Here is a 223397-nt window from a genome sequence, read left to right on the forward strand (position 1 = left end):
CTTTATGTGAAATGTTCAAAACTATAAACTGAGTATAATGAATGTAAAAATATAATGTTTTGTAAGTTTGCACACACATCATTTTTGCACACAGTTTTTACAGTTACAATTCTTTTAAACTAAGTGCAGAAATAGGCATCAACATTACATTCTTTTTATACTATCATTGTATCCAAGCACATAGTTCAGTCACTTACTTCATGAATCATGTGACTTATCTGCTGCTTTTTAAATGGTACCTGAGTCATCACAGTTTAGAGGCTAATGTGGAGTAAGGAAACAGATCCAAACCCTTATTTAGTGAAAACCTTTGACACTCCTAGGTTCAGTGGACATGTGGGACTGATTACTGCAACAGAAAGCCAAAGCTCCATTCACTTCTACACCCTCAGATACCGTGTCTCCGTAAGCTCAGATTCTCAGGAATTACCACCCACATCTTCAGGGACTCATCCTCCAGTTTTCTGGCCAATTCTTTGCAAACTCCCTAAAGTCAGAGAGGAAGCTAATTAAACACGCCTCCTCACTCTGCAACTCCAGGCCCAACTATTTTAATGTTCTCGTGAAAGAAATCTCCTCACATAGCCTTTTGGACACAGTCTTTTTCTCAGCAAACAGGCTTCTGGAGACTGTACTTTGATAGCTGGGATTTCAGCAATTATTTTGCATGACCAACTGCTGAAAATCTTCTGGCACTGGTACTCCATAATTGAAGATTACTGAATTCTGAACTTTAAAAACTTGAAAAACTTGAGAGTACCCTAATTTTTTTTTTTTTTGTAGAGTTCTCCTGAGGGGTTCTTAGTAATTGACCAATGGAAATGGACTCGTGAGGTTGCATAATCCATTGGGTTTGGAAATAGGCTGTATCTACAATACCATGGGGGGAAACCTGTTCTTGTTTCCTGAATAGGAAAAAATGGGCATGAGGTGTGACAGTAAAATATGATGAATGTGGGTGGGATTATGCTGTATAGACTGCCTAGTGTTACCATATGAGGAATCTGCGAGATACTTGGTCAGTGTACTAATGTGTTGAACATTAGCAATACATTCTCACAGTTAAGCTTAATATGTTTGGGGGGTTTTTTGTTTTGTCTTTTTTGCCAGTGATGAGAAACAATATGGTAACAACAGCTGCATGGCCAAAAAAAAAAAAGAAAAAAAAATCAAAGTTCATGTTCAAATCCCAACAGAAAGCTCAGAAACGCTGGTAATTCATCCTCAAACTTGGTACAAATGTACCTATTATAAGATGGTTCAGGTTTTTTGTTTTGTTTTATTTGTTTTGGTGAAGGTCTTGGTGATTCCTCACACCTTCATCAGGGAATTTATGATAAGAGGCATGATACAACATCCCTTAATCTTTGAACATACATAGTGGAGTATGTCCCATTACTCTAAACCTTTGCTGAATAAAAGGCATATTTTTGGTTTGGCAAGGTGTATTGCTTTTGTTATGAATGTCAATTAATTTGATTCCTTCTGTGCTGTGCTGGAGAGATTTGTGTGATACGGAACTGAGGCAAGTGATTAGCTTGACAGAAAAATGGAACAATATAATAAGAATTTCCATGGAAGAACCTGAGGTGGAGGGAACACCAAGAGTTTTGAAGAGTAGAATGGGATTTCTCTGTAGGAACACACAGAAGAGGGCCAGGGAACACTCATGTTGCTAAACAGAGACTGTCCCGCCAAAAAAGTGGCAAACAGGTTGGCATTAAACAATGGAGACAGTGGACAGCCAGGTCATGGGTCACTTGGGAGATTCTTGTTTTTCAGTTCTGTATATTAGTGACTTATGGATATACTTAATGGAATGAAATTAAGTTGAACACATTCATTGCCCAAGGTATTCATTCCCACCTTAAACAATAAGGATTTTTACTGTGATACCACCAAAATTTTTAACACATTGAAATAATCTTTTCATGCTTTTTCACATACCACACTCAACATGTTAAATGTATAATTGGTTTTATTGTGTAGTTAATACTCTTTAGAAGTGCCTTCAGCATCACATCAGATCTGCACATCTGGGTGTGTGGATTTTTTTTGTTTGTTTGTTTGTTTATTGTTCTTTAAAGTTTTCTCAGGCTCTGTGAATTAAATGGTTTGCATTTGTGAACATCAAAGCTGATATCTTCCCATAGATTCTCAGTGTACCTCAATTCAGTGCTCTGGCCTGGCCACTTTCAGAGTTTAATTCAGTGACTCTTCTTTTTGGTCATGACACTGTTGCATTGTCTATCTATTTGTGATGTCGCAATTTCAATCTTTATCACGCAGATACTCCTCCAGGATTTGCCTTTATTTGGCTTCATTCATTGGCTTCATTGTCCCTCTGACATTCTCAAGCCTCCAGGTTCTTGCTGCTGGAAAACACCTTCATAATATGATGCTTCCACAATGACAGGGATGGTGGTGATGATGAGAATTGTTTGATTCATGGCAGGCTTAAAGCTTTAAATTCAAGGCAAGAAGTAAAGTGAAGTAAAATCTCACCAGAACACACTTTTTGCCACGTTTGCAAAACCTATCACAATCTTTTATGTTGTTATCTTTTTTTTTCTTGAAAGGTTACTTCACTGAAAAGATTGGGTGTGTGGTCTGATGTTGGAAGGGTATGGATACTTTTATAGTCTTTCACTTTGCTCATAGAAATGTTTAATACTGTCAATTTTTTTATACCATCCCCAGATCTCTTCAAAGAACAATCACAGAGTTCTTTGGTTTTCATGGTAGATTTTCTGCTCTGATGTACACTGTCCTTCCAAACTGGCAACTCATTACCTTGCCTCTGTTAGCACATCCATAGATATGAATACGAGTGTGTGCTTAGCAACTGATTTCGTTTATGAAAGAAGTGTTTTCCCTGGCTTGATAAATATGTATTGAAATCTGTACAGCAGTTTTAAGCTAGCTAACTAACAATGCATACTCCAGAGTCACAACAAGTGATTAAATGCTTTTTCCACAACATGGAACAACATGTTTAAAGAAAAAAAACTGCATTGAAAGTAAATGAAAGGCCTGTCAGATTTTTTTTTTTTTTTTTTTTTTTTTGAGTCACTCTGTTGTACTTACCCAACTCTAATGAGGGAGTGTAATTGTACATGAAAACATTTTAGTGTTGTTAATCAAACTTTCAGCATTCAAAAGCAATCAGCCAAACCACAACTAATGCACTTGCATAGTGATTATTATTTGACACTTTGTGGTGTACTTGACCATGTTTTTCTTAGCAGACTGGAAAAAAGAATGGCAAACGTAGAGCAGGCTTTTCAAAGAAAACACTGAACTAATTTATTTACAGAGAGAACAGTTTTTTAACATTCTTAGATCTGAATATCTCCTAAATTTAATCTTTTTTTTGTTTCTATTTGCTAACTGGCCCTTGTCTCCTTGGGTCCACACTGTACAGTTTTGTCTCTCTCCAGGAACTTGTATGACAGAGTTAAAAACAGATGCAGAGAGAGAGAACAATCCTCAAAGTGATGTTGTTACTGGCAGCAACACAAAATTACCATATTCAATAAAGGACTGTAGTCTCTAACAAAAGCAATCCCTCATTCAATACATTTCAAGAAACTGGAAACATATGATCACCCCCCATCTTTCAAGTAAATATTGTCACATCATATAATTGCCTCTGGTTTGGTTTATTTTGATTTACCTGAATTGACCTCTAATGTACTGTTTTAACAAACTGCAAGCTGCATCTCCATAGACACAGCATAGCAGTTAGGTTCAAATTTAGAAGCTGTTTCGATTGCTGCGTTTTCTTTAAAAGACATAAAGCATTAACAGATAAACAAAAAGAAGATTAAAAGGTTAAATATTAAACAAAGGAAGATATTATAGACAAACTGTGATTGAACATTGAACTGCATCATGTTCGGGTGTAATCACCAGAGGACAAAAGACCATTGGTTGTACATATTTCAAAGACCCGATAAGTTACACACATTGCAACATATATCGGTCAGATATTGGTGAATTAAATAAAGGACACAATGGAAAACCGGATTGGGCAAAACAAGTTGGTCATCCTTTTCCCCCAGTTTTATTATAAAGACCAGTAATAAAATCAGTGAAAACACATAATGTTGATAATGGTGTTCAGATTTCTTTCATAAAAGCACATATTAACAACTGCAATTCTTTCATAAATCCAAATACTAATTGGTGTGATTGGCAGCATATTGTACGATTGGCATGATAGTGGGACAGTCTTTTAAATGGATTTTTCTTCATCTATTTACATGATAATTTTCATTCACTCAAGAGTTTTAAATTTTCACTTCTCCACAAAAAACGTTATAAAATTTGGTTAAAAGTTTCCTCTCTGCCTCTGTGGGCGTCTCCTCAACGTCTGTGGTGCCTGTTGAGGTGCCTCATTAGCTGTTGCGTTGAGCAAAGCACATCCAGAGGTCAAGCACACTCCAGGTACTCCACGAAGCCCAGGATGACCCCTCAGACCTGGTCGACCAACATGGCCCCTCTCACCCATCTTACCCGGACGTCCATCAAAAGCCCTTCCAGGTCTCCCACGCTGACCTGTTCATGAAGGTGGTGGTAGAGCAAATAATAAAAACATTTAGACACATTTGAAAATGCTCATATAGCAAAGTTATGGAAAGAGATCTAGGTTTAGGTGATCTAAGAAATTTCAGATAAAAAATTATGGTGTAAAACAATAATTTAAAATAGATCATTTGTGTACCTGTTGAAGCCACTGTTTTGTATTGTTATGACCATGCAGTACAGGAGAGAACATGTTTAGTGTTACTGACAAATGTGCATTGAGAAATAAATGTACCCTTTGGTCCCTGGTCTCCCATGTAGCCAGGGATTCCGTAGCCTTTAGCTCCCTTATCCCCACGTTCTCCTTGATCACCTGTGAACAACAAATAAGGACGTTTATTGGAACAGACAACAATCCTGGTGAATGACTGGTATGCCCTTAGGAATGGGTTACCATATAAGAAAGTGGGAACATGTTGCTCATAGTGATTAATGACCATGTGTGTCGCTGAGATCATCTCTTAATAAATATACAAACGGGCTTGTAAATACTCTTCAATTTCATTAGCTTGGCTGGTGACTCTACCATACCTGTGATGTCACACCACATCAAATGCACGGTCTAAATAGTGACAACCACAGCAATTTTTGCCTGTGGGGCAGGCAAATTTTCAGCCTGTGGGGCCTGACTATTTAAACCTCAAGTCTTCACAGTTGTCACTCATGTTATGACAATATGACTCTTTTTCAGGACAATCAGCGTACCTTGGGGAAATTCCCTGCTAACCATGATTAAAACAATTAGTCAAGCCTGATACAGGGGCAGTTGAGTAGTGTAAACCTGCAAAAAGACTAGCTACTTTTGAAAAAAAATATCTTATTTGATAAACACCCTGTAACCCAATATGCAGATAGAAAAGCTTGATCTCTGGGCTCAATTGTCCTCACAGATCATTTAATTGGACCTGTATTGGTGTAAAACACTAAATGAACCAATCACATTTGTCAAACTATATTCTTCATTAGTCATACATCATACATTAGTAATTCATGAACTATATGGTACTATAGTTAATATGTCACGAGGTGCAGCACATTAATGCCATAGTTTCTCATTTACTGCATAATGGTTTCATTGATTTACCAGGAGCTCCTTGTCTGCCTGGGTCACCGGGCTCTCCATAGAATCCCTGTTGCCCAATCTCTCCATTCTCCCCATCAGTGCCTGGTTCACCCTGCAATCATATTAGCCAACAAAAGGCATGAGCTCCATACTTGAATAGCATCCAAGCATAAGCTTAACATAAAACTGTTTTTGTATTTCTGAGAATAAGCTGGCACTGCCGTGATGTGTTTCCATATACACGGATGCATATGTGCTTACATACAGACTTCTAACATCAGTTATGAGGGAAAACTGTCTTGGGGCTCTTTATCCATTCTTCATTTTTGACCGAGTGAAAGACATAATCTGTAGAACAGCCACAGCGTGTGTGTGTGTCTGATGAATCTGGACAAGTTCAGAGTTTTGCAAGGCTTTTTCTTTCTTTCTTTCTTTCTTTCTTTCTTTCTTTCTTTCTTTCTTTCTTTCTTTCTTTCTTACTTTCTTTTAACTTGTGCATTCAAGGCTCAGTGACCTTCAATTGGCCTTTGGGCCTCCCAAGTGAAAATGTTTGAGAGGACCAAAAAAAGGTCTGCAGGAGAAATATGGAAAAGGGTTTCCACTCCGTTGAAGGGGGATTCTCTCCAAAAACAATTCAAAGCAGAGAAAGTGCCTCATCTGTAACTTCCTATTTGTCTTCACAGAGACTTGGAAATTCTGAATGTTTTAATTCCAACCTGTACTGCCAAACACTCCAGCTTTCTTTCTCTAGGCCCCAGCAATATGTACATGTACATACTAACTTGGCCTATGTATTGCTGAGACAGATGATGTAAGCTTGTCCCCCTCCTCTGTGTTTCATGGCATATATCAAAACAAGTCATGAGGCATAAAATAGTAAATGAACTTCTAAGTGATGTCTTCATCAAGCATCATGTTACCAAACTGAAATCTGTGAAGCTGCTCTGAGAAGTTTAGAATTTTCTTGAAGATGTTGCTTTTTTTCCCCTGCTCAAATGCATTGAACTCACAGGTGGTCCAGGTGGTCCCTTCTGGCCAGGGGGACCTGGGGCACCCATGGGCACATCTCCATAGAGTGGACACACAGCAGCACACGTCCTCTTCACCGAGTTAGCAAAGGTGGACATCTGTTCCAACACCACTTTTTTACAGACTTCGATAACATGTTGAGCAGCAAGAGTGGGGCCCTGGGAAAAAAAAAAAAACATTACCACATACAGCACTGGCAGACACCCAACACTCAGACATGGAGCTTCAAAAAACAGCAGTAAGCATAGCAAGGAAATGGGTGGCGGTGTAATGAATGAGAAACAAACACGGCCAACAATATTTCTCTGAGCTCATTATAGATTTACAGCCATACAAAATGAAAACCTTGCCGTGAGTTGAAGAAAAACCAACACTAATGAGAAACCATTTACTAGCATTCTTGACACCAAAATGGTTACCACACATTTTATATGCCAAGTGCCACAATGAGTGTATCTGTATTTAAATATATGTTAAAGGAAAATGATACATGAGGATATGTACATCTAAGTGCAGTTTAAATTTATTGTTTATACTGGGTATGGCTGGTATGGCCAGGGTATGGCCAGACTTGGGTGTTATGTTGCAAGTTCATGCTTAATCAGTATGTGCTTGTTGCAGAACTGGCAAAAGTATTTGTCTCTGGACTTTTCCTGTAACCTATACAGTACACGTTTATGAAACCCTCTTTTCATTTTACTTTGCTAAAAAACTGAAAGATTATGATTTGAGGTAAAGGTTGTACAGTTCTGTTAATATCTTCCCTTTCTTCAAGTCAATAAAACTTCACTAAAGCTAAGTCACTGTTTTTTACAAAAAGGTGTTGACTGTGTATTTACTGGTGGTCCTGGAGGTCCCTGAAATCCCTCTGGTCCTCCATCTCCTCTGACACCCTTGCTCCCCACGGACCCTTTGTGACCAAGTTCTCCTGCAGGACCTCGCTTTCCTCTACCTCCCTGGGGGCCCCTCTCACCCCTGTCTCCAACCTTAAACACATATTTACACATGTTAAGCATCCTTCTTTTCATTTAACATCCTCAAATCAGTTCAAATACCAAAAAGGTGACCCTGAAAGGTCATGACAATAAATACCCATAACCAATTTGCTTAAAAAACAAATATACTGCTCAAGCAATTCCCATTTAAGTGATTCAGTAGAACAAAATTGCAGCCAGACATCTGGGTTATAGTAGCAATTTTGATCAGGAAGGTTATTATGGAACTTCCTGGGCGCCACAATGCCTTACGTGAGACATTTATTTGGTCCTATGTTACATACTTTGCATACGGTCATGACAAAGACATTGAAGACAACACATAAATAACATATAGCCATTTGATAAGAACAATGTTTGAGTGAAGTTTCAGAGTTCAGCTAGCTCTTAAAGGAGGGCATCTTATTATGCATCTTACCTGTCCTTTTGGGCCTTTTATACCTTTTGCTCCCTTAAAAAAAATCAGATACACTGTCAGCTACTGCATACAAAAAAACACAACACATAACATGCATTAAAGTTATATCTACAGAAAATGTCACAAATAAGAGAGAACAATTACCTTATCACCTTTAACTCCTTGGATTCCCTGAATACCAGTATCTCCCTATAATACAATGTTAAACGATTATATAATTGTCATATGGAGCTGGTGAGAAAGAGTAATAATGTAGTAAATAGTAATAACAAATATGAACACAAAACTTTGATATTGTATATTGATATTGGTATTGATATTTCATTGTTCTTTTTTGTAAACCTATGGTATTTTGAATCTATCAAGACCAGATCAGATCGCAATATATGCTCTAGCTGCTATATGTGTATATCTAGACCACAAATTATCAGTGCTCTTTCATAGGCATCACAAGTTTGCTAACCTCCCATATCTGATTTAGTAGCAGGATGTCTGCGTGCATTCAGTGTGTCCAAGAAATCTGTTTCAGTCTTCAAGATATACGATCAGTGTAAAACAAGCAAATTCCACTTTCTAAGTCTATGTTTGTATAAAAGTCATACAATGGACAGCCATGATTTGTTCTTCATGAAAAAAAAATTGTAAAGCATTTCTAAAAATGTCTTTCCATGGTGCTCTACAATACATACAAGTCATTGAAAGAGGTGAATTTTTATCATGTCTTGTTTAAATTTTGAAATGACAGATGGCTATTTGAGAGAATGTACAGCAGTATGATTACCCTTTTAAACGTATATATTTTTGTTAATACACAAGCAAGTCATTAAATCCACACAGACTTCCATTTAATGTTGTAACTTTGGTACAGAAACACTTCCATTTGAAGGGAGAGAGTCAAGGATTCTCCCTGCAGTGTCATTTCTCTTTGTGCTGACTCATATCACTGCCAAAAATCTGGTGCACTGAGCAGTCAAGACCAACAGACGTGACCACACTTGTTGAGCTTCAAATGCACGCTGAGTTTCAAAGCAGTTAGATAATCTAGTATATCTTCATACTGACCTATACCCTTTTCCTATAGAAACCATGCACATTGGCCTATGGGTCCATGAGTCAAAATCTGTCCATCAAAAACATCCTTTAACAGTTTTACAATAGTAACATTTCATGGTAAATTCCAGAGGCTGTCCTGATGTCGACAGAGACTGATGTTTCTTTTAATGTTGTGTCTTTGAGTTTGTGATTTATCTTTAATATAATATTTATGATTATTACTATTACTATTACTTTTTTTTTTTTCATACAGATTAGAATGAAGGTACATGCCAGGACATGCAGGTCTTGACAAGACAAGCAGTGAGTTTTCCAGAAAAACTAAATGAATTATCTACTTGTTCCACCCTGTGATTTACAAGCACTTCAGATCTACGGATACAAAATGTCTATCCTCATACATGGATCACTAGAGCAGGAATGACATGTCCATGGTCTGCCGTATGACAGACAAAAAAATCTATGGAGAGAGAAATGAGGCTTTCCATTCTGACAGTGATTTACTTTGAGCACTCACCATAACCCTGTCTAGGTATACTGTTACTATGTCAGAAAGCATTACTGGTTCAAAATTAGTCATTTCTGAGCATTCTGAGGTTTTTTCCCCCCCATTTTAGCATAGTCCAAGAGACACATAATGACTGTGCTTCCAAACAGATGTGCAGTGGCACACACTTCTCATTGTTGTTCATCTAAAAAGCGAATTAATTCACTAATTGTATCGGAGTCCTCAAACCATATCAAATGAACCATGTTTTAATGATTTAGAGAAGTTGGTTACCTTAGGACCTGGTCTCCCAGGTAATCCCACGTGGCCCTGTGGAGACATGGCATGTTTTAGAGTTCAGGAGAGAATGAACTTGTATTTCAAAGAGCTTTGGAATACTTGTCCGGAACACTCACCGTCCGTCCTGGGGGCCCAATAATTCCTGGTCTTCCTGGCTTTGCGGCAGAGCCCTTATAACCTCTTGGGCCCTAGAGATTGTAACATTTTATAAATCTACCAGAAGGCAAGAGTTTATTTTCCGTATGTTGTAGTACCTCAGAGGATGGTCAAATATTCAAATGATGTTTAAGGATGACATTACTACTAATAACACCAAAACTGAGTGGAAAATACTGAAAAAATAGTGGTCACTGGTTTTAAAAAGTGAAAAAGCTACATACAATAGGTCCTTGAGGGCCCATATTCCCTGGAGACCCCTGAACACCTTTCTCCCCCTGTTTGAAATACATAGTTTACACAGTTAGCAAACTCAGTAGGTCATATAAAGCTTGTCTGAGTGACCTTTAGTGTGTGACATGTGCATTACCCTGTCTCCAGTTCTTCCACCCCTGCCCTCTGGTCCCTGTGGTCCTTGATAGGCCTGTTTGGGACAAGTGGGGGACAATTAGCACTAAGAAATGTTTTGAAAAGGACATCTTGATAGTTTAAAAAATACAATTAAAAAAAATCTGACCTCCACACCAGGGTCTCCATCCCTCCCAGGCATACCAGGGTCTCCAATGATTCCCTAAAAACAAATCATATGAAATGATATTGTTTCTGATATAAGTTAATGACAAAGTATCTGCAAGTGAAAGTATGCATATGAGATTAAAGTTCGTTTTAGTCGTGATTTACCTTCTCCCCAGGTCCACCAAGTCCTCCCCTACGACCTTGAACACCCTAGAAAAAAACAGAGAGCAGAAAACATTTGTCACTACCTTAACCTATTTGCAGAAGCAGAATACGAGATAAAGTGAAGCTATATACATACAGGTGCTCCTTTCTCTCCTGGAGTTCCACTTTCACCTGGATCACCCACAATTCCCTGAGAGAGAACACATATTAATAATATATTTTTGCATGAAAAAAGAGCACATCATTCACAATCAACAGCAAAACAGTTGTAGTTAAATATGTACTACCCACTTCATTTACTCATTTAGCTGATGCCTCATCCAGAGCAACTTAAAATTTTTATTGTCTCAAAGGTCACATGCCTGTGGAGCAACCTGGAAGATAAGTGCATTGTCCAAGCACACATCGATGAGAATCACCAACCCCAAGGCTTGAATCCATAACACTATTGTCACTAGGCCATCTCCTTTATCACTAGGCCCCCAACGAATCCTTGTGAACAGTTTCTGCCCTTTTTTTCCCTACTGAATCCTTACCATCAGAGGAACCTTTAGTCTGGGTTCCTGCATAAATTTCCTTTATCAGATAAGACGTCCTTCTCTAGGGAATGAGTTAGTCCAAAGGTGAGATGCTAATTCACTGAGACCCAGACTTTGCCAGAGCTCAGCCTTTAGGTACGGCTGCTGTTTGTGGAGTGAACGTGAGTGCCAGAAGTTTAGGGGAATTCCACCGTGGCCTCCATTGAATCAAAATGAATCATTTGTTGAACATGTACATGTGGGTGATCCCTGAGGTGGCAGAGTTTGGATTTAAGAGTGGTCCATGGGTCTTAAATGTCATTGTGATAACTAATGGAGCACAATGAGCTGACTTTTCCATACCTGACGGCCTTGTGGCCCTGGAGGTCCTTCTGCACCAGAAGCACCCTCATCTCCCTGGAAAACCAAAGCAATAGGAATACTCAGCAGTAGGAATTATATACCAAAAAGAATAATTATAAGGTTTGAACACAATTCAATGAACATGAGATATAAAGACAAAACCACAGCTTATTTTACCTTCACTCCTTGATACCCTGGAATTCCCTCATATCCTGGTTCTCCTGCAGCACCCTGAGAGACAGAAAGAGACACAGAAATTCAGCTTTGTGAAATGACTCATTTTAAATATAGTAATATAAGTGATAATGGACGTGACTGATTTCACGTGTTTAAGAAAAACTTACCACTTCCCCTGGCTCTCCAGTCTCCCCCCTGTCCCCTGGTGATCCTTGCACTCCCTGACATGATAAAGATAGTGTCAGTACTTCCCTTTGTGTTGAGATTTCAGTTATAAGTACTGAAATAATGAGTGGTCTTTTAAACTCACAAAAATTCATATCCCATAATACCATCTGTCACAGCCACTATTCACAGGTGACAAATTCTCTTGATGTCTTACAGAAGGACTCACTGTAGTGGTAAACCATTGACCCAGTTCTCACCTTATGGCCTCCAGCACCCGTTAGTCCTTTCAGCCCTTTAGAACCTCTGTCACCCTGTCAGAGAAAGGCTGATTAATGCTAACTGCTGGGGGGATAATCAAAGTGGACGACAAAGCCTTTAGTAGGTAAGGAATATGCTTGTGTGTGAGGGTGTGTATTTTATTACCTCTTGACCATGGAGTCCTCTCATTCCCTTCTCTCCTTTAATGCCGCCGATTCCCTGAAGAGCACGATAAATCACATAGGATTACTAACTTTGTCAGCATTTACTCAAATAATGAGAGCTTGAGTCCTTACCTTTGGGCCTGTCTCCCCTACATGTCCATAGTCGCCAGTGTCTCCTCGCCGTCCCTTAGGAAAGAAAACATTAAGGCATTATTTGTTTAGGAACATCTCAGAAAGCATTATGGAGGCGCTAGCCAAAGCTAGTGTCAAAACATAAATATTATTACATTAGTGAAAGGTGTAACATAACAGACTGATGGTAGACACAAAAATAGACCACAAAATTCAATCATCATGAACTTCTAATATAGTCTCAAGCATGTTTTCCGAGCTAACCATTTAGCAAATAATAACGAAAGGGAAAATAGTACATGGCCAACAACAACTCACACCTCTCATCAAGGATGCCAAAGTGCAATTTTTCATTTTTAAAATCCACTTCAAAGACTCACTGGCACACACTAAGTTTACTGTGGAGAAGCACTGACTATGTATCAGCAATTTAGTGAACTTCTGCTGGCTAAATGTACAACTGGTTCTGTTTGTTCGGTCGGCCATGTTAGAGTTTGGCTTCATACAACTGTTTATTCGCTTAGGGCCCATTTAGATAGTAGTTACCTCAGAGTGCAGTTGATTTAAGCATATCAAACTACCTCAAGGGAGACAAACTATGAAAGGGCAGGCATCAGCTTTTTTTTTTTTTTTTTCAAGAGACCTACCACAGTAGTGGATGGACGGTGTGTTTTACTGGGCCAGGAAATGCAGTCCTTGGTGCCCAGCAGGATATCAGCAAAGGTAACTTTGCTTCAGTGGTTCACACACGGGCAGGGAATACAGGGCTGATGTTCCTCCCCTACTGAGCTCAGCCCACAATGCCTTCATCATCTTTTTTTTCCATTTTTGTGTTTGTGTGAGTGTTTGTACATATGTGTTTGCGTGTGTGTGTGTGTGTGTGTGCGTGTGTGTGTGTGTGTGTGTGTGAGTGTGTGTGTGTGTGTACATGTCTATCAGTATACCAAGGTAAAGCAGGAAGAACATTTTCTCTTTTTCTCTCATATACAAGGAGGTCAATTCACTGTTTAAACAGAGGTTGTGTTCTCTCTCAGGCACAAGCACTCTGGAACAATATTAAACGAACTTAGGCTGCTCCAAACCACCACTGAGACCTGGATCCACATCAAAGACATAAATTAGTTATAACTCCACAATGGAAAGAATCATGTCGTCTGCCCAGGGTCGCATATAAACACAGCATTGCTCACAGAGGCAAACTGTATACAAATAATTGGAACCTGATGTCTTGTCCTTTCATTAAGCTGATCAGGGAACACTGTCCTATGTACTTGATAACAGTGTTTGGTTTCTAAGGGGCCACTCTGTTTTACCTCATTTGAGTTTGTTAGTATGAGGACACAAGCTGTGTTTTGTTTGTTTATGTCACTATGGTTTAAGAATATGAGCCAATATATCACAAACGAAAAAAAAAAACAAAAAAACAGCCAGACAGGGACAGTCCTGTCACTAATTAATTTGCAGGGCTTTAATTTCCATACTATACTTTTCCTTGCAAAACTTACGTGGTATGCACCGCGACCTGTTGTTATGACAGAACCTCAGCTTATCAAAATAATGAAAGCTAACAATGTCATTTGTATGGTTCTGGTGTCTATATTAAAAATAGCCAGACATGAATTCAGTTCACATTTTTAAGTTTACGGTATAGGTTCACATAAAGGGGAATGCTGCACTTGCAAGTTTAGATCATAAATCCTGTTGAGGACTTCTTTGCATACTAAAAAAATAAAATAAATGAATGTTCAATATTATTCAGATGTCTAACATCAATTTGTATATCTCTGTCTATGTACAAGTGTACATAAGTAACTACTGGGGAAGTGTACATTCTCATATATTATTTTCAGTCTATGTCGAAACTGACTGATCGTGAGCCACACATGTTGTTGATGAATGGGTATGCTTGTGTAGTTACAATATAACTGTGCAGCTATATCAGCTTCCCCTCTTGAACCTGGGACCGGAACTACTGTTTGTGTGTTGTAGCTTTCCACTGCCATTCCATGCCATTTACCTTCCCATGCCTCATGCACATTGTCATTTGAGTGAAAACGTTATTGGAACCACAGAGTTTACCATCTTCAGACCGGCCTTCCTGCGTCCAGCTCTGTTTCCATCCTGCCGTCTCTCAGCTATGTTTCCAGCTGCCATTTTCCACAACTTTTTCTTTGCTGTCCCAAACTGGCCTTTTCCAGGCTCTCCATCTCTCACACTTAACTCTAACCAACGGTTTGATCATTTCTCCCAGACCCTCTCTTGCCTAAGTCCACACTTTGCTGATGCCCATCTATTGCAATGCTGATTACCACTTCTGTCTGTCTTGTGTTTAGTCAGACCCATACTGTGGTAATAGTTTACAGAAAAGTATCTTACCCAATTTCCCACTCTTCCTGGCTCTCCTGGGTTTCCCGGTAAACCTCTGTGACCCTACAAATGGATACATAGATGCAATTAGCATGAACTGTAGATAGGAGAAAAAAGGGAAGGAACTCTACTCTGTGTGTATGTAAGACAGGTTGGACGTTGTGATTACCTTTGGTCCTGGAGGTCCCTGAGGACCAGGCTGTCCATGGACACACTTACATGTAGCCCTGCCAGCAGTGAGACCAATCTCAGCATACCCACCACACTGCGCAGAGACAACAGATATAAAAACTGACTAGCATGAAACAGAAACACATCAACTTAAACACGTACACATATACACACACATCCATACACACACACATACACACCACAGAAGTCTCCAACTCACCACACTGGACAGCTCACAGCAGCCTTCGGAGTAGGCCTGGTCAGCATCACAGGAGAGCTCCAGCTGCTGTAGATCTACCTGTAATAATGACGCATACAAGTATGAGTTTACATGTTTACTGACCACAGAGAAGTCAACACATGGCTGGTTCTCTGACCATAATAGTCAACACTTTGCTGGTTCTCTGATCAGAACTGTCAACACATGGCTGATTCTCTGATCAGAACCGTCAACACACGGCTGGTTCTCTGACCAGAACAGTCAACACATGGCTGGTTCTCTGACCAGAAAAACAGTTTATTTTAATTGCTCAGTGTGCTCCGAGATAAGTACAAGCATTTCACCAAAGTGCATTGTTGACCTCAGCAGGGATGAGACACTTACTGAAACAGAGCGGTCGCCCACTGCTCTCTTGACGATGGAAGTGTAGCCTTGGCGGATGATGGGTCGCGGCTCATCAATCGGCTCTACACTGACCTCCTCACAGTCCACCAGCAGCTTGACCTGTGAGCCCTTCACACTCAGAGCCAGCTTATGCCATTCACTATCGAACAGCTTGTCCACCCTATGGAAGGTCCGCAGCATTTGTGTGCCATGTGGGCTGGTGTAGAAAAAGTCCAAGGTGCGGGTGTCACCTTGGAAACGCAAGCCCACCTGCTCATTACCCTCAGGATCGCTGACCTGCCACAGGTTCCAAGATTTTTTAGCTGTGTCCTTAGTTATTTTGAAGGTGGCAATGATGGAATAGTCTGTGGGCAGGCCATCTGGGTGAATGTCACTGCAATACAAGAGTTTACTAGAGGTCACCAAAAATGATTTATAGTGGGCTTTCATGAAAAATAATTTTATGAAAAAATAAGCTGTAATCTCTTTATTTAGCAGGCAATGATAAAGTGCCGGCAAAGCAACCACATAACTATAAGTGCAGTGTTTCTGAATGTTCATTAAATCAATCTACAAAATAAACTGAGCCAGACCAGCCCCTGACTTGTTTATTTACAGTATATTTTTGCTGCTTGTTTATATTATGTAGCTTCTGTATTATTTCATGTATTTTAAAGACAAGCTAGTTTCATCACACGAACAATTTATATCAATGAGCACAATGAACCAATTTCACAATCGTTTTTTGTGGTGAAGTCTGTTTTTTTGGGCCTTACTAAATTCTTTCCCGATTCCTTTCCCTTCATGTTTTTGATCGCATTTTGTCTCCACATTTGGTTGCTGATTTACTGTAGTGCGCTTCTCTCTGTCAGTGCTCAAACATGGCTTAGATGTCAAGCTGAGGGAGTTCATTGAGGACAGCTATGTTGGCCAGCGTACAAAAAGGAAAGACCCGACACATGGATTAACTACTGCCGAGCCTGGAAGGCATTACACATGCACACTATGACATGCCTTGGTTCCCATGCAAAATAAACATGTTTTCAGAACTTTCACAGAAACATTTGGTGCTGTTAATGATAATGCTTTAAGCTTGGGTCCTCTGACATGCTGGCAATGATTGCTATAAGTGAAATGCATTACATGGATACAGTATATCTATATATGCTTCATTACTGAAAATATACTATGCTTTGATCAGTTCAGACCTTCAGTATTTCAGCCTTACACCACTGAAAAAACAATAGAAATATGACCAAATATGTCTGAGTACAAGAAAAGGAGTTAAACTTTGTTTGAAAGTGAATATGATGTGCGTGGGTGAGTGGAAAACTCACTTAGTGTTCTTCATGCAAGTACCAAAGAGAAAAGATCTTCCTTAGTTTCACATGAGACACTGGGCGATACATCACAGACACATTTTTGGGTATAATGTTACTTTGACATCACATGGCAGGACAGCTTGGATAAACAAACCTTCACAAAACCTGTGTGCAAATGTGTATTAAAATGTCAGTACTACCTCTGCTGCAAATTAAATTACACCCTCATTCATACTGCTTTTTACGTCTGATAAAAAGAGGAAGCTGCAGTTAATGAGCTACCTCGTGGTCTTCCTGAAATGAAGGGCGGGGTTAACACGATAAGCTACTGCATCTGGTTCGGATCCATCCACCCTCCTTATGCCTTTGGACTCAGACAAGCGGAACTCTTCCAAGAGGTCATAACCTAAAAATAAACACAGCCAATGTTGATAATGTAGAGAATGGCACTAAATGGTACACAAAGCATAGGGAGCATTTTAATTTGGGAACGAAACTAAAATGTTCATTCATTCTGAAAGCTAAAGCTAGACATCTTACATTATTAAAATTATATATATATAAAAAAAGGGATATTGCAATAAAACCTGTAATGGGGAAACACAGGTGAAAACTCATAACAATTCCATGTTTAAATAATATGTAACTGTCACACTTTATTTCACTCTACGATCTCCATATTATGCTGTAGAGGCCATAAAGGGCCAAGCGTGCTATCATATACTACTTTTTATTCAATCATTCCATTGCTCTCACTAAGACGATAACAGGCTCCCTGGGTTTATGGAAATATTTCAAGCATAATTTATTATTCCTTGGCAACTTAATCAGCCAGTGCCATCATCCAGAACTGCAAAATGGTTTTTACAAATAGTCCATCAAGAACCTTGTACCTACTCAAGTTGTTTTAACGATGAGTGCAAAACTGCGGCAGATGGAAGAATTTTGTTATTTTCTCCAAACCCTCAAACCTATCCATCTGAGACCTATTCAAAAAGGGTCAGATGACAGTAGTTCATCCATTGTGTCTCCTATCTAGTCAAAACTATCAAACGTTGTCAATGCTGCGCTGTAGACTGTTAAAATGATAAAGAGGAAAAAATAATATTTTACGCTGGCTGGAAAATCATTTGGCCCAATTGCAACATCACAATAGTTATGAGGAGTTTTGACTAGGTAATGAGTTTGCTAAAGGTTTTGTTTTCTCTAGAATATAATTTATGTGTCTTTGTTTCGTACTAAGCAAGGAGAGTGCTCTCTCTGCTGGTCAAACAAAATTCTTGCAAGGTATGTCTCAAATCAGATACCTGAGACTTAAAGTGTAAATAGATTATCGCCCTTTATCTTCTCAGGAGATCGTAACGAGATGTATATTTAGTAGGGGAATTGATTTTTAACAAATCCTCGAGAGTTTGATTAGATGATAAAACTAGGTCTACCATGGTAGGGTACTTACTAGCTGATTCCTGGCATTTGACGGAGGCAAAGACGACAAGAAGCGCTGAAATAACCAGCATTTTATTTAAAGCTGGCATTCTGAAACATGTGATTGTCGGTAATTAAATGAGCCTGTTGAAAAGAAAATTAATGCATAAATGAATGAATAAATGAATTGATTAGAAAATGAGTGCACAAAGTAAAAGTGGGACACAAATCAAACTTTAAAAAAGAGAAAAATAAACTCTGAAGAATGGCACAGCGATTGCCATTTTTTAAAAGGGATTTTAGATTAAACGGTGCTGGAGGTAAAGCTTATCCAGGAAGGTGCTGATGCTGATAAGCTGTTTACAACCATGGTCGTAATCCGACAGTGTCCTTGGATAATTGCAAGAACTATTATGTTACTGCCACGAGAAGCTCACTGTGGAAAAAGTGCGTAAAACCATAAACTGCTGGAATGGCACTAGTAACCCACACTGTAGAACATACTCTATTATAACTGTCAGTGATGAACATGTAAAACACAGATAGATTTCCAAAGTCATAAACAGTTCTCCTTTTTGGTGTAGTATTTTTAAAAAGCCACAAATGCTGTACCAGACGGCTCCCACGGGTTTCACCGCACACACTGACTCCTGACGTTTCGCCAGCAATTATCAAAGCTTAAGTTTGATTTATGACTTTTTTCAGTGTAGCTAGGAAAATCAACATTTCAAAAGGGATAAAAAATAACTAACTAATTGAAAGAAATGGCGTATTACTCCGTGACATGTACTAAGCGGGTACACAGGGTGACATGACCTTATGCGTGAATAGCGGACAGGTTTCGAAGAGCAGGTCACAAAAAACGGCGCATCTAGTCAGCTATTTCAGTCATATCCACACCAACAAATCAGAACTTTGCTCCTTAACAGAAAATCCTAGGATAGTTATTGCTCTTGGAGAATATCACAAAGGACAGAAACAGAACAGAACAACATAAACACATAATCCATCTCTTCCTGACAAAATCCATGGCAAAGTATAACAACCACAATATAGTACATATTAAAAAAAAAAACCTTCGAATCGAATTGAAAATCATGAAACTATAACATTACTACCCACATAAAATATTTGTTATGGACGCAGCTGAAAGAGAAATACTTCCCTTGAAAGCAGAGAAGCAAATATGCTGTCTAACAAATTTTGTTAATGAGACAGTTTCTTTAAGCAACTTCACATTCGCTAAATGTATATCGGTTAAACAAAGAGCAGAATAAGCTGGAAAACCATATTTAAAAATCACTTACATATTCTTGAGAATGGACTACCAGATTCTGACTGCAGGCGGTTCCTTAACCATCCCCACAGTGAAGATATAGCCAATTTTTAAAGTGCCTTCTCCAGGCCGAAATTTGACTTCAGCCAACGTCCATTCATTCCACTACAAGTTACTGTAGAAGTCAGGGGAATCTGACCCTTGCGCTCCACACCACCTTCGGTCCCAAGGGATCTGCCGCCTGCTCATCTAGAAAGTGCGACAACAGCTAGGGAATTTCATGTGAACACACGAAGTTAATAACACAAAAAAGGAAAAAAAATACCGCTATGAGTTACTTTGTCCCTTTGAACTCGTATGTTACGCACTTCACAGACGACGTTACGTTGACAAACAAAACTACATTGTATAATTACAACAATACGCTTCATCCTGTCTAAATATATACTAGACCAATGGCTTGTCCGTTATTTGACAATTTCTGATGGCTATGTGCCACTGAATGGTAAATTCCGTGCTCAGACAAATCAATTCTTTGTCAAGGAGAATAACAAATTTTAGAACAGCATAGAAAAGCATTATTTACATGCAAGCAATTAATCAAAGAAACAGATGAAACTGTATAGCAATTTTCATTGCCTTTGTGTGGAAATAGGGCTATGTGATACTGCTCTGAATACAGTGAGATTTGGAGTTTTCTAGGACAGTCGGACACTGTCCTAATGCACTAGGAGACAGATGTAGTATGTCACGGATAGGCACGAGCTGGATTCTGCAAACATTCCAGTGTCCAGAAAATGGAGGCCAGTCCTTCCAATAATTAAACATGAGACACAATCAGCACTGTACGTGAATGGAAGAGCTAAAGTAACAGTAAAAATGTACATTTTGTGAGCAACCAGCTCTTCTTCTTTTTCTTCTTCTTCTTCTTTCTTCTTCCAATCACATTCCACCCTGTAAACTATGTTATCTCAGTTATTTTTGATACACTAGCTGAGTCTTAAAAGCCTGGTAAGCTATGAGACATGGATTTAAACCACTGATTCCACTTCTGCCTCAACTGACTACATTTCACCTCATTTTCTCACATGCTAACATTAATCTACCAGACATTAAAGGCTATCTGGCCCTATTTCTGGACTATGACCTCTCCAAGGAGCCTTCGAAAGAGCACAAAATACTAATACAGTACGGTTTTCTTTTCCGTTCTTGCATCTGATATTGCTTTCTGAAACTTACTGAATGTCTGCTTAACAAAATAAATTTGCAAATAAACTTTCAATTGACACAATGTGCCCATGTGTTTGAATATTTGAGAGTCACTGAACAATGAACACAAGAAAATGGACGAGAAAGTCTTCTATGTTCCACCATAGCTTTCTGCAAGCAGATTTATTACAAAAAGGTGAGGGAGTTTTTTTCCACTCAGGCAAAATTATCCATACAGAACACAGACATCAACGTACTTCTGCATGTCTACTTAGTCAGAACCTGTGAGATTCCAGTCGAGGTTAAAGGGCACACATTGTTATGAGCTGATCAAAGGAAATACTAACCGTAGGTGCTAAGTGGTAGTGAGTATGACTTACAGTAAAGGCCATGATCAAAGGATATTTGTAGTGTTACTATAAGGACTTTAGTTGCTGTGGTTACAGTCTGAAGTATTGCATTGCTATTTAAATGCATATGGGCAGCCTGTCATTGCACTTTTAAATAGATGAATAAATAATCACAAAGCCCGCGCAGAGTACAGTGACACACTGTCTGTCACAAGCATGTAGCTTGAGAATAATAAAGTACATTCAGCTTGTTTTTTTATCTTTTTTTTTTTTCCAGATCACAAATGCGTGTGTAAAATTGTTAGTTTACAGTCTCTTTCCCCACCATTGCTAACCTTTCCAGGTACAGCATCAATAAAATAAAATAATTATCATTGTAACAACCTGACATTACATTATTCACATAAAATAAAAATACAGGACAAATACACAAAGCCATTGCATTTCATTCACACTCAACATTAATCCATATTTCATCAAGTCCTCCACAAAATAATTTACATCTTGCTACAATTTTAAATAACTAAGAAGTTGGTGTGTTTTTGTGTGTGTGTGTGTGTGTGTGTGTGTGTTTCGATTTATGTGTGTCCAGTCTTGCTGGCCTGGTGCAAGTGCAAAGCTCCTGACTATCTCTTGGAGGTCTTGGCCAGTTTGCTAGCAGTGGTGGTCCTTCTTTGGGGTGTGGGGATTTTGGAGGGTTTGCCCACATGTTGGCGTGGCGCAGAACGGGGTGCTCCTCGTGCAGAGTCCGTCACGGTCTCGGACGCATCAGAGCAGACCGACTGGATGTCGGAGATGTCAAAATCGGAAGCGTCGCTGCCTCTTCTGCTGCTGCCCCGGCTGCCGGCTTTACTTCCAGGTCGGCTAGGGATTTTTGAGGACCCTAACGGGCAAGCGTTCTCATAGTTAGTTACCTCCAATGTACATGTGTCTTTATGTGACAGGACATGTCATACTGACATCATTATTGAACTTTAAACTGACCAGTGTGTCACTTACCCATGGCCTGAGATCTTGCTTTGAGAACAGCAGCAGATATTAAGGTTCCCTCATCTCCGGACTGAAATCCTTTTCCTGACAAATAGCCAGGGAGTCGCAGTTTGCTCCCTTGAATTGGTGTATTCTACAAAAGTCAAGAGGTACATTATGTGTGGATATGATATTATGGGCTGCCTCCTCATGAAGGTATTTTTCTGATGGGCATGTTTTGGTGGTGACAGAGTTGATACAAGCAGAAATTGCGATGAAATGATGAAATATTAGGTATTATATTTCAAGGAAAAAATACTCTGTGTGGTTAGAAACATTTCAACCCTGCAGGCATCCGAGCTTTCATCATACTTGTGAATACAAAAAAAAAAAAAAAAAAAAAAAAAACTTTGGTGTTGTCATGATAGCTGAAAATGAGAGTTCAGTTTGAACATATCAGCTACTACCTATTAATCATAAATACCATTGCTATTACTGATAATAATAATACAAGAATGCCACTATTAGATGCCTTTAGGGTATAGCCCATTGGTCTTTATAAACACAAGCACATGCACAATCATAAAGCGACATTATTAAGATACATACAAACATCAGCTCAGTGGTAGAGGTTCAGAAAAAGGAATGGCAGCTATCCAGGTCTCCAAGTTTGAAATTCATTAGTTAGTGTTCAAAACTTTAAAGCTACAAATCATCCTTACAAAAGGGACAGATAAAATGTACACTAAATGTGTAAGAAGAAGGCACAGAGAGTTTTCTGTGGTGATTTTATGTTTTTTCATCATTCCCATGTTTAAACGTGAAGAGCCCTCATTCCAGTTTCTTTCTTCAGAAAGTAGTATTCTCCGTTGGACAGCAGAGGACAGTGGTTAGTAACAGAAAGTTGTTAGACCAGCTCTGTTATTTAAGGTTTTTCTTTTTTCATCACTCTTGTTCATTCACTATACCTCAGCGGATGACCCTTGGCTCTCAAATGAGTCAGATGATTTAAGAGGAGTAGAGGATTTGCTGTTTACCAGCCATGGTTTATCATAATTGCGGGTTATGTGTTGGGGAGTCTGTGAGGAACAATGGTAAATCAAAAACACACAGGGGTTCATGGAGGGGAAAAAAAACCCCACGATAAAAAAAAAAAAAAAAAAAAAATCAAAGGTACAGAAACACAATACAGCAAAAATGAGGAAAGCAATATAAAAACAGATGACAACAGGATGATGACAGGTATGGGTCATGAAAAGATAACAAAGCCTAAAGAAAACTACAGTATGTCCTAAATGAAGAAGATTAACATCCATATTTTACACACAGAGGAGTTTGACCTCACCTTGGGTGTAGAGGTTACAGGCTGGTTATGCTGAGCCGGACAGCTTTGACTCGAATTTGACCTGTTTGGTGAGGCAGCCCTCGATGATGGTCTTGACCTTCGACCTCTGTAGCGGAAACTTGCCATCACTTGAGTGGTGCCTTCTGGGAGGATGAACTTCTCTCGCAGTTCCACATTTGTCCTGCCTTTAGCTAAGTGAGATTTATGCAACAGTAAGTAACTGGAAACGGTAGCTGAAGATCAGTAAATTCAAAACCTATGGCTGAGGGATTTGTGAATTTAATGGTGAAAGGGTTCAGATCAAATGTAATTTATTTCAAGACTGAGGAGGAAAAAATGATTACTGTAGGAGCAAACCCATTGCGATAAATGCTACTCAGTGGAAGTCTATGATCTGAATATTTTGTTTATGCAAGCGGATAACATGCAGTTACACATTGCTCAATAAGTATACAGCAGCAAATCAGCAAAAATGTAGCTATAATCAGCAAAACTGTACTACAGAAGTAGTTATGTACAACAACAACAAAATCAACTTCAAGCAAATCAAAATCCTTTCCTATTTGAAACTAATACTCAGCATTACAAAAAAAAACAACAATATTTACACATAATATTTGCATGTTACCCTTAGAAACCATTTCACTCTGCCTTAATTATAATCAGACAATTAAATTTACCACTAATCAGAAGCACTAACTCTATTTCACTAATAGTTTTCCCTTCTATGAAACATTCATCAATGCAGATATACTCCACTGAGATTGTCAAGCTTTCTCCGCACTGCAAAAGAAGCAGGAGCAGAAACCTTCATGCTACATGCAGAGAAAGCAGATACGGACTAACATATGAGTTTGAGTTCAGTAACAGGTGGATGCAATAATGAGAAACAACTGCATGCGAGAGAAACGCAGAGTGCAAGATGAGAAAGGAGTGTCAGTTGGCTCAGGAGAATACCATTCTTGATGAACACTCCCAACAACCCCCACACACACGCACATGCACACTGACACACACACACACACACAGGGATGCACACATACCACTGGAATGGAGTAAGGAGAGAAAGTGTGAGAGTTGCCAACCTATAGGAGACTGAGTAATTGAAGAGTTTGATTCCGAGCGCAACATTTTACTCCCGTGGTGATGAACTAGGAGAAATGATATTGTGTTTTGTCATAAAGAAAGCAGTAGGTATGCTGAGCAGGAAAACAGACATAGAAAGAGAGGCTTCATAGGAAGAAGAGACCATGCTTTCAAAACATCATAGTCAGCCAATCAGAAAGCAGAAGGAAAACAATCAGCCAAAACATTATACGTACAAAATTAGCTTTTGGAACTATTTACAATTTTCCTAGTCAAGTAAATCAGAAACGATGTTAATAAAAAGCGTACAAGTTTACCTACACAAATACCGTACACAATGTCATGAAACTAATACATCCTAGACAACATGAAGAGGTCACGACAAAGAAACGTTCAAATACATTTCAACGTCTGGGAATGGGTGTTACCTCGACACGGGTCATTCTTCACCAGAAACTCATCAAGAGCCATCCAGCCGCCTCCCACTCGGACCATGACTGTGCTTCGGAGAATACGCACCAGTCTGAGCTGCTGTGAGTCTCCAAACTGAATACATGGAGGAAGCAAAACAACAACAACAACAACAAAAAAAAAACAGTAAGACCTCAGGAACAGCACCCAGTCACACTTAAAGCACAGAGACAGGCACAAAGCTGGGTAACACAAGAAACCAGAGAGCTGCAGTCAAATTTATGACACTAGATCTTGAATGAGACAATACAGCCATTTCTCTTCAAATCAGATAAATCATTTCATGGACTACTTTGTGTGGCTTGACTTAGTGAGGCATGGCATGGTTTAACTTTGGGGACTGGTTTCTTCTTGTTTCTCAGCTAAGGCATTTGACTGGGACACAACACCTTAATGTTTCATTCCAGAGGACACACAATGAATGGTCCATCCAACTGGATTAACACTCATATAACATGATTATGCACTGATTAATTATTCCTTCATTAATTCATTCATTTTATCTGCTAAGTAATTTAAAAATGGAGTAATTCCATTTCAATAAGAGCAGATTTTTACCGTGTGGTAAATTCTAACACGGAGATCAGACAGGATGGAGGTACACCATCATTCGTATTCAATTTCCTTGTGGGACCAGGCCACTAGGGTGCGCTGTAGTATTGTAATGTCCCTTTAGCCAAACATGATCGCTGCATTCATTCACTGATATGGGCCTAAAAGCTATTTTAGGTATTTAAAGTGAGGCCAGATGTATATATCTGTATATGGCAACTTTCTTGCATCAGGTGCCATATATGGAAGCTTGTAAGACACTGAAACGTCTGGAAATTTTAGGAAAAATGTTTGCCAGTTGGACATGACCATCATGGTTAATTTATTTCACAGCACAACAATTATGATTCCATGCTGTCTGTTCAATATATATATATATATATATACACACAGTAATTGTCAGCAAACCAACAATACGTACGATTTGCAATCTCTATAAACTACGAACCACCATACTCAGAGAGGATGTACCGACACTGATGCAGAGCCAATGTAGCTAAATTCCAATGAGACACCACAAAACAATATGGAGAATGACTCAAGATCGACTCTCTAGCCAACCACAGTGCACACGGCAATCAACATGACCATACACTGATGACCTCCCTGTTGTGCATCTGGTTGAACCTATCAAAACCCCTTTTCTATGTGATTCCCATAATGATTCAATGTCACTGGTGGATTTGGTGATTGGGGGGAGAAGATGATTTTTTTGAAGCATGATCAGGAATAAAATTAAAACAAAACAAAACAAAAATAAATCACAACAAACGTCTTAAGAATGACCATTTACCAGAATACAGCTTTCCAAAACTGCAACGTGTAGTTGGGGGTTTAGATTTTGATTGTCCCTGTTTGTTATTGTCTCATCGACGATTAAGGGGTCATGTAAGCAGTGAACCAGATCAAACTGTTAAAAGAATTGTTTTCAGTTGATGTGTATTAACAAACTCAACAAAGACTGGTGCATATGACAAAGAAGCTTGAAGACAAAGAAACAAAAAAAATGGTTTTTGCATGGATTCCCCTACAACCCTGCCTCCAAAACTCCCCAACCATGTAGTTGTAACCTAGCATCTTCCCATATATGACCTTGACCAAAGCACGCAGATCATGAATTCATGTGATTTATGAAGCCTAAAGAACACAGTTCAAGCTTTATCTTCAGCTAATGCCTGTTTGAAAGAAAAAAAAAGAAAAACCCATATCCCCGATAAGGACAGCCATTAATGTTGGTTGAACAGCAGTCCGTGAGCCATCGAAGAGTGAAATCATTCCAGGGGTATTAGGAGGGGCAGCAGAGGGCAAGCAGGCAGAATGTGTTTTATATTGTCCAAAGCTCCAAAACAGTGAAAAATGATAAAGCAACAGTACTGAGAAGGGGGGAAAAAGTTAATGACACACTGTAACTCAAAAGTAGATAGGCAATAAAAAATCATTTTAAAAACAAGTTGATATATTTAAGACTCTTGAAATAAAAATCAAAATGTAAATATGGTTGAAAAAAAAGTCCTCTGAGTAGAAAACCTGCCTCTTTACTGTTTTGTTGTAATTTAACCCTAATGCCAGTGAACCAAGATGATATCCTCTACTTAAAGAGCTATTATAGAACTTTATAAAAGTTTTTCAGTTTTTCTTTTATTTGAGGGATCTTGTATTCCACACCATTTTTGGTGTGCTTCCCATTACTAAAAGGAGAATGAAGATCATGGCTTTGGGAGGGAGGCATTCATTACCAACACTCCCCCTTCTTTTACATAACTTTCTCTAGCTCAGCCTGCAATGGTCGCTTTCCCACGCCAGTCTGACCAAATGCAATATCACAAATATTTGTGCTTGTGGAGATATCCACTCACAGCTACAAACACTAAAGTAACAAACTGGAGTTTAAGGAAAGCTTTTTTCAGGATCAAACAAGGTATAAAGGATGCTTATCCACTTCTGAGTTCAAGACTGACGCAATTACGAAAGATTAAGGATAGCAGTAGTTAACAATGAAAGAAAATCATAAAATACAAAAAAAGCACACAGGGCCATGTAAGAAGAATAGTTCATATGTACCTGGTTTCCAAGGTAGAACTGATCAGGAGAAGAAAAATGAGAGGAACAAAATTAATTACCTGTTTCGTTTACTGGAAACTAAATTCTCTAAATTAAAAATAAAACATTTCTTCTGATTACTGTAGAAATGATTGTGATAGTATCTTGAGCAGCCCTGCAATACAGAGCATTCCCAAGGAGTAACTTTGTCAAACAGGAGCCTCAATTCAGAAATATTAACATTTGTGTATGAACCTAACCTCTAACCTACTGAGTCCAGTACAGTTTTGTTGGAACACTAAAGTATATTCTAAACAATATTTGGTTTTCATTAGGTCTGTTGATGAGATCTACTAGAGAACAGGGAAGATAATGAGAAAGGGAGAAGACATTTCTGGCTGAGAACATTATCCTTCTAACCCTCTAACAAAAAGAGTGAACAATCTAACACTGCATTGAAATGTTATGAGGTCATTCCCCCTGGCTAAACTAGTTCAGGGGTAAAGAGGTCCTGCTTGGGGAGTTGTATAAAAGAGACCTGTGGAAAACTGCCAGGTTTCCACACTTAAGGTTACCATCCCAATTTCTTAAAGCAATTTTTTTTTTTCATGTAGCCAACACAGACAGCCCCATTTAACCTATTCTTTATATGTGAGATTCAGATATTTTCTGCTTTTGCTCACACAGAAAAGTTAATTCATTCATTTCTTACCCGGTACTTGTTGGCACCGATTTGTTCTACTTGGAATCGTTTAGGGCACTTGCATTTTGCTACTTGACGAGTCACCTATAAAATAAAAGAGCAAAGTTAGAAAATCAACAGTGATCCGTGCAATGCATTGCTTAGTGAACCAGGTCACAAATCTAGTTGTACCTCATCTTCGATTTTGTCAGCATCGGTGAGTGGCTTGTAGGCGTCTTTGTTTGGATGAAGGGCAGCCACAAACTCATAGTAGTCAATATAGCCATCACCATCACGGTCAAAAATATCCGCTACAGCACTCATCTCAAGGCGACTGGTGGGGAACTCTTCAAGGTACAAGCACACAGAAGGATGGTATCAATATAGGAGGCAAATCTGAGGGATACAAAGCTCATAAATAAATCTACAAAATACTCTTCTCTTACTTGAGGACAAGATTCCGTCAATAAACTCCTGTCGTGTGACTTTGCCATCCTGGTCTTTATCGATGCGGCGAAAGAAATCCATTACACGTGACTTCTTATGGTTCATCCAACGCATGTAACGCTTACGCCATACGTCAAAGTCAAAGTTGGCAAATTCTTTCAACTGCAAACAAAACAAAGAAAACAGATATTAAATGTCAGGAAAAGCAAGTCATTTGTTCCTTTACACTACAGGATTGTAAATATGACATGAAATGAAATGTAGAGATACAGTTTTGTTCCTTTGTTTTCTTTCTCCATTTGCATAGGTAATGGTCAGCAGGGTACGGTTTGATAATGACATTAATTCTTATTAAAGATCAGAGTCTTACCTCTTCAAGTCTATCTAAAGCATCATTAAGTTTCCTTCGCCTGTCCAGGGCCAGCAGCCACACCTGCTGCCATTTGCTGACAAGCAGATTGACTCGTGGGTTCTTGGTCTCTATCTGTGCTTGAGCAGCTGAAGGGTACATAGTTTGTATAGGTGATCGCTTTCCTGTTTAATATAGAAAGCAATGTAGTATTAGTCATCAATTCAAAGACGTACCATGCACAACATTCACGTCTGATTTCACCTATGTAGATTTGTTGACAGTAAATATTATTTATTTACGCACTGGATATAGGGTAGGCACAGCAGACACAGTATTGGTATTGAATAATCTTGGACCTGAAAACTTACTGCCTGCTCTTCCTTTATCTAACACAGGAATCTGGGACTGGATAGGAGGATCTGCTGTGGTTTTCCTCTTGTGAGTCTTGGTGACTTTGTCCACATCTGGCTGCTTCCTTGTCATCTCTTCCATGAAAGTCTTAAGAAAAAAAAGAAAAAGAAAACAGATATCATAAAATTTACAGACTGATCATCTGGTGCACATTGTCCCCTGAGTGAAAAAAGGCATAGAATGGTTATTTTTAAATCTTTTTCCAATCTTTCTGACAACTGCCTTTCTTGTAACACACAGAGCAGCAAAACAGAAGTAGATCAGCCATTTTACAAAGTGAATCTCCAAACTCTGAGGAAAACAGTACCTTATCAGTCACTAATCTAGAGGTATGTGTTACCTGATGCTCAGCAATGAGTGCTTTGACCTCCTCTATCTCCTGTGGCATGGGCTCCTTGTCTTTTTCACTGAGGGTGGTCTCTGCCCACTGCAGCCAGCTCAGCAGATTCTCCAGGAGCTCCTGGGTGGCTAGCAGCTCACTCAAAGCCCCAGAGAGCCTCTGCTGGTACTGTCGTGCCCATGCCTGGACCTGATGTTCAACAAACCATAAAGATTAGATGAGCAAATGAGCTACAAAGCCTGGGACATGTACACCAATTCTGACAGCAAAGTAAATCCATTCTCTGAGACATTCCTTCGAGAAAAGGGGTTAGAAAAACACTAGTGCTGGCTGGAAGCACTAGTGTGGTTAATATAGTTTCAGACATTACGGCTGTGAATAAGTCAGTACAAAAAAAAAAAAAAACCCGGACAAACAAATAAAAACAAACAAAAAAGCCTCTAAAAATAAACAAAAAAAACTTAACTTGTGAAGTGATTGAATGCAGCAATGACATTTGACTATGTCTTAGTGAGTCTGTCAAACACAGGAAACAGATGTGCCATAGACTAACCTCTTCAAACCGGGCTTTAATGATGGTGTTCCAGTGTTTGATGGTCGTGATTGAGTCTGGATGGCAGATGGTCAAGATGGCCTCTCCCATATTTGTAGCTTTGTTAAGAGCAACTCTCTTCTCCTCCAGTTTCTTCATGAATTCCTGCAAAACAGAGCTCTGCATTAGCCCACTGGCAGGATAAAACAGGAAAACATGCAAAATTTACACTCACAAGCCAACATGCTTTTTTTCCTCCCATCCAAACAATTTCTTTTTGAAACAAATAAATGGTAATGAAAAATGTGTGTAGCTTGGGCAAACTATTTTTTGATTCAAATATGACATCACACTCAAGAGAGAGAAACAATATTAGGGGTTGAAGCATATTCTGGCAGGCAGTAGTTCACAAGGAAAGTGAAGCCATGTATGGCATTTGTTCTTGGCAGATATAACACATATGCAGAAAGATGGTGCTGAAAAATGTCTACACTTATTCCTACACTCAATGAGGGGAATATCTAATAAGGAAGGTATGGGAGTCTGGAGAAAACTTGGTAATGGACCTCGGGGATTCATTCATCTGACATGTACTCTGGTAACAAAAGCAAAATTTTAAAGAGGACATATAAATACCTATGCGTTAAACTTTCATTAGCACTCACAGGATAACCACACAAGTGAAAAACATCGTGACAGATAGAAAACATATTCTTCCTCAAGCTAGAACATTACAAATGTACAACAGTTACTGATGGGCACTTGCCAGTGATTGGTGCTACAGAACAAGTCAACCTCATGCAACCAGGAAAAGACTTGCCTCGTGCTGCTCGATGAGAGTGCGGAGGGCCTCTTCATCATCGGGCAGGGTACCATGGAAACGAAGGCTCTGTTCAGCCTCAGCCAGCCACTCCAGTAGAATGTGGACAGTGGAGTGGAACTCCTCAGCCTGGCAACCAAACAGACACACCAAGATGTTAAGAGCACAAAGAAAGGAAGCATTAACTTCGCTCTATCCAGGATCTGCTGAACAGAGTAAATATTCACAGCAGGATGTGAATGTGAGTGTGTCTGTTTGTGTGTAGGGGTGTGTGTGCAAGAGAGACAGAGAGAAAGAGAGAGAGAGAGAGAGAGAGAGAGAGAGGGAAGACAGAGAAAGATGAGGAAGTGAGACAGGTGAGAGGGTCACACCTGACACAAGGCCTGCTCCAGTCGTGTCTGTTTGGACACAGACAGAGCGCACACTGTCTCCCAGCGTGTGCTCAGCTCTTGCATCTGAACTTTCACCCAGGAAGAGTCGTCGTGGCTGTTTTCGATCAGCTCTCTGGCAGAACGCTTTAAAGCCTGAATGCTACCTGTCCTCTTTCCCAGCTCTTTTTGGAAGACCTACAACACATTCAGAAAGAGTCAGAGCCAGACTTTCAGCACAGACATCTGGTTCACACACAAGTGACACCAACGTCCTCCGAGTGACTGAGCTGCACACAGTTTATTATACTTTTTTTCGCATTTTAAAACTTGCTGAAGAGTTTGGGTAAATCTGGAATATGACTATGCTGACACAACATATAAAGAATGCTCTAAAATATACATGTGCCTATGACCTGAGATATTGTGCAGCTCTTTGGCAAGTAAAGGGCCATGAAAAAAGGCCCTGTACATTTATGATGTGCAACATTCTTATTGCATTGATCATTAACAATATTCAAACCCCTAGACTAAATCAGTCTTTTGGAAAGATACTGTTCTCTGAAGCATGTTCTAGTACAAGAAAAATAGACCGGTATCGCCGCCAGAGACTGGGTTTTAACAGGATTAAAAAGGTCTAAAAGCATTCCACTATTTTTCTTCGGTGCCCCAAGCCAAAACCCATGCCAAGACACTTTTCAGCAGTTGATCTTGGACGTCCCATAGGACCATCAGAGTAACTGTGAAGGGTCTCGTTTCCAGAGTGACTAATCAGGCACTCTTGTTTTGAATGGTGAGTAAGACGTCCTGTTAGTGCCCTGATGTCTCCAGTCTTCACTAATTGAAACCAGTGTGTTGTCAGATTACCTGGTCTCTGATGAATGTCAGGGAACGCATATTATCATTCTCGCACCATTATTATACCTCTTTGTAATTATAGATATGAGCTTCAAGAACAGAACCAGGAATGCTAAAAGATATACACCAGAAGCCTAGTTAAGCCTAGCCATGTTTCGAAAGGGGGTTGAGAGAGACCTTCAGACAGAAGACAGAGAGGAACAGAGAGAGAGAAAGGGAGAGAGAGTGTGAGAGGGAGAGAGAGAGTGAGAGACAGTGAGAGAGAGGGCAAGAGAGTGAGAGAGAGGGTGAGAGAGAGAGAGAATGGGTGAGAGAGGAAGAAAGAGAGAGAAAGAGTGGGAGACTGTGAAAGAGAGCAATGCTATGGATTCTCTTTATTTGAGATGCCTGAGTAATTCAATGCTTTGCTCTTTTATTAGCATCCATGTGATTGCTTAAATAGAAAAAGAGAAAAAATAGAAAAAAAAGAATAAGGTTTATTTACTTTCATGCCACAGATTGCAAGTAGGAGAGAGCCACGCCAGTACTTGTTTATCCTAATAACTCCAGGAGGCACAACGTAATGTTCTGTTCAAGCAAAGCCACAGGAGCACAGACATGCTCTACCTTATGACTGTCAATGAGGTTCAGCACCAGGTCTATGTCACCGTGGACTGGCTGGTCTTCGGCCAGCTGTGGCTCCACTTTATATAGCCAGTCGATCAGAGCCTGCAAGGCATCTGTGAACTGACCTGAGAACAGCAGAGCTTCTTCCAACTTGTTTTGCCTAAGAGACAATTGATTAAACACAGATGAGTTTTGAGACACAAGCAACATAACAATGCTTTAGATTCACATTTTATTTTACTGATCCAAAAACCCAACTGAGAGATATACTTTAATTAAATTTTGAATACACAACAAATCCAGCAACAGACACAAAAGTTGTCAGATTTGATTTTACCTCTCCACGGACTTGCCACACACTGTATCCCATTTATCTCTGAGCTCACTCAGCATGTCGTCCAGTTTCTGGTTGTCATCTTGCAGGGAGGTCTTATCCTTCAGGGCTCGGCCAGTGCGAATGGTGGTGTCATACACAGAGTGCTTGCTGCCTAATGCTTTCTGAAACTCCTGTGAGATCCCACACACACACACACACACACACACACACACACAACAGAAGGTCAGTGTTTATGGACTATAGTGGATGAAGGACATGGATCTTCTTCCATCCCTGTGCTGTGCTTTAAGACAGGGTGTGATAGAGGTGTTAATGTAATTTGATCTCACCCCCTCCCTCTCTCTGTCTGACTCAACAAAATCTTCATCTTCACTGCTGAGACCTCACCCCTGAGCTGTTAATTAAATATCAGTGCGCATGAAATCAGAACAGTGTATGTGTGTGTGTGTGTGTGTGTGTGTTTGAGACTTTGGTCCAAATTGCATTATCCATTGAAAGAGCTTGTAGTTATGTATGTATTTATATATCGTATGATGTCTAGTGAACATCACTGTATTGATAACTGATTGTTTGGATTTTAAAGACAATTCTGGACATCTTTAGGATATTTCAAGATGATTATGTGACCAAATTAGGGTCTCATTGTCCAGTGAAAAAGGGAAAAAAGGGTTGTATTGAGAATTGGGGGAGGTTCTAAAAATCCCTCATTCACATAGATCCCGCATTAAATGTATCAGGGATCAGGGTCACACACAATAAATTCCACACATGCAGGGATTACAGGATAAGCAGAAGCCCCTAACGCACAACTCTTACAAAGGGACACACCCTGCAAATTCTGTCTCGTTCAGACCTCACTGTTGGGATTAATGGGGAATTACTGATGATTTAGCCATAAGATTCCCTTTGAAAATTACAGACACCAAGAATAAACACAGTAGGTATGATAGGAAGAGCAGCTGACTTTGTGATTCACCCTGTGACTCGACATGGTTAACTGTGTTTTCAGCAGATGTTAAACATGTGTTGACTGTAGGTGGATGACTCTGACAATCAAGAGCTGCCAGATCAGACAGATCTTGGAACTGCTTTCCTTACAGTTTTTCTTGCCCTGAAGGAAACAAAGTTAGGCATTCTGATTCAGTCACCTTGTGTTGCGCCAGCTGCATCTTGATCTTGTCAGGATCATTGGCTATCTCTAATTCTGAGTCTAAAGCCTTCTCAGACTCCTCCAGCCATTCCATTAGCTTGTTCCAAGTTTCGTGGAACTGTGAAAAACAGGGCGATAAGAATCAATAAGTTTTATTTGCTGAGTAGAATATAGTGCTAGTAAGTATTGCATTTCATTTGCTTTCACTTATGTTGAACAGAAGTATGTTTTTGTTTTCCTGAGGTGATTAAAAGTAATTTCCAGCCTTCTGAAGAAACCATACTAGTAGCTGCCATAACAGGTATTAATTACAGCTGTAACAGTTCATAAAAGAGTCCTTGTAAAAGTTTGAACTAATAAAAAGGTCACAATTATTTGGCTAAAATGTGTACAGAAATGCAAGCATACCTGCTTGGCTCGTTTCCTGGCATCATCCAGCACACGCCCCCGTTCTACAGAGCGTTGCACCACCTTCTCCCAGCGGCTCTGTACACTAAGCAGCAGGTTCTTAATCAGGACCACATCCTGCTTCTGGCTGAAATACTTCAGGTGAGTGCCCGTCTTATCCAGCTCAATTATCTGCTCTCTGTGCGAGTTCACCTCAGTCACAAAAATCTGCAAACCAAAACCAAACACAGACTCAGGCCTGGCCAGGACTTTCAGAGTGCCAATGCATCTGAACAGCTAGTCACCTTATTGAAATCCAAATAACAAACAGTCTGTGAACAGTCTTGCACTTGCATTGCACATGCACTCATATTTGCATTCTTACATGGTTAGTTGGGCTTTGAGTTGCTGAAAGACTGCCTCCTAAATTATTCACAGTGTGGTCACAGAACTAGATCGTTGAAAATGCAGAAAGCTGGCTTTCACTGAACCAAGGGTTCACAGCACCAACTGATCAACTAATTGAATATTATACCTTAGCACAGATATTACCAGTCTAATGACATAAACCACATGGAAAGAGGTACCTTATGCTCATCAATCTGAAACATGATGGTCTCCAAGATGAGAGAGGCAGGGGAGACCATGGTGAGGGTCTGCTCTGCTTGGGTCAGCCAGTTAATGAAGTCCTGCAATGAGTTATGGAAGTCTGTGGCCATTGCCAAAGCCTCCTCCAGTTTTACCTACAGCACACAAAAAGCCAAGGCAATTTAAGCCTTAATCATGTTGACACAATGGAAATCAGCAGATCTAATTGTACCTCTTATGAGCAAAGAGGGAAAGGATGTCTCTTCCACCAAATACGTAACTGATAAACAGAAGAGGATATGCAAGAGATGAATATCCCTGGCAGCTGCAAGAATGGGATCATTACTGGTTAATTCAATAAGACCAGATATTGAAGTCATTTTCATTCATCGTGTGGTCTGGTAAACAACACATCTCCATAGTGCCAGAGAGAAGCAAAATGCTGTGCAGAAAGCGGTTTTGTTTTCTTTCACAATCTCATAACAAACTGTTGTTGGTATGTGTACTGTAATGTGGTACAGAGAGAAATCTCTTACTTGTACAGAGTGGAATGGCTTATATCAAATGTTTTGCCTTGTATGTCTTTGCCTGACAAACTCTGTTATCACGTTTACGAGCTGAGGCGCATAGATGTGATGTTGAAGTGATACATTAAGACTCAGGGAGTAAGGTTTGGAGCATGCCCCAGATGTAATGACCATAAATTTCCCCTCTACTTCCAGCACACAATATGTCATGATATGCAATGACAGGTTTGGTACAAATACAAGGCCACTTTGTTCCTTGTAGATTCAGAACCTGCCTCATGTGTATGATGGAGTACAAATGTACAGTGACCACATCCTCACTGACATCACCAAATCCACAACAAAATTAACAGTTTTAGGAACAAACACAAAACAATTATGGAGGGCTGTGTATGAGAACAAAGCAGACTCTCTCCCTCAGGGACCTTAACCAACAGTCAGCCGCCAATGAAATCATTCTGACTTAACCGATGTGTGCAAACCAATGACCCCTTCATCACAAATGGATCTTGCTCACCTTCTTCTCTGCCATCTTTGCTTGTACACTCTCCCGTTTTTCCTGTAGGTTACGGAGATCCTGCTCCGTCGTGCTGTCCTGACCCTCAGGGGTCATCATAAGCAGCTGTTTGCCCCTGTGCATTAACTGCTGATAAAGTTCCTCTTTGGCCTCAAATGCACTGCAGAGTTCCTACACAAACAGAACACAGCACAAACTCATTTTCAGTCTGGACCCTGTTACTTGCTTGAGAGTCATGACAGTAGACATCCTTTTGTCTCAAGACCAAAAGGTAAAAATTACCTCCCCTGATGAGATGAACTGCATATGCATACATCATCAAGTTTACACATATAGCTATATTCATATAGTGCAATTATCATGTGTTGAAAAACAAAAAAAAAAGCAAAGGAGAAAACCAATAAACACATAGTAATTAAAGGCTGGATTAATTAGGCAGGAATAGTATCTGTCCGTAAAGGGACTATGAAAATGAAAAGAATGCAATTGCACCGTTTTGCAATGTAATTTACTTTTCACGCTTCAGCACAAACAAACAGAAACAAACAATGCCTACTTGGACTCCAGCAAGCTTGCCATCTGTAGCAGGTCTTTCATAGTCTTAAACACATACCAGATGGGTGTTAAGCTGCTCCCGGGCTGTGTCTGGTAAGCCTCCAACAGCCTTTGATGCTAACAGCTGACGTTCCGTGTCTTTCAGCCACTGCTGCATGTCTTCTATCTCGCCATGGAAACCTTGGGCCTATAGCACAATGCAACCAGGGTCACAACAATAGATTCCACAGACTCATTTGTGAAGGCTTCAGTAATGAAAGCCTGAAAAAAAGCCTGTTTAAAAATGGATGCTTAAGCTATTAATTCTCAGACACTCAGTGTCTAGAAATGGCAAGTTCAGGCAAGGGGATTTTACCAGGAACAATTGAGTCTGAGCTAATTACAGACCCTGGATACAGTCAGTAGCTAGCTTAGTGCTCGATGTCAGCCTCTCAGCCTTTTCAATGGATTTTTTTAGCAATTAAATATGATATTTGTGTAAAAAGTACAAACAATTCTTGGATCAGAATATTACTGATTTCCCTTTTTTAGAACAGCTGGTCTATAAAACTTGAAAATTTTGAAAACAAGCTTGATAATAACTCTTGAAATCACACACATAAAACAAACATAAAACACTCAGAACCATTGTTTAATTACACTGACATCAAAAATATTCCCTTACATGTCTAGCGTACATGTTGCATAACAGTAAGTGCAGTGCAATAGAAATTTGTGTGTGTGTGTGTGTGTCTATGAGAAGAAAGGGTGGAGTTCAATTGCTCCACTATTTCATTCCCTCACGCTTGTCTTATTATTCTAAGAGCCAAAATTCTTTGACCCCTGCAGAGAGCAATATCCCTCGCAACTTAATTTAGAAAAGGCACTCCGCAAGACTGCCTGAATCATGTGGGATGCCAGAGATGGATGTATGAGGTGCATACCTGCAGTAGAGCACTGTCTAGTAACTGTCTTCTCTGCTCGGTCTTGTCCAGGATCGCTGTCCAGCGCTGGTTCAAGTTCTCCAGCTTGCTTTGCAGGCCACAGGCCTCCTCACCAGCACTGGACTCAATCAGATCATTGCCTGCCTTGTTTACAGCCTCTACTGTACTCTTATGGGCCAAGACATCATTCTGAAGAACCTGTAAAAACAGCAGAAAACAAGGTGAAAATGCTAGAACCAACAAAATTTTCCATGGGATATTTTGGTTTTGTTTAAAGATAAATCATCGACATTTATCATGAAAAAGCTAATTTGAAATTCTAAAATGATGTGTGTTCACTCTCTCTTATATCAGGTAAGAAAAGACAGAAAAGCTTAGAAAAGCTTTTCTCATTTAACTTCATTCTGCATATCAAGCTGACATAAACCGGCACATTGACTGAGCTTACATGGTGTTTGGCTAGCTCTATCTCAATGGCTTTGGGGTCACCACTGGTTTTCCTCTGCTCATTCAGCAGCTCCTCAGTGTGGGTCAGCCAAGCCAGGAGCTCATCCAGTGCATGCTGGAACTGCCCGAGAGCCAACAGGGCACCCTCAAGTTTGTGCTGTAAAACAACCAGATTAGTAAAAGTTACCCATGTTCTGTTGTTCTGTATGTGGCAAATTGGAGGATTTTAGTGGAAGATGTTTGAGTAATGGGATACAAAGGAGTTCTGTCATTCCTATGCATCTAGAACCTGGCGCACAAGGGAAGCAATATCTGGGCACTGCCAGACTTTTATTATGTTCCACTGTGGGGTTTCCAAATCATTCTCATGCTATTCTGGGAAGTATTTCAGTGATCTTCAGTGAAGAAACCACATTTGGGCATACATGCTCCAACTGAGCACAGCACAGTTCTAGTTCCCCACCTGTCTGCTGATGATCTTCTCGTCAAGGTTGTCCCAGAGCATTTTCAGCTCACTCATAGGCTCCTGAATGGCACTACGGTCTGACTCCTGCACAACTTTCTTCAGGAGCAGCCCAGCCTGGTGGTTCAGTCTCTCCAACTCAATCTGCAGCTGGTACGCTTCGCCTTTGAACTCCTGTGTCAGAACGTTGTCATAGCAACAAGGTAAATAAATTGTAAGGCTATGATTTAGCGGGTAGGCACTCGACGCTACCTGTCTCTGAACATTAAGCAATTCTTTTGGGAGACAGTTTTTTTCTATCAACAAACATCAAATGGAAACACAGATTAAATTGTCTTTTTTATCAAGCTCCAAAATATTTTACAAATGACAGAACTTAAACAAAATGAAATATGAGAAAGGGAATGATTCTCTGAATAAACACAGCTCATATTTGGTCCATCAGGTCAAATAAACAGATGTTGATATAACAGGAAGGGTTAGCTTTAATGCTTTGATCAAATTAACAATAAAATTCAAAATTAAATGCTGGGTAAGTAACAAAATGGTGCTTGCTTAGGGACAGACATCCAATACCTTCAGTTCCTCAATCTGCTGCTTCACAGTCTCAAGGTCTGTGCCAACAGGTGACATTGAATCCAGTTTGCTTTCTAAAATGTCCACCCAGTCAAACATGCCCTGTAGAGGAAGAGAGGATAGCTATTGTTGCTGAGAGAACACAACACCAGCATTGCATGGATCTTTCACTCTCCCCTTGATTTCAAATGTCAGCTCATACTCTCAACAATGGAGGGACACAGGGGGTTGAGACACACCTAAACCTGTTTATTTCTATGACTGGTTTGCCTCAGGAGAAACTGGTCTTAACTCCCTCCTCTGTTTCTCACTGAGCTCAAGCTTAAAGATCATGTTCATGACCAATTCATCAGACCTCCCCCATGAAAGGAACAGGAAAAAATGTTAACAGTTCAGTGTCACAGGTGATCATCATCTAATTAAAAGTAATTGAGGCTGAACAGACTGAATGTAACACCATCTAAAAGATTGTTTGGTATTGACTGTGCACTCTCTTTCAATAACACCTAGCAGAACTGACAACCAAGAGACAATTTCCAAAGCTGAAAAATAATTCCGAGTAACAGTGTGAGTGCAACCACAGGGCAATGACTCACTTGAGACATACTGATTAAGGAAGCCACAACCACAATTACAGAATGGAAGGTTCAAATCAAACTCCAAGAGACAGTGATGAGTGTGTCTCTGTGGTGAAAGACAAGCATGAGTGTTGTACCTGAAGACCATCCTGAAACTGCACAGCAGCCTGCATGGCCTCTTCTAGTCTGTCCACTCTCTCTTTCCATGTCTTATTCAGAGTTTCCCAGGCTGAGTTTACCTACAGTGCAGAGAAGAAGCTCTCAGTCAGTCGATTAAGCGTAGGTTTAAAAAGCATGAACTAGATCCAAAAAACAAAAATGCCGAATCACATAATGCTTCAGTTTTGTATCTTATAAAAACAAAGCATCTAAATAGTTTGGCTTTGAATAATAAACTGTACATCCATTTCTCATAAAACAAATCCATGATGCAACTGTAAAACAGAAGGGAATAAAACATACTAGACCGAGCAACTTCACTAGGAAAGTAACTAAAAATTATATGTAAGATGCCTCTGCCATCACTGATGAAGCATAGTACTCTTTATTTCTGCATGCTTTAAGACCGTGCTTTAAGAGGCTCTGCTTTTATGATGAATGGTTGAATCATTACCTCATCAATGCTCTTTTTCATTATTGGCTTGTCAGGTTCCCCACAAGCTGTCATAAGCTCTGCCCCCAGGTTTCTGACGACATCAAGCTCCTCTTGGAGCCCGTCAATCTCCTCTCTGAACCCCTGTGGAGAAGAAAGGTGGGAAAATCCAGTAGATCTGAATTAAAGCACCCAAAGAATTACTTTCTCTCAAACACAAAGATTGTTCTGGAAAAACACTGAAGTCTATATTATGTTTCATCATGACCACCAGTTGCCTGACCTCCACAGATTCCTGTTGCTGTTTGACCACAGATGGGTCAACTCCAGGTTCCTCTAGGCCTTTCAGCAGGTCCTGAGTGTCTTTGATGGTGACAATAAGAGCACAGTGATCGCACCAGAACTTCTCAGCCAAGTCCATCACATCCAGCAGTTTGGCCTCTCTCTCTTCTAGCAATGCCTGGATATCGTTCCAGACAAACACCATCTGGTCCAACTTGTCTTGTACAGCTTCACAAGAAAACACAACAGAGAGACTGAGGACACTTCAGGTAAGGCATAACTGTTCAAATTTTCCTTATCATGTCATATTTTCCTTATTATGAATCATAAAGTGATTAATTAAGGTCATTGGGAAGAATGGTTACCTTTAGCTGAGAGATCCTTGCTAGCTCCTTCGGAACGAGCAATCATTTCCTCGCCACGCTGTTTGAGAGTGTCATATGAAGGCTGGAGCTTCTCCAGATCCACAAACACAGCTTTGTTCTCAGAAATCTGTTCTCGGATCTTCTCCACTTCAACAGAAATTGAGGGAGGTTGACGAAGCCGCTCTGCTATGCGCTCCAGAGACTCCAACATGGGGTCTATCTTATCATGGAACTGATGGGAAGATAGAGGACAGCTTGAAACAACAGTCTGACTCATCTGTACATCACAAAGGTCAATTCATGCAAACATTTTTCTAAAGAACGGATAAAAACACAAATAAGACTAAACTTTTGTCACACTCTCAGGAACAAAGCCAAAAAAAGAGAGAAAGAAAGAAAGAAAGAAAGAGAGAAAGAAAGAAAGAAAGAAAAAAAAGAAAAAAAGAAGTGAAGGAAGTGAGAAAGAACACACAAGCTAAGATCATGGTCAAGCACTGCTTTCTTAAATCTCTGAAATAGTTCCAGAGTTTCAGCTCATCATTTTAAACCTTGATTGTCCTGATTCCATATGCAAGTCATAAAGGAAAAACAGTTTCTGCACTAAATAGATCACTGATAAAGGACATATGGATACTTCTTGCTTTTCTTTAACTGCACAGCAGAACTTAATGGCCTGCTTTCATAGATTTTATGTAGCAGTGGACATGTCTACAATAAGAAAGGTCAATACAAAACCAAAATGTTTGTACATATTCAATATGTTCCAAAAAAGTTAAATAAAAGTCACTTTATAATGGCTATTGTTTGACATATTATTACATATCAAATATAATTAATGATATATAAGTTCGGAATACTTTTGGGTGCTGCTATAAACACAACATGCTGGGATGGGTTTATTCCATTCAGGTCTAATAGTGGTTACCATCGCTACAGCAGCTCACCTCTTTCATCTGGTTAAAACCCACAAAAAAGACATCAAAGACAGAACATCCAACACAAAAGAAAGGGGAAAAAAGTTTGCTCGTAAAACAAACATATGTACAAGCAAGAAGAAAAAGGATGGAATTCAAAGTAAAGTAATGAGAAAATGGCACTGAAAGACAGGGAGGGGCTGGGACACTATAAAATTACCTGTGTAGATTTAGAGATGGCCTCATCTAAAGCAGCAGCTCTCAGTTTGACATCAGCTTTCAGCTGGGCGTACAACTGATCTGTGGCTTGGTACTTTTCCCTGATTGGCACACCTTCCTCTGGACTCAACTCCACAAGCTGAGGGCCTGTTTTGTTCATCTTGTCAATGTGAGGCTTGTGCTCTGCAATCAGCTCCCGCATTTGCTGAGCGTGTGAACAGTATCATAAACAGGACATGTGTTAGTTGTTAAATCAAAAATACATGGTCTGACAGCAGAGTGTAAAGTGTAGTGTGACATCAGTACAGCACCATATCTTTTGCTATACGGATGTGGAATATGTATGGAATGACCACTGTATATGGTTGCATGTGGGGCTCTTACCCGCAGTTCTTCCTGTTGTTGTCTGAGGGCATCATACTCAATGGCAGGCTGAGGTAGATGGGTGAAGTTGGCTCTGGTTTCCTGTAACCAGGGCCAAAGCTCTTCATACGTCTCCCAGAACTGACTGGCCAGAGACTGAGCCCTCTCCAGCTGCAGACAGCGATCTGAATTCATCTGACTGACCAAATTATACTTCTCCAACAAGGTCTGGATCTTGGCCTGTTAACAGAGAAATCCAGAAATTTTGGTCAAATTTCAAACATAAAACATCAAATGTGTGTGTATGGAGGATGCTTTACATCTGGAAAATGTTTGCAGTTACAGAATGTAATGAATACTTAGGAACAGGTTCAGACTGTTCTTGATCAAACTGCAGATTTTTTTTGGTGTGTTTTTTTCTTTTTACCTTCAGAGCTTGCTTCTCAATCTCATCCTTGCTCTTCATGATGGATTCACCTGTTTTCATAATGCTGTCCACGGAATCTTTGTGTCTCATAATGTCCATAGAAAAGCTCTGTTAATATCAGCAGTAAAGTGTATTACTTTCTGTTGTGTGCAAAGACCACTGAAAACTAGAATGTAAGTTTGTTGCTGTTGTTTGGAATGCTTCAAAACCTTGGCCATCCGTGAAAAAATCTATCCAACTGACCTTCTGGGCTTGTAACTGTGCTGTGGTCTGGTCTTGCTCGAGCCTGATGTCCCCAAGAGATGATAGTCTCTTCTCAGCTTCAGTCAACCAGGCTAACTCAGAATCAGCAGCCTGCTCAAACTACATCCACAACATACATTCATGAAACTTAAATGTAATAATCCAACTTTTTCACAAAAAAATTTCAGTAACATTACTGTACATAATAATGCACCTAATAATAATGTCAGTGAAAAATCGTTTTACTACAGTAATATACATCAGTGTAAAATGGTTCACCTCAGATGCTGTAAAAATGCATTAAAAGGGATTGTTCTGAGCCTACAGACATTTTTCTGCACTAAAAGAAAATAATTTTATGCAAATGTAATCAATTTCGCCCTGGTTTGGTACATGATACCATTACAATGTGTGAGACAGCTCCAAAGAGCCCAGATGAAGTGGGACTGTCATCAAAGCTAAGGAGATTAACACCACAATAGAAGCGATCATCCTGGCCAATGATTAGCATACTGTTCAGAGTTCCTCCTTGTTGGGTGTACTGGTGCTGGAAAGGGTGACGATGGTGGAGTTTTGTCTTTGTTTATTTATTTATCCATTTACAGCAAGCGGGGGCCTGTGATGGATTACCTGCTGTGATTTTAATATGGCTGCATCTATTTCATCCACATGCTGGGTGATGTTGTCGTTGGCAGACTTATAGCGCTCGTTGTCATCGGTAACCAGTTTGTCCAGACCCTCTCTAGCACGCCATGGCACCAGTTCCAACAGCGAGCTGCTAATCTCATTCAGAGTGTCCACCTGAGTCCTGTGCTCCTGTACCTCTTTCAGTAGTTGCTGCAGAGGAGGTGCAGAAACATGAGTCTCCATATGCCTCCAAATGGCACTTGGTTCTTGACCTAGAATCTCTAATACTTTTTGAATCTGCTTTTAAAGTATTGTGCTACATTTTAACGAATGCAAAACTTTCAAAAGGTTTTACAAAAACTTTTGAAAGTTTTTGCAAAACTTTCCAAGACGTGGCTTGGAAAGTGATTAGCAGTATGATGTTGTTAATGTTTTAAGTGACATCCCAGGACAATGTAAGTGAAATGAAGAAAATGTTGATCTTACTTTTTGCCTCTCTTGTACTTGGGCCAGCTGTTCTCCAGATAGCTCCTGAGCTCCAAAGGCTGACATCTCAGCCTCCATCTGGTCAAGCCAGGAATTCAGGTCTTCATGGGTGTTCTGAAGCTTAGTGGCCAGCAAGAGAGCCTTGTCAAGGGTTTTAGTCACGTTGTTGCTCATTGTGTTGATGTCTAAATACCTAGTCTTTATTTCATCCAGTTTGCCTTGGATCACAACCACTTCATCACCTAAAAATGAAAACATTGACAAATTCAAAGCGACAGAATGAATAACTACATAATGAAGGTATTCTCTGTCTAAATATGACCTTAGCACTTTTGTTCTACAGTGTCAGAGCTGATTCATTTTTATTAACAAACACCGTTGGCTTCTTTCTCACCTGTGGTTTGCTTCAGCAGTTCTAGCCCATTCAGAATTGCTTGATCAACATTCTCTCTCCTTAGTTCAATATCCTCTTGAAGAGCCTAGATATCCACAAAAAAAATTAAAGCCACTGACAAGATTATGATCATAATGACACCAAGACGTCTACAAAAATAAGTGGAACAAAAGCTGAATGACAAAAAAGAAATAAAAGAGGGAAATGGAGCGCCTGACGAGTGCTATAGTACCAGTTGCTCTGCATGCTGCTTGGCGAGGACAGCTGGTGTGTAGTCCTGGACAGAGATTTCGCTTAGCTTGCCGTGAACATCATCGAGCCAGTTCATGAGGGCCACTTCATCCTCACCAAAGAGCTGGGCATTAGCCAGGGCCTGGTGAAGCAGCTCAGCTTTCCTCCTGCACCTCTCCTGCAGCTCTATATAGCTGGTCTGAGTGCTGTCCAGCTTGCCCTGAACCAGCTCCTTATCATCCATAGAGCTGACTGTTCTGAGCACTTGGCCCAGACTCATGGCCTGGCACAAGTTCTTACTGTGCGCCATAATCTCCTCCTCTAAGGCCTGATTACAAGGCGTTTACAGCACAACATAAAACATAAGAACGGAAACATAAAACATAAGACACAAAAATAAAAAGAACAAATGACCAACAACAAAAGTAACTAAAAGGTGACCAAAAATGCAACATAAAGGACTACAAAAGGATGTAACATAAGTGACACAAACATAGGGTTAAGGCTGAGTTTACTCCTTACCTTATGCTGGGAGATCTGCTCCTCCAGCTTCGATGTCTGGGTGCCGATAGGCTCTGAGTTGGTCAGACGTTTCTCTGTAGCACTGAGCCACTCAGTGAGGGGCTCCAAAGTCTCATGAAATTGCTGAGCTACCACCAGAATACTCTCCAACTGCTTATGTCTACGAGGTACCCAAGGACAAGGCAGAAGCAGAGAGATAACCACTTCAGTGTAGGTAAACTAAACCTTTCTTTAATTTCACTGCCTAGACAATTCTATTAATCCAAATGATAGTTACCGCTGTCTGACCCTTTACTGACGTACACCAATTATCAATAGACTCATCAACAAGCCATATCCCCTTTCTACTGGCAAATGATGCAATTTATTTGAAGGTAAAAGGAGGTCTAACACAGTGTCATTCCTTTAAATCTGTGCAATATTATTCAAATTGGAGTACTACAGTCAACTGTAGTAGTCAGCCAAATATTCCCATCTGTATTCACACATTTTCAGGACAGTTCGTTTCTTCATTTCCTGAAGTTTACGAACAAAACCTTGACAGATTTAAAGTTATAACAGTACCTGTTCTCAGCTTTCTTTAGCAGACTGTCCCACCTCTGCCCAAGGCACTCAATTTCTCTCACAATCTTCTCCTTATCCAAAGACTCAGCCAGCTCCGCCACCTTTCCTCCTTCCTTTTTAATCAACTCAACTGTGGGCCTGCGGTCATCCAACAACCTTTGCAAAAGCTGTCCAACACAAACATAAGGAAATAAAATGGTTTAAAAAAATTATACAGGACACACACGAACTTTGAATTAGTATAGGATATGTAAAGATTACTATTTTAATCTCAGAAAGTGTCAAAATATTCTCAATTATAACAAAAATATTTATGTAATAGGACTGCCAGAAATGGACAAGTTAAGTATCCCTACTTTTTGCTCCTGTATTTGTGCCTTGACCACTTTGAACTCAGCTGAGGGTAGCTTCTGATTGGCCACTAACTCTTCTGTGTCAGTTAGCCAGCTGAGCAGGGACTCCAGTGCATCCTGGAACCTACCACAATGAAGAAGGGCCTCGTGGAGCTGTGCAGAACGTTCTGCAATCTGAGGATTCATACACACCGAAGCCAATTACAGAGTGTTGTGTAAAATCAAGCCAGATTTGTCATGAGAGAGGGAGAGAGGAGGGAAAAAGACTGAAAGGCAAAACTAGGTAAAATGTAATAATTTGTCTATTTCTCAAAGTGACCAAATACTTCATTGTGTTTCCAACCTTTTTGTTGAGGGTGTTCCACCGTGTGTTGACTTCTTCCAGATCACGTTCAAGGCTCTTAGTGTTGGTGCCTTTAGCAGCATTTTGAATCAGTCCTTGGCCTAGGCAGTTGAGCTCTTGTAATGGGGTCTGTAATGACTCTGTGACTTCTTTTTGGAAGAGCTACAGTCAGTGAAAGAAACAGGGATGATAAGTTTTCTATGGAAGCACTGATGCAATCTCTGTGATGTTTGATAACTTGAATGATTCTATAGATCAGTGACTCTCATCTCCAGTCCTGGGGGACCACTGTCCTGCACATCTTTGTTTTAACTCAGGACTGACACATCTGAGTCCACTGATCAGTTAATCATCAAGCCCTTGATTAGCTCAATTAACTGTGATAATGAAGAGTTAAAACAAAGACGTGCAGGACAGTGGGCCCCCAGGGCTGGAGTTGAGAATCACTGTCATAGATCACTAAACCATTGACTAAACTGTGACTAATTTTAGCAGTCTAGAAAGTACAACTGAGACCACAAAGCGAGCTCATCACTGGACTAAACACCAGACTTGGAAGAATGTGGTACTCCTTTTTTAATCACTGAATAATGCAATGTAGATGTACTTTCAGGGCCAAGGCAATTCCATGCAGTCAATGTCTCAAGTGTCAAGTTTCTCCAGCACAAGATTTCACTGAACAAAAATTTTGTCAAGCCATGTTCTTGTCTTGCAATGATATGCCAATAAGTTGTTTTAAGAAATGTGAAAGCTGAATCCAATGATTCTACATCATCCATTTTCCCCTTCACCATTTGAAAAAAAATGTATTTGAAAGATCAGCTATTCTTAGCTCTGTGAAACAGAATACTTTTTTCCCTTTCCAGAATTCCGAGACAATCTTGACAAAGGCCCACAAAATATTGACTAAAACTGACAAAGTAGAGCTTATAATACCATATATAATTATTTATATCCTCTGAGTGCATATATTATGTGTAAGTATACACCCTATCACAGAAGTTTCTAGAAGGATTATTGCAATCAGTTAAAGCACAGCTGTGCAGGATCACAAAAAAGACACACACACACACATACACACCCTAAGCGACAGGCCTATCCACATCAAACTTAATTCAGTCAGTTCGTAATCAAATCTAAAGGGACATTCACAAGCCAGACTCCCTGGAAATGCTAATGATAGATGCCACATTTGTCAAAAAAATGCTAATTTGGGTCATTGCTTAGAGGAAGCTATTTTGAGGTACCTGGTGGGAGGGGTGAGCCATGAGACCTGTTTGTTGACAAGAGGCTATGGTTATTAACAAGCTCTCTATCTCTTCATCTTCCAAGTGTTTAAATGTCTGCTTAATTCCATTGGCCAAACAGGCTTCCTTCTCCACCAACAACAAGAACTCCTCTAAGTCAGCCATTTTGCGTTCTGCCTCTCTTTGCTCGATTTCATACGACTTTTCATCTTTAATGACCTTTCGCTCAGGAGGGTTGTCTTGGTGAAAGTGTGTCTGTGGCTGCGTCACTACCACGCTGACTAACTCGCACTCTTCCTGTGATGATGAATCTTCCAGTAGCTCTGCAGTGGGCAATTCTTCATATCCTGAGAATGTCCTGGAACGTCTGTCATAGGTAGAGTTTCGTACACTGTTAGATGGCCCTGATGGCACCCTGACTCTCACGTCAGCACTCTGGACATTGTTAGCAGTCTGCTCAGTTTCATCAGTGTCCTTTACACGAGTACTGTTCCGCTGTCGGGCATCTTGTACTGGCAAATCCACAGAATACAAAGCAGCGGGCATTGAGTCTCTCACAGGTGAGAAAGGGAATTCTTCTGGGCCAGAGCTGAGGGACCGTCCCGGTCTCAGCTCACCTGACACATGCATGGCCTCTGTGGAGGACAAGCTCCTGGTACCAGGGGCAGGTCTCCTCTGCGCTCGCTGGCTCCGTCGTTCTCTCTCTGCCGTAGGGCTGCACAAGCCTGAGTCTTCCTCTGAGGTAAGAGAGTTAGTGACACTTCGCCCTTTCCCACCCCGAGCCAAACCACGTTGATCTGCACCCTCAGCGCACAGGGTGCCGCTGCAGCTGCCATACTCGCTGAGGTTGGCTGGGGCAAAGGTCCTCCAGGAACGTCTGTGCTGGGGGGGTTCCTTCTTCTCCCCCTGAAGACGTGCTTTACACAGCATGGTGCCAGTTCCTCTGATGATGTCACCGCTGAGTTTCAGCCCATCGAAGACCACTCTCTCATCCAGGCGGGCTGCCTCCCTGCTCCGCAGCTCAAAGGCACTGGAGGAAGCCAGAACCCCATTCCCACAGAGACTGGCCATATCCAGGGTTCTGTGGGCATATGGTAGTGTACCAATGAAGTGCCTGGAGGCCAAGCTTCCTTTTGAACCTGAGTCAATTTGTTCATTGAGTCTGACTGTGTCATAAATGGATCTCTGGGGAACATAACAGTCATCAATGTTCAGGTCCTCTTCTTCTCCTTTCCCTATGCAGGAGGGGTTTTGACGGAGGCAGTCTGGTCTGCTCAGAGGTTTTCCCATAATAATAACAACTTCAGACTTCAACGTGTAGGAATCAGAAATGAGGTAAAAGTTTTCAGTGCAATAATTTTTCGATACACGAGCGAGAAGACACAGGCAAAAAGTCTAAGGTGCATATACTGATGCATTAATGTTCACAATTTTCTCTTATACTAAGATTACAGTGCATGTTATAATACATTCTTTTGTTAAACAATAAAAAAATAAATAAATACAACAGTTACTCTTGCTCTGAAAATTCTGTTTAACAATACAAGTAGAAATAAAATTTATAAAAATACTATTCTCAGTAGAAAAAAAATTAAGACCTCAGAAAAAACGTAACCCAAAACATCAAAAATCATTTGTGGATTTTACACATTAACTTGGCAAACTGGTGATTTTCTCAGCGTCCTGGTGCTTCTAAATAAAGATTATCCTTCCATCCAACTTCTTTCATTGAACACCACTTCCATGTATACATCCCTACTCGTGTCAGTCTTTTCTCATTGTGAGCACTTGCTCATTGTGTCTTGTTTCCAAAGTCATATACTCCATAAGAGACTTCAAACGAAAGTGCTTGAATTCTTAAAATCTCCTGTGTGCTCTGGAACTCTTATCCACTAGGGTATCTTCAGTGCAAGGTAGCACATCCGGATACAAATCCATCGATATTTAAAAACAAAGCCAGGGGCTCCAGGGTAAACAAAAAAGCTACTCCTGCCTCTCTCATGGTCCAGCCAGCAATGACAGACACCCTTCTGGCAGTGGGCTTAAAGCCCCGCCTCCAACTCATTATTCAGGCAACATCTGCCATAGCTCCATTTGTACTCCGGCACATGTTGATTGGTGGATGCTTGACCCTTTTCTAATTCTCCCCTTCTGTCTCCGTGGCCCATCTGACTTAAGTTCTTAGTCATCCTCTGAGTGCTCCGGCACTGTTACTCCTCCTCCTCCTCCAGCCAGGGAGGGGAAGACTACGCACTGCTTTTTTTTCCACAAAAAAGTAAAAGCCAACAGCTCCATCACAGATGAAATCACACTGGGTAGAAATAGATACTTATTCTCTCTATCTCTCTCTCTCCCTCTCTCTCTCTTTCTCTTTCTCCCCCTCCCTTGTGTTCTCTCTCTCTGTCTCTCTTCTACTCACTCTCTCTCCCTCTCTCTCACTGTCTCTGTTGTTCTGTGAGGTGAGTTGAGTGAGGAGACTACAGACACTCTTAATTACTGTGGAATGCTGAAGGAGGAAGTGGTCTCAGGTAATCTAACACCACCGAGTCCATGACAAGACTTTTCAAATGGACAGTAGCCAAGGCAAGAGAGGCACAAAGCAACGGCTAGATAATAAGAGGAATGTAATTTGATTTCTCTTCCTAACTGTACCAGAGTAGAGGGATAACGTCAAGAAGCTTGGTCATTGTTTTTTGTCATCTAATGTTAGTAAGGACAGAAAAGTGAGCTTGACAATGATGAGTAAGTGTTTCAGTAAATCTGGCCGATAGAGAGGAAGGATATTCTGTACCTGAATTCAGCATACTTTTTAACATAATCCAAACACTGGAGTAAGACAGGCTGAAATTTCAGTTACATTTTCCTTCCAAAAGCACAGTCCTTCATGTCCCTTCAAATGAACTCAAATGTTTATCAATCAAATTCTGCTTCATTAACTTGGACATTTTATGAGACTCACAATTTTTAAAAAAAGGGAGTTGACAAAAAAAATCAACTGATCCTAACAGTAATACATTCAGTTATTTGTTACATAATTTTTTTGTGTGTGTTTTTGCTGTCTACTTTTCTCTCCATCTAAAAGCAACAAATGCACCTTCAAAAATTCCACTTGTAACTGATATTACAAAATTCAGTCAGGGCTATTTGGAAACAATGAGTTTTAAAGTGGTGGAACAGGCCTGGTCTATTGTCTAATGTGAAAGAAAACCCTCTGTCAACAGAATCTCTCATCTCTCACACAAACAATGGGCCAAACCAATGTAACATGCAGCTATTACTGAGGAAGGGTTTTCCCGGCAAACAATTTCAAACAAAATCCTCTCTAGGTTGCATGTCACAGTATGGATTAAGGTCATTTGTGTAAAAAAAAAAACATTAAAGGGAAAAAAAAGCTGCAATGTGATCAAGATGTAATAACAACTCCATCATACCACAACAATGTTCCACCAGTCTCAGTACTCTAAGAGTGGGGTCTCATGTTTCCTCTGAGGGAATTCAGAGTCAGGGTGGTGACTAAGCCTAACTATGTGGTCTTCACAAAAGCAACTATTCCACTCACCGGCTTCAGGGTTAGGACCATCTATGATTCAGAGGAGAGAAATTTGTTTCGGGTTCATGTAAGACATTGAGGTCATGTCTGACCATAGGAAGAGAGCGAAAAAAAAAAAAAAGGATATAAGCCAGACATTCTACACCCACACACCTATGCCATGTGTTCACACAGTATACTATAGAGCACATTTATCAACCATACAATCCCAAACCACTTTTCATAAAAAAAGGGGGGGGGGGCATAATCTGACTTCAAAGATGGTCCATGAATGGATTGAGTTCAGTCAAATATTGACCAAATGGGTAAACAATGAAACCATAAAATGTAATTAGAAAGGGCAGAGTTATGGGCCCTGCTCAAAAATTCTACAGAACTAAGGGAATATTCAAGAGATATAGATACAAACTCTCAGTCACTTCTCTATAGATGATCTAGACAGGTGAAAGCAGATTGCCACCCGAGCGCATAATTCCCCATGAACAGACAACTCTCTGCATAACAGTGATTGAGGTAATTTTCTAGAGCTAAATGGTGCCATCATTGAGAACAATGATCATTTTCCACTGGCAGCTGAGGAGGGGACATGGACACTCCCAAAGACCAAAAGAGACAGCACAAAAGAGAGGACTATGACCAGCATGAGGTCCTCTGCTCTGGAGCAGCTGATGCCATTCAATGCCACAGTAGCACTCTAAAAAAGACACACAGTCACAGCATTCTAAAATACTATTTAATCTATAAGTGCCCTATATTTTTGGCTTATATAGAAAATGTTTCAGTTTTCCTCTTTTTCCCCCCTTGTACAAACACATTTTAATATAAACAACCATGTTACTACTCTACATTCAAATATAGGCTAAGCCTCTCTTTTCTCTGAAGGCATTTAAGAGCTTTTAATGCATTTCATATATCCCACTGTAAGTCTTTATAATGGCTATCCATGTTTTATCCAGAATTGATACAGCAAATAGCAAAACTGTTTGGCCAACAATAAGAATGTGAGAGTATATCATAAAATTTCATATCTTTCTACTGATGTTTTACTGAAGTCTTAACTTAATCTGTTGTACATGCATTTCTTTCTCAAATGGTTCATTGCACCACTGAATATGAAAAAAAAAAGAAAAAAGAAAAAAGAAAAAGAGAAAAACATCATGGATCAAGACAAATGATGTCAGACTGTTTTAGCCCTGGTATATACAGAGATGGCTGAGGGTAAAGCAGCTGTATTCATTCTTGTATTGATATGTGCTGGGCTTCTCAAGGGTGGGGGATGGGGTTAAATCCCCTTTACTCTTTTGTTGACTGTCTGTACAGTCCAGAAATTCCTATAACAGCAGCAGCATATTCACCACTTTTGATGTTTAAAGACGCTGTGTGAAATATGGCAACTGAAAGTGCCAAAAATCTACAAGTTCCAGCCAGGCTCCGAGAACCAGGTTTCCTAACAGTTGCATATGTGCTTACATGAGTGATGACTCACATTAGTTAAATTCTTCAAGTCACAGCATTTTGGAACATAGTGAACAACACACTTACACAAAAAGTTAATTTTTCACCTCTATAAATGATATGGTAAACTACATTAGTGAGAAGAGATAGCAGCATTAAAATTCTGATGATTAGTTTGTTGGTTTTAAGCATAGCTTGTTCTTATTGTTTCCACTCAGGGCACTGGTCCAAAAGGGGATATTCAGTGGATAAGAGGGGCTAGATACTGACAGAGCTAGTGAACCGGCAGGTGGGCTAATAAAGAAGTGAAAATGTTTCTTCAGTGTGCTTTTCTGAGGTGAATCGACTGGCATGTCCAAGGTCTCCTCAGCAGAGGAGAGAGCAGGAGTCAAGCCCTTCTGCCTTTCAGTGGGTCAGGGAAACACATGAAACCCTGCTGGCTCCCAGCTGGCTTACTGCTCAACCACAACAATAGTTCATGGACCGGGGCTTTTTTGTTACCACCAGATGCTCACTGACACACTGAACCAGTAATTCCCCAGATGATAGTCACTAACGTGGATAACAGGCCAGGCAAATATCCCTAATCTTCTACTTACACACACAGTGTCAAAGTAGTAAAACCATTCCAATGACAACTCACTACACCGTGCTGGAGAAATGCCACTGTTTTTTTTTTTTTTACTGAATCACTCCCTGACATGAATTCCCTTAATGAATATATTTAGTATGACAGTAGCTTCTATGCTTTTTAACCCACAGCAGGAAAAACACCAAGACAATAATTTGAGCCATAACTCTGACATTTACAGTTAAAACAGATAATAGAGTTAAAAAAAAGATTATCCTCCCTATTGCATTGTATTTGTATTGAAAAACACTTGGGTTTTCCTACTGATTTAGAATTTGTACGTAAAATGTCAAAACCTCAACATAATCACTTCAGGACCATACCATATTTCTTATTCATGTCTTTTAAAGATAATTCCATTGGGAAACAACACAACATAACAAACACTGCTTTGTATACATGAGAACATGTGTTAAAAATTTTGTTTCCACATTTTCTCAGTATCTCAGGTAAAGTTGAGACCACATTTCCAGACAAAATTTACAGTTTAGGATGAGGAGAAGAACACAAACCACATATTTTTCTTACCTTAAAAGCCTCTAGCTGCTGGTTGATAACATCCATTTCCATGCCAACAGGACCTTGGGACTCCTCTTGTCCCTCTGCCCTGTTCAGCTTCTGTGTGAACTCCTGAAGCTTGCTGTAAAGTTCTTCCAAATTACTGAGAGTATTCTTAACCTGTTCCTTCCTACTATTTGCCCTATCCATTAGCTTGCCACACTGTTTACTCAGAGCCTCCAGATCACGCTTTAGGCCTGTCAGGTCTGGTGAAGCCTCTGTTTCCAGCATCTTCTTGCAGCTGTCTCTGGCATTGTCTGTGTTGGTCATCAGCTCCTGGAGTTTCGCCAAAAAGCCTGTGATGTTGCCAAGCTGATCACGCAGAGTATGTAGGTCTCTGCCCACTGGACTCATGTTGTCCAATTCATCGTCCAGGTCAGCAAAGCTGGCGAACATCTCCCGAATACTGTTCTGGAACTGTCCAATGCCCTGCAGTTTGCTCTCCAGGGTGGTGCAGAGCTCTTCTACATCCTTGCTAATGGAGAAGTGATCTTTCTCCAGGCTGTCTGCTTGAAGTAGTAGATCTGTCACCCCTTCTGCCTCAGGTACATCCACCACCAGGTTCTGAGCAAGACTTTTCAAGTGTTCCACCTGTGTCTGGATTCCTGCAAGGCTCTTCTGCTGGGCCTTCATGTTGGTGAGATTCTTGTTGCTGTAACCTTGGACACCCAGACCAGAATGGGCCTCTAGCTGCTTTTTAGTCCCTTCTATCTGTGCTTTGGCCTCCTTATGCATGTCACTGAACTCTTTCAGTCTCTGTGAGATCTTCTCAAGAGATTCCTTTCTGAGCTGCAAACCTTCAAACAATGTATCCATGTTCTTTCCAATAGCTGTCTTTTCCTCTCTAATGGTCGCTGCATCAGCAGTGGCAACTTCCAGGAGGCTCTCGGCAGCTGAATTCAGCAGTACCACCTGCCCCCTGTGCTTTTCAGCATCTTTCTGGATGGCCTTCACTTGAGAAATTGAGCTCTCTAGCTCTACAGGATCAACACTAAGTTTTACACTAGTCTGTCTGGCCTCACACTCTTGGAGCCAAGTGCTTAGGTTCTCAGCATGCTCCCTGTATTTCTGGGCCCTCTGCATGGCTCCCTGTAGCTTCTCACCGCGCTCTGTTGAATCCCTCTTCACATCCTCCCATTTCGATTTAAGAGCTGAAAGCTGACCCTGAAGGGCCATTTTCTCTGCCCCATCTATGGTCTGTAGTAGAGCCTCTCCTTCTCTCATGATGGTGTTGTAGGGCTCCTCTTGTTCACTAAGGGCTTTTTGGGTAACACTGTGGTCCTTGAGGCTCTGTCTAAGGGTTTCCACATTGGCTGAGATGGGCTGAGGCCCAGACTGCTCCTGAAGCTTTTGGTCAAGCAAGCTCTGGAAGTCTTTAGACATCTGATGGAATTGCTGTGAGCTGGCAAAGGCTGAGTTGAGCTGCTGCATTCGCTTTTCTGATGGACCCAAGATTGTAATTTTAGAGACAAAAATTAGTTTACTTTTGTACTCAAACGATGCACAGCTACCTTCTATTTTGAATCAGCTCTTTTACTGCACAATGAAATCATTTGTCAAATAACAGATTTATCACATACGATATGAGCTTAAGAGGAAAATATATTGTTTGCCTTTGATTTGTGACAGAAAAATCATAGTCATAACCACGAGACAGTTAATAATGGAGTGTAAGGTCTCATTTTGGCAGAGAAATTAACTGTCTTTCAAACAAATGACTTTAGCCTGAATTAAATGGCAAGACTCCAATGCTGTAAATCTAAATAATTTCATATACTTGTTTAAATCAGGATTTTTGGCCAGCACAATGTGAAATCACATAAAGCTGAACTCTGAACCTGTTTCTTAAGCAGGTGAATTGAGGTGACCACAAACCTGTCTTGTCTTCCAGCTGTTTGAAGGGTTTTACAACGCCCTCAAGCTGTTTGGTCAGGTCCGCCCTGAGGTACTCTTCTGTCACCAGAGCTGAGAGCTCCGAACACAGGCCTTCTGCCTCCTTCAGCCTCTTTCTCTCCTCTCGCAGCTGAGCCAGGATGGCATTTGTGGCCTCCAACTGCCTCTTGACAGCATCAGGCTGGGTGCTGAGGGCCTGCTGGCTGTTCAGCTGATTCTCTAGGGTGGCTGCAGTCTCACAGAGATTGCGCAGAAGCTCCTGAAACCGTGAGGTTTTACCCACAGCTTGATCTATAATGTTGTCCCGCTGGGAAAGCTGGTCTGTGAGAGACAGCCACTTCTGAGTGATGCTATTAAGCAGCTCAGACACCTTCGCTCCTGCAGAGTCTTCCTTCCCAGTTGTACTGGTGATTGCCATTGTGGCTTCAGTCAGCTGCTCTAGTTGAGGCTTTCGACTGTCAAATTCCTTAAGTAGAATCTGTGGGATGAACAAAGGGGAAAACATAATGCCATAGGCGCAACTGGATGACATGATGTTCTTATATTTGAACAATGTTATTTGATTTTTTTACTAAGTTTCTTGAACAAATTTTCTCAAAACTCAGAGACCGTCTTAAGAGTTTTTCCATTTTAAAACTGCTGAAGTATCCCAAATTGTCACTGACATTATTCCCAGTACCTGGACTTGCTGCTTCTGTGTGTTCAGCATGTTGGGATCCATGGACAGGGGCCCCAATACACTCATCATTAGTTCTTTCTCCTGAAGCCACTGGGAGAGCTGTGGCTCCACTGTCTGGAAGACTTCCAGCATCCGGGACGACTCTTCCAAGTGGTGTTTCCTGTCCTCCACTGAGCCCCTGACCTCCTTCCAGCCAGAGTCTGAACATTCAACATAGTAAAACATGACATACTTTATCTATGAACTTTCAAAATCGACACAGAAATGGATCTATGTGTGGGGAGGAGGCCTGTCTCTCAAACCAAAGAGATACGCATTTGCACCTCAAGATAAGAGAGTAAATGTCTGGATTTGCATCTGGGAATCTTTACTGTATTCACAGAGATAAATGTTTTTGGAGACTGCCAATACATACCAATCTGAGCTAGCATGTGCTTCCACTTTGCTGCTTCGGGTGAATCAGGGTGTTCCTCGATCAGGTGGAGCAACTTCTCTCTCAGCTGCTTTATCTCCTCTTGCTTTTGTTTCATGCTGTCTTCAAAAACCTGAGGTAACATACATATTTCAAGGATGTCATAGGCTTTAATGAGATTATTTCATAACATAGAGTGGACATTAATGAATATGTGAGAGCTAACATGTTTGTGGGTGAGTAGGGGAATATTTCTGATTGCAAGAGGGGTTAGTGTGCACATAAACTAAATGTTTGTATTGAGACTACCTTCTGTTGTTCTATTTGTGTTTTTACTGATTCGTTCCCAGCCTGCCCAGGGCTCCATGAAGACGCTGTTTTCTTCATACCCTCCAGCCACTCCAACATGGCAACAGCCTCCTGTCTGGCCCCTTGCACTTTTGCCAGCAGACTATTTAGTTCTGAGACCCTGGCTCGTAGTAGCTCCCCCAGACTGTCATAGCCCTCGCTGATGTATGACATGTTCTGTTGTACAAGCAGTAGCTCTGTGGGCGGTTTAAGACCAGACAAAATCGTGTCAACGTCTTAATTTCAACAATGCATAGTTTGCTGCAGACAGCTGACAAACAAACCCTATGTTGGCTTATGGTTTACATTTAAGCAAAAGGCCTTAACTAAATCCTTGGCTCTCAAATCACTAAATTTACTACTTTGTACTGATAAGTGGTTGAAAAAATATGTATAGGTCAAACAATCTGAATGTAACATGTTTTCTAACAAAGTGTGAACATTTACCTTTGTTTGTAAGGTAAGAATTAGACCCATTTGTTACAGCAGATCCTAAAAAAAGGGAGGAAAAAAGGAGAAGTGCTATTTAATGTGCTTGATATGATAAATCAATGATTAATTAATAAAAAAAAGGCTAGGTGTGATCATGGTAAATTAGGTCATACACTGGATGAGGTTTCGAGGGAGTGAGCCTATTAGCATTATTAAAAATTCACACCGGTAATACCTGATCTGTGATGTAACTTGGCCTTGGCTGGAGATGTCAAAACACTGATTAGGCTACAAAGAGCAGATCCTTTGCTATTTATATCTTGGACCGCAGAGGCCTTGGATACCCATTCTTCCAGCAAGCTCTGGAGGAAGAGTAATCAGACTCATAAAAGAGTTTACACAAAAAATGCCAAAAATGTGTCTGCAATTTAAATACCAACAGATAAAGTGTATTACTTGCCAGCATGAGTTACTATGAGTGAATAAACAAACCAAATTGAGAAAAACTGTTTGTAACCACGCACATGATGAAAAGTGAACTCAGTAATATGAGTCACCTTTGAATGAAATGAATAATACTTTTCTACATTATATTTCAGCACATTCACAAATGTACTTTTAATGTTTTCTTTATGATATAGGACCCATTTCTTTATGGTTCAGTGCAATTTTTCCCCCTAATGTAATCTGTAGCATCTGTCACCGCACTACACTGTCCACAAGAGTTGTCTCGGTTGGCAGTAATAGTTAGCAGGCCTCTCCCTTTTACTGCAAATTTCAAAATAATTAAGAATGCATAAAGAATGGAATCTTTAATGTCAGAGATATGACTGGTTTCAAACACACAAAAACCAGAATTGTTTTTCCTGAACAACAGTCCTTATCTCTCTAGTACATATTTGTACTTGTTTGTCTGTAAAAAGTTAACTGCTTAGCCAATGAAAGGACAGAGTGCACACTCACATTGACCTTCTGGAGGTCTTTTCCCAGGACCTGTTCACTGGAATCGGCCTGAATCGCTGGCACTTGTGTTTTTGTCTCCTCCAGCCATTTCATTAGCACCCCTGCGGCTGCTTTGAACTCACCCAGCTGGTCTTGGCAAGAGGTAACCTCCTCCTCTCTGAAATCCATGCCACCAAAGTTCACATCACATAAGATTCTCACAATATCAGAGCACTGCACTACCTTCAAAAATCTTCCACACTGAATAAGTGATGGTCAGTGGATTAGAACTGGGATTGTAATATAAATAAATGCATGATTTATCTAACAAAAGGTTTTTATTTTAATCTGTGTTGCTGTTGCTGTCCTTATTTGGTGTGATTCAGAATGTGACTCACTTTTCTTTGACAGTGTCCTTGAAGCTGTTGAAGGTGTTAGACAGGGTTTCCATCCTGCTCTGTATCATAGCTTTGCTTCCCTCTGGGCCCAACTCAGCAAGCTCATTTGACAGCTTCTGTAGCATTTCTACATCCTTGGTATGTTCAGCTAACTCTGCATTTGTATCCTACAGACAGAGCTTTTTATCAGGGTCTTTTTAGGCATCAATACAGAGCATAAGCCTTAACAGGAAATTAAATGGATCTAAATGGATAAGATTCTCTTATTATTCATAATAATATATATGAGGTCAGTTATTCAGTCAGCTTTAAACAAACCTCTATCAGCTGGGACAGCTCATTAACATTTTTCCCAGGTCCGTCAGTTTCCGCCAGAGTCTGCATGCGCTTGAGCACAAACTGCTGCACCTTCTCAGAGGTCTGGTCAAACAGCTCCACTTTATCCTTCAGCTGTTCCAGCTGAGAGATCTTCTGTTTGTGCTTGACACTGGCATCACTGAAGCGCTGTGACAGAGATTCCATCTTAGCCTGCAGCAAAGCAGCCGCCGCAGGCTCCGCCGTCTCCACAAACTTCTTCACTTTGGCCTTCATGGCTGACACACTGCTCTGCCGACTTAATATGTCCTGTTCCAATGCCTGAGGAAAAGAAGCTCTCTCATCTACTTTGTTTTGCAATATAAATTTTACACATTACAAGTTACTTTTAGATTTTATTCATGCTGTCGAAGTATGATGTAATTTACAACTGCGTTTCACAGCATCAGAAAATGGATCAACTGAAATATTGTTAAACAGAGTTTTTTAAGGCGAGAGGTCACATACTGTCTCTACGCTGAGAGCATCACCAATTGCTGTTGAGTCTAATGGAACTTGTGTCTTCTTTCCTAAACTGTCCTCCACAGAGTTCATCCAGCTCATCATTTCATCCAGGCCATCCTGTACGCTCATTGACCGTGTCAGTGTTACCTGCAGTTTTTCGTTACGATCACTGACTGATTTGGACAAGTTGTCATATCTCTCCACTATGTCATCTGGAACCAAATCAGAAAGATTGTGAATGAGCAGGATAAAAGCGAAGTGAATATGAGTATTTATGGATCATAATGAGGATTATGTCATTTGTACATATTAAATAGATCTTAGAGCATTGCCTTGAGAACACTCTCAGCTCACAGTTTTCTATATGACAAAATTTTGTTTCTTTGTTTTGTTCAAGTCCTGTTCTTGCAGTCTACTGCGTCTACAAACAAATATACAATAATGTACAAATGACAGAATCTATCTAAACTAATTTTTCATTAGAAAACGCATTATCATAAATAGAGTAAGGCACTGATATGGTATAATACGATATATATTATCTAGGCACAAATGGGGGAAAAACAAGGGTTCATTTCAACTGACCCACTGTCTCCTGAATCTCATCCTGATTAGTCAACAGGTCCCCATCAGATGTAATTAAAGCATCAGCTGCTTTACGTAAGGCATCCACTGCTGCCTGGTGTCCAGTTGTCTGTCCCTGAAGAGCCTACGGATGAGAGATAGCCACATCAAAAGAAGTGAATACACGGTGATCAGAATCATACATTGCAAAGACAATGTTTCAGATGTCCAGATGTCCTTTTCCTTTTAGAAACAGTCTTTGTTGGATTTAAATGTAGAAATAATGTTTTGAATTGGCATCAAAAAGCAGTGTTCAGTTATGCAAAGAATACAGCAATATTTCATAATGTGGATAATTAGACAAACTTAGAGAACAGACTTCACTCCGGCATTGCGCTGAGTTACAATAATAATAAACTTATGAAACACTGGAATGTTTTTTTTTAATTCAAGCGACTCTTTTCTTTTTAACATCTTCAGTCGTTGCAGAGATCATAACAGGATGGGTGAATTATCTCTTTGTATGTACATAAGTGAGCGACTGGCCAGCTGATCTGAATCAGGATGTATCGGAGAGTCATAATCTATTTAAGGATAATCACCATTCTCTGCACTCGCAGCCAGATCTGAAACTCACAACAGCAGGCACAGTCCAGGAGAAAATGCCATTAAATCTGTGTTACGCTATTCACGTCTTGGACTGAGGCATGTTTTGAAAGAACTTCTATTAATAGCTCTGTTGTTTTAAACCAAGTGGAAACACTGTATATGGAAATGTTACTCAGCAGCACTATGACCTTCAAACCTATTCAGTGCTTTGCAAATTCTGAAGAAAGCATTATTTTACACTGTTTTTCCACAACAAATTAATGTATTCTTTACACGGCACAGTCTTTATGGATGGCAAAGATGAAATTGTAGGGCTTTTTTGTTTTTTTGTTTTTTTTTTTAAGGGGCACACACCTTGGTTTCCTCAAGCTGTTTTTGAAGCATTTGAGGATCTGCACCAATAGGCTCAGCCTGTTGTCTTCTTGCCTCTTCTTCAGACTTGCTGAGCCATTTCAAAAGACCACCAGTAGCATCCTCATATTTCTTGTACTTGTCGACAACATCTTTGAGGTTGTTCCCAAGCTGGTTGCACTGAAAGACATTGATATGATATGATAAAAATGCATATTTGTACAAGCCCACATATGGCAAAATACCTTTTATTTTCTCATAACCTTAACCCATGACAAAAACTGGGAGACTTTATAATGGTCACGTTTTTCGTAACATAAGCATTATGCAAAAAGAGATTATCTACTCAATGTTTTATACACGAAACATTGATACTTATTATTTGATACTTATGTCAGAAGCAATAATTCGTTTTGAACATAAGTGCTGCCACCACATGGTGAAGATCATGAAGTGCTTCCTCCTTCTTTTAAATAATTAAATAAATAAAAATAAAGAGAACTGTTCAGACTCAGCAACAGTTATGTGCTTGTTAATATGACACATAATGCTCAACACAGTTAGTAGTAACTATTTAATGTTTATGATCACTGACCTAAATCTGGATATAAGCTAAACCGTACAGTTTACTATCTCATTCTTGTGACATCCATAATATCGTGTTGTGATTTTTGTGATGCTATAGTGAATTTTACCTGTGAATGAAGAGCTTTGTATTGGGCTGCAGCGGCATCTAATTTTTCCTTCACGGCAGCACATGTGCCTGAAGTGTCCACCTGTGGCAGCATCTCCTTGCCTGCTGGGTCACTACACCCACAGGCATTGGCCACATCCAGCACTTTCTGACCAGAGATGGTAATAAATCGCAGGTCACCCTTGTGGGAGATGACATCCTCAGAGAAACTCTTTTGTCTCTGAAGCTTATCGTTGAGAATGCTCAGCTGTCCAGCAGGAGCACCCAGTTCCTCCATTTGCTCTTGTGCCTGATTCAGCCAGGCCTCAAACTCCTCACAGTCTCCCTGAAACTTCTGCAGCTCCTCTTGCACACTCTGCACTTGCTTCATCTGCTGCTCAGCCTGGGTAAGAGTGGCTTCGTAGCGGTCTCTGAGCTCCTGGATGTCCTTCTGTAGCTTCTCTTTCTCTGCCAGTGAGAGGACCTGAGCCTGTTTATCAAGCACAGCTTGGGCCGACTGAGTGGCAATAATCAGATTCTGCTGCTGAGAGAGGATCTCCTGGTGGTGAGCCTACAGAATAGAATAGAATAGAATAGAAACTACTTCAAAAAGAGAAATTTCCTGTCTGTGCAACCAATAAATACCAAATTTTAAAGGATTATAGTGAACCTATATGATTAAATTGATGCTTTTAAAACTGCAGGGCATCTTAAAATGCCAAACAAAATATATGTACAAAAACACATGAAATTAAGTATTTATAGAACTTAAACAATCTCGTGCAACATCCTTTAATGTAGTCTCTTTAAAATATTGCAATAAATAAAGAGTAAAATACCCTAAATATTAAGCAGCAACAATGCAAAGATATATCAGTGCTAAAAGTCCCACCCTTTAATTGCAGAGAAAACTAACTGTGAAACATTTGTTTTTCTAACATTGAAAGCAGAGGGGAAGGACAGGTCAAGGAGAACTAATATTGAGGTTTGCTGACCTGGGAACAGCTGCACACTACAAGCTATCCAGGGTTAAGAGAAAATACAAATAGTCCTATGACAAAAGAGCCTCCAAGGGAAATACTGTGCTACACATAAAACACAACCAAGTTTGAATTTACAGCTATTCATGACTAACTGTATACCTCATCATCCATCCATCCTCAGTACTAACATCACCTGCAGTGTCAGCATATTGAGAAGACAGATCAAACTGCTTTATAATCACAAAATTAATCAAACACCTTTCTTTAACTTAATCTATTTAAGACAGTTAATTATTTAGACTCAATGAAATGATGCATCTAGTTGTCCCCTTTGAATACGAACTGGTCAACCCTCATGTATTTAGTTACCTTGACTTTCTCATATTGCTTGTCTAGACTTAGTTGTTTGGTTTCAGTTCCTGAGTCAGGCTTCAGGGGTTTGTTAGCGTTGCTGTCAAGAGCATTTCCATTAGGGTCCTCCTCCTCTGCATTCATGCCCATAGAAGGCATTTCCACGGGCAAATTTCCATTTTGTTGGGTCGTGTCATCCTTCTCTGTATCCTCCTTGTCTTTTGTAATGTTGGATATCCAGTCTAGGAGACCTTCAATCTTATTTCTGCTCTCCTCAAGCTGCTCCACAGCTGCAACCTAATGACAAACAAAAGGAAAAATAATGTAAAATACAACATAGAAGTGATGTTGTTTGTGATTTGTGACTGAAATACCAACCTTCTCTGTCTCCTGCTTGATGGCAGTTGTAACAACTTTTTCCAGATCTTTCCTGGACTCCTCTGCTCGCTGGTTGAGCATACTAGCTTTACTCTTTGCCTCTGCCAGTTTGCTCTCAATAGTAGCTATTTGCTCTGGTTTGAGTTTACTGCGACTCTCCTCCAAGAATTTTTTAGTAGTACAGATGACTTCATTTAAGGCACTTGCATTTGTCTGGATGTCTTTCTGCAGAGCCTGATGGGTAAGAAGACAGTTATAGGGAAGTTTTAAATTTATATATATATATATATAGGTGTATATAGGTGGAAAATGGAGTCAGTTTAAGGTTTACCTGATGCTCTTGCTGGTATTGCTGAAGGTCTCCAATGTTGTCTGTACTCACAACTTGCTGCTGGTGTCCAATGAGCTGGTTCTCTGTTTGAGTCAGGTTATCACACAGCTCTTGTAACTTTGCAGATAGCTCCTTATGTTTCTCTGTTGCAGTCTAAGAAAAACAAGCAACAGTTTCAAAACTGAGCATTAAACCTTGCCTTCAACAAACATTAAGTACACATCAGAAAAGACAATGCAATCAATTCCCTGAAAAATGCACAAGCCGATACTATCACTGAGTAAGCTGTAAACATGCCAGGCAAGAATTTCAGTTTGGATATGAGTAATATGACACAAAGTCAAAGGTTACAGGAAGTTGTCTAGAGTGTGTTAGTACTATCTGTAACACTGTACTAGAAACATTCCCAAAAAGTGATGCGCTCGGCTTTTTGCTGGGTGAAGAGCTCAAAGGTGTCTTGAATCCTAGAAAATGCAAACATCCCAAAACAGGGTTAGTGCATTGGCAGTGACACTGATCAAGCAATTGGCTGTTTCTGTGCTGTTAAAAAAAAGAAAAAAAAAACATGCTCTGTATTGTCACTTTATTACAGTTAAAAACCCAAGAACCTATAGAATATTTAAAGACATAAAGAAATGTCATGTATCAGAATACAACATAAGACATGAGGAACACTCCAAACCAGTTAGAAACCCTTTGGTGCATCAGCTTAACACACTTAGAGAAATCTTTTGAATGAATCACTAGTAACTGGCACTCAGACCTGCTGCTGGCTCTCATCCTCACAGATCTCCAGGTGGAGATCTAGAGAATGTTTCTGAGCTGACAACCTCTCCATCTCTTCCCTACAAGCCCTCTGGGTGGCACTAAGAGACTTAAGCAACTGCCTGCTCTGAGTTGGGCTCAAAAACTGAGCATTCTCAGATATGAAATACTGGATGTCAAAGGCCTTGTCCTCCAGCTGCTGTCGAATTTCTGACAAGGTCTTCTCAATGTCCTGCGTAAAGACAAAAAATATATTGATCCAGATCTTTAGAGGCAACAATTAACTGCATGAAGCATTAGTCAGTTAACTGATGACTGACTAGAAGACAAGAAACAACTGCATGACAAACACCTTATTTTGCTGAATCCTGGATTTAACTGTCTCTAGGTCATCTGTGTCCCCAGTGTCAAGCTTACAGGCCATTGTAGTACTGCAATGGATGCAGTCCGACAGCTTACCAAGGGAACTAAGAAGATCCTGGTATGAGGACTCCAAATGTGACTGAAAAATTACAAAAAAACCCTGAAGTCAGCAAAGTTTTCATTCACACATTGTGTATTTCATGCCTCAAAGTATTAAATGGATTTGCTAAAACTATCCCCAGGATTACCTTCTCTGTGTCTATGGCCTGCAGAATAACATTACTTCTTTCAGCAGACATATGGCAAATGTCTGAGAAAGCATTCTGCAAATCTATAAAGATTGAAGCCAAATCTTGGTAGATTTGTGTGGGAACATGTCCGTCAGCAGACTTAAGCAGCTGCTGCGCTATCTTCAAATCTGAGGTTAACGAGGGAGACAGTGAACCAAGCTGGGCCTCTAATGACTACAAAAAGGAAGAGTTGGGATAAGCCAGTAGAGGAAAAAGAGAAAGGTAAAGAATTAAAAATGATGGGTAAGTGGACAGATACTCATGGAGATCAACAGATATATGGAGTGAGAAGGTGAAGAAACAAAGAAAGAGAGTCTAAGAGTCCAAGTTATCTTACATAGACAAGAGCTATATCATTAACACTATAGCAAACCTGAGCTTCCTCCAGTTGGCACTGCAACCCCTCTATGTTGGCAGTCAAAGCCTCCTGAGTCAATAAGTCATTTTTTATATCTTCGAGGACATCATAATGATCCTGAAGTCGGCCAACACACTCCAAATAACCCTGAGTAGAATGCTCCTGCAGAAAACGAATAAAATACTCATTCAGTCATCCCATATGACACATTAGTCACATTACTGGTCACTATTTAATTACTGACTACAAATGAATTGACTATTGAAAGGAGTAGAATAGAGCAACTCACTCTCGGTTTGACTCCAACATCCCCCACCATCTCTGTGCTTGAGACATCATGAGCTGACGACCCATTGTTAGATTCAACTGAGAGCTGAACATCATAATCCTGAGCCTTGGTTGCTTCATCAGCTGCAACCTGTTTTTTAGTACCTTCAGTGGTCTGTTTCCCGTCTCCCTGAGTAATATTCCCCTGACGATAGCTCAGCTCCTCTATGATGCCTTCAAGTTCTTTGAGATCTTTGTCCAAGGAAGCATTTTTTATAGCCTGCAGCAGCTGGCTCTGAACCAGCACATCATCACTTGGATTATGTTGCAGGTGTCCTTTCCCATCAGACAGGCACTTTCCTTCACTCATAGTTTGCTTTTGTTCATCTGAACAAAGACCTGCACACTTTATCAAACTGAGGAGAAGTTCTGGGTTTTTGTTTATGGATTGGCCCTGAGTAACTTCCTCATGTGAGATACCTTGGGTGACTTCAGGGAACGTAGATATGTTCTGGATCATTCTGATGACACAGTCAATAGTTTCTCCTGATGTGTCATCCATATCTGCCCTCTTCATTTTGCTTTTGACTAGCTGCTCTAAGCATGACTTTATATCACTATAAGTAACTGGTTCAGTTGGAACTTCACTCTCTGATGTTGGAACACTAGTCTCTGATGGCATACTTTCAGCCAATGATTCATCTGCACAACGAGAATGTCTGAGATCTTCATTCTCCTGAATTGCAACCCCATCAAATAGAGTTCTCCCCATTCCCTGTAGTAGTTTACCAGATCTTGACGATTTCTCCACAGAGTGCTGTTTTGTTCCATTGCCTGATTCTGACAGTTCTTTTGCATCCAGTGGCTTGTCTGCTGTGCAGAAATTCCCTGTATCATCCCATGAATCTTTTGTGGCAAACTTGGACTCAACTGTTGATTCAGGTTCTGTATCCTGAGTGGAATCATGAATAGCTGGTTTGCCTTGGAGGCCTGTGAACTGCCTGCTGTCTGTGAGGTTGCTCGATTCCCCATGAATATTACCATTCATATTACTCTCTGTCAGCTGTTCAGAAATATCAGAAGTCTTCCTGAAGTCAAAGTGTGCTATGGCACTGTCAGTAGATTTTTCAGAAACACTATTGTTTTTTGAATGATAATCAGTAATACTTTTCATACTGACTGATTTAGTGATCTGATTAGCAGCAGCTGAATCAGACGCTCCATCACATATTTCTATGCTGCTGGCTCCCTGTGACTTCAGGTTTTGCTTGTGCTTTTTCTCACTAAAGTTACTTTCTGCAACTAAACATCTGACAGGACAGTTTCCATTAAGATAGCCATTTGAATTCTCAGCTGTTTCTGAGACCAGTGAATGCGAGGAGTCTTTAAGATGCTGTTCATTTTCTGGTGACCTAGCCTGAGATATGACATCTGCATTTATTTCTCTGTCAGGTATTTTCCAATAGGAAAAGGATGATGGCACATTTTCTGTTTCGTGCGTAACATTTGCATCCACCGATTCTGACAGTTCATTAAATGAGATCACGTTCATTCTCTGCTGTGGGTCATTCTTAATTACTTGATTAAGCTGAAGATCAGTATTTGGCAAAATCTCTGTTTTTCTCCCATCAGACCAGACATCAGCTTGTGTGGTACAAGACATGCCAGAGTCACTGCGAACAGATCTCTCTTTTTTATTCAGCGTGCTCTCACCATGTCCCAGAGGATTTACTTCTAATGTGAGACAGGCGAGCCCATGTGAATGATCAGTACCTTCATTCTCTTCAGCCAGGCTTTGTAAATTACTCCCCATCACAGGGAACCCTCTGTTGCTTACACTATGTGCATTTGACTGGAAAGGAGAATTGTTTTGGATGGAACTGGAACAAGCCTCCACATCGTCTGAGAACTGCTTATCATAAGCATCCTGTTTCCTTAAATCTTCCATTAAAACATGGGCTCGAGCAGCTTGGTTAGCCATATTTTCTGCTGTTTGATCAATAAAAAGGGGTGAATCCTTTTTGCAGAGCAGAAGTCCATCACTAACTGTCCCTGGTGGTTGTATAGAGTCTTTGTGATGGCCTGTTTGTGCCATTTCTGTTATGGATTTGTGCATAGGTGTCCCTTCCTTTGCATTTCTTATGGCAGAATCCTTTTCATGGAGTCGCTCATCAGAAATATCCAGCACCAGAATGGCTACCTTCTTCTCTTGCTGTTGCTGCTGCATGTTTTTAGCCTCCTCATCGTCCAGCATGCCCATTCTCCAGGCCTCTGGCACAGAGTGAACACACTTTCCCTCTGAATCAATGATGGCCTTATGGACCGGCTCCAAAAGTAGTACTGAGTTCACAACATCCTCAGGAATTGCATCCATTTCCAGTGCCTTATTAACACTGACTGTTCTACCAAGCGCACAATCATAGAAACCACCCAAGAGATTCTGTTGTTCCATGATCTTCAAGGCAACTTGAGATGGTATGGAACCTGCTGACACAGCCTCTCTCAAGACTGACATAGTGCTATTTTGATTACCTCTGACCCCTTTCTGGTGACACTGCAAAGCAAGAACCTCCAATGCAGTCTCTTCGTCAATCATGCCCTTATGAAGAGCAGCACCAAGATCATATCGTTTCCCTGAGGTGACATCCAAAATCCCACCTTCCTCTACCTGAGCTCTCAACAGATGAATCGCATAGTCTCTCTCTACAACATCATTCCATATAGCCTGAGAACATGGGGATATGGTGGTAATCTCCTCAGTTTTTGTAATTTCAGTGGATGATGTAGCACAATCTGTCACATAGTCTTTTGATATTTGTTCTGTAGATGAATCTCTGTATCGAGTGTCATTATAATTCTTTACATTTGAAAGTGAATTTGATTCAGAGAAAGTGGGAGAACTTGATGTCAGAGGTGTCTCTGAAATGTGAAGCAGTGGCAATGATTTTAGAGATGTACTAGAAGGCTCATAAATTTGGCAATCAGTGCCTGTCTTTGGGATTTCAGTGTCAGTTTTAAAGTTTACTTTGCTTGTGTGCACCCCACAAACTTTGTCCATTTGAGGACCACTCTTTTTAATGTTGATGTCAGCTTCACAAACTATGTCCATCTGTGGACTACTCCTTTTAATGTTGCTGTCAACCTGACAAACAATGTCCACCTGATTACTCTCGTTAATGTTGGTGTCAGCTTCACAAACTATGTCAATCTGAGGACCACTCTTTTTAATGTTGATGTCAGCTTCACAAACTATGTCCATCTGTGGACTACTCTTTTTAATGTTACTGTCAACCCGACAAACAATGTCCACCTGATTACTCTTTTTGATGTTGGTGTCAGCTTCACAAACTTTGTCCACCTGTGGACCACTCTTTTTAATGCTGGTATCAGTCTCACACACTATGTCCACTTGTGGACTACTCTTTTTAATGTTAGTATCAGTCTCACAAACTATGTCCACCTGTGGACTCCTCTTTTTAATGTTGGTATCAGTCTCACCAACTATGTCCACCTGTGGACTACTCTTTTTAATGTTGCTGTCAACCTGACAAACTCTGTCCATCTGTGGACTACTCTTTTCAATGTTGGTGTCAGCTTCACAAACTATGTCCATTGGTAGACGACTCCCTTTAAAACTCGTGTCAACCTCACAAACTCTATCCATCTGGAGACTAGTCTCTTTAATGTTGGTGTCCATCTTACAAGCTATGTCCATCTGAAGATTACCATCTCTACAATTTTTCAAATCATTGTTTGACCTTGCAGAGAGTTCATCAAATCCAGTAGCAAATACTGAACCATCAAAAGCTTCACCAAACATAGCTCTCTTTATCGTAATAATCGAGTCACACTCTAATTCTTTTATTTTCTCTGAAGGTTTACCTAGGCTAAAGAATTTTGAACTACTAAAATTTGTAAGTTGTGCCTCTTGGATATTCTCAGAAATATCTTCATTAAGTGGTATTTCAGTTAGCTCTGACATACAGAGTTGCTTGTGTACATCAAGGTCCTGTGGCTCAGAGCTTTCTGTGAGGAGTTTAGCCATTTTATTCAACTGTCTATCAAAGATTAGCAGCCTTTGTCCTGATTTGGGATCCATATAGCTGTTCATCATAAGGTAGGAAATAAATAATTGCTTTGCCTCAGTGGGAGTTGGTGCATTTATGCTCTTTTCATTGAACTCGTGACCTTTGGCAGATCGATGTGATCCTTCAATTTTTAATTCCCGCAAAATCAGCCACGATGAAAACTTCTCATTGAGTTCCTCAATATCAGGAAATACATCTGGTATCTCAATAGTTTTCAACAGCTCTTTTGTGAATATGTCTATCAAACCATCTTTCACAGCTGAGTCAATGTCAATGATCTCTGAGTTTTCTGGTAGGTAAAAGGCAGCAATCTTTTGCCGATTGCAGAGCAGTTTGGATGCTAACTGGTTAGTGATAATTTCGTGCTGCAAAGAACTTGAAACAGTTAAAATTTCACCAGAGTTAGGCCACAGAAGGCCCATGAAAACTCTCTGTCTCTCCAGAACTAACAATGCACTGCTAGAACTTATCAAGTCACATTGGACAGCCTCATCAACTGTGAGTCTAGTTCCATTGTGAGGGTTGACAATGCCACCACTTTGGGCCTGGAGGCTCAAAATACCACTAGCTGTGTCCTGATCAATGAGGCCGTCAGATAAAGCTTCTTCAACAGTGCACTTATGTCCTGTTTTAGGATTGATTATACCTCCTGCAAACAACTGGGTACTGAGCAGCCGAATCACAGTGTCTCGATCAATAACACCTTCATGAACAGCTCTTAAAATACTGATCTCTCTTCCAGATGTCAAAGAAACTGTTCCATCCTTTCCTTTCTTTACTGGCAATAACTGGAACCCGGTTTCTTCATGTACAATGCTCCTCTGAACAAGCTGGATGAGTGAAACTTTCTCAGCTGTGTTGGGGTCTATCAAATCCTTCCAGGTGTTTTGCCTCTCTAGAATGCGGACAAAGAGTGAGTGGGGAATCAGACCAAATTGGAAGGCCCTCTCTAAACTGAGAACACCTCCAGTATATGTTACTCTTAAACCTCCAGTGGCTAGCTGGATTTCAATAAACTTTGTAGCCAGTCGCTCAGATATTTCACCATTATTCAGAGCAGCCACAACAGGGAGGGGTTCGGAGGCATACTGCGGACTCCTAATGCATTTGTTGACCTCATTAAACTCTTGTAGTTGCCTGTATGTGGGTTCATCCACAAGATTGTGCTTAAAAGCATCTTCGAGGCCTAGACACATTTGAAATTCCGGCAGAATGAGTCCAGAGGTCACAAGCTGAGTTTCTAGAAGACGGATCCCTGTACTCTGGTCAATAAGGCCATTCTGCATAGACTGACACACGCCCAGGATCATTCCACTTTCCATATCCAAGATACCCTCAATGGCTTGAAAGTCCTGTAACAGAGACAAATGGGCCTTGTCATTTAATTTTTTTCCACAACGTAACCATGAAAGATTAATAAGATACAAAATACAAGTTTTCCAAAAAGAACTGTAATGAAATGTAATTTAAAGAAAAAGTACTCACCTATCAGAAAAGCCTAAGAGTGCTAATATTCATTTGCAAAAAGTGCAAGTTTGAGGCAGATTTTCAACAGCAAGAGGAGCTCAACACATTAAAAGCTGGCATGCACCTTTGGACAAAATTCTTGCAAAACGACAAAGTTAGAGACAACACAATGAGCATTATTTCAGCTTGGAGAATACCTGTAGAAAAAGTGAGGAGAAAGTGTCTTCTGGGAGCTGTGGAGTCAGAATGAGCTTGGGTGATATTAGACATTCATGCTTGGCATGTTTACAGCACACTCAGTTTCTTGGGTAAAGTTGTGTCTTATTTAGCTTAAACTAAAGCAAGACTTTTGGAAACATTGTCTCATAGACCCATTCTGTATGAACATTATTCCTTAGCTTTTGTTGCAGTGATGTCATTAAACAATTAGTGTGGGTGTGAAACTGAAAACCTCAATACCATGCTGGCAATGTGAAGATGCTGAAAACAGGTTAGTCATGCAGTTCTGGATAGAATATACACATTTTTCACTCAAACGTAAAGCCAGCTGATACGAGCCACTTTTCCCTACCTGTTCAGCAGTTGGCATCTGATCTGCACACTGCTTTGAGAGTTCACTATATGCTTGATGAAGAGATTTCAGCTGCTCTTTTGTCTCTTGCTTCTCCTCCTCAGTCATCCTAAAGAAAAGAAAGAAAATGTAACAAATGCTTAAGTGTATGACCAAGTGCCCTGGTTTTATGGCAGTGAAAACTTTAGTTAGTGCAATGCATTTTATCTATGTCAAGGTCAAATACACTAATGTCATGAAATAACCATATTGGCGATGTCTCCATATACTAAACGTACTTTTACGCTACAAAGCCATTCGGCTATGTTATTCATCAAAAATGTGTCATCTTACAATTTTATATTAAGCATGCTTGAAAAGCATTGATTTATATCACTGATACATACAAAGCAATCCATGATGTTAAATGACAACTGACAATTGCCGTAGGACAAAACAATATGATGAGTCATTCATGGGTGTTCACTGAATTTGAGAGTTTGACAATCTGTTGCTAGAATGTGAAATTTGTACTTCGAAGGTTAGCAGGATAATACACTGACATCAGGATGATGCTTATAAATCTCACACCATCCCCGTTATCCTGTCCTATAAAGACAACTTTCTCAACAGTAAAGCAAAGCCACAAGTGCCATCTGAACAATCATTACAAATAGTGACAGGACAACAAATGATCATTTTCACAGTCAAATTATTTTACAGCCCTGAGGACTTTTCATATTATCCCAGTAGAGCTGTAAAAGCCTTTATGGTTAAGGTAAAACATACTTGTCGCTGTGTTTGGTTAGCAACATCTGTGTTGCTCTTAGGGCCTCAGCAATCTGTTCTTTCTTTGTGACCATCTCTTCTACTGAAACCTGGACATAAAAAAGAGAAAACTGATTTAAAATATGATTTAAAAAAAGTAGGGCTCTCTCTTCACAATAAAGCTGATTAATGTTGCTTAATTCACATTGTTGATAAAGCGACCTTATATAAACACACTTTAGCCAGCATTATTAAATGGGTCCTTTATTATCTGACTTTTGGATGATTAATTTAAATTTTCAGCATTTTCGAGCTTTTAAAGGTTTCTCTTGCATGGTTGTCAACCAGCTGTCAACAGAATGAACGAATGAATAAATGAATGAATGAATGAATGTGTTGATTTAAATGTGCTGCACACTGCTTTGAGAGTCATTAGATGAACTTGTGAACATAATGAGGCTTTAGGATCATATGACTGAACAGACAAAAATTGAATTCCTGACCTCCTCTTCATTTTAAATTAGTTTCCCCTTCAAAATTGACCCTGAGACCATATAATTCATATGACTCTCAGAACTCTCATGGAGACTGCTATTAATTGTACAACTCCCTAAAACATCTGCTGTCAATACCTTGGTGTATTCTTATCAGCTAAATCCAACCATGGGAGATGTTATATGTTGTTAGGTAATGACAGGCTATAGATATTCAACTAAATTTCATGGCTTTTTAAAACTACAGTGGTACAGATATCATTCTTTGAGGCCTTATTTTGATTTAAGCTAAAACCAAGGAGCGTGTTTTTCACTAGAATGACAGCTTTTAATAATTAATATCAGCTGTATGATTATACTACCATTCATGATTACATGCATCAAAAGCTTTAATCACAGACGTTTGTGTGTGAGTGCTTGTGCAACTGCAAAACTCTGCATTTTTCAAGCAGCAGGTTTGTTTTGCTTTTTTATTTTTTTGTTTATTTATTTTTAGACAGTGATCGAAAATAATAAAAAGTAAAAACAAGAGCTGATGGAAAAATTCTATCAGCGTAGGTTACTGCTCACTCAGGGCCACTTCCACTGTTCTGAGAAATGGCATAATGATCTATGTGAGATAAGATAAGATAAAGGCAACCAGGGGGCTTAGACTGGATAGTAATCTATGAGAGGTGTAACATTCCTGCCAAAAATTCTTTTATTACATGTATTGTATGAGTTGATCTGGGGCTCACATATTGTATGTGTGTAAACATAATGATGGAAAATGATTATCCCTATGACTGTAAAAAGAAATAGAGAAATAAAAAAATTTTATTCTTTATTTGAAAAATATACAAAACATATGTGGAGGAAAATGATCTAGTCTATGGCATGTTCCAAAAACACTGAGATATTCTGTATGCAAATATAGGTACAGGATAACAACATGAATAATACCATGAAATATCTTTGCATGATGGAATTATAGCATGACGGTTCAAGGGAAAATAAAACATCCTAGCTGGAAGGGTAATAGCTCGTTGAGCAATCTGGAAAGAAAACTCAAAACAGTAAACAACAAAAATGCTGATTACCTGGGGAATACTACTGCTCTCTGTGCTGGCTTTACCATCACTCAAAGCCTTCTCATCTTTGTTCAGGTTCATTTTCACACTGGACACCCAGTTCAATAGCTTGCTAACCTTATCACCATGCTCTTTCTTCTCCTCCTCAACAGATTTCTGGATTTCAAGAAGAAAAATGTGTGAAGTGTATCAGGAAAATAATAAGCAGTTTTGTTTAAAACAAGGTAACCATCTATATTTAATTGTGAATAAGGGTATCTCCCAGCCATATGGTAAAGAGTGAACAGTAGTGTTTTACGGTCAGTAAGGTCTGCCCCATCCTCTAGTTCATCAATATGAAGGTGAGTTTTGCTGGTGGTAAACAAATGAATATATTAATAACTAAGTTTAAAATCTTGGACATATCAGATATTATACACTCTGAATAACACAATAATTATTAGACTTGTAATGTGAGACGTTCATTCAGATCATTTGAAAAATATAGGTACAAAACGTACCACAATATACCATATGTACTGCATGGTATACTGCAGCTACTGCTTTAAATGACTTATCTCTGCTATTTACAGGACCTCATGAAAGAGACCCTACTTTGGCATGAAAACATATTTTATACTCATGATTTCAAAACCAAACCAAAAGTGTAAATTCAAATATGCCTATAGGTCCAGATATACTGGAAGGATGATGAAGCTCCAATGCTGAGAGGCTTGGTAGCATCGAGTAACCGCAGTCCTGTATGACTATCAAAGACACCCTTTTCCACGGCTTCCTTGAAGGAAATTTTTCGCTTAGTTTTAGGACAGGTAAGGGTTTTTGTGTGTGATTTCTCATCTTTCACTACTGTGGCAGTGGCTTTGTCAATAAGGCAACTTTCAATGGCCTTATCGATTGGGACTCTTTCATGGTTTTCTGGGTTTATCAGCCCTCCAGTAGCACACTGATACTCAAGGCACCTGAGTCCAACATCTTTGGGGAACAAGTTCTCTTGCATGGCCTGAGCAACAGTAAGGGTCTTCCCAGTTTGAGGATGAATAACCCCATAGTAGGCTTGCTCAAACTGCTGGAGCTGACGGACAAATGATTCATCAAGGAGCCCTTTCCGATGTGCCTCTGAGATCAAAATACGCTCACCAGACGCTGGATCACAGATGCCTCCTGTGCAAGCTTGGGCTTCCAGCAGCCTCAGAGCAGTCAACCTGTCAATAAGACCCTGTTGGAGCCCCTTTAGTATAGAGAGCCTTCTCTTCAAAGACACATCCCAAAGTCCAGCAACAGGGCTATTTGAATCTTTGAGCACAGTTTTTCTGGAAATCAGGAGGTCTGCAAGTTCATAGATGGTTAGTTGACCACTTCGATAGCTGTTGAGTTCACCTGTCTGGAGAATTTTCATACTTAATGCACTTTCAATGCAAAGCTGCCTTCCACTCTTGTGGTCTGTCAATATGTGCAAAGGGCTTCCATTTGCATCCACAATAGCTGTTTCCTGCCATTCACTTTCCTGTTGCGAAAGGAACAAGTAGGTTTTTTTGTCAATGTGATGGTCTTTATATGCCTCATACGTTGACATCTCCGCACCAGCAGCACTATTGATCACAGACACTCTGTGGGTATTAGATGGAGCAAAGCTGGACAGATGCTGATCTCCAAAAGGAAGGAGAAAAACTCCGCCACTGATATCATAGACACACATTTTCATGAGTTCACAGTAGTATGCCTTCTGTCCACTGTCTGGATTATGGAAGCCTTTAGGGTTGCTGACAGGATCATAAAGGCTTTGAAGAGTAGCTTGATTCAAGAGGCCTTGTTCTAGAGCACTATCTAAAGGTAACCGAACACCAATCAGTGGGTGAATTAATCCCCCTGTAGCAATCTGAGCTTCAATTATCTTCTTTCCTCTATGTCTGTCAAGAATCCTCTCGTCCATCGCTTGAAAGGCAGACAAAATTTTTCCACCATGAGGGTAGCCACTGGCTGCTTTCTCCACATCAACAAGTTTGTCTCTTAGGTCTTGGCTGATGATGCCCTTCTCAAGAGCTTCTAGGACCGTGTAGCCTTCACCTGTAATGGGATCAATAATACACCCTGTGGCAGCTTGTGCCTCCAAGAACTCAATGGCATATGTCTTGGCTATGAAGCCTCCCTCTGCAGCCTCCATGAAGGATATCTTCTTCTTGCTGGACTCTAAGTAAACACCAGCGATTGAAGAGGGTTTGCCTATAAATTGGGCTAAGGATGCCTGTATGTCCGCCATTGTTAAAAGGCCAGTTTCTAATTTGAGTGCTGTCTCCTGGTCCAGGAGTTTCACTTTGACCAATTTTTTTATACTAATGCGGCCTCTAAGCCCTTGAAGCTTTTGGGATGATGACTCGCTTTGCCTCACACTCTTTGATTTCAGAGTAAAAGAAGATTCTGCAGTCTGGTTGTTACTCAAGGACTCTGAGTTGGTGATGCTGAATGAAACACTTTGGCTTTTACCAGATTTGCTTTTCTCAGATACTGAGCTCCTCTTTACAGATTCTGTTTGACTGGTAGACGTAACGTGTGTCGAGTTTGCTGAATTACGTACAGAAGTTACAGAAGTTTCTTTCTTCGTGGCATGTGACTGGACATTATTTTGGACCATTTCTATTTTGCTTTGCTTGACCTTTCTGAGTTCCTCCAGTACTTTATCCTTCTCCTGAGTAGCTATCTGTAAGCATAACATTTTCAGCAAAATTAGATGATGGAACTCAAAATATAAGAAGTGAAAATTAGAACAATGACTTAATTTTGCATTGCCCAATGTGTTTTTGCACTACTACCATACTCTTTTTATTTCAGCAGAATTAAGTCATGTCCAAATACATGGATTTAGAATAAACTCTGATTTTAAATATCTTAAAATTTACAGAAAACATTGCCAAACATTTGGCTTTCCCACTACCTTGTTTTACTATCAATTAAGAGAGCAAAAATGCACAAAGATAAGTAACAAATTAGTGAGTATTTAGGGACTTGTACCTCAGAGGTAACTTTCATTTTCATAAGTTCCTCCTCCAGATTCCTCTTTGCCTCTTCATATGATGACACAATTTTCTGTGTCAAGCGTAGTTCAGTCTTCAGCTTGGCTATCTCTCCATCTTTAGCACACTGGTGACTGGCCTGACTTGCAGCCTCCAGTTCTTTTACTCGTTTACTTTCTGAATTGACAGCCACCTCAAGCTTTAAGTTCTTCTCCTGCAACAACTTAACTTCTTTTATATAAGAAACAATTTGCTCCTTTTGGGATCTGGCTTCTTTTTCTGTGATCTGTAATTTCTGCTCTGTCTCTGCCAAAACCCTTTTCAACCTTGAAATTTCATTTGAACTTTCATTGTGGGTGTTCTGAATTTGAGTAGTACTGGATGTGATCTTTATCTTTTCTGTTTCTAGCTCTGCAATTTTTGACTTAGCCTTTAGCAGTTCAAGGTCTAATGCTCCTTTCTGTTTCTCTGTCTGTTCCATCTGAGTACGCAGGTTGTCCAACTGTTGCTGAGTCTCCTCCTTTGCTTTCACAGCCTTTTCATGTAGGGATCTCAGCTTTTCAATCTCTTGCAAGAGCTGCTTGTTGTCTCGTTCTTTTTCTGTGATCTGTAATTTCTGCTCTGTCTCTGCCAAAACCCTTTTCAGCCTTGAAATTTCATTTGAACTGTCTTTGTGGGTGTTCTGAATTTGAGTAATACTCGATGTGATCCTTATCTTTTCTGTTTCTAGCTCTGTAATTTTTGACTTAGCCTGAAGTAGCTCAAGGTCCAGTGCTCCTCTCTGTTTCTCTGTCTGCTCCATTTCAGTACGCAGTTTGTCCAACTGTTGCTGAGTCTCCTCCTTTGCTTTCACAGCCTTTTCATGAAGGGATTTCAGCTTTTCAATCTCTTGCAAGAGCTGCTTGTTGTCTCGTTCCACTGTTTCAGCACTATATGTGTGCTCCCTTGATTTTTTTTCATGCTCTAGTTTCATGCGGGCTTCCTGTAACACAAGTTTTTGCTCCATCTCAGTCTGCACTAACTGCAGCTGTGTCTCGTAGCCCTTCTTCTGTAGCTCAAGTTTGCCTCGTAAGTCTTCAAGCATTCTTTTACAGTTCTCAAGTTGTTCATCTAGCATCTTAGACCTCCTCTCAGCAGTAGCTGTCTCTTTTTGCTTCTGTTTGAGCTCCTCTTGGGTTTGCTCCAGCTTAATTTTTAATTGAGTGGTCTCAGCAACTAAAGCCATGGCTCTCTCATCTGCGTTACTCTTTTCTTTATGAAGTGCAACAAGTTCCTGTTTAAAATTTGATGCTGATGTATCCGAAGTTGAGCTTATCTCTTTAATGGTTAACTTGCTCTTCTCAAGTTGTGTCTGTAACTCTTTTACTTGGGACTCTTTTGCTTGCCCCTCTCTAATCACTTTTGCTAATTCCTCTTTTGTTCTTTTTAGGGTGACACCAAGTTCATCAAATTCTGATTTCAAAGTCAGCAGTTTTTGGTCAGCTGCTTGCTTTTCCCGCTGAAGTACACTGAGATCCTGTTTTAGATTGATTGTGGCTTTCTCAGAGCTTCCACTGAAACCTCTCATGGTCTGTTTAAATTTCAGAAGCTCATTTTCAAGTTCTTTAACCTTAGAGAGATATCTCTTACTTTCTGATGACTCTTTCTGCATTTCTGCCCTGAGTTTTCTTAATGTTCCATTCAGGTCATTGATCTCACCCTTCTGCTCTTGAACTTTCTGACTGGCTATGTTTCTCTCCAAGGTTACGGAATTGAGTTCTGCTTTCAGATTTCGAATATCCTTTTCAAGACTGGCACTGCTTATTGTGAGACCTGCAATCTTCTGTTGCAGCTCAGATGATTTCTTCACCTCCTCATCATAGTCTCTCACTCTAATCTGAAGTTCATGCATAGTCTGAGTTTTGTTTAAGAGTTCCTCTTCAATTATCTTAAGCTGAGATTTTGTACTATCCACCTGTGACTTGAATATATTGATTTGTTGGTCTTTGCTTCCAATATCTATATGAACTTTATCAAGTTCTGCTTTCATATTTTTCATAGAGCGCTCATTTTCCACGCTAATCCTCTTCAGTTCATCTATTTTCTTTGTTAGCTGGTTCACTTGTAAAGAACTTTTCTGAAGTTCTAATTCAAGGTTTCTGATTTTAATCTGTGCCTCTTTCTCATTTCTTGCCTTGAGGTTGTATTCCTCTTTAGCTTTCTGAAGTTGCTCTTTTAAATTATCAGCTTCACTTTTCAATGCTTTGATCTTTTGCTCAGAATGTGATTTTTCCTGCTGGAATGATTCAACACTTACAGAAAGATGCCTAATATCATTTTCCAATAGCTGATTCATTCTGTTAAGTTCATTGATCTTAAATATCAATTGGTCACCTTCAGTCTGTTTAGAGGACAGCTCTTCTTCTAAGCATCTGATTTTGTGGCTGTTCTCTTGGTCCAAAGAGCTCCTCTGAAGCAGTTTTCCTTGACTGATCTTTAGCTGTTCTTTCAAGCCATCAGCCTCTGTTTTGTGGAAATGCACTCTTTGCTCCAATGAAGATTTTTCTCTTTGAAGAGATTTGATTTGTTCTTGAAAGATGTATATAGATTTCTTTAGTTCAGCAGACTCTTGCCTCAGCTGGTCTGATTTCTGTCTGATGCTGGACCTATCTGATTCCATATCTACCTGAAGCTTCATCAATCTGTTGTTGGCATCGTCCAGAAGCTCTTTGAAGCGCTGTGATTTTTCTTCAGCCATATTCTTTTGCATGAGGACAGAATTCAATTCTGACTTCAAACTTTTGATTTCAGTCTCAGCCCTGGTCTTACCCATAAGAAGCTCATCAACTTTGTGCTGCAGGATTTGTGCCTCTGCTTCTGACTGGAGGAGCTGGACACTGCTTTGGAAGGCAGATTTATTTATGGTCTCTTTGGAAACTCGCGACTCTCCTTGGACGGTCCTTGCTTCTGACTGCTGTGCAAGGTCCTTTTCCATGATCTTGACCTGATTCAGGAGTTCTGCCTCAGCACCCTCTTTGGCCTTCAGCTCTCTCTCTAGTGTGCGACTATGCTCTTCCAGATCCTGTACATCACTGTCCTTGCGTCGCAAGTGATCTTCAAGCTTTCTGCGAGCTAGTGTGCTCTCTTCTATGTTCTTCTTCATCATCCGGAGGCTCTCTTCTAAGGAAGCGCGTTTGACCTCTGACTGCTGAATGAGTTGTCGGGCATTGGCAAGATCTTGCTCAATGGCAGCTTTGCTTTTTATTGTTCCCTCTAGTTCAACACGATATTGCTGTACCTCATACTCAGCTTTTGACTTCTGAGCGCTCAGCTCCTCATTGGTCTTCTTCTGCATCTCCACTTCTGCTCCTAAAATATCCAACTGTTTTTGCCTATCAGACAAAGAGGCTTCAAGTTCGAGTACCTGACGCTGAAGCCTTGCAATCTCCTCCTCACTAGCAGCTTTCTGTAGCTCCATTGTCTCAGTCCAGGTAATATATTCAGCTTTTTCAGAAGATTTTCTCTTCTACGATGAAACACACTGTTATCTACATACCATGCTTATCCAAGAAAAAAATTAAAGGTGTTACCCAAGCCATTCTGCGGTTTCTACCCACTCACCAAATGAAGACTGCTGAAGATTTGCAAAATTGTTCCACTACCCTCCGACAGTGACAAGTCTCTCATTTCGAAAAATGCAAAGCCCCAGAGAGATGCCATCACCATCAACAATACAAAATACTGTATATTTTGTATCTGAATGTCAGCTTTATTCACTGTAAGGTTTATTTGAAAGAAGCTGAAGTCATTGAAAAACATATCAACAAGTTTACCATTGCAAGGGGGGACGTGCATGAACGGGATGCACACATATGGCTGGGAGTATATCATACATAATTGCCTTGCAGAAGCACCACAGTTCACAAAAAGTTGGAAATCAATAAAGCTTACATTGCAAAGATAGTACGGAATAATTAGTGAATGAAACAAACTGACCATGAACCAAGTCATTGTCTATATTCAAGAAAACGCATGCTTGAATATAAGACGTTGACAAAATTGAAATGGTGAAAGACCACAAAGTTACAGAAGTTTGCTCAAGAGCAAATGTGAAGTTGTGATCTTACATCCAATTTTATGACTTGGAAAAATCAGGAAAGAAACTTTGCTTAAATATCAGTTTGCTTAAGTAAAACATTGCTTAAATATTAAATAACAGTAAATATTGAAGTAGCCTACATGAATGTCTTACCTCTTCTTCCTCAGTCCTCTTTAGATTCTCACTTGCAAACTTCACATACTGGGTCATAAGTGTAACCAGAGCTGTATAGCGAGTGCGAAGGTCCATGAACTGAAAGATAAAGTGCAGAAAAATTCCCTCTAAAAAGCTGTGAAATGTATCATAAGAGCCTTAATATGCTATAGTTAGATCACAGTACAAAACTGACACACTGCATTGCTGGACCAGAATAAGAGCGGTCTATGGCATCCACTCTGTGAGTGGTACAGAAACACTTCGGCTCTTACCTCCTGAAGCATTGCATCAGAGGAGTTCTGCATTTTCCTTCTCTTGACAGGGGACTTATGCTGAGAGTCCACCATAGCTCTATAGGTCATCAACTGGAGTTCATATTCCTGAGAAAACATGAGCAAACCTTGCAAATGCTTCCACACTGTGCCTTTCCAAATCTCGGATAGGTTGCTGGATTTTCATATAAATTTGAATTTTTACGTGCTCTTTATTACAGTGAAAACACACTGCTCTGTCTTACTGTAATATAAGCTTATAGAAAATTCTTACTTTCACAGCGGCAGAGTACTGCTCAGAGTACTTCTGGCATTCCTCGATCTTACTCTGCTTTTGTTCAATCTCCGACATAAGGACCTGAAAAGCAAAAACACGCATAAATCAGTCACCATTTGCAACATAATATAGGCCTATATCCAGTCAGTTTTATGCAGCAAACTTTCTTACTTTCTGTTGATTAAGTAGTTCAGCCATAGCCTTGCTGTCGTCTGGCTGGTTTTCCTGTGCCTTCAGCTGGTTGGCTTCCATCTCTTTGCTCCACTCATCCAAGCTATTGTATGTGTCTTTGTAGTATTTCAGCGATTTACTGATGCCCTCTAGATCTCGTAGTCTGCAAAAGAAATGTTAACAACTTCATATTTCTCTGTTATGAGCAAACACTCTACTATATGAATACTTGAATAAAGCACAACTCTCTAAGTCAAGACATTTAATGCAATTTCATCTCAAATTAAGTGGTGCAATAACATGGCAGAACTATCATGACCTCCTGATTATTTGAGCCATCTGACCTGTTTTCAATCTGAGAATGAATGTTGTGCCATCTCTCTCCGAGTTGGTCAGCCTTCTCTTTGTGCCAGTCCAGGTCAAAGTCTCTCTCATTGTGTGTTTTGAACATGCGGTCACTGATTACCCGAGCCTTCTGCAGCTCATCCTCCAAGTCGTGAAATATCTCTCGTTTGTCATCTATTTCTGACCGCCATTGCTGAGAACACATATCCCCACTTATTCAAAAGATCCAGCTTATTTATCACATAAAAATGAAACAACTGTTTAATCGCCGGTTAGATTATGTTAGATTCTCTAAAGTTTAATTTAATAAATCCTAATTATGAGGACAACATTTACAGGAAATATGTTTTTTGAGTTGAATTATGTTGAATCTCACCTTGAGAGTGTTCATGACTGCATCAATGGATTTGAGATCTGCATTGATCGCCTCCTCCTCACAGAGTTTTGCCTCATACATTTTGACCAGGGCCTCTGCACTCTGGCTATGTTTCACAACCAAACTCACTGTTTTAAGCCTGGTGGTTGAACAATAGAAGGTGATTTTTATCAGTCAAAATGTCAACATCCTTAAACAGACCAATGTGCCTCAAGAATTCAAATGCCTAAAATGTGAGGTTCAATATTGCTGCACTTCCATGATATTTCAATACTACTTCAGATTCCTTAAGGGGAAATCTTAATCTGTGCCAGAGAGTTATCAGGAGCACATGCTTACTTCTCCAGATAAATGGAGCACATGGAGTAGACCTGGCTCATGCTTTGTGTGACAATGTTCAGCTCTGAGGAGAGGGTGGGGGCAGATGGAGAGGCTGAAGCCTGTCTGAGGAACACCTCACACTTCTCCTTTAGCACCTCCAAGTCTTCTTTCAACCGATCAAGCTCCGCCTTCTTCCTCTGAGACACACAGACAGCATACACAACACAATAGTTACTTCAGTTACAGGCATGTTATATGATCCAGTTTTGTGTACTAATACACTGGTGATGAATGTTAATCATGAGCAAGGGGTTTTTTTTATCCAATCTACAGACATGACCAAACCTGAGTGCAAAAAGAAATAATAAGAAGAAAACACAGAGCTATCTGACTGATACTGAGCAGGCCGAACATCTCTCTGTAGTTTAGACCCAAAAGTCTACCTCCTGATCAGTGATGCGTTGTATGCTCTGTTCCACATCATCTCTGTCCAGAGGAGCACGGATCTGTCGAATTAGCTGTTCCTCATGTCCTTCCAGACGCATGCGGAAATTCCGCACCTCCGAAATGAAGAGGTTGTACACTGATTCCTCGTGCTCTTCTGTAAACCACAAGAGGGCGCCAGCATTAAACCCATGTATTAACAACACATCAGTTGCACAGACACTGCAAATACTGCATAGTTCTGCGCACAGTAACAGATAAAATAATCCCTCTGGATAAACTAATACCTCTATCTATTTCAGCAATTAATTTTCTTTAACACACAGATTGAAGGTATGAAGGTATGCAAGAGTTTTTGTCTAAATTTACAAATTTCATCAGATTTGTCTGTGTGATGCTTGAAATGACACCTTCCTGCAGAAAGTACTCTGATTCTTTCATAATAAATAGAGGTGAGATTATAATTTCCTAAACTGTTTGCAAACCGATTGCAGAACAATATTAATGTGAAACTAACAGGTGGGCCCCTTTATAATATGACTTCTGAAAAAAAAACTTTGCTCTGTTAAATCTCCTTATTCCACATTTAAATAGGAATTACACTTTGTACAATACCATGAAGCACTACCAGACACAATACTCTGAGGTGGATAAACAAAAGTGGATGTATTAACTGAAACACGCCAGCACACGTAAACCAAGTCTCAGACAGCTCATTATAGTGACATTGCTGGTCATGGCTGGACAAAGCATAATTGCAAATGGTATTAAATTTGTGTCTAATAGGCTTAGCGGACCATGTGTTTCCCTCGAGGAAGGGCGCCAAATCTTTGGCCTGCACCCCTCTCTAAATGAGACGGATAGAGCTTGCATCTCGGGTAGCTTGCCTCTCTCCGCAGACTTGAGCAGCTCCTCGTAATACTCCTTACAGGCTAGGACCTCCCTCTCCAGCTGCGCACAGTCAGCGACAGTGAAGACCTCCGATTCATCACTGTCTTTCAGAAACTCCTCAAAATGCACCTGCAGGCTACTTAGGACCTGCTCATGCTCGCCTGGCAGCAGAGTTTTAATCTGAGCAAAAGATTCGACACATTAAAAAGATTCCAAACTCTCCCAAAAATTTCTGTTCTGATTACAAGATTATTAAAAAATTGGTCCTGACAGGACTTGAACCAGATAAAATGCTGCAGCCTTCAATTTGCCAATATGGGACTGACTCTTCATGTTTGTAATTACATTAGAAGAGGACAGGTAATAATAAGGGCTTTCATTATGATCCTCCCAACCCTTTGGGTATTTTGTGCTTAGAACATGAATATACAGAGTGGAAATGAATACCGAGGCGACAGTGCTGCCGCGGATGGCTCGGATGTCAGTCATAAGATAATGCCAGGACACCACACTCTTCATGTTGACATGAGAGCGATGCCACAGAGCCAGAACGTTCTGGTACAGCTGCTCGATCCTGACCGAATGAAACGTGATGCATCATGAGAGACTGCAGGCCTTGAACAACTTTAATGAGAACTGAGAAATTTTACAGTAATATATTATTACAGAACTGAAGCAAAATTAAAGTCAGAGTTGCTAATAACATTAATTCTGTAAGTATAAAAATGTATCCCTGGAGCACCCATGTACTCCACCCACCTGCTGGCCATGTCGACTGCCTCCTTATTGGGCGGTGGCACACTGAAGCACACCGAAGGCACCATGGCCTCGTTTCCTGATGGGCTGATCACCTTCCACTTGGCCCTATGGGAGTTGCTGGCGAGAACACACTCATCATCTTTGTAGATAGTTATCTATGAGAAAAAAGTGTGATGAAAATTAATCAGAATTATGACTAAATAATAATATACTCTAGGAGGACAGAGACAGACAAAGGTATTCACCATTGCTTACTGAGTAGTATCTCACTGTAGATGGATGTTGAATACACTGAATATTACTGTAGAAGGAGGTTTAATAAAACTTACCTCTATCTGACGGTAGTCGCAGATGGCTTTGATGGGAATGGAAGTTCTAATGGGATTCTCAGGATTGCGGGGCTTTAACTGGATAATGGTCTTTGCTCGTCCTACCAGGCCAGCGACAGTGCTGCGGTACTGAAGAAGCTGCTCTTTTTCGTCCTGGGGAGAAAACACACCAATATTCAGTCCTCAGTTGGATACACAAGGGTATATCTGACCTAACAGACATTCTATCTCCAATGAATAACATGAAAATTATGCTGACAGGCTTTTAATTTAGTTAGACTAAAGGCAATTTCATTAGGGTTTCCTCCAGTGTTCCTCACCATGGACTCCTGAATGAGATCTTCAAGTCTGTGTAAACTGCTCGTTCGGTCACACCTATATTTTCTGTGGATGGCATCTTGCAGGCTCTTAAGGTAGTCTAAGGACTCTTTGGCATCACTGAAAAACTGATGGGAGAGTAAGGACATTGGTTGTATGTGACAGGAAATTATATGTCGTCATATTTAGTTAATTACGTTGAAGGACTGTTTGCGGAAGGTGAGGGAAGAGGAATCCAAGGGAAATTGTACTATGAAAGTGTACTGCTGCCAAAATCATATTCTTTCAATTAAATCAAAGCAGACATTGAATTATAAAAAAAAGAAAACCTAAGGAAGAGTCACCTCAAAATATATGGCATTCTCTCTCAGGTGCTGTTCCACACAGAAGCAGAGCTGCAGGATCCAGCTCCATTGCGTCTGCATGGCTGCTTTGTATGCCTGAGTAATTTGACAGGTAGAAACAGAGATAGCTCAGTTTGACAGGGAAAATGTGTACATTCAGCACTAACACACTGAACTGATTTATAGGAAATGACACAGAAACATCATCACTCAATTTAAGACATAATTTTAAACCTCTAAGCAGTTTAGCCACAGGGTGTGACATATTTTAACCTGTTTTTGGGATATCACTAAGACATGTGAATTTGGCTCACTTCAATGGTAAGCCTGGCGGGGTGGTTTTCGATTAACAGGGTTTCAGCTTTGTCCTGAACTGATTTGATAACTGATTCCTTGTCATCCAGTTCTCTCATCAGCTCCTGAGGCAAAAAGGGAGAGAAATACAAAACATATTAGACTGCTTCCTTGGCTCAGGTTTACTTTACCTTATGTAAGAGATATAAGTCTGACGTGTAAGGGCCTGTCCATATAATGCTGCACAAAATCAGACTCTTACATCTTCTTATAGTGTGCGACTAAAGCAAGTGTATATGAGAGTTGACAAAAAGCATGCCGATAAATCCTTAGAATTATTTTAGCTTTCTCTAATCACAGTTGATACCCAAACAAGCCCACAGCTGTTTTCAGGGAAAACATATTGCTTGCAATGATAACGTCCACTGTGAAAGCTCTATGATTACATGTTCACCACACTTCCAACTGAAAATGCAAGCAAATTGTGTGTGGTTAGCTTGCTATTCTTGGATGCATACAATTTCTAGGCCGAATTGAATCTAATAATAATGAACTAACAATAATTAATTCAGCGTGACTGACTTAGGAGTCAGTCATTGGAGAACTGTAAAGAAAACAGATAGATATGGTTAGATGGTTAAACTCACTGCATGATAATCCCTTTTCCTGGGGATGTTATCATTCCTCTCACTCCAATCAAATGCCACCTCCTCTTCCTCTTTTTCATTGAGCCAGATAAGCTCCTGAGTGGCGCGGGACACAAAGTCAAGCAGGCTCTCGAGATGTTTCTGTCTATCTCTAGAGCAGTTCTGAGTAAACACAGGAGCACAGAAAACATGTTTATTTAGAGGGAAATTAATGAGCCTTGCTGTAATAACACAGAGTATTTTTTTTATTCTTTGTTCACTTACCAGTAGCCTCCCATACTGGTTCTCTAACTTGGCTAGCTTCTCAGAATAACTAGCTTTCTGGGACTGAGACATCTGAATCTGCAAATTGTTTTTTTACAATATTAATCAGTGCAACTTTGAGTCAGTATTCAAAATGCATGCAAAATTTTCCAGAAAGTTCAGATAACACCCATCACATAAGTGCTTAGTCAAATAAACCATTTTTTTTTCAGATACCTCACTAAGTTTGGCTTCCTTGAGGCTCATCTGAAATTCTTCGACAGCACGATGAAAAGTTTTGTGATTTTCTAAATATGATTCAACGCTTGGCAAATCAGATCCCCATTCTGCTTGGTCAAGCTGAGTCTACAGAGGTTGACAAAAAAAGAAATATTTCTTGCAATCAAATAATATAAATCATATGACGTATAATTTAGCTATAACAGATTTCAACACATCCAGAATGCGCTTTCAAATAAAACTAGCTGAAACCAAGCAAAGATCAAATTTACCTGCATTTCCTCTACCCAGTTAAGCAAATCCTGGACAAACTTCATATTGACCTCTTCTTCCGTCAAGTTCGGGTCAACTAATGCTGACTTTAATAAAGGCTTGCGAATCTGCATCTGCTTGAGGTGCTGGAGAGCACCAGCATCCATGCTACCTCCTCCGCCCATGTAAGCCTGGACGGAGATGGGCGGCAGGCCTGGAGCCATGCCAGGTGTGATACCTGGAGTTGTACCTGGAGTTAAGCCAGGGGTCATGGCTGGGGTTAAGGCAGGGGTGAGGCTGGAAGTGAGTGCAGGTCCTGGTGATACTAGGCCTCCACCAGGAGTGAGTGAAGGAGTGAGGGTAGCAGTCAGTCCAGCGCTTAGATTCTGGGAAAAGCCTGAGTTCAAGCTCTGTGTGATACCAGAGATCATCATCTTAGTCTGTTCGGTAGTTAACGTTCGCCCTTTACTGTAGACAGAGGAGCACTCCGATCTGAGGGACATCAGATCATCGCGAAGCTTGGACACCCTTCAAAACAGACACAAAGCAAACTTACTTAACATATTTTAACCTTTCCAGATTTACCTCTGTCTAACAGTTTATACAACAAAACTAACTAAGAATTCTAGAGATAGGAGTTCACACCTTTGAACAAATTGATCAGCCAAGTAGAACTTCCCATCCAGTAAAATCTGAATATCCACCACCTGCTGTCTGAGAAGGTTTTCACACTCTAAGAGGTATCCAGCTATCTCTGCCTCGTGTTGGAGCTGGATGCCAGATTCTAATCTCTTTGCATCCTGGAAAAAAGCAAAATACAGTCCTCAGTTTGTAATCTCTCTCTCATTTTATGTCATCTTTTTCTTTCTTCTGAAAGTTTCTCCTGATACTTACTGACTGCAGAGCTGTCCGTGCTAAAGCTAGTTTGTCTTCTCCTGTTACGCAGTCTCTCTGGACTCTGTTTGCAATTTGCTGCAACATTTCAAGTCTATGAGACAAAAAAAAAAATATTCACAACAACAATCACATCAGAGTCTTTCCAGAACAAGCCAAAACTAGGCTATGATCTCAACTCTGCTTTCACCAAGAGTTAAAAAAAACATCAATTAAAAAAATCAATAAATAGAGCATGCAAACGCTTTAGGAATGTCCCCCGAATTGACTCCTGAGCCCCAAACGGCCACCTCACCTGGGTCCACTCACAGACTTGTAATTGAAAAAAATTGGGGTGCTGGACAGAGGCTCGTGTGTACCCGAGAGCAGGTTCTCAGCTGAGCCTAGGCTGGCCAGTGTACTGTTGCTCATAGATGAAACACTACTGCAATAAGCAAGGTCACTGTTCATGGTAGTAAATAACCACAGTCCCCATTAAACACACAGAGAGATGCGTCTACCGATCCTCCATTGGAAACGTGCACTCCAAGACCCAGCAGTGAAGAGTCATGGTATAAACTCCATCTGCGTGTGGTGGCAGAGTTTTCACGCCCTGCTCTTTATAGGCTCATACGTGTCTTATCCAACCCCTGGACAATTACCCTCAGGGACATGACAAATGCATAACTTTTTTTTCCTCCCCGCTCTTCTAAGGACACATGATCCATTACAGGTTCAGACAGTTATAGTTTGTAAAAGGAGGGCATTTAGGGAACGCCTACCATTTTTACTCATCTCCCTCCATAACACTGTCTCTCTGTCATCGTCATTACAGAGTGAGAACTATGTTTATCCTGACAATAACGTGATGAAATATCAAAGAGCACGGTGATTTCCAAAAGTGTCATTTGTAAGTAGTACAAAGAGGACTGCATTTTAATCTTAACTGGTAATCCCTGAAACCCATCCACTGTCAGCAAACTGAACATTGACAATATTATAACAGATCACTGATATCTTTAAAAATAAAGTAGCTCAAAAGATTTTTTTTAACAAGATGCACACTACACAGCTCAACCGGCTACAATGCAACTTTCATAATGCAGTTCATGACATTTTAAAATATATTTGAAATTCACTGATTCAGATGAATTGATTAAATGAAGAGATATACAGCAAATTCTTAGTGGATTCCTCAGTTTTGTTAAACTAATCCTGAGAGCAGCTTGGTCAAAGTTTTGATCCACACTGATAAATATCTGTCAGTGAGATGAAGAAAGCCTTACATAAATCACAATGAAGGCTTTTCATACCTGTCCACTTCAGGCCTTAAGCTCTTCTCTCTCTCCAGCATGGCTACAATCAGCTTTCCCCATTCCTTCTCCACATCGTTAGGGTGGTACCCCTGAGGCAACTGGATACGACCAAACTCAATCCACACCTGCCCCCAAAAAAGTGATAGAACCTATCAGCACTACGTGGAGAGGCAAGGCAGATGTTCCACAAGAATTTTATCACATTATCATCAAAATTAGATGATTTGCACAGTTTGTACAGTTTCACTTCACGAACCTCTAGCATTTTATACAACTGCTTGATTTTGGTCTTCTCATTCTCTTTCAGTGGGATTTCACTCTCTTTAAATTGCAAATATTGTGTATAAAGTGCCTATAAAAAGACAAAGAGAGAGACAGAAAAAAAAAACTTAGTTTCAAATAGACATCATCTCACATACCATTTACAGTTTATCAACTCAGAACATCATACACAAACAAACCACAACACAATCTGAGGCTACTCACATATAAAAATCAGAACCCAGCTTTCATCCGTTCAGTGTCTGTCTGATAAGGAGAGATCAGCCAAGCTGTTCTCGACCCCTTTAATAAAGCTTTAATGCTCTCCAGTGTGAGCGGCGCTACTTATCTGCAATCTGAAGCTCCTAAACGCATGCAGGTACTTTGCCCCAGGCCTGCACAGGCCAAGCAATATTTAATTCTAGCCAGCATCAGGAACGGTTTTCGGTTATCAGCTGTTTGACATTTGTTGCTTTAAGCATTTTAATATTTAACGTTTTACAGTTTTAGAAGAATCACATACATTTAAAAATAACACCAAGGATCATGACTTCATCTGCTAATGAACCAACACAGATCAATTTTTATATATACTATGAATGTAATATTTATTTGCATCTATAAAATGAAAAACAAATGCGTAAGTACCTGTGTACTAATCGTTTTCACTATTTCAGTGGCCATTTGTGTTCCTCCTCTTACCTTAAGTTCGACTGGATTGCTGGGAAAGGTTCTGTCTGACATTTCAGTCACGTTGTGTTTGATCCATTGGCTGAGGTAATTCACCATGTTTTGATATTCTACCCATTTAATGTCAACATCCTGTGTAAAACAACATTAAACATCATTTATAAACGTAATTATTCTAAATTATGATTCAATTCATTCATAAATACAATCATTCAATGATTTTGTAGTCCTTCCATTTGAATTTATTCAACATTATGGTATACATTATAGCACACCCTCCATGGCTATACCCACCAGACACATTCTTTTTCTTATTTAAGTTTATTTTATTTTTTCTTATTTAAGGCTTTTTAAAGAATAGGTTAATGTAAAAGAAATATGACAGAATGGTTCTGAGCAAATAATATTCATTCATTTGTTCCATGTGAGTGTAACTCAGATTGTTTAGAATACCTAAGGAAGCTTTTCTACAGTTTACTGGCAATGATTCCAAAAATGACACACTATCATTAAGCCTATAATTTCCAAATAACTAAATAAAGAACACACCTGACAAGTTTGAGTTTGCCCTTTAATAACCAAACTCAAATGGCATTGCTGTTTCAACGTAACAAGTTAACAAATAACAAATTCTTATTTCACAGCATATCCGATCATAGTCACGCACAGCACAGCAAAACAGGCCTTGAAAAACCAGTGTTTGCTCAGGCAAAGTGCAATTGCTTTGAGCTGGAGCAGCAGATGGAGACCAGAGGAACAGAGCCATCATAATACAAGCAGTATGGTTTATTTATAACTCCATAGTCCTGCCACGAGTATAAACAGTGGCCAAATCCCTGTTTATAACCGGTCTGTTTCCAGCAGACTCACTGCATGGGTAATATAACTGAAGAGACACAGTGATAATTTTCCTGTATTCAGTTTTTGGTGATTTGTACACTGTGCCTAACCTTGTTTATCCACACTTACATTTGCACTGATACCGTCTCCACCCTCTGGTACTTTAGGGAAGACATCGTACAACGTCGAAACGTAGGTGATGACTGACTTCTCATCAGGAGACTGCACATCCACATCTAATTCAAGGACAAAAATGGTAAATTATGCCATATGCACATACAAATATATCAAAGATAATATATTTAACCCTCCTTAACCCTCCTGCATGGTTTAATCTGTTTCTCTCTAGTTTAAGAATCAATGATGTTTGAGGCCTGTTTTTAAGGATAGCCTCAAAGTGACACAGTAAGACAGTAGCTAATTTATTCTACCTTTTACTCATAGTGTTTGTTTACAAATGAAAGTGAATAAGATAAGTGAGAAATCTGTTCGATTCCTGTTCAGTCAAAATAACTCTTGATGATACAGTGGACACGGTAGTTTACAGAGTAGTCACATTGACAGATCCCGACGTTATAAACTGCACCATAAATCTCCCTGAATTTAACCTCATGGTTAATACACTTTAAATTTTTACATGAGACTGTCAATAACTTTAACATCATGTTAATCCACTATCGTCATAATCCATTATCACACTGGTTTACATCCAGAAGATGATGCAGTATGCTCAGTCTAACTCACCCTCTGGGTCCAGTAGCCTAGCAACCCCAAGCTGTTCGGCCACAGAGAATGCCTGCTCTAAGTTTGATCTGCTACTCTGTGTTGATACTCTGCTCATATCCACCAAGTCAGGTCTGGAGATGTGGGAAAAAAAAAGATATTTTGATATTGATTTTTGCAGGCAAAAGATGGAAACTGACAGCAAACAGAGATAAAAACAAAAAAGAAAAGAAGACAAAAGGTGAGAAAAGGTATGAAGATGATATTTAAATCTCTAATTTTAGAACACTGTTCTTGCTTATTTTTTGCAAAGGACGGCAGTGATTTTCAGTCGACTTTCAGAAGTCTCACAAGAACGTTAAAATGGTGTGTAAAACATTTCATTCCTACGTTTTTCTTTTAGTTTCACAAATTCAGAGGGAGAGACTGAAACTAGGACAAGCTACCAATGTGTCACACAGATCTGGGGACAGAGAAACCACAGAGGAAATGCCATTATATCAGTGATGTCCAAGACTTTCCAGCAAAGTCAAGATATGTTTGCCTAAGAAGACCAAGTGAGGTCATTTGTTGACAATAGAGTTTAAAGGTCAGAAAAATTCTCAGTAACTGATATGCATTGTTTTCGTCGACTGAAACCACAGTGGTCAGGCAGGAATCAATATGGTTCAATCAAGAAAAGTAGGACAGGAAGGGGGCCAGAAATTCTATTTAAGTTGATAACAGTAATACATTTCTAGGTCACTGAGACAAAAGATCTATGCTGTATATGTCTGGATAACTTCTCCCTATCTGCTCATTAACAAAGACTTGTGTGTGAAATATGAACATTCAAATCTGAAGTATCTCAAACTGTGCTATCTAGTCACATCAAGGTTCAGAGGCACAAACTGAATTCTTTTTATTTCTTTTTCCTTTCTTCTTCTTTTTACTTGCTGTCAAAGGAAAATATCATCTTTTAAAAAATGCAGACTGAGTTAGTTTTTACCTGTATTTGTGAATAATAGCGTTGAATAATCTTCCATCCCTCCAGGAGGTAGTGAAGTTATCACAGTGGACACCAACATAGCCCTCAGTCGACTGCTGGGACCACAGCAGAAGCCTCTCCTTGGCTGTCATGTCCTCGGACTCCCCAGTGACGTGGATGTCCGAGATCTGAGGGGACAAACACAGAGCGTTTGTGTTATTCAAAACACATGGTAAAAATCTAAATTTGTCAATATCACCCCCATACTTTCCAACACTGGGATTTTGAGATTTAATCTCAAAGAATTCGCTGGCCATTATTAATGGCAGGAGAATCAAAGCACTGAATCACAGAAGCACTTCTTAAAGTGAAAAGTAAAATACAGCAAGAAAACACAATGGTAATAGTGGCAAGAAGTTGACTTGTTCAAATACACATTAAGAATTCAAATGCTATATTTGCAGTTTCACATACTATATTTGCAGTGTCACCACTCCTATCAGTCACATGTTAAAAAGTCAAAACTATAAAAACAGCAAGGTTATCAGCAATGACCGGGCCTCGTTCCACTGAATAAAGAAATATCCCCTAAAGTCTGATGAATGAAACCGTTTTTTGCAGAAAAGTGTTCTGGCACACCAAAGGACACCTCTTTGTACCAAAGAAAATGGCCAGCATGATAAAATAGCACTTCTCATGTGACAACACCTGAACTTACTGAAAAAAACACCTTATATTAATTCTGTGAAAAAGAGTATCAAGTTAAAAAGGACATTTCAACAATGTAGGAATGTAAGAATCATACCTCAAAAGTACACATAAGTTAATAATACAAGGAGAATAATCACATGGACGCATGACACATAATCAATTTCAGTTTTATAGTTCAGTTTAGGGCCTAACCAAACATGCAAAACCCTGTTAGTCTTGTGGCTTCACTCATGATGTTTAGATTAACTATACTGCAATGCATCAACAGGTCAGTCTGTTAACTAAAAATGATACACTGTAAAACACTGCAGCAAATTTGTAGGTGTTACTTGAAAATCTTTCAGGAAGAGCTCAGAAACATCCACCAAAGTTGTAATCTAAAACAGATATGAGCTCTTTTTTACTTAACAGACATTCAGTAAGTATGCAAAGCTATGAAACTGACATCAACATGATCCAAAGTGACAACACCTACCTTCTCTATGGGATTATACTGCGCACCAAATAAAAAATAAATAAATAAAAAATCCAAAAGGCTGCTAAATCACGTAAACAGCTCGGACATTTTAGTGAAATGTTCAGTGCAAAATATAATAACTCTCTAAATACTGACATTTGTTTTAACTTAATGGGAATCTATGTCTCACATTAATGCAATTAGAGCTTCATTTCAAAGGACGGAAGTAAATTTGCTGATGTGAACAGAGTCAACCATCAAGCCCCGGCTAAAACTTCCCAACAGTGAAAAACCATTATAACTGTATGTACAAAATTTTCAGTTTTGTGGACTCAAGTGTAAATTAACATGACTCGATAATCATATTAAAACTGTCAGGCACTGCCAGAAGTTGACAGGGAAAACAAAATCATGACATCAGTTCAATGACATCATTGCATATTCCTCCATTTTATATGAAAGGCTGAACAGAACATGGTGAAATATTTTGCTAAACGCTTATTTTACCTCACAAGGTTCGCTAGATGCAAACTTGAGAGCTTTTTTCGTAGCATCCAGAGAATCCTTAGAAATGAATCCCAAAGAACACGTACGGGCCCTCCTTCTATTCCTGTGTATTTGTGTACCCCATATCATTTTGGAGAGGCCCTCTGTGTTCTCCAGGAGCTGCTCTACATCACTCATTTGAGACCGGTCACTTCTCAATGTCCGAAGCAAATGCTCCACAGCCCCAAAGCTTACGGCTCTCCTTAACTGTCTCCGAAGTAGTTTCCTCTCCAACAGGCTGCCTTTTGTAATAATACATTTTGAGTTTTTAGCAACACCATGAAGGTTATTTTCTATCCCCGGCCTGTTTTTTTCTTTGTCAGTCTGATGCGCTCCTCTGCCAGTTTTTCTTAAACACACAGGGACTTCTCCAACATAGACCCCACTGGTAATACTGTTGAGCCCCTGTTTCTGTTCTTGTCCATCTGAAGAACACACATTCTCTCTCTGCCTCCCTGACATGTAATCTACAACATCATTTGCTATTTCACTCTTCGATTTCTGTTCTTGGCCATCTGAGGAACACACGTTCTCTCTCTGCCTCCCTGACATGTAATCTACAACATCATTTCCTATTTCACGCTTTGAGTTATCTCCACTTTGTCTTCTAAGGGAGTCAGCGTGTTGAAAGTCCTCAGATTTTCGGCTTTTTCTCCTCTGGAAGTATCGCCGGCCCCTGCGAACCTCCTTGGAGCCGGGACTGAGTGGAGCTTTAGTCGGGTCGACATAACATTCCTCCTTCTGGCTTCGCACACATCCACAGACATTCCCCATGTCTCTATAGTACACACATGCTGCTACCCAATAACAGTACAGAGCACTGTGCCAGCACTTTCGTTTCTTTTTCACACGCTGGGATCAAAATAAATCAACAGGATCAAAAAGCTTTCTTATCCCGTAGACAGGCAGACATTTCTTTTGAAAGACCCAGTTGGGAGGAGCCAGTGGCAGACAGCCCAGCAGTAATCCAAACAGTCCAGCTGCTGGGTCAGAGAGAAGCAGTCCGGCTAAAAGTTGTTCTCACCGAGTCCAAAGCGAACGCTGCCGAGAACTCCAATAGTACCTGCTCCTGTGTTCTGCTCCTTGTTAAGGCTACATGCCACTCAGCTCTCCGCTGCTCTCTCTCTCTCCTAGGAGTCAGCAGTTAAGAATCTCAGCTGACCTTTGAAACCATTCCCAACATCGTACTAATCCAAAGCAAACAGTGAAAAGGCAGGCCTAAAGAGAAGCACAGCCCATGCCTCTAACCCGTCCGGCCACTTCACTGAAGTTGACAAACAGTTCCCATCTAAAGTGTAAACACAGGCACCTCCATGGGCCTGCCAGGGTGTTGAGTTTCCACAAAAGTGCCTATTCGTCACAGGGCAAACCGTGGGACCAAAGAGGCAGGGATGAGGGGAGGAGAACGGGACAGTTGAAAACTTTGCTCAGCAAATTGAGCCGCACCAATGGGACGTGCCTGGTTATGAGTATCATGGCCCTATCATGAGTCTTTTAAAAATAACGCAACAGCATGACTAAGCTGACCTGAACGCTAAAGGTCTTAGAGCTTTGCCTTTTTGTCATACATTCACAGTCTCTGGGCAGAGCACAAGTCCAGTGTCTTACACAAATAAATATTATCAGTGGAATTCACTGATTTTCACTTTGAACTGAGGGTAAACATATCCAACACGTGCATGTGCAGATGTTTAAATACATTATGGTTAATGTGAATCTGAATTTATAACAATATCAAAAAAAACAAACGTTCCTTGCAGGAGCTGATTTGAAGTTCATAAGAAATTTACTCTTAAAAGCACAGTGTTTGTCAGCATTGTATGGGTTGTGTAAGTGTTGAATGTTTTGCATGCATTACATATTTGTTGCTAAATACTGAGTATCTTATCATTCAAATGAACTCCAAACATTAGTCAGTGTGCCAAAAGTGAATTTGTCTGAACTTTGATCAAAGTTCCATGCAGTCACTGATGATCACTAAAACAAGGAAAATAATGGCAGGTTTCCACTGAAATAGCAACGAACTGATACTGTTCCCTAGTTTTGACATTTTCATTGAAAACACATCCATCAGGCAAGGAGAAGTAGCATGCCATTGGACATACTCTCCACATTCCACTAAATTTATATTCTGTCAGCTCATTCAAAGACCACTCCTTTTTCAAAGGGGAAAATCAACAGAGAACAAGTTACCCTTAAAAATGCAGATTAATTGTAAAGGAAACATAAATTACAGTTATGAATGGACAGGAGACAGGTATGGGACAACATCTGTGGCTCTCTCTTTTTTTTTTTTTTGGATATTTGTATCTTCTGTTCTATTGTAAATTATTCAAAGTGTTAGCCAGAGTGAGGTAAACAAATAAATGTGAATATGAATATTTGTTAAAGCTTTGTTTGAACTTCAACAATACTGAACGAGTTGGCATTCTGTTTTGTTTAACCACGTCTCCTCAGTCAAACACAAAGACTCAATCCTTTCACTGACCTTGCCCTCGCCAACATTTAATCTTATTCAAGTCAGAGCTGTATAATCATACAACAAGAATTTAATCATGTTATAATGCAAAGGAAACTAAGATATCAAGTCTCTTCATGTCTTTGAGGGAATATGCAAAACATATTCAACATATTCACATACTGAGCACACAAAATCTTTGTGTGTAATTCAACCAAAGCTGGCAAGTCAGACAAAAGAATGAGCAGCCAAGAGATTTTTTGTTTATTTAATTTTTTTCAAATCCAACAAATCAAACACTAAAATGTTCCAACAGGCTTTATTTGAACAGCTATCCCTCCTATTTTGGACTGAAGTGCTACGTGGCCCACGATTATGTAACTATGCAGAAACAAAAAACTGAAATGCAGAGACTGATTTGTCATGAGGTAAGAGTGATTACATATGATTTAGTGTCCAATCACTGACCTAACTGGCAGAATAATCATACATGCATTTGTAATGATATTAATGAAATACAAAATGGATGCAGCTCAAATCTTCGAACGAAGTGCACTCTATGAATACTCTTAAAAAAAAAAAAAACAGTTGAAAATGTGTATCAAGTTCACATATAAGTCAAGCACCTGCCAGCAGCAACTGAAAAAAAAAACACTTCAGGTGATGGAATCTGGGCAAAGTGATCAAAAACAACTTAGTCAGTGCCCTCCAACTCCAAAATCAAGAGCCAACAGGCCCACAGCTACCAGTGTGAATACCCAGCGGCTTGCGTGAGATTGACAGAGACAGGTGCTAGCGCATGTTAGCCACGCTACCTGTCAGCGTGTTTTATGAACCCAAGCATTATAAAACACATTCTTTTGCTCCTCCCAATTATCCTTTTTTTTTTCTCTTCTTCCCCTCTTGGACCAAGTTTGAAACATTCGATCTTTGCATTCTTCACAGGAGTGCACAGAGGCAGTCCCCGTGTGGCACAGAGGATTCTGTTGGAGACGTTGAGGCATGTCGTTTGGACACAGTCTCCACATTCCTATTCAATGCCAATGCACATACATTCAGTCCATAAAAAAAATGTTCTGCACAGTCTGATGATGAGGGGCTGAACTAGACTCTCCTTCACTTCTATCAGAGTGCAGCATTGAGCTCCTTTCAACGTTTCTCTTCTTCTATATCATGACCAAAAGCAGAGCATGCATACTGTGCCAAAGATATTAATAATCCATTAAGTTCCCATCTGTGTGTGTGTGTGTGTGTGTGTGTCTGAGAGAGAGAGAGAGAGAGAGAGAGAGAGAGAGAGAGAGAGAGAGGGAAAGAGAGAGGGAGAAGGAGACGGGGAGTGGGACAGTGAGTACTTCAAATGACCCTGTGAAATATTACAATTTTTTTTTTGTCTTTATTCAAAACATCTGCATAGACCTTTGAGGAGGAACAGTGCAAACAGTGTCATTCCAATAGCAGCATGGGATAGTTTTTACATGCTCAGAGCTGTGCAGCTGCAGTAGCATAATAACCTCTATGTGTGTGTGTGTGTGTGTGCAGAATATGTGCAGAGCAGTGTTATGCACCAAGACCAGCACTTAACTGTAGTCTGTTGAAACACTGCATTACTCAAGAGCATAAAAATAGAGTGTCTGAAGCTAAAAAGGACCCACAGAACCTGTCTGTTTAGGAAAACTCAGCTTCTGTATTCAACACATATATATACTGAACCAAAGAGCATCACTAAATTGATACAGAAATCAGCACTTCTGCATATTTTATACTCACACAATAGCACAATGACTCAATGGAAGAGAGTACAAGCAAAGCTGTAAACTCATGCATTTGATTTCCACATCACCAGAAAACAACACTACCTCATTACATTAAAAAAAGATAATAAACAAATAAATAAATGAACAAAAAAACCTTCAAATAATATCTGCACTATCACAATGTTGCCAGAAAGATCTGTTCACTATTCAGGATTCCCTCTGCATATATGAGTGTATATATAAATATATATATATATATATATATGGCGTGCGTGTGTGTGTGTGTGTGTGTGTGTGTGTGTGTGTGTGTGTGTGTGTGTGTGCGCTAGACAGAGAGACACTAATAAAAAAAAAAAAAAATCAACATTTAACATCATCTGCCCTCACCTCCTCTCACTGCCAATCTTATCATGAGAGATAACTTTGGTATGCTATCATTTTTCACATTCTTAATGACAAGTTTGGACACTGTAGTTTCAAAGTCAACCCTGATCTGAGATACTCCTGCAGGCAACCACATTAAAGACACACAGATTGCCTATAGAATTCAACACCCTGTACTTACAAGCCATAATCACAGAGAACACATTGCTTTATGCACCAGAAGAAAACAATTAGTTACTATTTATGACTACCATTACAGAACCACAGGACTAAATGTGGCGAGTGATGCAGACGATAGGCACAGAAAACAAAACCTTCTCTGACCCATGTCAGAGTGTTTTCCTTTGCCAAATATTGATCTGATGCACAATATGTATGGTAGATTGGCCCTCTTGTGGACAAAGCATGAACTACACCATGATATAAACTAATCCCACTCCTGGCAACAAGGATCATTGAATTTATTGTACTAGATCAAGCAGATATGCAGATAAAAACAGATTTGAAAATACATCAGATAAAGAGTAGCTGCCTTACATTCTCTGATATGAAAGACCAATACATACCATCCATCACCAACGCATGAACATGAAAGTGAAATAAAAACAAACTGTTTTCAATATCTGTGTATTGCTAAATCAAATGTTTACAGATGCTGAATTCAAGCCATAAAAGCTTAAGAGCCCTCCTGCAGTGAATTTGTCAAACTGCTTGCTGCTGGCTGAGCTACATCCAACATTACCATTAATCAAGAAACATACGCCCTGTTCACCAGATTTAACATTGGGGTAAATTGCTACTTACTTTCTAATCATGCCTTTCCTTAATTAAAATGAATGTTCTTCATCAAATCAATTGCTTTTAGCTCTCTGATTCCCTTGGACAACCTCTCAAACCACTGGAGGAGAATGAAAGCACTGATGTTAAACTTCCTTTGGAACAATAAGAAAGCTTATATCAAAACAACAACACTTTTTTGTTTTGTTTTGACACCATGCTCCACTATCCACTCAGTATTCTGCATTACAGCATTCTATTGAGCAAATAATCATTCATCCTTATAGGTTGCATTAATATGCCAATTAAAACTGCTTGTGGAAAATTTGGCCAAATTATCACACACATGTTGCATATGCTGTGCTCAGTCTGTAACCTGTGCGAATTACCCAAATTATGGTTTTCATACTCTCCTATTTTCTTGTCATAATCTGATGTCAGATGGGCAAACTGCACACTTTCAAACTTGGAGCTGCCGGGTCACTCATAAGTTAGCCCATATCTAATACAGGCCAATGCTCCTCTCAGGGTTTTCAAAGTGCATTCCACCTCCGGGGACATCATTCTGTTTCTATCGGCAGTTGTACTTTGCCATGAAAGTTTACAGGGAACCATGTTTAGACTGGTTATCCTATACCCTTTATAGAGCATTATTTTATCTCGACTGCATCCAAACGGTCTAGAATTTATTCTGTTTTGCTTAATGCATCATACAAATCCCTAGCAATTTTCTCTGTCAGGTAATCCAATATTAAGCCTTCAGCTGTTGACCTAAATTGGCAAACTATTCGGACTAACGTTTCTCTTTCTCCCGGTGACCTCAAACATAAATTTATGCATTCAAATTTGTGCGTACAGCATATTTCTCCGCTCATAAATGACACTAAATGAAGGTTGGGTCTTGACCTGAGAGCACCCTCTGTTCAAATGATAAACACAGAACATACATTCATATGGTTTAGGAATGCACACCAGCGTTATGGAAGGTAGTATCTAACCTTTTTTCTGCAATTTGTGGGAAAATGTTTCTGTCCAGGGTTACAGCAGACAAGAAATTAATCATTTAGGTTTGGTAATATCCTTATTCCATTTCTAAAGGAAAGCTGGTCCCCTGCTTTTTCTGACAGTCTGTCTCTTAAATTAGCATCAGCTGAATGCATCGAGCAGGTTCAGCTGACTCTGAAGTAATAAGCCACATCATCAATACAAATCCACAACTCAAGATGACGCCAACTCCTCTCTGTCTTACTCTGCTTTGATAGTTAATAATTTATAGGCGATCTGTTTTTGGTTTATGTCTTGCTGGTCTCTGTTTTCATCTATCTATGTATCTATATGTCTACCTATGTATCTATCTATGTATCTCTGTAACTATCTATCTATCTATCTATCTATCCATCTATCTATCTATCTATCTGTCCATTTCTTTTTAGGTTATGAGACATAGGTGATCAAGTACTATCCCATTTTTTCTCTCCCTTTCTCCTCATCTCTTTTTTAGTTCAGCCCTTGAGCAGAGTGGAAGTGTGTGTGTGTGTGTGTGGGGGGGGGGGGGGGGGGGGGGGGGGGGGGGGGGGGGGGGGGGGGCAGTCTGGGTTTTAAAGAATAGAATATTCCTGGACTGATTTTGTTTTCTATTTGATCTTTTTTCTGTTCTTCTCTTCTTTCTTTTGCTCTGCCCCTGTTTTGATGTCTTGCTCTTTTGTTGTATCAGAAATAATTCTCCAACCCCTGCCTGGAATGGTCTCTATTTGTAACTTTAATGGAGTAATTTATTCACACACACACACACACACACACAGACACACACACACAAAACTGTTGTGCTGACTTGCCTGAAAGTGCAGAATTATGGTCCATATTAAACCCAAGGTGAGTTTAGGGTTCCCATCTGTGATGTCATCGTTTCTAATATTCACCAGTTTCACCTGTGGACATGAGCAATTATATGACAATGTGAAAAATCAAATAAACTGGTTCTAAGCCTGTTTCACTGCCTGCCCCAAAAATGGATATTGTATCACCCAGTGTCACTTGGAATCATTAAGTGAGATCTACTGCATGTATTTATTGTCACACAGTCTCAACAAATACACCTTGTGAAATTTTTACAGACAATTATTGAGCTCTACAACTGGCCCCTGCACTAAACACTTTGACCCCTGACAAAATAGAGCTAAATATTTTCATATGAAGAATGTGCTGTGTACTCACCACAAGAGGGCACTAGAACACAACCCATTCTTTGCAGAGGCCTTAGGTAGCTTTGAGAGATATCTACTTCACAGTTTTCATTGTGCATTATCTAATCTAGATCTAAATAAACTTGAATAGTATCCCTTTGAGACAACCTTTTGTCAAAAATTGCAGGTTTTGCAAGTACATTTGCATAAAATTAAGCAGATTTGTCTTTGATCTAAGGTATTTTAAAAGCAATTGGTTGCTTTCTTTGCTGTTTTTTTATAGATAAGTCTCAGAAGTTTCCAATTGGAAATTGTTCAGCACAGCAAGGACATCAAGAGAAACGCTGAATATATGACAGCAACAAAGATGCATTTCTCAGGCTAGTCTCAGTTGGGTCTCTCTTTAAAAATCTTCATAAATATGACCTGTCACTAGACCAATTTGGTTTAGAACAACTTTTCTATGACCTCATTCTACTGTTTATTGCCCTTTAACTATTAACATGAAAGACAATTACTACATACTGTTACCTGGATGTTAAAGAGTGAAACAGTGCACAGTGCTTGCCAAATGAATAGGAGCAGGGTTAAACAAAAGTTTGGCAAGCAGATAATCTACAGTTTTATGTCCCAGCCTAGGAAGCTTCTCTTTTAAGTTTGGCTTTCAGCCTGTGATGTCATGTTTTTGTAGAGCTAAGTAAGAGATGCCCTTCCCTTGAATACTGGTTTGGGAAGTCATTAACATCTGCATTGCAAACAATACCAGACTTCTCCCACAAACAACCCACTTATTACACTGCTTAAAAACGAAAACCAAATTTTACACTTAAATGTTATCCTAAACACATATTTAAAAAACAGAGCACCGATCCACGGGATGTAAAAGATGTCAAGTACATGCTGATGCATTGAAATGTGTGGTCGTTTTCAGCCTCACCTGTCGGCGTTTTAAGAAGTCTAGTGCTATCTGTACATTCTGGAGTCTGTGGAAGCGCATACGGCCTTTCTCCCGTGGCTGCGGAGAGGAGAGGAAAAGGGAAGAGAGTGATGTCAGACATGTCAAAAGTTTTTCTCTTTTTTTTGTCTCAGCCCTGTTCTCACGTTCACAGACTCACCACACCAGCATTAGAGGCTAGATGAGCAGGAGGAACAGCTCTGTTATTTATCTCCTGCAGAAAAGAGAGAGATTCACACCTGACCTATCATCTGAGGTCAATGCTACGAGTGTCTGCTATAAGACATCAACAACAGCAAAAGGAAAATGGATAACCTCTCCTTCACACCAGTCTGTGGAGAGGCCTGCAGAAGGACAAGTGGAAAAAATATTCAAAAAATCCACCCCAGAGACTTAAGTATGAACTTCACAGACACAGGCAGTGAAAGCAATATTTTTCCATTCCCTGTGTGTACAATTCATAAAGTAAGGCAAAAATCTGAAAAAAAACCTTCTAGTGAAAATAGCTTCATTCATTTCAAATTAATGAGTCAGTCGCGAGACTCTCAGAAACATGGTGTTAATGGGGTACTGATGGGGTAAGCCAAGGCTTGTGTTCAGAGGAAGCTGACGGTCAAAAGGCCCAGGCATGAAACACGTGGAAAACGAGGGCCAGGGTGGGAGCTAATGCGATGGAAAATGCATGAGAGTTTGGTAAGCTGGACAGCTGAACAAAAAACAGTTCTGTGTCAGAAACAGCCTCCATGAAGTCAGACCTCTCCACTGCCCAGCAGAGAAGGCAGAGAAAATCCACACATTCGTCAAAAACCCAGGACATTTCTCCATTAATACATATACTTAAAATATAAGAAAAAAAAGTCAGCCACACAAACATACAAATGTCCTTCAAATGAGAATGAGTGTGTAGAATGAAGCATGGATGATGTGTGACTTGTGAAAGCACCAAGAAATATATAGGTTTGAATGTAGAGCTGTGTGACACGAAAAGCCACTGAGGTTGGAAATAAAGGCCCAAAGACAGAGATAAAAAGGAAAGAAAAAAATGTTTAAGAATTTGCTACCCACTTTACTGTGGTAACAAGGCAAAACAAGGCTGAACAAAATGCATTCAACACTATTAGTTCTGTGTGCAAAAGAACTTTCAGGGCCTTTAGTTCACCGCACAAGCTTGTCTGTCTTTGGAGAAGCCCCTGCTGATATTTTGAAGTGTTTCATAGAAACCTTATTCATTTAAACCCTGTTCTGAGCAAGGGCCTTGCTCAAACACAGTGAGGCATGTGGGAATCAGCCTGCTCCAGCAATAAAGCTTACAGAAATGTGGTGTATCCTCATCAGCTAAGGAACAAACCTCAAAATAACTCCCAACAGTCCACAAGAGAATATCTGCTTTTGTTTGGCACACTTATTAATGACCACAGCACACTCTATATTAGTACTGTTACAAGGGGGGAGGGCAGCTGCCCACACCTACCCCCTTATCATCATCATCATCCTGCGAATTTCCATGCCGCTCAACCGCACATGCTTCAGCCGCACTCACCAACCGCAACGTCTTCAGAAAATCACGCTCCCTTGGCTTACACGAGTGAACGTTAGCGTCAGAAAGAGATAACACGCACACACACAAACACACAAACACAATGGGAGACACACATACATGTGGAAAAATGAAGAGAAAATGAACAGAGATATGAAGGGAAAGGAGGACAGAGGAAAAAGGGAGGGGGCAGAAAAGAAACAGGGAGTAAACAAAAGAAAGTTCTCCGTCTGACAAGGTGGCCATTTCCCTCTCTAACTTTCTGAGAGAGGCTCCTTGCTTCATTCTGGCAGTGCTCAAAGTGTCATTACACATAAGACAGCGAAGCAGAGAAGCACATTTATGATCCTGCCGGCAATTTCTGTTGTTAAGAGTCTCAGTGTTTCCCTAAGCATCTAACATACCTAATTTTCAAACAGTCCTGCTTAAACACAGTGACTAAATAAAGAGATTTCCATTCAGCAGGCTTTCAAAACTCTCCACATGTTCAAATCTTGCTGTGCTATTCGGTGTGCATTAGTAACTAACTGATTTTTAAAATGCTTTATGTGACCATTTTAACAAAGACAGAAGATGTATGCAAATAATTAGTTTTGGTATTTATGCATATAATTAGCTTTTGGTATTGTTCTGGAAAATGTATTTTCACAGATAAAAATTAAAGGCAGCCTACTTACAGAGTGTTGGGTAACACTGTTACCATAGATTGAGAATAACTAGTGTTCGACAAAGAATCTTAATATTTGACTTTAATGTTACACATTCTCAACACACCCTCATCTCTGGATGTATAACTCCAAATGTGCGAAGCATGAATTTGCCGGAGGCCAGAGAAGCACTCTCTCATTTTAAAAAAACATTCAATGACTTGTACATCAGAGCCGAAGACGAATTCTCCAATGTGCTAAAACGGTCTCTATTATGAGCCAATACAGCATTAATCTTTGTATAATGACATAAAAATCAAACATTTTTTTCAAATTGCGTCGACAATGACCACCTTGACAAGTAGGGGCTTTGCTCCTACAACAACATATCAAAAATTAACCATGGACAGATTTTGCATGCTATTTAAATGCAGTAAGTATAAACTGAGAACAACACTGTAAATAGTAAAATAATATAACATATACAATGCATATACATCACCGTGAACAGTTTCAAAACAGTGAAGTGACTCTCTAATTCAACTTTCAACCATAGTTTTAAGTAAAAGTTGAGGTAGAAAAGTGACATGCATTCTGTGGGCAAATTACGGTGTATCTCAGGCATAGCGGTGCAATGTTAGCTGCAATCTAGACTTTCAGCATGAAACACGCAAGTATCGATTATGTAACTGAACTTTAAAACACAGCATAGCGAATAGCAGGTTAAGCATTTTTTTAAATGGCTTCAGTTTTTTGTTTTTTTTTAGTTTGACACACTGCTGTGGACTGGTGTGGATAATGGTGTTGCAGTGACCTTCCTAAGAGGACAGTGCGTGTTTTTCGTGAGAGGCTGCAGTTGTATCAAAGCACGTTTAACGCAGAAACCCCCGATCTTTTCACACTTCGAATACAACCACTCAGTAGATGATGAACATATATGTGGATATTACGCGTGATGGCAAACGTGGAGCCAAGAGAACTGAAAAGTGACAGAAAATATTACTCACCAAAATCTCACCAGACAAGACCTCCAGCAACGAGATCAAGTTATGTCCATCTCTCAAATCCTCGTATAGATCATTTATATGCTTTCGTACCTACAATGTAAAGAGACAAATTAAGACTTCTGTAATAAACAAAATGAACTCAATTTGACTGCATTCAGAGCATGTTCAGTTTTATCATATTTATACATGATCAATAATCTAATCATATACAGCACTTGCAAGTCATTTCATATATTAGGCAACAATTCATTATCATGCAATAATATGAATAAATATGAAGGCATCACGATAATATGGTGTCAAGTGACATGCCTTGAAAATTATTAAAAGAACTGCTTTGGGGCTTTTAAATGAATCAACAGAAAATAAAAATGATACGATAAACATATACAAAAATGCAGAGATAAAAATGATATGACACAACATTTCTGATATCATTCCAATCTATGACCTAGGCTAACATTTACATCCCACCCATCACGTGATCTCTACACAATGTTAGCTTGTTTACCTGTCCAAAAAAAAAAAAAAAAAAGACCTGTACAAACATATTCTCACACCAAGTTAAACAAGTTTTGACCTGACTGCTCTCCAACGTATTTCAAAAACTTTAAATGAATGTCTGTATATGCTCAAGATTTGGTTGGTATTGACCATTATGCTCGGCTGAGAGAAAGGGAAAAGTAACTAATCCTCATGTCTTTTTTCCGGCATTGTCCTTCTAACAGCAAGCCAGGGTAACAGGTTGACTATCATTCATTGACTAATGAACTATAGCCATTTGGACTTTACTGAGCGGTTGCTGTAGTCACCAGGTGGTCAACCGTCTGTCCATGTGACTCAGAAACAGCTGTATCACTGGCCACTGGCAAGTGTGGGAATGTTATCTGTGGGTCTCTACTCACTTTATCTTAACAGTCAGAGGCATTGGTAGCAGGCCCTCTGCTGTCAGTTGACTGTGTTTTCCCTAACTGTCCTGAATACCACGCCACTGAGGTCACCCCACTGCCTCAGTGACCTGCTTTTACCCAGTCCCCCCCCCCCCCCTCCCTCCCCGCCTCTCTCTCTCTCTCTCTCTCTCTCTCTCTCTCTCTCTCTCTCTCTCTCTCTCTCTCTGTCTCCCTCTCTCTCTCATAAAATCCCCCCATCAGTCACAGCTGTGGGGCCAAAATAGAATGCCCAAATCCATTTCTGGGTCATGCAGTTTCCCCCTGTTACATGATGTTAGTCAGCACCTTAGGCACTGCATCAGACACAAGCATATCCCAGCTCCAACAAGTGTCTCTCAGGATCCAAGAGAATCCTTGATCACATGATACAAACACTCAAAGACCAAATACAGAAACTCTTGTGGGACCTATTAACAGATTAGAAACCAATAAATGATTTTTTTTTAACTAGGCAGATACAGGACATCAGGTCCTAGAGTCTGCCTAGAGTTCAGCTGTCAGTCAAATCACTGCTGTTCAATGTTACTCAAACAGAACAGCAGCACTGGAATCAGAAAATGTATCTCTGTGTACATGTAATGTATAAATGTAGTACATTCTCTTATACCCATCTTAAATAAAAGAGGATTAAATGCTGTACCTAAATACAGGATTTATTTCACAGTAAATAGAGATTACATCTATATTTTTTGTTTTTTATGGAGCATAACACCAACATTAACCGCATTCATCTCTGTGGAGTCATCTGCAGATACTTGCTCATTTAGCTGACATGAAGATGTAGTGAAGAAGGTCTAAACAAACAAAGGCAGTTCATTACATGCATATGTCTGCACAAAATCGTGAATATCTTCCTAAACAAACACTAGCAAGCTGTCTAAAAAAACATTCTTTGTAAGTTAGGTGTCTGCCAAGAATAAAAGGAAAGTTACTTCAGGAAAATGAAAGGTAGTACTGTAGACACTCAGGGTGTGACTCTCATAAGATTACTCACACACATAATTGTTTGGTTTCATAGTTATGGAAACACTAGAGCTAAATACTTTGATCACTTGTTCTATGCTTGTAACATCTATGTCACATACTAGAGGAGAGAGTGCGTGGAATTTATTTAAACAGTATAACCAGGGACCACAAGAGACTAAAACAGTCACAGGATACATGCAGGTGAACTAAAAGGCTTCTCAAAATATACTTTGCTCAGGAAATCACTACAAACTTCAAACAGGGTCAGAATGTCAGGTAGGGCTAAATCCACACAAAGGAAACAAGGTTAAACCAGGGCTATTTGTTCAAACTGAAAGGCAAACTAGATTAACAAAACCAGGTGAAAACAAATTGAATAATTAATTAACTGGAACAGGGAAAAGAAGGTAGAGACTACAATGAAAATAGAGTATTAAACCTCTAGCAGAGTGGGGAGTTATAATCCAAAAAAAAAAACAAAAGAAAAGAAAAAAAGAAAGAAAAGAAAAAGCGCAAAGGCAAGCTATGAAACCTTAAATAGATTAAAAAAAAAGAAAGAAAGAAAGAAAGAAATAGCACAGTACTGTGCTGTACATATAGCTGAAGTGATCAGAAACAACTGCTCCTCCATAAATGAAATAAATGACTCCTACATGATTGACTGAAAGCTCAGTTGCTCAGGCAAACCACTAATAATAAGAAAATTTTAAAAATCATACATTGTTTACGTATATGCAAAATCTGTACATTCAATTAAAAAAAAATCATATTTTACTGAGGTGGTTTAAAATTAGACCATTTTATCAGCTATGACACTTTCCCACACATACATGTTTACTAAGGCCTCTATCCTACCAAAGATGAGCTGCCTTTAGTCATCTCTTTAAGGATCCATAATACCTCCAGACCAGTGAGAAAGAGCATCATTAAAACGCTCTAGAAGGCTCAAAGGCTCATTTTCCGGGTAATTCTAACATGACCTAAAAGGTGGAGTCAAGCTGACATAAAAGAGGCTTAATTTTTTTGTGAAAGGTGTTACAGTGACTATCCTCTCCTGTGTTTAGTGAAGTCACGTGTCAGGCTTAGTACATGTTTTATGATGCTACTGATAATATGCTGCTCTTTGAAATGAAATGGTGCATGGGACAGGGTTTGTTTTCCATTGGGAGGGCAGAACATAAGGTTTTACCTGGTAAAAAAAAACAGTTTAGTTCAATATGTTGTACTGATGCTACAACACTGCTGTGATCTCCATGGTGTATTGGTCTCTGTACCTTTTTTTTGCTTTTCCTTTTTTTCTCCACTAACAATAAAGGGTGGTAAGGTCTCTCTCTCTCTCTCTCTCTCTCTCTCTCTCTGTTTTTCCATATACTGTCCATCTGCAGGTCTGGACCACAGACAATGTCGCAGCATTCTTGATTTGTAAATTCTGTTAGATAGTTAGGGGTGTTAGATATTTAGGGATATGAGATAATGAGTAGTGCAACATGGCAAATGAATGGGCAAATTTGTTTGGTTCTTTTACTGCTACAGTCTTTTGTCCTCATCACTTTTATAAAACAGCTTTTTTGTGTTTATTCCCCTTGGTCACCTAGATGTTAGCTGGGATGTAGCAAAGGCATGTTCTAGGTATTCTCCCTAATTTAATATTTGTTTCAAACATTTCAGCAGACGATTTTAATGGCCAAGTGGGGCAATTTTCACAAAGTAATATCTGCTGCGTAACTAAATTACTTAAGAATATCAAGTCTACATGCTGTCCAGTGTAACGCTGGTCTAATCTCTGATCTGTCAGTAACAAATCATACAAAATGTTAGAGGTAAAAAAAAACCTCCCACTATTCATAAAAAACATAGTGTGAGATAACAGCCGTTATGTGCTGCCTGCCAATATTTGGAGTAATAAAGCTAGTTATCACTGCATTGTCAACACATAAAACGAGACAGATGCTGAATTTTAACATAGGTAACAGTGTCACTACAGTACTCAGTAAATGCAAACAGTTCAAGGAAGACAGGCAGGAAGCACAGCTTTGTCCATGGTTTTTGTTTCTCAAAGATGCTCCAATAGAACTTCGCCTGATGCTCCTCTGACTTTTGAAGTCAATTAAACTATTTATCCTGGCACAGCTGCAAATACCAGTCTCACAGGTGAATAACTTAAGTTTGTATAAGGCCAGTTACGTTTCACTGTAGATTAGCTGCAGTTCCGGTTTTATCAGGACAGCTCAGCGTGGGGTGAAGTTGTTTTGAATGCTGACATTAAAATATCAAATATCAGATTTGTTAAATATCGAATCTGTTCTACACAACAGAATCAAACACTGAAACATTGAAGGACAAAACCTTACCTTCAGGAGATGTTGGTTTATCCATTTTGTAAATGTCTTTTTCTGTACTCTGTCTCTTTCATCTATAAAAAAGTGATAATAAACAGAATTAGTATAAACAGAATTAACAGTCCAGAATAGGTACAATGACTAAAGCGAACACTCTGCAATTTTTAACTGAAAATGGAGGAATCAAGGTAGAACACAAGGCTTGAAATACTTTACCAGCTTTCTTACAGTTATGTAATACAAGGAATGTATTTGCATTAATGTAAGTGAATATGAGCCAAATTTATTGATAAAAAAGAAAATGAGGAATATCCAACACACTGGAATACACAATCTCCTGCCCAGCCACAAGTGGCAGGTGGATGAGTATTCATCAGCCGTTCATTTTAAAATGATTATTGTCCGACAGGCATGTGTCGTGATATTGAGAAAACATGAAATATATGCATAAAGTATAAAGGAAGGAAATTTATCCTCAGTTATAGCTTAGCGCTTACATCAAGTTTACAAGGCAAGCGGTCCATGAGATATTTGCAAACATATTATTATTCATATGCTCTGAAAATCCTGGATAATTTTAGAAGTTTATATGAAGAAACTAAACCTCCATGAGGCTTTGTTTCCATTACTCATGCCCTCAGACTGCAGCAAAATGTTGACCACAGTATTTTTTTTGTTTCTCGTAGCTATGGAAACAGGTCAGCCCTTCAGTGCTAAGACTCTCTGAGAGAATTTCATGGTATGAAAAGATTCAATTATGCTATTGTCCATCAAAAGTTACTCATACACATGTCTGTATTGGAGGAAAGAAATGAAAGAGAACAGCAACAGGCTTGTGTGTTTCCCACAGTTACAGCAAGAACTAGATAGCAACTGAGACAAAGTATATGTTTGTTCAACACTTTCCACGTCCTCACTTTAACTTTCTTATTCATACCGTTCAAGGATTTTTGGACCAGAAAAACAACTGCTGAAAGCTACCTCCTCTCTTCCTCTCCCTGTATCCACAGACTGACACCTCACAGCAGACTACATAGCCACTGAACAGCATCTTGTAGACCTGTCACATCTTGCTTAGCCTCAGTAAGCAGCTCAACACATAGCAAGCACATACAGAACTTAAAAAAACACCAGAGTATCTCATTTAAACACAAAGGCAAAACCATTCTCACAGTGCTTTCCTCACGTTCAGCAGCACATGCTCCAAATCCCTCTGAACTTTGGAACCACAAATGTAAACACAAAATATCTTTACACAATATGGATTGCCTGCTCTGAGAAGCAAGCAAAGAAACACCCCCTGTTAGGCAGACTTTCATAGCTTTACTCAGAGTGTGGTAAAAAATGAATGAAACAGGAAGTGGTTTACAACTACTGACCCATACAGCACATGAGGGAGGCCAGGTGAGCGGTGCGCTCGCCGTTAGTCCGCAGCAGGCGCCACATCCCTGCAGACAGATCTGACGGAGCCAGAACCGCGCACATCTCGACTCAAGCCGAGGGGACACCGCGTGCTTTCCCTAAGACCTAAGGACCGACTCCCGTCTGCCTGCCTGACTGAATGACTGAGTGAGAGCCTCCAGGGCAGCAGCTACTCCCATTCTCTTCAGCTGCTCAAAACGAGTCCTGTCAGGTTTTCCGCCGCCACGCTCTGAGTAAGAGGCTCCTCTGCATGTCTAATGTTTGCTTAAGGGCAGTGCACTTTGCTTCCACTGACTAACTGCAACTCCTTAGAAACAGGAGCAAAGCGTGGCCAACTCAGAATGAGGCTTAGATCGCCGTGGTTAGGCTTTGACAGAGGAACCTCTTGGCACTCTCGGCACACTCAGCAAACGCTAATGGCCATGAATGAGTCTTTACCAGTGCATCTACTGATTTATTTCAACGAATTTGATTGCACGCCACAAGTGTGCAATCAAATGAACAGTTGATGTAGTTGGTTTACATTTTATATTTCCTAAATGTCTTAACTAAAAATAAAAAAGCTAAAAAAAAAAACGTCTTAACATTGTTTTAAAATATAGCAGATTACATCCCATAGATTATAGCCACTCCTTCATGCTGGCCTTGAAATCCACCTTGCAGAGTAGCTGTGAGAAATCTTAATTATCATGATGAAATGAGCCATGTACTTTGACTGTGAGTTTAAAGTGTTCAGGTTACCATCATTGTGTTTACCTAGCCGAGTAGTAAGTATCCCCATGTGATGTGTTGATGTTTCAGGTTTGTTCTCAATAAATGGCTCTGGTTAAAACTGTATTTGTAAGGGTGGGGTTAGGGAACTACTCCAAAAGGAATGATTTTCCTCTGTCATTCTCTCCTGCTGAGTCACTGTAGCAACCAACACTGCAATATTATTCCAATTTGTTTCAGCTGACAGTCATTCCATATGGCAGGAACACATGAAATGTTTACAGTTAAGGCATGGTACTGTACCTAAAAAAGCAAGGCTATATATTGCAATCACTAAACCTGTGATACAACGACTATAGCAATGTGCACGTGGATCTTCAGTTGGACTGGAGCTGACTCAGTAACAGTGCGACAAGGCAAAGCCAGCAGGGAGGGTCTTCCGTAAGGACATCCAGAAAGTAATCCGTCATCATATCTCCAGACCGCAGGAAATGCTCTGATTCAAGCCAGTTTGGACAAGCATGCAGAACTATTCATGCCAGGTTTGTTTTATCAAGCTACCAGGATGAAACAGATACAAATTATAGATATATACTATGATTCTATTCTATGGTAAACATCATAAATGAAATGTGCAAGACATCAGATGGTGTGGAACACAACACACGTTCCACTTCATTAAGAATCCTCCAAATATCAGTTCATCTTCTATCTAAATGTAACATTAAACAGTAAATGGTGAATAAGTGATATTTGTGATTGACTAATGCCTACTGGGATGTAATGAACTGTACTATATGTTTAATAGTGACGTAACACATACGTAATTTATTCATCCATCACGTCTGTTTGTCATCTATATCAGCATTATCTATACCAGTGTTACGCAAATCTAGAATTTTGTTCCGCTCTACAATATGAGGTAATTCGGTCTGAGATGCAATGGTGCCCTCTTGAGGAAAGAACAGATTTGCTGAAACCCTCTTTATATTTCTCTCTGAAGCCTTTTATATGGCTTAGATGTGTAAACACTAGACCCCACTGTAATAAAATAGATGATAACATCTGGTCTATTATTAAACTAAACTGGAACTAAATGTCAGAGGGGCACATAAATTCTATGACTTACTTTACAGCCTAGCACTCAATTAAAGTCACTGGAAACATCACAAAAGTCAGTTGTAAGATGTAGCTTTCTGCCTCTGTGACAATAAAAATGTAAAGAAGAGATAAAATTTTGTAATCAGACATGATGATTATGCAGCTTATCAGAAGTAACTGGCTAAATGGTATCCATCTATAAACATATTAAGTGCATAAATTCTAAATAAATTCTAAGGACCCAGATTATCCTCAGACTGTGTTTTGTCTCCTTATTTAATCCCATTGTATATCTTCACATTGCCTTTTCAAATCATGTCGGTTCACAACATCCATTTAAGCAGTGTTCCGTTTGACTAGAGGAAAAGTCTTGGTGGCATTGGAATTCTGTATGTTGGATGCCGTGCATTACAAATTTTGTCCGGCAGAGCTGGCACAAAACACCGTCGAACTTTGAGAGATTAACTTTTACCCCACACGTCACTGGTTCATTCATCTGGGACAAATCAGTCTGCTCTGCACATTCACATGCTGAAGTTAATCCAGGTCACAAACTGCAGGTTCAACAGAAGCACTGAGGAGGCAGCCAAAAATATTTCTCATTGATGCAGCCCATGAAATGAGGCCTGGGGGAGATGGAAAAGGAGTGGAAAAATGAAAATCAAACACTTCCTACAGTTCCCATTAGTGTCTGAAAGTCAGGGGAATTTTCTCAAGTGCTAGCTGACTAAGAGTCGAGCAGACAGACGTGAAAGTGTTACCCGGTGGCTCTTTACCTCTGACCCTGCTGAGTTGCTGTTTACAGTATTACTGACATGGCTTCACTAATCTGGCCAGCTCACTTCTTTGCCAAGTGCCATATGTATCCTGATTAAAGATATCACATCCTCAAGAAATGCCTGTGAATGTAGAGTAGTGAAAGTCCATACATCTGCATTGATTATTACTGCATTAATGGCTAACCTGAAATATACTGGAATTAACTATAGGTATGTAAAGGTCTTCAATGTTTAAATTAAAAATTAACATTAAGCTCAATTTATTTGATTTAAAAATGAAGTTGTATTGTTGCATCACTGCAAAACAGTGAACATCGTGCTAGCATTCACAACAGAGCTGGGAGAAATGCTTAGTCACCCTGAATACTTTTTGTCTGAGCAGGGTGTTGTCAGTACCAAAATCAAGGCTAGATATGATCTGAGTTGATTCAGTCACTATTTCCTGCGAACCTGCGAATCTTATATGCTATAATGCATATAATGCAGTACTACTGCTACTCAAATACATTTCCAGTTGTATTCAGTCTAAAGAGATGACACATTGTTATATTCTCTGGATTGACTTGGTGTAAAAATGTGTCCAGACACAACTACATTTGCATAGTGGAATTCAGCGTGAAGTACTGAACAGATTACATTTCGAGTTGATACTTGCAACAGCAAAATATAAGCTGAATAGGTTCACAAGACTACACATTTCCAAATAAATGACTCATTTGGAGTGAACAAAACAGCCTCAGAACTCAGGTAAAAAGATTACAAGACATTGTTTCAGCTTGAATAAAATAGATAAGTTGCTGACTCAGCAATGTTCCCTGTGCTTCATCTCAATTAAGAACATGATGTGTTAAGCCAAATGAACTGGACTTTGTGTTTCTATCTTTTTTTGCTGTCGTTCCACCTTGTTAGGTGGAATTTTTTGGTTTAATGTGTAACCTTAAGGACCGAAACATTTTGCATTTTTACTCTTGCTCTGCACCATTTTATGGCCTCTGATTTTGTCTGGGTAATTTTGACTGCAGTCTGGCCAGGGTGGGGTTGATCTTGTGCAGTGTAGCATCGTGAGGAAATCCACTGATGTGGTGAGGACAGTTGTTTGATCCTCTGCAGACTTCAGTGGGCACTGAACGGACATATTTATAAATAGACACTACAATAAAAGTTGGACCCTCTGCTGACACCACGGCCATGGTATCTGTGCCACTCTAATAATGTCCTGCCAGCCTCACGACTGGCCTGCTAACCCCTTTATTAGAGACCAGCGTAAATCCCAGCACAAAGTAAGGATTTCACTTCATTAATGAAGGCTTTTAAATCACATACTTTCATAGAGTTGAGATTAGCAAATGGAATGTCTGGTGTGTTATTGTTAATTGTGCACTTCATTTCCAAGCTTTTTTTTCTGTTTAGCTCTGAAATCTTTTCTTCTACCATTGTTATTCCACCATCTGATCAAACTGTCTCTCTGTTTATACGTGCATGGAAAATAAAGTTACAAAAACATATTTTCTAAACTTGTCTTTCCTTAAGATGGAACAAAATAACGGTAAAAATAGCAATTAAAACTAAGAGTAATTCTGACACAGACAAAAATAACACATTGGATCTTCTCTGGTCACATTCTGAAATCGGATGTGTTTTATATTGAGGTCTGAGATCACTTATTGGCACAGTATAAAAACATACACCACACAAGATATAACAGGAAATGGGAAACATAAGACATACTGCAATGCTTCTGCACTGTGTCTGTTTGTCAGCCTCTTGCCATTGGACTCTGCTGCAGTCCTTGTCTAAAATTAAGTCACCCTCACTGCTGTGGAACATAAGCACAGACTCTTTCACAAGGGCACGCTGCAGCTTTAAAATTCCCCATCATGCCGTCAGGATGCAGATGGTCATGTGACCAAGCTAGACGCCTGTCCTGCATGCATAACTAACTAGTCTGTGTGTGTGTGTGTGTGTGGATGGGTGGGGTGGTGCTACCGCAAGTTCAGTCCCTTATTGTTGGGCGATGCTCCTCTTTTGAAGTAGCAGCACACACTGAATGAAGAGTATCAATGTTTAAGCTGTCATTTGACCACAGTTACATACCCTGTGCACCTTACAGACAGTTTATACTGACAGAAATGACAGAGAGTAAAAACAGAGTTGAGAAAGGAGATGAGAGGGGTGGGAGGCAAGACAAACACCAGAGATGGCATTCCTCTCGTTCCACACAACTGAGACAGTCACCCTCTCCCTCAGGGGAAGGGCCACTTGTGAAATAGGCGGTTGGGACTCCACTCAGTCAGGTGTGCACCGCAGCAGCAATGGACTTCAAACGAGCACAAACCAGCTTCCCCTGTCTTCCAGCCTAAAGGCCAAGTCTTGGCCTGCACTTCTGCGCAGGAAACCAAATCACTTGGAAGGTGTGCCCTGCCGCTCCCTCATATTACGGTGCAGAGAGCTAGAATCCAAATCCTGTCATTGATTTCTCTACTTAGTGCACTCTGGGGAGGAAGAGGAGCAGGGCTGTCTGTAATTTTCCACAATATCTCACTGCAGAGAGATGTTTCCACTAAATTGGAAATCATTTCAGTGACAATTCGCATTGAGAACAATTACATAAGACCTATTAGCAGGATCAGAGAGTAAAGAGAAAATGATGCAGTACTCACAAAATCTCTAAGCTTGAAAAGTCTGTAATTCTCATACTACAACATTTGGCAGGCTTACGGCAAGTTGGAATGCAGAGCATGTGAGAAAGCCATCGTCTTAACTAACTGCACAAGGTTGTAGCCAGTACACAATCATTGGCTGCTCTTAAATCACTACACAAATGGGCAAACAGCACTAGTGGAGACTTATTTTTTGTTGTTGTTGTTGTTTTTTTTTATTTTAAATGAGAGAACAGAAGACGTTCATTAAAGTAAGGGCCGGTAGACGAAGGGGGGTCCACGTCCTCTGTTGAGGATTTAGGAGGGTTGTCCCTTCCACCCATCTGCGTAAGTCAAGCAGCAGCTGAAGCAGTTATGCATCAGTGTCAGTTTCAGCATGCAGTAACCAGAACCTCTGCCCCAAAAACACAACCCTTACACCCCAGCTGCTTAAGTACACCCAGTCCCTGTCAGGTCAAACATGTCAGTGCCAACAGACAGTGAAAGGAAAGGAAAGGAAGAACTAAAAGCCATTAGCCTCCAGATATTTGAAGACTGACTCCTCCTATTAAACATGATTTAGAAGATAATTGTGCGATAATGTCTTTGCTCAATGCGGAGCCTAGAGGACAAAGTGGGGCTTGTGGACTGAGATGTGTATTGATTTTAAGCTCAGCTGGAAGTGCTCAGCCGTTTTAGCTTATAAATTACAATCAAGCTTTCTGTCGGGATTCAGTAGTATGCATTAGAGTCAAGGTGATAGGGCTTCAAGGACTGGGAAAGGATCATCAGATCTCAGTGCAAGAAGCTCAGCTATTTGAGAATGGGTTTTTTTGGTTGTTTTATTAAGGGGTTTTGCTTCAGCAAATATTCCCAGAATTCAAAGGTCATTTGAGGTTTATTAAAATGGTTACCCGTAAAGTCAAACATTGTCTCTACCAATAATGTGACTAAACAATAACAGTCCAGCTTTCTGCTTTAGATTAAACTACATCAGATTGAACAGATTATCACAGCTCACAACAATGATACACAACTAAATGAATGATCTCCTGAACTAAGAAAATAAGTTCCATTTCTCTTGAGTATTTATTTTTGCCAACTACTACCTGGTTAGCAAATATATTCATGTATAGCTGTGAGTCACACAAACAGGGAAAACTTTCAGTTCAATACACCTCTGAAAGATCCACCAGTTCCTTATCTAACCTGCTGGCTTGCTTGGGTTGAAAGAAATAGGATATTCTATTTCCTTTGATGGCAGAAGTAAAAAAAAAACAAAACTGCAGTATTCTTTGAAAATCTTAAGAGTCTCCATTGACAAAATACATAATTTTCAGGAACATAAAGAAAAATCAAACCCTGATATTGAGTAAATACTAAAAGCCTTCATAGTGCCATCAGTGGAAAACACAGGAATGGCCTATTCAATGAGGGCATGAATGTTTGTAATTTCCTTCAAAAACTGAAACATGTGGGTTAAGTCATTTCCAAATTTCTCTCCCTTGGCTCTTTCAGATCCTGATGACAACACAGTAAACAGGCTGAGCTGGGTGTGTTAGCCAGCATCCTTAGCTGCTTTTAAGGGGAAGCATGTGTTGAGTCAGCCAATCGGTCACACCCATTAGCCTGGAGGGGAGGGTCTAGTACAAATCACATGATTACTCATACAGACAAAGCCAGGCTGCCCAAGCAGGGAGCGGTCTGTACACTGGGCCTGTCACCATGGAAACTGACCAACACATTTGTACACACACACACACACACACACACACACACACACGCTCTCACATGAACACACATACACACACATACACACTCTCTCTCCCTCTCTTTCTCTCTCCTTTACAGAGAGAGAGAAAGAGAGAGAGAGAGAGAGAGAGAGAGAGAGAGAGAGAGAGAAAGACTGAGGGAGTGACCAAGGGAGAGAAAGAGAGAGACAGAGAGAGAGAGAGAGAGAGACAGAGAATGGATGAAAATTCGAGGGAGTAGTAGAGGTCAGTGACATAACATCTTTTAGGCAAACAAATTCTTTTTTTTAACTACCTATGGGCAAAATAATCCTACTGAGCAACATTTACCCATTATCTAACACATTCCTATCATGCTGTGACTGTTTTTTGTGTGTAATGGCTAGCAGCTGAGATTTCAACTTAAATTTCAAGCACTTTTTTCTATCCAATATAAATCTAGGTTTAAACAACATTTCTGCTACTTGTGTGTGATTCCTATGATGTTTGCAGTTACAAATGTTGCCACAGAGTGTAATATCTTCATGTCATTGATATAAGAGTGAGTTTTAGAGATGATGTCATACCATAGCTATCTTAGATGAACTCCTATGGGAAGTGACATCATCCCTGATCATTTTCAAGACAAGGAAGTCGAGCTTATTGACAGCTAATGGAAAACAGTACAATAGTATTCCAGACGTTAGTGTTCCTCTTTCTTAATTTTTTTTCCATGAAGAATATTGTTTGTTTTGTTTTTGTCGTTTTGTTTGTTTGTTCATATTGATAGTGCATTGTAGCTATGTTAAACAGAATAATCTGAATCTGATGTTTCACCAGAACCAGAGACAAATCAAAGGTCACAAACTCAGATGGTTGACTGATTCAGAAACAGTTTTTTAACCCTCATGACTTCTATATGAATATTCTATCTGAATGACCAAGTGCATATTAATCAGGATACTTACATGCTAGATCACCCAGCATATCACAATCTCCAGAACACTCTGATAGTCCAATTACATGATTGAAGTACATGCACACAAATGATAATTACACCCTGTCCTTTCTGCACCTGTTTAAGTAAGAGTAATTTTTAAGTGCCAGATGTACATGTGTATTTTTCGGTGATGGTAAAGCAAGCGTGGCCATATTCTCTGGCTGTGATTCACTGTCAGCAGCTCATTAACATGAATCATCTTTTTAGTGCAGTGGCCCATGACATGCGCAGTGGGTGGGGAGGGGGCAACTGTCAGCTCTCTGCCTGACAATAATAGTTCATTTCACATCACAGAATCAAATGCACTCATTCCTAGTCTCACGCCCTGGGTGCTACGTTCATTTCAACAAAGAAAGTAAATGAGAGAAACTCAACAGCTTGGTGCTGACAGGTATTCAGCAGGGTTGGTTTTCCTCTCTTCCACGCTTACTCAGAGCTCCTTCATCCCTGCTTTAGTCTGGCGGCAGTTTATCCCAGAACGCCACGATCCCAATTTGCTTGGCTTGCATGGACAATGAGCGTAAACTGTGAATCACCAGGACCATGGCACACAGACAAGTCTCTCAGCTCTGGAATCCGCCACAAACAATGTGCCTTTTGTACAGTAACATTTGCCAAAGATTTATCTTGCTGTTTGTGTGGGCCAACCATTTCAATCTGACCAAGGGTCTGCTGGAGAGCAGGAGAGAGAGAAGGAAGAAGAGGAGGAGGAGGAGGAGGGGGAGGGGGAGGGGGAGGGCAGGGGGAAGGCGAGGCTCACAAGAGAGATGAGCACAAAGACAGTGACTGTGCAGAAAAAAACAAATAAATAAAAACAGACTAAGTCTGATCTAGTCTCAAAACACAATGGTAGAGTCAACCCACTGGACCTCTTTCATTGTCAGTGTTTACGTTATTAATACAAACATGAATGCAGAGATTAGCTTTCACATATAACAGCCACAGAAGTATACATTCAGACAGCATGGCCAGTGAGACCACACCCAAGAAAGGACAAGACACAGGAGTTAAAACAGAAGCATCATGACAGGGCAGATTAACAGATTCAGTTGATAATGATAATGAAATGAGAATAAGAAATGAAGAGAGTCAATGATAGTTTGGTCTGAGGATGTGAATGAAGGAGACACAGAAAGTGGTAAGGCACACGTCTCAAGATATGTGGCAGTTATCTTGTAGCTCTTACAAAGCTGTGACTACAGAGCAGTGAGATCTGTGTGGTTAATTTATCTGTTCTCCTCTGACTTTACTATTGCAGTAAAATGAGGAATATTTCTTCTCCAACAGCATGCCAATAAGAAACAATATAAAATAAAAACTGTAATCCACTGTCTTTTATCAGGAGACTACATTTAGACAAAACCAAGGATTTAATGTACAGGAGTAAGCTATTTTTATGGCTCGATTACAAAAGAGGAATATATACGATACTGAGCCACACAACATAGAGTATATCTCAGTGACTAAGCTAACTCAGGTTTTGAAGTCCAGGAGGTCCTAATATAGAATTCTAAAATAAAAGTAACATATAAATACCTAAATCTTGAAAAGATCCAAAAATGTCCCAATAAAAACATGAACAAACAATCTTACTTTTACTAGACTGATAAGACATACATGGAACCTTAGCAACCATTCAAAATGACAACTACATGGGAGTTCAAAAACTGTCAGAAAACCAAAAAGGTTCAGTTAAAAGAAACAGTCAAAATGTTGAAAACGAGTAGCCACAAGGCAGCTGCTGTCATGTCCAACAAACCTTGCGACATAGTATTTTTGACCCGTGGCCCCATTGTAGGTGTGCCATTACACATTCCTTCAAATACCAGCTATTTCTGGTCATCACTACACTTGTTTTCCCCACAGAAGTGTACAGACTTGCAACACAAGCATACAGACTGCAACAATAAATACAATACACTCTTATTGTCTGCTAGGGAAAGCACATGGTAAATGGTTCTAAAAAATGTTGCAATTGCATACACAACTGGTTTCTGCACAGTATACTTTCATTATATTCTTTTTCATGTTGTGGGGAGAAATTATAATCCAGAGGTTTTTGTTATGAGAAATCAGCTCCTGGGTGAAAAATAGAAGTAAGAAGGAATTTCAGATTTTTCAGAAGTCCTGTCATAATGACACTGCTTACAGAGACTTCCAAAAATGAAGCATTGATTCGCTAAGGCTAATCCACTGAAGAAACAAACAAACAAGCCAGACTTATTTTCCCGTAATTGGATAATTCTGACTTAATCATAAAGAATCTCAGTCTTCAAATATTCTCACAAGCTTAGCATTTTGAAAAAGAATTGTGAAAAAAGATACATTCAATTCATGCACTTTGAAATGTACAACAAATAAGCCGTTTTAAACTAGTCAATACTAAATACATACATTAAAGCAGGGAGCAAATCAAAGCCAGGAAACCGACATTCCTTGTTCTGCATACACCATGGCGCTATAAACCCTTAGCCATCATACTACACACAATACTCTTGGTGTTCCACAACAAAACCTTTAGAATTCCATGAAAGAACCTCTTGACAAGAGTCACTTGGTCAATCGTGTAAGAAAAACAAGACACACACCCATTACCAATAAATCTTGTGTGTTCTTAACATTGGTGAGACGTTTCGGTGTACTGTTTAAAAACTCACAAAAGGCTTTTCTAATTTATCCACTTCACCTGTCATGAAGCATTGCTAGCACTCTACTAGCACTGTCCGTCCTGAAAAATGACCATTGTGCATCTCCTAGAAACCACAGCCAATGTTCAAGGTTCAAATGTACAGGCCTATTGTACAATGTGCGTATTTTACTTCAGCTCAAAGTTGCAGGATTAAGATGTTTTGAAAGAGACCTATTGAACCAGGGAGGACTGGATGAAACAGCGGAGGATTACTTGAACACCATCCCCAAAGAAAACCCCTACTTGTATGTAATTATATATAATACCCACTCAGTCAGGTTTTGTTCCAAGCATTCTTACTATTACCTGATACGCAATAAAAGAAGCACAGAATTCTTCACAAAAGATGTTGAAAGACTCTCTCAGTCTCTCAGCTATATCTGTTTAAAAGATGCTTAGTCATAGCATGCACTCTGCAAACAGCAAAACACTGCATATTGTAAGGCTAATATAATGCACACTGCATAACCACTGCTTATCCAGTTCAAAACCCCTCATCATGGTATGGTTGGGTCATTGAATGGGTTATTGGGGAGGGGGGGGGCAGTAAACTATTTCATGAACAACCAAAGAACCGCTTTTTTAGCAGGTCTTCCTCCACTCGTGCTTTTAGCACTAGTTATAACAGAGGGTGCATCCTCCTTAACACAAGCCATGGTTTTTATCAGCAGTCCCTCTCAGGCAACAAATGTATAATATATTCATATGAAGAGAACAGATGGGGATTTTCCTACTGATTCTACGTCGTTTGTTGACGGATATTTCACTTAACAAATATTTTCATTATAGGCTCAGTTCTCTTCCTACAGGCAGCAGAATTTCATCTTCTGTATTTATGTTATTTCACATTACTTCAGTCTAAACAAACACGGTTTTAAGTGCAGTAGCAGAACTCAGACTAAGACATTCACATTTAAGGCTATTAGAGACCTAGTACAGCAGGTAATGTAAACATACTGCTTCTAATATCAGCTTCCTCCATAAACAATAAATCTTGTTGTTCATTATATGATCAGTCTTCTACAAACAAAACAATACCGTGACACTGAATTGAGGACGTGTGATTGCAATGCAGTTTTTAAATCAGAGCACTAAGACTCAGAGGTTGTGCAGCTACTACAAACTCTACTATTTTCCTCTTATTGGCAGACTGAGGGAAGAACCTGACATTATCTGATTTTAAATGGCAAAGCCTTTAGGATCAGAGCCGAAGTTCGTCGTTTGGTCTGAAGCACTTTTGTTTGGAGAACAGCTGCCTCACTGTTACCGTATTCCCCCAGTAGAGCTGGAAATAAATTTCAAGAATGTTTCCATCGCGAAACACTATTTCCATCATTGCTATTGTCTGAAGTTTCTGCTTTCAAAATGAAAAGCTGGACTGTCTAAGCAGAAATTTAAGAATTCTAAGCAATACCAAGAAAAATCAAGGCATGCAGCTGTGCATGTCTTCAATTAACGATATGGTATTGCAGGCCAAAATAAGTGATACTAACATATGAAAGTAATGCAGTAAATAGTCTAATCCAAAGGCCATTTTTGTATATAAGGTACAATCCTTATGCAATTCAAGCCACATATGTTACGTTGAGAACGAAGTGGGATTTATAGACATTCTGTTCCAAGACAACACACAGTCACACGGAACTGAGTCTCTCTAAAAGGAACTGCTGAAGTTATATGGGTCACTCAGATACTAAGCTTTACCAACCTCATGCTTTAACCATGCATCAACCAGTGACTGAAACAAGTTTCAGTAAAATGCAAATCCTTCATGATGCAATAGTCCATCCACTAATTATGTCTGTTTACTCTTTAAAATTTAAATACACAGCAAGAGTCACAAGGAACACATTATTGGGAAAAAAGAATACTTTTCAATGTTTAAAGAAATGCTAAAAAACAAAGGCTCCTTCTCAACATTTAGCATTTTGAGCCCTTATGAAACTGCCCTTGAGGAACAAGACTTCTTAATGAAAGATTCCTTTCAGAAAACATGAAAAAACATGTACTTCGATGACAAATAAAGCCCAGTTGCAGAACAAATATTTTAAGTCTACTCTGAGATCCCTAACAGTTCCTGGCAGAGTAGGCAAGTTTGATAAAGTCATGTTTGTATTGACTATAAGAACAGGGGTCTTTCAAAGGCATTTGTTGAGGTGCCAAAAGAAGGGAAAGAGTACCTTTTGGGGATTTTGAAGCATATATTTTTGTTTACAGTATCACAACATTAAGCTACAACCTCAACTTCAGACACACTTACAGAATTACAATATCCTCTTGGGTTATATAATATTGCTGTCCTCAAATGCACTCAATGCTTAGTCCAGTAATGTATAACTTTTCTGATCACTGTACTGTGAAACTGTGATGGACTGGCGACCTGTCCAGGGTGTTTCCCCGCCTTTCGCCCTATGAGCGCTGGGATAGGCTCCAGCACCCCCTGCGACCCTAATCAGGATAAGTGGCTTAGATAATGAGTGAGTGAGTGAGTGAGTGAGTGAGTGAGTGAGTGTACTGTGAAAAACAGCCTATTCCCAGGGAAGGTTACATTAAGAGGAAAATATTGCACCTAAAAAATGGAAAAGAAAAGCTTGAAAAGATTAACTGTTACGGAAATCAAACTAGTCTACGTGTTTAAACAGTGTAGGAAAACACATGGAGGAAAGGAAAGTATGATTTCTTATGAAAATGGGAAAAATAGAGATCCTGTAACTGACTCATTCAAACCAATCAGAGATCCAAGATCTTTGTCCCATGATTTCACTAGCACACCACAAGTTAAGCCTTGTCACAGTTGACTCTGTCTCGATTATCCCAGTCAACAGCTGAGAGAAAATCTAGGCTGCATGTCTGACCTCTGGCAAGACATATAAAACATAATATAGCATAATTATCAAGGCACCCCTAACACCAATAAAACTCTGCCCAAACATATCGTCTTGACAGGGAGGGTAAAGGGAATAACAATGTTCACTGAGGTCTATTACTATCAATTTCACATAATACCACACAGCCTTACACACTAGCTCACCATTACTGATGATGTAACTGATCTAAACAGAGAGATAGAACAGTTCTGTATTTAAAGAATATCAAAAATATAGGGAAGAGATTTCTTCTGACAGCTGGGACTGCCACAAGCAAAGCTGATCTGAGCTTTAAGATGTGTGTTGGATGTAGCAAGGACAGCGGTCAAATCATTCAGTGTTAAGCTTTGAGTTCCAAATTACAAGTAATACTGTAAGTTAATACTGCACAACACGCATATTTGAAGTGTTTTTCAAATGTTTTGTGCTTAACGTTTCCGTTACAGTTTACATACATTCCATAGCTCATAAACAACTTACTGTGGAGGATCCACTGTGTCTGTGGCCAATTGAAGGGCGAGGTGTAGTCATGAGAAAATTACAGATAGAATACTCTCTCGCGCTATGATGTCATGATATGCGTGTGCCATGAACAAAGGAATTTGTCACCTGTTTCGCGGTGAATTAAACATTCAAAGTGACCGGCTGCAATTATTTATATAAATAATGCAATAGAATAGGTTGTCATCACTGGGAGCACTCTGAACTCTTTCTCTGTGAACGGCTTTTAGTCAGAATCTGCCAGACAGCAACGAGTTGAACATTTAAACAAAATATTCTCACTCAACTGACGTGCTCCTGAAATTACACTCGCTCCTGTCAAACACTGGAGCGGTCGAACAGAATGAGTTATTTTGGGTCACCCGCTATATTCAGAACGCAACTTTGACGTACAGTACAAAGCACTGCTAACACCAAATAAGTTTTCGCTTTACCTTTGTACTTTTCAAGCACATCTTCATAAGCTTGGAGGTAATCCTTTTCGTCCGCGAGCATGTATGCCTCCGGTGTATAATAGGCCATTGCCGGAGCGCTGGACCCTGGTCATTTACCAGCAGCAACAGCGAACAAACTGGTCACAGCCTCTCTTCCATGAAAGGCAACGCCCCTAACCCCCTCCCATTTCCATTAACTATCCAATAAACAAGGCCCCCTCTCTGCTGTCATGATAAAAAAATCTCAGCCTTGTGCTCAGCCTGAGGATAGGCAGTGAACTAATAAATGCCATCCCATGTAGAGCGGATGAGCCTTAACGGTAGCCAATCAACGCATTATACATCCCTTCACGATGCTCTAGTATTACCACTGTAATGCCGTGATGTTCATGCCAGTAATATAACGGTTACCGAGAAGCTCGAATTTGATTGTTTTTCACAATGTGCTCTGAATTCCTCTGAAGAATGTACAGTTAGCCGTTTCCGTTTGCATATTTGTCACTTGGTCATAATTTGCTCCGGAACAGAAGACATTGACAAGCGGACAAATACAGTAATGTAATCTTTTCATGATTTTTTTTAGCCTAAACACGACTTCTGCCCCTTTTCCGCAAACAGTTGTATTCGGATTTGTTTTTCTTTGAGAAATCAAAAATCTCCAGGAGAGTGTCAGAGTATTGACAGGTTTAGGTTAGTATGTGAGTGTAGCCTACATCACAGTTTTACATCTGATGTGACTGTACATCATAGATTAACAATGTTTTATATATGGCGGGGTAGTAGTGTAGCTGCCGTTTTTCTCCCACCCTCAGAGAAAAGAATAAGTATTACTATCCAGTTTAAAAACGAATAAGCTACACAGTGTAAAGCACTGAGATGTCAGTAGATATCCACTAACAAATGTCGCCTCTTCCCTGCTTCCGTCTAGTGAGATGAAATGGCATCCAGCATTGGCGATGGTGACTTGTAACTGAAAATGGCTTTGCTGTATCAAATATTTCTTTAATATGCAGGGCCAACACCCACAGACAGGCAATATAAGCTGTCAGTTGTAACAGTATTTATGACTTTCTTGTGTTTCACGGAAAATAAATAGTGTTTCTGTCTTTTATAGTGGCACCAGTGACCAACCAGTGGCATGTGTATGAGTCTGCCGGTCTCCCACGTGCCGAAGAAGAATGCAAGCAATATCTCTTCATGGCCCTAAAACGAGATGAGTTTCACCACCACCATGGAAATCAGGGATGACTTTGCAGTAAACAGTGGCTTTGTAGCATACTATATTTGAACGTGACATTAGAACTATGCGCTTTAATCAGCCTAATTTTCTCCAATTTACTGTAGTCCACCTCTAAGCAAAAAAACGCTGTTTTTGATACTTAACGGAACTAGTTGTCATAAATGTGCAGTTACATACTTGCTGATACTTCATCAAAGAATTACAAATATTTAAGAAAGAGGGATATAAAGCGCTTTGGTGAGGAAATATGTGAGTGTACACTAAAATACGGCGTTAGTGGTGGCAGTGGTAAGCTGGCAGGAACAAATATGTTTGTCACGGACTGCACAAAAATATCTAAAGTCGCATCCATTTAAGCATCAATTGTACGATATAGATTTGTTAATTAACATCAGTAATACTAGAATCCGTTTAACTAGTCACACTACCACAATAAGAGACAAAGCATGTCCAATCGAAATTATACTGAATATCTTCTTTTTTCTTTCTTTCTCTCCCTCTCTTTCTTTTAACAATGAGCACAACGTGAGATATACGGGCCCATGATGAAGCGCAGCTAAAGGAGCAGCTACCTGGCGGAAGCACATACAGTGTGGTCTTTTGGTCATTTCAATCAGCGCACCGTTGACGTTCCATATGCAGATCCAAAAAATGTTACATTCAGCCTCATGAATGTTCTGTTCTTGTTTAAATCGGCATATTGCCACTGAGGTTAAGCAACTCACGACAGCTACCTGTCCACGCGTGCATTGGTGGTTACTGTAAACTACCGAGTCGATATTCCGTCAAATTTAACCACTATCATTCACCTTATACTAGAGCCTCTGTAGGCCTTATAATATACAAGAGATTTATACGCACATTTGCAAGAAATGTTGAAAATGTTATGTAATTGGACATGCAGCTTATCATTTCTACGTTTCCCCATGGCACAGACAGATTTTGCAATACGACATTTTAGGCAAGACATTGGGAATATTGCATTCTTACCAGCAATCCTGAGTACAGCTCTCTCAGCCGGATCCAGTACGGATCCTCCCTGGATTTTCCGCTTGGAGCGTTCATGTCTCGGTAAATTCCATGGTAATGTGTCCCCCGGTGCCGGTGATACAGTCCCAGATTTCAGACTGTAATCATCCTCGTCTGAAAAATCGGCAGATGAAGACATAGAACAGCGAAGCGAAGCGTTCCCTGAACCGGAGCTCTGTTGGAACAAAAGGAAGCATTATTGTTCCATTCGTCTCAGAACAAAAATACTGTGCATCAATAAATAACAACAATGCAGAGGACACACTGGCATTTTTATCTCACCATCGCTGTTCTATCAGTGTACAGAAACACAGACAGTGTATACACAAGTGAGATTCAAGGAAGCATCGCCCAACAGCAAGCGGCTTAGAATGATCTCTGATTAACAATAAAATCGGGAAAAGCTACGGGACAACGACCGAAATCAATAGCATCTGGCTCCCCCGCCAGGACAAGGAAAAGACTTACCGTCGTATACATCTTGGCTGGATAAACTAAAAGCCTAGTTTGACTCTCCATTTACATAAAGCTTTGCGATGTCATTTTTTGACCGAACCACACCCGTCTGACGGCACTCAGTCCAGCACTTGTTCCCCCCAGCGATTTGATCCCAACCTTGAAATGATGTCAAATCCCCAAGAGAGGCAACAGCTTGGATAGGAGAGTTGACTGCAAAGCGAGATCAGCGTGTCACAGCGTCATCATCCTGGGATACAAACGAAAGCTTCGCTGAAACCCAGCTACTCGGTTGCTGTGTATTCCCGGCACCGTGGTATTATAGCGCCATCCCTGTGAGCACATCGAGTCAGTGCGTATGCCTCATGTCTGGCAGTAGCCTACCACCCAGACAAAAAGAAACTAATCATCTTCCTTCTAATCTCAGAGACGCTGAAATATTGTGTATCACTGATCCTCTAAATTATACAGAAAAGTGAGGTTATTTTAATGTCGAAGCTCTTCTATTTTAATCCCAAATGACTGTCAATTCCAGACAAAACATATAATTTGCTATTTTTTCACCCCATTAGCACTGTCTGCACCAATGCTGTCTGACTTTGTTTCAGACTCACTGGAAAAGAGGTGTGTTTCAATAAATGCCAGGAGAATGTTCAAACAGTCCACCCCATTCACTGTGTGAAATCCAATATGATACAATCTATCCTTGTCTTGGAGAATTAATTTGTTATTTGGCCAGTATTAGTTTGGTAGAGGACCCAACAGTAAAAATTTACTGCTTCAAAATGTGTGGTGATCGATAAGTCCCCTTCACCTTTGCTCCCTATGTAGTGGAACTGGAGGCAAATGAGGTGAGCAAACAGCAGTTTTCTTTTGTAAAGAGATTAGTTTAAACAAGCGTTAGCCCATCCTTTAATGTGGCACTAATTTAAAGCACTAAAAATAATAATACAATTACACTGTGTAAAAGAGCAAAGTGTGTGTGTGTGTGTGTGTGTGTGTGTGTATGTTTGTGTGTCTGTGTCTGTGTGGGTGGGTGTGTGTTTTTATGGGTAATTCCTATATTCCTTATTTCTTATTGGTTAATTATTTGTGTATTGTGTATGTAATGAAATGAATGTATATATCAGCTAGCAGAACAAAATGCCTACTTTTATTTTCCATCTAGATAAAGCTATGCAATGTCATCTTTCCCACAACAGCAAGCCTCTTTAATCCCTACATTTGAGTATACCAACTTGACAGACCTGTGGAGATCCACACATTGTTAAATCACAAAATAGAATGGAATGAGAGCAAAGGAACAAGAGGCAAACACCTGGATCTTGATGTTAGGTTTTGGAATAATTTTTGACATTCTCCATAAGGACAATCAGCAATTCAGTTGTGCATGGTCACAATGTGTTAATTCTAAGGAATTTTCTGTGAAGGACAAAACTGTACAAATGTGATACATCTTCTTATATGTGTGTGATAATGCCTCAATAATTACTTTGTAATTGGCCATGGAGATATCCAGTACATGGTCAGCAGTAACCATGCCAAATATATAGAGACAACAGTTTTTCCAATGCATTTGTTTGCAACAGCACTCCCTAAGAATATGAGTCTATTTTATTTTGGCCTAAGTCTGAGGAGTTGGGAGGGGGCTCCAGATAAAGAAATGCAAGGCACACCCAAAATACACACATGCACAAACACTTTGTCCGCATCCTGTTTTCCTAATCTTCAATGGCTGCCAAAGGGGGCTTTAAAAAGCATCTGATTATTTTCCTGCCTTTCAAAGAAGCATAGGGGAACCATATCAAAAGCAGGATGTTCTCATACTGATCCCTTAAACTCTTTGGATATACGACTATTTTAAAGCCAATTTTTTATGATAAAAAGCAAAAAAGGAGAAATCTATGGAATATGATTGAGCAGATTTGAGGCTATTACATGGCAACATCAGCCAAACTCACTGGCTATTCATATTTTCAGAAGTCAATTCATTTAAAGTCTCTTTGCCCTAGAAAAAGACACCAATTATAGTATATAAAATAACTAGGTCTTTTATACTCCACTTTTTAATGTGGGGAAAATACTTTTTGATAATGCAAACGAATCACCAAAAAATAATAAATAATAAGTTAAATGAATTACAGAATTACCAAAATATTTAAGTGTCACAAATCTGCACAGTATTCCCTGCTTTCAGTACTTTGCTCATCTCGTCTTGTGAAAATAGCACTATTCAAATGTCATTCAAAGTGTTTTGGTGAATGTCTTAGGGAAATTTTTCCCTCTCATCCACAAAGAAATCAATCAATGTACTCTGGATTTACTCTTTTTGAACTTGTGTGCTGCCTTCTTCAATTCAAATGACATGTTTGTGATAACTTTCAAGTCTAAAAATGAAGATGACAATAAAAACTGTAATTTTACAGTTGACTGATCATTTCTGTGTATGCAAGTTGATTTTGGATTTAGGATAATTGTCTTTCTTCAGGATCTTTTTGTAGTCAAAGTTTAGATGCGCAGCAGAGGGTGAAAAAATGTCTTTACATGCTGTAGGGCTCAATCCAGTTTACCTCAACAAGAAGAGCACAGATCTAGCACCATATGGGGTTTGGTGTTGTCCAAGTTTGAGTTGAAGTTCCAGTGCCAAAGCTTTGTTTTTCTTTATTGCTTTCAACAGATGATCTTCTTTTCTAGCACTCCTTCCAAAATGTTATTGTCATAGATGTGTTGTATCTTCTAGGACCTGATTCCACAACATGAAACTAAGTTATCATCATCTGCAATTGCTGTGGTGCTTTGATTTTTCCTTGCTTTCCAAACAAAATGTTCACCTCTTACTGGGGTTAAGAGTTACGGGTGACTTCTTTTAGATTGTTCCAGAGTGTCAAAACCTAAACTCAGTTTATTTTAGGGTGGGTTGAGTCTTTTGTACCAGTCCACTGACTTCTGAAGGCCAATAACATTTAGCCTCCTTCTTTTTCCCATGGTAATGGAAGGTAAAATTGTTTTACATGTGCGCTCTGCTTTTTTACTATCCCTGTGAAAGAGAAAGGCCACAGTACAGTTGACTTTGACAGAGTTCACCCTATTGCTGCTTGTTAATGTAAATTTATTTTGATCTGATTTCATAAACACAGAAATACATAAAAGTATGTACTTGCTTGCTGCACATAACTGAAATTTTTAGTATATCTTCTTTTTTTTTTAACAGTTTATTATAGCTAAATATTTTACATAATAGTTTTGGTGAAAAAAATGATATGTATATAAATATATACAACATATTATATATACAATTTTATGTTTGGTGCTTTAAATTAAATTATTCACTGTGTTAATAATTCTACAGCTTTATTTGCTAATCTGTATTGAGACTGCTTATGCAATGTATTGTTTGTGCTCCAGTCTCTCTAGACATTTGCATAGTGAATAAAATAATAATGTTTTTTTAAAGTGAGTCCAAATCTTGTTGTACACAGACAATGACAATAAAGGTACTTGTGTTCGTATTCATGTTCCACAAAACATCTCAACACTTATGGAATTAATGACTGGTTTGTGCAGGATTAAATTATTGTTCTACTCTGTGTTAAATATTGTAACTTGTAACTCGCAATACTTAGACAAAGCTTTTGTTTTATAGATGATAGCAATTACCACATAAATATGGAACTTAAATTACTTCTTAATGTACAGAGATTTTTAAACTCACACAATGGGAGATCAATATTTTATAATAAATTTAAGATTACTCATTTATGCTTCATTGCATATGTTAGCCTTTGAGCTATCAACATTGACAATGAGCTAATATCTTTAAACACGTTCACCTACATTTAGTCTATTTTTTAAGGGAAAGAGTACACATAAATATATAAATACAGGGTTCACCAGTCAATGTATCAGCTACTGTTAATGAATTTTGTGAAGCCTTGCACTGAGAACTGTCTCAGTCTCTCTTGGAACGGTGCTGGATTAGATCTGAAATAATCCTTTGGGGTTACCAGACCAATCCACCAGAAAATGGTCTGGTAAGAGAGAAGTCTCCCGTTCTTTGAGACAAGAATGATATAGAAATATATTTAACATTGAGCTTGATCTACCACTTAAAAGTTCAATGATATTTAAATATGGTGATTGGAGTATCCATGAAAGTTGTTTGATTACCTCCTGGTGTTCATGAAACCACTCTTGAATCCATTTAGCAGTGTGTGTTTGAGGGTGTTTACTTCTCTGAATATAAAACCACTATGAGAAAACAGTGTTTGCACCATAGGGAGCTAAATTGTCTTCCTATTACATGGGCACCATTCCACCAGAGCCATCATCAGTCCCAATGTATGCCATGAGATGGCTGTCTGTGCCCTACCAGACCCAGAGCAAACTCTGTTTGTAACAGTTATTAACAGGCAGGATTTCTCCAAAAATACACTCATCCATTTCCAGAAAAAATGTTTTCCATATGTCACGAGTCTGTTTTTGTGTCCATTATGCCAAGTTATGCGTTTTTGCCAATTGTTTACAGTTAAAAAGCAGACTGAAAAATGGCAGAAGTACTACAAATACCAGCTCTGTGAAAAATGCTCACATGACAGGCATTTCTGTTGATATTTGGTAAGAAAAATATAGATTCAGTTCTGCAGTACCTTTTTGTAGTTTGGGTTTTGTGGATTTTAGGCGACTAATCTCTTCAGTCTGTCCCTGACAGTGAGGTCAGACTTCTGACAAAGTCTTTTTCCCCTTTTTTTCTTGATATTATGTTTCGTGTTTCTGCAACCATTGTAATGCTGCATCATCAATTCTGAGACCAATTGCTTGGCCTCTTTCTCCCTTTCATTCATTCTTTCTTTCATCTTCTTTTAGAGATCTAACTATAACAGTGATAACTTCAGACCTCATTTCTCTCTCTCTCTCTCTCTCTCTCTCACACACACACACACACACACACAAACACACACACACTAAAATTGTTGCAAATGATATTCAATTTGACATGAGTAATCTCTTTAGTTCTCTTATTTAGTTAAGAGAACTACAGAGTCCTCTCTCTTGAAGAAGTTGCATGTGTTTGTGCAGGCCTATCCATTTTGTTAGAGGACACTTGTAAAGAACATGAACAGAACTGCAAAAATATCAAAGAGAGTTCATTAGGCTTAGAACTCCTTTTGATATATCTCAGCACCTCTGTAAAAACCTGTGATTTAATTTCAGTGCATATTCATTTTTAGTGTGTGCAGAGGTGGAATTCTAAGTTTTTAAGCCATGCGACTGACAGGAAACAATACGTACAGGTCTTCGTGTTGGTGTGACCTGGACAGAGTGGTAAAATTCAGGTTGGACCCGCTTCTTTACTTTGCGCTTTCTCACAGTAGTGTCTGGATCACTCTCGGGGATGTCTACGAGCGGCTTCTCCTCAGAAATTCGGGCGCGCGCGCTCCTCCTGGCATGGCGTGGACTATGCCTGAAGCACTAGCAACAAATCAGATACTATCATTACGTTTCCGAGAAGAAAGTGGTGGGACAATGAAAGTCAAGCTGCTTTGACATGGTTTGATATTTGCTATAAAATTTGACATTTCATTCACTGCTGCGCAAGACTGCACCAAAATTGCATGTCGCAAAACTACGTTAAAAGTGCAAGATCACTTATATTATTCATTGATCACACATGCGCAATGCGTAATTTGCCGGACCTTAGCCACTGCTCCTCATAAACTCAAAAAGTAGAACAGTATGTTCAAAACAAAGTGCAAAACAGTAAAAGCATTTCTTTATAATCACAATGCAGTAGAAAAATGACCTTGTCTGAAGAAGAGGAGACGGACTTACCTCAGATCGAAAGTGATGCGCTCGGACACCAGCTTCTAGAACAAATGAGAAATATTGAAGTAGGTAGCCGTTGAGAAACTGACCATTTAGAGAAAGCCAGCAATGATAAATGAATTTAGGTAGCACACACCACACTCAGAGCAGACTGATAGACATAACTGAGTGAGATACGACATAAATCTTTTTAGTGTCAGTCTAACGTTGGTGTTCGAGGCTGAAGGGACGAATAAGCTACGTGGCAGCGCGAGCCTTTCACAGAATATGACAACCGCAGGAGATAACATATTAATATCAGCAAAGGCGTTGACATACAGGCCATACTACTGAAATGAAAAATATGATATGAAACGTTGTCAAATAGCCAAGATGAGGCGTAGGCTTACCGCGGCTCCTCGAGCGCCTTGAAAGCACTGTTTTGATAGGAATCTTTCCTTCCCGAAGCTTTCGTTGCCAACTACAAAAAAATAAAATTGTGGCGACTGTACCCAGTAAAAGCAAGATTAGTAACAGCGCACACTGGATACTTAAAGGTCTCAGTAAGACCAAAAATGCCGCAGCTATCATGTCGATGTAGGGCAGTCCCACCTGCACGAACGGCTACGCTCCTTGTCTAAATGCTAAGATATATATTCATACTCATTTGGGAATGACCACACTTGAGTCCCTAACACACAGACTGTCTCATGGTCTATTGATTTCAATAATGTGAGACAACAACCCATGACTCAGCAGGACCGTTTTTACAGCTCATGTAGAGGGAGTGAGCATCTGCATCTGAGCTCAGCAAAGCTGTGGTGTCGGTACTTAAAGGTGTCCGTGCAGTTCTGCTGTAGTCTCTAGGTTTCCGGGGTTTATTACCGCTTCATCAACGCTCAGATCATTTAGTAGAAATTTCAATGATGAATTATTATTGAATATGCAACTTTTCACCCAACCTCTCTCTGTCTCTCTCTCATCTAGTTGATCAAGTTGAATTTTACTTTTACCTCATACAGCGTATTTCACAGAACAATAGGGTGCCAGGTGAATAAAATCTGTGATAAGGATACAAAAAATCCAACAGTATCATTGATCTTATGTCTAACCAAATGGCCAGTGGTATGTATTTTGGTTTTCCATACCTTTCCCTCAGGTGTAATACTGTTAGTAGTTGTAGTAATGACAGCAGCAAAATCGAGAACAACAACAACCAGAGGAAGAAGAAGAAGAAGAAGAGGAAGAAGAGCAACAACAACAGCAACAACAACAACGATAATAATGATGATGATGATAATAATAACAACAACAACAACAACAACAAAAATAATAATAATAATAATGGTTAGAGTTGGGATTAGATCTATGGTTAGGATGGAATAGCTTGAGAATGGAGACAACAGAAATAATACAAATATAAAAGGATTAAATAGCAGGGCATCAAACATTAAACATTAAAACACAAGGTAAAAGTGTTTTTTAAGACTAATGGGAATAACTACATAAATATGAAATATGAAAATCTAAGCCAGACCACAAATGTTTTCTTTGAGCAGTGCTTTATATATGTATTTGATTTTAACTAGTTATGGTCATACCAAGTTTGTGGTTTGTGAGAGTTTTCTGGTTTAAATTCATACATATAAAAGGCCGTCTAATCAGATATTTAACTCACACATTTAAGAGAACCAGACTGGAGTAGTTCTTCTAGGTACTTAGGTATACATCCAGTCAGACCTCTAGTGCTGTGTAAGGTTTTTTGTTTGTTTTTTCTTTTTGTTTTTCATTTCAGTTAACACTGAGGATACAACATTGTCTGTATGGTATAGTCTGTCCAAGATCTTTGTCGGTAAAAGTGTGAGTGAGCCTCTTAACATCATATATAGTAAAGCAGGGCTTAATCTAGTGTTTCTGGAGTGAAAGAAATCTGTTAATAGTTAGAGTAATATTTCAATGGTTAGAATGATATTACATTGTTTTACTACTAGTTGAGCATAATTTGTTGTGAGTAAGTCAGTTTTTTCACCAGCTAAGGTCCCAAATACAGACTGAGTTGCAATTGGAAGTAAATATAAATAGGCTTTAATTAACTGAGTGACCTGGATCTTTTCATTCTCTGAGATGAAAGTGGGATGAAACTGGAGGGAGGGGGAGTGGAGAGAGAGAGAGAGAGAGAGAGAGAGAGAGAGAGCCAGCTCTTCGAGGATCGCACTTATGAGCTAGAGATGAGTGCTTTTATTTTGACGAGTCACACATACGCTGCCCGCGGACCGGATGTGCATGGAATTGCTGAGCTGTTTTGGTGGTGGTCCTTGCAGCAAACTTGCAAACATTAAGTGTGTTCTTCGTTATTACTGTAAAATCATTGCCAGCGCGTTTAGTATATGTTTGCGTGAAGTGCTTTGTCAGACGGTTTCGTAGCCTCGATGAAATATCTGTGCAAACTCCTAATGGCGTTGCGTTACTTGCTGTGCACACAAATAACAGTTAGCAACTACTAACTTCGCTAACAACCTAAGCCAGACAGAGCGAAAGGTGTGGTAACTGTGGGTTTTAGGTCGTAACATTTCGGACTAGATTCTGTTAAAAGTATTTGCACGTTGTTGGAGCGCGGTGCTCATAGTAAATTGGTGTAATTGTTTTAAACTTGTTCTGTTTCTCAGGTAACGAGGGAGAGAGTCAATGTCCACATCTGCTGTTATTGATGATGAGGACGATGTGGAGTTCGTTTCCGTAAGTAGTATGAGTTGTCGTTCCGTGGTTTAGAGTCAGATTTAATCCGTCCTGCAAATACAGGACCATTTTGACATTTAATTTGCTACTGTCAAGCACTTGGCAATTTTTATGAAGAAAAATTCATCACTCTTAAGCTAATCACCGCAGAGATCAAGAGTCAAAGTGGCAAACCTTGTGCCTCACCACTCATGAATATAAAACCGCTTTTAGGAGGGTCCTATCAGACCAGTACTTGAATGCATAGATTTGCTGAGTGATGGTGAAGATGATGGTGCCGTCTCTACAGTGGACATTGTGAGTATATATTATTCATGTGAATTAATATTCCCAATTAGAAGAGCAATGTGTAAAAGAGGTTAGATTATTGGTTAACATTTATACATGTCCACTGCATTTGTGTTAAAAGATGGATGTGTACTTTCCACATTTTTTGCTGATATATTTGTGGTTCTAGTCCTCTCTGATATGACCTCATTTTAACTTTCCTGCACTTACATGCTTTGATTGACAAGATTGAGGATCAGGTGGACCGACAAAAGGCTCAAGTCGTGTCTACTTTGGACAGACTGGCACGTCAGGTCGCCGTGGAGAAACAGGAGAGAGCAGAGAAGTGCAAAGCCTTCAAGGTTTTTTTTTCTTTTCTTTTTCATCTTCAACAAACTAAGAAAATAAATCACTTAATCAACTGAGCAAATCAAAAGGAAATAACTCTCCAAATGAAACCACTTTCATTTTACCATAGGAGAGGGTGATCTCGCAGCAGGCTCATGGTCGTCAGGAGCTGGCTTTCAGTCACAACAGTGGAAGCAGCAATGAGGCCAAACGTTGTGTGGACATCTGGCTAAAAATGCCAGGTTGTTTGGAACTTACTGTGATTGTGAAAACATTATTCAAACACAAACCTTACCACCACTGGTGGTCTGTCATGAAAAGCAGCTTCAAGATTAGATTAACATACTTTAATTCTGTAAGTAGTGCATCAGTATTCAGTATCAGTGTTCAGTATTCAAAAAATGTAAGGATGCTTAATCATCACATCATCCACATTTGCTCACCATTTTATGTGACACAGAAACTCTTTGTTTTCTATTTCATATTCTGTTTTCAGGGTTGAAACCTGGTGTGATAAACACTGGGACAAGCTGGAGGCGCAGATCAGCACCGTCAGGCTCTTTGAGGGCTTCTCCTCAGACCTGCCCTGTCATTAACTGTGGCAGAGTATACGACAATGTTGCACTCCTGGAAGGTCACTTGAAAAGGTGGGTTATTTGAGGCTCATGGTTAAAATTTTCTCCATACCGCTTTGAAATGACATCATTTTGTGTTAGCCTAAGTGCTCACTATCATGGAAACTGTGTTTATGAAGTCTTCCCTGTTAACTTTGTGTTATATAGGTTTGACCACTCTCCGTGTGACCCAGGTATAATGCTGAAAGGAAACTCCTGTGCTTTTTATGCATGTGTTCCCTGTGGACAGCATTTTGACAGCAAAGAAGAATGGAGGTTGCACCTGGACTCCAAGGTTTTACTATTTCATGTTTTTTTTTGTTGTGGTTGTTGCTATTGTATTTTATTATATTATATTTCTGTAGCCGTATGCTATAACCTCACGAGCGTAATAATTTGCTTTTGGAGGAAGAGTTTTGTGAAGATGACAATGAGGTTTCTGCAAGTTTACATGTGTTATTTACAAAAAAAAAAAAAAGCAAGAACACACAGTTTCATAGAAGCTCCACTCTTACATAGGACCCCTGACAAATTGTGAACTTGCTATATTTAGTGGTAGCTTCAACATGCTTTCTTGAATTTGATGTGTTGTATGCATTTCCTCTGGTGGTAAGGTAGTGCTGGCAACTGCTGACAGATTTTGGTCCATCTTCAGCTTGTAATTTTTACATGTTGCATTTAGTCCATCAGACATGAATGTTGTTCATTTTGGGAAAACTTTGAATGAAGTTGATTGGTGCATGCAATCTGCAGATGTCCTTGCCGGTGGACTAAATGTGAGTGAGTGAGTTACTAGTGAGGTTCGAGAGTTGCTTAGCATCTAAAACTTTTGCCTAAAAACATTTTTTATCAAAAGATTGTAGGCTTTTATCATGTTAAAGGTGGTACAGCATATCTGAATTGCCTCTGTCTTGTTGCTACTCCACAGGCCTCCTTAGCGTTATCATGGGCAGTGCAAAGTGATTGAATACAAGGGAGAGTCAAAGAGAGAATAGTGGTGGAGTTCCGAAAAATATAAGCCAACTGCTTTTCCAATGAGGATTATATTGTAGAACCCAGTTCCAATTTTGGGATTTAATTTTAAGAGACATTTTCACAAGCCCCCACTTAGAATTTGTGACTCTAAACATGCATATCATTGTTATTTTTAACTGTTTTTGTAGGTTTCTTCTCCCAATCCCAATGGCCATGCCAGTTCACAAAACTATCAGTTGATTGTATGCTTTGCCTGTCCTGCTTGCTACCTCCTCTTCAACATCAGGGATGAGTGTCTTCAACATATGTCTGCCAAAAACCACTTTACTCACTCCATCACTCTTCATGGTGAGAGGCACATAGTCTTCCTTATATAAAGCCCCTTTAATTATTCATGTGTCCAAACTGACTGAATACAACTGTTCCTGTTTCTGTCAGAGAGGGGGTTGAATGACACAGTGGGCTTGATGTTTACTGTGTGTTCCTCTTGGTCAAGAGATGGAAGACATAAGATGAATGTTATGACAGCAGGACATACCCCATGCAAAAGAATTTCCAATGTAACATACGTTGTTTTTTTTTTAACTTAATTTGGTGTTGAAAAAGATAACTTTGTAAGACCACTTTGAGCAATTTATTTTTCCAAAAGATGGAAAAGGAGGCCAAATGTTAGGAGTTAACATGTTTTTTTTTTTTTTTTTTAAAAAAGTAAATGTACAGATATTGTGTCTTAAATGTTTTATGTGTGGTGAAAATATTTTCACAGAAGCATCAAAAATGTTAGCAGTGCCCATTCCCATCCCACGTTATGTAAAGAACCGTCTAGTTGCTCTCTGTAAAGAGGTTGGATTCAAAGTGAAATGTACGACATGCTCTAAGGTGCTAACCTCACATATGGAGGCCCGGGCACATTTCAAGTAAGTTTTTTTTTTTTTTTTTTTACCTGCTATTTTTCTGTCCATCCATTGAAATGGCTTTTACTTTTAAAGGTTGTATTTGTTGTTTGTGGCATTCCCTCACACATTTTTTGCAACCACTAACATTATTTGTTTTTGTTTCATTTTTTTTGTTGTTGTCTGTTGCCCTGCGATATCAGCGTGCATTGCAGACAAGGCTGTGCGATAGCAGAAGCTGATCAAACTGTGGCACAGGTTATGAAACAGATGGTAGTGTTGGGCTATTGCTCTTCATGCACCAAAATCTTCTTTAAACGAGATCGGATCCAGAGTCATCAGCAGCAGATGCAGCATGAGGTTGATGTCATGAGCAGTGTGGGCAGAGCCTTCTTGCACTACAGCAACTTCAGTGAAATCCAACACCAAGCCAAGGTCACATCAACAGCATCTTGTAAACGAGGCAATCCGATCAAAGCATCACAACACCAAAAGAACCTGGTAAAAAACGACCTCAAGGAGTCTCCAGCTAAGCGAAAGAGACTCACGCAGGCCGAGACAAGCAGCCGCACGACCGTCGCTTGGGCCTGCGAGTGCGGTTTGCGTTTTTTTGAGGAAGATCAAGCCAGCAAGCATCTCTTAGCAGCCAACCAAATCTTTCATAAATGTGGCGTATGTGGCAAGCTGATGGGAGAATCCTCCATCGCCCGTTTGCACATGAGTCGATTCCATGGGGGTGCTCACCTCTCCAACTTCCTGTTCCACTGCAGGAAATGCACAGTGGAAATGCCAAGGATGGAAGATATTTTGTCACATATTAGCGGTAGCCACAGAGGACATACCTATTATGAAGAAAAAGAGGAGGCTGAAGAAAAGATCATAATTGACTCCTCTGCCAAACCATCTACCAGTGGTCGACCAAGCAGGCCAGCAGTCACATCCAGTGTCTCACCCCCCAAACGTGAGGAGAAGTGGCTATGTAGAATGTGCGAGGACCTCTTTGACTCTGAGGAAGCTGTTTCCAAACACTGTGGAGACTTCACAAGTCATAGTTTTCAACGGTTTGCCTGTAATCACTGCCCACAAAAGTTTTTCAAAGAGTCCACGCTCCGTCGACACTGTGTAAATGAGCACGACGGACAGATTGAGGTGCGTTACTTCTGTGGACTTTGTGACAGCATGGTTTATGATACAGAACAGGAGTTTCTCCAGCACTACACTAGCCTGCACAGCAAGGATTACTACTGCTTGGCGGCAAGTGAGACCACAGTTGCCGAGATGCCTACGGAGTCACCGGCGATGAGTCAAAGCCCTGACCAACTCTGCCCTTGCATGGGTTCAGAGAGAGCCAAAGAGGAAAAGAAGGCCGCGTTTACCAAATGCATGAAACAGCTGGCCAGCGAACACAAATGTAGCTACGTCTGTCGTCTGTGCGACACAAAGACGTTTTCTTACGCAGAGATGAAAACACACGTCCATCTGAAGCATGAGGCTTTGCAGCAGAAGAGCTTTGATGTTTTATGTGCATCCTGTTCAGAGGGTTATAAAGATGTGCCTAGTTTCCACTCCCACTACCATGACCAGCATTGCCCTCTGGAGCCCTGTGTGGGCTACTGGATGAGTGAGATCAACGGAAAACCATCCTCCTCTGCCAGTTTTCTGAATGCAGAGGAGATATCCCCTGAGAAGGAGGGTATGGTTATATTTATTCATTTTTTCTGTTCTAAATTTATCATTGTTTTATCTAGAAGCATAGCAGTGAGTATTTTAGCATTTCTGGAAGTTCACCCTAAAGTTTTACTTCACTTTCAGCTTGATTTAGCATTTGAAGCATTGTACATTTACCTATTGTATAAAATAACAATCGGTAGTTTCTCATAGGCCTACATCATATGTGCAAGTAAAAGGTGTTGATTAGTGAAGACCGTAGATACTAATACTCAAGGGAAAAAAAAGTCACAATGCAGTTCGGAGAGTCTTTGTTGAGTAAAAAACATTTTTTTGTAAAATGAACTTTGTTTTTTAGCAGAAGAGTTTCAGTTCATAGAGAATGCTGTTGCTGCAAACTGTGACCAAGCTAAAGAAGAGCTTGAGCCAAACCAGACTGACGTAGAGTCTGAGGAAAATCAGGGTGAGTCTAATATTAAACCCCTATTCTTCCTGGCTAGGTTTTCTTTTTCTTTTCTGAATGTCTGTCCAGTCTTGTGTCAGCATTTGTTACTGAACTGACTGTTCTTGCATTTAAGTGTCTTATTCTTTAATATTTGTCTACCTTTTTTAGTTCTCTCTCTCTCTCTTTTTTTTTTTTTTGGTTTCATGACTTTTGTGGGTGGTGTTCAAAACACAGATATAGTACTCTGACAAAAATTAAAAAGTAAAATATAAAAATATTTTATTTCCATTCTTTCAGATGAGTGTGATGATGACATGAGGCGTGCTTTGGCCTTGAGTGAGGAAGACGTGAGAAAGCCTTCAGAGTTTGACATTGGTGAGTCATTCTTTTTTTCACCCGCACTTCTCTAGAAGTGATTTTGACACTGCTCCACATCTGTCATTCTTAAAATCAGCATTTGTTGTCTCCAAATTCTCCTTAATATGTAAGGCTGAGTTCACAGCACTTAACTCTATATTCATCTCCGCCAGCTTTGCATGCATGAAGAGTGTTGTCATTAGGGTATGTTCAGTTGTATTTCTTGATCATTTCTTCATATTGGGGTTTCTGGAAAACTCTATGCAACTGCTGAGGTGCTCTTCATGGACACATGGTGGAATTTTGGGGCTACACTTTTAAATCAGTGGTTACAGATGGATGAGATATTGCCTCACAGAGATTTCATTAAAGAGCAGGACATGTTTTCACTTACAATACGTATGGGGGAAAAAACTTTACACTCACAGTAGACTTTACGCTTATCTTAAGTCACCTAAATGTCAAATCCACACATATAGATGGACAATTCACCACATGCAAATCTATCAACCACATCACACAATATTTAGGAATCTCTTAAATATTATCCTGGACTAAGTTTATTTAACTTTTCAGGCCAATCTCTCCCTTTTTTTACAGAAATGGAGGAGGCACTGAAAAGAAGTCTTCAGGAATTCTGATGAACAGTACTCCTGGTTTTGGAAACATTTGATTTGTTTTATATTTCAGTGTTGTCCAGATACTGTACTAGTTTGTGCACAGAGGTTTTTTTTATGTAACGTCACGTATCCCTTCTAGAAAGTCTGTGCAAAGAGTTTGTTTTTTTTTTAATGTGATGTCACGTTCTCATTCAATAAAGTCTTTAATGATTTAAAGGGTGTAACCTTCTTTGTGCGAGCCATCTGGATTTTGTCAAACTAGTGAGGTCAGCTTAGTTAGACCGTAAAAATCCCACCCTTTCTGAGGAGCCGCAGGAAATCCTGCGATCACTCACTCCCCCGTGAAGGAGTGAACTCCGGGGACGTTCCAACCCATGTTTGGAAATGTTACTCATGGGCGCTGTCCAGCAAGGAAGCTGCTAGAACGTTCTCCAGTAAGAATAGTGGATATATGCAACACCCGTTGCCTACTTAAGTCACGAGTCTTTTGGATAACGTACTCCGACGATGGCTCAGGCAAAAATTCATGCGAAAATGAACGACGCCGCTAAGGGCAGCATGTTCAGTAGATCCATGTCAATGGCAGACCGCGCCGGGCGATTGCTGGAGAGTTTGGATCAACTTGAATTGAGGTAAATGCGGTTCAGTTACACCGTTGAGTAGGTTATGCCTAAAGTTAAAAACAGGGTGATTTCTCGATATATCATAAAACTTCACTAAAATTAGTTAAGCGTTTAAACTAATAAAATATGTGAATATTAAATCGTGGTCTGTTATTCAATGATACGTCCTATGTACTACCATGATCGCGTAAGTGAAGTTGCACAAGCGGCAACACGTGGGAAATGTGAAGTAGAAGAACAGCTGTACACAGAACTCCTGTGACACGATATGTTGTTTAAGTGGCAAGAGTTAAATTACTATGTGTAATCCGTATTTCAAGGGATGGTGCCACGGTTGTACCCCTTTGACGATTTAGTACAAAAGCTTTCAAATTATTATCATATCAGTCAATTTCATTGCTCTGATTTGTAAAATCAGATCTACTTTTCTTAATGTGCTAGAGTGGAAGCATTAAGAGAGGCAGCCACTGCTATGGAACAAGAGAAAGAGTGTTTACTGGAGATGATCCAATCGATACAGAATAGCCAAGAAATGCGCAGTATCTGTGATGGTAAGCCAGTGGAAAAAATGCATGCAAAAGTTTCAGTTAAATATGTCGATATCATGTTCGTTAGAGATTGGTTACAGGCTGAGTTTATGCTCAGCGTTACTTCTGAACCTTGAAATGAATTTCTGTTTTTCTGTCCATTCCAGGGGAGAAGGAGGAACTAACTCTTACTGCCGATCGTCTGATGGGCAGGACATTAGCTGTTAAGGTATGCGTGGACACAATTCGAAATGCCCAACAAGATGATGCGCTGAAGAAAGCCACAGCTCTGATTGATGAAATCGCTGCCAAAGTGCTCGATGACATAGAGGGTGCCCGTAAAAAGTTGGAGGCTTTTCACGCGGCCTGCATAACTGAGGCACCGCCGGTGCCCATTGATCAGAAATTTCAGAGCATCGTGATAAGTTGTGCCTTAGATGATCAGAAGAAAATCAAGAGACGACTCGAGACTCTTATCAGAAACATAGACAATGCAGAGAAAAACATTAAAATAATGGATAATCAGAAAGTGGATGATTCGAACAAAGTGAATGGCAAATAATTATTGAACTGTGACTGTAACTGGCATGTTTTTAAAATTTGAGTAAATTCGTATGCTTTGTTACACAAGTGACCAGGGTGTGCCATAAGAGCAGAGGATTTGTAAATTATTCATGTGCTAAACTTTACACTTGTCATCATCCTGAGGCTGACAAACGGTTTTGGTGAAATGGAAAACAAATACTGTCCACTTAAAGCCATGTTAGGTCAACTGTGCTCCGATACAACATGGTTTAATAAGAGCGTGTTATAGTGGTATAGGCCTACGTATTGTAATGTGACGACTTAGGTCGGTGAAAAAAAGTTCACATTTAAAGAACATCTGTAGAGAGGTATGGATCCACATGCGGTCTCTCAAGATTGGCTGCACTGCCAAAACAATAGGCTACATCGCCAACAATCAACAAGCCTCAGTGAATCCTAATTGAACGGTTCGCAGTTACGGTGCACGAGCACAGTAAAATCATTCGTGCACTCTAACAACATTCCATCAGACAGCTCATAAATCAGGATTAGCATATAGTAATTGTTTTCACTAAACATTTCATAGTAGTTGCATGTTGTCTTATTTTTCATGGAAAATTCAGGTTAGAACAAATAAGACGTTTGTCATCTCACATGCATGAAAATTCCTCATGGGAGCGTGAGGTGAGCCACTCACCAGTCAGACGAGGAGAGAATGAATCTACTCCAGGCACTGTGGCCATGGAAAAAATTTGAAAGGAGTCGTAGAACATCTCCCCAGTTTTTATCATCTACATTTAGAATCACAGAGGTGTTGAGGAAAATAGGGAGTGACTACTTGTCAGAAATATGAGAGACCTCCCATTTTCTATACTTCAAATTCCAGTCTTAGAAGATATTTTAGTTTAAGTACATTTCAAGAACATATATGTCACTCTTAGTCGAGATGCTTTAAATGAATTAGGCTTATTATGTTGTTTGGTACATACTTGTCAAAGTCTCTGATATGCCACTCAGTCTTAAATAAATGTCTCGTTACCATTGGAACAAATTACACAGTTTATTAAGAATGTGCTAAAAGTTGTTTGGTGGAGAAGAAAAACAATATGCCATTCTCTTGACTTCTCATGTGACTTCAGTTATCTGACTAAAGAAATCAGCTCAGCAACAGTTAAATATGGAAGAATGTATTGTATCCTTTGAGGTTTTATTGAGAAAAGAAAAAAAAGTCACACTGTTAGGTTAAGCAAAACAATTAAAATAGATCTTTTATTTACTTATTTTTCTTTATACCACTGTTCAGTAGACCAAAACAAAATTAAACAAGGCATCAGATGTGTGGCACTCAAGATCAGACACATTAGCAAATGAGTATTAGATTATTATTTTTTTGTATCACACTCAAAAAGACATTCACATGATATCTCTCTGTTGACCCAAATACATGTGGTGTGGTGGCTGCTGGAAAATCTGACCATTCAGGGAATATATTGAGCACTTAAAAATAGGATGAATTGAATATAGCATAACAACAGAAATGTGACATAACAACCATCTTGAAGTTTCTACAGTACATTAGAAACATGATCAGTTATATACAATAGGATGGATTGTTACAATGGATAAAACTGTATGAAATGTTACCTGACAGATAAAGTGCCTTTATGTCCATTCTAAAGTAGACATAGACATCTCCCCTCTCTCTTTATGCAACAGAACAACCTTTAGCTGTAATGACAAAACTTTTTTTATCACGCACATTGTGAAGAGCTGATACATAAACAAGAAATGTAAACATGTACAAGCCGTTTGTTGCAGAGTACCATGGTTGCACATTCACGCAAAAAGATATTGACTAAATGTAAGGCATGCATTCAATGTATAAATACATACAACAGAAATGAATCCACACTAAGCTAATGAAAGTCTCTATATAAAATGCAGAGGGAAGGCTGTTACATTATAAATTATGGAAAATAATTTTGAAATTATTCTGGAGGTTAATCAACAGTTTTACGTTAACACGTGTAAATATTTTACTTGTGACAAACTGAAATGTAATAGGTTGTGCAGAGTGGTCAAATATTACATTAAAAATTGATTCTGGGAGAGAACAATCAGTGTAGGAGAGAAAGCGACATACAAAATGATGAAAACTCAAGGGGAAAAAAGTCTACGGTAAACTGTCCTTTCAGCCCTGTGCCTTTGTGGCAAGGAGTGTGGACAATTTAAAAACAAGGGGGGAAAATACCTTTTGAAAATTTCCTCAAAGTCTCTCGCAAAACAAAGGAGCAACATAGTTTGGAGTTAAAAAGACGTTAAAAAGGGACACAGTAAAGCAAAGGGGAGTGCAAAAACAAAAACAAAAAACAGCAAAATGTGTGCATTAATACACACCAAAGACAACAGGTAATGAATGCTCTAAGAAATGTTGTTATTCATTTTGTGCAGTGTCATATTTCCACTGGGCAAACAGAAAACTGAAAGAGGAGGTCATATACGTGTAGCGGAGGCAAAATGACAAAGTAAATCTGATTATTACTGTGAGGTACTTTTAAATTTTAATCTCATAGTGTTGAATTCTACTGATACTCTACAGTCAATGTGGAAAAGGCGAGGGCATTTACGTAACCACTCTCATATTGAGTGCATATTGGGTGTGCCTCCTTTCTAACTTGTATTATACTCCCTACATTTGTAACTGAAATAGTGTTCAAAAAAGGAAATGATGGCTTTCCAATGTTTTATTAAAGCACAATTAAAATATTGAGTCAGATAAGACAAACACAGTGATTCTAGCACCTGGCTGTGCAATAGTGAATAATGTTAAGGACTTCAAGTTTGAGTGACCCTCATCTGTTACCCACCAGAGCTTTTCAGATGAGTAACTTGGTATCTATTCAATTTGTCGTCAATTTAACATTTTAATTCTTAGGATATGACACAGGTTATCTGTTGAGTAAACATCTTCTTTTAGCAGCTTCATCTAATTTGTATTTAGTAACAGCGTGTGTTCTTGGTATATCAATCATTTAATTTGAAAATTAAGTAAACTGTTCAATCCTTTCACCAACAGTATGTACATTTATTAAAATTTACAGAGTTTAAAAACTTTTTGGCACTACATTAATGCTAAGATTTTAAGCAAATAATTCTCTTACGACATTTAAACCTTCAAAACGTGTACAAAAATATCTTTTACGACTGAAAATTGTCAATAGTATATTTTTTGTTGGTGTTCTGAATACCCACCTTACATAAGCCTTATGGAAGGATTGTGATACCAAATTATCCCCATCAGCATATATTGCACAAATGAACAGTCGAATGCACAAATGGTATGATTAAAAAAAAAAAAAAAGGTCACATATGCACTTGAACAATTTTGTATCTGATTAGTGAACATTAGAATGTTACCCTGCTCTATACAATATAAAGTACAACACTATTTATTTAATGGACGTGTTTTGAATGCCAGAAAATATATGCAATGTGCATTTTAACCATTGATTTGTTCCCTCACTAGGTGGTTTTACCATATTGAGCCACTAGAGGGAGACACCCCCACACTATGACCAATTGACAGTACATTCAGCCTGCTGTGACCACACAAAATAGGAGGAACTTTTTGAGGAATCAATCAAAATAGGAGGGAGCTTTAGAGGATATGTTATCCTTCTAGAACAGATTAGTGTTGGTCTTGTCCCCCATATTCTGTGGGCTGCAGTGGTGGCTTCAATCTAACAAGGCAGACAGGACATACCATAAAGTGCGGGGGGCGGGGGGCTTTCCTAAACAAGTCTACAGCTACCAAAGGGGTTTTTACTCTTCTTGGTCCTTTGCTTGTTTGGTCGTAGGTTGATGACTTCACGGCCGTTGAGGTCGCTGGAGTTCTGGTTTGAGTGACTGCTGCTTGTGGTGTTGAAAACGCCTAGTCAGGTGATGGAAAACATGAGTTTCACTTGTCAAACATCCATGTCCATTCAAACAATTACTCAAAAGGTGCACAGACACACTGATGAACAGCTGGTGTGAAAGCTCTATAACTCTTAAAAGTCCTCATTAAATGGCTTTGTGATTTCAGACATTCAGAGATTATGACAATCTTTGACTGCTCTCTCAGAGACGACACATTATCAGTACCTTATGTAAATGTTATCGTATTACTGAGATATATGACTCTTATTGACACAGTCAGCAAAGTAGACGTTTACCTATTTTATTGCTTGTTGTATGAACAACCTCTGGCTCCTCAGCGGATTGTTGCTTGAGTCGTTGTAGATATTTTTCCGCTAGATATTTGAAAACTTCAGGAATAACAATAATGTCATACACAGATCACTACAATATGAAGTCATCCACATCACCACTGGATAATATTTTCAAGTAGGCCTACCTATTCCATTAACAGTTTGTGGTAAAGCAAATTACTATGGCCCTTCTAGAAATGCATCACAAAGGATATGGCTCTCATTTTACCACATAGCATATCTGTCATATCAATGGTGATCAACTCGTTTTTAAGTTCTAATGTGACATACCTTCATTAACATTGAGATCCTCCTTCACTGAGGTCCTGTAAAACCTTAACTTAAGCTTCTTTGCCAATCCTTCAGCCTCCTCGCTACAGGCAGACAAAAAAAAAGAATAAATAATAAAAAAAAAAACTGTGGAATGAAACTGTAAAATGAAAACTGTGGTCTTTTCATGATTTCTGAAAAACTGACTGATCTACTTTCATACTGCTCATTCTTTTAAGTCAGCCATTTCTTCCACTAAATGTAACCCTTGGCAACCACAAACCATTCTACATCTTTATTACCACTGAATATGAAAGAAGGCTGATTTGGTGAATTAGGTATGCAGATGCTGAACTTTATTTTTCACAGAGATGTAGAATGGCTCTAGGTCCCTTACGGCTGGATCAGGAATAATTCATTTTAGGTCATACTATTTTGCATTTGTCTGAACAGAGCAAATCTGAAGAGTGCATATGAGTGTAATTCATACTTTTTTATTACAGTGTCATCCAGCAGGTCAATTTTATTCTGCACCAGAACTGTAGGGATGTCTCCGACCTCCATTTCCACCTTCTCCCTCCAGCTGCTGATTGCCTCAAATGACTCCCTGTCTGTGGTGGAGAACACGAGCACGCACGCCTGGGCACCTGTTAATACACCAATCAAAATACAGCGTGCAACAAACAATCATCTCTCTCTCTCTATCTCTCACACTGTCAAAACACAGCACAGGCCAAGCAAGCATTTGATCTCACTCTGCTTACACTGAGTTACATAACTGTAAATAACATTTACTGTCTACTGCAGTGTTAGGCATTTATTCAAAACCTTTAATATTTAAGCAAAAAAGGAAGGAAAAAAAAAGAAAAAAACAGCACATGGCATTGTCTTGAAGCCTGCATGCTGGATCTCACCTCTGTAGTAGGCCTTGGTGATAGCATCAAATTCCTCCTGTCCTGCAGTATCCCACAGCATTAATCTCACCTCTTCATCATTCACTCTGGAAAACATTAACGGTACAAGTGCATTAAATGAACATTATCAGTGTCCATTGAATTTTTAGATAAGCATGACTGTCGGCGAAAATGTCAATGAAAGCAAACCCTGAGAACGCAGCTATAAATGCAGCATACTTTTATGTATAGTCAGACGTCTTCCCTTCACCCACGGCTCGAAACTAGACTCATCTTCATCCTGTCCATCTGTCTATCAGCTGTCTAACAGGAAATACTTGCTCACTTCTTTTTTCAAAGACTAACTATGCTTTCCTTATTGTGTGATTGCATAAATTGTATGGGGAGTTTCAGATTCAGCAAAGCTTGCAAAAACAAGGCCAGGAGACTAAAACGTAGTTTCAGTCAGAACAAAAGTCAGTCTGACTTGCTCTGAACTGGAAGTAAGGAATTAGGCTTTAATAAGTGCATACATAAGGTAAACAAGGGCCCTGAGCCCACCAGCTGCTAATGAGAACATTTCAGCATCGCAGACAGATGCCAACAGAATCCGCAAAAGCAGGCCAAAGACAATTTTAAAACAAAAGCAAACAGACCCACTCAATTATAAAACCATAACGGAGAAACTAATTGAGCACATAAGCACATAAAAATCCACTTACAATATTTGCCTCTCCAGGAAGTCAACGCCGATGGTCTTTTTGTAGTCCTTAGTGAAAATGCCCTTACAGTAACGTTGAATCATGCTAGACTTCCCCACAGCGCCATTGCCCACGACGACCACCTTGATGGCCACCTCCATGTCCTCTTCCAACATGGCTGCAACCTAAGCTGGTACTCTTCAACACTGGATTCAGTACTTCAATTAACAATGTCCCACAATCATCCGAATTTTCTCCTCCTACAATCAAAATCCATAAAAAAAGCTTTAGGTGACAATGGTGTCAGTTAGTGTTCACCTTTGATAGTTTTAATAGTTCAAGAAGGCAAAAGCGCTCTAAAATGAAAATAATTCCTTAGGGGTGTGGGCTTCTTTGTTTGGACCATGGCTGATTTGTGCCACCTCTTTAACCATAAAACACTTTCTAACTGAGTGCTAGGAGCATTTTTACAGCAGGGTATAAAATTAGAGTAAGCATCCAGGCGTTCCTTTAAAGCAAACAGAGGGATAAATTATGTTGTCTAATGTCCCATGTCCCTACACTTTATGGGTTAGAATTTTCCGTATTTCCTCCCACTTTCTCCTAAGTAGCTGTCTGCCTACATGGGTGTGTCAGCATGACAGGGCTTCCAGGAATGAGATCATTGTGCTCTAGCATGTTTTTTTTTTTCCATCTTACATTGTACACAAAGGAATTTTTCAGAAACTGATGATTATTTCCTAAACATTTTCCCTTTTAGAAGTTTCGTACATTGTAGAGCTAATGAATTTGCTTCTCATGTATCTGTTTTACCCAGTTGTGTCCTTAAAGCTTGTCCTTAAAACTGACCCACGCATTTTTTTGTTTTTTTTTTTCAAGCCCTGCACTACCATGCCTAATTTAAATGATGTACTGCTGAAGGTTAGCTGATCAGCTGATGCAAGTGTGCTTGTGTAGAGGAGAAATCTCCAAAATGTTCAAGGCAGAAAGCTCCTAAGGGCTTGGTTTGAAGTCACTGTTTATATAGCACAGTTAGTCAAAAAATTGGAAAATGAATCTATCATTATATTTCTAAATAATGACACTTTGAACACTTTCTTGACATACTTGTGCATCTCTGGCTGAAACTGTGATGCCTCCATCCCCCCTCCAGTTGGGCCTATAGCTGCAGAATGTGTCAGTCACGCTACAAAATAGTTTCTGAATTGCAATTTATTCAGTTTGGCTTTCATTCAGTGATTTCACCCTGAGGTGCCTTGAAGACGCCAGAAAATAATTTTTGAAAAGAAACAGCTGTTTGCAAATATAGATTCTCAGACCACAGAGGGAGTGTTCTGGTTTATCATGACAGATATATGTTGCAATTAAAATCAATTAAGTGGTGTAGAGTGTATTTTTAACGTGTTACAAAAATAGGTATAAAAAACTTTTATACTGAATGAATGGCCAACACAATACCACAAAATGTACAATGCTGAGAGAGTTTGATTAGTCTGAAATATCTTTCAAATATAAAAGCTTTCTTGTCTCTGATAATATGGATTTGGCTGATGTCAGTCTATTGAGCTAAGACATGTCAACAGACAGAAGGGGGGAAATGCAACAACAGAATGCATGGAGGATAACGAGATGTCTACTGCACACGTATTACGTTACACAGAAGAGGCCTCCTGAATCGTCTCTCAAAAAGGGGTAACTAAATACAGCGCACCCTAACTAACGCATGTAACAACGATACACGTGTGGCCGCTACTGCTGTATTCCCTGTTTGTCCGTTTCCTAACTCGGGAGTGAACACACAGCCTGTCCTGAAACGTAACGTTGATACACAGGTGCTCGGGTGTTTGTGAACAACAGAACATGATGACACAGACCGAGTAAAGGGTCAGTTCACTTTTTTAACAGATACATTGAACAATGTTCCCTAATAGTTTGACTATAGTATTTATCAACGGTTTCTTTGTAGCCACATAAACTTGATGAATAAATAAACAAATAAAACCTGCAATGATGAACAGTTACAAACCCTCACCAAATTACCTTTTAACCTCTGGAGAGTTTTTACAGTGAGTTTTTAAGTAGGCTAGATATTTCTGTGTTTCTCTCCAGGCGGCAGACAAATAAATCGAAACCACAGTCACATTCATAATATTCCTAAATGAAGGCTATACCAGCATGAGAGGGTTCAGGGTTTTTTAGTTAATTGCATAAAATAAATACAGGAGTTATACCACATTAAACAAATACCCAGCAATGATAATGGAAAAAGGGTCATGAAAAGGATTGTTTTCCATTATGTGCCAAACCTGGGCCTCTGTTGCTGAGAATGAATTTCAAATGGCTTAGGCTGAACCATTTCAAAATAAAACGACAATAGCCACTGCTGGCCACATTGTTAGAACAGGTGTGGATGAGATTTTGCTATTTGAAGGAGCAACTGACATGGCACTAGGCAACATGTAACCAAGGAACTCTGCATGATCTACAACAAGGGGGGAGGGGAGGGTTATGTGAAGAGCAATTAACATGGCAATCCTGGCAATGACAATGACAATCCAATTTTTACAGGGATTATAATGATATGATAGTTAACAAGTAGGTTGATAGATAGATCAAAAAGAGAGACAAGTTCAGAAGTTATAAACTCCTCTCTCATTATTCGTATGCACCATTAGTATATGTTTTTGATACTCCATAAAAGTCTCCACTTACAAAAGATCTGAGTGGTTTTATTTTGACTAAGGGACATAGTCACTTTTATTTGACGGTAAGGCTACTATATATGTCGGCAATATGCATATAACTAAGTGAACTGTTAGAAAAAACAACTGCTGAAAAAATAAAATGATCCGGTTAAAGGGTTGTTATTAATTGCCGGAAAAATCAAGAATGATGAGCATTTTTTTTTTGCTACTTGTATTGACTTCTCTGAAAAGAAGACACCATCTGATTTTCAGACACTACGTAAACCAGACGTGTGTGGAGACGAACTCTCTAATTTATTTCCCAGTTTCCCAATTTCTCAAACGAAGCCAATAGCCGTGTAGATATTCAACTTATCCGTTACTTTTTTCAAGAAGGCAAGAATCAACGCATTCGACTGCCATCATCTACATGTTAGGCTGTTTGCTGAAAGGAATCCAAATTTTCAGGATAAGAACTTGAGAGAAGGTTGAGATTCTGTTTAGAAACATCACTGGCCCTTAATAGCAACTAAACAAAGCAATGAAGGTTTCTGCGACCAAATTGACCACTTGTTGTGTCAATTTACAACGAACAGCTCACGAGTATATTCAAAATTATTTAAGTTTACATATTGTTACACGTACTTGGTCTCAATAGATAACTGACTGTTAGGAATGTAACATTGTGTCTTACCTGCATTCAGTTACATGTCTGGCTCTTTTACGAGCCGCGATGGGAGAAGAATTCCAAGTCGTGCTGTATCTGCGCAAAAGCTATTTTTAGCTGGTTACCCTGAAATGTTGTCATTAAATTCCCTTAAAACGTATGCATAATATGCATAGTTACTTACAACAGATGATGTTTTTACTACAAAACGGGTAACAATTCTTGGAATGGTTTTCTATATGGCCTCGACAATACCTGCCCACTTAGCTAGTGCTTTCGCCTGGCTACCGCTAACACTTTCCGTTAGCTCTAGCCTCTATCGAGTTAGAGGGTGCAGCATAAGATATCGCTCAGCTTTATCTATTGGAAATATTAATGGTAGAGTCACGTGACCAAGTTGAGGCCATGAATGCAAAAAGTTGTCAACGTGTCTCCCTCATACAATTAGTCGTAATCCGTCATGCATTCATAACGACTTCGGTGCTTGCGATTTCACATCTCTTTCACACACACTGGCATTCGCAAACGCTTGGCCAAAGAAACGGGCGTTGTGGCGCGGCCTAAACTTTCAAAATAAAAGTGTTCAGTCTACTTTATATGACAGCAGGCCATCCCCAGTATTTTGCTGAAGAAGATTATACAATTTAAGGTTTACAGAATAATTTTGCTATTTTCTTTACTTTGAATAATGAAATACCTGTCAACTATCAGCATAAAAAGCAGATCGTTACTTGTAACTAAAACTCATATGATCAGTGTGTAATAATTAATAACAACAGTAGCAACAACTGCAAAGTTACATTTATCGTGCTTTCAGTAGTTTATTTTACAGCTTCGGACAAATTTTAATAGGATAGTTTGTCTCTCGTTATTTTCAGGTCAAACTGCCAATTTCTTAATGCCTGGATAGATGTCACACAGTGATCTGGCCATGGGTTTTACAGTTTACGCCAATCCAAAGCCAGATAGCGGCTTCACGGTACTACAGTGTGACATACACGGACGAAAACGGAAGACCGTGAAACAAAACATCAAATGATTGGCCGCTCTGTATTGCGTCATTCACCCGCGCTTTGCTTGTATCGGCTAGTTGGCGGGATAGTGTCTAGGAAGTGACAGCAGCAGAAACACAGATAACTCACAAGGTACTTGTATATGACAGTTACTAATTGTCATCGATTTTTCTCACCAGCTGAAATTTAACCTTTTATGATGTGTCATTTAATTCTCTCGTTGTTTGTAAATATGGTGAGGTGAAGAAGCTGTGAACTGGTAAACATGATAAAAGCTAGGCTACTAGCTCAGTTTATTAGCTAGCCAGCTGCATTGTTTAGTCAGTGGATACTTTCCGTGTGTATCTGATATTTAATTTCCAGTTAAATTATCATATTACAACAGTGGCAACCGTTTAACCTTATTGCACCAAGCACTTGCCGCAGACTATCAAATCTTTCGTGGTAACTACTTCTCAAAACTTATTGTCATTGAAAATAACTTTCAGTACTTTTCCTCATTTCAGCCCACATCATGCAATTTGGTGGAAAGAGAAAGAAGTTGATAACAAATCCACAGTATGAACTTTATGGCCACTGTCTCCAGTTTTATGATAAACCTCCGCTTGAAAACATCTCACTTTCCGAGTTTGAGACCTTTGCCGTGGAGAGGTTAAGATGTAAGTTAAGGCAGCTATGCAGTGGCACGAATGCATCGTATTGCTACACACGTATTTTGCAACAGGTTAACTGTTTTCTTGCCTGTGCTATTCTAATAACGTAGCTGTTAATTTTGTTTTGTAGTGTTGAAGACGGTGGAAAATCTTGGGGTTAGCTATGTGAAAACCTCTGAGCAGTACCAGAAGAAACTTTTTGCGGAATTTTCTAACCTCAATTTCCCTTACAAAATAGAAGCGGTGAGTATTTTTTCCAGTAGCGTTTTCTCTCTTTAGACCAAACAATGAGTTTCATCTTCAGTTTCACTAAGAAACATGGCACGTTTGTATTTATAAAGTTGCACACGTTTCACATGTTTAAAGAAATAGATTGTAACAGGCATATTGTGTAACCTTCATGATATAAAACGTAATATTGCAGTCAAGAAATCGTTTAGTTTATGCTGTTTTACTGAAGCATCGACATTTCTACAAGATCTTGCTCAGAATACTGGCGTTTTGTTGCAAGAATTTGGTGTGGTGACATTCTCTGATTTAGAATGTGCTGAAGACCTGTTCTGTAATTATGAGATCGGATTTGGCTACGTCTAGAGAACTCACGTATTCTAAATCAGTTACTCCTTAGCACGACAGAACGTGTCAGATTAATTGGTTGTTGTACCATGAAAACCTTCTCTAACCATAACAAAATGAGGTTTGTTTCCAGTAAATAATACATATTACCTCGTTAAAATAATTAGAAAAAAACATGTTAGAGTAGGAAACAACTTAAATAATGCTTTATTCTATGCTATACTCTATCCCTCCACTAGATGGAACAAGTTTCAGTTCTTTGCTCTGCCATAAATTTCAGCTTGGTTTTTGGAATTATGTACTGAGGAGCCGAGTATTTCAATAAGTTTTTTTCACGCTTTGGACAAAATATACCTTTGATATGACAAAAAGTTGCACAACTCTATACTGAATATATGGAATACATAATAAATTTGTCAATTGCATACCCTGTACAGCATTATAAACTGACTTTCTGTGGGGGATGTCATAGCTGATTATTCTTTTTTTGTTAAATGAATGCAACTGATTCATGTGTTTTGTTTTGGTAACATTTTGTTTAATTACTCAGGATGACCACAAAGTCCAAACTGGTCCCACTGAACATGAGAAAAGAAGAAAGGATCATATCTCTCACTTCATCCTTCGCCTTGCATATTGCCAAACGTATGTTTTCAAAATGTATTTTTGAGTGTGTGCACACCACAAGTAAAATGCATACCTTTATTTTAGGCCTGTGCGGTGGAATGAATTGAAGGTCATTATAAATCGTCACTGAGGCAATTTTTAAGTGGAAATCTGCATTCATTTTTTGCTTTCAGAGAGGACCTTCGACGATGGTTTATACAGCAAGAAATGGATCTTTTTCGCTACCGCTTCAATGACCTCCCTCCACAGTTGAAAACTGACTTTCTGCATAGAAATAATCTGAAGTATGATATGGTGAGCTCACCCATATTGAATACTATCTCCTAATGTGCAGCGTGTCACTTGGTGGATTCAAAGGTCCTCATTCAAAACTCGACAAGTTAGATTGCCACTGAAAAAGGAGTAGATGGAGCTCTTGGTTTATGAATAAGGAAACATGTAAAAAGTTTTGTGGACTAATGCCTCGGTTATATGGTTAATTGTCAGTGTAGAGAAAACTACTACAGAAACTGCTGTTGGATTTTGAAATCATTCTAGGGTTAGATTTAATATATGGGGAATTATTTTAATATTTTGACATTCCTTTTGGAATTAGTTTGAAGCAGTGTTTCTTTTGCATTTTGTCGTGAAAATGAATGAATAACATATGAACATCATTATATGAGATACTATGTTATGTGTTATGATGTAAGGGTCGAGTTTAACAGAAGATGGTGCTGTAAACTAAGTAATGAAATGCCAGTAACTTGTACTTAACAAAAAACCCAACCCAGAAAGACCAGTTTGGTACTGTCTCTTCTACTAACACAAACCTGATAGACACATCAGCTCTTCCTCTAAAGGATGTTTTTTTTTTGTTTGTTTTGTTTTTTTTATTGACCGGTGCTTTTCACAATTAAAGTCTATGGAAAATGTACCATTTGGAAGTGATAGTCATTTCCAAAATGGCCATGGTGATATTCAGTTCATTTTTGCAGCCATACTGATTACCCTCCACATGTAATTATATATGTTACAGGTTGTGTTTGCACTGTTTTGTTCTGCTGCAGCAGGAAAATGTTTAGTGATAAAGTGATGTTTCATGGTTTTATAACCAATGCTGTTTGAGAATACATTTAACGCTTGGTCCTCGTTTAAGTAGTAAATATCATATACCTTACTCTGTTCTCCACAACTGTTGTTTTTATGTTATCAGGTGTCCATAAAATGGCCTCTGAACTCTCTCTGTCTGTCTGTTTCACCTCTGAGCAGATAAGCACTGAAGAAAAGAATAACTTAAAAGAAAAACTCATCCACTCGAGCCATGCAGTAAGCGGAGTCACTCTGGAGAACCAAGACTTTTACAAAGTAAGATAAAGCTCGTGTTTCAGACCTGTCACTCACTACCTCAGACTGACATCTGAAACTGCTGTACCATACTGAAGTGCTTCTGAAGAGTGCGTAAAGCTTCTGATGGTTACAGGACTATAAGCGAGGCTTGAGCTGCCAGATGTGTTAGTAACAAACATGTGAAGGTCAGGGAATACCCTGGCAATATAGCAAAGAATTCATTTAATGTTAAATCAAACCATTTCTCTCGCTCTTTCTCTCCCTCTCTCTCTCTTTCTCTCTCTCTCTTTTTTCTATGCAAAAAATACAAAGCTCCATTAATTCAGCTGGACTTACAGAAGCAGTTGAGAGAATTCTCCACATGCATAAAAAATGAGCAGGGAAGTAGCTGTGATTAGCTGCTTAGTTTTGTTTTGTAACTCAAGAGGAAAAAGTTGACTGAAGATTTTTTTTATTAGATGCTTTATCAAGAAAAAAGGCACCAAGATCAAAGTGTTTCATTGTGCAGTGGAACATTGCATGACCTCATTAATGAAATTATTAGTGTAAGAACAATTGGTCCAGTGTGAAGTCTACAATGTTTGTTATGGTAATTCTTTGATAGCTCCAAGTTTTACCATGTAGTGCTCTTTTATTTGAAATATGCAGCTGGAACTAACCTGTGATGTAGAAAGCCAAGCCAAAAACATTTACTAATGATTTTTTTTGTTTCATTTTTCCGAAGGTCCCATTCCAGGATGCTCTGGATTTAGTCCGGACAAGGAAGGTGTTTCTGCAGGGAGGTTACGCCTACATACCCCAACAGGATATCATCACAATCGTCCTCAACGATTTCCGCACCAGACTCTCCAAAGCGCTTGCAGTAAGTCTTCAGTCATTGGTTATCCGTGGTATCGATAGATAATGCTCACAGCGTTTATTGTTCCTTACATTTCATCATATAAACAGGGCCTTTGGCACTGACGAATTTGTCAATCTTCACATAATCAATTGCTCTGCAGATTTTGAACATGGTCAATCGTAGAGCCTTTAGCTGTTCGTTATTTAGTGTTTGTTTCTGATGGAGCGTTTCTTCACACCAGATGGAAGATTATTTCAGATGAATACAAAATCAACACTTATAACTCAGTAGATTTAACCGACCATTTGTTGCTTGGTGAAAATTGTAATTACAAGAACTCTGTGGGGCCTGGGGAGCTTGGAGGGCAGCGAAATGGAAGAGCTGAACAGCAGACGATCTTCCCACGTAAATCTAGACTTGGCTTTGAATGAATGTATCTAAACACAGATCAGTTTTTAGCTAGTGCTTCAGAGGCAACATTCAATTTTCCAATTAATTCCAATGGCACTCCATTTTCCAATCGTTGGCACACTGTTAATTGGTTGTTTTCTTTTTTAATTTGGACCAGCACCAGGCTGTAGTGCTATGTCACTGAGGAAATAATATGTATTGTTGTGTTTTTGGAAATAGAGCGGATTAACAACATTAATGTCACAAACTAGTCATCTTGTTGAAGCCGAGGGGCTGACAGTTTTAGAAGGAAAATGAGATGATGACAAGGTGTGTATGTGGTGGGGGGGAGGGGGGCAGGTTTGGCTGTGTGATGGGGGTGTTGCATGAGACAGCGGATGGTGGCTGGACCAGATTGCTTTTTTTTTTTTTTTTTTTCCTTCTTCTTTTTTTTCTTTTTTAAGGCTTTCAACAAGAGTGGGTGGGAAAGATGATGGTTATGAGTGGCTTAGCTGAGAGTGCTTGATGGTGTACACTGTGGAGTTATGGGTCATTTCCAGCCTCAGACAGAGATTAAAGGGAGCTGCTAAGAGACGGAGGAGGTCACTAGGAGACTTGGCAATAAAGAAATCAAAAGCAGTTCTGCTGCAGGTAGTCGCTGCCAGGATTGCTATGCTCTCTGTCCGAGGCATTTCAATCTCTCTATCAAATCCGAATATTTCACCCTGCTGCCCTTACAGTGATAACTTTTTTTTTTTTTTTTTTTTTTTTTTGGGAAAACTCTTTTCAGCTCTCACAAAATTAACCCATATTCTAAAACACTGATTTGTTTTTTTTTTTGTTTTTTTTTTTAGTTGTAGGTTTTAGACAATTACTAACTTATCAGGGCATCCCCTGCAGGACACTGAAATTATTTCTTGGTGTTTATGTGTTTATTTATTGTTTATTGTGTCAAACACAAAGATATGAATACTCTATAGATCACTGTATCACTGAATACATTTGATTTTAACCATCTTGTGTAGTAATGTGAATTTTTATGTGCCATTGTCTTTTTTAAGGGTTAATTAGCATAATGAAATATCTAACATTTTGTCAGAGGCCACTGTACTGTTGCCCATTGTTGCCAGTGTGGTTTAGGAGGTGTATGTGATGTGTTAGTTGAGTGGACTTTAATAATAGTCGGAGAGAAAATATACTTTTTCTAAGGAAATGTATTGCTTTTGTTCCACACAAGCGTTAGATGTGAAATACAGCAGAATCCTGTGCGGCAATTTATTTATTTTTTTAAGCCGTGGACTTTTGAAAATGATAACTGGATAACATTATTGACCCAAAGCTTTACTGAGCATGTCCTTTTTCTTCTTTGGAGAGAACATTTTTTTTCCTATCTCTAAATCTTTGTCACAGATATCAAAAACATCAGCTTATTCCAGTTGCTAGGCAACAGCCCAACAAGGATACTCTTCTAAACTTGTACATTTTTTAAGTATTGCACTTCCACCGTGCCATTACTTTTCATTCAGGATATTACATTCATTTTGCACAGTAAGATCACGAATCTTTGCATAATTTAGCACATATTCAGTAAATTTAGTATCTGATTTTCAGAAATATACTGATTTTTAGCATTGCCACAGCATCTTGCGCAGTGCTGAAGTAGCGAAATCAGACTGATCCAAAATGTTTTTTTTTTTATCTAGAATATTAAAAGAAGAAGGTTCATCATGTCATGCGTTTTTTGTGGTTTGTCTCTTATGATTATTATCCGTGTGTCTGCATGTCATATCTCTGTTCAGTGATGAGGTCACATCTTCAAAGATCACATCCATTTTAAAATTTCATCTCTAAATTTATCAGCGTTATTATATAGTAACAGGGCATTTATGGCACAGTTGACCGGATAAAGCCGATTGAAGTGATTGTTTTTCTCATTTGACAATAGACATTGTTCATACACAGACAGGTCCCACTTTGCAACTTAGGCCTAAGCTGATTAGAGGTGTGTCAGCAAGCTGTGTAGAGACCTTTTGCAAGCATTCTGTATTCAAACTGTGGGAAAATTCTCCTGTACCATGATTACACACTGAATTATTTGAGTACAGTTTTGAGTGTTGATGGAAATGTGAATGTAAAAGCGCTCATATCTCTGTAATTTTGAGTCAGGGTGAATTTTAAGGGAATTCCAAGGTCTGGCTCATATGCCGCTGTGATCATTCGTCCCATACCTAGGATTTACAAACCATTTGTGTTATTACCGCAGTCTGTTATTTTTGATGAAAATGCATCATATGTTATCCTCACGTAACCTTCTTTTAAGATTTTTTATGAATACCTCCAGTGCCTTTCACAAACCATCTGTCTCCTGCAGTCTAGCTCTCGTTACATCGAACGCTGAAGCATAATTTGCTTGTAATTTATACAAAGTTACTCAAAATAAGAGCATCTTTTACTTTTGTTTCTTTTTATATGTACATTTAATACCATTTTAGTCTTGTTAATGCATCAGTTTATGATGCATGGCGACTCAGCAGTGTTGGGTTATAGGTTATTTCCATTTTAATTCATGTGTTAAAGAGATGTATACCTCCCAAATGTGAGGTGGCACTGAAAACACGTTTGGTGTTTGCTGGAGCCCTGTGTTAATAATCTTTATGGTAATAGCTGACTTTTGTCAGCTTGTGTCCCGTGACCTCTAAAATTCAAATTAGACATCATGTCACAGTAAACAGTGTGGAAGAGGATTTAATTGCAGCCATAACCAAAAGATATTAAAAATGGGTGCATGATATGGAGAATAATAATAAATCTGACGGCTTTGGGAACAGAAATCACTTTATAACCTTAAATTGCCCAGCCAAAGCTTGATTGAGCATTTTAATTAAATTTTCAGAACAGCACATAAAGTTTGCATCCAAAGATGGTCATTAGACCAAGTAATTGAGAAGGTTCTTCCCAATTAGTAGCAGCAAAATGAAAGGTTGGGAACTATTCTGTATTCATCTCGTTGCCCTCAGTCATTTTATTTGATGTAGAATTTCTCACCATTGTACTTCACCATAACCGCTTTCCGGTCAGACAAGGGGACGTAAGTCCAATCGGTGCATTGGCAGGAGGGGTTGGATGATGCAAATGTAAGAAAAGCTCACCTCTGCCAGATAACAACATATTTTCTTGGTCTTCCCACCACTCTTCTATCCGGGCCATTTCTGTATAACTGCCAAGCAGAATTGGACAGCTGGTGGGAAGATTGCTATTCCGACCCCCCCCCGTACAAAGTCATTTGAATTATTATTAAGTAAGCTTGTGTCTATCAGAGAGGGAAAACAGACATCACCAGCCAACAATATCCTCTCCAGCAGCGCAAGGAAGCTGTATCAACCCTAGTATTAATCCGTCTTGGCAAATGAAAGCATATGCTGTCTTCACATTTTCTTTCCGATAGCGTTCGGAATATCAGGCGGCGAGAGAAAATGAAATGTGTCAGTCTTCATATGCCCAGCTCCTCCGTAAATCAAGCTTGGAACGAGACTTTTATGACACTCAAAAATAGTTTCCTGAGAGAAGTGATGAAATCAATTGCCAACTCAAAAATCTCGCTAGACACTTGACGTGAGATGTCCGCTATCCACCCCGCCGCCACCCCTCCCCCCACTCCTGCACCCCTCCCCCTCCACACTCAGCATTTGTTGGATGCGGGATGAACACTATTTGACAAATTGAGAGGAAAGCAGGAAATATCCAGTATGTCAGCTTTCTCTCTCTCCAACAGCTAGATAGGCAAGAACCTCTCAGAGGGTAATAGTTAACAAATGGGATTTACCTGAATCAGTGTCAACTTTGTGTTTAATATTGTATGTTTTAGCATTATACTGCTGAAATCTGAATTCAGTTATGAGCGATATCGTTTTAAATGTTTGGTTTTTAGATTAAAATAGTTGAGTTGGAAAAAATTGACTGTGGCATTTTAGTCCACTTTATGTATCCATTTAATGTTAACAGGAATGTTTCAGACAGACACTCTCGTACTTCTCCTTGACAAATAGGTGAATTGTTGATTATTGACATAAAGTAGCCATCAGCTTTGTTATTTTCTCCAGCAAGCAAGCTTCTCCAATACCAGTTACAAAACAAAAGCTGTGTTTTAATACATTTGTTTTTTGTGGTGACTCGCCGAATACTGACCAACAAGGGGATACAAACTTAATGAGAGCTGTCCTCACGTGTATGCCTAAGCATTTACAGTGCAATTTTCTTCAAGTGATTGTAATCCAGTCTCATCATTTGGAAGTCACATTGAATAAATCAGGTAACTTCCCCACAATTGGATATTCATTGAAAAAATAAGACCACTGATAGAATGAAGCTTTCTGCTGACAGAGATAATTACAAAGCAGTTTTGTTTTGGTAGAATCTAGAGAACACTGTCCTTCTTTTAACTGGCATTTGTTTAACGCTGCTTTTTTTTCCTGGAGACTCTCTTGGTTTAGTTTCACATGATATTCTGAAGACTTATCAAAATGTAACAGCCAGATTTAACCATGTTTGGGAGCTTTTTCTCAAGCATTTCAAACTCTTATAATCCTTAGGCAGCCAGAGAAGGACCATATCCACCTAATAATGGGTCATGTTAAACTGACAGCTGGACCGGTGTTATGGGAATTGGGGGAATTCTTCCTTTTGAGAATTGTCTTCATCTAACTGAATGAGATATCTGAGCATTAATAGATGTCTTTGCTCAAAAAAGCACTGTATTTGTTTATTATATTTTAAAATCTGTATCCTGTACCAAAAATGGTTTATTAACCTGTATCATTTTACCCAAATGAACAGCTTGTTAATAGTGTTCGTAATTGTATTCAGGGCATTGGGTGTTTCATTTTAGCAGTTCACTGGTTTAGAGGTCTGGAAACATGTTCTGTCAGATTAAAGCATTCTTTCTATTTTCAAGGCTCTATGACGACGAATTCTGATCCAAATGTTGGCATTTTATGTCCTACAGAGGAGTCAAAGATGAGGCTTACAAAGATCTTTGTCTCCAGGTGTCAGTCTGTAGAATTTGTACTTTAAAGTACTTGGCACTAACATTATGCAGGTTAACTTGTCAAGAAGTAAGAAAAATCAAACATACCCCAGAAAGCATGTGCATGTCATCACCAGCTCCTTTTTTGACAGGTTCTAATATCAGATGACAGGATGAGCATTTCGATGTTGTTGGGCATTTGATGTTATATGTCTAAAATAGGACAGAGACACAGAGATGAATTTTGGTTGAGGGTCTTCTTTTCCTGGAGCTTTGTAGTGGTTACAGATAAAGAGGAAGAGGTGCTCTCTCTCTCTCTCAGAGAGAAAAGCTATTACTAGGTGCAGACCGTGTCTCGGGATAGAGGTATGCACATTCTCCCATGACCTTGGTGCAATAGTTAACAAGCGCCTTACATACACACTCAAGCATTCTGTATTGAGAAAGCAACTGTAACCTTACTTAAACCACTAGTCTGTGTATGTGTAAGTGCACACTGTGTATGTGTAAGTACACACATATGTGTGTGTATATATACACACACACACACACACACATACACATATATATACACACATATATATACACACACACATATATATATATGTGTGTGTGTGTGTGTGTGTGTTTAGCCCTCCGTGTTCCTATAATGTTGTTTTGAATTTGCTGTTAAACCCACCTCAGTGAAAGCTCCATTTTGGGTAAATGTCAAAAGCTATTGTTAATATTTTGGATGTGTTCCTCACATCTGAGTCAGATAGGTGCTGTTTGTAGGACTGTACATGGAGTTTGTTTTTTGGTAGCCACAATAATCAGAAGTAATGATATGTGTTCTCATCATTTAAGAAGATTCATTTATTGTTCGATAAAGAACTTTTTAATGGTGTTTGGTGCAGGAGTATTTTCAGCCCACGAGTGTTCACTGCATCGCTGGCTTTACTCTTGATCTCCAGTTCCTGTTTTTGATTGATTTTTCTGTAGGGTTTGGTTTATGCAATCCCTGTCCTGTCACTGGTTCCTGTCACCGTAAACGTGGCAGCTATGTGACAGTCTGAAGTTGCAGGTCATCTCTTTTCTTATTTGGATTGCAAAACATCACTTTGTAGTGTACCACTGCTTACTGCAAAACGTTAAGTGTGCGTATTAAGTGTCACACACAGAAAAGAATCAAAATGTCACACATACTTTTAGTTTCTCCTGCCAATTTGAACTGTCAGTCCAGATTCCAATGTGCTCGGTCTTTTGAAGTTTTTTGATGGCTTGAAGCAGAGAGATGGATAAAAGGATGGAGGAATACAGGCTGTTAGACAGTCATTACATTAAATAATCCACCATGAGGGAAAAAAATCCTTTTCTCTCTCCTCTCACATGATTAATGAGTATCTGTGATGCATCTCGTTGTTTGGCTAAGCAGAGACATTCAAGATTTAGAAGTGCTGACAATGCATAGAAGAGGAATGTGGAAAGTTCTATATTAAGCTCTTGAGCATAAAAACTGAACATTTTGAATAAATGAGAGTATAGTTTGGCTGTAACCGTCTTAACCTGTTACCGAGATATGGAAAATGATGGCTAAGAGGTTATTTTTTATTTTTTAATCTTTTTTTTTTTTTGTCCCATTTGTTCCCTCCTTCACCGCATTTCATTTTTGTGAAATTGAAGATAAAGGCAATCAGAAGTTAAGTGGTCGAGTGAAATTAATTCAGCAGCACGGAGGTCTAACCTTTGTCTCCTCTCAGCAACATAAGGCTGAATTAAAATGTGTAGTGGATATAGAGACTGGAAGCTTCATATTGTTGTCAGGACACTACAGGCAAGTGTATTAACAACAGGAATGGAATTTCAGGTATCTTTTGGGATTGATTAGTGATGTGATTAAATCTACTTTCTACTCGCGCAGCTTAGAGCTGTTTTTAGAACATCTAATGCGAGCGCTTAAAAAGGCACTTAAACACTGAAGATGTAAATATAGGAAGAATAGGATCATAGAGGTAGTCGACACCACTTCTAGCAGCTGTTAAAATTAAATTCGAGCAAGAACCATCAGTTACAAGCACATACATACAAGTAGCCACAAGTGCCGCTTGAACAACTTTCTCTTAACATCTTACCCATAAACTTGCTTAAAATATTTGCACACACCACAAGTGTGTTTACCTGCTGCTGCTACTATGCAAGTTAATGTGGCTGCTGTGTGTGAGGGAGACTTATGGGTGGTCATGGGTAATTAGGCATTTTACATTTGGGAGGCGACGAGGGTAAAATGAAAATAAGATCATGTTAACTTGTATAGCAGGTTGCTATCATGTGTGGTGTAGTCTGATGACCCCAAAGTACACTGAATGAGGTGTGTGACCTCATTGTGGGTTCCTGATGACAAGATTGATTTGGCATCTCTCTCTCACAAGGCTCGTCTGGCCTTTAATGGTTTGACCAGTCCTGACATTCATCAAGCCTTTACTTTCAGACGCTCTCATCAATCTCTCTTCACTCATTGAAATTCAGAGCAAAAAGTAGCCTCTCTTTGTTAAAACCACAGGTCCAAGGTCATAGATTTGAAATCGTTATTCAGAAAATGGTCTGTTTGTCTAGATCTTAAAAGCAAGTAGAGCTGGGTTTTTATCACAGACAAAAAGTACTGGCCAGGGTTACAGAAGAAATATGTGGTGAAAGCCTTGTTGCTTATGCATTTACGAACTGTAAGAATTATGTTTAGCTTAACAGTTCTTACCTGGAGTATCAGGGCTCGCAAAATTTCTAAATCCCTGGTGGCCCTTTGGGCAGGCATTCTTCAGATTTTGGTAGCACAAAATAAATTTTGACTTGCCCAAATAAAAAAGACCATTTTTTACGCAGATATAGTTGAGAAAGCAGTAAAAAACATTTATTTAACAAGATCAAACTGCAGCAATAATCATGCATAAATCAGTCAACAATCAATGAACAATCATCAAAATAAATACTCATTTAGATCTGCCGATTCACTGAAACTTCAATATAATCACAAAACAGATTGCGTAATGGTAATAATATGTATAGCATAGCATACATGCCAGCTTGGCTAGACACAAAAAAGTTGAGGCAAATGTTCAGATAAACTTACCAACATAACACTACGTCCAGAACTGTTGGTCTGTTTTTATTCATTTTTGACGACATTGTCCTACAAATCCGTTACAATCTTCTTGTTATAACGTTGCTCTTATCTTGGGGCTGGATTCTCAAAACTCACTGTAGTTTACGACTGGCGTCGTCTGATTGGATTTTAATCATCTTTGTGATTTAAAAAAATATATATATTTTAAAACTTCCAAAAAAAAAAAAAAAAGAATCCTCATTCTCCCTCCTAGAGCCTGACAGATAACAGATGTTTCAGACTGATGCTGATTTTGATATTTGATGATTTAAAAAGCCGATAATGATATATGGCTGATATTCTTTTTTTTTTTTTTTCCAGAAACACACAACATTAATTTTGGGAAAATCTTTGCTTATGTGTAGTTATGTAAGAGTCCTCACTAAGATAACAAAACATAATGCAGTTTAAAAGTAAACTTGTTTTATTGTCATAAGTAGTACTTTTAACAAAGGTACAACAAAATATAGTAAAGTTTTGATAAATAATGCAGTAAACTGATACAGTGAGCTAGAGCAGACACTGCTGTTGAATGCATCTAATACTACATGACTGTGGTCAAGTCATATCGAGGATTTCACACTACATGTTTGAAAAAGAAACTCGATAACTTTCTTTGGCTACTAAGCCATGTTAGATACTTGTTCAGCTCACGTTTATTTACGTGTCCCCTCTGGTTTAATAATTTCCAATGCACCAACTGTACCTACAGACATGCGAGTCACAGATATATTTACCATTGCTTCATTTAGGCAGAATAAGTTAAACGCTACAGTTTAATCGCCCATTAATGTTAGTGATCTTCCACTGATAAACATGGTATAAGCTTGCTTCATCGGTACTGTAATTTAGCAATGGACAGCGTTATAAGCTGCTGTAAGTGGTGTTGTCAGAGATGTTTATGTTTAGAAGAGATGAGGAAGAAATGACGGGACCATTGTTTGTTTACTGGCTAGAACTATCACGCTGTTTCATAAATAAACCTACAATCAAGTTTGTCAACAGCTTAGTCTACACTGCTCAGCTAACCTAACATTAAACGTAATTTTGATGTTTGACTGACTACCGGCTTTCATGTTACTGCGGCAAAACCAGGCATGGCTGACATAAATGTCATAACATGGTTGAAGGATCCATCTTCCGTCTCTTTAGGCGCTTTCGCATCGGAGGAACTTTTCCATAGTTCTTAGAACTGTTGGAGAAAGTACCCCCTTTTTCACGTATTCGCACCGCAGGAACTTAGAACGATCATAGTTCTTAGAACGCCGTTTTGAGGGGCTTTTTTAGCTCCTACTTCAGGGTAGGTACTTTCACAGCGCAATAGGAACCTTGTGACGTAGGTGTACAGCCATTGGTCCAGACGCAGGTATACGATGATTGCAACCGCCATTTTTAAAGATCCGTGCAAAATATAAAGTCTTAGAACGTATTACATTTAGTTTTTGATATTCATGTCTAAAAATGTCTTAAAATGTCTGGAATTGTAGGAGGGGTGACATGGTTTTTATGTTTTATTTTACTGGTATTTTATATCCCCCAACAATGACCACTTCCGCAACGTCCAATGTATATTTGTACATTGAGAGGTAGCGTACACTCCGCTTCGGTAGGTGCTTGTGTGGCTGTGATCTGCATTTTTACCTGAAATAAGAATGTGTTTATCCAGCTTACGATTTGAGGGCTGCGGCGGGGGAAAAAGGAAAAAAAAAAACCAAAACAAAAACACGACACTGCGAGCAAGCGTCAGGCACAAGTGCTATGCTAGCACCCGAAAAGCACTATGCCCATCGAGTCATTCACTGCTACTGCAGTGGTAAATGCATAAATGCAGAGGACATTTTTTTTTCCATTGGACTGGGTCTATCGCCATACAGTTTTATTTTTGTTAATGAGAAGGCAGTTATATGTTATCTAATGTGCACTCAATATTTCTGTCATATTTCTATTTTCTTTTGCCGCAGTTATGGTATTTTTTTCCTTTTGGAGGTATTTAAAAGGTCTTAAAAGTCATTAAATTTATACTTAAAAATGTGCAGCTATCCATAGTTAGTCGTAAACAACAGCTCTTAGCTGCTATACCATCGGCCGGCTTATCTCACTTCAGCGTTCCTACTGGCGGTGCGAATGTAAACAGAAAAAAAGCCCTAGAATGTATGTAGTTCTAGGGGAAGCTCCCCAGGGGGTAGTTCCTATTAAATGAGACCCTAGAACTGTTCGGTCCGAAAGCGCCTTTTTTAGTTGTCATTTATTGACTGTTATAAATGGCAATACCGATTTATCTGCAGTTAGCTCATATCAGCTGATAATATCAGCACGCCGATTTATCGGTTGGGCTCTACTCCCTCCCTACGTAGTGCACTACACTATATTCACTATATGGAAAATACAGAGTTAGTGAACAAGTGGAAAGCCTTCTTCTTTCCGGCAGACTAGGCACGGTTTAGTGCGTTGCTGTCTTGCACTGGTGTAGTTACGTCATTGGTCAAATTCAATACTGTAAGGCAAAGCTTGATACCAGTGTACTTTCTATACCGTCTATACCACCCACCCCTAAAATGAGGGAATTTTATTTCATTTGAGGGGATAATTTCTGATAGCCTGTTGGGCGGGGTGTTGTTACATTTTGGTAACCCGATGATAAAACTTGATTGTTCCGGGATGTCGGGCTAGCAATTTTGCGTGCCCTGAGCATGCATGGCAAAAGCAAGTCCACTAATGCGGTCATTTTGTTAGAAGAAGCAGCAATTAATGCTAAGCTACTTAATTAATTCAAGCTCTGAAACAAGTGAGCTGACAGGTGGTATAGTAGTGAAATTTATATGATGTATCAGTTCATTAAGAAGCCGTGTGATTATACTTTTCTGCTTTGTGGACTGATCAGTATCAACTGGGGAAAAAAAAAAAAAAACTGGTGACAAAGCCTCAGCGAGAGACTGGAGTTTCTCTCTCTTATTAGTAAAAGTGAAATGTTTCCAAGGAGACTACCTCACACGCTCACAGTCACTGCCTGTCAAAACCACCCACTTGTGAATGCTCTTGTATTCTTTAGCACCCCCACCCTCTCCCCCAACAGTAGCATGTAGCACAGAGAGATGTTCAAATGAGTATTTCAGTGAGATGATTTGGGTGTGTAAAGGTACTGGTGTTTCTATACTTAATGTCTTTTAGTTTGATATTGTGACAAGTGTCACTAATAGTGCTGAGTCATACCAGCAGTCTCATATAGCTGTTATAGCACTGAATTATTCCCCAGACTGGTAATGTGTCAATGACTTCTTGGATGTCAGGCTGTTTGGATGTCTTGAACAGTTAGCTCTCCTAGAACAGTACATTTGAAATGGGCAGATAGGTATACAGGACTCCTTTCTATATTTTAAATACATAAACATACCTCCTTTGAAAGGATTAATTTTTGTTGTGTTTTGTGGAAAAGGACAGACTGCAATGAATGTCAATGACCTCAAGACTGTCTGTGCAATGTGCACATTAAAAAAAAGAGAGAGGGGGAAAAAAAAGGTAGATTAGAAAAAGTCTGAAACATGATTGGAAAAGGCTATCAAATTTTAAGTTTGAAGCTAACTTTTAGATTTACTTCAGTAATTCTTCCTTCCCCCAAAGGAAGGTCCTTTGTTGTGACTTAAAAGAAAAGAGCACTCAGCAGGTAGTGTCGTTCTCCCAAGTAAAAAGCAAGTGATCTTATGTGGCTTGTGTGGTTTCCCTGGGTAGTGAGGGGATAACAGCAGTTCAAGTTCTATGACAGTTTTAACAAGCTAACGAAATTGATAATGATTTTTGGAAATAATGAAGTGATTTATTCCTGTAATTAATATTTCTTGCAAAGTTTTTGTCAATCCATACATTTCTATGGACGTAGTAAACTTATGACAGTGCTGCAGTGCAGTTCAAAGTAACTTTTGATCGTGTAATGAGAGTCAGAGATTGGTCTCTGCAGACCAAAGCATTCTAAATGCTCCTACATCACGCATCAATTCAGGAGAGTCTGTCCGTTCCATGGACTGTCAAGCTTTAGTGCCAACTCGGCACTTTTTCCAGTGTCCCAGAGCTATGGCAAATTTGCATCAAATGACATTTTGCGATAATGCTAACACGACAGTTGGTGTTTTCTATCAATCAGCTCCTGAGACGCTCTGAGCTCTGGGTGTCAACAAACTGAGTCCTCTGAAAAGAAAGATCATTATGCTTAGCCTGCAAGAGTTTGACAGATCACCAAGGTCAAAGAGAAAAGTTTTTTGGACTCAGACAGTAGGATTTCTGGACAGGAAATAAAAGTATGTGCTAGTGATTAACAGTGATTAACGGTGTAATAACGGTCTTTGGTGCTAAATGATCATTGTTCGTTTCCCTTTTCATGGGTTTTTTATTGGAGGCGGTTTTAATTAGGGTTTCATTTTGGTTATTAGCATATGTTAAATGTGCGAAAGAAAAAAAGGTTCATTGTAACATCTAGTTCTCTTTGTGTGGTGCTAGTTGTTTTCCTCTTGCTAATTTGGGTCTGTCTAGATACAGTGGGCAGAATGGAATGTCTCTTAGCAACTGACGTTCACTACACCTGTCACAGTAGGCTATGCTGTGAAATTGTTAGCTGTGAGCTGTATCCCCAGGAATGAGGGAAAAGTTACATGTCAGCATTTTTTGACTCATTGACAAGATCTACCTCTATAATTTACTGGTGCAGTGATTTGTGTTACTGTGTTTTTGGCTGAAAAATACTGTCTGATTTTATGAAGATGAAATGTTTTAAAAGATGTTTATGGTAAATAATATACCATTACATTTAAAGTGACAGCATTGATTTTGATAAATATGACTATATCTGATGATGTAAAATTAAAAATGCATATATTTTTCGGCCGTGTTAGAAGAAAGCAATTAAGGAGGTTTTCTTTCTGCCAGACGCACTTAAAATGTTAAAGTTAATGGTTAGGGACAAAAGATAAAACAAACTGAAAAAATATAGTTATTAAGTATTGTTGATGCTCATGACCAAACTAAACTTCATTGGCACTGATCTTAAATGAGTGTCTGACTGGGAATCAGGTACTACAGATGACATGGGGCTTGCAGGTTGGGATCAGTAAAAGCCACCACTTGCCAAGTTCCTTTAGTGGAGTTGTGCTGCTTGATCTCCTATTTCTAACAATTTCAATAATTTTCATTGTACAGAGATACTCAGATGTCTGTTTAATAGTTTTTTTATTACCCTCTCTAGTTTAAGATCTCTAAGATCATTTAAAAAAGACAGTTTTTCTGTGTTCTGATGCTATATGTAGACAGCATACACACTGTATTGTATTGTATAACCAGAGTAACATAAAGGAACCTGCTCTACAGTTATAATTTAAAAACTTAAACGAAAAAATATGTAGGTTTCAATGTACACAGGAAATAAACCCAGTAACTTCATTTTATGCACTGTTTTTAACCTTTTGTTCTATGTAACGCGCTCATTCTCTGCAGCGGTCGCTAGATCTCATTCTGCCTCATGTCAACCCCTATGAAGCGGTTCCCGTATCTTTGTTGGACAGATACCTTTCAGCGGTTCCGGGTCGTTAATCTTGTCAACTCAATTTTGGTATTACAGATTGCTTATCAAGATGCTGATGTCTCTGTCAACAAGAGGAAGATGAGTTTTTGGCTTATTTCAGGACCATTCTAATTCAATGCTCAATACATGTGGGGATTTAGAAAGCCTACAGCGGATTTGATCTGCCTAGCAGTTCCATGCTATCTTAGGTAAATGTAGAAAGGGCCTAATTCAGTAAACTGTTAAATCTTTATCTATAAAGCACAGAACACATAGTGTACCAGGTTATAAGAAGATCTGAGGGTGAAAGATGTTATATTTTAGATTTAATACTTCTGCTTAGGAATTTTAAGTTAGTATCTTTTTTTAGTATTGTTGATAGTATTGTTTTTTTTGGTATTTTTGTCAGTTTTGTTAGTACTTTTAGTCGGTATTTATTTGCTAGCTCAAATTGCTGACATCACAAGTTTACTTTTTCTTGCACCCTGTCTTTCTCCTCTAGTTATCTCTGTAAGGCATGAAGTTTTATTCCTAAATTAATCTAGTTGGAGCCACTGGACCATTGTTACAGCCCACTCTATTCTTTGATCTAAGATACTTAGAGCTCTGGTTTACATCACCCGAATTTGACCTTTCCCTGAGAGAGTCTCCTTTCAAAAGACCCTGTTCAAAAATCATCCCATTGAACCCCATTAAACACATCATCTTTTCTGCACATATTCAACCAACAATTTATTTTCTGCTATGGATGTCTTTTTGCCACAGCCAGCAATTTCCTATATGTTTTCTTACTAAGAGGTGCTTGCTTACCGATTACATGAGAATGAGCATTTTTGAGTGGGTGTGCTTTCAGTGACTATACAGTTATTCTATTATGGAAGTCTAGCAGAGGCACTGCCTCACTGACCCTGGGAGTCCTCTTTTAAGACATCCTCACCCTGACCACTACCTTATTTCTGAGACTCACAAAAAGTTAGCTTCTACTAAGAGTGAAGCCAGTGTCCAGGTGGCACAGGCTGATAAGTAGATGTTACTCAAGCTAACAAGGGACATCCAGAGAACCTCGCTTCACCTTGGAGTGGTGTAAACTTCCAAATGAGGCGCACACACACACACACACACACACAAACACACACACACACACACACACACACACACACACACAGAGAGAGATAACAGTTACCCAGATCCTTTTCTTACTGTTTTACATGGGCTCCCATTGGAAGCATGCCCAGGGGCTTGAGTCCTCACTCTGTATTATCTTTTTAATGTTACATCAGTTAATTCACCATCTGGCTTTGTGTTCTCATTAAGTTTTCAGGTCTGGGTTTACTCACCTGCTCTCAAATGCCAAGTTGCACAAGTGGCTGAAAGGGCAATATTTATGTTTAGACAGGGTTTAACAAGGCTGTCCCTTGCGTACCATTCAGCGCATGGTCATTTTGATTCCTTGTACTAATCAACACAGAGTTTTACCTTAATACAACAGCTCTCTAACCTTATCTTTACAGGGGCACTAACATGCTAATGTTTAACATGTATTTTTATCCTCAGAGGCTTTATGTATCTATTTTTTAGCATTGCTTTTAAAAAAGATGAATGTGCATAGCCTCATTTCATCATTTTCTAATGGACAAGCTGACAGAGCTTATTTATGGATACTTGTGCATTGCACACTTCGTCCTTATGGTGGAGCTGTCTTTTCATGATGCAGCAGGAGTTTCGCGTAAATCACCGTTCCCCTGAACATAGCAAAACAATTTGAATATCACAGTGAAAAATACATCATCATGCAATATTGTTAAAAAAAATCTGTGTGATTTGATTTCCTTTACACACTTTAAACACTGGTTTGTTATAGACCTGAAATTAAATCTATATTGTGCAGCAGTTGACAAGTTGGGCTCACCGCTTGTCAGAATTTTGTGCTTTCCAAGTATTTTAATGTTTCTTCAAATTTCTTGGAGTAATTATATTTGCCGCTTTTGCAGATCTTAAATAATCACTGATGTGGTAAACCTTTGACAGTCCTGTTCCTTCCACCTCAAAAGTATCGATCAGTTTCTGTTTTAAAATGGAGGCTTTTGTGTTTTCTTTCTTCTCTCAAATAGCACTATGAAACACAGAACCACATTATGCTGAAAAGGTAGCTAGTGAGAATCTATTGGTCAATATTCCAATGAAACAGACTGCATTTATAATAGAATAGACCTTTAGCACTGAACCAGACTGCATTTCTTATACACTAAGCCTTTATCATGGAGTAATGCCCTTCAGGTCAATTGTGAATGTTTTTTACAGACAAAGGGGAGAATACAACCATTGTTTGTTCAGTGTGTGCTCTGGCATCTGAATGTGGCTGGGTGTCTGCTTGTTTAGGCATTTGGTGACTGATGAAAAAGCATGAATTTAGTTGCCTGTAATTTTTCTGGGTTTTCTGTGCGTGTGTGTGTGTGTGTGTGTGTGTGTGTGTGTGTGTGTGTGTGTGTGTTAACAATCACTTTGGGTGACACGGGTGAATCAAAATTTAGTCAACATATTATTCCTCATCTGCTCTGTAAAGCTTTTAATTAATTGTAACACACATAGCATACTGCACTGTACGCTGAAAATGAAATTTTCAACCTGCTAACGAATTACAGGCGAGTCACATCTCTTTAAGGAAGACACACAGATACAGTGGCAATGAAAAGCTGTTTGTAATGTGACTGGGAACAATAGTTAATTGTACCCAGATCAGCAGACTTGTGCCTTTATGACTGAGTCTGTGCCCTGAAAAATTCTCTCTCCATTAGCATATCACACACAGGGTATTTTAATTGGACTGACGCTGAACTAATGGCCATGTAAACTCTTTGGCTGGGCACAAAGAGAGAACTTTTTTGGTGAAGCAAAATAGAGGACTTGAAAGAATTGTGAAACCATTCGAATTTTGCAAAGGTGGTCTTTGAAAGTCTATGTCAGGCTAAAAATTAATGATAAAAATTGCAGGTTTTATTTCGGAAGGCCTTGGTAATTAGACCATGTAGCTGCTAGTAACTGACATTTTGATATTTTTGTATCATCTTGTGCTGGTTGTTGTTCAACCTTTTAAAATGAGATGATGTTAGATTTTGTCATTAGTTTGATTTTGGTTGACCAAACTCATAGAAAGCCAAATTGACTCCAGCAGTCCTCCCATGTGTTATAATTTTTATTGTGTGCTGTAATGAAATGCATTTTCTATCATGATAGAGTTTTGTCTGATCGCTACTTCTACCTCATGAAAACATGTGCAGTTGTATGCATATATGGAGAACAAGGCCACTGTATAGAGCATAGGATCCCAGGCGATAGTTGACCATCCTGATTGTCCTCCCATCTTCTGCTGGCGTTGTCGTGCAGCGGACTGACCGTCAACGCATCGACCATCTCTGACAGTTCCCTGAATCTGACTTCTATTTCCCAGCAATTATGTGGATCGCCAACATCTCTAGAATGGAGTAATGACTCTCTCCCTCCCCCTCGCTAGTGAGTGGACCGTGTGACCGTTGTGTGGTGTTTCTGATGGCTTTGCACTGCCGTCGAGGACGACGAGGGGACATCAGAGAAAGTGTTTCATTAAATGAGCGTGAAATTGAAAGCCGCTCCCCCTTCTGTCTGAATTTCCTCCTGGAGCTTTTTGTCTTGAGTGAGGATTCTTCTTGGTATGAAAAAAAAAAAAAATTCAAGATCATAAATGACTCCCTGTGTTCAGATGGATTCTCTGTCCTACTTACCAAATGTTACACTTCTCCCTGTAAAAATGGAGGGGGGCAATACACGGTTAAATTCAAATGTGTCTTTGGGTGGCTATCCCTCATAAATTTATGCCATTGTCATCAAGATTGCTGATTGCTCAATGTTTGTCCAGAGATTTCAAAATGCAAAATTCATTAGGTGCGTGTTACACTGTGTTCTTTGTTCAAGTAAATGTAAGCGGCTTGTTAGAGATGCAAGCATATGAATTTGCTGTTATGAAATGTTATACTGTAACATAAAGTAAAAGATATCAGACCCGTTTTTGCTGCTGTGGTTCTTTGATTTATCTAAGAATTCAGGTGAACTTGTTTAGAGAAGTGATTCTTACGGTCCACATTATTCTTTGTAAACTGCTTGCTTGAGTAAACAGCTGTCAGTGTTTGCAGTTGTTACAAAGATTGCATCAGGTGCCTTACTAATGCACCTGCTTTCTGTGAATCTGACCACCTTTGAAAGCATACAGACTTTGCATTGTTTGCTTAGACTTTTGAGTTTGTTTGTTTGGGTTTTTTTTAATGGTGAGATGCAGCTGTAGTTTTTTAAAGGTCAGGAACAACTGTTCAGTGGACTGGAGAGCTTGCTGCCTACTTTGCTGTCGCTGCTTCGATAGCTTGGTCAACTCCCCGTCTCTTCAATACCTTTTCTCCGCTTTGCTTCAGTTAACAGATGCTGCTATTTCAGCTACAGAGCTGATTAATGGCCTTAGGGTGGAAACATGTATAGATATCATTTTGTTCACCCTAAAGGCGTAGCTATGCTAACATGAGCTCCTGCTGTCAATCTTCATTCCCATTTGAAGGAGAGAATATGGTTAATGGTCTTGACTGTTATGTGAACACATTTTGTGCTTTTTAAATTAGGTATATGGGTTTTTTCAAATTGTGTAGAAATGATCATTTAGAAAGGCATGTCAGGTATGCATTTGGTTTGATTTAATGAATGCAGTGATTTTATGGCGTACCCAAGTCTTCAAAACTCAAACCCAAGGTTTTTGAGGGAAAGCCAAGATTCCACAGTACAGTCCAAAATGGTTTAAAGATTGTTTGCTGAATGAAATGCATATTTCATATTCATCATGTTATGTTGCTGTGGAATAGCATTTATAACACTCTTTTACTGATATTATAACCTCAGGCCTTCTCAAAGAGTTTAATTCTCTAATTCTCGTTTTCTGGTTTGTTTTTTTTTTTTTTTTTTGGTCCTCCAGTTGACGGCACGATCTTTACCGGCTGTGCAGACTGATGAACGACTCCAGCCTCTTCTAAACCACCTCAGGTAATTGGCATCATTAGAAACATTATCACTTGTTCTTTCTGACTGTTCTATTATTTATTATGACAATGTGTTTGTTATAGATGCCTTCAAAAGGGCCAGGCTCACAGTGTAGTGACATATCAGTTAATCGATTGTCACATTCTCTTAGTGTGACACATGCTTGAATGGTGTTTGTCACAGAATGTTCTAGACGAACTGGATGACAAGTATTGTTACCCCCCCCCCCCCCCACAATATACACCAATCAGCATCCATTGCTTTGAAAGTGTCCTTAAAGACCACAAGCTTTCTGATGACTTCCAGACATTTTTTGGTCTCATTCTCTCTCGCTCTTTCTCTCTCCCTTTGTCTCTTTCACGCGCTGTTATTCAGTTCCATTCTCAGACAGCCTTAGGGGTAATCTCGTTCCAATGTCGAGGTGATCCAGCTCAGGCCCTACAGGTGTAAACCTGGCCTTGCTTTTTGGAAAAACGACTCACCAGGGAGGTCGACTCAGATTAAAGCAAAGAGTCTCTCCCTCCTTTGCTTTCAATAGCTTGTCCGGCTCCATGGCACCCTTGGATGAATCTCCTCTTTGCCTAGAGACAAAGGGAACAACGGAGGCATTCCCAAAAGGCGGCATAGCCGACAGCCATTCCATTTGCCTTTTGATAGGCTCTGAATGAGGGCTTTTTAATTGGCTGTGTCTTTGGAGGAGCAGAGGTAGCAGCTCTGGTGTTCAAGCTTTTATCGTATACAGTTGCTGGGCTGGTCTGATAAGACGGTGTGGATCATTTGTGTGTACTTTGGTAATGAGTGAATGTCTCCTTTCAAACCAGCTTTTTTTTTCCTCTCAGAGCCCAGGCTGGCAGAAAAGCACTTAGTTTTAACACAGTCCGAGTGAATTCTCTCAAACCGACTCCTGGACTGTAATTTCACAGATCAGTTGGTCCTAACTTCAGATATGCTGCTTGGATCCAGGGTTACTAAAGATACCAAATAAATCTAGGCATTTAATGCAACATCTCTGTAAACAGAATGGGGTATTTAATTTACAATAACTTCAATTAGCTATTTACCATCACTAATAAGTTGCTGCAGTTTCAAGATTTTTTTTGTTTTTATAGGAAAGTTTGCCATTGTTAAATCTTTGAGCTGCTGTTTTGTTACCTTAGACAGATAATCCCTACAGATCGGTTTTTGTTCCATTCGACTGACTTTGATAGTTGAGTTTAAACACAGTAACATTAGTTTCAGTAGGAAAGAAGGGGAGTACATGGCTCTGGAAAAGGCCAGATATTGGAAAAGTGGAATATCTGAAGATATTAAAGAGTGGTCTGAAGAATATGATGATGAAGATGAAAGACATAATGATGCACCTTTCCATTATAATGTGACAGATGTTTGTGTGTGCTTGTTAAACAAAAGCAAACAAAAAAACTAGTTTTCCACTCACTGACTAGTGTGTGGAGCTGTGATACTGGGAGTAATTAGCATACAAATGCCAAAAGCAAATTTTTTTTCCGCAGTGTATTAATATATGTAAAGCTCCCTTTGTCATCTAAGGCTGACTGTTACAGAGTTTCTTTTTTCTTCTTATTCAAGATAGAGTGCCGTTTAACAAGGGGTACCATTGTAAGCTCTGATAGCTATATTTAGTTGTTTGTTTAATTACAGTGTGCATGACACTTCTTTGGCTCGTGCTTGAGATGAAAATATTTTTTAACTGGTATTAGAGAAGAGATAATGGATTCTCTAATGATTCATGTTTAAATTTCAGCTGATAGTTTCTTTGTGGAAACAATTTATTTTGACCTGGGTAATCTGAAACAGGAGTAACAACCGCAGTGCTGACACAGTTCCATCTAGGTCTTTTTTTTTGTTTGTTTTTGTTTGTGTTTTGTATGTTTTTCTTTTTTTGTGTGTTTGAGTGTTTTTCCTCCAAGACACCTATCATCTGTAGACTTTGAAGGATGGCTGATGTCTTGTAAACATGGCGTTTTGAAGGGAAAGGTGACATGACATTTTGTTACGCTGATACTTCTATACCAAGTGAAACCACTCTTGGTTTCAGTGCTGAAGAAAGTCAAACACTGATTAAACTGTGGGGTTTTGAGTGAATGATTCATTCCTTTCTCCTTGTCTTTCCCTGACTTTCCTGACTCCTGCGCGCGCCTAAGTCATTTGCTGTAGAATCTGGTGCAGTGTGAGTTTTTTTTTTTTTCCCCTTTTCTTTTTGGCCTATCCAGCTACTTAATGTGCTTTCAGCACTGTTGTTAACCTGCTCTCTATAGAGCATATTGGGTAGTCTGGAACAGACAACGTTGTTTAGTTACGGTGCTTTTAAAGACACATACAAGCCGCCACCCCAACCTCAAAGTCTTTTGGAAGTTGAAATATACCTGCTCCATATTTTTACCAATTTTGTTTGTTTACTTTTTTCTTCTTCTCTTTTTTCTCAGTCACGCCTACGTGGGTCAAGACTACAGCATTCAGAAGAACATTGGAAAGATATCTCTGGAGCAGATTGATTCGGTGTGTATAATTTTTTTCCCTTAATGCTCACAGACTTTTAAGACCAGTTTGGCTTCACGACTATTATGATCTCTTAGTTCTTTCCTTTGACCTCGTTCATTTTCTATTTGACCACATCTCTCATGTTCACACGCTATTTTTTTTTTTTCATAGCAAAACAGAACCTCTATGTCTATTCATTTAGGGTTCAAATCCCAGCCATGTCATGCTTGTCAATCGTTAGCTTCGTCCCAAGGTACGCAGTTTGCCAGGGGCTCTCTCTCCCCCTTGCTTCTCCAATGCTAGGTGCTGACGATCAGGAGCCTACATATGCACCGGATGTAATCAAGCGGGCCGCGTCTCGTGTGAATTCAGAGGGTGAAGAAAATGGGTGATTGGCTTCATAGCCCGCAGGAGGAAGCATGTGCCGGACTCACTCATCTCGACTGAGGAGACTGTGGTGTAACGGGGATATACCATGTAAAATGCAGCCACTGGTTTCATGGAACCAGAGGAGAATGGGCCTTTCAGATAGACAACAGTTCAGCTGTGTTGTCTGTCCGTCCCAGAGCAAATAACGTCCAGAGCATTGTTTCCTCATGCTGTCTGTTAGTGCAGGCTGTAAGTAAGAGTTAAAACCTCGTCCTAGTTCATTTATGCAAGTATAGCCTTGGGAAAAATTCATTCATATTTTGGACACAGTTCATATTGGACTCCTCTGTTTCAGCTACATTTCGAAGACGCTGATTGTATCCTGTTTGGACATTCAAAATGGATTTGTAGAAATAATTTATGTTTCAGAGGAGCTGAGCTGGCTCTGAAAAGTGTTCTACGTTTTGTGTCATCCTTTTTTTTTTTTTTTTATTGCCCCTCCATTTCAGAGGCGTCTGTTTTTCCAATTAAGTGGCCTGTCATCAAATGCAAATTTTGTCCTTCAGTTTGTGCTTTTGTTTAGACAGATGAAAATGGTTGCTGGGTGTTCACTGGTAATTAGCAGCTTTTGCTCTGAAACGAAAAACAAGCTGAAGCGAGCTTTTGAATTCAGTAAAGCCTTGTTTGCTCCTACCCTTGACAAAGCAGAACCTCCTTCTCATCCATACACCCACACTGAGCCTCTCCTATTAAAAAAAAAGCACACTGGTTTAGTCTCTGTCTTTGATCCAAGTTTTCCTCTCTAAGTCACGCTTCGTTCTGGTCGTTCACCTCATGTGCCCTGTCTGTTTGGACATCAGGGTTACCATGACACGTTGCCTCCATTGTTAAGAAGATCATAATCCCGCCCATTCATTGTGCCCCGGTACAACCCGCTTTCCCACACAGTGATTCAGCAGCCTACATATCCAGTCACGGATATCGCCTGATTCCCTTCATCCATCCTTCTCTCTGGTTCTTCACACAGGACTGCAAAATGACTCACAAACAACAGCGAACTGGCCAACGCCACGGTTCTTGGAATTAATTTCAGTTCTGAAATCCCGTCCTTGATCTGCCTCCCTGTGTTGAGTTGTTAGTATACGTGAAAGCAGGTTCACTTAAGACAAGAGTGTGTGCACTCTCTATTCCAAGAAATAGCATCTACATAGAAGAAAACATACGAAGAGAAAGGACCTCTTGAGCAATCAAATTGTTTATTTTTGTGTTGATTATGGTGTTGTTGAATACTGCTGGTTTTTAGAGGAAACAAAATGAGAGAAGAACTCAGTCCACTTAAATTGTAATTATTATTTATCTTTATTTATTTACTGGTAGTGTATTGTACTGTTTGTAGTACTTGGCATATTTTCAAATATCTGTGTATCTGAAATACTCTATTAAAAAATCACTCTTACGGCCACTGCCCGGAGAACTTAAGATTGGTGAGAATTGATGGTGAAGCTACTCAACCCTCTGTTGTCTTTTTTCTTTCCCAGCTTTCAGGCAAATCCTTCCCTTTGTGTATGAGACAGCTCCATAAAGCCCTGAGGGAGAACCATCACCTGCGTCACGGCGGCCGCATGCAGTATGGCCTTTTCCTCAAGGGCATAGGGCTCACCCTGGAGCAGGCCCTGCAGTTCTGGAGGTCAGAGTTCATCAAAGGCAAAGTGGATGCCGACAAGGTAACTTTGCAGTCTCTCTTAACATTGCGGCGGAATTTCTCCTGCTAAAATCGCACACTTAGGTATTTCTGATGGAATGCTTTGAATTCACACTGCTGCACACCATTTATTTTCTCTTTTTTTTTTTCTCCCCTCGCAAAGTTTTTGGGGCGTTGTCTCTCATTCTCCGTGCTTACAGTAATTTTCTCTCTTTATCCTTCAGTAATTTTTGAGTAGCGAAAGGCGGCCATATGAATTAGAGAAGATAAATTGCAACCCTGTGTTGTTCTGCTCTGTTATTCACTGTGATGTTGTGAGATAATTTGGGGTGCCTTTCCTCTTGTCCTTAATTACAGAATTTTCCAGGATTTGCGTGGTTTGCATTTGATTCAATCTTAGATTTGTGGCCATAGAACATTTAAAGAGAAAATTACACTGCACAGCTTAGACCCCGGTTTCTCCTCTCTCCACACTGTCCTAGTGAATGTTTATTCCCAGCTGATCTTCAATCAGGTAGATGCTAATGAGATTCACAGCTTTGCCTGTGGATGGTTCTCCTGTTGGGGAAACATCTGAATACAATTGCATGTCTTATGAGAGTTAAGTGCGTAGTCAAGTCATCAGAAAAGTCTTCGTTCAAGTTTTATTCCTGTCTACTCCAGCTGTCAAATGACACTTGTGCCCCCATGTTTTCTGTCCCTCTGAAATCTGAGCCTGCTGAAGTCCCCCCATTACTCCTTACAGCTTTTCTTTCCTTCTTTCCTTCTTTCTTTCTTTCTTTCTTTCTTTCTTTCTTTCTTTCCTTCTTTCTTTCTTTCCTTCTTTCTTTCTTTCTTTCTTTCTTTCTAGTTATAAATAAGGTGGTTTAATGAGCTTTGCAGCCCAGTAAATATAATTTTGAACAGTCAGAGAAATCTGGGAGAAAATGCTTTGTATAAATTGCATGAGTTTGAGCCAGAAGTAGTGAAATAGAGTCCGGTAAAAAGTGCAGCAGCGACAGAGAAATGCAAAGTTCTCTCTTTGATTGGATTGTCAGGCAACGTGTGAAGCATTGTGAATCAGTGGTGTAGTGAAACATTTGTTATGCCAAATGAGTTGCGTAATTTCATTTATGGAATTCTTTTGTTCATTTGTTTTTGTGCTTTAATATTCAGTTGAGCTTGAATAATTTATGGATCAAGGAAACATGATTTGGTTATATGGCTACAGGAAAGAAAACAAATAGCCAAGGAATGTTTTTTTTCTGTTCTGTTTTATCTTGCAAATGAGTATAGTATTCTGTTAAATGCATTATTCATGGATTATGGCTTACTGACTGCAGCATGTGCTCTGAACAATGCAGTGCTAACAGTGGTGTGGTGGGGTCCCTACTTCTGACTGAGATTGGAGGTGAATATCTGCACCTGAGGTAATCTAAATCGAACAAACCACACAATGGATCCGTCTATTTCTGCGCACAGTGCAATTCCATTGCCCTGTATATGAAATGGTGTGCAATTTTCTGTGACAACATTGTAAAGGAAAATGGGAGATGAATTAAGGGTGTATTCAACAAGATGATACATTTCCATTTTCGTGGAAATAAGATGTCACTTTGCTTTGAAAAAGCAATGAATGAGGATGAAGACAGCAAAAGTGAGGGTTTTTTTTTTTCTTTTGCCCTCAATCCAAGTTTTGCTCTAAATAAGGCACCCTCAGATGCTTTTGGGGTCATTATTTAAACTGATGTGCTTAAACAGCAAATATTCTCGGTTTGTGGATGATTAAGCTAAGGCAGCCTTTATCACTATGATCTTCTCGGAAACCCAGCACAAGTGAGAGACAGGCATATGAAAATACATCCTGCGGTTTGTTTATGGTCCCTTATGCAGCTACAATGGCAAGGAAAACCTGAGGTGTTTTGTAAATGAAAAAAAAGTGACTTAATTGATAACTCTGCTTCATGAAATACCATGAGAGTAATAGTTTGAGATTAACAAACAGCGAAGGCTTCATATAACCTGATTATGACTAAAACTGTATTAGAATCAGTAACATCTCCTTTATTTATTTGCAACACTTTTTTTTTCCTATTAGTTTATTTTGCAGTGTGATGATCTCTTGGACTGTTCTTGAACACTTTCTTCGGTGTCTTAATAGCATATAGAAATTAGATCACTACCTGAGAAGAAAGAAATACAGCATCCCGCAGAGATGATTGCCCTTGTGCACTGAATATGCAATTACAAAGGGTGTACCTTTCAGAACTATTAAATTGTGAAAACACTCAGAACAGAATCTTTCCCACACTTAAAAGATCCCTGAGCTCCTAGCTCCACAGGATATGCAGAAGTACCCGTTAAGGTTAGGGTTACAATGAAAAAGTGTTCGGCACCAAAAAGGACACCCTTAATCGGCAGGGGTACGTCTGAGCCCCAGTACTGAAGTGAAAGTAACTTAAATGGTTACATACACATTTATTATCTGCCCATATCCTGGTTATAATGAGTCCTCACATTACTTATGAGAGTCACTGCCTCACTTCATCCTGCCTGTACTTACAAATTCCTTTAGACAGAAAAAATACAGTTTATTGACTAGGAGACCAAGCCATTTGTGGATGTGCTCTGATTTATTTTCCAGTGCTTTCACTCGTATGAAAGGGACTGTGGTACATTCTCTTGGTCTGTTTCCTATTTCATAGTGCATGGTACATTTATGAAATCCTCCAGCTGTCTTTTTTTTTTTTTAATGGACTCATTGTAACTGTCAGAACTTTGCCTAGAAACTTCAGCAGTCCGCTTAAACATCACACATTTACCATGGCACTATGGTTTGCATGGAACAAGCTGAAGTTCAAAGCGATGTTTTTGCTCTGACTACTCCTAAGCCATTTTCACACACCACTCAAAAGCAATTTAAAGATGTCCATTTATTCCACTACTCTCTTATCGTCGCTCCGTGTGCAACTATCCCTCAAATAAATAAATAAAGTAAAATAAATAAATAATCCCGGAAAAACGCTCTCATCCAAAATGGCATTCTTCTGCGATCATGCCCCAGCACTCAGAGAAGTGCCTCATCTCCAGGGCAACTGACTCACCTTCTCCTGCCATCTCAGGTGAGGCTCAGACAGCTTGAACACTCCAAACGGATCCCGCGTTCTGCGCCAGAGGTTGGCACGGTCGGAGGCGGGCGGTTCGCGGCTTTGAGAGTGATGTATGTGCCGTGTCAGGGACGACAGAACACGGCATAGCGTGTGTTTGCCCCCATTAGCATTCTACCAACACTGGCGAGAAAGAACCCAAACACCACGGTTTCAGACCAAGGACCCGTGCGCACACAGACATAATTGCACAGATTGGGAGGGAAGCAAGGGGAGGGGGAGGGGGTGGGGGTAGTATTCCTTTCAGGGAGGTCTGCTTTGAATGAGCACAGAATATTTGTCTGCTGATTTGCCATCTCCTGCCCCAGGGACATTGTTTTAGCATCAGTATGCATAGTGGAATTCTACCACTTAGCAGTAACTTGAGGTTTATTGTTATTCAAGGTCCTGCAGTATACTGTTTTTATATATAATGTTCACCTGCACTGACAAAAATATTTCAAACAAGGCTAGGAAAAGTCAGATTGACTTTAAATAAGCATGTCCTTCCTAGATTTGGCTTTCTGTTGGGTTTATATATGTTATGTTATTCACATTAGAAGTGGTACATTTGGTGTGAATTTATCATAGCTGGGTTTATGGCCCTTCTGGCAGCCTCAGAAATCTCTCAGCAGTATCACACCAATCTCAGGCCTCACTCTTCTTAATGCACACAGTGCATATCAATGGCCCGAGCTGTGTTCACCTGTGATTAATTGTGCGCCTGAGACAGAAGGGAGGGTGAAGAGCTGTTGGCCCTTGTGTTTCCCGACCAAGCTAAATGACCAGTGTTAACAGTCTTTTTAGATTGAACATGCAGAATGTGAGAATGTGGTGGCAAGGCGAAACTCATTAGATTCGCCTGGACTTGCCCGTGAGCCCGGAGTCTCATCTGACGAGGGAAAGATCCACACTCACCGTGCATGAATGCTCTCTAATTTCTGACTCACCTACACAGATGAGGACAAGCCAAGGCACAGTGTGCTTGACTGACCCCTGTACGTTAATACCCCCATCCCCCGCACCCCTCTCTTCCACCGCCTTTCTCTCTGTCATACCCCAGCAGATGTTCACAGCTTGTACAGCAGGTGTGATCGAAGCTTTCTTTATCAGTGCTGCAGTAGTAATGAGGCTATAATATAGGAATGAGAGCCCCCACCTCACACCTGTACGGCCAGATTTATTACAGCCTCTGCACTATGAGAAAGTCATCCGGCAGAGGTCAAGAGTGTTGCCAGCCCCATAGTGCGCCTGACGACAGCATGGTGTCCATAAAGACCTGTTAATGAAACAGGCTAGAGGCTCTTTGGAAACTACGCGTCTCCCTCACCTCTTGCATCAGAACTACATTTGTAAGTGTCTTCTGGTTTGATATGTGCATCGGTGTCTTTGGCCTGGCCTTCTCCCTTTTTTTCATTTTTTGCCTTTGATTTTGGGTCACTAGCTATGTTGCTGTGAACTGCTACATCTAATGGAAACTATGTTGTTTGGACTACTTTTGACAGAACTCCTAGACCATTATGAATAAGAGATATTAAGGATTCACTTTGTGCTTTTTCCTTTTTCATTCTAGTCATTTATTGTTAAGCATTTATCAGGTTTTTGTGTAGTTAAGTACTGTACCAGTAATTATGATTGTTTATCATTATTTTGGGGCTTATCTCTGAGGTGAAATGAAAGGTTTAGTCATTATTTTCATTGAGTTAATTAGTTAATAGCGGCGTATAGCATGCCATTAAGCACCGATTCCTACACTAATTAGCAACGTAAAAATTTGAAGTTTTTCATCTTGTGTGTGATTTTGTTGAGCATCAAAACAAGTTCAAACACTTCTTGCTTTTATTCATTTCCAAAGGAAGGAGGGATTTTAAAGGGGGAAGTCATTTTGTCTCAAAGTCCTTGTTCCTCTGATTATTGGCTTACAGTTTAATCAGTAGGTTGTGGCTCACATTAAATGCAGTGAAACAAAAAAAAACAAAAATACCCTGGCCATTCATAGAGCATTGGCAGCATTTTGTACTAAAGCAGTCGGTTTGATCCCCAGGAAATTCCACCTAAGCCTGTTTTGTGTTTTGCTATTTACACTACATTTAGTAAAATGTTCTGTATATATGGAAATTCAATATCTTACACCCACATTTGTACTCAGAATGTTCTTTGGAGAGACAAAGGTAATTATGCTTTGATTTAGTATTCTGAAAGTAACCTTTAAGGAGCATGTTACCTTATCCATCCATGCAACAGGAAAGACTTGAAGGATGACCTCAGGGACTGAATCTGCAACGAGTGGAAAAGCATCACTCTCCCTACCATTCAGAAAGGAACGGAGGCCTTTTAATATTCTCATCCAGCCCACAACCATGCAGTCAGAACGCTCTGTATGGTCAAGCAGCTGCACTGAATTTCAGGGATGTCTTGACTTTCAAGAGCTGCATGTCGGTATCAGCGGCATTATCTTCCACAACTTTGTCGACAAATTTGTAGCTTGACTAGATGTGCTTTATTTATTTTTTATTGTTCTTTGACAGCGTTATTGGGTATGCTGTTGTTCAGAGCAATGCATATTTCCATTACATTGCATATTTAATGTGTTGACACAAGGGATAGATAATAACCTTCTTTCTGGCCAGATTTGATCCTGTTTGATATCCAGTTATTGGCATCAGTCCTGGTAATGAAATAGGCTTTTGATACTGTATGTAACCTCACTGTTACTCTCTGTAGTGTTGCATTGGACCCTCTCCTTTTGGAGTGTTTTTGTGTTTGTGTGTGGTTGTTGTTGGTAACTTGTTTGGCTTTCTCAAGGGAAAGTACAGGATATAATTTATGGTAAAAACTTTGTTCCCCTCCCCAATGTCAAAAAGGTAAGTGGCGTACAAGAAGCATGAGGGCTGACAAAAGTAGCTTTGGTGTTTCTAATGGGCCCAGCGGTTCCAGTGCCCCCCCCCCCCACTCTCCCCCTCCTCACCAGCTGCCTGTTTAATTAGAGCGCCGAGCCCCGGGAGACCGTAAATTCCTCCTGTACTGCACATGGAAAACAAGGTCTCCTCCATCACCCGGCCCCAGCCCAACTCTCTGTTTACCCAGCCAAGTCCACATATGCCACAATGACTTACCAATGCTAATTGACACAGAAAAAGCCACGAAGGAGCTGCAGTAGAGGATTTGGGTAGGACTCCATTATACACTGGATAAAAGAGTGCGTTGGCAGGTTAGGACATTTATAAGAGCCACATTCGCAGAATTTCCCAACTTTCAAATTTAATACCCAGAGTAGTCTCCGTCTGGGCTCTTTTTCATTACATTTGTAAGCAGGTTGTTGGTCGGTAGAAATGTGTGGAGAGCTTAGCTATAATGGATCCTGCTGCGAGAAAATGGTTCATATTCTGTGCTCTCCCAGTAAAAAGCTTTCATTCGTGGTGCAGAGTGAAATTCTGCAGTAAATGTAAGTGTTATATAGCAATGTGTTTTACATATTCTAGTCTCAAGTGCTACACAGCCTATATTATGGATTCAGACAGTACTATCAGCCAGAATTGACCTGTATCTCTATTACTTATATAACATACGATAAACATTTGCAGTTCACAGTACTTTTAAACAGTGTAAAATCTATATCTGTCTATATCTATATACATATCTATATACATATCTATATCTATATCTATCCATCTATATATACATATATATATATATAGATATATATATATAGATATAGATATATATATACATTCACACACACGCACACACACACAGCTGGGAACACAGAATGATACCATGGTCTGCTTGCAACCCATTATTAGAGCTAAAAATGCATGTTTGTGAGTTAAGTGGTGCGAAGGGCACAGGCAATGATCTGTTGAGCCGTGGAAAAAAAACGTCATGTGATCAGATGAGTCATCGTTCTCCTTGTTCTGAACAAACAACGGATTGCATGTACAGCACACAGCTGATGAAAGCTGCAGGCCTGGATGGACTCTGGTAGTTTTGTCGTGATACAGGGCGTCCATTGCATGATTTAGCTTTGCTCAGCTCTTTTGGTAAAGGCTTAGAAATACAGAACAACATTGACTGATAGCCTGTAGAGAGACATCTCATCCTTGCTGGAGTGCCCCCAAACCCCCACCCCATCCCAGAATGACAATGCCTCCGTCACCAAGGCACAAGTCCTAACAGAATGGTTAGATGTACATACAAATGCTCATTAGATGATTTTTATCAGGTTGTGGAGTGGTACCTGAGCGCTTTACACCACATGATGGAATTTGTCTCAGGAGAAGAATTCTAAACACTTCCATGTCCTATTACAAGGCACCATGAAACTGCTGGGGTTCTTGGAGATTCAATGCCTGATTGAGACCATTTATTTTGGTGTTTCTTTTGGCTTTTACTGGTGTGTTTTTTATAATGTGTGTGGATGTGGGTATACATACGCTCTAGTACACACACTAGAAACAGCCAAAAGAACCATCTACGTAAATTGTCTGTCAACTTCATTATGCCTCTGTTCCAACTTTCCCCTACAGGGAAGCCCTCCTCTGCCTTGCAATTTGCTGTTTTCTCTAATAGCTCTTGATCAAGTTTGGGTAATGAAGTAATTGACCAGTGTCTCTGAAGTGTAAGAGCTGCATAAACATTACGGGCTCAAACACTCCATTTATCTGTGATTGACAGCTGAGCACTTTCAATTCAACGCACACAGCGAGTCTAATCTTTGCTTCCATCTTGTTCTTTGGTTAGCGTCTTTGCTGAGTCTTTTGAGCTCTTCCTCTTTTTTCTGTCTATTCTTGTGGCATATTTTACAAAAGAGAAAAGAGAGCAAGCCCTCTGTCTTTCACCCATGTTCCCCTCTCCCGACAATTTCTTTCCGCAGGAAAAACAGAACTGCGACTCTCTCTGAAAACTGTGTTAAGGGAGATGATGTGCATCGTTCACACAACTTTGGGTATTATGGCTATTTTCCTCAGATTCACCTGGGTGAGCTTGTCCCCGACACACGCTTGATAGAGGCACCTGAATGACATCTCTGGCGTTGCAGTGTTGTTTGCCATCGACAGGATTTGCAGGACCAAATTTTCACACCAGATGCCCTTCCTGCTGCTACTCGGCTCCTTTATCTGGGATTAGGAATATAGGGATTAGACTTAACTTCATATTGACATTGATAATTGATGATATCCTTGGCTTTAACTTCCTCAGCAGCTTTATGTCCACATGTTTTAGGGAGATTCTTGTGGGAATTAGTGAAGGCAATAGCTTTTATCATTAAATTCCTCTCCTCACAGGTACACACAAAAGCCACTGGTTAAAATAAAACTGTGTTTTTTTTGTTGTTTTTTTTTAAATGCCATTCAGTTTGACATGAATTGAAGCTCATGCCACTGTCACAATGGGCTGTTTACCAGAGACCATGCCAAGACCCCGCCTGTATTGCAACACTGACATCCACACACTTCGGTCCTTTTAATCCACTCAAGTGTATGTGTGTGCATGTGTGTTTAACTCCATTGTTGTGGTTCTTAGCTGCAGCCCCATGGGGGAGACAGTCTATTCACTGAACTGTGGTAAAGCTTCTTTACAAGATGTCCTGTTATTCAGTCACTCCAAAACCATATTCTCCTAATCTGTTCAGTAGAGTGAGTGAACTTTATGGTGTTAAATGGAGTTCAACTGCCCACATGGGAGAGTTTCTTACTATATTTTCCAGATTTGTGCTTTTTTTTTTTTTTTAAGATTTAGACGTTTCACTGCAGGAAGACTTTACAAGACTTTGAAGTCGGTACATTTCAGTTGGTCTGTATTCTCTAACAAGGAGATGTTTACATAGATGTTGAGTTGCCAAGGGTCTGTTGACTTTTTCTAGAACAGTGAGGTGGAGCCAATAAGTGCAAGACTTCCTGAGTGTAATGCCTTTTTGCTTTTATTGTACTAATGTATTGTAATATGGTAACATTCAGCTGTAATTAATTTTATGGTTTGAGACATTGCATATTACTCACAGTCTTCACCTGCTATATTTTCAGGCAATTTGTTTATACATATATATTTTGCTCCACAAAATTATTTTGCATCATCCATACAAGACCCGTGCACTGCCGTCCTCTGCCCACAGTTTTTAGAGCTGTTTATGGTAATTGCAGCACTCAGAGTCGCAACAGCAGTCAAGTTTAATACTTCCGAAACTCTCCATTTCCATCCTCAACAGGCCTGCATCATACTGGCATGGCAAGATTCACTCCAGCAGCTTTTAGTGGCTCTTGTGAATTCATGACCAATTACTTTGCCAATTTACCCTCAACCGCATTTTTCCAGCTTTTTTCAGCAGCATAGGTATAAAACAGCTCTGATGTGCTTTTGCATACGTTTAGGGAGCGGCTGTTGACATTAATACAGTAATTAGTTGAATAATAATAAGCCGAGCATGCCGGAGGGGTGTGTTTGTCTGTGTCTGTGTGTGTGTGAGAGAGAGAGAGAGAGAAAGATGCTGTCTGCAAATGACAGCGTGACAGAGCTCTTGCACTGACAACAAGTGCCAGGCTGAGAGAAATGAAGTGTAGCGGGGAAAGTTAGCCTACTGTAGTCTCAGGTTGGCTTTATCCTATTTCATCATTTCTTCTAGTTGGAGACCTGGAAGGATCTTTGGATCTCTCTAGGGGTAGTTTGACATGAAGTGGATAATTAAGGATTGATGGGTCATGCATAAGTTTCCTTTCAGTTTGCACCTGATGCAACAGGTGCCTTTACTTACTGGAAAAATAAAATTGGTGTTAGAATGCGGTTTATACAAAAGAACAGTTTCTTTCAAGCTCCATCTACTACTGCTATACCTGTTATTTCCTTATCATGAAAATTGCTTAATCTTCTCCTTTAAAATGACTGGAGAACAAAAATGTACACATATTAAAATGTCTCTGAAAGCAATTATGACACTGTAGTTTGTCATCTTTAGACATGAAATAACTTCCTAAATCTGTAGACCCATCATATAATTAATTGGTAAGTAGATTTCATTGCCTCTTTAATTGCGTTCCTGCTGATAGTCACCTTGTCAAGTTCACTGGTTTTTACTACGTCGTTAATGGCCTTTGAGTGCTGTGGTAATGAATGGTCTCTGACTCTCTGCCTTGATACCTTCATTCTCACAATGCCGTGCTTTCTTTTTGGATGATTACCAGAGTGTGCATGATTGGTGTATTGAGTTCTGCTCCGAGATTGAATGCACTGACCCTCGTCGAACACGCACACATGTACACACACACACACAAACACACACACTGTGATGATTTCTTAAGCATCTGCCATATTTTTTTTCTCTTGTACAAGAGAAAAACAAGAGAGAAGTCTCTTGTACATTAGGAACATGCAAGGAAATGGCTTTTCCAAATGGGCCCACATTGTTGATTTGTACAAAGTTACTGGCGAAGAGAAAGAGACTGGAAGGAAAAAAAACCCCCCCCAAAAAACCCAGCTACATTATCCATATTCCAGTCACAGCTGTCTGGGGTTCGGCGACACCTCTGCAGCAGGTCCCTGCTAATAGCTCTATATTTCATGGTGGGAAACACCCTGCCACAACCAACTTGATGTACGACAACATCTCTGTTTTCATCCATAACTTCACCCTCAACCGCTTGTTCTTGGGTTTACCAAATACACTTCTTCTCTCTCTCCCTCTCTCTCTCTCTAGTTTGACAAAGCATATGCCTATAGCATTCGCCACATGTTTGGGAAGGAAGGCAAACGAACTGACTACACGCCCTACAGTTGCATGAAGGTGATTTTGTCAAATCCACCGAGCCAAGGCGACTATCACGGTGAGTCACGCTCAACGAGTCTGTGTTTGTTCACATATGATTACCCGTTGTCTTATGTTGATGCTCAATTAGTTTCTGGGAGTCAGAGCCTTGAGCCTGAGGGGGAAAAAAAACAGGTTGTCTTTCGAAAGCTGACAATTAGTCATCACAAATCCTCACAAACTCATTCGATCACAGAACACATAGCGGCCCAGTACGTTTAAGCAGTTGTCTTTTACTGTGCTTGTGCGTATGTGTGTGTTTCTGTCTGTTCTCTTTTACTGTAAGTCTTGTTTGTCTGGCGGGTTTTCAACTGAGGAGGGGCCTTTGTTTGCCCACTCTTCTTATCCCCTGTGTGAACCCTCGTCCTCTCATTAACTTCTTCTCACAGGGTGTCCATTCCGACACAGCGACCCAGAGCTGCTGAGGCAGAAGCTGCAGTCTTATAAGCTTTCTCCCAGCGGGATCAATCAGGTGAGTCTGGCCGAGAACTCAGAGCCCATGTGTGCAGAACCAGAACGTTCTGTGTTGACTTAGAGCTGCGGGCCCTAAACTCTGGGTGGGAGTAGGGGGGAGCAATGCTGTTTTATATATATAAACTATATATATTGTACAGTATGTATGTGTGTGTGTGTATATATATGTGTGTGTGTGTATATATATATATATATGTGTGTGTGTGTGTGTGTGTGTGTGTATATATAATAATGTGTGTGTGTGTGTGTGTGTGTGTGTGTGTGTGTGTGTGTGTGTGTGTGTGTGTGTGTGTGTGTGTATGTATGTATATGTACACACACACATACATACATACATATATAGACTACACTTTGGGGATTTGTTCTTAACGAGACAGCACACCTGCGCAGCGTTAAAAGAAGCTCAGATTGGTCTGCTTTGATACCTTGTTAGGATACTAACTATCACTCCGTTTTCTCCCTTTTACCAGCGCAGTGGTTTTTTAAAATTTTTTCTGTCATAGACTACTGACAGTCTATTGCTTTGACCTTCAGAGTACCCTTATCTGTGTAATGAATCAGAACAACTCTGAGAGTGCACTGTTAGGTCAGTTCAGCACCCCCCCCCAAACACACACACACACTCACACACTTTAAAACTGGTTCAAATGGGTCAGACAATGAAATGAGAATGTCGGATCTCGCCGGAATGTTCTTAGGCTGTTATGATCCTTAGACACTAAAATAATTAATGATCTGCTGTTAATTAGCCCATCAAGTTCAATGTTAATAGTCTTTTGTGGAGAACATATACATGAGGCCTAATATTCTTGGTCTAATTTGAAGTTTAATGTGCTTTGGTAGGCTGAGTTTGGAGCTTCTATTAGCCAGTTACAAAATACCATGTAGTATCATTCGGAAAGACCTGAAAACCACTTAGAGTGTTTTCACCAGGCACAGGAGCAGAAAAACTCTGGGCGTATTGTTTTTGGCTATGTATTTTTTTTTTTTTTTTTTGTATTCTGTATTCTAGACTAAGTAAGTGAATTGGTGTAGATCATTACCGACAGGCACCAGTCCACTCAGTGCTCCCAAAAACCAATCTGTTTGTTATTTATTTATTTTTCAATATTTAATTTATAGTATTGTATAATACTAGATTTATACATATACACTGTTAATGCCATTATGACAATAATTTACATACCTTATTATAGCATCTGTGTTCAATAAAAATTCTTAGCAGAATAAATTTTTCATGTAGCACAGTTAATGAGCTCTGTTGGGGAAATTGTTTAGGCAAAGTATGTCTAGTTAGGCAGCTCAGACTCAGATATGAAATGTGGACTAAAAGAACACCAACATACAATCTGGTTACCAGTTTAATCTCTCAAATAACTTCATGACATTAAGATACTGATCACAATTTGAAAAGACAAATACTGTAGAAAACCCTATACTATGATTTTGGTTTTGAGACTGTTATGGTCACAGTAGCTTAATTTTTAGGAATTTGTGAGTCCAAGCTATGTACTCTAATATATTAACCTTTTTTTTTTTTTTCTTGGGATAAAGTCAGTGTAATTCCACTCTTCCACAAGATGCACCCACAGGTTTTGCGTTGCAAGTCTCATTCAGCCTGATTCAACAGAGATGGTGGACAGTGTGCTAATGCGCTTGGACAGCCTGCCCAAGGGGAGCACATTTCCCATCAAATTAAATTCATAATTTCACTCCCTAGCTTTAGAAGTGCCCCATAGTCTGCTTTGAGTGCCTTTAACCTGTGGGCGGAAGGAACAGTGGGCTGTTCGGCCTAGGAGCTCTTTCACCGAGTGTCCTTAGTACACTGACTGCTGAGGGCCAGCTGTAATTAAAACCTCTAGTCAGTGCGAGAAGCGCAGGATGATTAAAATGCATAATGTCAACCTTCACAGTCTCCCAGTCTCGCCCAAGTCCCAGAAGAGGCCAGAGGGGCCAGGGACTAGCTGGAGAATGGACTGACTAGGAGAAAGAAGGCTAAACGTTGATGGCATAGCAGTACCTTCTGCTTGGGTGAAATGATGAAGATGTAAACTGTGCTGGCTCAGTCTTAATTGACTTAAGTGGAAATGGGAAACACGTGGCGACCAATTGTCACTGTATTGATACACTGTCACCAGTGGCACCATTGGCATTTTGGTTTCATGACCTTTTTAAATCCATGTCAGTTCTCATCAGCATTTAGTTTCTCTTGTCACAGTCCCAAGAAAATGAGAATTTAAGCTAGGTGTGTCAGGTTAGCTGGCAACACCACATCTAATACATTTCTGTGTTTGTCGATCTATTTAATGATCCTTGATGTTCTGCACAAGCTGTAGCACAGGGAAGGACTGATGGAGATCATTGGACATTTTGATTTGTTTTGTTTTAGCTGAGTAGGAGTGTGCAAAAAAGGAGTTTCAGAGATGAGGCATCACTTACATTTAATAATGCTGAAATATATCTTGATCTCAAAAAACTGCTTTGGTGTAAGCTGTGTGATCTTTTTTTTTTTTTCTTTTTTTTTGTCCAGATCATCTAAGATATTCCTGATTCCTTAATTAATTTTGTATTAGATTAGTCAAAAATTTAGTCAAAAATATAGTAACTGCAAACATAACGCAAAAGACTTAACACAAATACTCCCTGAATTATGACTAAAATTGCTTGTCATCAAACTTTTAGAAGTCATAATTGATATGCGGTGCATATCAGTTTTAACCCATTAATGCATCCCTCTCCCTCTCCCTCTCCCTCTCCCTCTCTCTCTCTCTCTCTCTCTCTCTCTCTCTCTCTCTCCCTCTCCCTCTCCCTCTCCCTCTCTCCCTCTCTCCCTCTCCCTCTCTCCCTCTCCCTGTCCCTCTCTCTCTCTCCCTGTCCCTCGCTCTCTCTCTCTCTCTCTCTCTCCCTCTCCCTCTCTCTCTCTCGTTCCCTCCTTCATTCTTGTTTTCTTTCTGACAGATTCTGGAGCTGGTCAAGGGGATGCATTATCAAGTGGCCTGCCAGAAGTACTTTGAGCTGACACACAATGTAAGCTTGCCTTTCATGTTTGGCCTCGTGTAATTGGTGCTGCTCTTTTCAGCATGGGGATGGCCCTGCAACTCACGCCCAAAGACTCTGGAGGGAGCAGGCACTGTTATCACATCCATCATAAGCTGTCATAGCCGTTTCATTTTTATGGCTGTATTATAGCATTTAAGATTAATTTAGCCCCTGATGGAAATTTAATTTATTTGATCTAATGCTTATTAGTAAAGACCTTTGGACCCTTGGTTTAGCAGTTTCAGTCATACTGTAAGTTATTAACATGTAAAGCCTATGGGGAGACTAGAGAAATAACAATAGGAGTTGGAAGGGTGTGGTGTGGGTGGGGATGGGGAGGTGGTGTGTAAAGAAAGATGAGACTCAAACTAGTCTCAAATTTGCAAAATGTGCTTTATCTTAACAGTTGATCATTGAGATGAGTCCTGACAGATATTGTCTTTAAATTTGTCCTAAAAGCAGTCAGCTGTTGGGGAGTCTGAGTCTTTTGGGCAAGGCAAACGAGCAGAGAAAGTCTGCACGACGTTTATCAAAGATTCAGGTCGTTTTTCTTCCTGCTCTGCTTATTTATCATATTTAGATTGAAAGCTCCATATTAGAGCAGTGGCTTTCTTTCTTTCTTTCTCTCTTTCTTTCTTTCTTTCTTTCTTTCTTTTTTTTCCTGATAGAGTTATAATCCAGAGAGTTGTCACTCAGGATTAGCTCTTTGACATGTGTAGCAGCCCTCTGCTTTGAGAGAGCCTGAGCTGACAGGTTCAGGATGGAGATTTGTGCATACGCCAATGCAATGCAAATCTGCTGTATACGGAAGGTGATGGGTCAATTTGAAAAATGAATCAGAGAGTCTTTAATGTGGGAGAAAGATGTTAGCCTTTGAAATTGTTGAGTTCAAATATACTTTTGGATTGGAATAGCTTTTTTCCCCCACTACATCTGTTTTCAAAGTTTGACAGCTGAGTGACTTTTACAGTGATGCAGTACTTCAGATAATAAATAACCAGCAATGTTGATGTTTGTAAAATTTCACCTGCTTTTGATACTTCTTCATAATCTCTCTCGACAGTTTACCAATTTTGTCTGAAACAGCAAGCAACCAAAAGAAAATCTTGATATATTTTACTTTACCCCAATGACAGAAGTGGAATGCACCTTCCAGATGTTAAATGGGATTACTTTGTGGCCCAATTTTTTGCTACAGTGTCCTACTTAAGTACAACTCCAGGCCAAGTTGAAAACTGAATCTGAAGAAACATTGTTGTTGCCCCTTGATTCAGGCTCTGATGCCTTTCTCTCACGTGATCCCGGCATGTGTGGCTTACACCTTTCAAGGACCCGATTTGATCATCACTTTTTACTGTCTCCAGTCCATTGAAACTTAATTGAAACAGATAACTCGTTACTGTCCTGTACGTTTGACATCATTAATGTCTTTGTCAAGAATTCACAAGACCAGGACATTAGATCGTGTTCATAAATGCTGTAATCTACTCACAGTCTGCTGTTGAAAATATATCTCCCCCAATAAGAATGTTTTATAGCTGGCGTTTGCATCTGCGCTACCCTTCTTTTACAGCCATAATGTACTCAAAGTGGCATTGACAGGATATAATGGCTTTTAATGGCCCCCCAGTGAAATTGCAGTGCTTCTGCAATCCAAGGGCATAATTTAGCCAGAGGCCTGGGAGCACACTGCTGAAAGGTCATTGGTGGTGACTAATAGCCCAAAGCAAAACAGTCAGAGCATCTTATGAGCACCCCTCTCCCTCCACGCCCCCGTGAACGACCTCGTCGGACAAGACCGGAAAGATAAAGTACCCCCTCTCCTCCAATGAAATTCACTTTTTAAAAAGAAAAAAAAAATTGAGGCATATTTTAAGCGTTCTGTATGTGACTGTCTGTCTTTGACACTAATGTGTGCAATAAAACATAGTTGTTGGTGATCCGGTGGAAACCCCCCCCCCCCCAACTCTCTCTCCTCACTTCCTCCAACGTCTCATCTGGAATGCTGGGTCCATGGGCGGCACAAAAACACCCTTGTTGGCCCATGGCTGTGAGACTTTAATCACCACCATATGTCCCACCTGGTTCCAGATCCATGACTTAGAACAGATAGATCGCCACGGTTCCTCCCTCCCTGGCAGCGTTTATTAAAGGTCAAAATGTAATACTTCACTGATGAAATATTTACACAAGGGCAATAAATCAAACAATAGGAAGAGTAATGAAAAGGCAGGTGGGAGTGCTGGTGGTTGAGCCACTCACACTGGTGGGGACACGGCTCTGAGCATTGAAATTAGGCTGTTACACAAAAAAACACACAGAGGGCCACCAACCTACACACCCTCCTGGTTCAAATTGTTTCATGTTTATGCATTTTTCATTTGGCACTCGGAGAGGACCAAATGCCAATTTCCCGTAACAATGTATTGTACAAAACTGAAACAGAAGCTCTGTTTTCTTCCTACACACCCCAAGGCTTTTGCTTTTCTCCTCCTCTTTGGAGATGAACTTTTCTTTGTTAACTTTTGACTTCTGGGACCCAGTAGTGTTCTGTGGGCTCAAACTCAGTTAAGCAATCAAATTTGATTTGTTTTCTACAAGAAATGACAGAGAACTCACCTCAAGACAGTGTCGTGGAACTGATTAGTGTAACGTCAGAACAACTTCAAAACAAATTGGCTCTCTCTTGAAATACGAGACATTAAGGCCAGAGAGACTGTCTGTTCCAACTAAAACAAAGGAACTACATTTAAATAACTGCACTACGACCCTAATCTACATATCCTTTTTCTGTTTTTTTTGCATTTTTTCAGTTTACTGGCATATGCAATCCTCAGTTTTAATGGTAAACAAATGTAATCCTCTCTCTCTTTTTTTTTTTTTTTGGCCTTTTTCAAACAGATTGAGGATTCAGGATTTTCACTCAATCACCCCAACCAGTACTTCATAGAGAGTCAAAAAGTGCTTGGTGGAGGGAAGGAGATAAAGAGAGAAGCGGAGACGGTGCAGAAGGGAACGGAGAACACAGGCAGTAAAACTCCTAGTGTGTCTCAGCAGGGCTCTGCCCAGTCGGCCCAGGTTCTGGGAGACATGGAGGCTCTGGAGGCTTTCTTCCAAGATGAGTAATGGTGTCAAGAGGCCATCAGCACTAAACTGTAAAAATAAAACTCTTGCCGTCTGTCCATATTTTGAAAATTGAATGACCTTGTACATGCTCTATGCTTAAACATTCATGAAAACAATCTTTTAATGTCTTGTTTTTTTCCCCCATGGAGTTGCATTGCTTTGAGTGGTTCGTTGCTGTAGTTTGTATTTTTTAGATTTGATTTTAAATTGTAAAAGAAAATAAGGAAATAAAGAAATAAAGTCCTTTTTCAGACCTGAAATGAAACGTTTGCAGACATGTGTTTGTTTTTGTGCAGTGCTGTGTCTGCTCGTTCCCTGTTTGGGTTTCAGTGTTTGCAGAAAGTGGAAAGGCAGATACCATTCTATTCATTTTGAAGCAATCTATCTGAGTGCAACACTGCACAGTTTGATCTCCTGTGCTTGTTCAGGTTTAAACAGCGATGGCTTATCGCCCGGCGTTGTGTGTGTGTGTGTGTGTGTGTGGGGGGGGGGGGGGGGGGGGGGCATGGATTTGCCTGATCATTGGGCTATGACCAGGAAATTTCCCAGCAGTCCCTGGAGGAGTTGTCACCATCACTGCTCTGGGAAGGTGTAAAAATCACCATTATTGTATCCCACACTCTGAAAAACAGAACTGCTACATTTTGCACGTGCTGTACATACGTGTTTACGACATTATTTTTACATAGTCATTAAATTGTTACAATATCTCATCTGGAACAATTTTTTAACATGCGCAAATGTGTTCAGATAAATATATTTTATCAGGGAATGTAGGCCTTAAGGTAAAACATCTCATTTAAAAAAGATAAAACTGGTAGGCTATGTTTGGTTTTTGGATTCTCATTCATGATTCACCATAGGCCTGTATTTTTCTATTAGATATTGGAGTATTGGTCCACACTGCAAACAAGACAGAGTAGATTTCTTTTTCTTTTTTTTAAATTTAAGAACTCATGGCAGAGTTGGCCGTCCACCCCTCATGGTGCAGGAATATATAAAGCTGTTTGAGAAGAATATTGAGGGCTGCAGAGAGCAAAGACGTGTTCAAGGACACAGGGTGGAGTGTTGGTTTTTAGTCTTTGTTAGCAGCGGTCCATATTGCCTTTCCTGAAATCGTATCTAACAGCCAAATCCTTTAAAGCTCTGGTCCTGCAATCTTTCAAATCATTCCAAATCCTTTCATATGGTCTTTACCAAACAGAAAATAGGAACAAAACAATGAAAAGAACTGTATTTATAAAGGTGATTCCATCATATGTTAAAATCATTATGCAATGTATCTTCAGGTTATTATTTGCTACTTGAATGCTTCATACAGTGTATTAAGGCCTATTGTAAATTATGCACATTTAGTACGAAAATGTGTGTCCTTGTTCATTTGAAAATGCCCTTTTCAAAAAACCCAGTGCTCTGGCTTGTTTTATCCCCCTCCTGTCTCTTAGTAATGGTCTTATGCACCCCCTCTTCTAACTGACTGTGTACCCAGACTGGCTTGGCGTACTAAATTTAGAGGCAATTAGAGGCACAGTGGAGTTGGACCTGCATTGTGAATGTAAATGGGTCCCCCGGTAGGGCAGAGACAAGTAATAGTGCTATTAAGGGACAAATTTAATGAATGTGACTACCTTTGAGTATGCATATGCTTTGGCTCTATTGCTTCTCCAGAAATGTGACCAGCATTTTTACCCCAACTTTTTTGTTCTGTTAAGTAGTGCACTTGTTCAGGAATTCGTGTTTGTTCTGTGGGTGTATAACCTACAACTTTTGTATCCAGATGTTCGAGCCTGGATGTTCAGGTTAAAGGCCGTCTAATAAAAGTTTGAAATAGTGAGTTTTAATGTAATGTTTGCTCTCTGAAGATCAGAACAAAACAATAATGCATGTTTGAAATAATTTAACATGACACATCCATTTGTCTTGATATTAATCAAAGTGGTAATGATTTAATTGTTTAGGGGAGGCTGAGAGTAAAAATGAATCAAACCACATTTTTTCCCCATGTGTATTTCTGCTCCTTTAACAAATAATTCCGTGTTTTAAAATGCTGTCATATTTGTTTGTCTATACACCAAACCTGCAGTTTTGATAAAGATGACAGTTCTGAAAAGCGTGTTCAAGAATTATATGCTCTGAATTAGCTTGCTACATATTGCCACGCTAAACTCACTTATTCTATTTCAGCTTATACAAGCATTACCATTAAACTGACCATCGAGAGCTTAGTATAGCTTAAGCATGTATTCGAATACGTTTAAAGAAGAAAAAAAAAAGCAGCTCCCTTCTTAATGCAGGCATACTTAATGACAAAGTGTCATGTTGTGAGGCGCGTTCTTGGAGGGCTTCCTAACGCTACAAAGCCCGACTGTCTACTGTGCTAAACGCCTGAGTAGAACTGCTCGGCTTGCTTGGATCCTGAACCCTGCCACCCAGTCAGAATTAAATTAGTTTTAGGCAACGTGAGCATGGCGCTTGACAGAAAGGGGATTTGCGCTACATAATATGGCAGGCGGATATGAACTGTGCACAACCGGACTATTGTCGGCAGGAGACCTTGATGTTTAATACTTGGTGGAGCTTGACTACGTTTTGACTACGTTTTGACAAAGCTGTCCTTTTCTTTCTCGGCTGCTCACATCACTGCACTGAGCCTGCTTCCACATCGACAAATGGATTTACAATTATTAACCATATTATTGAGTACAGTGTATTGCAACGTGAGTTGTCCTTTCCCACTACCTAATATTACGCGGGCTCGACGCCTGGTGGGGATGGTGTGTCTGGTCGGAAAATAGATGAAAACCATTTCATGTATTCTGAACAGAGCACATCCGCGCTTGAAAGCCGTGACACCCTTTGCCTACCTGCGTGTAAGGGTAATTTCCTTTCATTTATCTTGGGAAAAGTGAGATAAATGGCTTCCCTCCCTGTTTACGTGTGTTTACTGCGCATTTTTCTGTACAAAATAAAATTTTCCACCAAAGCTTTAGTTTTTTGGGCCCTTACAGCACACAAACACGTATTCTTTCTAGTTGCTGAACGATGCTGAAATACACACTTAAAAAAAAAAAAGAAAGAAAGAAAAAGTCCCTGTAAGTGTGTGTGTCATCATTTTCCATGGACAGACACACTAGGCAGTCTTGACATTTCAACCAGACATCAGGGTCTCACAGGAGAGACCATTTTAATGGAAGCACGAAAAAAAAATGACCTTGATGAAATTAACCGAGCGGTGTGGATGTTTTTGCAACGTGTATGCGGCAAGGTCTCAGACCTCTGAATGGCAATTAGTTCTGTTTGTCAGTCTTTCATAAGGTTAATATCATTGTGAAACAGTGTGACTGAGGTTTGTGTGGTAGCTGTACACAGAGATGCAGGTGTCCCTGGTTGTCTTCCATACTGGGTTCCAATCATGCCCTAAACTGTGTTCCATTCTCACACACATGTTCTAATTGCTGTAATTACACTGGAGCATGTTGCTAGGGAAGCGGATGGATCAAAATGTTTTTTTTCTGTCGCTCCGTTATTTTTACTTGTCTGTGTTTCTGTCTCCACGAGGACCATTGTTTAGGAACAAAAGAACTGTTAAAGGGCTCCTGTAAGCTTTTCTGTCTTTGATTTCTCTATTATCATTTTAAACTGTGTTCTCAGTATGGACTGCTAGAAATGAAAGACTGAAGTCTCATAAGAAATTCAGTTGTTCCTCAGGCTTCTTGTGGTGGAATGCATTATAACTGCTATAGTACTGGATGTTTAGTTGTTGATAAATATCTTCTGGTCACTCTACTTTGTCCAAGATTCTTTTTTTTTTTTTAATCAAACAGAAAACTAAATCTGAGGCAATTCAAATTGTTGCCTTTTTATTTCAAATGCTGTTTTGAATTCTCTCTTTTTTTAAAGATTAAAAAATACTGACCTTTCTTCACTGTTACTACTAGTCTTCACATGCAAGACACTTTTGGGATGGCATTTATCAGCTCACAGGTTCAATTCCAGCCCTCTAATCTTGCTGAGAATGTTCTAGAAATATAATAAATAAGCTTTTTTTTTGTGCTGTTGTTTGTGTCCCAAAGGGAATAATTTTGTACTTTTGGGGTGCTCTACTTAAGTTTAAGGAATATCAGCAGAGAAGTATAAAGACTAATGCTCGTCTGAAAGTGTTTTGATTTCCCAGTTTTTAGGCCGTAAACAAAAGCTCCACATAGCTCATCTTGTTAGTTTTCTTTATTTCCCCTTTCTTCTTCTGAAATCCATGAATAATGAACATAGCTGTACATTTTCATTGTGGGGGTGGGGTGGGGTGAGTTGGGGGGGGGGGGGGGCGCTTTTCCTTATTTCAAACATCTAAATGAAAAAAGAAAAAAAAAGCTGAGAGCAGACTGGCCTGATTTCAAGGTTGTACCTTTGCACGATGTAGCATTGAATGTTAAATGAATATTTATTTTCTTAGAAAGCAAAATGTGCTTGCAGTGTTCTGTTCAGTATTGAAGTCATCTAAAAGAACTTGTTTTGTACATGTTGTGGAAGTCATTTGTCTACCTGACTCAGAATGACACGGTAGGTGAGCCTCTCTCCCCTTCCTCTACACTCTAACTTGCTCTTAATATGTCCAGACATTGACTAATTAGCAAGGGCCTCCAGTCTGCTTGCTGGCCTGTAGAGAATTACATTCATCTCAGATACTCTCTCTCTCACTCTCTCTCTCCTGTCTCCCTTCTCTCTTCTGCTCTGTGCTGCCCCCCCCCCCCCTCACTCACTCTCTCCTGACTACCCTCTCTCTTTAGCTCTGCTCTATCTTTCCTGCTCTCTTTCTCTGTCTCTCTGTTTCTGTCTCTTTCTGACTCTATCTCTGGACTCCTCAACTTCTTCTGATTTGCCCACCTTCCCCTGATTCCATAGATAAGAATATGAGAATAATTAAAGAAGCTGATTTGGATCCTAAACTGAGCACCTTGGACAGTTTTCTCCTGTAGCTGTGTGAAAGTTTGGCAGTAACATTTGGGGCTGCCAAACAAAGCAGAATATATTTGGTCATTACTACAGTGACAGTAACTGTGAGAGCCAGCCAGTGCAGACCGCTCATTGTTTGCCACTAAGGGAAGGTGCATATGGGCACAAAAAAATGATGTGGTAAAAAATGTTACCTTCTTTGCTCTTTATGCCATATCACAGTTTAAAGATAAAACATGGCCTGTGTTTTGTTCATTCACGTTAAAACATTTTTTTTTTTAATGGCAAGTTCATTTTCAATCACCTCCACTACAAAACTGGATATGGAAGTCGATGAAATTACATCCACAAGATATGGCTTGTACTACACACTTTTTGTAGTCTGTTGTACCCTCCCAGTGTGATCAATCAGCACACCCCTTCTCTGCTTTCAGCAACACCCCCTGCATTTGATTAGAAAAATATTCCAGACTGCAATACAAATGTAAGCAGAGGGAAGATCCATTACTTTGATAAAGAGGATGAAGTGAATCGGAAATTTTTGGGGAGGAATGTTTTTTTCTTAATGTCATCATTAGCTCTGGGAATATTAGTTGCTTCTGACATTATCAACCTCATTACTTCAAACTCCCCTTCACTTCATTCTATGATTTTCCCAAACAACTGATACAATGTGAATGCCCCTTTATTGACTAGTAGTACACAATACAAATAAATAAGGAGTGAGTGACATTTGGTGCTTTAACAAAGTGGTCCTGCTGTTGAAGGTAAAAATATCTATTAAGGACAAAACTGTTAATAGTGTGTTTATTCCCTGTATATTTCAAGTAAACAATGCTAAGGGATTATAAAAGAAAAAAGAACCCATGGAATTGCATTTGTTCTTTAGAGTGCAAAAAATGTTTATCAGCTTATCCTGAATGTCAGGTGGAAGACCAAAACCCTTGTGCATTACATTATAGGCATACAGATAACAAATGGATTTGTACCACTGAACAAAGGCAGCAAAATATTAATAAAACGCATACCAGATGAGTTAAAAAAAAAAAAAAAAAACATGGCCTGCGATTCATCTTATAGCTCAAGCCCACTAAGAATACACAGCTTGAGCACTTGTTAAATTACATGTTGTTGTTTTCTGAATCACCTTGTGTTAGCAGCTGAGGAGCTGAGGGAAATTACATTGTCTTGATGGGCTAATATTCTGGACATGAATATGGAGCTCAGTGTGGAGATGTTAAGTACCTGAGAGCAGAGACTCAGTGCTGGTCTCACTGTTAATTTGGCTGTGCTATACATCAAAATTATTAGCGCTGTCTGACAACAGAGAAGTCAAGTGGCTCCATTGACTATGAGACCTGTCAAGGGTCTTAATGACCCTTAGGAAACACACTGATTACACACAACCAATGGGAGAGGATGCCAAATATAATGTTTACATGCACGCAGTGAGCTGAATTTGTGAAAAGAAAGCTCTGATTTACTTTCCTTTGCATGCCAAATAGGTTTAAAAAATCTCTCACAATCGTTACTGGTGTTATTTGCGCACTGATAGGAAATTTATTGTTTGAATTTGTCTATGGCCCATCTTTCTGGTTACACAGAGCTGCTTTTGGCTTGAGCCTTCCATGCTCCAGTTTGAACACTTTTTTTCATCTTCAAGCTCAATGTCCCTCAAAACCAATGGAGCTTTTGGTACCCCTTCTCTATAAATCATTGAGACCATTGCTAATGCGACCAGGTCCCCGAGGACATGCTGTTGAAATTCTCTTGAGAATGAAAGAAAAAAACCCTCAAATTTGCAGCTGCCCCAATTTATTAATTGTGCAGTGTCACAACCCTATCCCCGAAAGCCCAACCAAGCTCAGCGGACAAACAGCAGCCAAAACCCATGCTGCACAGAGAGATTATGCGTCTCTATTTAAAGCACAACTGTGTCTGAAAATGAGTTTTTGACCTTGTCATGCAGTTTCCTTTTTCAATCTAGGGCTGGACTGATAGATTATGGCATTGCTTGCCAAGAAAAGTTCAGCATGTTTGTTCAGAAGGGCAAAAAAACACTGCAAATAACAAAAGTTCACGTTCTCCACCAGCACTAAATGTCTTTGAAAGTATTCCACATGTTCTGTTCTCTTATAATAAGCTTTGGTATGATGGCCAAGTCTTGTTATAATCAAATGGAGTTTCAGAGCGCTGAAAATAACAGAATTACAAAATACTTTTTGCCGCTATACTGGTAATGTTTCCATTCTGATTTGTAGACTGATACTCAGTCATCGCATATATTGGTGATAATGTAATTAAGTATAGTTCTTTAGCAGATGAAGGCAGTTTTCATTTGTCACTGTTATTATGTAGTTATCATTGCAACCATCTACAGAAAACAATTTGCATTAAAGGTAGCAAATCAGAACATAATGTACTGCACTGCAGAACGACTGGGAGCCAGTTACCCAATCTTTCCAGAAGAGAGAGGATTTCTTGACTCTTGACCGCACATCTGCTCTGTGGAGTTGACTTAACAGCAGGTGGAGAGCAGAGGAACTAGGACATTATGGCGGCTAGCATATTTTCATGACAATAGAAAGCTACTGGGATTTCAGTCCTGATAGCACTTCAGTGTACCAGGCGAATCGGAAGTTTCTTATTTGCACCCAAAATGCAAATGAAGCTAGAGGCTAGGGCACTGGGAACTTATTAACACTCTAGATTTTTTTCCCTCCACACCCCTCTGAGGAAATGAATGTGTCATGTGGACATAAGGGCAGGAGAGCGCCTGTAACTTGCGTCGCTAGGAATGATTTCTTTAAATGTCTGATGGAAGAGCTTTGAGTAACTAGCTCTTTCCTCCCTACTCCCCGCTTGGGAACCAGGAATAACATACTCAATTTTTCATGACATCTAGGACATTTTTAAATGGGACATTTGGGTAAAAATTACCAATTTCTCCCATTGCGTATGCATGGCTATGGGTCATACGTACTGGACTGATGAGAAAAGAGAGAATGCTTTTTTTTTTTTCTTTCTTTAGCCAAGGACTATCAGTCACTGTCAGAATAGTATCTACTTACTGTAAATTGTCTTTCCACATGAGATAATGTTGAGGGGATTGTTTTGAAATCACTGGCTCCTCATTTGTTTCTTTGAGCTCACAGGAGTTCTCACAGAGGTCTCTTCTGTCTGTGATCACATGTCAAACTGGCAGGGAGTCTCACAAATGATGAACTTTATTTTTTATGTCTCACTTCAAGACAGTATTATGTACTAAATACTAAAGCTTTTTTTTTCACTGTTATTTTCACCATTTTGAAAAGTAACACAACATAGAAGTATTTTTTGAATGATTTTATTTGTTTTAAAAATGAATGAAAATGGACATGATGTGAATAATCAACAAATCTGTTTTTGAAGATGTTATCTGTATTTATATGAAACAGTTCCACCCTAATCCAAAGCTGAAGTACCAGATTTTAATGGTAATCAGATGGGGTTCTCCTTAATGTTCTGTTGGGCTGCAAAGTCTCATGACGTCATCCTTTGCGTGTATCCGGATTTAAGGCTCTGACAGTCTAACTCTATGGTATTTTCATCTCCTTACAGTCAGAAAAAGTCTGACTAAACAGGCCCATTAAACACAGACAAACAAACAGATGTAAGTGGATATAGACTGATCAAACCAATGTCTTATATTGCTAGAGAAACTGTTATGTGGTTTACTACCCAAAACAAAACAGCAAAGGCTGTGATTTATCCTTAGGTAAAAATGTGCGGCAACATAAAGAATAAAGAATGTACAGATAAAACCTCTTAAAGACATTTTTTTCTCACTGAAAAAATATCTACTCTGGAAAATCAAATCCATCTATCTTCATGCTTTCCGTGTTAAATGTTTAGCAGTTTATAGCATGGCAAACATAAATCCAAGCTCATAAGCATTTATGCTGGCATTTCTGTAACACTGTGAATAAGCCTAACCAATTGACTTCCATCCTTTTGTGGTATCTGATTCCCACAACCTGTAATTATATGAAGGGTGAATTTTGAATTTCACACTGAAGTGTTAACACTTAAATGTTAAATCATAAATGTTCAGCTGAGACGTGATGATTGCTGTTTTTATGTCCTTGAAATTAGAGAAAAGAATTGGGGATGTGTGGTGTTGTCTAACTGTCACACAGTTGAGTGTTGTGTGGTGGATGGAGGCATACTTTAAAATACAAAAAACAATGTGTGTAAAATGTATGGTCAAGTCCAGTAGGGCTTTTGAAACAGTCAACTGGTCAAAGCTTCCAAAACATTCTTTTCTTGACAGTTTTCTTGTTTTCTCTCAGACAACCTTAGTGATGTATTTGTGGAGATTGAAAAATGAAAGAGGTTACTTCTTGTGGCAACTGTTTCATGATGTTTAAATTTTGAGTTTAAATTTTGAACCCGGGGCCGGGGCGGGTGTGTGGGAGGGCATTCTAACTGGTATTTACTGCTTTGTTTAAGTTGTATTTCTTTGGGTAACAAATAATTTTATTTATTTATTTCCTAATAGAAGTTCATCAGATAAGAAAATCCCTCTTCATTAACCACAGTATGAAACAGTTGATGAATGGGGAAAGTATGCAAAACTGAGGATTAGCTATGTCTGTTAATGAGATCTATTCTCTACAGTTAATTTATGCAACATAATCACTGATAATATTAATGGTGATTATGTAAAAAAGGCAGCTGATTTGGTAAAGTGCCCAGATATGGCAATAATGGAGTAATTTGTTTTAATGCAAGCGGTAGGAACGGATCATTTCAGGCCTACAGGAGATTTATTGAACTATGCAGGGGTTATACAACTTTGGCAGTTATATTATAATCCCAATTCATGACATACCTAACAACTAAAAATACGCTAAGATCTTGTGTATGCAGGACAGTGTCAAAAAGTAGAGATGTAAAAATATCAGAGTTTTAACAAATAAAAATTTGTTAACACATTTTTCAGGCCCAAGGTCAGATTATAATAAAAACTACAAAACAAAAACAGAGTACAATGTTCTGGAATTTTTTATGTTGACACATCTGGCAGTGTACTGTGTGTATTCTTAGGAACAGACATAAAGAGCCATGTATCTCTCTTCTCTAACAATACCCTGCGTCATGTGATAATCCATCAGCCTGAACTGTCACCTTTTCTCTCTCTCTCCTTCAAGGCAATCTTTTTTTCTAAATTTGCCCGAGAGCGGGAGGAAAGCACGCAGAATATGTAGCGACTAACATCATTATCCATGTTGTGTATGGTACAAATAACTCTAATAAGTTTGTGTTTGTGTCTGTTGGTGTGATGGGGTGAGCTCACAGTGGGATAGGGGGATAGCTGTAAGGCAGCTCAGATCCCTGGCGGTGCCCCACTGTGGATGCTGGAAGCCAGAAAACAAATGAGCTTCTCTGTGTTCCCTCATTCATCAGGAGGAAGTGTTCTATCCCAAGAGGCCTTGCTTCCTTTCCGTCTCACAAAGCTGAGCCTGCTCAGACAACGTGGCCCCTTGAGAGCGCTGTAAAAACAATTTTTCTTTCAATGAAGCACAAAAAAGATTATTGCATATTTCCAAGGTTTCTGGTCAAATAAACAAACATTATCATGTTGTATTGTACCAAACAGTGAAGGTTCATTGATTTTTTGTGTGTTTTATCTCTTTTTCTGAGGCTGTGTAATAACAGTATCTTTCATGTTGCACCTGTCTACAACACAGAAACTGTGACTGGGATTCAAGATGTTAAAATTCATAAATTAAACCTGAAGCCTTGACAACCTCCCACAATTATGGAACCGGCATAGACACAGATAGATTAAATTGTTTGCTGTTTTATTCAGTCAGGTCCATTTCAGCGTGTAATGATTTTACAATACATTGGCAGCTGAAAATATTAATCTGAACTCCTCATTTACTGAGAACTACACTGTTTTAATCCAAATCCCAATTTTGGGAGGTTGGTCTCAACAGGTCGTAATAACCAAAATAGTTTTCATAATGAAAAGTAATCATGGCATATTTGTTTTTCTAGGTAAGCAAAGCAGAAATATAATACTGGGGTAATATAGAGCTTGATTTTAATAAATTCCTCTGCAAATATCAGACAGCCCTGAACATGTGCATCATGCAGAAGACATTTACACAAAGGGTCTAAATAGTCTCCCAGGGGTGGTCTGTCCAGTGGGTATAACTAGGTGTACAGAGGCAAGGAAAACAGCTTTTCCTAAAAAGAGGAAAGTTAGAAAGAAGGAGACCCATCCACTGTCACTAGTCAGCTGAAGAGTCAAATTAGGGCAGAGACACAGAATATATTGCAGACAAACATTCAGATGTTTATCTAGTCTGGAGCCAAATTTAAAGCAAGCTTCATTGTACATTGTTTCTCTGTGAGAGTACATGTGCTGTATCCAACAGAACTGCAGCACAAATAATGCTCTAATTGGCTAAAACATTAGAGTGCTGTTGGCATTCACTAAACAGGGATGTTCCAGTACCACAGAGATTCTCCAGATGACCCTGGCTTTCACAATACAAGACAAACCAGACACAAATCTCCACACTGCAAATTCCACCATATTTGTAAGTAAAGTATTTTTTATTCAGCCTAGTGTAATATCCTCTGATGAAGGGAGTCTGTTGGGTTTGGTGGGATTTTTTCCCTCATATGATGGGGAAATAGCAGCCTCAGGCACATGCCTTTATTCAAGAAATATAAACGAAATCTTTCACAGCTACTGCTATCTTTTGCTGACCCTGAACAAAGCATTTGTGACACAGCCAGCTCTCTAAATGATTACCTTAACCCTCAGGGACCATTCACAGAAATCTTTTATCCTCAGCTTATGTTTAGCCACAGCCCTCGGCTCTGTGGGTAAAACAGTCTGATGTAAGCCATGGGGACAAAAAAGCCTTTTATATGTATAATAATAAAAAAAAACCTGAATTAATATAAACCAACTATTTATCAATGTTTGTGACTCTTTATACATATATGGCAAACCAAGGCCCCTCTCCTGGGTGTGCTTTCAGATTTAGTTTCAGATTTATTGCTAAACAGCTGCTATGTGAACCAGTAGCTATTTAGACTCTCTGGGTTTGCACTGTATCAGGTAGCAAATTCCTCTATAGTTGGTATTCAGTGACATATACATGATCTTAAAACTAAAAATGTTAATTAAAAATCACATGACCAATCATTTCAGTATGTTTACATGCTTTGTTGTATGGAATGTATATTCATGTCATAAATTATCCTAATAAATTTCCTTTTTATATATATATCTCTTCTGAACAGAAACAGAATCAGAAAATGCTCTTAACAAAGAAAAACCTTGTTGTATGCATTTCTTTATGTATCTATTAGCTTGATAAACTGCCTTTGTCTACACATGGGAAAGAAGACTTCTCACGGTTTATTTATTGAATGGTCCAGAAATAAAGATACAGTAAAAATGAGATCCTTCACATTCTTGAAATAATATTTATTGAAACTTCACACAATATCTTTTAATGAATTGTTTCTAAGTCACAGACATTGATAATTATTTAAATGTAATGGAATTGCTGTTCACAAAACTGCAAACCAGTATGCACAAAATGTGTGCCTGGGCTTATTGTGCTTTGATAAATGGATTCCACTATATGAGAATAAAAGTTTCAGCGCAATCTTCAGCGTAACAGCAGTTAGTGCCAAAAAACTCCTCTATACCAGAACAGAATTAGCAAGTATAGCATGGCATGCGAAAAACCCTGCTGGTAGTAAAATTGGAAACAGGCTTCCTGGGGCTGTATGTAAACCATTCATTATTCAGTTGGGGGTTCGGTTCATTAACCTTCTAGACACGTGACCTCTTGCACATTTGATTAACTTCACTTTCAAAATCTTCACCCACAGTAAAGCTCCACCTGCAGCACTGCTGTCATAACCAATTACATGTAAAGTTGGAGACAACCTCAAAAAAAAAAAAAAAAAGGGGGGGGGCAGTTTTGAACTGAGCCAGGGAGACTTTCAAATACCACCTCTTCTCTGAGTAAAAAGTGTCTGCTTGCTTGATGTGATTTTGGTGTGCACAACTGAGCAAAATGATCATCATTTCCTTCCCTTGTAAGGGTAAATTCTTCTTTGGATTCCAAAAGACATGTAAAGACTATTTTAAACAAGAATATCCTCTCTGAACACAGAGTTTACGCAGGTAAACATTCACATTACATTACGAGTTAAGACATTTTCTTAGTGAAGGGTGAACTTTTTGAGCTGAGATTTAAAGAGCAAATGCTCAAGATGAACTGGGTGCATTTTCTTCTAAGGCTCTTTCCCAAAAGGATCACTGTTGAGCATGTAATTCATTTTAATTGGAATCCAAAGTGGTATAAACAGACAGAAATAGCAGTGGAAGAGCAGGGAGTGTGGCGTGGCCCTGTCCGCTCAGTATTCTCACCCTACTGTGATGCGAGGTTGCTTTAATTATCCCATCGCTAATGATGATCTGTCTTAAAACCCATCTCTCTCTCTCTCTCTCTCTCTCTCTCTCTCTCTCTCTCTCTCTCTCTCTCTCTCTCACACACACACACACCCACGCACATACACACACACACACACATACAAACACACTGAAATTGTGTCACTGCAAACCAAGTGCTGTCTCCACTTTAGCTTCTACCAGGGGAGTTCTACTAGTCCATGATCAGAAGTGTATCCCCCTCTTGGTCCTCTTCTTCTTGCTGTTAAGTGGATCCTGTCACACGTATTAAAAACACGCCCCTATCAGAGTGTGACACATCAAAGGGAAAATGGAAACCCAAAAACCCCTTGTTAATAGAGTGAATTGCACAAGTTGCAGGAGTCCTCTGAGGATGCTGGGAGGACATAATAGTACTGACAATCAACCGGCTGAGTGACTGCCTGTTTTTTTTTCTTTTTTCTTTTTTTTGTTCCTGAGAAGAGTGAGAAGAGATGGGCTGTCTCAGCCCGCTCTTGCCTTTTATGCTTGCCAGACACCAAACATCTGGAGTAGAGCTGAAATGAGCTCTGCTAGGGTTGTGTGGAGATCTGGTTGTAAGTAATCCTTGGCCTGCTGACATTGATGAATTAAGAAAAAAATAAATAGTTGTGTTCAGTGTTGACAATCTCTCTCTAAATGAATACATCAAGATAAAGCTCAGATGGCTCGGAGGCTTTTTAAAAAATCAATCCCATTGTGAGATGGCAACCATTGCAACAATCTCTGACATGAACATAAAAGAGGCTAAGCCCTAACAGTTTCCTCTCCCTTAAATTTATACCCTTTAACAAAATAAACCGCACAAGTAAATGGCTTTTTCCCACTGGGTTTACCCTCAATAAGACATGCCATAAGCAATATGTAAATTAATTTGTTATTTGGTTGCTTGTGACTATGCAGGAGTTTGACAAATCTGAATGAACACTTTTGGTTGATGATGAATATATTGCCTTTTTGTATCTGTTCTGAAATTACAGTGCTCTCTCTCTCAGCTTGCCAGTGGTCCTCTCAAATGTATACATTTACATAGCAAATATTCAGTTCTAATATACTGAAATCCATGTTTGCTGTCAATTCTTTTTATATCAGATTAGGTGGTTAATTCACGTTGTTTACACTCAATGGAATAGGATGCACTTACCTTGCATGCATTTTTAACTTCTGCAAACATCATGCACATAACACACACACACACACACACACACACACTAGCCTATACATCCACAGCAACAGCAAAATGTGATAGCTGACATCTTACTGGGGCAGGGTGGGCAAACACAACTCCGATCAGTTGGAACACTGGCATTCTGTCGTGTAATAGCCTACAGATTGTTTTTACCTTTTAATATCCACCTTCATGTTGTCTATCTGTTCTGTGAACAGCTTGTCAGTTTGCAAAAACACTTCTTTAATTTTTAGGCAAAAGTAGACTATGTTTTTGCATCCCATTCATGGAATATATTCCTTTATCTGGAGTGTCGCATAATCCTTGTGTTGTTTTTCAATGTCAAGTACTTCATAGCATAATTTTAGTCAACATTTTTGCGAAGGTTTGGAACTAGGCCTGTGTCATGCATCTCAAGACAGCACAAAAGATAACTGAGTGATCAGTGAGATAGCAGGACCTGCAGTCAGGGATTTAGGCTCGCCAACAGCAATGACAGATGTGTCGGAATTTTTTTCTTTTTTTTAATGTTCGATGCATGGCCTGTTGTCGATATTTGATGAGCCAAATTAATTTATTAAGTAAGTATCAATGTCTTCCTATGTTGAGTTGCCTTATATGTTAATTGTACATTAATGAGAAAATACACTCATACATATGAAGTGTGTTGCTTACCTTGCAAATCGATAAATGAGAATGCGAGGAAAGATGCTGTTTTGACCTCGCGCCAGAGAATAATATCACACCTGCGGTTAAATGCAGCCAATATATAGTCTATCAGAAACTCAAAATGAAATCAATACCGTCTGAACAGAAGATATGTTCGTATCACGTAGCAGTGGATTCTCCTGAATTAATTTTGTGTGCATCGATTTTAACGTTACTCCAAGCCAGTATAACATGTAGCTCGCAGCATGTTACACTTAACCCTGCCGTGTGGCGTCATATTCTTTCAAATTAATTGTGAGTGACTGGCAAATCAGTGAGACCTGGCTACTTATTTGTGGACGTGTACATGTAGGGCGAGTACGTAGAGGGGAAAAGGGCAATATATGTTTATTAGGCTATTTAAAATGAGCAACGTATCTCAAACGATCCTCTCAGTATCACATCAAAACCATATAATGTTTTTCCAACATCCTCTTCCACTGAAAGTTCTAATGTAGTAGCAGTAGGGGCTAGAACAAATGTGTGTAAAAACGTGCACAGATGGTGAAAATCCACAGTCTAAAAATACTTACCCAACGTGCAAAGCTGCAAAGCGCAAGATCCATAGAGAGGACCCTACAGCCCGCTTAGCACAGCACAGCAAAGGGTGCGACATAAGCTCGTTCCAAATCCTCCTCATGTGGGGTGCTGCTTTCAGCTCAATTCATTCCCATTCATTTAAAGTATTACCGTCAGCTGGGATGTGTTTTAGGTCTGAATCTAACCTAACCTAATCCACATCAAATTAAAGCTCATTAAAATGATTTCTTTTGTTGTTTTGCAGAGGAGAGTTGCTCTGTTCTTTTCCCAGTCATCTCCCAGAACAAGCGTGTGAGTTTGTGGTGTGGTATAGGGTGTGTATCTCCTCCAGTAAACCACAATCATGTACAATGCAGCTCCAGAATCAGACTGAAACATGTGTCTCTTCTGTAATGCAAATGTCAGAGAAAGTGAGTAACTAGTGTGTGAGTGCATGCCTCAGTGTGCTAGGGAGCCTGATGAGTGCTGCCAAGCTCCAGTATTTGGTTGTCAAAATAGGCAGGCTATGTAATGATACAGCAGTGGTGGAGCTCAGCATGCTCTCACCATTCGAAGTCTGTTAAATGTGCACCCTATTGAATAATTCATCACGTCAAAGATATACGAAAAATCAACGGTAGTTTAGATGGAATGTTTTTTTTTTTTTGTTTTGTTTTGTTTTTTTCTAAAGAGACAAATGCACTGTTTATTTTAGGAAACGGGCCCCTTGGTGACGGTTCTGTTTCTGAAAAAGATTGACAACTCTTATGAGGTGAATTCTTTCTAGGGTAATATTCATAGCTCAGGTTTTTGGTTCTGCGTTAGGCAGAACCCTGCCCTCACATATGTAACCAGTAACTGAAGTTGCCTTTTTTTTTTTTTTTTTTTTAAATCAGAAATGTCCAAAAATGCTTTCAGTCATTTTACATAAAAGTTTTATTGCCAATTGCCCTGCCATTTAGGTCCTTTAATAGAAGTATGGTCTCTTACTCTCCAGTAAATTCTGTGAGGACAAAAAGGTACCCCCGAGTGGTTAAAGTGTATGTGAGAATCATGAATTACATCTAAAAAAGAAGCTTGTGTTGTACCAAACCAAACTGAACATTCCCACTCTCAGTGGATCTTGGCCTTCTCTGAATGCTGGGCTTTATCACTCCTGATGTGTATTCTGTGTCTTCACTGCAGCTCTAGGAGCGCTCAGTATAGAGAATTACAATGAGGATCTCTGCTACTGTTTTTCTGAGCTATGCTGTTGTCTGCGGTTAGAGTTCTGAGCCATGCTAGGCCCTTTACACGTGTATGGATCTTGACCGATGCCTGTCCCTGAAAATAAATGAAACGTCTACAGAAAATCAAAGTACAAAGCAAGTACCTTTTGTATCTGCCTCAAAGCTATTCCAGGTTCTTCTCAGGGTTTGACAAGTGGAAACTGTCCATGTTAAATTAATAACGATACAAATAAGCATTTTTAGAAAAGTCTAAATCTTCATCTGAACTAAGCTTTTTTTCCAGGGGTCCAGTTTTCTCCCATATTTTAAGGAGATGAAACTCACGGTAGACAATTAGAGTAACGTTTCATTCATGAATTTCACTCATGGCAGTAATTGTCTTCTTGACATTGCAAGATGGAAAAATCATTCTGCAATGTCAGGAAAACAATTTAAACAGTTACTAAATTGAGCAAGCATATATTATCAATCAACTAGGCGCTGTCTGCCTTGTTTAAATTAAATTTGTTAATTCTTTCCTGCAGCAAAATTTCACTCAACTTTACAAATTACTTTACTGCTTCGAGTGCCCTCAAAAGGCACCAAATGGCTCATTTCGGTTGGTGTCCTTCCTTTCTTCAGGGAAATTGAATGTTCGTGTCATATATTCAGTTTCTGAGACAATGAGGGAAATGGGAAGATTTGTCACACACAGTTAGAGAAACCACAGAGATGAAGACAAAAACTCTCCCTGGACTTTCCAATTACGAAGAAAGAGGCACCCAGGAGAAAAGAATATCCTCAAAAGATTATCAAAATAAAACTCTACCATTTTAGTTTTCTCTGTGTGACATGTTTCATCGTGTGGCGAATTTCCATCTTTTCTTCAGAGCAACTTTAAAAGACTTTTTTTAAAAACCTATATCATAGATTTCTATTGGATTATTCAATACATATTCACCTGTTTCTCATAACTCAAAGTGGCAGTGATTTCATAGTTTGAAAAGCAAAGTGCAGCTGTCATTTTAAAATGCATTTTGTGATTGCCCTGTGTGTTGTCAGGGGCAAACAAACCCATCAACCTATGGAGCAATCGGTGTGCAAGTAATTCAACTATCATAGTGTCTGATAGTCTGGCAAAAAACATCTTCCTTACCATCCTGTTATAAAAGGCTTCGCACATTGAGTTTTCAGATGGAATTTCTGCCGTTAAAAGTCAAAAGGTCATATGAAACCTTTGGTCAACAAAACAGTTAAATGAAAAGAAACCGTCCCCAGTCACGTACTTACTGACATCATGAACACTTTGAATAATCCTAAAATTACTAGATGGGAAAAGTCACTTAAGAGAAACTAAGCGAGGAAGAAATATAAGGAAATGCCAAAGTACTTTTGCTGTTTGCAGACTTCCTGAGATTTCCCCTTTTTATTCCACAGTAAAACTGAGATGCAGTGTTTTCACTGGAGACAAAAGCAGAGCAAACACTGCTTCGGGGCTTTTGCCACATTGATAAGGTGAGGTCAATGCAAGCTAGCAATCGACTTCAACAGCTTATAGCAGTCACCCTCTGGGAATTTTCACACATCAACAAAGGAGCTTGGCTGAGAAAGTAATAATCCAGTGATATCTGGTCTGGGGTATGGGCATGTCAATGTCAGTGACTTCCATTAGAAAAATGGTTCCAAAACAAATCCTTTTGTAAAAGAGTGTTCTGGCTTCATTTTTACTTATTTATTTATTTATTTTACTGATTTATCAATGCCCTATGAGGCCTGGAATTCAACGCATTTCCCACCCCTGAGGTCTTAACGTGTTTAAACAATTTCTCCACATTTCTGGATACCGTCTTCAATTACTTTCCTTCTGCATGCATAAGTATCCTGCTTATTTTTGTTGTCTATATTCTGGCTGAAGCTTCTGATTCGCCAGTGCTATGGTGAGGGACCGGTCTGAATGATTATGACTGGTGCACTGTGCTGCAAACTGATCAGAGCAGTATTACATTCGATTCAGTCATATGTCTGAATGGCCTCATTAGAAGTTTGGCAGTCTTTGCACATGTAGATGAACACACTTAGAAATCTCTGTTTCTATATTCACAGTACTTAAGGGCTTATATCATATTTACGGGGCATTTGTTTCTGGACAAAGTGGATCAATTTGTCATTAATGGAGAAAGACATGAAATCAAATACCCTCACTTTCGTGCAGAAAGGCAAGCTTCTTGATATGTATGGTTTGAGCTTGAGTAGATATTGAATTGATTTCACATATAAATTATTTATTTTCTCAAAAGTATCACCTCTAGCAATGATGCCATAATCATTCATCTCATAACATGCATAACTGCAAAAAGTTAAGCAGGATAAGCAGCCATCCAGAAAGATCTTTTAAAGAGTTACCAATTCTAAAAGTATGAGTTACATTTCCCTATGTACATTCATTCATTCATTTTCTAAGCCACTTATTCTCATTGGGGTCACGGGGGTGCTGGAGCCTATCCCAGTGCTCATTGGGTGAAAGGCAGGAAATGTGATAAACACATTCACACCTATGGGCAATTTAGTGTCTCCAATTCGCCTGACCTACATGTCTGTGGACTGTGGGAGGAATCCGGAGTTCCCAGAGAAAACCCATGCAGACACGGGGAGAACATGCAAACTCCACACAGAAAGGACCCCGGCCGCCCCTTGCTGTGAGGCGACAGTGCTACCCACTGCACCACCGTGCCGCCTCCTTATGTACAGATACATACAAATAAAATACACTGACGGTATATAGTAGATTAGATATATTTACATTGCATAAACGGGAAATCTTTTTGAGGAAGATATTTAATCATACTGTACAGTTAATGTGAGTGTAAAACACACAGTTTGAGTGATACTATCAGAAGGAGTTCAATAAGAAAAAAAACTGTAAATTACTAAGGTGTGAAATGTCTGCTGTTTACTAACTATTCTTAATTAATTGTGCAAGTAAATCTGAACTCTCTCACTGGAATTTATGTATGAAAAAGTTGTGACTGAGACATCAGATTTTAAGGATGGAATTCTAATTTTCTAACAAGATTTTTTAAAAAGTCTTTTCATTGAATTTCTTTTGAGACATTTAAACCCCTTGTGCAAAAAACTGCATAGGTGAAATGCATCTGCTTGTGAAGAGGAGATTTGAATTATGATTTATCATAGTCGTCCCTGTAGGTGACAAAGGGAAAGCACCTCATGTCATGATCGGCT

At 39.5% G+C, this 223397-nt stretch overlaps 6 protein-coding genes across 6 annotated transcripts; 3 read left to right on the forward strand and 3 right to left on the reverse strand.

The window, feature by feature from the left end:
* Positions 1 to 4333: 4333 nt before the first annotated feature.
* LOC115810323 (collagen alpha-1(IX) chain) lies at positions 4334 to 18548 on the reverse strand. Its single transcript, XM_030772251.1, has 26 exons — positions 18470 to 18548; positions 17296 to 17419; positions 15692 to 16085; positions 15308 to 15385; positions 15086 to 15181; positions 14926 to 14979; positions 12550 to 12603; positions 12419 to 12472; positions 12253 to 12306; positions 11995 to 12048; positions 11828 to 11881; positions 11651 to 11704; positions 10906 to 10959; positions 10770 to 10814; positions 10606 to 10659; positions 10459 to 10512; positions 10313 to 10366; positions 10049 to 10120; positions 9927 to 9962; positions 8237 to 8281; positions 8093 to 8125; positions 7519 to 7665; positions 6661 to 6837; positions 5672 to 5762; positions 4823 to 4900; positions 4334 to 4560 (listed from the first exon to the last, which is right to left on the reverse strand). The coding sequence occupies exons 1-26, from the start codon at positions 18546 to 18548 to the stop codon at positions 4334 to 4336; spliced, it is 2316 nt and encodes a 771-aa protein (XP_030628111.1).
* Positions 18549 to 21075: 2527 nt separating this feature from the next.
* On the reverse strand, positions 21076 to 137306 carry dst (dystonin). The gene is made up of 98 exons (XM_030770487.1): positions 137126 to 137306; positions 136743 to 136777; positions 136203 to 136382; positions 130419 to 130632; positions 112328 to 112389; positions 108061 to 108150; positions 104852 to 104929; positions 103567 to 103659; positions 94666 to 94832; positions 93699 to 93811; positions 93084 to 93190; positions 92127 to 92246; positions 91420 to 91515; positions 91161 to 91288; positions 89869 to 89962; positions 89620 to 89774; positions 89166 to 89502; positions 88995 to 89120; positions 88720 to 88848; positions 88504 to 88581; positions 88240 to 88401; positions 87613 to 87717; positions 87299 to 87394; positions 86957 to 87082; positions 86637 to 86789; positions 86308 to 86462; positions 85996 to 86122; positions 85545 to 85728; positions 84657 to 84814; positions 84232 to 84410; positions 83893 to 84031; positions 83516 to 83709; positions 83172 to 83334; positions 82998 to 83081; positions 82724 to 82831; positions 82449 to 82547; positions 75249 to 75365; positions 73667 to 73755; positions 72899 to 73007; positions 64730 to 64882; positions 64399 to 64632; positions 64039 to 64317; positions 62709 to 63257; positions 62017 to 62193; positions 61075 to 61198; positions 60493 to 60701; positions 59989 to 60306; positions 59671 to 59837; positions 59294 to 59450; positions 58566 to 58692; positions 58346 to 58390; positions 57860 to 58095; positions 57554 to 57683; positions 57139 to 57338; positions 56442 to 56937; positions 54537 to 56005; positions 47126 to 47287; positions 46786 to 46956; positions 46430 to 46596; positions 45866 to 46025; positions 45345 to 45671; positions 45113 to 45197; positions 44719 to 44960; positions 44236 to 44442; positions 43606 to 43725; positions 43363 to 43470; positions 42957 to 43175; positions 42574 to 42777; positions 41440 to 41671; positions 41076 to 41302; positions 40814 to 40936; positions 40338 to 40439; positions 39623 to 39724; positions 39047 to 39220; positions 38585 to 38740; positions 38137 to 38334; positions 37272 to 37400; positions 36659 to 36829; positions 35614 to 35769; positions 35048 to 35254; positions 34638 to 34757; positions 33490 to 33659; positions 33153 to 33312; positions 31692 to 31886; positions 31321 to 31449; positions 30522 to 30665; positions 29969 to 30157; positions 29586 to 29715; positions 29236 to 29399; positions 28865 to 29027; positions 28611 to 28765; positions 28449 to 28523; positions 27758 to 27775; positions 25102 to 25219; positions 23588 to 23778; positions 23211 to 23321; positions 22273 to 22396; positions 21076 to 22156 (listed from the first exon to the last, which is right to left on the reverse strand). Exons 1-98 carry the CDS (start codon positions 137304 to 137306, stop codon positions 21900 to 21902), a joined length of 16962 nt encoding a protein of 5653 aa, XP_030626347.1. The 3' UTR covers positions 21076 to 21899.
* A 2094-nt stretch (positions 137307 to 139400) lies between these two features.
* znf451 (zinc finger protein 451) lies at positions 139401 to 145782 on the forward strand. The gene is made up of 12 exons (XM_030771866.1): positions 139401 to 139451; positions 139665 to 139748; positions 139967 to 140080; positions 140197 to 140308; positions 140563 to 140713; positions 140849 to 140975; positions 141844 to 142003; positions 142422 to 142572; positions 142752 to 144241; positions 144575 to 144679; positions 144959 to 145036; positions 145619 to 145782. The coding sequence occupies exons 1-12, from the start codon at positions 139401 to 139403 to the stop codon at positions 145657 to 145659; spliced, it is 2664 nt and encodes an 887-aa protein (XP_030627726.1). The 3' UTR covers positions 145660 to 145782.
* A 363-nt stretch (positions 145783 to 146145) lies between these two features.
* bag2 (BCL2 associated athanogene 2) lies at positions 146146 to 147350 on the forward strand. Its single transcript, XM_030772973.1, has 3 exons — positions 146146 to 146270; positions 146703 to 146812; positions 146956 to 147350. The coding sequence occupies exons 1-3, from the start codon at positions 146146 to 146148 to the stop codon at positions 147348 to 147350; spliced, it is 630 nt and encodes a 209-aa protein (XP_030628833.1).
* Positions 147351 to 151104: 3754 nt separating this feature from the next.
* Positions 151105 to 156844, reverse strand: rab23 (RAB23, member RAS oncogene family). Its single transcript, XM_030772889.1, has 7 exons — positions 156806 to 156844; positions 153449 to 153687; positions 152748 to 152833; positions 152324 to 152480; positions 151855 to 151937; positions 151528 to 151620; positions 151105 to 151244 (listed from the first exon to the last, which is right to left on the reverse strand). The coding sequence occupies exons 2-7, from the start codon at positions 153601 to 153603 to the stop codon at positions 151105 to 151107; spliced, it is 714 nt and encodes a 237-aa protein (XP_030628749.1). The 5' UTR covers positions 153604 to 153687; positions 156806 to 156844.
* Positions 156845 to 158305: 1461 nt separating this feature from the next.
* Positions 158306 to 203092, forward strand: prim2 (DNA primase subunit 2). The gene is made up of 13 exons (XM_030772252.1): positions 158306 to 158450; positions 158575 to 158687; positions 159571 to 159665; positions 159821 to 159941; positions 160899 to 160994; positions 161701 to 161838; positions 180899 to 180966; positions 183408 to 183480; positions 185370 to 185555; positions 196346 to 196472; positions 196843 to 196925; positions 199886 to 199954; positions 202868 to 203092. The coding sequence occupies exons 1-13, from the start codon at positions 158306 to 158308 to the stop codon at positions 203090 to 203092; spliced, it is 1539 nt and encodes a 512-aa protein (XP_030628112.1).
* The last annotated feature ends 20305 nt before the right edge of the window (positions 203093 to 223397 follow it).

The sequence above is a fragment of the Chanos chanos genome, chromosome 4, assembly GCF_902362185.1.
Source record: "Chanos chanos chromosome 4, fChaCha1.1, whole genome shotgun sequence".
Classification (NCBI taxonomy): Eukaryota; Metazoa; Chordata; class Actinopteri; order Gonorynchiformes; family Chanidae; genus Chanos; species Chanos chanos.

Coding starts and splice junctions, on each gene's coding strand:
- LOC115810323 (XM_030772251.1), bottom strand. CDS start 18,548: ATGCCAGCTTTAAATAAAATGCTGGTTATTTCAGCGCTTCTTGTCGTC. Junction 10,960..11,650: donor CAGGGCCACAAGGCCGTCAG/GTATGGAAAAGT, acceptor GTTCTCTCTCAG/GGAATTGTGGGTGATCCAGG. Junction 10,815..10,905: donor CAGGAGAGAAAGGAGCACCT/GTATGTATATAG, acceptor GTTTTTTTCTAG/GGTGTTCAAGGTCGTAGGGG.
- prim2 (XM_030772252.1), top strand. CDS start 158,306: ATGCAATTTGGTGGAAAGAGAAAGAAGTTGATAACAAATCCACAGTAT. Junction 180,967..183,407: donor CCTCTTCTAAACCACCTCAG/GTAATTGGCATC, acceptor CTTTTTTCTCAG/TCACGCCTACGTGGGTCAAG. Junction 196,473..196,842: donor GAGCCAAGGCGACTATCACG/GTGAGTCACGCT, acceptor TTCTTCTCACAG/GGTGTCCATTCCGACACAGC.
- rab23 (XM_030772889.1), bottom strand. CDS start 153,603: ATGTTGGAAGAGGACATGGAGGTGGCCATCAAGGTGGTCGTCGTGGGC. Junction 152,481..152,747: donor CACCAAGGCCTACTACAGAG/GTGAGATCCAGC, acceptor GTGTATTAACAG/GTGCCCAGGCGTGCGTGCTC. Junction 151,938..152,323: donor GATGACACTGTAATAAAAAA/GTATGAATTACA, acceptor GTCTGCCTGTAG/CGAGGAGGCTGAAGGATTGG.
- dst (XM_030770487.1), bottom strand. CDS start 137,306: ATGATAGCTGCGGCATTTTTGGTCTTACTGAGACCTTTAAGTATCCAG. Junction 94,833..103,566: donor CCATAATTCTGCACTTTCAG/GCAAGTCAGCAC, acceptor TTGTCCCCTCAG/ATCTCGGACATCCACGTCAC. Junction 33,660..34,637: donor TGCAGCTGGCGCAACACAAG/GTGACTGAATCA, acceptor GGGATCTCACAG/GAGTTTCAGAAAGCATTAGG.
- bag2 (XM_030772973.1), top strand. CDS start 146,146: ATGGCTCAGGCAAAAATTCATGCGAAAATGAACGACGCCGCTAAGGGC. Junction 146,271..146,702: donor TTGGATCAACTTGAATTGAG/GTAAATGCGGTT, acceptor TTAATGTGCTAG/AGTGGAAGCATTAAGAGAGG. Junction 146,813..146,955: donor AATGCGCAGTATCTGTGATG/GTAAGCCAGTGG, acceptor TGTCCATTCCAG/GGGAGAAGGAGGAACTAACT.
- znf451 (XM_030771866.1), top strand. CDS start 139,401: ATGTCCACATCTGCTGTTATTGATGATGAGGACGATGTGGAGTTCGTT. Junction 139,452..139,664: donor ACGATGTGGAGTTCGTTTCC/GTAAGTAGTATG, acceptor AACCGCTTTTAG/GAGGGTCCTATCAGACCAGT. Junction 140,309..140,562: donor CATCTGGCTAAAAATGCCAG/GTTGTTTGGAAC, acceptor TTCTGTTTTCAG/GGTTGAAACCTGGTGTGATA.